A 284,439-nucleotide genomic window follows, 5' to 3' on the forward strand; every position below is an offset into this window, starting at 1 on the left:
GGGACCGCTTACTGGCGGGAAGGTAAACGGCGTTTCCGTGTGCTGCGCTGGCTCGCCAGATGCAGCTTTGTCACGCTGGCCACATGACCCGGAAGTGTCCGCGGACAGCGCTGGCCCCCGGCCTCTTAAGTGAGATGGGCGCACGACCCCAGAGTCTGTCAAGACTGGCCCATACGGGCAGGGGTACCTTTACCTTTACCTTTAAGAGGTTCTAACGAGCCTGCAACCAGATTTCTGCTATGCCTGAGAATGGAAATGTAAACTCTGATAAGTAAAGGAACTTGCTAGCGCAAGTAAGGATGGATATTAATAAACAAGATGTCCTCTTCTTCCACCCTGAACATTCCCACACTAAATTCAGCCCAAACTCACCCCACTCCAATGGACTCTTGTTAAACTTGGGAGCTACACCTCTGATTTCTCACAAACATGTTTCCCCCCACCTCCCAGCTCTGCCCCAACCCCCTGAGTCACACAAGGACTCCAAGATGTTGCAGAAGTGAACTTCCCCCTTTATAATTATCAAAATCATGGTAATTTATCCTTATTCTTGCCAAAGCTCAAGAGATATTTCTAGGGATTGCACAAACATCAGAAGCAAGGTAGCACAAGGTTATTTATTGCACTGAACCGGTGGGAGTGGGAAGATTAGTGCCCAGAATAAGAGTGTGATTGAGTCAAGATTGATATGCATGTAGCTTAATGGTTCTGAAGAAGAACCGTATTGGTGAAACCACAGCAGATTGGGTGGTGTAAGAACTCCTTTTCTCTTTTGCTGATTGGCTAGCTCTAGGGGAGAGAGGAGTCACTCACAGGGGAGGTCTAGGAGGCAGAGCCAAAATGAGAGCCCTGCTGCTTCTGCTTCTGCTGCTTCTGCTGATGCCCTTTCGAGTCTGTGAGAACCCAGAGGCAAAATGCCCCTTGAATCTGATCAAGGATGAAAATAAAGCACACGATTATTACCGGCCTGGAGACTTCCTCATCAGCGGAATCATATCCCCAAGAAATTATCATAGGCAACTTCCATATGTATTTTCCGACACCCCGCTAACCAGACTTGAGGGGAAAGTAAGTATTTGCTGGTGGATCTCATGTTTCTGCGTCTCCACACCATGGGTTCCTATTTACTAGGGAAATAGCCCCTATTTCAGGGCTGAAGAGCCTGTGGCCTTCCAAAAATTATAGTGCGAAGTTTCCCTTCTGTCTTCAGGAAAAGTGCTGAATATAAAAGTAACATGTGCAAGAGTTACACAGTAATACGTTCATAAGGGCAAGGATCAGTACAGAAGGAGGTCTGACGAAGGAAATCAGGACTAATAAAGGAGTCAGACAAGGTTGTCGGCTAGAATCACCCCTATTCAACCTCTATATTAATAGTATTGTAACAAACTTGAACAAACTATACAAATTTTGCCAATCAGAGCAACTCAGAATTAATTACGCAAAATCAAAGGTGACTATTTTTGGCAAACGCACCCCCAAGTTTAATAGGAAAATAGCTGGAAAGAAAATGGATCAAGTTCCCTCAGGTACCCAGACAGTGTTGGTAGGTGTAAGAACTTGGGTGACAGTTACAAATATATTCTCCTGATATTTGGGTGAGCATTAGATTCTTTGTCATTCCTTTCCCCTTCCGCCTTCTGGAGTTTACTCCTGGAAGCTGTTGGCAAAACTAGTGTAAAACTATAATGAGATTGAGAAGAGAACAGTTTCCTCAGGGATTAAAAAAATGAATTACAAGGCAACTTTCCTTCTGTGGGTCCCTCCTTTATAGCTGAAAGCAATGTTAGTGGTGTTAGTGTCATTTAAATATGGGTGTTAATTGCATCAGTTGTGCTTGGGCCTGTCTCTTGCTTATCCTCTGATTCCTGTTCAGGGTTAGAAGGCCAGCTGTGGACCTCCTGAAAACAGGTCAAGGATATAGACATCTGTCATGACTCATTATGAAAGGGTCCGTCCCCCCAGCATTTTCTCGTTGAAGGATAAATCTCTCTCTCTCTCTCTCTCTCTCTCTCTCTCTCTCTGTGTGTGTGTGTGTGTGTGTGTGTGTGTGTGTGTGTGTGTTTGTGTGTCTATGTGGGTGTGTTGGCTGATTTATAGCCTGCTGCATCCATTAGCCTTTCAGCCTTCAGACTGAGTCAAGCTTGCAGTTTGACTACAAAATCCTCATTGACTGCAGATTCTAATACATACTTAGACAAGGTTTAATCTACTTGACTTAGTTTATAGTGTGTAGCTCATGATATGACAGTAGCTTCTAACTTTATGCATATACTGTTAATAACTGTCTTCTTATAATCATAGAGACATAGGATTGTAGAGTTAGAAGGGACCCCAAGGGTCATCTAGTCCAACCCCCTGCAAGGCAGGAATTATTACCCGAGGCAATAAAAAACAACATGTAAATAAAACTGTATGGGAAAGGAATTTTCTTCATTGTCAACTCAGAAATGGCCGGGAATGGTAAAGAGTAATGACCTTGAAGTTCTGCTGCAGGAATCCTCTGGTTACACAGCTACTATATACATGCTCTTAAAACATTATCAAATCTAAAAGAACTCCCCCCCCCGCCCCACTGGAATGACACGAACCCCCCCCCCCAAATCCCCCGACACAAAGTAATGTATGCAGTCAAGTGCAATGCATCTTGGGACTCAATTTGGCTCTGGGCATGGAACCATATTCCTAAGGATCCTTCCTCACTGCTGTGTCTGTTAGCTAATCTCATGGACCCAAGACAGTCTCAGAGAAAGGGAACAAGAAGTGTATCTTGATGGCTTGCTTCAGAAAAGAGCTGCCCCGCCCATCATTGGTGGGGCTAAAAGTGACTTTTGTTGACAGCGCAATCCATGCCTGCTGAAAAGAAAATGCTAAGGATGCAGTAGATAAGCAGGGTGGGGATTGCAGCCTTATATATTCCACAGACAAGAGTTCTCTGTTTCAGGAAAGGGGCATTTCCACACTCCCTTTGAAGCAGCCGAGACTCCTTCAGCAATCACAGCCTTTTGGTGTGTGTGTGTGGGTGGGTGGGTGTGTTTAGTTATGTTATTTGAAGGCTGTGTGCTTCTATTCTACAATGAAGTGTGAATTTCCCCATTTTTATTCTTAAGCGGCAAATGGGTTTTCACATTTGCAACAAGGATATGTCTCACACAAACATACAGACCATTATTTGGAGTTCAAATAGTGTTTAGTTTTATTAAATGCTGAACAGCAGTTTGACAATTAATGATTATTATTGAATTGCAGGTTCCCCCCTGTTTCCTACTGGTATGCCTTGTCCTTCTTGTTCACCATTCAAGAGATCAATCAGGATCCTAGGCTCTTACCCAACATCACCCTGGGCTACAACCTCTATGAGAACTATTTTGATGCCCGGAGGACATCTGAGGCCATGCTAGACCTGCTTGCAGGCAGGGAAGGCAATATTCCCAACTATCACTGTGGAAAACAGAGCAAACTCCTGGCTGTTCTTGAAGGAGCAAATTCTGACATCTCGAAAGAGATTTCAGTCTTGTCAGGCATCTACAAAATCCCTCAGGTATTTGCAGGGGTGGGGCGCAGGAATGGAGGGACAGTGGAGAAGTTCAGCAGTAGAACAAGAATATCAAAAAGTGAGAAAATCCTGAGCCATGGCTCCATGAGAGCCAGTGTGGTTTAATGGTTAAGAGTGGTAGATTCGTAATCTGGGAAACCGGGTTTGCGTCTCTGCTCCTCCACATGCAGCTGCTGGGTGACCTTGGTCCAGTCACACTTCTCTGAAGTCTCTCAGCCCCACTCACCTCACAGAGTGTTTGTTGTGGGGGAGGAAGGGAAAGTAGAATGTTAGCCACTTTGAGACTCGTTTGGGTAGTGATCAAGCGGGATATCAAATCCAAACTCTTCCTCTTCTCTTCTTCCAAGGCTTTTCTTCAAAGCTTGATTGATTGATTGATTGATTGATTGATTGATTTAATAAAACCAAATCTCAGCTTCAGCCAGCACACATTTTGTTAGATATTGATCATTCCAGGTTAGTGTCTGGTCTTTTCTTCTGAAAGCAAAGTAAAACACCAAACTCTTCCATTCCCCACTAGATCAGTTATGGCTTTATTGCTCAGGCACTTGAAGAAGTTCAGTTCCCTTTTGTCTACCGGATCGTCCCCAAAGAAGAAACTCAGTACCATGGGATTGTTGAGTTGCTCCTGAATTTTGGATGGACGTGGATTGGCCTCATTGCTCCAGACAATGACAATGGAGAAAGGTTCACAAGTGCCTTGAGGTCTTTAATGATCAAGAAAGGAATTTGCATTGCATTATCAAAAAGATTTCCAGAAAAGAATGGTCATCAAATGCTTGATCTAATTGAACCATTCATTATCTGGACACAAGTCAGTGTCCTTGTTTACCATGAAATAAATCGAATGGGATGGATTCCAATCATGACACTACAAGGGACATATGGGAAAGAAATTGGGGCAAAAATCTGGATTGCGGCAGCTTTTCAGGACACCAATACCTATATGCCTTCTCCTCCTGTTCTGTTCCAGTACATCCATGGTTCTTTGTCCTTTGTATTGAAGGCTCAAAGAAGGACCAGCTGTGGCTACAAGAGTCCATACTCATCTGCTCTCCAACAATTTTGGAACACAGCATTTCATTGTTCATATTCAAAGCATGTGTTGGCTGCAAAAGGCGAGACCAGATGCACAGAGGAGGAGAAACTGGAGATTCTGCCCAAAGAAGAGATGGAGACAGCCCTGTCTCAAGATAGCTACAACACTTACTTCAACGTCCAAGTTGTTGCACATGCCTTAAATGATGCCTATTCATCTAAATCAAAGTGGATGGTGATGGGAGGTGGAAGAGACTGGTTGGAACATCAAAGGCTGCAGCCATGGCAGGTAATTCTTTCCCCATTTTTTCACACCGAAATTCATTGTCCCAGCCAGGTTTTTGGTGTTTTTTAACAAAATGTGTGATGTTCTGTTGTGTTTTTGTATATTGTGTTGGAAGTTGCGGCAACCCAGTCCGATGGGCAAGGTACAATAAAATAAAATAAAATAAAATAAAATAAAATAAAATAAAATAAAATAAAATACTACTAATAACTACAATAATAAATTCCACCTGCACAAGTTCCCCATCTCAACATACAGAGAAAATAAAAGCCAAATGAATGGAAAGAATTGTTTCTGCTTACTTAACACCCTTTATTAGTAGGGGTTACTGGTTGACATCTACTATGCAAGCCTGGACAGTGTGTTGGGAGGTTCTGGGCACCTATAGCACAAGAATACCCCCCTCAGCCTCATTGGTATGGTCCAAAGGAAAGAAAAACAATACGTTTGGCACTAGTTTGGATGCAGGAGTTGGTGGAAGGAGGAACACAAGATGCCACCTAACCTCCTTCGGGACTCCAGATTTGTGTAGGGTTTACTCCTGAGCCTTTTCCTCTCCTGAAGATGCCTTACAGGGCAGCAGTTATGGGTTGTTCCTCAGGGTTTACTCCTGAAACCTTTCTCACAAATGTGCATGGCTGCAAGGCTGCATCCAAGCTTCCCTTCTCCTAGAAGGGCTGGCTTCAGGGGTGTCTTGCCCATAGAGGAAAGTGGTGTGGGGCACCAGGGCGTCAAGGAAGAGGTGGAGGTTGTTTGGGCCTCCCGGCATCAGCTCGCTCCCCTCACCTGTCTCGCTGCAGCAAATCCACTTTTGTGAGGCTTCTGGCAGAGGTCAAAGTTTTGTCAGAAGACCCCCACACTTTCTGGTGGTTCCTCCTTGCTGCCCACAGAGAGATCCAGCCTTCTCAGCTGGAGTTGGACCCTTCTCCTCTCTTCCTCTGTCCCTGCTGAGTCTTGAAGATGCCCATCAACAGTTAGTAGCACCTAGAAAACAGACTGCACAGGCACAAGGGATCCTGGCCATAGGATTCTACACTTGGTTGAGATGGGCTCTCTTTTCATTTTTATCTCAGCATTTATATATTGCCATTTGTCAAAAGCTGCCAGGCCAGCTTACAATACAGTAAAACAAAACAAAACAGTTTTAAAAAAGGATACGAAACAACTGAATATAGTATAAAACACAATACAGAATACAGGCAGGATATCTGGTGTTTCCCTGTCACTGCAGCTTCACCCTTTCTTAAGAGAAATCCAGTTTTCAAATGGCTCAATTGATGGACTGCATTTGGATGAAAATGGGAAGCTGCCAGCCGAGTTTGATATTGAGAACTGGGTGATGTTTCCCAATAAGTCTCGTGTCAGAGTGAAAATAGGGAGTATACAGAGAAGGGCATCCGTTGACATGAACTTCACCATTAGCCCAGAAGCCATTGTGTGGCCAAAACGGTTTAACCAGGTAAGGGACACTTGATTCCATGTGACATTCCTTAAGCTGCGAATATTTTTGAATAATACATCTGAGGCTTCAATTGCAATCCTTTGGACACTTAACAGGGAGTAAATCTCATTGGATATGGTGCAGGGGTTGGAACTGACAGCTCAGGGGGCCTTCATTGCCTAAAATGACTATGTGATGCAGATGGGATTTTATATCCATGGAGGAAATTTATGCTTTCGTGTGCATGCAGATTTCAGCTTATACCCAGAACAAACTTAGTTGGTCTCTAAGGTGCTACTGGACAATTTTTTTATTTATTTCGACTGCGTCAGACCAACACAGCTACCTACCTGAATCTAGAATCATTTTTTTTAGGCTACCATCTTCAGTAGCTGGTATGTTTTATTGCCTATTTAATTGCTGTTGTTTTGTTGCTGCTGTTGTTCAGAGATTGTTACTGTATCTTTTGCGTTAAATATACTTATCTGGGATATGAATGTTGAAGGAAACACACCAAAGAGATTTCCCTGCCATGTTGTTCTGCAACAGAAGCGCTCTTGTGAACAAAGGGTTCGGAGCCAGTGGAACCAGAGATCCAGTTGGTTTGTTTCCAAACTCTATGAATAACCTCTATAGACCCCAAAACTCCTAACAATTTCCCCTTGATGTTCCTTTTTCTCCTTATGGCTAGACTGTGCCTTTCTCCAGGTGTACCAAAATCTGTCTGCCTGGCTCCACCAAAGTGGTTCAAGAAGGAAAGCCGATTTGCTGCTATTCTTGTGCTCCATGTGCAGAAGGGACAATCTCTACTTGTGAAGGTGGGCGACTCCAAGTTAGAAGGAGAATAGGAATAGGAATCTCTGGCCAAAAAGTGGATAGACAAGTGGAGAACTTTGGATGCACTGCCCACAATGCATTTATTTAGGGATATTAAACGGTGCGCTCAGTGAGTAAAGAACCAAAACCACACGAAAAAGAAAATGAGTTTTTTAAAAAATTAAAATAGTAAATGTTCAGTTAGTGAAAGCACATTACAAAATAAAATAAATCATATGGAAATTATTACATGGAAGAAATAAAAAAATGTTTGTACTACCTATCTAAAAATATATGTACAAACTTAAGGTAAAGATAAAGGTACCCCTGCCCGTACGGGCCAGTCTTGACAGACTCTAGGGTTGTGTGCCCATCTCACTTAAGAGGCCGGGGGCCAGCGCTGTCCGAAGACACTTTCCGGGTCACATGGACAGCGTGACAAAGCTGCATCTGGCGAGCCAGAGCCGCACACGGAAACGCCGTTTACCTTCCCGCTGGTAAGCGGTCCTTATTTATCTACTTGCACCCGGGGGTGCTTTCGAGCTGCTAGGTTGGCAGGCGCTGGGACTGAGCAACGGGAGCGCACCCCGCCGCGGGGATTCGAACCGCCGACCTTTCGATCGGCAAGCCCTAGGCGCTGAGGCTTTTACCCACAGCGCCACCCACGTCCCTTATATGTACAAACTTAACAGTGAGCAATTATCCTTCTAACAAATTTTCTCCAATCCAGCTAACTGAAATGTTGCTGGAGATGTTGGATAAATATTACTTATATAAAAGTAAATAATTGCAAATAGGTCAGAAGTGTAAAAGGGGGGGGGACCCCCAAATTATATGGGCCCCAGAAGACAAAATATGAACTGTAAAAGCTCAAGGTAAAGAGGCATGTCGTTGGTATTTGGTGAAAGCTGTACAATGTCAACACCAGACACATGTCTGTGGAGGTGAGAGTTTCTCAGCTATTCCTATATCCCAAGGTTGTTTGGGTGATAAAAAGCAAGGAAATCCCCTCTCTCCTTGAAGGAAAGGCAGGATGCTACGGTAAACATTTAAAAAGGAAATAAACAAACTTTTGCCTCTCCCTCCCTACAATACCTTCTTCCCTGATCACCCTTGCATCAGCATTATTCTTCCTGGTATTATAGAACACAGATGGTTATTCATATGGATGATGTTCGGACACTCTTTTCTCCTTCTCCTTAGATGCAGATCATTGCATCAAATGTCCAGAAGATCAACATCCAAATAAAGACCGAGATCAATGTATCCACAAGATAATCACCTTCCTGGCTTATGAAGAATACTTGGGAATCATTTTAGCTTTCCTTTCCCTATTCCTGTCTTTGACAACAGGCTTTGTCTTAGGAATCTTCATTAAATACAAGGAAACACCCATAGTCAAAGCCAACAACCGGGACCTCTCTTACATCCTCCTCATTTCTCTCCTGCTTTCCTTTTTGTCTTCCTTCCTGTTCATTGGGGAGCCAAAGAAAGCGACTTGCCTTCTCCGGCAAACAGCTTTCAGCATCATCTTCTCCACTGCAGTTTCTTCTGTGTTGGCAAAAACCATCGCTGTGGTGCTGGCCTTTCTTGCTACTAAGCCAGGAAACAGAGTCAGGAGATGGCTGGGGAAAAGTCTGATGAACTCCATTGTCATTTCCTGCTCCAGTGTCCAAGTGGTTATCTGCACAGTCTGGTTAGGGATCTCTTCTCCATTCCCAGAGTCTGACATGCACTCCCAGTCTGGACAGATCTTTGTGCAATGCAATGAAGGGTCTGTTGCTATGTTTTACAGTGCCCTGGGCTACATGGGCTTCCTGGCTGCCATCTGCTTCGTGGTGGCTTTCCTAGCCAGGAAGCTGCCTGGGGCCTTCAATGAGGCCAAGCTGATCACCTTCAGCATGCTGGTTTTCTGCAGTGTTTGGGTGTCCTTTGTGCCCACCTACCTGAGCACCAAGGGGAAGTACATGGTAGCCGTGCAGATCTTCTCTATTTTAGCGTCTAGTGCTGGGCTTCTAGGTTGTATCTTCCTACCTAAGTGCTACATTATTGTACTGAGGCCTGATCTGAATACAAAGGAGCACCTAACAACTCAAATTAAAGATGCCATATGATTCTCTAAGGGCTCAGCTACACAGCTGCAAATAAAACATTTTATTTATGTATTTTTGAATTTTATTTGTTTATTAAAGTTCTTATGTTTCATCGGTAAACATAATCATATTACATCACAAGGCTTATTGTACTATAATTTGCAACATGTATACAAAGTTTATATACTAAAAGAAGAAGGAAAAACATTTTTTTTCTAAAATCATATATGTACCAACACATTGGACTTCCTGTCTATCCTGTTGTATATTCATTTTTTTTACAAATGATTGTACTCTTTTATTGTATATTTCTTTACATTTTATCTAATACATTCCTTTATCAATATGTACCCTTGGTCTTATTTCTCAACGTCTCCAACGTCAATTGAATGCTAGCATAGATAGTGACCCTTTACTGTATTTTTGAACATATATCTTATATCTATCCCAGTTTTGCATAAATTTTTGTTTTGAGTTGCCTCTCAGGCTATTTGTCAACTGCGCCATTTCAGCAAATTCTTGTAGCTTGTTACGCCAATCCGTGCTACATTATTGTACTGAGGCCTGATCTGAATACAAAGGAGCACCTAACCACAAAAATTAAATATGTCATGTGATTCCCTAAGGACTCAGCTAAATAGCTGCAAATAAAACATTTTAAATGTGTTTTGAAGTGCAATTTACAAATGTGACAGCAGATGACAACAGCGAGCTATGCAAAATTCAATGTATTTTTCAAAAAGTTTTTTCTCTTCCTTTCCCATAAATAAGAATGATGAAAATGTATTTGTAATGTTGGGGCTCCGCTAGGGGCGCCTTGGAAGATGGCCGACAATACCATCTCTCCAGCTCACACAAGATACTTAAGGGGCTGAGATGGGAGTAAATCAGCCTCCCATTTTTCTTCCCGGTGTAAGGGAAGATGCAGCCTCATCCGCGGTTGTCCATAAATCATCTGCGAGTACGAAAGAAGGAGGGGGGGAGGGCACCGGACGGAAAGCCCTCGAGCGAGCTCAGATCTCCCGGACGCTGTCTCTGAGAGCGACCCTAGTTGCATTTCTTAAGATAAAAAATTGGATATAAGTTATTGCACATGCTTCGAGCAAAGAAAAGGGTACGTTAGCTGCTAATTAAGCCTGCCACTGAGAAGTTAAACATGATGGATTGGACTGGAAAGAAGATAACATCAAAGAGTAACATCTATTCCGGTATGTTGAAATGCAATGGAAAGACTTTTTCTTTTCTTATTACGATATTATCTAACAACCCAAACCCCCAGAAGAACCGTCAATACGACCTATAGCAAGTGAGATTGGAAAATAAACTGTGTGGAAATAAAAATATCAACTAAAGCTTTTGTTTTTTGAAATATCTGGAAAGAAAATAAAAGGCTCTCTTGTGACGCAGTTTTTAATCGGGATCCGCCATTATGAGACAGACTATGTTGCGAGATTACTAGTCATAGGGACAGGCGAGCCATTACTCTGTTATCATGTTTGTATTCTAAATTTGACTTGGCAAATCTTCTCTGGAAAGGCTAATTTATGGAGCAACTTGTCTGGGAAAATTAATGAGCAAACACCTAGATTTTATTTCATCGGAACTGGGAAAGATGGTGTCTGCCGCTCGAGGAGGACTTTTGGATCAGCGTGTGATTTATTGCAAACAAAAGATTTACCAGCTTTTTAAAAAGGGAGAGCCTTACAAAGTTCACACAGAAACATATTATTGCTTACTTTAACTTGCCTGTGGAAACAACTCAGAGGTTATTAAGAAGAAAAAGGATAAAAACAAGAAGATTGAAAGATGGGACTGGTGAACACTAAAAGCAGCAGAAATATGAGATGATTGGACCCTACTGAACTCGAAGCATGGGAACGCCCAACAAAAATTTATAATTTGGCAAAATATTTGGACTTTATGATATGTATTGGTATAATTTGGAATAATTAATGTGATATGATTGGTTTGTTAAATGGAAAACTTCATAAAAATTATTATAAAAAAGAAAAGAAAATGTATTTGTAACGTTGGGATGTGTGCAGTGTGCTGTCAGCTCGCCAGTGGATTGCGTAACTGAAGCCACAGCATTGTAGAAGAAATATGTCAGACAGTTAACCAAGGTCAGCAATAGTATATTGTACTGGCACGTAGTAGAACAACTATGTACAACACAGTTCTTTGAGCATCCCTAGAGCCCAAGGAAGGTCGGTGGCCGAGCACCCACAAATTTTGGTGCCAGGGCCATGCATGCTGCATGGCACCCATGGCACCGGGCACCCCCTATTGTGCGGGCAAAATGGCACTACTGTTCATGTGAGCCATGGTTGTAAACTTACAGATAATGTTAAAAGATCCAGTCAAACTTCTTCATTTAGTCAAATGGTTGCCATTCAAACTTCCTTCTAAGCTTGTTCTGCTGCCTAATATTTATCTCAGAGAACACAGCACCTCTACTAACAACCACCATCACTAGCCTAACCCTGTTTTGTCTATAGTGGCCCATTTCAAGTAAGACCTGCTCACCTCTCACTCATGAACAGGGAAGGTGGTGTTGCAGAGGCTCCCCCTAAGACTTCCTCCCTCTTAGTTGGAGTGCTAATTTGGCATCTACCAAGCTCCACTAAGCTCCTGGTTGAAGGATCTGTGTGTATTGCTGGAGCCTGAATGAAGTGTCTGGGTGGCTGATGTTACTCTTTGATTTATATGGGGATTTGTAATGTTTTTGTCCGATTGATACACATTAAACCAATCTATTCCACCTTTTATACACACCAGCATTTATTGTATTTCTTCTTCGCTTTCTTTTTGCAGTTTCTTTTATTTCTTTTTTCTAAAGATCAGTTAATAGCTGTGTGCTGGGAATCTGTTTCTATGAACCTGCACAATTTGATGCTGAGCCAAGAAGGCATCTCTCAACTCCATAAGAAAGATCTATTTTCAAAAATGAAAAAAACGAAAACGTTTTTGTTTAGTTTTGTTTCCTTTGTGTGTTTTTTTCCTTTTTCTTTTCTGGTTTTTTTCTTTTTTCTTTTTTTGTATGTTCCTTTTTTTGTATAGTATTATTTTGGATTCAATGTTTGTAATTTTTGTTATGATTCTGCATTGAAAATTTAAAAAAAATTAAAAAAAGAAAGATCTATTTTCCTGCAGTACCCTATGCCTTCTTAGTCAGAATTCCCATTAAGTTCAATGGGACACACAGAACCTGGACTTACTTACCTGGGAGTAAGCCCCATGGGGCATATGCCTTAAAGAAACAAGCAGTTGATAATTCTTAATGATCTAACTGTGGGTTGGTTTTTGTGGGGATCAGAGGCTTGCATGTCTCTGAACAGGGCTGAATTTAGGTTTGATGAGGCCCCAAGCTACTGAAGATAATGGGGCCCTTTATATGTCCACCTGTCCTTTGTCAACAACAAATTGTCGCTGGATTTTGTGTTGAATATAGAAGAAGAAGAGTTTGGATTTGATATCCCGCCTTTCACTCCCTTTAAGGAGTCTCAAAGCGGCTAACATTCCCCTTTCCCTTCCTCCCCCACAACAAACACTCTGTGAGGTGAGTAGGGCTGAGGGACTTCAAAGAAGTGTGACTGGCCCAAGGTCACCCAGCAGCTGCATGTGGAGGAGCGGAGACTCGAACCCGGTTTCCCAGATTATGAGACTACCGCTCTTAACCACTACACCAAACTGGCACCAAACAGTATAGGCTATACTGTAATTTATGGACCTAATAGGTCCATGCACAACACAAAACACTGTTGCTGTATGTTTATATTATTTGTTTTTTATCCTATATTTTGGAAATGTACATGCAGTTTTTTCCCCTTTAACCTTTTTTGGGGGACCCTAAGAGAGTGGGCCGTAAGCTATGGCTTGTTTAGCTTATACGTAAATCTGGCACTGTCTCTGAATACCATTTGTTGCAGAACAAGACCACCAAAGGGCTCTTATCCCCATGCCCTGCTTGTGAGCTTCCCAAAGGTGTATGACCAGACACTTCAATATATGGGATGCTGGACTAGATGGGACTTCGTCTCATCTGGCTGCAGAGCTTTCCTAATGCTGTTGAGGCCAAACTTGCACACACACACACACACACACACACACACACATCAAACTTTCGCAATTCACCTGTGATTTCTTATAAACATGGTTTTTCCCCGCTCTGCACCTGCCACCCAAACTTCGCAATGACTAAAGTTTGTTGCAGTGTCAAATTTATTCTCCTTATAATTATCAAAATCATAGCTATTTATTCCTGCCAAGATCAAGATACATTTCTGGAGGTTGCCTAGACAACGCAATCAAGGGCAGCATGAGGTTATATCTAGCTCTGTGCCTGGGGAGAAAGGTTGATGCAGAGAATAGCTGATACGTCAGAGACAGTCTGAATGAACAGCTGAGGCAAACCTGAATGTTACCCATACTGGGAAAGTCACTGCAGCATTCCTCTTGCAAGTGTTTTTGACTTCTGATTACCTGGCTGGGCAAGAGAAAGGAGCAGCCACAAGGGAAGTGTAGGTAAAGGTAAAGGGACCCCTGACCATTAGGTCCAGTCGCAAACAACTCTGGGGTTGCGGTGCTCATCTCGCTTTATTGGTCGAGGGAGTCGGAATATGCCCGCATGACTAAGCCACTTCTGGCGAACCAGAGCAGTGCACGGAAACGCAGTTTACCTTCCTGCTGGAGCGGTACCTATTTATCTACTTGCACTTTGATATGCTTTCGAACTGCTAGGTTGGCAGTAGCAGGAACTGAGCAACGGAACTTACACCGTCACGGGGATTCGAACCGCCGACCTTTTGATAGGCAAGCCCTAGGCTCTGTGGTTTAGACCACAGCACCACCCGCATGTAGGAGGTACAGGCAAAATGATTTCCCTCCTGCTTTTCCTGCTAATGACACATGGAGACTGCGAAAAGCAAGGAAAAGAATGTCCCTTGAATCTGATCTGGGAAGAAAGTGAAACACAGAATTACTACCGGCCCGGGGACTTCATAATTGCTGGGATCATATCTCCAAGTATGTTGACTCTAGAAGACCCATACATTTTTTCCCAGATTCCCTCAAAAAGGCTTGGATGGTAAGTAATTAGATGCCACTGGATGTCATGCTTCTCTAACACCACTCCAACAGTTTCTACTTAATTCAAAATAATAAAGGCAATTTTCCACTTTGAAGGCTGTGTGTTTTCTTTCTTTCTTTGCAATGGAATTTGCAATCGCCTAGTTTTTATTTTTAAGTGGTAAATAGATTTGCACCTTGTAACTAGGTGATCCTCAGATGAAGAGCGGTATATAAATTTATTACATAAATAATAATAAAAATATATTCCTTGTCTCAGCCCAAACTGCAAACATACACATCATTGTTTGGTGATGAGCTACTTTAAGAATGCCTAGAAATAACATTTGCTTTCTTTACATGGTGAATAGGTTTCTGACATTTTTTTATTTGATGTTTCATTGCAGTTTTTCACCTAGGTTCTACTGGCACATCTTGTCCTTCCTGTTCTCCATTCAGAAGATCAACCTGAATTCCAGGTTCTTACCCAACATCTCCTTGGGCTACAACCTCTTTGAGAACTTTTTGGATGCAAGGATGACTTCCGATGCCATGCTAGACCTGCTTGCAGGGGGGCAAAGCAATACTCCAAACTATAACTGTGGAAAAAGGAATAACCTGCTGTCTGTTCTTGAAGGGGGCAATTCTGCCATCTCGAAAGAGATTTCAGTCATGTCTGGCATCTACAAAATCCCTCAGGTATGAAGGATAGGGACAAGAAATAAATTCCACTTTCTTTCCAGGAGAGTCAATATGGGAAATGAAAAAGTGAGAAAACCCTTAGTGATAGTAGATCTTTCTTCCAGCATCCACCAACCTGGCACTCTCTAAATGTTTCAGACTAAAACTCCAATCAACTCCAGCCAACACTCCCCCCCCAATAATAACAGATAATAAGTAATAACAGACAATAAATACAGCATGTATTCCTTTTCCTGAAAGTCAAACAAATCACTTATCTCTTCCTTTCCTCACTAGATCAGTTATGGCATTATGACTCAGACACTGGATGAGAAAACTGAAGTCTCCTTTGTCTACCAAATAGTCCCCAAGGGGGAAAGTCAGTATTGGGGGATTGTGAAGTTGCTCCTGAATTTTGGATGGACATGGACTGGCCTCTTGGTTTCAGACAATGATAACGGAGAAAGGTTCTTGAGTGCCTTGACACCTCTGATGATCAACAATGGAATTTGCATTGCCTTATTAAAAAGAATACCAGAATATAACTTAGATGTATATCTCATCCCAAGTGAACCATTTACCATATGGGACAAAGTCAAAATATTTGTTTACTATAAAAGCAGTCAAGGGGCATGGATTCAACTCATGATAATACAACAATTTCTTGAGAAACAAATCGGGGGTAAAGTCTGGATCTCAACACATCTTCAAGATGCTAATTTTTATTTGAATATTAAACGTCATCTCTTCCAGTACATCCATGGATCTTTGTCCTTCATAATGAAGCCCCAACTAAGGAAAAATTAACAAAACTATATTCCATTTTCCGAATATCTTGACCAGTTTTGGGATAAAGCATTTCATTGTTTATATAGAAAGGACACATTGGCTGAAAAAGGTCGGACAAGATGCACAGAGAATGAGAAACTGGAGATGGTGCCAGAAGAGGAGCGGGAGAGAGCCCTGTCTCAAGACAGCTACATCACTTACTTCAGTGTCCAAGCTGTGGCTCAGGCTTTGAATGCTGCCTATTCATCCAGATCAAAGGTCATGCTGATGGCGAGTGGAGGAGACAGGCTGGAACGTCAAAGGCTACAGCCATGGCAGGTATTTCCTTTTCCTTGTTGCAAATTGCACTCATTTTCCCACCACTGGATTCAGATTTAGGACTGAGATTTTTATTTCTTTTTGCTCCTTTTGGCGGAAAATCTCATTAGTGAGTCTTGTGGCAGAAGCAGACCTTTCTGCCTATTCTGGTTATGTCAGAACAGTCCCCCACCATCTCGTTCTTCCTCTCTGGCGCCCTGAGAGAGATGCAGCCATCATAGCAGAAGTTGGTTCCTTCTCATCTTCCACTGTGTCTCTGTTGGGACTTGAAGCTGCCAATCAACTGTAGAACAGAAGGAATTTTTAATTCTATATTAATATCTAAACTTTTACATTATAAAATTGGCCATTGTTGAAAAAATGCAGGGTGGTTTAACGACTTGGATAGTATGATAGACACTGTAAAAGTACAGAAAGAACATGAAAAGCAAAGAGTTTCTCAGTTTGCTGGAAAAGCTGTTGAAATAAACATATTTTTTTAAAAAAGGATAATAGAAGACGATGTCCTCCTTTGTGGCATTGTGCAAGTTCTGCTGAAAGCAGCTACACTTTGAAGGGAAAGGAGAGACTTCACATTTGTAAGCTTTCACATTATCTAGAGTCCTGAGGAACCAAGGTTTCAACCTCATGGGAGTATGAATGTGTAAATTCCGCCTACTTTCAGATAATTTTACCAGGTAGGAGGACTACTCTGAACAGCCACACTGCCCACACATATGCTCTTGGCTGTGAGCAGATCTATGTGGCCCCTATTGAGAAATAACCTTCTCTAGTGATACAGTGAGCAGCTGAGGAAATGGTGTTCTGTTCATAAGGGTATAACTGTGCATTAGGAGTGCCAACTTGGCCCCCGTGCCTGGGCCTGTAGGTGTCATGCAGAGTGCATGACTGGCACCAAAATTTGTGCATGCCCGACCCCTTCATGGGGAATTTGGTCGGTGCTTGGGCACACGGGGCCGCATGGAGGTGGCATCTATGCTGTGCACTCATCTGTTGGGTTTGTATTCCTCTCACTGTGCAGATATTGTGTAGGATTAGTTCATCACATGTCTGTGCTATGCACTCCAGGACCGACTGCTGGAATCCAGGGAGTGGATGTGCACTTTACTCTCTTCCGTTTGCTTTCCTTCCACTTCTGACTTCTCTCCAAGGAAGATGAGGGAAAGCAGACATGTTTTCTTTTGTTCTGACTTATAAATGTAGCTTAGTGCTTACAAACCCCAGCCTAGTTCTGACTGTGCTTTATCTCTGCTGGATGTGTGCTCGGTGTCTTCAAGACACGAGTCCCTATAAATCTTTGGGGAAGAGGTTCGGAACTCCCTAGCTGCAGGCTGATGGGAGAGACAGGCTGGAAACGTTCCTGTCGTATGGCTGGGGGTTGTCTTAGCCCCCAGCCAACCCAATACCATCTGTATTTAAAAAGTGTGGTATTTGTGCAATTTCTATTTTTTAAGAAGTATTTTATTGTCTTTCGTATTTATAGTATTCTCCAGAAACCTTGTTATTTTATACAATGAGTTGCCTACAAATGTTCTAATAAAGAAAAAGGAATGTCTGCAAAAGGCTCACGAGTCCAGATGAAATGTGCACAGACCCCAATTCCTAGGAGATTAGAGCTCAAAATGGGCTTGTATTCAACTTTTCTATTTCATAAGAGCTGGTGTTTTTTCCTGCCGTTCCAGCTTCACCCTTTCTTAAGAGGACTCCAGTTTTTGAATACTTCCATGGGCAGCCTCAGATTGGATGAGAATGGGGAGATTCCATTCTACTATGACATTGAGAACTGGGTGATGTTTCCCAATAAGTCTCGTGTAAGAGTGCCGGTTGGGAGTATCGGGAGAGATGGACCAACTGACATGAAGTTCACAATCAACTCACAAGCCATTGTGTGGCCCAAGTGGTCAGAGAAGGTATGGCATACTACTTTATCCCACATCTGTAAAGCTCTAATCACTAACTGAATAATTCCAAGGGCAAGTTGACTACAGCCCTTTGCACAACTGCTGGGGAGTAAGGGCTCATTGACACTTCCATTTGTGCCACAATTTGACTTACAGGTCCTGATCTGTGTCTGAGCAGGATTTTTGTTTTATGGTATGTGTTTTCTCCCAGCACTTTCCTGCAGAAACCTAATTGACATTTTCTTTGATTCAGTGGTAAAATGTGGGTTTTTCTTAGGGGAAGCATGGAGGGAGGGAGGGAGGGAGGGAGGGAGGGAGGGAGGGAGGGAGGAAGGGAGGGAGGAAGGAAGGAAGGAAGGAAGGAAGGAAGGAAGGAAGGAAGGAAGGAAGGAAGGAAGGAAGGAAGGACTGCTTTGACATTGAGCTTTAAAGCATTCGCCTGTCTCTAGATATGTGGCACAAAGAGAAGTTTGGATGACCCCTAATAAGTGCAATGCAAGGTTTTCAAAAGCCAGCCTATGGGGTGAATGAGAATCATGTCCAGACTTCAGGAAGTAAAGAGTGGAAAGGAGCGCAATTGCTCCCTGGATACTGATGGCATCTCCTGACCTGAGTGCTTGGACAGTTAACAAGCATGGTGCCAGCATACTATGGTGTGGAGAGGGGTTGATTGGAAACTGAATGCCATACTCTTGACACCAGGGATACCCCCATTAAGCAATTAGCATTATTACCAGCAGCAATGGCATTAATAGAGGGATGGAAGAGAGGGGGGCTAAGTGGAAGAGGCTGCCCTGAGAGGCTCATCTCCCCATTCTTTGCCAGGACTCAAAACACTTTGGAAAAATAAAAATAAAGTTAGCATAATTCAGGAAGCAGTTTTTGAAGATGGAGTCTTCAGGTGGTGGTTTGTTTAACTGTTGCACCCATTGCTCTGTCCCAGCTGCTGCCAACCTAGCAGTTCAAAAGCATTCCAGTGCGAGTAGATAAATAAGTACTGTTGCAGCAGGAATGTAAATGCTGTTTCTGTGCACTCTGGTACTCATCACAGTGTCCTATTGCACCAGAAGCCATTGAGTCATGCTGGCCCGGTGATGGACTTAACCACCTATGGGTCCTTTGCCTTTACCTTAATATGTATGTTTTATTGCTGCTGTTTTGTTATCACTGTCATTCTAGGGTTTTAAAATTGCTTTTTTAATATATACTTTTGCTTAGAATAGTCAGGTATAATTGTCCGAACAAAAAAGGAAACACACCAAAGAGGTTTCCCGTCTATGTTGTCCTGCATCAAAATGCTTCCCTGGAAAAGTGCCTGGGGTCAGTGGGAATAGGGAGCCTGTTAGGTCCTTTCCAAACTCCATAAAGGAATTACAGAGACACAAATAGTCCTGACACTTTCTGTTTGATTCATGTTCTCTATGTTTAGACTGTACCTAGCTCCAGGTGTACCAAGAGCTGTCAACCTGGATACGCCAAAGTGGTTCAAGAAGGAAAGCCCGTTTGCTGCTATGCTTGTGCCCCATGTGCAGAAGGGACCATCTCTGCTCAGGAAGGTGGGTGAATATAAACGGGAGCCCTTTTGAGAATAGAAATGGTGGAAACATTCACTTGGAGACACTTTCTGTGAAGAGTCAAAAGACATTTTTGAATGTGTCTCTTTTACTTGGCTTCTCTATTCATCTATGTTCATTCTAGGAAGTGGGTTGAAACAAAGAATGAAAAGGAACCAATTGGTGGTCTACAAATTAATGATCATGGTGAGGGCATCCTCAGTGGTCAAATATATTATTTATATAAGGTAAAACCATTTATATAAGGTAAAACCATGGAACAGGACAGTATAAATTCAGCAAAAGCTGTACAAGAAGCACCTCTGTGGGAGGTCACTGCCTCTCAGCTTTACCTATATCGCATGGTTGTTTGGGTGATAAAACTGAGAAACTTTTGAAAACCACCTCTATCATCATGGAGGAAGGCAACAGTATAAGCAGAAATATTAAGTAAGCAAATGAAATAACCAATTGTGTCCACTCCCTTTTTAGACATTCTTTTTTCCTGACACTCCCTTATATGGACATCGTTCCCCCTAAAACGTAATGGAACATAGATGGTTATGGATTTAAATGATGCTAAAGCACTCCTTTTCCCTCCTTAGATGCAAAGAATTGTACAAAATGTCCAGAAGATCAGCATCCAAACAAGGGTCAAGTTCAATGTGTTCCCAAAAGTATCGGCTTCCTGACCTATGCAGAAACTTTGGGGAGTGTTCTAGCTTCCATTACTATCTTGCTGCTATTAATGACAAGCATTATTTTAGGAATCTTCCTTAAATACAAAGAAACGTCCATAGTCAAAGCCAATAACCGGGACCTCTCCTACATCCTCCTTGTATCTCTCCTGCTCTCTTTTTCATCCTCCTTCCTATTCATTGGCCGGCCAAGGAAGGAGACCTGCCTTCTCCGACAAATGGTCTTCAGCATCATCTTCTCAGTTGCCGTCTCTTCTTTGTTGGCTAAAACCATCACTGTGGTGCTGGCCTTCATGGCCACCAAGCCAGGGAACAGAGTGAGGAGATGGCTGGGGAAAAGTCTGGCCAACGCTGTTGTCATTTCCTGTTCCAGTATCCAAGTTGTCATCTGCACCATCTGGCTGAGTGCATCTCCCCCATTCCCAGACTCTGACATGCACTCCCAGCCTGCAGAGATTATTCTGCAATGCAATGAAGGGTCTGTGGCCATGTTTTATGGTGCCCTGGGCTACATGGGCTTCCTGGCTGCTATTTGCTTCATGGTGGCTTTTCTAGCCAGGAAGCTGCCTGGGGCCTTCAATGAGGCCAAGCTGATCACCTTCAGCATGCTGGTTTTCTGCAGTGTTTGGGTGTCCTTTGTGCCCACCTACCTGAGCACCAAGGGGAAATACATGGTAGCTGTGCAGGTCTTCTCTATGTTGGCCTCCAGTGCTGGTCTCCTGGGCTGCATCTTCATCCCAAAGTGCTACATCATTATACTGAGACCTGATCTGAACACAAAGGAGCACTTGACAGCAAAATCCTAAAGATGGCATCTGATTCTCCAGGCTATATAAAGGGATGGGTTCTGCTTAAAACAGAATATTAATCAGAAACAGTTGGTGTGAACTTAATTCAGGTGTGATACAGGACCGTGGGACATGTAGTGGACTTCAGGGTCCCTGTTATTATTCTACAATAGGTACTTACATACATTTACATAGTCTTTATCCTTTTCTTTTTTCCAGGAGAAGGTTCACTATATATATATATTAAAGCTTGTATACTTGCTAAAAGTTAGTGATGATGCTTTGATGTTGCTTGAGCTGCCTGAAGATGCTTCCCTGGTGGCTTTTGAGGGCTTAGATTCTTGGACGAGTCAAGATGCAATGTGGCCACCCAAGGAGGAGAAACTTCTGAGCTTTATTGCAATATAAAAGAGGGACACTATTTTATCCTTTCTGGATTATTAAAAGGGCAGCAAGGCTTGAAGTAATATAAGTACTTCTAACATGGTGTGGTATTTTCCTGTTTCTTTCCCATTAAACATTCATTGGTGGGATGCAAAGTGTGGGTTCCACCAAACACTCTTTTCAGAGTTCAAGCATTTATCAGGTTTTTCTTCCGTGAGGATTTTCTGATGAAAAGTAAGACTTGAGCTAAACCTGCAGTGACTTTCACCTTTGAAACATGAATACATTATTAAAGCAGTGTGACTATAATCAGTAAGTTTTTGAAAGTTACATCTCATTGGTTTATGTCGCTTTATTTTCTTTAAAATAAACCCACACCTGCACACGTGGGTTGCGATTTGGTGCTTCTGCGCATGCGAAGAGTGATTTAGCGCTTCTGAGCATGCGCAAGCACCAAAACTCAGAAGTAACCTGTTCCAGTACTTCTGTGTTTGCACGGTGCGCAAACCGAAATCGTGCAGCCTGAAGTGTCTGTAACCCAAGGTATGACTGTAATAATTTAGAGGGTGGGCTGTACCAAATAGGCCCTCTGCCTGGTTCCCTTTAACCTCACTTCTTGCAGTGATGGAACCTCCAGAAGACCCTTGGAGCTGAACATCAGTGTCCAGGCTGAATGAAGGAGATGGAGATAATCCTTCAGTTATAAGATGACACCTTTTTTTTTTTTAATCCAAAGAGATCACCCAAAGTTGTTGAGTCGCTTGTATGGCTCCGCAGCACTGCCACCACGACCCAACAAGGGAAGTCCGCTGCTGGTGCTCTTACTTCAGTTTGTGGTCTATTCACTGCCAGAGGGGTAGAGGCATGGGGAGCACATTGTTGGTGCTTAATGCCAGGGTGTTTAAAAGTCCAGCAATCTATGTTTTCCACACTTTGCAAAAGCTGCAGTTACTCCACTGGGGCTCTTTTAGCTAGAGAATGAGTCAAACCCAATACTTTTCAAAGTTTTCCTTAGATCTGTTTTCCCCCTCTGCCATATTTTGAAGAGCAAAATAGAGGACACATTTGCCAACTTCTACTTTTATCGCTATGACAACTCTCATTTTTAAAAAGTGGACATGCTCTGGAAAAAGAGGGCATATGTCTGCTAGTTTCTCTTTGCCACTGAGCAGCTGCTTGGAGTCACAGGACTCTGTTCACATTCCAGAGACCTTCCAGGCTGTTGGAAGTCTCACGGAGGCAGGAGACGGATGTGATGTTTACTGGTGTCATGTTTCCTTTGTCCCTTTGTTTGAGTTGCTCTCTGCTTTCATAGAGGATGTATATTTCTTTGCTGTCTGTGTAGCTTAGAAATAAAAGTCTTTGCAATGTAGTCCAAACCTCTTGTCTCTTTCCTGTGCTGGAAACTCTGCTGAAGGGGGGAATGTGCCTTGGAGCCTCATCAAAGGCTCAGGTCGTTAATTATTTGTCGGGAGGGCGATTCCGGAAGATGAGATTTATCAGCTTGGCCGAGCAGAGATCCCGACAATGGCAACCCGAACAGGGCTTCCTGGACATCTGCACCATGGTCCAATCCTGAAGGAGTAACTGCTTTATGTTCTGTGTTCCTGCTGCTTAGGGCTTCAATGAATTGCTCTTAGAACACAACTAGTGGTAACTTAAATTAATAAATTAACTTTTAACTGCCATGTCAATGACCAATAAAAGCAGTGCCATCTATGACTTGATCATGGATGAGGGAATTGACCTGGCATGAGTAACCCAGGTTTGGTTGGACACAGCAGCTTGCCCTGTTCCTGCCACTGCTTGTCCGGCAGGTTTCTCTTACGCACAGCAACTCAGGTCATGTTGGCGGGGAGTGGGGTTGCAGTGATTTTTTAGGAAGTCTTCAGTTTTCACCAAGTGACCTATTAGGAGGACACAGCTTTCTGAGTGCATGTTCTGGAACTCTGGCAATAGGGGCAGTGCAGGATTCCTGTTGGTGTACCAGCCTCCCTGCTGCACCAAGGACTCCCTGCTTGAGATGCTTCAGGTTGCGCCAGATGTTCTCCTGGAAACACCTCATCTGGAGGTCCAAGGGAATTTTAACATGCATGCCGACACAATCTTACAAGGGACTGCTCAGGACTTCGTGGAAAGCATGACCTCCATGGGGCTGTCCCTGAATAAATTTGGCCTGTGTCATAGCTGTGGACATTCCTTAGATGTGGTGTTTCCCTCTGTGGATGTGGGTGATCTGACACTTTGAATGACCCAGCTCCCCTTCTTCATGGATCCCCCCAAAATGTTTGTGTTGACACCCTAAAATAGCCCATTTGAGGATTCCTAAAGACAAGCACAATCCTAACAAGGGGTGAGACTTGCAGTGAGGAGCAATGGTTGCTTTTTGTTTGTGATACAGAGCATGTACTTTATTTTTCTTACTAGCATAACTACTGAGGATATGATGGGACAAAATTCAGAAACAAAGAAAACTTCTCATCCCAATTTATCTGAAAAGAAATATCAAAACTCAAAGTCTAGACCTCGGAGGCTCAAACATGATCATTCATGGCACTGGGGAATGGACAAGACAGACTCTCAGCAGCATAGGGGCTATTTAACACACCAGGAGTTTCAGACACAATGCAATGAATTATCTTGCCTTGCCTTTGATTCTGATATTGGGCTGGTTTGTCTCACAGGCAATCTTTGGCCCAATCCCTAGAGCTTTGGTTAGAAAAAGGATAATTATACGAGAGGAAACGTCACCTTGGCAACACCATAGATTTTCGATGTGGCTTGAGGCGCAGGTGCAGAGGTGAAGGAAAACATGTTTATGAGAATTCACAGAAGTAGCTCCCTGGTTTTGACATGGGTCAGTGTGGGGAAGAGGTCAGCTTGGCCTTGAACTAACCAAGTACCTTCATAAGCGCCAGGACCAAGATATTCCTTTAGGATGTAAGTGAACACACAGACACACACAACATGGAGTAGCTACTTTGAGCGCATGAAACCAGGCCACAGTCCCTTCTGGGCAAACTTATGGGGGGGCATCTGCCTATGGCATGTATTGCTAGAGGTAAAAGTGGAAAGCACAATGAATACACCCCCACATTTGCCCTTTTCTGCTGCAGCCTAGTTCCTACATACATATGCACACCCCTCTGTATCCTCTATCCAGACAAGCAAGGAGCAATATAAGAGTTCAAGGCAGCACTTCAGTCATGCAAAAACACACAAGAATGTCACAAAGCAGGGCCAGTAAGGGGCATGGCTAGGGAGGGGTATGTGGCCTACAGAGGACCAGATAGAGAGGACCACCTTTGGCCAGTGGTTCCACAGCCCTGCTATCTTGAGTCAGAACATGGAACCATCAAGAATCAATATTGTCTGCTCTGACGAACAGGAGGAACCTGACATCTCAAGCTGAGAAGGATCTCCCCCAACTTCTCTCCCATACCTGACCTCCTCAATTACACCTCCATTACTGGATGAACAGATTTCACTAGCCAATCAAAAATGGGGGGGGGGTGCAGGTACAGGTATGACAAAATAATGATGCAAATGCACCTCAAAAGAGAAAAGAGCTATTTCCTTTATGGGGGGGGTGGGACATTGAAATTGGATCAAATTTGTTTACAAAAAACACACATTAGGAAAAGGGGTATCGGATATTTGATTAAAATAGATTAGGTGAGGAATTTATCTTTGCAGGACAGGACTGAAGGGGGTAAATGGAGTTGTTCTTTATATGCGCATTCCCAGTTCTGCCCCAAACGGATATTCTCTGATGAACAAAGTAGATCTGTTGAGATGGAAGTTACTATCCAAGGAGATTAAATTTTGGTTGTAGGCATATATGCTCGCAATGCATACAAACCAGTATAAGGGAGTTATGGATACAGTGGTGCCTCGCAAGACGAAATTAATTTGTTCCGCGAGTTTTGTCATCTTGCGATTGTTTTCGTCTTGCGAAGCACGGTGTCGGAAAAGTTTTGGAAAAGCTTCAAAAATCACCAAAGTCTTCAAAAACCTCAAAAAAGGCTACCACCCTGCGTGCTATGAGTTGCTCCTCGAAGTCAAGTCGCAACTGTATTAACGGTTTTAAGAAAAAGGAAACAAACTTGCAAGACGTTTCTGTCTTGCGAAGCAAGCCCATAGGGAAAATCGTCTTGCGAAGCAACTCAAAAAATCAAAAACCCTTTCGTCTTGCGAGTTTTCCGTCTTGCGAGGCATTCGTCTTGCGAGGTACCACTGTAGGTTGATGGATTTTGCATCTGAAGATTGGTGCCTCATGGAAGACAGAAACGGAGTGGACTCTTCAGTGCAGGACAGAACTTCACATAAAAATATTAAAACATCCCAGGATAAACTAAGAAAGTTTTTTCTTTAAATGATGGACAATTTAGAACTTGTTGGCATCTGGAAATATAAAAATGAGGTTTTAAAGGGATTTACATATTTCTCTGAAAGACACAGATCTTTCTCAAGAAGAGATATGATTTGGTTGATGAAGATGCTGGCCACTGGGGTGCACAAATTTGACATATTCTATGAGCCACTCTGAGTTAGGGACTCTGGTGCATTGAGCTGACAAGACCGTCAAAAAGGCGGTTACTGCAAGTGCTATAGAGGGAAATAGGGCAGATGCGGTTCATCAAGTTTGGAAGGTACAGGGAAGGTGTGAAAGAAAAAAACTCACTAGACGAAAGGGTTTTCTGTTTTTTGAGTTGTTCTGCAAGACGAATTTCCCTATGGGCTTGCTTCGCAAGACGAAACGTCTTGCGAGTTCTTGCGAGTTTGTTTCCTTTTTCTTAAAGCCGCTAAGCCACTAATAGCCGCAAAGCCGCTAATAGCCGTGCTTCGCAAGACGAAAAAACCGCAAGACGAAGAGACTCGCGGAACGGATTAATTTCGTCTTGCGAGGCACCACTGTGTGTATGTGTGTGTGTGTGTGTGTGTGTGTGTGTGTGTGTGTGTGTGTGTGTATTCTGGGATATTTTATTTATTTCACTGGATTCATATACCACTTGATTGTAATAAAATTAAAGTAGGTTACAAAAGAGTAAAAAGGTGAAATTAATTAAGATCAAGGGCAGATGAAAACAACACTGAAAAACAACATGCCAACATTCCGCATGTCTGGATGGGCAATTGCATTAGAGAACCATCTGAATTGTCTCTTCACTGGGATCAATTTTTTCATAAGGCACCAAAAAGAGTGCAGTGAAGGCATCTGCCTGATGTTTTGCTTGCTGTTTATTCCCTTGTGAGGTTCAGACTTCCTATTCTAATTTTTCACATTACCTGTTATTCTTATTTGAACTTCCTTCTCATTTGGATCACTCTGGATCCTGCATTCATCTTCCAAAACTCCCCACCTTAATCCCCAGAAGCTGTTTCCTTGACTCATAGTCCCGACGCCCCACTTAATATTTAGGTTAAATTGTGAAAAGGGAGGGCATTTATTAAGCTTTTAAATAGTTAGAGCTTGTGGAAGTTTCAGCGAGATGCAATCTGATCTTAGGAATGATCATGTTTCATTCAGTTCATTCATTGTTTAATTGTTTTTATATGCCAATTAAATACAGTTTTCCATTTATAAATGGCTCCTTTATATTCATGAACACTTTCTTACATTTCAGTTATTGCCAAGTCCACATAGTTACATTATTTCTGTGCTTTTTTCATTTTCAGTAAGTTTTATTAAGGTTTATAGGAGAAAATACAAAACCTGATATATTTTCACATTTCTTAACCAAACCAAGACTTTTATATAGATACAATAAAGACACAGAAAGAGAAGAGGAATAAAGAAGGAAAAAGAAAGAAATGTTTTAAAGAATATAAAAGAAGTTTAAAAAGAAAGATGAATAAGATTCAAAAAGAAAACTTCTGATTCTTCATCTCTTCGTCATACAAAACAATATTTACTTCATCCAATTGACTATAAACCCCACAAAGCCATTTTATAAACAAACATTATCTTCAATCCTCAAATCCAGATGTCTTTTTTTCTCGTAAAAAATCTATGAGAAGTTACCAATCTTTAACCACTGTTAACAATTTTCCTGTGATTAAACATGTCAGTTTACCATCTCAGATAAGTCTGTTAGTTTTAATAGTCATTCTTCCATTCTTGGTAATGATGTGTCCTTCTATCTGTGTGCTTATAAAAGTCTCACAGAAGCAATCATATATTACAACAAGGTTGCATAGTCTTTTCGTAATTATATATCCATACATCCCAGTAGGAAGATTTCTGGTGTCATTATTTCTGTGCTTTCATCTAAATGAATATTCCAATTTATTTTATTTTTGTCTGACTCTGGACAAGTATGTGAGCTTTATTACTACTATGCTGAACATAAAGGGTTAAAACTGAATACTTTAAGACTCAGGTACCATCTTTAGATGTTATTGTCAGGTAATCTTTTGTATTCAGATCAGGCCTCAATACAATAATATAACATTTTGGCATGAATATGCAGCCCAGAAGCCCAGCACTGGAGGCCAAGATAGAGAAGACCTGCACAGCTACCATGTACTTCCCCTTGGTGCTCAGGTAGGTGGGCACAAAGGACACCCAAACACTGCAGAAGACCAGCATGCTGAAGGTGATCAGCTTAGCTTCATTGAAGGCTCCAGGGAGCTTCCTGGCTAGGAAAGCCACCGTGAAGCAGATGGCAGACAGGAAGCCCATATAGCCAAGGGAGCCATAAAACATGGCAGCAGACCCTTCATTACATTGCAGGATTATCCGCCCAGGTTGGGAGCTCATGTCAGAGTCAGGGAATGGGGGAGAGGTTCCCAACCAGATAGCACAGATGATCACTTGGACACTGGAACAGGAAAGGACAATGGAGTTGGCCAGACCCTTCCCCAGCCATCTCCTCACTCTGTTCCCTGGCTTTGTGGCCAGGAAGGCCAGCACCACAGTGATGGTTTTAGCCAACACAGAAGAGACGGCAACTGAGAAGATGATGCTGAAGGCAGATTGCTGGAGAAGGCAGGTGGCTTTCTTTGGCTGGCCAATGAAGAGAAAGGAGGACAAAAAAGAAAGCAGGAGTGAGAGGAGGAGGATATAGGAGAGGTCCTGGTTGTTGGCTTTGACTATGGGAGTTTCCTGGTATTTTATGAAGATCCCTAACACAAAGCCTATGGTTAAGGACAAGAAGAGGGCAAAGGAAGATAGGACGATCCCGATGCTTTCTTCATAAGTCAAGAAGGTGATAATCTTGTGGACACATTGATCTCGGGCCTTGTTTGGATGTTGATTGTTTGGACATTTGACACAACGCTCTGCATCTGCAAAGAACAAGACTAATAACAGCCTTATATCTAACGGGACCTTTTTTACTTTAAAGAAGGAAATCTCGGGGCGGGGCATGCAAAATGGTTTCACAATCGAGAGGGTTTTTTCTGCACACCTCACAATAACTCCATCAGTGATTTACAGCGAGAAACATAGGCTTTTGTGAATTTATGCATTCATTCCTGCTCCTCAGTGGACAGGCATTTATTGATTTATGTGTTTCTATCCTGCTTTTCAAGCAGATTGCAATATTAGCAAACAAATAACATACTAATCTGTAAAGAAGTGGACTGCAAACCAAGTCCATAAGAAAACTCTTCCGATAGATGGTGGCTATCCAGTGTTAATTCAACTCAGAAGAGATCGTGAAAATAGACATAAGTAACTTCAGACCTATGCCCTCTTCCTGAAGGTGGTCCCTTACACTAAAGTCACCCACCTTCCTGAGTGGAGATGGTCCCTTCTGGGCAGGGAATGCAGTCATAGCAGCAAAGTGGCTTTCCTTCCTGAACCATCCTGAGGAACCCAGGATGACATCTTTCCACACACCTGGAAGGCGGCAGGGGCTAGACATAAAGACACAGAAAGCCAAGGGAAATGTGTTAGAGCTAATTTATCTATTGAAATAAGGCACAGGGTTGGGAAGATTTCAATGTGGACTCCACAACCATAGTTTACCTATAAGCTTGTAAATGTGCAAAACTATAACAACTACATTGCCACTTGAGGTCTGTTCAGTGCAGGGCAGCCAAATGGGGTCACAGGGCCCCCGTGCTCCAAGAGCTGCATTGGCTGCCTGTTTGGTATGGAACCCAAATCCGCTCCACTTCCCAGTGGGGAGGAGTTGCGGTGGACCGCGTGGCCACCCACTCCCCACCGGGGGTGGGGGACTTTGCCCCCGTCGCCTGGGGGATCCCGGCCATGTCAGAGCCCAGCCAGCCAATGGTGCTGGGACTTGTATGAAAGATCCTTAAATGTTCAGGACCCAAGTAATTAAAGGAGATGTATAAGAGAAGCCTTGCTTGCAGACCAACAGACTAGCAGAACAATCTGCATGCTAACACACAACAGGGCCTTGTCTGCTGTGGCATCCTGGATGTGGGAATTCTAAGGAAGGGCAAGCTAAAAGTATAATAAATAATTATACTGCTTCCCTGTTCATTCCTGTGTCCACTTCTTATATTGATTCTCCTGGGTCCAATGTTATAATACATGCCTGTCCTCTTATGTCAAAATAGAGGTGGTCAAGGTGAGCACAGTGGAAACTGCTATTTTCAAGTTTGCATTCAATAGAATTTTTCATTACTTATTTTACACACATCCCAAATAAACAGATACACTGCCCCAAGCCTCACTGTTAGATCTTGAAGAATGCTGGATGTTGGCGTTGGAAGGCATTTGAAGGAAGCACACACACACACACACACACACAAAACCTGGTACACTTATTAGATCTTGAGGAACTGGAAATACTGTGAAATGAAAGAGATGGTTTCTCACACCTTATTGTTCCATTTGAGCCATGCAATGGCATTCTGGTTGATGGTGAACTGTACATCTGAGGATCCCTGTTTGCTGATACTCCCAAGCTTCAATTTAGAAATGGACTTATTGGTAGACTTCATCCAGTTCACAATATCCAGGTCAGCTGCCAACTCTCCCTTCTCATCCAAGTACACTCTGTCCATGGAAGAATTGTAGAACTGGGAGTTTCCCATGAAAGGGTGGAGCTAGAATGGCAAAGAGAACACCAGCATTTAGAAGACAGGAACCCACCTTGGCTACTCCATTTCGCCCATTTCTTGCTTGGCTCTCCTTTGACCAGTGGCTGAGAGTTGTGTGTCCTTAAAAAGTTGGCTTTTTACAGGTAAGAAAGACTAAGGCTGCCATCCTGTATATGAAGGAAAACCTGTAATTTTATTACACAGCAAGACACAACTCTCTTCCTTCCTTCAGCATTAAATGTGGGCTGGCTGAGCTAACTGTTAGGTGTGATTGGAGCTGGTTGACTGACTGTACTGAAAGAGAGCTCACTAATGGCTCCTTGTCATCTTGGAAAAAGTGACAAGTGTCTATGTTGGAAAAGGGAATACCTGCCATGGCTGTAGCCTTTGAGCTTCCAGCTTCATCGCCCTCTGCTGAGAATACGCAGCATTTATGGCATGTGCCACAGTTTGGACAGTGTTGTAAATCTTTCCGCTGTCTAGAGAGAGGATTCTTTGCAGAATATCTTGTGGCAGCATCTCCAGTTTCTCTCTCTCTTTGCATCTGGTCCAGCCTTTCACTGATGCTGCATGCCTTAAATAGAAACAATTATAATCTGTCTCCACAATCTTTTTAATTACAGGGAAAAGGTGAGGGAAAATATTGTAGTTTCTCCATTCTTTTCTCATAATAGGGAAGGAAAGAAAACCATGGAAATGTTGGAAAGATATGGTACTGTGCATTAAGTCCAAAGTGAGTTCCCCCATAGCTGTTGTGATCAAGACTTTCCCTGCAAGAGGTTTTATTAACATGCCAAATACATATTGTATCATTTGTATTCCAATTAAGATATAATTCATGTCCACATAGTAAACAAATACATGGACTTGTCTCCACTCGAAGAAGGAAAGATAATTGATCACTGCCCCATTCTTATTCCCCAGTGGGATATTTTGTAAGATGCCAACACAAATCCCCCTCTCAATGAGAACAGGCATCAAGGTCTTCTTGAACCTCTCTCCGTTGTCAGTTTCTGGCACAAGGAGACCAATGAACGTCCATCTGAAGTGCTGGAGGAGCGTGACAATCCCTGGGTACAGAGCTTCTTCTGTGGGGACCATCCGGTAGAAAAAAGGAAACTGCCTCTTGTCATTCACACCATGAGAGACAAAAGCATAGCTGACCTGGCAAGAGAAGGAAGATTGTTGGCTTGTTTTGCTTCAAAGCCCACATATTTCTTACCACAGATAACAAACACTTCCCATGTAGAGATAAATCTTCCCAGATCCAGAACATAGAAGCCCACTTTTATTTGTATGGATCTCTTGAATTTCTGTTTTTATATGCTTTTATACTACTTTCATCTTGCATTTTTAATGTAATGATATTGTTACCGTTTTGATGTTGGGCAACACATAGATATTTTTAAAACATGAAGTGGATTTTTTTTAAAAATGAAGTGGGTTATAAAAGTTTTAAATGAATAAAAATTCAGTGTTTCACTCAGAGGAAACCAGTCCACTATCCTTAGTATTTAGATACACAGAAACCTGTACCACAATATTTCTAGGTATCCATCTGAATCTACAAACAAGTTCAGAAGACCCAGAGAAGTGGTGGGGTGTCTAGTTATGAAGGAGATCTCAGGAAATACTTTTCCTGAACTCTTTTAATTGGAGCAGTCCTGCCACGCATGCCACTAGGTTATAATGTTTTGACAGCCCCTAACCCAGCATAAGGGGGAAGCACTCCTTTGTGCAAAAGATATTAATTGTGGTATGAAGTACCAGCCATGTATTATTTTCATGGAGGGTTCCCTAGTTTGAACCAAAGAATGCCCTGAAGCAGAGCTTTCTCTAAATTGCTTCTTCTACATGAACTCCTCTATTGTGTTCTCAGTATGACTACTACTACTACTACTACTACTACTATTTTAATTAACCATCTTTTCCACTGATGAGAACATAAGGTGGTTTCCAGATAAAATAAGAACAGCTAAAAACATAGAAAAAATCATTAAAACAATACAGTGGTACCTCGGGTTACATACGCTTCAGGTTACATATGCTTCAGGTTACAGACTCCACTAACCCAGAAATAGTACCTCGAGTTAAGAACTTTGCTTCAGGATGAGAACAGAAATCGCAGCAGGAGGCCCAATTAGCTAAAGTGGTGCTTCAGGTTAAGAACAGTTTCAGGTTAAGAATGGACGTCCGGAATGAATTAAGTATTTAACCCGAGGTACCACTATACCTATGATTTTGATTTGAAGTAAAAGCTGGATTTAATAGAATTTTTAAAGAATATAACTAAGCCTTTAATGGGGCCCAAGGAACCCATAATAATTCAAACTAATGACCTGATTGTCTTGTAGCTTCATTTTTAATGGATACAAACAGCTAAAAACATAGGGAAAATAGATAGGCGAGAGGAAATGAATGTAGCAGCAACCTCAAAGTGAGCGAAGAGGTATATCTCCAAAGGAGTCTGCAGCACAACTATCGCCAATGGGATATCATCTTGTTTATTTTTATAAAGTCAGCATTCTGATTCTGCTGCAAATTCTGAAAGAACTCCTTTGAGAAGAGATGCTTGTTCGAGAGAATCTAGATATGTGTCTGTCCACCAAGGGAAATCCCTCCCAAATCACTCTTCTGTCTCACTTTGCGCATCTCTTTTAACCCCCTCTTTTAGTTCTCTGCAATGAGGCTCAGCCAGAAAATGCCACATCCCTCTCCATTCCTACCTGTGGGATTTTATAGATGCCCAATGTGCCTGAAAGCAAGATGGAGTTTTGAGAGTCAGCCATTTCCAGAACAGTCAGTAAGTCATTCCGTCTTCCACATTTGTAGTTTGGAATATTTGCCTTCCCGGTAGACAGCAGGTCTAGCAAAGCGTCATAGGTCACCCTTCCATCAAAAAAGTTCTCATGGATGCTGTAGCCCAGGGTGATGTTGAAGGAGAGCCTGGCGTTCTGGCTGAACTCTTGAATGGCAAGCAAGAAGGAGAGCACCTCCCAGTACTTTGTGTTTCCTTTCCTGCAAAAATATACAGATTGTGTCGTCATCCATCCTGCAGTTGTGATGGAGCAGATTTATCTGAGGGATTTTTAAGGCAAGCTTTAACCGGTGATATAAAAACCTGGATTTTATTTCCAGAACTTTACTTGTGCTTACACTGATTCAGAAACAAAGCCACCAGCTCAAAAGCTCACCTAATTATATATCATTGGATGAGAGAGAGAGGATCGCCTTTGTGAAGGAACTGCACTGCTAAAAAGGAATAAACGTATTATATTTATTTTATTTTGGGACATTTGGGGTTGATTTGTTTTCTAGAACAAATCTTGGTTGGCAGTCATCTGACTCTTCTTTGATTTTTAGTATGTTTATGGACCTACAGTCTAAAATCAAATGTATCTCGAATGTATGATTGTGGGGAGAATAACTCCTTCCCCATAAAATATCTTACTGTTTAAAGCTGGTAGAGGGAGTCCTGTTGAAGCTTTGTTCATGAAATATGGCTTTTGTGGGAGAGATGATCCCACTAATGAGGTGGTCTCCTGGCCTGTAATAGTTGAATGGGTCTATCTGACTCCTCTCCAAAGTTAATGAGCATTTTGCCTTCTGCATCTCACAGTCTGCATAAGGCAGTAGCAGCAGCAGAAGAAGAAGAACAAGAAGAAGAATCACTGTCATTCTGGGACTGCCTGGAACAGCCCTCTCTGTTGTGTTTTCTCCCCTCAGTTCATTAAATGAAGCCAAACCCTTCTTGTAAAGCTGATGAAGTCCAAACAAGACTTCACATCTGAAGGTATAGAAGACAAGCTCATGACTATATATTCTGACTCACCTGCCCTAAACCTCTGTTCAAGCTGTTGATGACATTTATGTCCCTGTCCTTTCCACCTTGAATGCACAATGTCACCTCACGTAGCTCTTGTTTTTGGTTTTTATTTTAATGGCATCAGATATGATCTTTGGACAAATCCCAGGAGTTTTGGTGTGTAGAAATGAGGAGGGTCACTACGATTTTGATAATCATAAGCCAGATAAGCATTGGCTCTGCAACATCCTGCAATATTTACATGGCTCCATGCTCAGGTGCAGGGCTGGAGAAAAACATGTTTTGCAATGGCCCTCAGATGTCACTCTAGACTCTGAGATGGCGAAGGGAAGTGGCAGCTGAACATATCTAAACTTTGTGGAAAAGCACATTCACAAGAGTCAGGGTCAACATTTGGTTTTCAGACAGTGGGGAGGAAACTCTGCTCTATAGGCCAGATTAGGCCCATCAGATCCCCCTCCCCTTTTGACCTGTATGGCTGTTACGGTCAATCTGTGTCACCCCAACAACCCTTCACTTGACATTTCTTTTCTTTCTTTCTTTTAATATGATTTTTATTAGTTTCTTTTTTAACACAATATTTCAGCATACCAATAACAAAACAAATAAATTCTTTGCTCCACTGAGCTCGTGACTTCCCTCTATCCCTTCAACTGGTTTTTAATTTTCGAATCTTTGTGTCGCACTTTATATCCTCTGCTTCAGATCTTTATATCCTTATGATCAACTCTGTCTCAATGGTCTATAAAGTTTTGAGATTTCAGTTTTCTCGTTGCAGAATTTATATCAATCCCACTTGTGTCTTCACATTTTTACAATAGTTATTCAATACACCAAATAAATTTACTCCAATCTCTTTGAAACTTTTGGTTGTCTTGATTCCGGATCCTGCCTGTCAGTTTGGCCAATTCCGCATAGTCCATCATCTTCGTCTGCCACTCCTCAATCGTTGGTAATTCCTGCAAACCTAAGTAAATTTAAATGCTTTACTTACAGTAATCAGAAGTCTCACTCACACATTGTTCAATGCTACAGCAGAAACAACACAGTTCAATGCTACAGCAGAAACAAGAATATAATTTTGCTGCAAAATACAGAAGTTAGTCTCAGCCTGAGTCTAGAGTCTGGAGCCCCTGCCTCAGATGCCTGCTCGGCTTACATGGGTCAAAAAGAAGAAAAAGAGAGGAACAGGAAACAAATACAGTGGTACCTTGGTTCTCGAACTCAATCTGTTCGCAAACCAAGGTGCAGCTTCTGATTGGCTAATTGGCCCGGGAAACAATGCCAACAGCCGAAACAGACATTCAACTTCCAGAAATCGTTCGCAAACCGGAACACTTACTTCCAGGTTTGCGGTGTTTGGGGGCCGATTTATTCGGGATCAAAGCTGTTCGGGAACCAAGGTACCACTGTAATGCCTCCCTCCCTCCCCAAATGAGGGGGGAGGTGTCCAAGCCATGCCTCCTCTATAAATTTACAGCTCTGTGGTCCTTAACCCTTTCATTTACTAACTAGCATAGACATGCACTGTTAGGTCTGACTGAAAAAATCTCCCAGTTTCCACCTCATCTTTAGTGGTGACCCTATATATAACATTTGGATTACAAAGTGAGAAGGCGGTGGTGGCAGAGGGGACAGCTGGTTCTTGGGTTGGGCAGGGGAAAGCTCCACCTTTGGTTCCTCAAAGTGATGATGACCTGAGACTTCCGGTCGGTGCCAGCGCTTAATGGCGGTCCTACCTCCGAGCTCCGGAGAAGGACTGCTCCGCAAGTTCGGGTCTTACCCGCTACGGCGAGTGGGGGACCCCTAAAATCCCAGGCGCGGAAGCCTGAGAGCAAGGAGACTCGGTGGGCACCTTTGCGCCCCCCGGTACTGTGAAAGAGCCTTTTTAAAGGCTCCGGAGCGGCATCGGGAGTGAGCACGGTGCTGAGAGTCGCTACCCAGCCTGCGGAGTGAAGCCGCGTCGCCATTAGCGGAGAGCGCCGATTCCTTCCTGAAAAGAAAATCTGGACTGGATTCCCGTGAGTAAGAAGGGAAAAAAATTAGGAACTTTTAAAATTAGAAAATTTGGCTGAAAACGGGAGGGCAAAAAATAAGGAAGTCTGCCCCCCCCGGACTGCAGGAACTTAAAGCAACGAAAGACCTCGCTGCAGTTATAAGAAACTTAGTTGCGAACTGTCAACTCTGAGCTGTCAAAAGTATCTCTTCCCTCCAGATCGGCAGGGGAAGGGGAAAAAAAGACAGTCTTGCGAAGATACTTTTAATTTAAAGGGAAACAAAGTTTTTCACTGCTCTGATCCCCGGAGACGATCTGCCAGGACTTAACACCGGGAAAACTGTTCTTTAAAATAACTTTGAAGTGGATATAGACTATACCTTAAATGGGGAAAAAGTTTTAAGACTCTTAAGATTTGAATGGGACTTTGTTACTGATATTGGACTATCTAAATTTAAACTGGAGAAAAAGTTTTACAACTTTAATGGCGGACTTGAGATTTCTTACATCCGGCTTTCTGTTTCTTTGTTGTCTCTAACTTGGAAACTTTTAACTGCTCCCTCTTGAGGGCTAAGAGGGAAAAAATTGCAAAGTACCTGACTAATAGTGGGATTTTCCATTGCAAGTTTTTCCTGTGAGAACGGCCTTGGGATATGAGTGGCACGGCAGAGGAGATAAGAACCAGATCTAAAGCTAAACTAACACAAAAGAAAAGAGGTTCAATCTCTGGCAACACAGTGCCTGCACCGGATACTGTGACAGCAGCATCAATGGAATCTATGACACAGGCACTGCTTAAAATAAATCAATCCCTTGAGGCCTTAACAAAGCAATCCACAGAAAACTCAAAGAAACTGACAGAACTTACAGCAAGATTGGATTTGAACACCACATCAGTGGCAACAAATACAGAATCTATAAATAGACTGATCCAGGAATCTTCAGAAACGAGGAAAATTGCAGAGAGTGCGAAATCTGTTGCAGGTGAGACACAGGAAAGACTTGTGCCGATTGAGAAAAAGGTGAATGAGCATGAAGCGGCCCTCTCCTTACTGGAATTACAACGGAAAGAACGGAATCTGAAATTTAGACAGGTTCCAGAGAAAGAAGAGGACAATCTGGTGGAATTTCTCACAGAGGCAATTCTGGAAAATTGGCAAGGAGATCTGGAGGAAGATGAAGTGGAGATAACAACTGCTTTCAGACTTGGTAGAAAGCAAAGTAAGAAGTCAAGGGATTGTCTGATTACCTTTAGAACCAAAGAGGAAAGAGACAAGATACTGAACCTTCACTATCAAAAAGCTCTGGTGATTGGAAACATTCAAGTCCAAATCTTTAAGGACATCCCTAAATACATCTTGGAAGTGAGGACTTTTTACAGAGACCTTGCCAATCTGTTGAGGAAGAACTTTATACCCTTCAGGTGGGAATTTCCACAGGGGCTGTCCTTTAACTACAAAGGGAAGAAAGTAAGAATAAGAACAGTACAGGAGAAAGAGTACTTTTTGGAGAGAAACCTAGAGGACCTACAGAAAGGTACGGTGGACTCGGCAAAAGAAGGACAAGGATTAACATCAGAAGGAGGAGGGCTAACGGACATTGCAAATCTATCATTTGGACTACCACAACTGCCAACTGAAGAGGAAGAAAAGCTTGGAGCAGTCGGAGGATCAAACATCTAACAAACAAAATGTCTCTGCAACTTCTAAGTTGGAATTGTAATGGTTTGAACCATCCCAGAAAAAAACGACAAGTTTTTCACATTTTGAAAAGGGAACAACTGGATCTGATATGTCTACAGGAAACTCATATAACCAGAGCACATAGGAAGCTGTTGGTGAACAAAAGATTAGGACAAGAATTTATATCTTCCGACAAAGTAAAAAAGAGAGGAGTAGTGATTTATGCAAAAGAAAAATTGGACCCAAAATTAAAATTTAAGGATGAAGAAGGAAGATATCTGGCAATTGAAGTACAGATCCAGGGGGAAAAATACTTGATAATTGGAATATATGCACCAAATGATGGGAAGGCAGAATTTTTTAAGAAGTTGCATGAGACTTTACTGGACTATCTCGACTGCAAAATAATAATGATGGGGGACATGAACGGAGTGGTTTCTACAAATATGGATAAGGCACAAAGACAGACAATATCTAAAGATGGAAGACTACCAAAGACTTTCTTCGAGATGACGGAAAATATGGACTTGATTGACATTTGGAGAACAAAGAATCCTCTCGAGAGAGAGGGAACTTTTTTCTCGGAATCTAAAATGACATGGACAAGAATTGATCAAATCTGGGTATCTAGTGTGATGGCTACAAAGATTAAAAAAGTAGAAATCTGCCCAAAAACCTGCTCCGACCATAATGCTGTAAAGATGGAAATGAAAATGACAACAACTGGATCCTTTAGATGGAGAATGAATGACTCCTTATTTAGAGATGAACAATTCTGTAAAAAGGCCCTAAAGACACTGAAAGATTACTTTGAGATAAATTTGAGATCAGATGTTGAAAAAAGAACAATTTGGGACGCGAGTAAAGCCGTGATGAGAGGCTTCCTGATACAACAGAATGCAATCAAGAGGAAAAAGCAAAATGAAAGGAAAGAAAGAATTTTAGAAAAAATGAAGGAAGGAGAAAAGAAACTGAGGTCAAAACCAAAGTCTCAAGAAATTTTGAGAGAGATAAAGTATTACCAGACGCAATACATGGAACTGACAAATCAAGAGATAGAATGGAAAATTAAACAAATGAGACAAAGGACTTTTGAGTCAGCAGACAAATGTGGGAAGCTCCTTGCATGGCAATTGAAAAAGAGGCAAAAATTGAATACAGTTACCTGCCTGGAGATAGAGGGAAAGAACATTCACAAGCCAAATGAGATAAGTAATTGTTTCCAAAGCTTTTTTAGGAAATTATACACACAAGGGCCAGTGAACGATCAAGAAATAGATGAATTTCTTAAAAATCATGGACTACCTAAAATTTCAGAACAGGGCAAGTTGATTTTGAATGAGAAAATAACAGAACAAGAAATAGAGGAGGCCATTCAAAAGGCACAACTGGGAAAGTCTCCAGGACCAGATGGCTTGACGGCCAGATATTATAAAGCTTTGAAAGAATGTCTAGTGCAACCATTGAAAGAAGTCTGCAACGAAATACTGGAGGGGGAAAAGGCACCTGAAACGTGGAAAGAGGCTTTTATCTCACTTATACCAAAGACTGAGACGGAAAAGAATCAGGTTAAGAACTACCGCCCGATATCATTACTAAATCTGGATCACAAAATTTTTGCAGACATTTTAGCAAAAAGACTGAAGAAAGTATTGATAGGTGAGATTCATAAGGACCAAACTGGCTTTCTCCCGGGAAGATACATGTCTGACAATGTGAGGAATATAATAGACATTGTGGAACTGCTGGAAAGGAACATTAACAGAAAAGCGGTTTTGATTTTTGTGGACGCGGAGAAAGCCTTTGACAACATTTGTTGGAGCTTTATGAAAAAGAATCTCCAAGGGATGGGGGTAGGCCAAGGTTTTGAAAATGGTATAGGTGCAATATACTCTGAGCAGAAGGCAAAGCTAATTGTGAATAATGTGGTAACGGAAGAGATAGCTATAGAGAAAGGAACACGACAGGGATGCCCTATTTCCCCCCTACTTTTCATACTGGTCCTGGAGGTTTTGTTAAATATGATTAGAAAGGACCAGTTGGTTAAAGGAATTCAGGTCGGAGTGAGAGAGTATAAACTAAGGGCATTTGCAGATGACCTAGTTCTGACTTTGCAGCAGCCAAACACTAGTACAAAAAGAGTTTTAGAACTGATTGAGATATTTGGTCAAGTTGCAGGATTTAAATTGAACAAACAAAAAACTAAAGTCTTGGAGAAAAATCTAACAAATGAAGAAAAAGAGACATTCCAGAATGAAACAGGTTTGGGGATAGCAAAAAAAGTGAAGTACTTGGGGGTGAATTTGACAGCGAAAAATGTGAATTTATTTAAAGACAATTATGATAAATGTTGGACAGAAGTTAAGAAAGATTTAGACATATGGTCAAGGCTGAAACTTTCCTTGTTAGGCAGAATTGCTGTCATTAAAATGAATGTATTGCCTAGAATGTTATTTTTGTTTCAGACATTACAAATAATAGACAAGATGGACTGTTTCAAGAGGTGGCAGAAAGACATATCGAAGTTTGTTTGGCAGGGCAAAAAGCCGAGAATAAAATTTAAGACATTAACAGATGCAAAAGATAGAGGGGGTTTTGCCCTGCCGGACTTAAGACTTTACTATGAATCAGCAGCGTTTTGCTGGTTGAAAGACTGGCTGCTCCTCGAGAATACAGACATTTTGGATCTTGAAGGATTTGACAACAGATTTGGTTGGCATGCATATATATGGTATGACAAGGTAAAAGCGCATAAAGGTTTTAAGAACCATATGGTGAGGAAAGCTTTGTATAATGTTTGGATAAGGTATAAAGATTTGCTTGAAAGTAGAACCCCTAGGTGGCTGTCACCAATGGAGGCAAAAGAGGTGAAAAAATTGAATATGGGCTCTAATTGGCCTAAATATTTTGAAATCATAGAACAGGATGGTGAAAGAGTAAAATTGCAGAGTTTCGAGAAGCTGAAATTTAAGGTCAGAGATTGGCTACATTATCGACAGATAAATGAAGTTTTTAAACAGGACAGAAAGAAAGGCTTCCAAGTGGAGAAGTCAAAACTAGAAACAGAACTGTTAGAACCCAATACTAAAAATTTGTCAAGAATGTACAACTTGCTGTTGAAATGGAATACTCAAGATGAAATGGTGAAATCTAGCATGATTAAATGGGCACAGGACATGGGGCATGACATTGAGCTTGCTGACTGGGAGCAGTTATGGACCACTGGTGTTAAATTCACAGCATGTAATGCCTTAAGAGAAAACATTATGAAAATGATCTACAGGTGGTACATGACTCCGGCCAAGTTAGCAAAGATCTATCATTTGCCCAACAATAAGTGTTGGAAATGCAATGAAACGGAGGGAACCTTCTACCACCTTTGGTGGACCTGCCCGAAGATTAAGGCCTTCTGGGAAATGATCTATAATGAAATTAAAAAAGTTCTGAAGAGAACCTTTATTAAAAAACCAGAAGCCTTTCTCTTGGGTATGGTGGGCCAAATGGTGCCAAAGAAGGATAGGACATTTTTTATGTATGCCACAACAGCAGCAAGAATTCTTCTAGCAAAGTATTGGAAGACGCAAGATTTACCCACGTTGGAAGAATGGCAGACGAAGGTGATTGATTATATGGGACTGGCAGAGATGACTGGCAGAATTCGAGACCGAGGGAAAGAGGCGGTGGATGAAGATTGGAACAAATTCAAAGATTATCTTAAAAATTGTTGTAATTTGGAAAATTAGGGGCTCAGGGTAATAAGAGATAAAGAACTACAGTTGTATTAATAATTTATAGAAGTTAAATTTATGAAATATAAATAAGTTTATTATGAAAGGGTTGCTGAAAAATCATGAAACAAGAATGCAGAAAAGGGGTGGTATGGGGAAGTCGATTTTGTGTTTGCTTATGTTTTTGCTTTGTTTCTTTTTTGCTTATGGAAAACTAATAAAAATCTATTCAAAAAAAAAAAAAAACAAAGTGATGATGACCTCTGCCTCTAACTTCTCCACCTGGACTTGGGAGGTGCCTCCTGTATCTGGGATGACTGTTCGAAGCGCACCAGCGCCCACCCTGCCCTTGTCCTCCAAAGGTCTGGATTGCAGGACAAGATGAAGAGAGGCAGGAAATTATATGAAGAGGAGTCGGTCCCTTCCTCACTCTCTTCCACTGTGGTTCCTGTGATAGCCCAGATCCCTCCTCTACTCCAATTGCAGCCCCAGTTTTAAAAAGACCCCAATGCAATATGGTCTCCACTGGCCCTTCAGCCCACCTGCCCTCCTTGGGTCTCCACTGAAGCACATTAGGAAATCCAATGGATCTGGCACTGAATTCAGGAAAGGGGAGAATCAGAAGTGTTCTGGTGTGGCTGGGAGGATGCAGCCATCCTATTGTTACGAAAGGCTTATGTTCAGAGTGCGGCCAGGATTTGATACAAGATATGCCAGTATCCACAGCAACTGCATCAGTGGTTCATAGTGTACCAGAATTGGTGGTTAGCTCTGAGCAAGCTGAACCATTAGGAAGAGAAGACCAGGAGGGGCTATGATGCTGATGGTAGATTTGGATTGCAACCATCATCAACCACAGCCAGTGTTGTGATTTTTATGATTTATTAAATTTGTTAGTCACTTTATCTTGCTCAGGACAACCCAAAACAACTTACAACCAAACAAACGAGCGAAGAAACCCCGCATAAATACATTAAAACCAAGAGGAAAAAGAAATACATTAAAACATCCCACCGACATTTAAAAGACCGCAGATAGTTAAAGAAATGAGGCCTGGTTAGAGAAGAAAGTTTTTGCCTGGAACGTAAAGATATACAGTGATGGCACCAGGCAAGTCTCCCTGGGGACAGCATTCCACAAATGGGGAGTCACTGCAGAAAAGACCCGTTCTCATGCTGCCAACTACCAGATCTCTCGTGGAGGGGGAAAACAAAGAATGGCCTCAGATGATGAACAGAGTGTTTGGGTCAGTTATATGTGGCTAGTTATTCCACAAACTGCAATTGTCATTGCAATGAAATTGAGGAGAGAAGAGATCACACAGGTGAGATAATGACAGGAACTCATTTTCTCTGCTTTATAACTGGATGCAATGTTAGTTTGAGAGAACATTCCCAACTAGAAATACACAAAAATCCCCACCTACCCCCCAGATCCCAGATACCCAGTTGGTATTGGCAATTGCATGGTTAGGCAGGTATAATGTATCTGGGTGATCAATTAGGTTCTGGGGAGTTCTCTCACCTGCAGCATCAACCCAGTTTCCTAAGATTTCCTCCTGCACTGTTGTGCCACTCAACTGGTGTCACTTGCAAAAGAGTAGCTGAATGAAATAAAACCTCCTGGCATTTTGTTTCACTGTTTGGTTTTTGTTATCAGATGCTCCTTTGTATTCAGATCAGGCCTCAATACAATAATGTAGCACTTGGGAAGGAAGATGCAGCCCAGAAGCCCAGCACTGGAGGCCAACATAGAGAAGACCTGCACAGCTACCATGTATTTCCCCTTGGTGCTCAGGTAGGTGGGCACAAAGGACACCCAAACACTGCAGAAGACCAGCATGCTGAAGGTGATCAGCTTGGCTTCATTGAAGGCCCCAGGCAGCTTCCTGGCTAAGAAAGCCACCGTGAAGCAGATGGCAGCCAGGAAGCCCATGTAGCAGAGGGAACTATAGAACAGGGCAATGGATCCTTCATTGCATTGCAAGACAATCTCTCCAGCGTGGGAGCTCATGTCAGAGTCTGGGAATGGGGGAGAGATTCCCAACCAGATGGTGCAGATGATCACTTGGACACTGGAACAGGAAAGGACAATGGAGTTGGCCAGACTCTTCCCCAGCCATCTCCTCACTGAGTTCCCTGGCTTTGTGGCCATGAAGGCCAGGACCACAGTGATTGTTTTAGCAAACACAGAAGAGACGGCAACTGAGAAAATGATGCTGAAGGCTGTTTGTTGGAGAAGGCAGGTCACTTTCCTTGGCCGGCCAATGAACAGGAAGGAGGACAAAAAGGAAAGTAGGAGGGAGATGAGGAGGATGAAAGAGAGGTCTCGGTTGTTGGCTTTGACTATTGGAGTTTCTAGGAATTTAAGGAAGATTCCTAGCACACAGCCTGTGGTGATGGAAAAGAAGAAGGCAAAGGAAGCCAGGAGGATCCCCAAAGATTCTTCATAGGCCAGGAAAGTGATGACTTTGGGAACACATTGAACTTGACCCTTGTTTGGATGCTGATCTTCTGGACATTTGGTGCAGTGTTTTGCATCTGAGGGGAGAAAAAGGGTGCCCTAGCATTATTTTCATCCATTACTATTTTTGTTCTATTGCATTTTGACAAAATATGCTGAAGTCAGGAGGTAAGAATGTGTAATAAGGAATGAACAACACTGGTTTCTTAATTTACGTATTTATGGTTTACCCTTGTACCATTCCGTTCCCCTCAGGTGACAGAAGTGGCACATTATTTTTTCCTCAAATTTTATTGCCAGAAATTCCTTGTGATGTAGATAAAGATGAAAGGCAGTGACTGTCCCCCAGAGATGCTTCTGGTGTCTTGATTGTACAGCTTTTGCAAATGCTGGAGACACACCTCTTTACCTTGACCCTTGACATTTATGGTGTTTTGTTTTGTGGGGCGTAACTGTTCTACTGAACAATTCAAAGTGTTGGTGCTGACCTTTAAAGCCCTAAACGGCCTCGGCCCAGTATACCTGAAGGAGCGTCTCCACATCCATCATTCTGCCCGGAAACTGAGGTCCAGCACCGAGGGCCTTCTAGCGGTTCCCTCGCTGCGAGAAGCCAAGTTACAGGGAACCAGGCAGAGGGCCTTCTCGGCGGTGGCTCCCGCCCTGTGGAACGCCCTCCCACCTGATGTCAAAGAGAAAAATAACTACCAAACTTTTAGAAGACATCTGAAGGCAGCCCTGTTTAGGGAAGCTTTTAATGTTTAATAGGTTATTGTATTTTAGTGTTTTGTTGGAAGCCGCCCAGAGTGGCTGGGGAAACCCAGCCAGATGGGCGGGGTATAAATAATATATTATTATTATTATTATTATTATTATTATTATTATTATTATACTGCCCTGTTCCACCTGAAACGGATTCATTTAATATAAATTATATATCTGGCCACTGAGTTTTAAAACAGGGAGAGAAATGCCCTCTCCATGATCACCAGTTTGTAGCCCACAGTTTGCTTTCTTGAGGTCATTTGTTTCAACCTACTTCCTGTAATTTATGAAGGTGATTAGAAATAGAGAAGTCAAGAAAGGATCCACATTCAAAAATATCTCTATCAGAAAATGCCTCTGAATTAATCGCTGACCTCTCTCTAGTTCTCCCTTGGAGTCACCCACCTTCCCAAGTGGAGATGGTCCCTTCCATACATGGAGCACAACCATAGCAGCAAACTGCCTCTCCTTCTTGAACTACCTTGGCGTATCCCGGGCGACAGCTTTCAGTGCACCTGGAGCGAGGCCTGGTCTAATCATAAAGAGAAGATGCTGCATTAAAGGGACAATAACAGGGGTATTTGTGTCTAGAGAGTTCACTTACAGAGTTTGGAAATGACCCTACAGGATCTCTTGTCCTTCTTATCACATGCACTTTTTTCAGGGAAGCACTTTTGATGCAGAATGACATGGTAGGGAAACCTCCTGGCTGTGTTTGCTTGCTTGTTCCAAAATTATATACAGTGGTACCTTGGGTCACAGACGCTTCAGGTTACATACGCTTCAGGTTACAGACTCCGCTAACCCAGAAATAGTGCCTCGGGTTAAGAACTTTGCTTCAGGATGAGAACAGAAATCGTGCTCCGGCGGTGCAGCAGCAGCGGGAGGCCCCATTAGCTAAAGTGGTGTTTCAGGTTAAGAACAGTTTCAGGTTAAGAATGGACCTCTGGAATGAATTAAGTACCTAACCAGAGGTACCACTGTATCTGACCTTTCTATCACAACCTCCAAGTGTCCCGATTTTCCAGGGACAGTCCCAAAATTACGAAAGCCATCCTGGCTTCTGATTTAATCCTGGAATGTCCTAATTTCCCCTGCCAGTGCCACGGCTGCCAATCTCAGGGAAGAGAATGAGTCAGTGCTTGTTCTGAGTGGTGGCGGCAGTGAGGGAGCATCCTGCTGCCTCTCCGCGGCCTTTCCATGGCCGCCTCTGCCAGCCTCCTCCCTTTGGCAGCTCGTGGTGGCTTCTGAAGAGCAGGCAAGGAGGAGGAGAGGCTGCCACCACTGAGGCCCAGCCCTGTGTGATGTGCCGGCTCTTGATGCAGGCAGAGGGCAGAGATGCCCTGGGAAGGAAGGAAGTAGAAGTGGAGAGGAGCACAAATAGTCAATAATAATAATAATAATAATAATAATAATAATAATAATAATAATAATTTATTTGTACCCCACCCATCTGGCAGGGCTTCCCAGCCACTGTGGACAGCTCCCAACAGAATATTAAAAACACGATAAAACATCAAACATTAAAAACTTCCCTAAACAGGCCTTTCATCAGATGTCTTCTAAAAGTCAGATAGTTGTTTATTTCCTTGACATCTGATGGGAGGGCGTTCCACAGGGCGGGCACCACTACAGAGAAGGTTCCCTGTAACCTCACTTCTCACATGGAGGGAACCGCCAGAAGGCCCTCAGAGCTGGACCTTAGTGTCCGGGCTGGACGATGGGGGTGGAGATGCTCCTTCAGGTATACTGGACCGAAGCCGTTTAGGGCTTTAAAGGTCAGCACCAACACTTTGAATTGTGCTCGGAAACGTACTGGGAGCCAATGTAGGTCTTTCAAACCGGTGTTATATGGACTCGGCGGCCGCTCCCAATCACCAGTCTAGCTGCTGCATTCTGGATTAGTTGTAGTTTCTGGGTCACCTTCAAAGCCCCACAAAGAGCGCATTGCAGTAGTCAAAAAGAAATGCTTTGTGCGTCCATGTCTAATCTTGCCCCTTTCTAAAATATATTTATTGGTGTGTGTGTGTGTGTGTTTCTTTTTGTAAATCTACCAAAGAGTAAAATAAACTAAAACATGGATTAAGGGGTTTTCTCATGACGGTGGAGGGTGTGTGCTGTGTCCTGTTGGGTGGAGACAAAGATAGGGCGGTTGAGAAGGGCCTGTTGGAGCGGAGTGGGACATGTCCCTATTTGCATCAAAGTAGAGAACAAAAGGTGGCGCTATGGACGCAGGTGGCGCTGTGGGTAAAAGCCTCAGCGCCTAGGGCTTGCCGATCGAAAGGTCGGCGGTTCGAATCCCCGCGGCGGGGTGCGCTCCCATTGCTCGGTCCCAGCGCCTGCCAACCTAGCAGTTCAAAAGCACCCTCGGGTGCAAGTAGATAAATAGGGACCGCTTACTGGCGGGAAGGTAAACGGTGTTTCTGTGTGCTGCGCTGGCTCGCCAGATGCAGCTTTGTCACACTGGCCACGTGACCTGGAAGTGTCTCCGGACAGCGCTGGCCCCCGGCCTCTTAAGTGAGATGGGCGCACAACCCTAGAGTCTGTCAAGACTGGCCCGTACGGGCAGGGGTACCTTTCCCTTACCTTTAGAGAACAAAAGATACAAAAACAATATAGCAATCCAAGACTGCAGTAAGCAAACACACTTACGAAGAGCAGTAGCTAAACAAGCCATCACCTGAAGAAGTTGACTTTAAAATGCCTTCTGAATAATTATTATTATTATTATTATTATTATTATTATTATTATTATTATACAAAAAGAGTTCTGATTTGCTATATGAGGCGGCCTGCAGGTTCCAACCACTGCTCTACCTATTCAAAAGGACTTACGCCCAGGTAAGTGTGCCCCGGGTTATGGTTGAAGTCCCCTTGGAACTACTCGACAGGTTATTCGAGCTCAACACTTACCATGTGGCTTAAGTTGTCTCCTACCTTGTTCCTACCCTTGGGCCACACAATGGCTTCTGAATTAATGGTGAACTTGAAATAAGTAGGTGTCTCTTTCTCTATACTCCCAACTTTCACTCTAAAACAAGACTTATTGGGAAGCATGACCCAGTTCTCAATATCAAAGTTGCCTGGCAGCTCCCCATTTTCGTCCAGTCTGAGGCTGCCCATGGAAGTGTTCAAAAACTGGATTTCTCTTAAGAAAGGATGAAGCTGAAATGGCAGGAAAAACACCAGCATTAAGGAAATAGAAAACTGTGTTGAATATCTCAGTCCTGAAGACTGTCATATACGAAGGTTGCATAATAAAAATAAAAATCTTATTATTTATCCCATCTGACTAGGATGCCCTAGCCACTCTGGGGAGCTTCCAACATATATCAAAACATAATAAAAATTACACGTTAAATTTTGCTATACAGAACTGCCTTCAGATGTCTTCTAAAGGTTATATGGTTACTCATTTCCTTGGCATCTGATGGGAAGGCGTTCCACAGGGTGGGTGCCACTACCAAGAAGGCCCTCAGCCTGGTTCCCTGCAGCTTCACTTCTCACAGTGAGAAGGCCCTTGGTGCTGGATCTCACGATGGGAGTGAAGATGCTCCTTCAGGTATACTAGGCTGAGGCCATTTATGACTTGCATCTCTCTCAGGGCACCAGAGCGCAAGAACTAGATTGTAGGGGAGTGTTCTGTCATAACCAGAATAGGCAGAAAGATTTACCTCCACTAAGAGTGTCACTATTTAGATTTTCGTCCAAAATGGGCAAAACAAAACAAAAAAAATTCACTACCAGATTTGATTCCAGGGATGGGAAAATGGATTGCATTGGGAAACAAGGGAAACAACAAAGGAAAGGAAATACCTGCCCTGTAAAACTGGCTAAAATTTATAAACTAAAATCAAATCTGTGTTGGAGATGTAAGGTATCAGAGGGATCCTTATATCATGTATGGTGGGGATGTGATAAAATTTTTAAAAAATGGGGAAATATACACGAGGAACTGAAAAAAAATATGTTTAAAACAACACTTGGTAAGAAGCCGGAAACATTCCTTTTAGGAATTATATGACATGGGAATGACATCCCAAAAGACATGAAGTGAATCTTTTTTATATGCAACAGCTGCCGCAAGGTTATGGATAGCAAAAAATTGGAAATCAGAAGAAGTACCAACATTGAAAGATTGGCAATATATTTTTTTTTAAATGATTGAATTAGCAAAAATGATGGCAACAATTAGAATGCAATCTTATCAAAATCTCAAAGAAGAATGGAAATGTCTAGAAGAATAAATGACCAAAAGATGCTCCAACAAGAACTTATTGATATGTATAGACTGATTTCACAAAGTTAAGTCAAGTTAAGCTAAGCAGATACATAAGATTGAATGCTTAATTATTAAGATACAGAATTACAATCTCAATAATCAAGTTACAAAATAATAACAAGGAAGTCACGCACGGGTGGAGGGAAGACATAGGGCAAGAAATAAGAAATGGATAAATGTTGGTACATAATGAAATGTGAATTTACGAATATAATGTATATGTATCAATATGTAAAGATTTCATATATGTCTTGCAACATTAATAATAAATAAATTAAGTGGGGGGAGAAATACCTGCCATGGCTGCAGCCTTAGATGTTCCAACCTGTCTCCTCCACTCACCATCAGCATGACCTTAGATCTGGATGAATAGGCAGCATTCAAAGCCTGAGCCACAGCTTGGACACTGAAGTAAGTGATGTAGCTGTCTTGAGACAGGGCTCTCTCCAGCTCCTCTTCAGTTACCATCTCCAGTTTCTCATTCTCTGTGCATCTTGTCCAACCTCTTACAGCCAACAAATGCTTTGAATAGAAACAATGGAATGATTCACTCCAAAACTGTTTAAGAAGGACAGAATCTGGTTTATAGAATTGATATTCTTTCTTTATTGGGGGCTTCATGACAAAGGCGAAAGAGCCATGGATGTACTGGAAGTAATCAGGAGGAAGAGAAAAATTCAAATTAATGTCCTGAAAAATTGTTGAGATCCAGACTTTTGCCCCAATTTGTTCCTTCAGTTTTCTTTGTAGTACTGTGATGGTTACCCATGCCAAGTGAGTGTTTTCATAGTAAACAAATACATTGACTTGTCTCCATTTGGCAAAGGGTTCACTCTGGATGAGCATGTCTGATGTATACTTTTCTGGCAGTCTTTTTAATAAGGCAATGCAAATTTCATGGCTGATCAGCAGAGGAGTCAAGGCACTCAAGAACCTTTCGCCGTTGTCATTGTCTGAAACAAAGAGGCCAATCCATGTCCATCCGAAATAGAGGAGGAACTTGACAATCCCCCAGCACTGAGTTTCTTCTCTGGGGACCATTCGGTACAGAAAAGGGAACTGAGTTTTATCATCAAGAATTTGAGGAACCAACCCATAACTGATCTAGGAAGGAAAGGAAGAGATTGGTGTTTAATATTGCTTCCAGGATAATGAACAGATATTTAGTAACCTGAAATTATTATTATCATTGTAATACACAATTTGTCCTGGTTGGGCTGGCTGGAGTTGTAGGCTGAAAGATTTGGACGTGCAAAATAACAAAAGCATTCTGGGAAATGACACCTGACCCGACCAGAGACGAATGGTTGGTGAAGATGATGGACTATGCCGAAATGGTGAAAATGACAGGAAAATCAGAAACCAGGAAGATAGAAACTTTAATAAGGAATGGGGGGGATAGAAGTTACTTAAGAGAATACTGTAAACCACTAAAAACTTTGACAGGATTGTAATGCACAGTGGTACCTCCATGAAAACCATGGAGGGGTAGAGGGAAGTGTAAGGATTCAGGGAATCCTAAATGTTGATGATTATGATTAATGTTTGAATTCAAATGTCTATTGTAAAATTGAATTTAAAAAAATATATTTTAAAAAAAAGAAAGATCTGGAGGGCACCAGGTGAGTGAAGGTTGAAAGTAAGATCCCTGGATCCAGTCTTATGCTATAGCCAGGGCATTTTTTCCCCCGCCGGAACTCATCAGAGCTCAGCTCCAGCACCTCTCAGGTGGGTGACATTGCCAATCTAAGAGAACAAGGGAGAAGTTCAAGGTGAGCTCCAGCACCTCTTTTTCTAGAAAAATAGCACTGGCTATAGCTAAGCATTAAGTGGAATTTTCTGCAGTCGAACTTCTCCTCTGCCCCTCCAGGCCCCACCCTTCATACCTGTGGGATTTTGTAGGCGCCTGACAAGGCTGAAATCTGTTTTGAGTTTACAGAATTGCCCCCTTCAAGAACGGCCAAAAGGTTATTCTGTCTTCCACAGTGATAGTTGGGAATATTGCTTTCCCCGCCTGCGACCAGGTCTAGCAAGGCATCAGAAGTGATCCTGGCATCAAAATAGTTATCATAGAGGTTGTAGCCCAGGGTGATGTTGGGTAAGAGCCTGGGATCACAGTTGATCTCCTGAATGGTGAACAGGAAGGACAAGATGCGCCAGTAGAACTTTTTCGTTGCGCTGTAATAAAAAGATACGTTAAAAAGTGTAAAGCTGCTATTCGCCAGTACATGAAAACAAAATGTCACATCTTTTGTTTTATCAATCTAAGGGCTTTTCTGGGCAATATATAACTCTAAACAATGTGGGCACAAAAATGCCCCTTTGAGTGCTCAGTTTGTGTTCTAGAAAGGGAATAAGGGTGCAATCCCAAACCCACTTGCCTTGCAGGAAACCCTGTTCAATCATTCAGACTTATTTTTCATGGGTTGATTGCACTGTAAGTCAGTAAATATCACTTTCAGCCCAGCAAATTGTGGGCGGTTGAGTCCTTCGGTTTAAAAATAATAAGATATCACGAGGCCAGAAGGACTTCTTTTGCTCTTACTTTGAGTCTCCCTTGTGCAAGTGAAGTCAGCAGTAAGCAGAAAGTGGGTTGATACTCAGACCCAAATATATTCACCAAATGCATTGCACTTGCCTAAGCATGCAATGGGGGGGGGGGGATGTTCTCTCAAACTGACCCAGCTATAATGGAGAGATCGGTAGAAGGAGAAAACTTTGTGCAACACACATAGATAAGCTAAGGAACTCACACCAACCTGGATGGCCTTAAAAGGGAATTAGACAAATTCACGGAGGAAAGGGCTCTTCTGCTCAAATCCTGCTTTCGGGTTGCTCGCATCTGGTTGGCCATTGTGAAGAGTTTGGATTTGATATCCCGCTTTATCACTATCCTAAGAAGTCTCAAAGCGGCTAACAATCTCCTTTCCCTTCCTCCCCCACAACAAACACTCTGTGAGGTGAGTGGGGCTGAGAGACTTCAGAGAAGTGTGACTGGCCCAAGGTCACCCAGCAGCTGCAGGTGGAGGAGCGGGGAATCAAACCCAGTTCACCAGATTACGAGTCCACCACTCTTAACCACTACACCACACTGGTGAGAGCAGGATACTGGAATATATGAAATATATGGGCCCCTGTTGGCTGATCCAGGACTTTATTTCAGACTGAGGAACATTTTTTTAAAAGAAAAAAAAATCACATCCCCTCCCACATTATCAGCACAAAATACTTTGTAACTAACACATCAATGAGCACTGGCTGAGCTCTCACAGTCCCTTCCCCTCTCTCCAAATGTTCAGTTGTACAATGCATGCAGATCTTCTTGCTATAGAATACATATAATCCACACACACATACCTTCCAACATTTCTCCAATGAAAATAGTGACGACCATTATTAGTAGTATTATTAGTATTAGTTTTAGTATCGTTATATTTATAAAATGATAGGGTTGCCCCAGCTACTCCGGGCAGCTTTCAACCTATATAAAAACACGGCAAAAGTTTTAAAACTTCCCTATACAGGGCTGCCTTCAGATCTCTTCTAAAGGTTGTATAGTTACTTATCTCCTTAGCTTGGGGTCAGATAATTCCATACCCTCTAGCATTTCTCTAATGAAAATTGGGACATCCTAAGGAAAAGTGGGACACTCCTGGATCAAAACAGAAACTGAGACGTCTTGTGTAAATCCAGGACTTTCCCTGGAAAACAGAGACACTCTGAGGGTCTGCACACATTCAACCACACTTGCAATCTTTGTATTAGGTAGTAATGCTGGTGATTGTGGAGAAAGCTGAAATAGGGACTGTTTCCCTTGTAAATAGGAACACCTGGAGCAGAGCGTGCAGAAACAAAGACATCCACCTGCACCTACTAACTTACCGCTTAACCTTCATTAATGGGGTTTGGGAAAAGTTGTATGGATGAAGAAGAATTTTATTTGGAGAGGTGTTTCCACTGATGAGGAAGTCTCCAGGGCGGTAGTAACTGCTTGCATCATTTTCATCCCTGATCAGATTCAAGGAGCATTTTGTCTTCAGGTGACCACAGATTCCACGAGGCATTAGCAGCAAAAGTAGAAGCAGAACCACAAGAGAGATCATTCTGCCGTCTGCACCTTTCTTGTGAGCGCTCCTCTCTCCTCCTCAGTTAACTGATTAGAAGCCAAAAGCTATTGGAAGACCAAAGCTGCAGTGGCAATAAATTTATGCAAGCCTTCCCCACCCACCCACCCTTTTCCTGCTCTAAATCTTGACTCAGTCTGTCTCTGATGCAAGAGATATTCCGGGTTCCAACTTTTTCCCTCCCAAGGCGCAGTGCAAAAATTAACCTCAAGCTAGCTGCCTTTGATCCTAATGTGTAGGAAACCTCCAGCAATGTCTCCCAAGCTTCAGAAATAATAATTACTATGATTGTAATAATTATAAAGCCAAGGCAACTCGTCCCTTCAATATCCTGGAGACTCTGTGTGGCTTGAGGAGCAGGTGTAGAGCTGGAGGAAAAAATGTATTTGTGAGAAATCGCAGATGTGGCTTCAAAGTATGATGTGAGTCGGCGTGGGGGGGAGTTTGGCCTGAACTTTGCTGAGAGAAAACTGACAGCCCTGGATGCAAAAGAGCAACAGCCCCATTCTAGTGTTATTCCACAGCAATTGACAGTCAGGAGCCTCTGATCCTAGGATTCTTTTTCAAAACCATCTAAGTTGGTAAAAGGTAAAGGGACCCCTGACCATTAGGTCCAGTCATGACCGACTCTGGGGTTGCAGCGCTCATCTTGCTTTATTGGCCGAGGGAGCCGGGGTACAGCTTCCGGGTCATGTGGCCAGCATGACAAAGCCACTTTGGGCGAACCAGAGCAGCACACAGAAATGCCATTTACCTTCCCACCAGAGTGCTACCTATTTATCTACTTGCACTTTGACGCGCTTTCGAACTGCTAGGTTGGCAGGAGCAGGGACTCAGCAACGGGAGCTCACCCCGTTGCGGGGATTCGAACCGCTGACCTTCTAATTGGCAAGCCCAAGGCTCAGTGGTTTAGACCACAGTGCCACCAGCATCCCATTGTATAGAAACATACAAATAGAAAAAAGCAGGGATTCAGACACAATATATGGCAAGCAAAGTTCCATGAATGTATTTGTCACAGTATACCCACTATTACAAGGCATTCTTAACCTCGGGTTAAGAACTTTGCTTTAGGATGAGAACAGAAATCGTGCAGTAGTGGTGCAGCGGCAGCAGGAGGCCCCATTAGCTAAAGTGGTGTTTCAGGTTAAGAACAGTTTCAGGTTAAGAACAGACCTCCCGAACGAATTAAGTTCTTAACCCAAGGTACCACTGTAAAATGTGGAAACATAGGTTGCTAGACCTTTAAACTGTGTTGTTTTGTTGTTTAGTTGTTTAGTCTTTTAGATACAGACTTACTGTACACTCTCCTTTGGATCAATCAGAGAAACTGGGACGCGGAAAGATTGTTGTTTAGTTGTTTAGTCATGACCCCATGGACCAGAGGACACCAGGCACTTCTGTCTTCCACTGCCTCCCGCAGTTTGGTCAGACTCATGCTGGTAGCTTCGAGAACACTGTCCAACCATCTCGTCCTCTGTCATCCCCCTCTCCTTGTGCCCTCAATCTTTCCCAGCATCAGGGTCTTTTCTCATGAGGTGGCCAAAGTATTGGAGCCTCAGCTTCACGATCTGTTCTTCCAGTGAGCACTCAGGGCTGATTTCCTTAAGAATGGATAGGTTTGTTCTTCTTGCAGTCCATGGGACTCTCAAGAGTCTCCTCCAGCACCAGAATTCAAAAGCATCAATTCCTCGGCAATCAGCCTTCTTTATGGTCCAGCTCTCACTTCCATACATCACTACTGGGGAAACCATAGCTTTAACTATATGGACCTTTGTCAGCAAGGTGATATCTCTGCTTTTTAAGATGCTGTCTAGGTTTGTCTTCGCTTATCTCCCAAGAAGCAGGTGTCTTTTAATTTTGTGGAGGTAGAAGTTTGCATGGTGGACTGAGAGAAACAAAGGCTTGAGGGGGCATGACACAGTCTAGCAGGACAGCTTACTTTATGGTCTTAACCCCTTTATGCATAAATTAAACTTAAGCATTGTGGTTATATGAGACTGGTTATCCCACACTGCCCACCCAAAAATAAGGCAGAATTTGGTTCCTTATTGAACACAGAACTATACCTCCATCGGGCACCAAACATTGCATGCATCTCAATCCCTCAATAGGCTGAGGGACACCTTTTTTCTTATGATAATTCTACACAATATTTATTCTAATTCTTATTGCTATTATTCACCACTGCCACAATAAAGTTTTATCTGTACACAATAAAGGAGAAGGCACAAGGAGAAGGGGACGACAGAGGACGACATGGTTGGACAGTGTTCTCCAAGCTACAAACATGAGTCTGACCAAACTGCGGGAGGCAGTGGAAGACAGGAGGGCCTGGCGTGCTCTGGTCCATGGGGTCACGAAGAGTCGGACACAACTAAACAACAACAACAACAACAACAACAACAGCATTTATTCTAATTCTTATTGTTATTATTAACATTCCTATCCTGCCTTTCCTCTCAAAAGAGTCCAGGGCAGAAAACAACAAAGCAGCAAGGCAATATAATTATGGACTGAACTCATGGATTGATGTAAGGCATGGTCTGCTCAAATATAATAAGATTCTGCCTGTTAGATCAGGTCAATGGTCCATCATCATCATCCCACAGCCTGCTCTCACAGCAGCCAACCCAGTGCCTCGTTTGAAATCTCACTACCAGGCCATGAGCAGAACAGAATTCTCCTCTCCTAAGGTTTGCAGCAAAGTAAAGTAGAGACATCACCTTGCCAACAAAGGTCCGTATAGTAAAAGCTATGGTTTTCCCAGCAGTGATGTATGGAAGTGAGAGCTGGACCATAAAGAAGGCTGATCGCCAAAGAATTGATGCTTTTGAATTATTACCTCTCCATTCTGAAGGAAATCAGCCCTGAGTGCTCGCTGGAAGGACAGATCCTGAAGCTGAGGCTCCAATACTCTGGCCACCTCATGAGAAGAGAAGACTCCCTGGAAAAGACCCTGATGTTGGGAAAGATTGAGAGCACAAGGAGAAGGGGACGACAGAGGATGAGATGGTTGGACAGTGTTCTCAAAGCTACCAGCATGAGTTTGACCAAACTGCGGGAGGCAGTGGAAGACAGAAGTGCCTGGCGTGCTCTGGTCCAGGGGGTCACGAAGAGTCAGACACGACTAAACGACTAAACAACAACAACAAGGTTTGCAGCAACTGGGTTCAGAAGCTAACTGGAGAGAAAGAGTTTGGCCATTGTGGCTATTGGCCATTAATCACTTTAAAGCCCACCCCATCCCTTGAGAAAATGTGACCAGCCCCTTTTGAACCCTCTGCCCTGCTTGTGAGCTTCCCAGAGCACCAATGGGAGATACAGGCTGCAAGACAAGACGGGCCTTTGTTCTAATCCAGCTGCAGGGCTCTTCAAAGGTTCTTGCGAACAAAGTTCAGGCCAAACTCCCCCTTCCCCTCACTTGGACTCATGACAAACTTTCGAGATGCATATCACAAACATGTTTTTCTCTGGCTCTGCTCTATTCCATTAAGTCATGCAAACACCCTAGGAAGTTGCGAATGCAAAACTTCTTCTGCTATTAATTATCAAAATCATAGTGATTTAGTCTTCTGAAAGATATTTCTGGAGATTGCCAAAACATCAGAATCAACAACAGGATGCCGTTATTAATTGCACAGAGCCGGGTGGGGTAGTCTTTGCAGAGAATATCTCCTGTGTCAGAGACAGACTTTGTCAAGATTTATAACAGATGGAATGCTGGATGGGGAGTGGATACGCCTGCATAGTGTTTAATAGCTCTGAAGTCATAGCTGAACACCTCCTCGATTAGGAAAGCCATTGCAGCTTTGGTCTTGCAAGAATTTTTGGCTTCTTTCAATTAGCTGGCTCTGGAGGTGACAAAAGAAGTGTAGGGGGCAGAGCCAGAATGAGAGTCCTCCTAGTTCCATTGCTATTCCAACTGCTAATGATGCCCCATTCAGTCTTTGGGAACCTGAAGGCAATATGTCCCTTGAATCTGATCAGGGAACCAACTGATGCACACAATTACTACCGGCCTGGTGATTTCATCATTAGTGGGATCATATCTCCAAATATTATTATGGATCAACTTCCATACAACTTTTCCAAGACCCCGGTAGTCAAGTTTGGGGGGTGAGTAATTATATGTATCATTTCAATGGTTCCTATTTTTCGATGAAATTGCCGCTATTTCAGGGCTGTGAAACCTGTGGCCCTACAGACGTCAATGGACCACAGTTCCCATTTTCTCTAACCACTGGTCTTGCTGGCTCTGGCTGATGGGAGTTGGGAGTCCAGCAACAGGTTCCCCTATTTCCTCACCCTCTGGGTCTTCCCTAGTAAAATAACTCTATCAATGTTGCTGTGTTGCCCCTTAGAGATGGTGACACAAAAATACAAATGAATCTGGTCAGGAATGAAAAAGGAAACATTAAATGATCTCACCTGCAGGAGGGAGATGAGGGTGCCGTGGAACTCATGCACTTTCCAAGGCGACAAGGTTTTATTTGGAATCAACTTGATCACCTCCCCCTCTTTCCTTTCTCTTTCTCTGATGGAGCTCCTATTTGGGGACTTCCCTGGCTTTTTTCTGGCCCAAGTAGGGCCAGTCTGGATAGTTGGCCTTGGTGAAGACTTGAGGTTTTCATCCCCCCAAAATTTTTTTATTTGAGTTCCTACTGAAATGAGGCTGCATTTTAATGTTTTAATGTTGTATTTTAATCTTGTTTTTAAGTTGTATTTCAATCATTTGTTTTTATACCTGCTGTCAGCCGCCCTGAGCCCAGTCTTGGCTGGGGAGCACGGGGTATAAATAAAATTATTTATTTATTTATTTATTTATTTATTTATTTATTTATTATTATTATTATTATTATTATTATTATTGGGCAATATATAAACTGCCTAACCACAGTTGTCCTTAAGGAATGCAACAGTAAACATACAGAAGATCATGTAACTCCTCAGTGAAATGAAAGGTTTCCTCCTCCAATCCAAGCCCTTTCTTTTTTTCTGTCATTTGATGATGATGATGATGATGATGATGATGATGAATAGCGGTTTGACACTTTTTGTTGATTTATTTATTGCAGTGGGACAGTTAGGTACTACTGGCACATCTTGTCCTTCTTGTTCACCATCCAGGAGATCAACCAGAATCCCAGGCTCTTACCCAACATCACCCTGGGCTACAACCTCTATGAGAACTATTTAGATGTAAGGATGACTTCCGATGCCATGATAGACTTGCTTGGAGGCTGGGAAAGCAATATTCCGAATTATAACTGTGGGAGGAAAAATTACCTCCTGGCTGTCCTTGAAAGGGGGAAATTTGCAATTGCAAAACAGATTCAAGCCATGTCAGGCATCTACAAAATCCCACAGGTATGAAGGTGTGGCATGCAAGGGCAGAGTGAAATGTCAGCTCCATAAAATTCCACTTTCTCTTCAGGCCAGTCAATGTGGGACGTGGGGGGAAGGAGGGGGGGGAGAGAAAATCCTGAGCTATAGATCCAAGGCTCTTTTTTCCGAAACCCAGCCTTCACCAACTTGAACCCTCCAGTGTTTCTGACTGTTAGATGGTAATTATTTCAGATTAATGAATATCTGGGCTGCCCAGAAAACAAGACACACACACACACCATGGCCTCACTGATGTGTCCAAAGGAAAGGAAAGGAAAGCAAGACGTTTGGCACTAGCTTGGCCCTAGAAGTTGCCAGAAGGAAGCACAAAAGATGCCACCCAACCAGAGCCACAGCTAGGTGATGTTGCACCTCTGGCAGAACCGTCCAGATTGCGCCCCATAGCCAAATTAGCTCTTCCTCCCGTCTTTGTCGTGCCACTCCAGTGATGGGCGCTGAAATGTCAGCAACCCTGATGGGGCGTGACCAAGCTGCTTTCACCAGGAAGAGCACCAGCACCAGTCTCTTTGAAAGCCAATTGGATTGTTCCCATGAAGTCGGCCAGCTGGCCAGAGCTGGCCATGAAGTCGGCCAGAGACTTGGTGCCTCATTCTGTGGGCTTTTGCATTTCAATTTAGGAGACTTTCAAAGCCTCCTGTCAGGGGCGTTCCCACTCAGAAAGACAGCGAAGAATCTGAAGAGGAAGGAGGACAGTCTGAGGGGAGTAGAAATGGGATCCTCCTAAATTGAGGGTCCTGGTTGCGCTCAAGACCCTTAAGCCACCCCCATGGGGTGTGTTGTTGCTAAGCGTGGCCCAAGCCTTGTCTGTTGGGCCCCAGGATCGCACTTGGCTGTTTGGGTCAATTGGGGTGAGTGGCGTGATCCCGGGGACCTATAAATGCGGCAGCGCGACGGGGGTGGGGCACTTACGAAATAAGGTCCTGGCATACTGAGCATGCCCAAAGAATTTGGTAAGGGTGACCAATCACACGATGCTCTCTTTGTTTAAGAGGATAGTTAGTACGCATGCTCACACTGTTTGTCCTTTGGACCAGCCATAGAGAGATAGCATGGCATATGCTTGAAGTGCCTTGAAAGGAAATAGGGTGAGGGAAACTCAGTATTTTGATTGAATAGGAAATTTAAACTTAGTGGAATGTATGGAATGTGCATTGTCAATGTATAAAATGGTATGGAATCCATTGGCGCGTGGCCACCTAATTTGGGGAAATATCCCTGCTGGTCCTTTCTGCACAGTACAGAAAGAAACACTCTGGACTACTTTTTCACTCATGGTCTCATGTGGTTTATTGGCATATCCAGGAGATGGAGCAAGCTTTTACCTACAACAATGGTGCATCTGCCCCAGCTGCAACAAAACATTTCTCTCCTGTATTGGTTTTCACAGCCACAGCAAGCACTGTAACCTTCCAACCGTTTGACTTCACATCCAAAGGCGCATTTCTCCATTGTCTCCTGAGACAGATAGATGCCAGCCAATCAGATGCACCAGCTAGGTTCTTAAGGAGGGGCCAAGCTGGCACCTATGCAACCATTAAATATCTTGTGCTTATCCTGAAAGCGAAACAAAGCACTAATATTTTCCTTTCCTCACTAGCTCAGTTATGGCTTCACCGCCCGGCTTCTTGAAGGCAAAACTGAGTTTCCTTCTATATACCAGATGTTCTCCAAAGAAGAAGCTCAGTACAAGGGGATTGTTGAGTTGCTCCTGTACTTTGGATGGACGTGGATCGGCCTCCTTGCTCCAGAGGATGACAGCGGAGAAAGGTTTGTGGGTGCTTTGACACCTCAGATGGTCAGCAGTGGGATTTGCATCGCCTTCTCAAAAAGAATACCAGAAAATAATCTATATCTATTCATGAGCCTGAGTGAGCTATTTTTCATGCGGAGACAAGTCAGTGTAATTGTTTGCTATGTAACCAGTCTCAAGGGACTGGCACTCATCATGGCAGTAAACCAATTCTTTGAGAAGCAAACACAGGCAAAAGTCTGGATCACAACAACTTTTCAGGAAATCAATTCTGGCTCCTCATTTCCTCCTGCTTACTTCCGGTACATCCATGGTTCTCTCTCCTTTGTAACGAAGACCAAAATAAGGAGCAACAAACGTGACTACTATGAAGCAGACTCCCCGCTTCTTGATCGCTTTTTGGCAGAAGCATTCCGTTGCTCTTATTCAAAACATACGTTGTCCATGAAAAGCTGGGAAAGTTGCATAGAGGAGGAGAGACTTGAGACTTTGCCCCAGGAGGAGCTGGAGAGAGCCCTGTCTCAAGACAGCTACAGCACTTACGTCAATGTTCATGCTGTGGCTCAGGCCTTAAATGCTGCGGTTTCATCTAGGTCAAAACAGATGATGGTGCTGAGAGAAGGAGATGAATGGGATCATCACAGGCTACAGCCATGGCAGGTATATTCTTCCTGCTTTTGCAAGCCACAAACCATTGTCATCATAATCATAATAATAATTTGTTATTTATATCCCGCCCATCTGGCTGGGTTTCCCCAGCCACTCTGGGCGGCTTCCAACACAATATTAAAATACAGTAATGCATCAAACATTAAAAGCTTCCCTAAACAGGGCTGCCTTCAGATGCCGTCTAAAAGTCTAGTAGTTGTTGTTCTCTTTGACATCTGGTGGAGTTTGCCCTCCCACCAGATGTCAAGGAAATAAACAACTATCTGACTTTTAGAAGACTTCAAGGAAGTTTTTAATGTTTTATTGTGTTCTCAGTATTCTGTTGGGAGCCGCCCAGAGTGGCTGGGGAAGCCCAGCCAGATGGTTGGGGTATAAATATTATTATTATTATTAGGTTTAAAACAAGTATTATATTGTCTTTTGTACTAATCTTGTTCTGCAAAGCTCCTTGTTATTTTATATGAAAGGTGCTCTATAAATGCTATAATCAATTTAAGAAAAGATTGCATGAATAGGACTTATGCTCTAGATGAGAGGCAAACTGGCCCCAATTTATAAGAGCTTGAAGTGAGTGGATCTGTGGGATAACCAGCCTCATATAACCAACATGCTTAAGTCTAATTAATGCATGAAGGGGTTAATACCCCATAGTAAGTGGTCCTGCCACCTTGGGAGGAAATAGGTAATCAAGCCTATTGTTCACATACACCCTCCACTTGGGAAGCTCAGTGTGTGAAGAGGTTTGAGCTGGTTACTTCAATGGAACTGCAAGCCAATGATTTAGGAACTTACACCACTTTGTAAGTAAGCTATGTTTTACTTCCTGTGCAAATTTCTGAAGCACATGAATCTGACCTTTGGGGAATTTGTAAGTAAACAATTTTTAAACTTACCAAACATGTGGTATTTTCCTATGCTGTGGGATGAAGGGAACTTTGGAAAGATACTTTTAAAGGGGACATTTTGGAGGAACATATTTTAAAGGTTTTACAGCCTATATTTCCATGCTTTACTTTGCTGCATGTTTTGTGATTTCAAATCTCTGCTGGAGTTCTCTCACCAAACCACACTTGCCTCCAGGATTTTTCCTCTCTGTATCTTTTTCTGTCCACCAACATATTCCACATTGTCTCGTTGTTCCTTAATGCTGGTATTTTCCTTGCCATTTCAGCTCTACCATTTCTTAAAAGAAATCCAGTGTTTGAATACTTCCATGGGCAGACTGTGTTTGGATGAGAACTGGGAGCTGCCACCTGACTTCGATATTGTGAACTGGCTGATGCTTCCCAATAACTCTCATACTAGAGTGAAAATTGGGAATATAAGGGGAGTGGCATCAACCAACATGAAGTTCACCATTGACTCAAAAGACATTGAGTGGCCCAACCAATTTAAGAAGGTAGGGGATGTAAAGGAGCAGGGAGGCTAGGAGAGCCTGGTTACACTCTTCCTTGAGCAAGGGCTGCAAAACGGTATTATAAGGTGGATCCAGTGTGCCAGTGTGGTGTAGTGGTTAAGAGCGGTAGTCTCGTAATCTGGTGAACTGGGTTCGATTCCCCGCTCCTCCACATGCAGCTGCTGGGTGACCTTGGGCCAGTCACACTTCTTTGAAGTCTCTCAGCCCCACTCAACTCACAGAGTGTTTGTTGTGGGGGAAGGGAAAGGAGAATGTTAGCCGCTTTGAGACTCCTTAAAGGGAGTGAAAGGCGGGATATCAAATCCAAACTCTTCTTCTTCTCTTCTTCATCCATTGTGTCTCAGCTATCCAGTAACAGCTGCCACAACAACTCCCTCTTGCCACGGCAGCTGAGACAGGAAGGGAAATTGGCATTCTGAAGGAACAGAATAAGCCCTGGGATCCTGAGAAGAAACACCAGATCCTTCTCAATTTACTTCTGGAGTTGGCATCACTCTGTCTCGGGAGACAATGGCACCTTCGGGGTGAAGTCAAACCATATATATACTAGGGCAGTTCACAGCATAAAAATTCTGTGGAGCTCTAATGATTTCTTGAATAATTTGCATATGACTATGTGAAGTGGAGAGCATCTTATATCTCCACATATTTTGGAACCCTGGAAATTCAGGGTTCACAGGAGGCCTTACTACAACTCTAGGGGGCCCTGGGTACAATGCAACTTCCGGTAAAAACTGGAAGTTGCTTTGGAGGCCTCATGAGACTTCCAGCATGACCTCTGAGTTCCTGCAAGGCCTTGAAAGCACCGCTAAGGTGTGCCGACATAACGTGATGTCGTGAAATCACGATGTCACATCGTCATAACGTCACATTATGTCGTGGGCGCCATTGGGCACCCATAAGCTGGGGCCCAAGTCGGCGCCCTTGCTACAATGTCTGGCCAAAGGTGCAAAAGTAATACAATAGATAAAATAAGTACATTTCTGTACGTTGTTCTATAGAAATAAATGTTATACTCCTGATACAAATGTGGTTATTTATAACTTAATACATTCTGTATATACTCATTCCAAATATCAATGTATTTGTCTTTGTTTTGACAAATACATTGATATTTGGAATGAGTATATACAGAATGTAGTCATGTAGTCAACACCTCTAAGTGATCCATTCATAAGGGGTGAGTGTCATCTTACTGATCCGTTGATTAAAGGGTATCTTATCTTCATTCTTCCAGTTCATAAATATCGGTCTCTTGGCCAGTTAGGGCATGTAGAATCCATTTTCGTTGTCAGCTTCCATACAATAGGTGTATATAGTTCAAAAGGATATTCTCCGCACGCAAAGTCCTTTTAATAATAATCCAGGAATCATTTTTAAGCACAGTGGTACCTCAGGTTACATACGCTTCAGGTTACAGACGCTTCAGGTTACGGACTCTGCTAACCCAGAAACAGTACCTCGAGTTAAGAACTTTGCTTCAGGATGAGAACAGAAATCGTGCTCCGGCAGCACAGCGGCAGTGGGAGGCCCCAGTGTTTTCTTATTGCTATGATTAGAATCCTGGAATTGTGAAGTTGGGAGAGACCCTAAGGGTCTTCTGGTCCAACTACCTGCAATGCAGGGATCTCAACAAAATCATGTATGGGAGATGGCCATCCAGGTTCTGCTTGAAAACCTCCAATGGAGGAGAGAACACAATCTCTTGCAAGAGTCTTCCATGGTTAAACAGCTTTCACGGTCAGAAAGCTGTTTTGGTATAGTTTGTCCTCTTCCTTGAGTGTATTTTTGTACAGAAGGCAGGCACATAAATGGGTTCAGTGGAAGTAGAGATCTTGTTGGGTCCTTCCCAAACCCTATGAATTCCATAGACACAGATGCTTCTAACACTTTCTCCTCGGTGCACCTTCTTCTCTGCATGACTAGACTGTGCCTCGCTCCAGGTGTACCAAAAGCTGCCGGCCCGGATACGCCAAGGTGGTTCAAGAAGGAGAGCCCATTTGCTGCTATGCTTGTGCTCCATGTGCAGAAGGGACCATCTCCACTCAGGAAGGTGGGTCATTCCAAGGGAGAGGGCGTTCCTTCGGAGAATAGAAATAGGGCAAAGAGTCACCCAGAAACACTATGTGCAGAGCAGTAATACATTTTTGAACATAGGTGTTTTATTGGCTTCTCTATTTTCAATCACCATCCTTTCTTCCAGGAATTAAGCTGAAAGTAAGGAAGCAATCATTGCAGAACAATGTGAGTAACAGGGAGACAGCTTAGTATACATGCAGCGGCGTAGCGTGGGTTGTCAGCACCCGGGGCAAGGCAAGTAATTTGCGCCCCCTAACCCCTAACCTGCCGCTGCTGCCAGCTTCTTCTTGCTGCTGCCTGGGCTGGGCTGGGGTATTTACAGTAAGGTAGCCACGGTGGCGGGTCCATGTCAGGTGATCTGAGGCGAGTTGCCGCTGGTGCTGCCGCCCAAACGACGCCGCTTGCCCGGAGGAGGAGGGCAGAGAGGCGAGGAAAATGCAACATGGCCCAGCAGCTGCAGCAGCAGTGGCGGTGGCGGCGGGGCTGTGAGGAGGGGCTGCCTGGCGTGCCCTCTGCGGCCCTGACGTGCGGGGACCACGGCGAGCGCTGAGAGCCGCTGCCAGCTCGTTGGTTCCGCGAGACATGGGGCTCTGGTACAGCCTGTGCCTGAGGCTCTTCGGCGACTCCGGAGGCGGCGAGCGCGCCCCCCCCAGATGTTGCGCCCGGTGCAGCCGGCCCCCCCTGCACCCCCCACGCTACGCCACTGTATACATGTATGCATGCGCAGAAGCCCCGAATCCCAACCCGTGCATGCGCAGACGCGCCACTGCGGGTTGCGAACGCTGCAGTTGCAAACGTGCATCCTGCATGGGTCATGTTCGCAACCAGAGCGTCCACTGTACATAGTCTTTGACTATTTTCAGCTATGCTCTCAATGATCAAAGAAAGTGAATCACACCATAAAGGAAATTTATTTTTAAAGAGAGTGTGTGTGTGTGTGTGTGTGTGTGTGTGTGTGTGTAAGTAAGTAAGTAATAGAAGACAAAAGGGGAATAATTTTTAAAAGGAAATATTTAAAACAGTAAAGCAGAAACACCAACACAAAATATATGATGCATCATATGAAAATATATGATGCATCATATTGTTTCCTGCTTGGCAGGGGGTTGGACTCGATGGCCCTTGTGGTCTCTTCCAACTCTATGATTCTATGATTCTATGATTCTATGATTCTATGAAAACGATTACAAAACAAGCGATGGACAATTTTGATCTGACTACTAGGAGCACTGCACAGAAGAAAGAGGAAATCTTTTGCATTAGCTACCAAAGATATAACAAGAAATCATACAGAAAAGGTGAAATATGAGAAGGCAGTTAAACTTATAACAATCTTCTTCCAGTCCAGCTAACATAAAAATTACCTGAGATGTTGGATAAATTTATCATTTACACTGTTTTTAAAAACACAGTTGCAAATTGCTCATTAGACAAGTCTCTCTCAGCCTAACGTACCTCACAGGTTTGTTGTAAATATAAAAAGGGCAGGGGGATATTCATGTACACTACCTTGAGCCCTTTGGAGGAACGGTAGTGGATAAATGTAAACATAAATAATCAAATAATAATAAACTGTCACGGGTCAATGTAAAGAGGTGTGTCTTGCTTCTTAGGCAAAAAAAAATGTATGGTGAAGTTGCTGGACACACCTCTGTGGGGAAGTCACTCCATCAAAGCTTTGCCCTACATAACAAGGTTGTTTTGGCAATAAAAACTGAGGAAAACCTGGTGCCCCACCACTTTCTCCTCAGAAGAAAGGCAGGATACAAATGTAAACTTTCAATAAGCAATCGAACAAGCATTTTTTTGCCACACTTTCCCTATTCAGCTATCTTACTCCTTGACCTCCCCCACGTCAACATCTTTTTGAAAACCAAATAGTGCCCTGATGCTGAAGCCATCTTTTTTTCTCTTCCTTAGATGCAGAACATTGCACCAAATGTCCAGAAGATCAGCATCCAAGCAATAACAGAGATCAATGTGTCCCCAGGTTTATCACTTTCCTAGCTTATAACGAACATTTGGGAATCATCTTAGTTTCCATTGCCCTTTCCTTATCTTTAACAACAGGCATTGTGTTAGTAATCTTCATTAAATACAAGGAGACTCCCATAGTGAAAGCCAACAACCGAGACCTCTCCTACATCCTCCTCCTCTCCCTTCTTCTTTCTTTTTTGTCCACCTTCCTGTTCATTGGGCAACCAAGGAAAGGGACCTGCCTTCTCCAACAAACAGCCTTCAGCATCATCTTCTCAGTTGCTGTTTCTTCTGTTTTGGCAAAAACCATCACTGTGGTTCTGGCCTTCCTGGCCACAAAGCCAGGAAACAGGGTGAGGAGATGGCTAGGGAAAAGTCTCGCCAACTCCATTGTCATTTCCTGTTCCAGTATCCAAGTTGTCATCTGCACCATCTGGCTGTGCATGTCTCCACCATTCCCTGACTCTGACATGCACTCCCGGGCTGGAGAGATCATCCTGCAATGCAATGAAGGATCTGCTGCCATGTTTTATATTGCCCTGGGCTACATGGGCTTCCTGGCGGCCATCTGCTTCACGGTGGCTTTCCTAGCCAGGAAGCTCCCAGGGTCCTTCAATGAGGCCAAGCTGATCACCTTCAGCATGCTAGTCTTCTGCAGTGTTTGGGTGTCCTTTGTTCCCACCTACCTGAGCACCAAGGGGAAATACATGGTAGCCGTGCAGGTCTTCTCTATATTGGCCTCCAGTGCTGGGCTTCTGGGCTGCATCTTCATGCCAAAATGCTACATTATTTTGCTGAGGCCTGATCTGAATACAAAGCAGCATCTGACAAGAGAAATTTAAGATGACACCTAATGCTTGAAACATTCCAGGCTGACAATGGGTAGCACTGTGAGCATGTAGTCTTCAGATTATAGCTCCATATAGCTCTCTTTGCTTTGCATAAATTATGAATGATTAAAATGAATGTATTATAACTGCTTTGTCACTCCCTGATTCCCACTAGATACCTGATTGGCCACATTGGCTTTTATGCTGATAATCCTCATTTGAGTCAGATTCACTCTATCCTTTTACAATGTATGACTCAGGGAAATTGTAGCAAAAGCTTTGTTCCAGCAGATTATGCTTTGGAATTTGACTTAGGCCCACTTTAGACGCCTTTCCGTGTGCTCTTTGGATGGGAGATGTTCACACACTCTTTAACCAACATGCCAGCTCTTGTTAATTGGGTGTGGAAATGGTTGAGCACATAGTACTATACTATTCATACTATGAAGACATTCGCTCCTTATATATTACACCCATCTGAACAAAATTCCTAGACAGATATGATTTTTATACCTCCCTCCTTTTGTCAAACTTCACCCACGAGTGGCTAAATTACATGCATCAAAATGGATAACTAGGAATTGAATGGCTATATCTCTTTACAACCATACTAGCACTCAGTAATCTATTCTAACTATGAATTGAATGTGAATGTGTAACAATGCCCACATATATCCTTGTCTTTTGCTGTGATTTTAATTCCTTGTGGTCTTCTCCTGGCCTGAAAATTGCAAATTGTAAATCGTGTTGTAACTTAGTGGCTGATCTGTGATGGCAATAATAAAGATTGATCGATACTTGTATGCAAGAAAGGGTTTGTTATTCTGCAAATTATTGGTAGAACCCCATCTGCAATCCCAAGACTCAGGAGATATGATTCAGGAATTTAAGAGTAGGGCAAGGGTAGCTAATGCCACAGAAGACAGAATCAAGATTCAAGATGACCTTAACAAATTGGAGAACTAGGCCCAAACTAACAAAATTAATTTCAATAGGGACAAATGTAAGGTTACAAATATAAGATGGGGGGAAACCTGGCTTGCCAGGTGTATATGTAAAAAGGATCTAGAGGTCTTGGCTACTGTGGGAAGCAGAATACCAAATTAGATGGACCTTTGGTATTCTCCATCAGAATATCCAGATTCCCACCATCAAAGTCCAGGCCAACTCCCCCCACCTTCAACTCATGTCAAATTTTGGATAAACACCTGTGCTTTCTTGCAGATATGTTTTTCTCCACCTCTGCACCTGCCCCTCAAGCCAGTATATTACAGAAGTGAACCTTATTCCCCTTATCATTATGAAAATCATAGTGATCTATCATCATTCTTGCCAAAGCTCAAGAGACATTTTGGGAAACTGTGTAAACATCAGAATCAAGATTGGTGTGATGTTACTTACTGCGCCTTGGTAATGTGGCACACAGAACATCTCCTGTGTCAGAGATACATTGAGTGAGAACTGGCAGAAGGGACATGGGAAATACTACGTGAAGTCCAATGGCTCTGAAGCCATAGCTGAACACCACCCATATTGGTGGTGCAGCTTTGGTCTTGCAAGACGTTTTGTCTTCTTCTGATTAGCTGGTTCAGGAGGTGAGAGGATCCACTCACAAGACACATGTAGGAAGCAAAGCCAGAATGAGATCCCTGCTGCTTCTGCTGCTACTTCTTCTGCTGATGCCCCATGGAGTCTTTGGAGACCTAAAGACAAAATGCCCCTTGAATCTGATCAGGGAAGAAAATGAAGCACACAATTATTACCGGCCAGGAGACTTCCTCATTAGTGGGATCATATCTCCAAAATATTTCTCTGAACAGGATCCATACAACTTTTCCCAGCCTCCATTCGCCAGGTTTCGTGTGTAAGTAATTACCGTATGTCTAGGTGGGTGTTATGTTTCTCTGCCTCCAATGTTTCCTGTTTACCAAGGAAATAGCCTGGAAAGGGGAATCTGTAGCAATTGAGATATTGTTGTATTGTTGGGGGATAATATCTCATTATCCTTGGCCATGCTGCAAAGGCAGATTTAGGGGATCACACAACCAGTTTGGATGCCTCAACTGCTGGTCAGAATGGAGTGTGAGAGGTGGAGGGGCACAAAAATTTGGCGTTGCACGGGGTGCCACTGACATTTGAGACTCCAAGGTTGTCCACTGCATGCTGACTGGGGCAGATGGGAGTTGGAGTCAAAGAACAGCTGGTGTTCTAATATTCCCACCCGTTTTACTTTCTGGTTCCCTTGGTCGTCCCTGGTGAAGTGATCTATCTGTGCTGTGCTACCGTGATGCCTTTTGAAGGATGTAATGCTAGAATGCAATTCAGCCTTATCACAGATCAAAATGACGCATTGAATGACAGCACTGGCAGGTGGGTGGTGGAGTGGCTGCTGCAGGCAAGTAGCTGCCAGGATTTGAATGTGGGAGGTCTTCCTTCCTAGCGCAGAAGGTTATTTTAAAATCCTGCTTAGCTAAATGAAAGCTTTCCGCCCCCCTCCTAACCCCCTTTCCTTTTGTATCATTAGATTGTAAGCGGGTGGACCAGGACAGGCAGAAGTATGAACGAGTCCTAAGTCCAATTGATTGAATAGCGCTTCCTGCCAAGTATATGGATTTGGGGTTGCAGCCTTATTCCCCTTCTAGAGTATGGACAAAGTTCTCTATTTTAACAAAGTGGAACTTACAAAACAGCCCTTTGAAACAACAAAGACTAAGGAATAAACTGCAGCCTTTGTGGAAATTTCAAAAAAAAAAGTTATTAATTTTCTTTTTTCAAGATTGTGTTCTTTTCCTCTTCTGCAAGGAAGCATGAATTTCCCCATTTTTATTCTTAAGTGGTCCATGAGTTTTCACCTTACAAAAAGGATAAGTCCCTCTCACACTCTGCCACCAACATGAAGACAATTATTTTGGGGTCAGCAATTATGAGATTCATATTGCCTAAAAGGCCCCTTAGATGTGACTTTCCCCCCCCCCCATTAAATCCTGATAAGTAGTTTGACGGTTTTTAATTGCTTCAATTTTTGCAGTCCATCATCTAGGTTCCACTGGCACATCTTATCGTTCTTGTTCACCATCCAAGAGATAAACCACAATCCCCAGTTCTTACCCAACATCACCCTGGGCTACAACCTCTATGAGAACTATTTTGATGCCAGGACCACTTCTGATGCCATGCTAGACCTGGTTGCAGGTGGGGAAAGCAACATTCCCAACTATAAGTGCAGGAAATGGAATAACCTTCTGGCTGTTCTGGAGGCGGCCGACTCTACACTCTCAAAAGAGATTTCTGCCATGTCAGGCATCTACAAAATCCCACAGGTATGAAGGGAATGGTAAGAAAGAGCATCAAAAAGTGAGAAAAGTATGGAAAAGTTCAGGGCTCTTTTCCCCCCTAAATCCAGCCTTCACCAACCCGGTATCATCCAGATTTTGTGGACTACATCTCCAATTTGTCACAGCCAGCACAAATGTTGTTAGATATTAATCATTTCAGGTTAATAAATATCTGGTCTTTATCCTGGAAGCAAAACGAAACACTAATCTTTTCCTTTCCTTGCTAGGTCAGTTATGGGTTGGTTCCTCAAGTTCTTGATGATAAAACTCAGTTCCCTTTTCTGTACCGAATGGTCCCCAAAGAAGAAAGCCAATACTTGGGTATTATCCAGTTGCTCCTGCATTTCAGATGGACATGGATTGGCCTCTTAGCTCCAGAGAACGATGATGCAGAAAGATTTATCAGTGGCTTGATGCCTCTGATGATCAGCAATGGGATTTGCATTGCTCTATCAAAAATAATTCCAGAAAAGAATCCACATCTAATGTTCAGTTTGAATGAACCCTTTGTCCTATGGAGACAACTGGGTGTATTTGTTTACTATGAAAATACTCGCATGGGGTGGATCCCAATCATGACACTACAAGCAGCACTTGGGGAACAAATTGGGCCAAAAGTCTGGATCACAATAGGTTTAAAAGACATCAATGTGTTTTTATCTTATCCTCCTTATTTATTCCAGTACATCCATGGGTCTTTGTCCTTCATAATGAAGATGGGGGAAAGGACTAAGCGTGACTACTATAACCCATCTTCCTACATTCTTCATCACTTCTGGCAGAAAGCGTTTCATTGTTCATATTCAAAACATGAGCTGGCCGTGAAAGGTTGGAGAAGATGCACAGAGAACAAGAAACTGGAGATGGTGCCTGAAGAGGAGCTGCAGAGAGCCCTGTCTCAAAACAGCTACATCAATTACTTCAATGTCCAAGCTGTGGCACATGCCTTAAATGCTGCATATTCAGCTAGATCAAAGTGGATGTTGGTGGCTGGTGGAGGAGACATATCGGAACATCAAAGGCTACAGCCATGGCAGGTATTTTCTCTCCCTTTCTGCAGACTGCAGTACATTGCCCCAAAATGTGACATCAAATTTACAAGTGAGACCCATTTCTGAGGCAAATCCAATTCGTGAGGCTCCTGATAGAGGTAAAAAATAATAATTGCTCATTATGCTTATAATGGGAACTCTCTTCCCAGTGCAATGCTTCCTCCACCGTGCCCAAGTAAATTTATATTTATAATAATAATAATTTCTTATTTATACCTCACCCATCTGGCTGGGCTTCCACAGCCACACTGGGTGGCTTCAAACAAAATATTAAAATACAGTAATGCATCAAACATTAAAAGCTTCCCTAAACAGGGCTGCCTTCAGATGTCTTCTAAAAGTCTGGTAGTTGTTGTTCTCTTTGACATCTGGTGGGAGGGCGTTCCACAGGGCAGGTGCCACTACCGAGAAGGTCCTCTGCCTGGTTCCCTGTAACTTGGCTTCTCGCAGTGAGGGAACCGCCAGAAGGCCCTTGGTGCTGGACCTCAAACATTTATATACAGACCTTAAACATTTATATACAGCTATTTGTCAAAAGAGCACAAGACAGTTCTCGATACAGTAAAACAAGATAATAAAATAGAGCTCAAATCAGTTCTTGAAACAAAACAACTACAGGTAATATAATACAAAATACAAAAATACAAAAATGTGTTATATCAAGATCTAACCTTTCTTTTGTGTAATGAACTTATTGTGTAAAAAGATTTGTGATTTTATATAAAATGTGGTCTAAAAATGTTTAAATAAATAGAATGCCTGAAAAAGGCATATAGTTTAGTTGAGCTATCAGAGGCAGATTTGGGGCAATGTAACTGGTTCCCCTGTGCTGGGCACACGCAGAATGGAGGGTGAGAAGTGAGGGGCACTAAATTTTGGGCTTCCACAGGGTGCTACTGAAATTGGGGAAACCCTGGCCCCAATTGGTAACAGCTCAAAGTGAGCAATGCTGAGATAGTCAGTATAGTTTTATATTTCCTTAATGCTGCTGTATCCTTTTCATTTCAGCTCCACCTTTTTTTAAGAGAAATTCCATTTCTGAATACTTCAATGGGCAGGCTATATTTGGATGAGAATGGAGAGCTGCCAGGCAACTACAATATTGAGAACTGGATTATGTTTTCCAATAAGTCTCGTGTTAGAGGAAAAATTGGGAGCATAGAGAGGGGCGCCTCCCCTGACATAAAGTTTACCATTAATGCAAAAGCCATTGTCTGGCCCCAACAGTTTAACAAGGTATGAGACTCCTTATGTCACATAACAAATATTAAACTCCAATTAGTACTTAGTACTTTATATGGAAGCAGGAGGGGACACGGGTGGCACTGTGGTCTAAACCACTGAGCCTAGGGCTTGCCGATCAGAAGATCAGAATCCCTGTGAGGGGGTGAGCTCCCATTGCTCGGTCCGTGCTCCTGCCCACCTAGCAATTCGAAAGCACATCAAAGTGCAAGTAGATAAATAGGTACCACTCCAGCAGGAAGGTAAACAGTGTTTCCGTGAGCTGCTCTGGTTTCATCAGAAGCGGCTTAGTCATGCTGGCCACATGACCTGGAAAAACTGTCTGCAGACAGACGTCGGCTCCCTCGGCCAGTAAAGCGAGATGAGCGCCGCAACCCCAGAGTTGTTCGCGACTGGACTTAACTGTCAGGGGTCCTTTACCTTTACCTTTTACTTTATATGGAATTTCAACTAAAATCCTTTCCACAAATATTCCATTGAATATTGTGCTGTGCTGGGAACTGCACTTAATAGTCTGTGATGCACCAGCATCTCTTAAGTTTATGTAGATAGCGTTTTTATACTTGTCTTTAAATACTTTATACTTTGAACTGAACTGTGTGGGCAAGGAATTTTCTTAACCGTGCACTCTGAAAAAGGCTGACAACTGGAGAGCAAGCATACTCTGATGTTCTGCTGGAATGTGCTGCTGGAGGTGCAGGTAATTTGCTGATCGCACTGGTTAAGGTGTGAAATGCTATCAGGAACAGGTTGTGGGCCCAGTATAACAGGTTATGAGTCCGGTGGCTCACAGGTCTAATGCAGACTTTACTTGGGTTCTGATCTCTGATGCCAAAAATGGTGTAGGGGATAAGACTTGTGAAATCATAGTTCAAATCCCCGCTCAGCCAAAACGAACCTCACTTGGGCTAGTTATAGTATCTCCGCCTAGCATAGCACACAAGGTTGTTTTTAGGGGTGGATATAATAGTTTTCTTTTTTAGTTAATTGGGAGAAAGGTGATTTTTATATTGTTGTTGTTGTTTAGTCGTTTAGTCGTGTCCGACTCTTCGTGACCCCATGGACCAGAGCACGCCAGGCACTCCTGTCTTCCACTGCCTCCCGCAGTTTGGTCAGGCTCATGTTTGTAGCTTCGAGAACACTGTCCAACCATCTCGTCCTCTGTCGTCCCCTTCTCCTTGTGCCCTCCATCTTTCCCAACATCAGGGTCTTTTCCAGGGAGTCTTCTCTTCTCATGAGGTGGCCAAAGTATTGGAGCCTCAGCTTCACGATCTGTCCTTCCAGTGAGCACTCAGGGCTGATTTCCTTAAGAATGGATAGGTTTGATCTTCTTGCAGTCCATGGGACTCTCAAGAGTCTCCTCCAGCACCATAATTCAAAAGCATCAATTCTTCGGCGATCAGCCTTCTTGATGGTCCAGCTCTCACTTCCATACATCACTACTGGGAAAACCATGGCTTTAACTATATGGACCTTTGTTGGCAAGGTGATGTCTCTACTTTTTAAGATGCTGTCAAGGTTTGCCATCGCTTTTATCCCAAGAAGCAGGAGTCTTTTAATTTCGTGACTGCTGTCACCATCTGCTGTGATCATGGAGCCCAAGAAAGTAAAATCTCTCACTGCCTCCATTTCTTCCCCTTCTATTTGCCAGGAGGTGATGGGACCAGTGGCCATGATCTTCGTTTTTTTGATGTTGAGCTTCAGACCATATTTTGCGGTCTCTTCTTTCACCCTCATTAAAAGGTTCTTTAATTCCTCCTCACTTTCTGCCATCAAGGTTGTGTCATCTGCATATCTGAGGTTGTTGAATTTTCTTCCGGAATCTTAATTCCGGCTTGGGATTCATCCAGCCCAGCCTTTCGCATGATGAATTCTGCATATAAGTTAAATAAGCAGGGAGACAATATACAGCCTTGCCATACTCCTTTCCCAATTTTGAACCAATCAGTTGTTCCATATCCAGTTCTAACTGGTGTTTATATTACTAGTAACAAAAGTCACAGTATTAATACAGTGGTAGAAGAGAAACGCCCTTTACCACAATGTAGTGACATCCCCTGATAGTTTCATCTTCCCCTTCTATCCCAGGACCCAGAACTCTTAGAAAAAAATTAAATAATAATAAGTCAGGAGACATTTTTTTAGTTAGCATCATCAGGTGATGGTATATTTAATTTCTGCTCTTTATCAGTATGTTTCATTGCAGCATTTTGTTTGGTGCTATTATTCTGCAATTATTATATTGTTTTTGTCTATTCTGTCCATTGCCTTGAGCCTAAGTTTCTTTAGAAATGATAGATATAAATGTTGGAACAAGCAAGCAGACACACCAAAGTGTTAGAATTCCTGCTCCATGATTGCAGTCATGGGATTGTTGTCTTTCACATGACGTGGTATGTTTTGACTCCACAGAGTGGGAAGTGATGGAGACAGGATGTTTGTGTTACTGTGTTCCATGAAGTGGGACTATTGTCCTTTGTTCTTTTTCTCTTTGCTGTCTGATGCTAGAGAGAGAGGGAACCATGTTGCAGTGCTCCGTGTGTGTTTATATGTAAATAAAGTACCGTATTTTTCACTCTATAACACGCACCAGACCATAACACGCACATAGTTTTTAGAGGAGGAAAACAAGAAAAAACATATTCTAAACGAAATAGTGGATATATGATTTTTGTGGTTCATGCTGTGGCCACAGACATGTGATCTGACAGTGAGTTTGGAGTAGCCCAATGCAAAAATCCTGAGGATCCATGTGGATCCATGCTTTGTAACCACGGAGGAGGGAAGGAAGGAGAACCATGGATCCTCTGCTCACGACTGCAGCAGATCCCCCCGGCCACCCGCAGGCATTCGCTCCATAACACGCGCAGACATTTCCCCTTACTTTCTAGGAGGAAAAAAGTGAGTGTTATGGTGCAAAAAATAGGGTAGATTAGCCAAAATGCTGAGTTGCTGAGGTCTGTCACGCAAGGTGCGCAAACTCTGCCCATCCCTAAGTGTGCCAGTGTCGGTTGGCATCGGTCGCTGTGATGTTCGGGCTGAAGACAGCTTTTGAAGCTCCCGAACAATCGACCAGGAGGGAGAGAACATGCCAGTCGGGCATGTGTCTCTACCAGGGTCCTACTAGAGTGTAGGCCGAACTCCTGGCACAAAGAGGTTTCCCTTCCGTGCTGTTTTGCATCAAAAGTGCTTCCCTGGAAAAAAGCACATGGGCTCCGTGAGATCCCCTTCAGTACTCCATAGGCACAGATGCTGCTAACACTTCACCCTTGATGAACCTTCTTCTCTGCATGGCTAGGCTGTGCCTCTCTCCAGGTGTACCAAAAGCTGTCTGCCGGGCTATACCAAGGTGGTTCAAGAAGGACAACCACTTTGCTGCTATGCTTGTGCTCCATGTGCAGAAGGGATGATCTCCACTGAGGAAGGTGAGTGAGTCGAAGCTTAGGAAATTCCTTAGGAGAATATAAACAGGATGAAGAATCACTCAGAGAGACTTTCAGTGAAGATTCTCAAAACATCTCTGAGCATTTATAAAGAATTTTACCTCTCCTTCCCTAATAAACAGGTGTCATCTCCCCCATAAGAATCTTTTCCCCCAAAGAAGTAATAGAATAGATTGTTTGGTTGTATATGATGCTGAAGCCACTCCTTTCCCCCCTTCAGATGCAGACCATTGCATCAAATGCCCAGAAGATCAGCATCCAAACAAGGACCAAGATCAATGTGTCCCCAAGATTATCACCTTCCTGGCTTATAAAGAACAATTGGGGATCATCTTAACTTCTGTTACCGTATTCTTGTCTTTAACAACAGGCATTGTGTTAGGAATCCTCGTTAAATACAAGGAGACTCCCATAGTGAAAGCCAACAACCGAGACCTCTCCTATATCCTCCTCTTCTCCCTTCTGCTTTCCTTTTTCTCCTCCTTCCTCTTTATTGGGAGGCCACGGAAAGTGACCTGCCTTCTCCGACAAACAGCCTTCAGCATCATCTTCTCGATTGCTGTCTCTTCTGTTTTGGCAAAAACCATCACTGTGGTTCTGGCCTTCCTGGCCACAAAGCCAGGGAACAGGGCGAGGAGATGGCTGGGGAAAAGTCTCGCCAACTCCATTGTCATTTCCTGTTCCAGTATCCAAGTTGTCATCTGCACCATCTGGCTAGGTATCTCTCCCTCATTCCCAGATTCTGACATGAACTCCCGGGCTGGAGAGATCATCCTTCTATGCAATGAAGGGTCTGTGGCCATGTTTTATGGTGCCCTTGGCTACATGGGCTTCCTGGCTGCCATCTGCTTCACGGTGGCTTTCCTAGCCAGGAAGCTGCCTGGGGCCTTCAATGAGGCCAAGCTGATCACCTTCAGCATGCTGGTCTTCTGCAGTGTTTGGGTGTCTTTTGTGCCCACCTACCTGAGCACCAAGGGGAAATACATGGTAGCCGTGCAGGTCTTCTCTATGTTGGCCTCCAGTGCTGGGCTTCTGGGCTGCATCTTCATCCCCAAGTGCTATATTATTATACTGAGGCCTGATCTGAATACAAAGGAGCACCTGACAACAAAAAGTAAAGATGGCATCTAATTCTTAAAGTACAGTGGTACCTTGGTAGTCAAACGTAATCTGTTCCTGGAGTCCGTTCAAATCCCGGAACCATTCGAAAATGAAGGTGCAGCTTCTGATTGGCTGCAGGAGCTTCCTGCACTCAATCAGAAGCCGCGGAAGCCATGTCAGATATTTGGCTTCCAAAAAATGTTCACAAACTGGAACACTTTCTTCCAGTTTTGTGGTGTTTGGGAACCAAGCCAATTGAGAACCAAGGTGCCACTGTATTCTGCTTTAACAGTTGATGGTGAGCACAACAGTAATGCTAGCTGTGTAGTTGTCTGTAGAATATAGCTCCTTGAGGTTCAATCTCTCTTTATTTTGCATAAATCATAAATGATGAAAATGAATACAGAATGACTCCAGCAGCCACACACCCTTTAGGCTTAATGTTCAACGTGCATGGTTTCATCATAGCCTGATTCCCACTTGATTCCACTAGTGGAATGCTCTCCCCAATGTGACTTGCCTAGTGCCTTTGTTACATATCTTTAGGCATCTGGCAATAATAGAGGAGTTCAGGCCCATGCAGACCTTGTCTGAGGCTCAGGGTGGCAGTCTTGTTAAAATAAAGGGATGTGGGTGGCATTGTGGTCTTAACCACTGAGCCTCTTGGGCTTGCCGATTCTAATGCCGGTGGTTCGAATCCGCTTGATGGTGGTGTCCCAGCTTCTGCCAACCTAGCAGTTTGAAAGCACACCAGTGCAAGTAGATAAATGGGTACCATTGCAGCGGGAAGGTAAACGGCATTTCCGTGCGCTCTGGCTTCCGTCACAGTGTTCCGTTGCGCCAGAAGCAGTCTAGTCATGCTGGCAACATGACCCAGAAAACTGTCTGTGGACAAACACCGGCTCCCTCACCCTCAAAGCGAGATGAGCGCCACACGCCATAGTTGCCTTTGACTGGGCTTAACAGTCCAGGGGTCCTTTACCTTCCCCCCCCCACCCCATTGTTAGAATAAAGTTATAAACTCAAACAAAAAAGCAGTTGGTCCCTGGCAAGGCCCGCCCTGGCCAGCTTAGATCTCTGAAATCTGAGGCAAGTATATCTGGCTGTCCACGATCACAATCCACGCAGAAAACAACATTTAGGTTTGTTGGGGGTTTATTTAAACAATGAGATGACCACATAGAGAGGTCGCACTGTGGGAGTGGCCCAAATGGCTACAATAAATGTGATAATGTGTACCCCTGTAAATCCCTGAGTGTGCTTCTAATAGAAAAGTTATGGTAGCCTGGCATTTTAAGAAACTGCTGATTTTGTAAATTGCCACACACACCCCCAATTGGGGTAGAAATACAGCTAATATGTAAATCACAAAGATACAGCACAAACCTAGAACATAAGCTGCTACATGATGCAAATGGTGACACGTAACACAGGTTCCCAACACGCACACGAACAAAATGTATTCATGCAAGGTCATAGCAGAACATGGTGGGAATCAGAGCTTAGTCAGCAGAAACAGCCAATGCTAACAATTTAAATGAGGTAACGGTGTATATGATTGGTGGAAATTGAAATGCTTTGTTTGAAACTTTATAAATACCTTTGGGCGCGGTTGCAACTTTTGCAGAGCCATCCTATTGTAACCTATCGCTTTGCAATAAACAATGTTGGAATTCATCCTCTTCAATCTCTTGTGTCTTTTTGGCTCGATACAAGAATTAAGGCATATTTGCTTGCAACAACACAACCCACCCAAAAGACAATTTATACATTCGTCAGCCTCTTTAAAAGGTGTATCAGATACCAAACAGACCCTCCAAGTGTCCCTATTTTCCAGTAACAGTCACGGATTTACATAAGCCACCGCGGTTTCTGATTTGATCCAAGAATGTTCCGCTTTTCCTTAGGACATCCCTATGTTGGAGGATCTGGAGTTATGCAAGCCCTGAGCCAAGGAGATAAGAAACTATACAACCTTTAGAAAACATCTGTATAGAGAAGTTTTTTATGTTTAATGCTTAATTATGTTTTTATATGTGTTGGAAGTTGCACATAGGAGCTGGGGAAACCCAGTGTGATGGGTGGTTGGGGTATGTATGTATGTATGTACAGTGGTGCCCCGCAAGACGAACGCCTCGCAAGACGGAAAACCCGCTAGACGAAAGGGTTTTCCGTTTTGGAGGCGCTTCGCAAAACAAATTTCCCTATGGGCTTGCTTCGCAAGACGAAAGCCCATAGGGAAATCTCCGGGACAACGGGGAAGCGCAGCTCCGAAGCCTGGCGGGGGGGGCGGAGACCTCCTCCCGCCGCCAGGCTTCGGAGCAGCCTTCCGAAGCCTGGCGGGGGGGCGGAGAGGTTTTTTAAAAACCCTGGGACAGCGGGGGACTTCTCCGCTGTCCGGGGCGATTTTAAAATGCTGCCGGGCGCCCCGGACAGCGGAGAAGTCTCCCGCTGTCCCGGGGTTTTTTTAAATGCTGGGGGTGGGAAGAAAAGCCCTTTCCCCCCCCCCCCAGCCTTCAGAAGAGGTCAGGGGACAGACTGTCCCCGGACCTGGTCTGAAGGAGGTTTCCATAGGAACGCATTGATTGATTTTCAATGCATTCCTATGGAAAACCGTGCTTCGCAAGACGAAAAACTCGCAAGACGAAAAAACTTGCGGAACGAATTAATTTCGCCTTGCGAGGCACCACTGTATGTATAAATAACATCATCATTGTCCTTATTATTTAATAGGGCATCTCTATTTAAATCAGAGAAATGTTGGAGGGTTTATGTGTGGGGGTTGCATGTATTCTGTAGCAATCAGGTTCTCAAACAATATCATTATCAGTCAGGGCACAAGGATGTGCAGAAGACAGGCTCTCTTTAGCACAGGGGATATTTTATGTTTCAAACCTTTCAGGCAAGAAATTGTCTCCCCTTCCCCTTGATTCTCATGTTTAGCTGGTTGGTCTCACAGACAACACTTGTGCAATTCCCTGAAGCTATTCCAAGAATAGGAATGATGACATGGAGGAGAACAATTGCATTCTGATCCCTGTAGGACTTGAGGCGCAGGTGCAGAAGTAGAAGAAACCTTGTTTACAGAACTTCACTGTCTGGCCTTGAGGTGGGTCACTGTGAGGGTGAAAGGTGAGCTTCGCCTTTAGCCGATGAAGCACCTTCATAAGGGTCATGAACAAGATATTCACTTAGGATTTATTCAAATATAATCCCCTGACATGGAGTAGTTGCTTCTAAACATTAAATTCGTTTTGTTTTGTTTGACAGCAGGGGTTGGTAGTCTTTTTCAGACTGTGGGCTGCATTCCCTTCTGGGCAAACTTTGGGGGCCCACATGCCAGTGGCGGGCAGTTCCAGAGGTAAAATCTGACAGACTAATGGGAAAGCAGCCTAGTTTCTATGCGCACTCCTCCATCCTCCACTTAGGCTAGGATGGCCATACGTCTGGACGTATGGCGACCCACGGCCAAAAAACCCTCTGGATTTTGAAATATGGCAACCCTAACTCTTAGGCAAGTATGTGGCCATGTTAGAGTTCCAGGACACATTTCAACCAGGCAAAAGCACACAAGTAGGATACAAAGCAGGGTAAGTAAACAGTATGTGAGCTACCATGCCCTTCTAGCAGAGACACCATCTTGCGCCCAATATTGAGGGTGCCCATCACACGTCACACGTGTGACGTCACGCACCTGGTGCACATTGCGTGTGTCTGATGTCATGCATCGCATTGTCAGGAGGAGACCAAGCACGGCTTCAATCACCGGCAGCTCCTCCTTTCTCTTGCTCGGGAGACCCTATGTCCCCTCCCAACTGGTTGTGACAATAAACTATTATATGGGGTGTACAGTCGACACACAACTTTTGCAGGGGTTGAATTTGGGTGATAGTGTGTAAAGTTTAAATCACATATATTCTGTTGTTGTTTTTTAAATGATATTTATTGAAATTTTCAAAAAAAATCCAGAAAGAAAAAAAAATTTAAAAACACTCGACGTTTACAATCCTTATTTTCAATAACCTATTTCCATGACTTCCCCACGCCTCCCCTTCTTGTATTCCAATTCCAATTATTAGTTCAACAAGTTCTTGTCCCCAATTTTTAACCTTATTATATTTAGTTCATTATTATATTTAGTTCATTTTATATAACCAATTTTGACTTATAAACATCAGTCTTTGTACATCAGTACTTATTCTTAAAATCTTTTTCTAAGGTCGACCCCAATTCCCTTCCACGAATTCCCCATTTTTATATTGGTAACAAAACAGAATTAAAAAAAAATCAGAATATAATTTTACACCCTTTGGATTCCCAAACCCCATCCCCCCTTTCCCGGTTTCGATCCCCAACAAATGTCCATCAATCTATCTGCTATCAGCCTGGAGACCTCACGTCCGAGGCTCTTAATTCTCTCTCAGTTCCTCTCTGCCGGTTTTTTTGATAGTCCTTTGTATTAAACACCAAATCTCGGAGAAGCTCTGTCCCAATAATGTCCATGTTTCTTCCAGCCATACCTCCATATTTAAAAGTGGAGCTCAAATCTTGTTTCTTGATCCTTTTAAGTCCAAATGTCCCAAAAGCTCCTACTTCCACCTTGGTCAAATTTGTGATCCATAGGTCTTCAGATCTCCACATAAGAAGATCCCTCCATTCTTCATTTTCCAATTCAAACCAGATTTTCATCATCCAGTTCTTATTTTCCTTTGTATCCATCTTGACAGGCCTCTGGCTCTCCTTTGTCATTTGCAGCATTACAGCTCCTCCTTCATTTCCCTCCTGATCAGCATGTATCTCTTTCTCCACTTTCTCAAATTTCTCAGATTTATTTTCTTGTTCAGCTGCATGGACTTTTTGAGTCAAGTCCTTTCCATATTCAGTGAGTTTATTTACTGTTACATTCAGGGTTGTAACACTTGTAGCCAAAACATCGCTTTGACCTTGTAACTTTCCCAAGAGAGAAAAAACCTTATCCAGCTCAGCCTGTATTTTTCCATCTGCAGCCATTCTTGTAATGTCCCTGAACCCCCTCTAGAGGGATTCTGGTTACTTAGTATTCCTTCCAATTCCAACCCAAAAGTCCAGTTAACTTGTTTCAGTTCTTCTTTGTTTTCAACAATTTATAACCAAATTGTAAGAAATATAACCAGCAAAGACAACAGAAACAAAGTTCTCTTTTTTTCCCCAGCTTTGACAGCTAGGTTGACAGCTGTCAACATCTTCTATATCTCCTCAACAGGCTCTCTCATGGATCACTCCCGGGTCCCGGGGGGGTGGAACTTCAGTTCTCAAAATTAACTCTTATCCTCCAGCAAGATTGCTTGTACTGCCAAAACGTGAAATTAATAACTTTTATCCACTAAGGAAGAAGATGTTCTCTCGACCTTAGTTATCTAGTCCTTGCTTTAAGTTGTTTACAAGGCGGGGAGACGGACTTCCTCTTTGCGCCTTCCCCGATCGTGCCAAATCCAAACAAAAATTTTTCCTTTTATAAATCCAATTTCCATATTACTCACGGGTTGTTACTTTTAGTCCAAATGTTTAAAGGAAGAAGTCAGCGCTGTCCGACCATGGCATGCAGCTTCGCTCCTAGGAGAAGCAGTCGACTCTCAGCACCGCGCCGCTCCCCATCCCCCGTTCCGAAGCCTTTAAAAAGGCTTCTTTGCGGGTCGAGGGCACAAATGGTGCCCGCCGAGTCACCAGGTCCACAGGCTTCAGCGCCTGTGGTTTCTGAGGGTCCCCGCGTCACCGCTGCGGCAGGACCCGTCTCCTATAGAGCCGATTCCCTCCGGAGCTCGGAGGGAATCCGCCAGTAGTCGATGGCGCTAACCCGGAAGTCTAAATCACATATATTCTGGACAGCCCCTTGGGATGCCCCCACCTGCCCATCCTTACTTCTGGAACCAGCATGCCAAACAGGTCTTAACCCCGCCCCATCCTGCCCCCCCCCCAGCTTCTAAAGCTCTCTGCCTTCCTTCCCTTTAATCTGGGCTATTTTAGACAGGGCACAGCAAAGGGTGGAAAAGAGAAACGTCATGGAAAATGGAGTAGGAAGTTGATAATGTAAAACAAAAACTTATTACGTATTGGAACATGATTTCAGATTCTGGGGGGGGGTTAAAAGGTGAAAGTGTGAGTGAACTAAAGACTTAATTTAATCTACGTTTGTTATTGGTATGAGCTTTCGTGTGCATGCTCATAGTTTATTGCCTCTCTGTCCAGCTTACGCTTCCTCTGGGATCCTTTGTTCCTCTGGGATCCTTTGAAGCGAAGCTCCGAGAGAAGAGCAATCAGCAGATGCACAGCAGTCAGTATGAGAAAGAAAAATAAATCCAGTCCAGACAGCTTCTATCTAAACTAAGAAGCTTTATTTACATGCCAAACAGAAAATCTTTCCACCAGAAAATTCCGACATCCTCTCCGGTTGAGAGCCATTCTCTAACTGGAAAACGAAAGCACTTTCACAGCACAAACAACATAGCTGTGTGAGGCAATATCCTGGCTCTGTGGAGCCCCTCCCTCAGGCATGAGACACAGAAAGGTTAACCCTTAACCACCACACTCTACAAATCCCGTGTCATGGTCAGATCACTTCCTATTGAGATTTAGGATGTCAGCATCTTTTTCCCTCCGCAGAGACGGGGGACCTGTAAGGAAGGTTTGCTCTCAGAGGCTGATGAATCCAGTGGGATTCCAAACAGCTCTGGGGGGTTGAGATGGGCTATTGACACAATCGCCCCTGAGTGCCCTCTCCCACTAGACTGGTGACTGGGAGCAGACGCCAGGACCATATAGCCCAGGTCTTAAAGGAACTACATTGACTCCAAGTGCAATTCAAAGTGTTGGTGCTGACTTTAAAGTTCTAAACGGCTTAGCCCTGTAGACCCAAAGGAGCATCTCTACCCCCATCGCTCAACCCCAGACACTGAGGTCCAGCTCCCAGGGTCTTCTTCTGGTTCCCTCACTGCAAGAAGGGAAGTAACAGAGAACCAGACAAAAGGCCTTCTCGGTAGTGGCGCTGTCCCTGTGGAACGCGTTCCCTTCAGGTGTCAAGGAGAAAAAGAACAACATAACTTTGAGAAGACATCTGAAGGCAGCCCTGTACCAGAACATTTGTAATGTTTGATGTTTTACTATGTTATAAATATGCTGTAAGCCGCTCAGAGTGACTGCGGAAACCCAGCCAGGTGTGCGGGATATGAATATTATCATCATCATCAACAACATGATCAGATGTTGCAGAAATTTCACTAGGATTGTAATTTGGATTACACTTTTAATTGTAATCTTCCCTTAATTTTAGCAGGTGATGAAAATGACAGTCATTGTTCTCGGGTCGCATCAGAAAGAACCAAGCATGAAGTCAAAGGAAGGACCTTTCAAGATCAAGAGGAAACAAGATCACAGATAAAAAATCTAGAAGAAAATGGGAGGAATAAAGGCCTTCTAACGCAGACTGATAATGGCCATCAAATCCCCGTCCAGAAAAAACATCATAAGGGAAAGGGAACAAATGAGAGACCTTTGTGTGGCAAAACATTCAAAAATAAATCTAGCTTCAACTCACACTGCAGAATCCACACAGAGGAGAAACCATGTAAATGCTTGGTATGTGGAAAGAACTTCAGTGACAGCTCAGGCCTAAAATCTCATAAAATAATTCATGCAGGACAGGAATCCTATGAATGCCTAGAATGTGGAAAGAGTTTCAGTCGTTACTCATACCTTAGAAAGCACCAGGAGGTCCACAGCGAGGAGAAACCACTTAGCTGCTTTGAGTGTGTAAGGAGCTTCATTCACAGAAGAGGCCTTAAATCACATCAAACAATCCACAGCAGGGAGAAACCACATACCTGTTTTGAGTGTGGGAAAAGCTTCACTTACAGCTCACGCCTTGTATCTCATCAAAAAATTCACACGGGGGAGAAACCGTATACCTGTTTTGACTGTGGAAAGAGCTTCCGTCTAAGCCAAGGTCTTCTTGTTCATCAAAAAATCCACACAGGAGAGAAGCCATATAAATGTTTGGAGTGCGGAATGAGCTTTGGTTCCAGCTCAAGTCTTACATCGCATCAAATAATTCACACAGGAGAGAAATCTTATAAATGTACAGAGTGCGGAAGGAGCTTTGCTCACAGGGCTACCCTTACTTCACATAAGAGAACCCACACAGGGGAGAAACCATATAAATGCTTGGTATGTGGAAAGAGCTTCAGTCAGAGTTCACACCTTAGTTCACACAAGAGAACTCACACTGGTGAGAAGCCGTATAAATGTTTTGAGTGTGGGAAGAGCTTCAGTCAAAGTTCACATCTTACTGTGCACGAGCGAATCCATACAGGGGAAAAACCATATAAATGTGAGACATGTGGAAAGAGCTTTAGTAACTGCACATACCTTGTTAGCCACCGCAGAATCCATACGAGAGAGAAGCCATATAAGTGCTTTGAGTGTGGTAAAACCTTCAGCCAGAGTTCAAGCCTTAGTACGCATCGAAAAATTCACAGTGGGGAGAAACTGCATGCATGTTTTGAATGTGGAAAGAGCTTCACTACAAGCGTAACGCTTCAAAATCACCAAAGAATTCACAGAGGGTAGAAACCGTATACCTGTTTTGGACTTCCGGAGGCGGCGCGACCGGTAATGGCTGCCTTTTCCGAGTAAGGAGAAGGGAGCTCCGCTGTAAACGGGTCGTCCGCTACGGCGAAGCGGAGACCCATTCAGAAAAACCACAGGTGGCAGAAGCCTGTGGTCCCGGGACCCGGCGGGCGCCAGAAGCAGCCCCCAAATCGTTGAAGGGACCCCGTAAGGGGCTCCGGATCGTGGAGGGGGTAGCGGCGCTGTGGGTCGTTGCGCAAACAGCGAAGTGAAGCCGCATTGCTGTTGCCGGTCAGCGCTGTCCTTTCTTCCTGCAATTTCTGAACTTTGGAAACTACAACCCGTGAGTAATTTGGACTTTGAGAACTTTTTGAAACTTTTGACAACTTTCTGAAACTTTTTGGGAACTTTCTGAAACTTTCAAAACTTTTTTAAAAAAGTTAAAATTCGGCTGAAAACGGAGTGAGGATAAGCAGGAAGCCCACCTCCCGCTATACTGAACTCTAAGCAAAGAGCAGGAGGAGTGGAGACAAAAAGTTATGTGCTAACCAACTGCTGGCACCCTATTAAAGTAGACTTTTGAGGAAAAGACTTTGAGTTACTACTTTCTTTGGTCATATTGGGTGCAATGAGATTCTTCTTCTGATGTACTAGTGGATTATAAAATAAATAAGAACCTCTGGTGCTGGAGCTGCCTGGCTGAGCTTCAGTCTGCAACTGTGGATACATTGAATTTAGACTTTGAAACATTCTGAGCAGGAACTGGATACTTTTGAAACTGTTGCAGTCTAGGCACTGCTAGAAACACTGTTCTGTTTTAAGTTTACTCTGCTAAAAATAATATATTGTGGAGGCTGACGGATATGGAATTAAATTTATAAGTTTGATATGGATTTGATCTTTTCCCTGAAGACGTATTAAGCTCCCTCTAGAGGATTTTGGACTTACAGCAGTGACTTTGTTTTACTGTCCCTTTCCCGGCTTCTCTTTGACTATTGTTTCTGGGCCTTCACTTTCTCATGGGAACAACTTGGACTGACCTTGGATTATAGATAACTTTGGAATGAGTGGCGCAAGGAGAAGAGGAAGAACTAAACAAACAACTTTGACTTTATCTGCAGCCTCACAGCGTAGATCATCTGTGCCGGCTTTGCCTTCCACTTTGCCTCCAGACATAGAGGCGGCCTCCCTAATACAGGCAGGGGAGGGTGAGACGGAGGAGCTGCACCTGGAAGATATGGCTTCAGGGACAAGTAGCTCTGTCTTGGAGAAAATTTTTGAGAAACTAGAGGCTTTGGATAAGAAGGCTGACTTGCATACAGCTAAAATTGAACAGAACACAGAAAGTTTGAATAAGCTGACTGGACAAGTTGCACAGAATGTCCAGTCTATTGGAGAATTAAAGGAGGCTGTAGGTGAAAATCGGAAACTGGCTGAAGATACTAGTCAAAGAGTAGAGGAACTTGAGAAGGAAGTAAGACCACTCAGTAAACAAGTTGGAGAACATCAGATTTACTTTTTGATGACAGAATTGCGAAACAGGGAGACCAACTTGAGGATACGCTCGATTCCAGAGGTGGAAGAAGATAATTTTATTGAATTCTTGACTAAAGAATTTGCCAAGTTCTGGAAGTTAGAGGAAAAAGACTTTAAAATAGTATCCGCTTTCAGGCTTGGCAGAGTCAGAAGGATAGAGAAGCCCAGAGACTGTTTGATAACACTGAGATCAAAGGAGGAAAGGGACAAAATTTTGGGCCTGCACTACGAAAAGTCACTTGACATTTTGGGCAAGAGAATTGAAATCTACAAGGATATCCCTAAACAGTTGCTGGACCTAAGATCTAACTACACGGAATTGGCAAGATTGTTAAGAAGCAACGCAATTATATTCAGGTGGGAGTTTCCACAAGGATTATCCTTTACCCACAGAGGGAGAAAGATCAAAATCAAAACAGTGGAAGATAGAGATAAGTTTCTGGGAGCGCACGGAGAAGACCTCCACAAAGGACTTGGACTACCAGCGCCTGCAGAGTTTAGAAAAGATGAGAGATAAAGTGAGAGACTGGTTACACTATGCTCAGATTAAAGAAGTGTTTAAAAATGACAAAAAGTTAGGATTCCAAGTGGAAAAGTCAAAGTTAGAAACTGAACTGTTAGAACCTAAGACTAAAGTACTTTCAAAAATGTATAACTTGCTGCTGAAATGGAACACACAAGACGAAATGGTAAAATCAACAATGATAAAATGGGCTCAGGATATCGGGCACAATATTATGTTTGAAGATTGGGAAAGGTTGTGGACCTCTGGGCTGAACTTCACTGCATGTAATGCGTTGAAGGAAAATGTGATGAAAATGATGTATAGATGGTACATGACCCCTGTTAAATTAGCTAAAATATACCATTCGTCTGATAGTAAATGTTGGAAATGTAAGGAAAATGAAGGAACATTTTTTCACCTCTGGTGGACCTGCCCTGGAGTGAAGGCCTTTTGGGAGACAATATATAATGAATTAAAAAGGGTGTTTAAATACACCTTTACTAAGAAACCAGAGGCCTTTCTCTTGGGTATCGTCGACCAGAGTGTGTTAAAAAAGGACAGAACATTCTTTATGTATGCAACAACAGCAGCAAGAATATTGATTGCCAAGAACTGGAAAACTCAGAAGCTACCCACTGTGGAAGAATGGCAGATGCAGCTGATGGACTATATGCAGCTAGCCGAGATGACCGGCAGAATCCGAGACCAGGGAGAAGAAAGGATGGAAGAAGACTGGAAGAAATTTAAGATTTATTTACAAAAATATTGTAATTTGGCTGAGTGTTGAACTGGATGCCAGAGTAGAAAACAATTGTCTATCACCAAATTAGATTTAAGGATGAATTATATGCTAATCAAAACTAAGACTTTGAGCAAAATGATAATTTGTTTGAAATTAATTTAATAATGATGCAAGTGTATGCGGGAGGTGTGGGGGAGTCCTATGCAACAACTGAGAGATGTTAAATTGACAATGATGAATTGTGTTATTTCTGATGTATGTTTTATGTGAAAATCTTAATAAATATATTATAAAAAAAAAAAAAGAAACCGTATACCTGTTTTGAGTGTGGAAAGAGCTTCACTCATGGCTCAAACCTTTCATCGCATCAAAAAATTCACACGGGGGAGAAACCGTATACCTGTTCTGAGTGTGGAAAAAGCTTTGCTTGTGGATCTCGCTTTACTTCACATAAGAGAACCCACACAGGGGAGGAACCATATAAATGCTTGGAATGTGGAAAGAGCTTCAGTCAGAGTTCACATCTTACTGTGCATGAGTGAATCCATAAAGGAAACAACCAGTTAATTGTTAGACATGTGGAAAGAGTTTCTGTACTAACACAGAACTTACTTACCATCACAGGATCCATACAAGGGAGAAGCCATCTAAGTGCTTTGTGTGTGGAAAAACCTTCAGCCAGAGTTCAAGCCTTAGTACACATCAAAAAATTGCATGCATGTTTTGAATGTGGAAGGTTTACTTGCAACTCTCATCTTGCTCATCAGAAAAAACACAGAGGAGAGAAACCAGACAAATGGTTGGAGTGTGGGAAAAGATAACGTGGTGGACACATTTTAATTATCATCCAAAAAAAAAAAAAATACAGGGAGGGAAATCACATAAATGTTGGGAGTGCGAAAAGACACTTTATATTCCATCAAAGCTTGTATATAATAGAGATACCATAATGACATCACACCAAGTTAGAAGTGCCCATATTTCTTGCTGGTCTTCAAGGAATTCAGAAAAGATTAACCCACATGCATGTCCAACACCCACTACTTAGAGGTGGAACACCCTCCCATCAGATGTCAAGGAAATAAACAACTACCTGACTTTTAGAAGACACCTTCAGGGAAGTTTTTAATGTTTGATGTTTTATTGTGCTTTTAATTTTAATTCTGTTAAGGGTTTAAATAAATTTTATTATTACAATTATTTTTATTATTAGGGTCTTTTTGGGAATTAGGAGGTGTGTCTGTTCAGACTACATTTTCACCCTTTGCCCCAAGGGGAATAAAGAAAAAAAATGGGCACCTTAATCTAATGAGTTAAAGGATCCCTTTTGATTCCAAAAGCCTGAAGATCGAGCTGGTGTGACAACTTGGCAACAGACCCACACTAAAAGTAAGGGAAGGAGAAGGTAATACCTGTCTTAAATGAAAGGAGATCCAGAGAGCTGTGCCTTTTGCTTGAGAGCACCCCATCATTGACCTGTGGCGCCAAGGCTACAGCACCTCTCCCACTCATTCCTTGGTCCATCGTCCAGGGAAGCGTAAAGCTGGTCCTTGAGATCCATGAAAAGCATAGAGGGGGTCCTTTGGGGACTTGGCGAGCTGGCAACCACTGAAAACCACTATATACTGTTTGGGGCCAGTGTATTCCAATGGAGAGTGGAGGGGTATTTGGGATGAGTGAATAATAATAATAATAATAATAATAATTTATATATACCCCACCCATCTGGCTTGATTTCCCCAGCCACTCTGGGTGGCTCCCAACAGAATATTAATAATTATTATTATAAGGCTATATTATTACTTCCCTGATACCTCTGTAACATTGTTTGTTTCCTATAAGTACCTCCTGTTTCCCATTTTTGTTTACCTTTAGTAAACAAGTTGGTAGTTGAAAGGATGTACCCCTAGTAAAAATTGTTATCCTACTCGGTTCCTGGTTGTTTATGCGGAAACTTCTATGCAATAACGTTTGCTTGAAACACAAGACTACTGTGCTGATCTTGACATTAAGCATGAGGATGTGAGAATATTTACTCATAACTTTCAGGACACATTGAAGAAGAAGAACTAGCACCAGGGTCGAAATAGGTCATCAACAGGGATCTCTTCTTATATCAAATTATGCCAACTGTCCCGATGCCGTGATCCATAGAAATAAACCATAATAAAAAGTTCATGGTGGCACCCATCTTTACAGCGTCTCCCTCCCAGCCTGAAGCAAAACTCAGGCTGCTGTTTGAATTGACTCTAGGCTCATTCAAAAAACTTATTTTAGCCCTCCAAGGCCATTGCGGAAACATCATCAGCCAGCTCTTGCTACAGCAAGCAAATGACAACCAGAAGGAGCCAGGAGAAGTAATGTCAGGTGTTGTGTTGGTCATGCATGGCAACCGTGGGGCGATCTCAGTACATCACAGGAGCAACCTGGTTTTCGTCACAAAGGAGATTGGTAATATTGTGTTCCTTGGGACCAGGGGTCCATTGTGGGTCTTTTCTTGTAGACGGACTGACGTTTGCACTGAATGTGGCTATTCTGCTCTTCAGGGGCTTGTTTTTCCCCTTTTATTCCCCCCCCCCTTTATATAGAAACTCTTTAGAATGGGGTTGTGAATATACTGTACTAGGATAGAAAGCTGACTGCACCTGGGATTTTATGCTGCACCATTTTAATCAATGTGTGCCTCTTTCCAATGTGTTTGGAGGCCACTTGATGGTGGATACACAAACAAAAAGCACAAATCTGTTAGGCCACATTCACACCACATATCCAAAGCCCCATGAAACCACCTAAGATTTCTGGGAGCTGTTTTGCTGGTTAAGGGTGCTGAGAATTGTGACAATAAACTATTGTATGGGGTACAGAGTTTTGACACGCAACGTTTGCAGGGTGATAGTATGTAAAGTCGAAATCACATATGGCCGGGACAAACCGCTGGGAAAGCTCTCTGCCCTGTGCAAAAAGAGCTTTAAAACTCTCTGCCTGCAAGTCAATTGTATATATTTTTACTTTTTCGGTGTTTTCTTCCCCCTGTAAAAGATCAGGACTGTGCAGTTTTGCAGTTAAGCGACGGTGATGGAACAGGGTGAGGTTGGTGCCAGTTTTGTGTCTCTGCAGGGTCTGTGAAGCTGAAATGAAACATTTGCACCAGCCGCTTCTTGCTGGATTCTCTTCTCACCTCTTACCTTTGCAACAACAACAACCCTGTGAGGTGGGCTAAGCTGTGAGCAAAATCCGTGAAACTGCACATCCTTGTAGGGTTTGTCTGTGTTCTGCCCCCGGCCCCATCTTCTGAGTAACCTTGTGAGGTGGGCAAGGTTGAGATGGTTGTTCTGGCACTATGGTTTTGATATTGCAAAAAACAGCCTTAGGAGATCTGGGATGGGGTGCTTATTTTTCTTTACCAGGGATGAGAAAGAATTCTTTTGCATTCTACTGTAACATAACAGGGCTATGAAATGTCCCACCTTAATATCAAGAGGGGCACTCTAACCACTCTATGCCACAACTGCCTCATGTGAACCTTGGAGCAGACCCTCAGCCAAATGCAAATCCCACCACCCTGAAAATGCAAGAAGTAAAAGGGAGCATGCCCTCCAAGGGATATTTTTTTTGTGTGGATTCCCATAGTCTGTTTGATTCAGACTGTGATCCAGTTGCTCATTGCTGATGGGCAACTTCAAAGCCCAGCAGACACAGAAGATTAGGAGAAGACACCACTAAGGAAGCTGTCTCTCTCTCTCTAAGGGTCGCAGTTGATCTCTACCAGGAGCCTCACAAACTAGATTTCTCTCAGAAATGGGCACTTTCTGCTCCCCCTTGCCCTCTTCAGCAACCGGCATTCGGAGACATCCTGTCAGTCCTATTATCCATCACACCTGTGCTTGGATTTGAAGAAACATTTCCATTTTATATACTAATTTCCTTCCAATCCAGTTCAGCCCCCTCCCTCCCAAGATCTTCCTTCCAAAACCTCTCCTTCTCTCAGCCACCCTTTCACTGGTTGTGTCCCATTTACTCTTTCCACCTCCTGCTGGCTCCCCAAATGGACCCTATTTTAGACAGAGGTGACTTGGCAACTGCACTCCAGGCTCTGGTAACTTCCAGGCTGGGTTACTGCAATGTCTTCTGTTTGGAGCTTCCCTTAAAGATGACTCATAAACTTCCATGGGTCCAGATTATGGGCTGGGGTTCCATCCACCTCTGAGATAAATCCTAAACCCTTGTTAAACCACTTGGACCACAGGACAGCTTCTGGGTTAGTGGTGAATGTCATATCCTGGGGACCACAAGCCCTCAAGCCCTTCCTTCAGATACACTTTCCTCCCCTCCTTCCTCTCTCCCCATATATACACACAGGTACACAGGGATTGTTTATTGTGAATTTACTCCTTTAACCATTAACATCTATATTATCTGCTTTTTTGTACTTTTTATTATTCTGCACCCTCGTGATTTCTCCCATGTGAAATCTTGTATGAATTCCATGAAGTTTAGCAACAGCGGTCTCATTAAAGTGTTTTCCTCATCACGAGCATCTAAATGTTTCTCCTCTTGATTCACTACTGCAAAATGAGTTGTGAAATCTGACCAAATCTTTCCCCACACTCCAAGCATATATATGGTTTATCCCATGTGAGTTCTTTTATGATAAGTAAAGCTATATCCATGTGCAAATCTCTTTCCACAGTCCAGACATTTATAGGGTTTCTCCCCTGTGTGAATTCTTTGGTGCGATGTAAGGCTTGTGCTGTGACTGAAGTTCTTTCCACACTCAAAACAGGTATATGGTTTCTCCCCTGTGTGAATTCTTTGATGAGATTCAAGGCTTGAGCTGTGAGTGAAGCTCTTTCCACACTCAAAACATGCATACAGTTTTTCACCTTTGTGAGTTTTTTGATGTGATGTAAGGCTGGTGCCCTGGCTGAAGCTCTTTCCACACTCAAAGCACTTATATGGCTTCTCTCCTGTATGGATTCTGCGATGGCAAACAAGGTATGTGCAGTTACTAAAGCTCTTTCCACATGTCACACATTTATATGGTTTTTCCCCTGTATGGATTCGCTCATGCACAGTAAGGTGGGAACTCTGACTGAAGCTCTTCCCACACTCAAAGCATTTATACGGCTTCTCACCAGTGTGGGTTCTCTTATGTGAAGTAAGGTGTGAACTCTGACTGAAGTTCTTTCCACATTCCAAGCATTTATATGGTTTGTCCCCTGTGTGGGTTCTCTTATGTGAAGTAAGGCTACCACTGTGAGCAAAGCTCCTTCCGCACTCCGAACATTTATAAGATTTCTCCCCAGTGTGAATTCTTTGATGCAATGTAAGACTTGAGCCGTGAGTGAAGCTCATTCCGCACTCCAAACATTTATACGGCTTCTCCCCTGTGTGGATTTTTTGATGTATTGCAAAGCTTGAGCTGTGACGGAAGGTCTTTCCACAGTCAAAACAGGTATACGGTTTCACCCCTGTGTGAATTCTTTGATGATATACAAGGCCTGAGCTGCTAGTGAAGGCCTTTCCACACTCAAAACAGGTATACGGTTTCTCCCCTGTGTGATTTTTTTGATGATATACAAGGCCTGAGCTGCTAGTGAAGGCCTTTCCACACTCAAAACAGGTATACGGTTTCTCCCCTGTGTGAATTTTTTTATGATCTACAAGGCCTGAGCTGTAAGTGAAGGCCTTTCCACACTTAAAACAGGTATATGGTTTCTCCTCGCTGTGGACTTTGTGATGTCTTTTAAGGTTTGAGTGGTGACTGAAACTCTTTCCACATTCTAGGCATCCATATGATTCCTGTCCTGCGTGAATTCTTTCATGTGATTTTAGGCCAGAGCTGTCACTGAAGTTCTTCCCACACACCAAGCATTTACATGGTTTCTCCTCTGTGTGGATTCTGCAGTGTGAATTGAAGCTAGACTTACTTTTGAATGTTTTGCCACATAAAGGTCTCTCATTTGTTCTCTTCCCCTTCTGATGTTTTTTCTGGACTGGGATTTGATGGTCGTTATCAGTCTGCATTAGAAGGCCTTCATACCTCCTATTTTCTTCTTGGTTTTCCTCTTGTGGTCTTGTTTCCTCTTGATCTTGAAAGGTCCTTCCTTTGACTTCATGCTTATTTCTTTCTGATGAGACCCGAGAACAATGACTGTCGTGTTCAGCACCTGCTAAAGTTAAGGGAAGATGACAATTAAAAATGTAACCCAAATCACAATCCTAGCGAGACTTCCTGTAACATCTGATGATGATGATGGTGATTTTATTATTCATACCCTGCCCATCTGGCTGGCTTTCCCCAGCCACGCTGGGCAGCTTACAGCATATATAAAACATCAAACTGACCAAGTGTCAACACAAGGGGGCTTATGAAGAAGGCGCAGCAGAGACTGTACTTTTTGAGAATTCTAAGGAAAAACCATCTTCCGCAGAAACTGCTGCTTGCCTTCTATCACTGTGCCATTGAGAGCGTGCTCACTTATGGCTTATGTGTGTGGTACGGAAGCTCAGCCCTGAATGGGAAGCCTGGACTTTGAAAGTCATTTAATCTTCCTTGCTGTACTATACTGTATTGTTTTAATTAGTGGCTTTGTGGAGCAGTCAAGTAATCTCGTTGTCCCCGAGAGGGGGTAATGACAATAAAGATATTATTATAATATTAGTATTATTATATTACAGGGCTGCCTTCAGATGTCTTCTAAAAGTAACATAGTTCTTTATCTCCTTGAGAACTGAAGGGTGCCACCACTGAGCAGGCCCTCTACCTGGTTCCCTGTAACTTCACTTCTGGCAATCAGGGAACCAGAGCTGGACCTCAGTGTCTGGGGTTAGAGATGCTCCTTCAGGTCTACAGGGTGTTTAGAGCTTTAAAGGTCAGCACCAACACTTTGAATGATGCTCAGAAACATACTCTGAGCCGATGTAGATCCTTTAAGACCTGTGTTATATGCTCCTGGCAACTGCTCCCAGTCACCAGTTGAGCTGCCGCTTTCTGGATTAATTGTAGTTTCCGAGTCACTTTCAAAGGCAGCCCCACCTACAGTGCATTGTAGCAATCCAAGCGGGAGATAACCATAGCACGTACCACAGTCTGTGTGCAGGTAGGGTCTCAGCCTGTGTACCAGATGGAGCTGGTAGACAGCAGCCCCCAAATCCTGGCTATGCCCAAGTCACCATGAGAAAACATTCATTTCCTGCCTATCTTTAATCTCTGCCAGTCCAGAGCTCTGGCCCTGCAGCCCTCCTTGTTTTCTTGCCAGGGGAGCTTCCTCACCCCCCAACATCTCCCCAGGTCCCCCTCTCCATTCCCTGCAACTCACCAGATCTCTCTAAAGGTCTTGGAAGGGAACATTCAAAGGTGGCGGGAGACAGCCTGACCAGGTCAACCGTCCATCTTCCGCCTTCCATCCTCGCTAGGATGCAGAATAATAAATAAATAAATAAATAAATAATTTTTTATTTATTCCCCCTTCTTCCTGGTTCAGAAAACCGGGCTCAATGCAGCTAACAACAAAATTAAAACACTTAATTGATGCAACAAAAAACAGCATAAAATACAGTATAAAATGTGAATAACAATAAATTCAGAATTCAAAAATCAATTTAGGTGGAAATCCATCCACCTAAACATTAGATGATCACCAGGGCTAGCTGGCTAAGTTAGTCCTATTTGGGCCAGCGAGGAGACCAGGGGAGAATTAGCTGTGGGATTCCAGAGCGGGTGATCTTCATAAAAAGGGAAGGTGGAGGGAAGGAAGGGGAATAAAAGATCAGGCTAAGTTCAAATTGAAAGCCAGGTGCAATAGCTCTGTCTTACAGGCCCGGCGGAAGGAAGTTAAATCCTGCAGGGCCCTAGTCTCATGGGACGGAGCATTCCACCGGGTCGGAGCCATCACTAAGAAGGCCCTGGCCCTGGTGGAGGATAATCTGACTTCCTTAGGGCCCGGGACCTCTAAACTATGATTATTCATGGACCTTAAGGTCTTTTGCAGGCCATACCAGGAGAGGCATACCAGGAGAATCAGACTCTTTCATCCTCCCTGAGGAGCTCAGAAGGCAAAACAAGGGAACTGGTACAGAACCTAACCAAGTCTGAAATTTGGCCCCGAACTTTATCTGATCATAGCGCGGTTTCCATGGAGTTAAAAGGTAGAGAGGTTAAAACAGCCAGATGGAGAATGAATGAATATTTGTTTAATGATCAAAGGATAGTAAAAAAGGCTATAGAAACAATTGAAGAATACTTTAGGTGGAATTTAAATGGAGAAACTTCCATAGACATGGTGTGGGATGCAGGAAAAGCGGTCATGAGGGGTTTTTTGATTCAGAAAAATAGCCAACTAAGAAAAGAAAAAGAAAAAAAGAAAGAGCAGATTTTAACACAGATTATGGAAAACGAGAAAAAATTAACTGTTAACCCTAGTGAAGAGAGTTTAAAACAGAACTTAAAAATATTACAAGCTAAATTTGCTACAATAATTAACCAAGAGATAGAGTGGAAAATTAAGAGGATGAACCAAAAGAACTTTGAATTCGCAAATAAGACAGGGAAATATCTAGCGTGGCAGCTGAGAGAAAGGAAGAAGTTGAGTATGATCAGTAAAATAAAAGAAGGAGATGTGATTATGGAAGAACCAAAAGAAATAAAAAGAATATTCCAAAGATATTATAAGGATTTGTATAAAAGAGGAGAGGAAACAGAACAAGAAATAGATCAATTTTTGCAAAAATTCCATCTGGAACAAATTGTAGAAGATGAAAGAGCAGCACTGGATGAGATAATAACACAGGAAGAGATAAAAAAGGCTATCAAAAAGATGAAAGCTGGAAAGGCGCCGGGACCGGATGGCCTTCCGGCCAAATATTATAAAATATTAATTAACCAAATATCACCAGTGCTGGGAGAGGTTATGAACAATATACTGAGAAATGGAAAGATACCTAACACCTGGAAGGAAGCCTATGTTACATTGATTCCTAAGAAAGAGGTCGACACTATGGAAGTAAAGAACTATAGGCCAATCTCATTATTAAATAATGATTATAAACTATTTGCGGATATAATGGCGGAAAGATTAAAGAAGGTCTTGACTAATAAAATTCATGGTGATCAGACAGGATTTCTCCCAGGGAGACAACTACGGGATAATGTAAGGAACCTGATTGACATTATTGAATACCTGGATATGAAAATAGACAGAAAAGCTGCATTGGTTTTCATAGACGCCGAAAAGGCATTTGACAATGTATCATGGAACTTCCTAAAGAAGGTTTTGGAGAGGATGGGAATTGGCGAAACATTTAGAAGAGGCGTAGAAGCAATATACAAAGAACAGAAAGCAAAGCTGGTGATAAATAATAATACAACAGAATACTTTAACATTTACAAAGGGACCAGACAAGGTTGCCCCCTATCCCCCTTATTATTCATTATAATTTTGGAAGTACTTAATAAGAGACTGAGAGAGGCAACAGAAGTGAAAGGAATTAGAGTAGGAAAGAGGGAATTTAAAATCAAAAGCTCCTTCCGCACTCCAAACATTTATAAGATTTCTCTCCTGTGTGAATTCTTTGGTGCGATATAAGACTTGAGCCGTGAGCGAAGCTCATTCCGCACTCCAAACATTTATATGGCTTCTCCCCTGTGTGGATTTTTTGATGAGTTAGAAGACCTTGGCTATTACGGAAGCTCTTTGCACAGTCAAAACAGGTGTACGGTTTCTCCCGTGTGAATTTTTTTATGATCTACAAGGCCTGAGCTGTAGGTGAAGGCCTTTCCACACTCTAGACAGGCATATGGTTTCTCCTCACTGTGGACTTTGTGATGTCTTTTAAGGTATGAGTGGCGATTGAAACTCTTTCCACATTCTCGGCATCCATATGATTCCTGTCCTGCATGAATTCTTTCATGTGATTTTAGGCCTGAGCTGTCACTGAAGCTCTTTCCACACACCAAGCATTTACACAGTCTCTCCTCGGAGTGGTTTCTGCAGTGTGGGCTGAGGCTCAATTTACCTTTGAATGTTTTGCCACACGAAGGGCTATCATTTGTTCTCTTTGCTTCATGCTTATTTCTTTCTGATGAGCCCTGAGAACGATGATTTTCCTGGTCATCACCTGCTAAAATTAAGGGAAAACAGCAAACATTAAAAACTTCCTGATACAGGGCTGCCTTCAGATGTCTTCTAAAAGCTATGTAGTTCTTTATCTCCTTGACATCTGAAGGAAGGGTGTTCCACAGGGATGGTTCCACTACCGAGATGTAACTTCACTTCTTGCTGTGACAAAACCAGCAGAAGACCCTCAGAGTTGGACCTCGGTGTCCGGGCAGAACAATGGAGGTGGAGACGCTCCTTCAGTTCTACAAGGCTGAGGCCGTTTAGGGCTTTAAAGGTCAGCACCAACACTTTGAATTGTGCTTGGAAACATACTCTGTATGTAGATCCTTTAAGATCAGTTATAGGTTCCTGGCAACTGCTCCCAGTCACCAGTGGACCTGCCACTTTCTGGATTAACTGTAGTTTCCGAGTCACCTTCAAAGGCAGCCCCACCTAGTGCGCATTGTAGCAATCCAAGCGGGAGATAACCAGAGCATGTACCACAGTCTGCATGCAGGTAGGGTCTCAGCCTGTGTACCAGATGGAGCTGGTAGACAGCAGCCCCTAAATCCTGGCTATGCCCATGTCAACATTAGAAAACATTCATTTCCTTTCTTTCTACCTTTTATCTCTGCTAGCCCAGAGCTCTGGCCCTGCAGCCTTCCTTGTTTTCATGCCAGGTGGGCTTCCTCAATCCCAACATTTACCCAGGTCCCCATCTCCATTCCCTGAGACTCAGCAGATCTCTCTAAAGGTCCTGGGTGGGAACATTCAAAGGTGGTGGGAGACAGCCTGACCAGGTCAACCGTCCATCTTCCTCCTTCCATCCTTGCTTGGATTGAAGAGCTCAGAAGCTGCAGGTTCCTGGGAGGGAGGAAGAAGCAAAGAGAGCCTCAGAGGCCCTGCAGTCAGTTTCCTGCCCAAGACATTTTCCTGGTGAAGGTGAAGCCATGCATGAAAAGTGGAGCGATGCCTGAAATAAGATCTTCTTCCCACCACCATTAAAAACATCCCTTCCCTTTTTTGCCAGTCTGGAGCTGTGACGACACGGCTGCCTCCCTCTGTTCCTCCTTGTCCTGCAACCGCACTTTAGGGGAAGGGGCTGTAGTTCGAGGGCAGAGCATCTCCTCCTCAGGCAGGAAGCCCCAGATTCAGTCCCCAGGCAGGGCTGAGACTCCGCGTCTGAAAACCTGGAAGAGCAATTGCTGCCGGTCCGTGTCGACAATAGTAGCCCAGGTGGAGCAAGGCTATGTGTAGGCAGCTCACTGCGCTTGGAGCCCCCAGTTCTGCTGCAGCAGTGGCTGGTGGTGAGAAACTGATGACATTTTAGGGCCAGTGGTTCTCCTCTTCCCATCCTTAAAGTCTTCCCTCCTCCATCTCTCCCAACACCTTGGTACCTTCCTAGGGCTGGGCTGCTATACAGAGAGACTGCGCCCTCCTTGGGGGCTTTCCTCCTGACCCCCCGCCCCCCAGACAGGGAAGGCATCGAAGATAAAAGAGCCCATGCCGTCTAGAGCTGAAATGAGTTTCCAGCTGACCCTGCCCTCCCTCCCCCTCTTTTCCCAAAACATGAATGTCTCCCTCCTCCTCTTCCCAGAGCCATCCTGCCCCCTGTCCTTTTGGGGGGATTTCATAGCCCACCCTAAAACTGCCTCTTCCCCCGCCTGCTCTCCTCCTGGGGCGCCCCTGCACCCCTTAAAGCGTTTGCACTCTTCGCAGCTCTTGGGGGGCTGAAATGTGGGTGCAACCCCACGCATGCGCCTTCCTGCCCCTGCCCCTTTGCAAAACTGCCCTCTCCTGGAGGGCTTCTCTCCTGCGAAGGAGCTGCTCTGGCGCGGGAGCCCCCTCCCCCCCCCAAAAAATATATCCCTCTTTTCCCTACCTTGCAGAAGGCACAGTCTTCCGCGCTGCAGAATCTCCTCCCTCGCAGCTGTTCAAATGTGACAAACCGAGGAGGAAGTGACGCTTTCCCTCTCCTCCCCCAGGAAGTCCTCTCTCATAATATAATCGCTGCCTTTAACCCTTGAAGAGCCAGCGTCTCTCCCACCCCCACCCAAACTGCGTGGTGCTGGAGACATTGCGGATTCTGCCTATGGGGACCCCTCAAAGCGCCCCCCTTCCCTTGGAGGGGGGCACGCTCTCCTTTTCTTCCTGCATTTTCAGGGCGGTGGGATTTGCATTCTGCAGTGGGTCTGCTCCAAGGTTCACATGAGGCAGTTGTGGCATAGTGGTTGGAGTGCCCCTCTTGATATGAAGGTGGGACGCTTCACAGATATTTTATGGCAAAATGCAAAAGAATTCTTTCTCATCCCTGGTAAAGAAAAATAAGCACCCCATCCCAGATCTCCTAAGGCTGTTTTTTGCAATATCAAAACCATGGTGCTGGAAAAAAACCATATTGAAGCCATGCCCACCTCACAAGGTTACTGAGAAGATATAAAGGGCGGGAAGGGCATAGAAAAACACTATAAGGATGTGCAGTTTTGGTCACAGCTTAACCCAGCTCACAGGGTTGTTGTTGTTGCAAAGGTAACAGGCGAGAAGAGAAGCCAGCAAGAAGTGGCTGGTGCAAATGTATCATTTCAGCTTCACAGAACCAGCAGAGACACAAAACTGGTGCGAAGCTCACCCTGCTCCATCAGAATCGCTTAACTGCAAAACTGCACAGTCCTGATCTTTTATAGGGGGAAGAAAACACCGAAAAAGTAAAAATATATACAATTGACTTGCAGGCACAGAAGGCAGAGAGCTTTAAAAACTTGGGGGGGGGGGACATGACGGGGGTTTAAGAGCCATCCGGCTGCTGGTTCCAGAAGGCAAGGATGGTCCGATGCATTCATTCCCAGGGGTTTGTCCTGACCATATGTGATTTCGACTTTACACACCTATCACCGAAATGTAACCCCTGCAAAAGTTGTGTGTCGAACTGTGCACCCTATACAATAGTTTATTGTCACAACTCTCAGCACCCTTAACCAGCAAAACAAGCTCCCAGAAATCTTAGGGGGGTTTCATGGGGCTTTGGATATGTGGTGTGAATGTGGCCTAACAGATTTGTGCTTGTGTGTGTGTGTGTGTGTGTGTGTGTGTGTGTGGCATCACTGGGCCTCCAAACACACGTTGGAAATAGACACACATTGATCAAAATGGTGCAGCATAAAATCCCAGGTGCAGTCAGCTCTCTATCCTTCCACGTTTCACCGCTCACGTATGCGCAGGCGCTCAAAATGATGTCACGCACATGTGCAGAAGCAGCGAAAAGATAAAAACTCAATTATATAAAATACATTTTGGGGGTTTGAATCAATAGTCAGATACTGGATCTTATTCTAATTGCCCGAGCTAAAAACATTGCAACCTTTGATGTCACCTGCTCATCTTGGTCTGCTGAGAGAAAAAACACTGTGACAGGGGCTGGGTGACCTGGAATAGACAATAAAATAGGGGTGATAGCCTCACTCTCCAAATCTTTATAAAGAGTTCAAACAGGAAGGACATGTGCTGCCATCTCCACAGGGACATAACCGTTTTTCGTGTGGAATTTGTTGGAATCGTCCCTCAAGTACAACCGAAGGCAGTATATTCAATCTTGTGAGAGTAAATGCACGTCTATATTTTATAATTGCTAAGTTATGCAGATAGGGTGCAGAAGAGTCAAAATGGGTATATCTCTGCCGCTGATGTTTTTCCTACTGCGACCTTGGGCAGTAGGAATGTTGTCCCAATGTTGTCATTCCAGCGTGGTTCAGGGCGGACCTGAAGTCACAAGATTAAGTCCCGTCCTTCTCAACACAGCTCCCCCTCCGTACCACTTCAAGATAAACAACAGGCCTCTCCTTTCAGCTGATCAACAACTTTCAAACATTCACCATTTTCTTCCTTTGCCTTAGACAAGCATTCGGGGACCACTGCTTTTCACGTGCCTTTGTGAAATTCCTCTCACCTCCATTTTGCTGTTTAGCCAATGTCCTTCCTCTTAAAAATAGGTTGAATGTCAACACCTCCTTAAATCCACACGCTTTTTTTGGGTGGTGGTGGGGTTAAGCTCTAGTTTCCCAACGACATCCGTCAAAACAAGGTTCTCCCCACCTTGACTCCTTTCAAACCACACACAGCTTTAAATCTTCTTTTAAATGTCAAAGTACACAGTACATCGAACCATCCACACTTGTAACTCTATAAACCTTGTGTTTGGAGAGGTTTGCCAAATCATAAACTTAGGGACTTAAAATCCTATTATAAGGAATTAAAATCCTATTATAAGGAGAACGTCTGCTTTTGTTGGCAGTCCGAGGGGGTTGCATCATGGCAAATGTGGTGACCCAACACCTCCATCTGCCCCCATGCTGATCTGCACAGGAGCGAGCCGTTGAGGCGACCTTCGGTCAGCCTGCTCCCTCGTACCCAAGGAGGTTTCCAGGAATGCTTAAACCTTTTCGCTCCCTACCCCTTCATTTGTGCCTCCCTCCAATGTTGAGAGAGCTGCCGCCATAGTGCAAGACCAGAACTGGAAACTGCAGGTCAAAGAATAATACAAATGTAGTGTTGGAAGGGACCACAAGAATCATCTAGTCCAGGGGTAAAGGTAAAGGGACCCCTGACCATTAGGTCCAGTCGCGGATGACTCTGGGGTTGCGGCGCTCATCTCGCTTTACTGGCCAAGGGAGCCGGCGTACAGCTTCCGGGTCATGTGGCCAGCATGACTAAGCCGCTTCTGGCGAACCAGAGCAGCGCACGGAAACGCCGTTTACCTTCCCGCCAGAGCAGTACCTATTTATCTACTTGCACTTTGATGTGCTTTCAAACTGCTAGGTTGGCAGGAGCAGGGACTGAGCAACGGCAGCTCACCCAATCGCAGGGTTTCGAACCGCCGACGTTCTGATCGGAAAGCCCTAGGTTCTGTGAATTAGACCACAGCGCCACCCGCGTTCCAGTCCAGGGGTAGTCAACATTTTTATACCTACTGCCCTCTAATGCATCTTTCTTAATGGTACAATTTCCATACCGCCCACCAGGACTTGATGGAAGGAGGATTCAGCTTGTGCCGTAGAACCCCCTACCGCCTAATTAGAATCCTGAAATGCCCATTAGTGGTTGTAGGGACCAGGTTGACAATCCCTGATTTAGTCCAACCCCCTGCAATGCAGGAAAAAACAACCCGACCTCTGCTGAAAAACCTAAAAAAAATGAAGGAGAGTTCACCACCTTCCAAGGTAGCTCATCTCACTGGCAGTCAGAAATTTCTTCCTAAAGCTTAGGATTAGAGGTATTTTTACTCCTTGCATAAAATACAGATGCAGGAAGAGTCGGAAGGCCAGGAAGTAATTGTAATCTCTGTATTTACGTGGATTTAAATGAAAGAAGTGAAAGAAGCTCAATTACATAACTGGGGGAAAATATTACAAAAAGACAATAACGATAAAGAGTACAAATTAAGAAGGGGGGGAAGGGAAAGAAAACTCACACTATCTATTGTTATTATTAAGACAAAGATAAAGAATATGACATAAATTTGAGGTTGCAATTTCATGTTACAATTAAAAAATCTCATTATCAATAAACCCAACCTCCCATTTATTCCTTACTTCTTTCTACCTAACTTTACTGCCATACCAAAATACTATTTTTAATATTATTTTTACACAGTTTTGTTGTTGTTTAGTCGTGTCCGACTCTTGGTGACCCCATGGACCAGAGCATGCCAGGCACTTCTGTCTTCCACTGCCTCCCGCAGTTTGGTCAAACTCATGCTGGTAGCTTCGAGAACAGTGTCCAACCATCTCGTCCTCTGTCATCCCCTTCTCCTTGTGCCCTCCATCTTTCCCAACATCAGGGTCTTTTCCAGGAAGTCTTCTCTTCTCATGAGGTGGCTAAAGTATTGGAGCCTCAGCTTCAGGATCTGTCCTTCCAGTGAGCACTCAGGGCTGATTTCCTTAAGAATGGATACGTTTAATCTTCTTGCAGTCCATGGGACTCTCAAGAGTCTCCTCCAGCACCATAATTCAAAAGCATAAATTCTTCGGCGATCAGCCTTCTTTATGGTCCAGCTCTCATTTCCATACATCACTACTGGGAAAACCATGGCTTTAACTATACGGACCTTTGTTGGCAAGGTGACGTCTCTACTTCTCAAGATGCTGTCTAGGCCTGTCATTGCCCTTCTCCCAAGAAGCAGGCGTCTTTTAATTTTGTGACTGCTGTCACCATCTGCAGTGATCATGGAGCCCAAGAAAGTAAAATCTCTCACTGCCTCCATTTCTTCCCCTTCTATTTGCCAGGAGGTGATGGGACCAGTGGCCATGATCTTCGTTTTTTTTGATGTTGAGCTTCAGACCATATTTTGCGCTCTCCTCTTTCACCCTCATTAAAAGGTTCTTTAATTCCTCCTCACTTTCTGCCATCAAGGTTGTGTCATCTGCATATGTTGATATTTCTTCCGGCAATCTTAATTCCGGTTTAGGATTCATCCAGCCCAGCCTTTCACATGATGAATTCTGCATACAAATTAAATAAGCAGGGAGACAATATACAGCCTTTTTGTACTCCTTTCCCAATTTTGAACCAATCAGTTGTTCCATATCCAGTTCTAACTGTAGCTTCTTTTCCCACATAGAGATTTCTCAGGAGACAGATGAGGTGATCAGGCACTCCCATTTCTTTAAGAACTTGCCATAGTTTGCTGTGGTCGACACAGTCAAAGGCTTTTGCATAGTCAATGAAGCAGAAGTAGATGTCTTTCTGGAACTCTCTAGCTTTCTCCATAATCCAACGCATGTTTGCAATTTGGTCTCTGGTTCCTCTGCCTCTTCTGAAATCCAGCTTGCACTTCTGGGAGTTCTCGGTCCGCATACTGCTTAAGCCTGCCTTGTAGAATTTTAAGCATAACCTTGCTAGCGTGTGAAATGAGTGCAATTGTGCGGTAGTTGGAGCATTCTTTTGCACGTCCCTTCTTTGGGATTGGGATGTAGACTGATCTTCTCCAATCCTCTGGCCACTGCTGAGTTTTCCAAATTTGCTGGCATATTGAGTGTAGCACCTTAACAGCATCATCTTTTAAAATTTTAAATAGTTCAGCTGGAATATCATCACTTCCACTGGCCTTGTTATTAGCAGTGCTTTCTAAGGCCCATTTGACTTCACTCTCCAGGATGTCTGGCTCAAGGTCAGCAACCACACTACCTGGGGTCTACGAGACATCCATTTCTTTCTGGTATAGTTCCTCTGTGTATTCTTGCCACCACTTCTTGATGTCTTCTGCTTCTGTTAGGTCCTTTCCACTTTTGTCTTTTATTATGGAAATCTTTGTACGAAATGTTCCTTTCATATCTCCAATTTTCTTGAACAGATCTCTGGTTTTTCCCATTCTATTGTTTTCCTCTATTTCTTTAGAGCCTGCGACAGATTGCTCTGGCCCTGCAGCCCTCCTTGTTTTCTTGCCAGGGGAGCTTCCTCAACCCCCAACATCTCCCCAGGTCCCCCTCTCCATTCCCTGCAACTCACCAGATCTCTCTAAAGGTCCTGGGAGGGAACATTCAAAGGCGGTGGGAGACAGCCTGACCAGGTCAACCATCCATCTTCTTCCTTCCATCCTCGCTAGGTTTGCAGAAAAATAAATAAATAAATAAATAAATAAATAAATAAATAAATAAATATACTCCACCCTTCCTGGTTCAGAAAACCGGGCTCAATGCAGCTAACAACAAATTTAAAACACTTAATTGATGCAACAAAAAACAGCATAAAATACAGTATAAAATGTGAATAACAATAAATTCAGAATTCAAAAATCAATTTAGGTGGAAATTGATCCACCTAAACATTAGATGATCACCATGGTAGCTGGCTAAATTAGTCCTATTTGGGCCAGCGAGGAGACCAGGGGAGAATTAGCTGTGGGATCCCAGTCCAGCAACTGGAGGAACGTGTAGCTGCGCTCCAAAGAATTAGAGAGCTGGAGCTCTTCTTGGAAGCAACAGAGAACACCGTCTCCACCAAGGAGGAGACAGGGGACACCCCTGAGAAGGAAGCTAGTTCACCAACACAGGAGCCAGATATATGGAGAAACATGACTCAAAGAAGTAGGAGGCCCAGGGTTCCCTCTGATTGTTTAGAAATACACAATAGCTTTGAGGTCCTCTCCCCTAGCATGGAAGACGAAGAGCAGACTCCATTTGAGGATCTCTCCCTCATTACAGTCGATCAGGTATATGAAGACGAGCAGCAAAGTCAGTCCTCAGGGAATGTGCAGGCGACCTTGGAACGGACAGCTCACGGAAGAACCCCGACCAAAACTAAGAGGAGGCGTGTAGTGGTGATAGGGGATTCCCTACTGAGGGGAACAGAAGCAGTGATCTGTGGGCCTGACAAGATGTCTCGGGAAGTGTGCTGTCTCCCCGGGGCTAAGATCCAAGATGTAACTGAACGACTGCAAGGAATCATAAAACCCACTGACAAATACCCCTTCCTCTTGGTTCATGTGGGAACCAATGACACTGCAAGCAATAGCCTCCAGAAGATCAAAAGAGACTTCAAGGCTCTGGGCAGGAAATTGAAGCAATTAAATGCACAAATTGTCATCTCATCTGTCCTCCCAGTTGAACGATGTGGCCCAGGGAGAGAGGGAAAAATAGTGGAAGTGAACAGCTGGCTTCGCAAATGGTGTAAACAGGAACGGTTTGGATTCTTAGATCACGGACTGCAGTTTCTTGAAGATGGACTTCTGGCAAGCGATGGGCTGCACCTCACAACGGTTGGGAGGAATGTTTTTGCCAAAAATCTCAGAAACCTCATCAGGAGGGCTTTAAACTGACTAATGTGGGGGAGGGAGACAGTGCTCCTGAAGGTAGGAGTCTATCAATTGATGAAGATGATCATCCAAATGTCATAGACCAAATGGAGCAAACAGCACGCAGACCTAGTGGTGGGAGGAAAAAATCCTTAAATAAGAGACACGGGGGAATGATTAATGGACTTCAATGTCTGTACACTAATGCGCAAAGCATGGGAAATAAACAAGATGAGCTTGAGCTCTTGGTACAGCAAACTAAATATGACATAATAGGCATCACTGAAACCTGGTGGGATAAGTCCCACGATTGGAATGTAATAATGGAGGGATGCAATCTATTTCAGAGAAACAGACCAGACAAGAAAGGAGGAGGAGTGGCATTATATGTCAGGGATGTGTATACCTGTGAAGAGATCCAAGATTTAGAACCTCAAAGCCAAAGTGAGAGCATTTGGGTCAAAATTAAGGGTAAGAGATAACAGTGGAAAGGGAAAGAATAACAGTGACCTGATTGTGGGAGTTTACTATAGATCCCCAAGCCAAACGGAGGACATAGATGATGCCTTCCTGGAACAGATGGCCAAGCATGCAAAAGGAAGGGAGATAGTAGTAATGGGGGACTTCAATTACCCGGATATTTGTTGGATGTCAAACTCAGCCAAGAGCATATGGTCAAACAGATTCCTCACTGCCCTTGCAGACAACTTCATTGTCCAGAAAGTGGGAGAAGCAACAAGAGGAACAGCCATTTTAGATCTGGTCCTAACCAATGTTGATGACCTGGTTAGTGGGGTAGAAGTGGAAGGATCATTAGGCGCGACTGATCATGCTCTTATGAAGTTTACTATACAGCGGAAAGGAGCAGCCAAGCATACTAGGACTCAATTTCTTGACTTTAAGAAAGTTTTCTTAAAGTCAATTTCTTGACTTTAAGAAAGTTTTCTTAAAGTCAATTTCTTGACTTTAAGAAAACTTAGGGAAGTGCTGGAGATAGTACAAGAATACTTGGCTAGTTTAGATGTATTCAAGTCTCCAGGGCCAGATGAACTGCATCCAAGAATATTAAAAGAACTGGCAGATGTGATTTCAGAACCACTGGCAGTCATCTTTGAGAATTCCTGGAGAACAGGCGAAGTCCCGGCAGACTGGAGGAGGGCAAATGTCCCTATTTTCAAAAAGGGGGAAAGAGAGGACCCAAATAATTATCGCCCAGTCAGTCTGACATCAATACCAGGGAAGATTCTGGAGCAGATCATTAAGCAAACAGTCTGTGAGCAACTAGAAAGGAATGCTGTGATCACCAATAGTCAGCATGGATTTCTGAAAAATAAGTCATGTCAGACTAACCTGATCTCGTTTTTTGACAGAATTACAAGCCTGGTAGATGAAGGGAACGCAGTGGATGTAGCCTACCTTGATTTCAGCAAGGCATTTGACAAGGTGCCCCATGATATTCTTGTAAAGAAGCTGGTAAAATGTGGTCTTGACTATGCTACCACTCAGTGGATTTGTAACTGGCTGACTGACCGAACCCAAAGGGTGCTCATCAATGGTTCCTCTTCATCCTGGAGAAGAGTGACTAGTTGGGTGCCACAGGGTTCTGTCTTGGGCCCGGTCTTATTCAACATCTTTATCAACGACTTGGATGATGGACTCAAGGGCATCCTGATCAAATTTGCAGATGACACCAAATTGGGAGGGCTGGCTAACACCCCAGAGGACAGAATCACACTTCAAAACGACCTTGACAGATTAGAGAACTGGGCCAAAACAAACAAGATGAAGTTTAACAGGGAGAAATGTAAAGTATTGCACTTGGGCAAAAAAAAATGAAAGGCACAAATACAAGATGGGGGACACCTGGCTTGAGAGCAGTACATGTGAAAAGGATCTAGGAGTCTTGGTTGACCACAAACTTGACATGAGCCAACAGTGTGACGCGGCAGCTAAAAAAGCCAATGCAATTCTGGGCTGCATCAATAGGAGTATAGCATCTAGATCAAGGGAAGTAATAGTGCCACTGTATTCTACTCTGGTCAGACCTCACCTGGAGTACTGTGTCCAGTTCTGGGCACCACAGTTCAAGAAGGACACTGACAAACTGGAACGTGTCCAGAGGAGGGCAACCAAAATGGTCAAAGGCCTGGAAACGATGCCTTATGAGGAACGGCTAAGGGAGCTGGGCATGTTTAGCCTGGAGAAGAGGAGGTTAAGGGGTGATATGATAGCCATGTTCAAATATATAAAAGGATGTCATATAGAGGAGGGAGAAAGGTTGTTTTCTGCTGCTCCATATGTCAGGAGTGCTCTGATGTTGTTTCCTGCTTGGCAGGGGGTTGGACTCGATGGCCCTTGTGGTCTCTTCCAACTCTATGATTCTATGATCCCAGAGTGGGTAATCTTCATAAAAAGGGAAGGTGGAGGGAAGGAAGGGGAATAAAAGATCAGGCTAAGTTCAAATTGAAAGCCAGGTAGAATAGCTCTGTCTTACAGGCCCCGCGGAAGGAAGTTAAATCCTGCAGGGCCCTGGTCTCATGGGGCAGAGCATTCCACCAGGTCGGAGCCATCACTAAGAAGGCCCTGGCCCTGGTGGAGGATAATCTGACTTCCTTAGGGCCCAAACTATGATTATTCATGGACCTTAAGGTCTTCTGCGGGGCATACCAGGAGAGGCATACCAGGGGAATCAGACTCTTTCATCCTTCCTGAGGAGCTCAGAAGGCAAAACAAGCTGCATTTTCCTGAGACGGAAAAAGAAGCATAGGAAGTCTCAGCAGCCCTGCAGGGAATTCTCCTGCCCTAGATATTCTCCTGCCGCTGGACATCCCCTCTGCAACAGTCCCAAGCTGTTATTAAACATGTTTTTGTGATTCCAAATTAATCTGTCTGCTTCCTCTATCTTTCTTAAGGCGGGCATGGTACGCTCAGTAGTGACCTGAAAGTAGATCCCATTGAACTCAGTGGAGCTTACATATGAGTAAATCTGCAATGGACTGCTGTGCATATTCTCCCTCTTCTGACACACAGAAACCCATTGGTCCTCTTCCCCTCCCTTCTTCCAGTCAAGACCTTCTTGCCCTTTCTCCCCCCTGTGTCTTTTCTGCTCACTTGGGGGGTGTCCCTCCCCATCCATCCATCCTCCCCCCCCCCAACCCCCTGTAACTCAGGCAGAAGCAAAGGGAGCCTGCAGGGATTTATCCTGCCACACAATTTCCTTGTTTCCACTCCCCAAACCTCCATGCCCCCAACTCCATTCCCTGCCACTCACCAGATCTCTCTGAGTGTCCTGGAGGGGAACGGTCAGAGGTTGGGGGAGGCAGCCGGACCAGGTCAACCGTCCATCTTCCCCCTTCCATCCTCGCTAGGTTCGCAGGATCTGCCTCTTCCATCCTTCCTGAGGAGCTCAGAAGATGCAGGTTCGAGGGAGGGAGATAGAAGCAAAGGCAGCCTCAGAGGCCCTGCATCCATTTCCCCACCCAACATATTTTCCTGGTGAAAGATAAGCCTGCCTAGGTGTGGGCACCCACTTGCGGTTTCCTTGGTAAAAGAGGGGCCCCTTCTCCTGGACCCCACCATGCGAGGAAAGTGGAGTCATGCCTGAAAGAGGATCTTCTACCCACCATCATTAAACACATTCCTTTTTTGGCCTCCTTCTTTCTCTGCCAGCCTGGAGCTGTGACAGGGCTGCCTCCCTCCATGCCACCTCCTCCCCCAGCCCCACTTTAAGGGAAGGGGCTGTAGCTCAAGGGCGGAGCATCTCCTCAGCAGGCAGAAAGCCCCCGATCCAAGACCCCCCCCCTTTGGTCTAATCCTGCCCTCTCTACTCGACCCCTTTCTTTCCAAAACATCCATGCCTCCCTCCTCCTCTCCCCAGAGCCACCCTGCCCCCTTTCCTTTTGGGGGGGGGGGTTCCTACCCCACCCTAAAACTCCCTCCCCCCCCCCCGCCTCGCCTTCTTGCCTTGCTCTCCCCCTGGGGCGCCCCTGCAGCCCTCGAGGTCCTTTGCTCTCCCCGCAGCTCTTTGGGGGCTCAAATGTGGGGTGCAAACCCATGCATGCTCCTCCCCCGGAGGGCTTCTCTCCTGCTCTGACACGGGAGCCCCCTCCTCCCTCCCAAAAAAATATATCCCTCTTTTCCTACCTTGCAAAAGGCACAGTCTTCCGCGCTGCAGAATCTCCTCCCTCGCAGCTTGTCACATGTGACAAACCGAGGAGGAAGTGACGCTTTTCCTCTCCTCCCCCAGGAAGTCCTCTGTCATAATATAATCGCTGCCTTTAACCCTTGAAGAGCCAGTATTCCCTCATCCCAAACTGTAAGGTGCTGGGGACATTGCAGATTCTGCTTCTTTGTACTCCATAAAGTAGGGTTGCTACCTTGGGGGTGATTCCTCCCACCCCCCAATTTGTTGCTGAACCGACTTCGAAGCAATCCATTGCAATCTGTCGCAGGCCCATCTTGCATTTCTCTCCCTCATCATCATTCCTGCAATTTCCTCCATCGCCTCTCCAACAATTTCATTTGTTCCACAGAACTTTCCCTCCGGTTGACAGAAGAGAATCCTTTGGATCCCAGCTTGAAGTGCAGAATGACTTCCCCAGTCTTCAGGTTAAATATGCTATAAAGGCTGTCAATTTAGCGTGCTTCCTAACAAGTTTGGATTTGTGAAAGTTTTATTTATGGCTGAGTAATACATGCACTTTATTGTGTTACCGGAAAATCCGAGGGCCCCCTTGGACAAAACAAAGACACCAACCAGGATAACTTGGAGCAAAACAGCAGCCTGTAGGCTTGGCCTTTATTGAACTGATGCATCAAGGTGTTCCCCTCACTTGCAGGAGAGAGGAAAGACCCAGAAAGATGGTGTGCAAGACCTTATAAAAACTTTTGAAATTCCCCTCCTCTAGGTCAAGCCCACCCCCAGAAACATCATGCATACATTACAGAAAGGAGGGGTTGAGGGAGGAGTTGGTGGTAACCTGAGTGTCCTGTCACCTGGCTGGTTCCTCCTTTCCCCCCTCCGCATGAGTCACTTCCAGGAGACAAAGGGGAGTTGGCAGTTTCCTGCCCCCAGAGGGAAGATCTGATCATTGTCCTTTGTTTCAGTCCATGCTGAATTCACTCCCATATGCAAGTTCTTTGTGATCTTGATTATCTTCTGTCTAGGACCATCTGGGTTGGCATAGCAACTGGGCAGGGCTCCTGTGGATGTGCTGGGATGGTGAAGGGATTATGGCTGACCAGAACCAAGCCACCCCCCTGTCACCCCCCTTTGATAGTCCTTGTCATATGGAGTAAAATAAAAATGGAACAGTGCAAATCCAATGTATGGTTGATTTTTCTATGAATTTATAACAGAAATGTGGCGTATGTAGTGTGTGAGTGTGAGTGTGTGTGAAGTTTGTACAAACAGAATGATTGGGGTGGGGGGGGTTCCTGCTACAATTGGTAACTGTTGGGCTGATTATATTTATTTTCTCGCCTAATTTTGTTTTCAGTTTATAAATAGGTTCTCAAATTGTATTTCTGTTCTATTCTAAACAATAGCTCAGCTCTTGCCAAGTTTCCATCACATGTATGCTTTTATTTAAAAGAAATATTTCCATTTTATTTACTGCTTTCCAATCCAGCTCAGCCCCTGGCCTCTCAAGATCTTCCCTCCAAAACTTCGGAGGGGCTCCTCTCCACTCCCACTGGTTGCCCCCCATGGCTTTTCTCACCTCTGCAGGTTTGCCAGCTATGCCCCCTTTTGGACAGAGGTGACTTGGCAACTGCACTCCAGGCTCTGGCAAGTTCCAGGCTGAATAATTGCAATGTCTTCTATACGGGGCTTCCCTGAAAGATGACTCAGAAACTTCCATGGGTCCAGATCCCCTTGATCCACTTGAACCACATACGGCTTCTGAGTAAATGGTGAATGTCATATCCTTGAGACCACAAGCCCTTTCTTCAGATACACTTTCCTCCCCTCCTTCCTCTCTCCCCATATTCACACACAGGTACACAGGGATTGTTTATTGTGAATTTATTCCTTAAACTATTAACGTCCATAGTATCTGCATTTTTGTACTTTTTATCATTCTGCATATAAATATTCAACATTCAATAAACAACTACAGTGGTACCTCGGGTTAAGACCTTAATTTGTTCTGGAGGTCCGTTCTTAACCTGAAACTGTTCTTAACCTGAGGTACCACTTTAGCTAATGGGGCCACCCGCTGCCGCCGCCACACAATTTCTGTTTTTAGTTCTTAACCTGAGGTACTATTTCTGAGTTAGTGGAGTCTGTAAACTGAAGCATCTGTAACCCGAGGTACCACTGTATTTTTTTAAAAGGCAGTTTTCTTCATTTTCTTCCTAAAATGGAGCTGTTTACTGCATTAATTCTGCCCTGTTCCAAAAGTTTTCATGAAAGCTTTCAGGAAAGCTATGAAGAATTTGCATGACTAGAAGTGCCTTAAGATTTTCAAAATGAAAACACTTAGGGGAACTCAATTTCCCCCTTCCCTTTTTAAAAAAAGATAATCCAATATGGTTAAGAATATCGCATTTTTACTTATTCTATAAAGATGGACAGAAGCTGATGGTGTTAATCTGAATTAGTTCGCCTGCTTGCAACTAACAATATGTTGGAATGTTGCTTCAAGGTGTTCCTCCCTCCTCCAGGGGTTTATAAGCGAGGAATTTTATTATTTCTGCGTATGCATGTGTTTTTGTGCATGTGCATTTATAGGTATACCTGATTATATTCCACCTTTCCAGTGAAAGGTAACTACAACAGCACACAGGTAACAAAATGTATTACTCTGACCCCCATGATAATGCTCAAATATAATGCTTTAATTCATCTAGAAGTTACAAGGAAAAGGTGGGACACACCTGGAGGAAAGAAGGGAAATGCCTCATTACCAACTACAATCAAATTACCCAACTGCTACAAAACAAAAGCAATGAATCCTGGTCCGCTTTCAATAACTGTTTTGCAGGATCTGACCCAAGGTCCATGGATGGCACCATCTTGTACCCAAGAGCACCAGCCAGAAACCTGCAGGAGTTCAGAAGCAGTACATGATGCTCAGGCCTTTTTTCCCTGCCTTTCCACACAACATGCTTCCTTAGATAAGAGTGTGACCATATTAGGCCATCCTTTGGTCTGTTTTCAAAAATGAGATGAGCAAGAGTGGTGGAGACTGCCACTCCAATAGGCTTCAGAGAAGGGGAAGAGGAAGGGAGTATGGACCTAGAATTGCGGTGGTTTGAGATGGGACACACCGCAGAAGAAGGAAGGAGCTGGGAAATAGTGGATCAACAGGAGCAAGATAGCAGGTGCTCCAGCCCTGAACAGAGACAGGAGCCTGTTGCGTTAGAAATATCACAGCACCCAAGCGACACGATGTCTCTAGTATACTGGAGTCCCCTCCTTCCCCTACAACCAGGCGTGCCCTTCATCTCACAGAGCAGAAAGCCAAACAGACACAGAGATTTTCCATTAGTGGCCCCCGTAGACAACAGGAAGGGACTCAAGGCCAGGAAGTAACTGCTGGGGGCAGGAAGACTCACTCTAGGCAACAGCTCAGGTTTTTGAGGACATACATTCCATGTTTCTGTGTGTTTTTGTTGATTTAAATGAAAGAAGCAAAAGAAGCTCACAGCACCACTGATTTCACCAGGAAGGCAGCCAGCCCTGTAGTTGACGGCACCTTCGAGACAGCAGCTGTACCATTTCTCCCATTGGAATTGTTGTATGAATTCCGTGAAGTTTAGCAACAGCGGTGCTCTAATTAAAATGCTTTCTGCATTACAAGCATCTCAATATTTCTTTCCTCTTGATTCGCTTATGCAAAATGAGTTGTGAAATCTGACCAAATCTTTTCCCACACTCCAAGCATATATATGGTTTATCCCATGTGAGTTCTTTTATGAGAAGTAAGCTTAGATCCCTGTGCAAATCTCTTTCCACAGTCCAAACATTTATATGGTTTCTCCCCTGTGTGAATTCTTTGATGATATGTAAGGCTTGTGCTGTGACTGAAGTTCTTTCCACACTCAAAACAGGTATATGGTTTCGCCCCTGTGTGAATTCTTTGATGACGTTCAAGGCTTGAGCTTTGAGTGAAGCTCTTTCCACACTCAAAACATGCATACGGTTTTTCACCTCTGTGAATTTTTTGATGTATATGAAGGCTTGTAACCTGGCTGAAGCTCTTTCCACACTCAAAGCACTTATATGGCTTCTCTCCTGTATGGATTCTGCGATGGCAAACAAGGTATGTGCAGTTACTAAAGCTCTTTCCACATGTCACACATTTATATGGTTTTTCCCCTTTATGGATTCGCTCATGCACAGTAAGGTGTGAACTCTGACTGAAGCTCTTCCCACACTCAAAGCATTTATACGGCTTCTCACCAGTGTGAGTTCTCTTGTGTGAAGTAAGGTGTGAACTCTGGCTGAAGCTCTTTCCACATTCCAAGCATTTATATGGTTTCTCCCCTGTGTGGGTTCTCTTATGTGAAGTAAGGCTAGCACTGTGAGCAAAGCTCGTTCCGCACTCCGAACATTTATAAGATTTCTCTCCTGTGTGAATTCTTTGGTGCGATATAAGACTTGAGCTGTGAGCGAAGCTCATTTCGCACTCCAAACATTTATACGGCTTCTCCCCTGTGTGGGTTTTTTGATGCGAAGGAAGGCTTGAGCTGTGACGGAAGGTCTTTCCACAGTCCAAACAGGTATACGGCTTCTCCCCTGTGTGAAGTTTTTGATGTTCTGTAAGGTTTCTCCTGTGACTGAAGCTCTTTCCACACTCAGAGCAGCTATGTGGTTTCTCCCTGCTGTGGACTTCCTGATGTGTTGTAAGGTTTGAGTGGCGCTTGAAACTCTTTCCACATTCTAGGCATTGGTATGATTCCTGTCCTGCGTGAATTCTTTGATGTGATTTTAGGCCTGAGCTGTCACTGAAGCTCTTTCCACACACCAAGCATTTACACAGTGTCTCCTCTGAGTGGATTCTGCAGTGTGGGCTGAGGCTCGATTTACCTTTGAACGTTTTGCCACACGAAGGGCTATCATTTGTTCTCTTCGCTTCATGCTTATTTCTTTCTGATGAGCCCCGAGAACCATTATTGTCCTGGTCATCACCTGCTAAAATTAAGGGAAAACAGCAAACATTAAAAACTTCCCAATACAGGGCTGCCTTCGGACGTCTTCTAAAAGCTACGTAGTTCTTTATCTCCTTGACATCTGAAGGGAGGGTGTTCCACAGGGCTGGTTCCACTACTTCACTTCTTACTGTGACGAAACCAGCTGAAGACCCTCAGAGTTGGACCTCAGTGTCCGGGCAGAAGGATGGAGGTGGAGATGCTCATTCAGGTCTACAGGGCTGAGGCCGTTTTGAGCTTTAAAGGTCAGCACCAACACTTTGAATTGTGCTTGGAAACATACTCTGAGCCAATGTAGATCCTTTAAGACCGGTGTTATATGCTCCTGGCAACTGCTCCCAGTCACCAGTTGAGCTGCTGCTTTCTGGATTAATTGTAGTTTCCGAGTCACCTTCAAAGGCAGCCCCACCTAGAGCGCATTGTAGCAATCCAAGCGGGAGATAACCATAGCATGTACCACAGTCTGTGTGCAGGTAGGGACTTAGCCTGTGATGGAGCTGGTAGACAACAGCCCCAAAACTCTGACTATGCCCATGTCACCATTTATATTTTTATTAATTTTTAGAATGTATTTATAATGTTGTACTGTTTTAGTGTTGTTAGCCGCCCTGAGCCTGGCTTCGGCTGGGGAGGGCGGGATATAAATAAAATTTATTATTATTATTATTATTAAAAAACATTCATGTCCTTTCTTTCTACCTTTTATCACTGCTAGCCCGGAGCTCTGGCCCTGCAGCCTTCCTCGTTTTCTTGCCAGGTGGGCTTCCTCAATCCCAACATCTCCCCAGGTCCCCATCTCCATTCCCTGGAACTCACCAGATCTCTCTGAGGGTCCTGGGAGAGAACAGTCAGAGGTGGTGGGAGACAGCCTGACCAGGTCAACTGTCCATCTTCCTCCTTCCAACCTCGCTAGGTTTGCAGAATAATAAATAAATAAATAAATAAATAATTTTTTTTATTTATACTCCACCCTTCCTGGTTCACAAAACCGGGCTCGATGCAGCTAACAACATATTTAAAACACAGGCCCCCAGGGCTCCCCACGCTGCGGATAGCAGAATGCCACCCGGGGGGCGGAGTGCGCTGAAGCAGAGTGCCCCTCGCGCCGGGCAGACATCGGCCAGCCCCACAAGCTCGGGGGACAGCAGGGAGGCGCAGCATCGCCATCCCGCTGTTCCTCGACCTTGTTTGGTTTCCCCGACCTGCTTTTGCGGGGGAAATAAAGGGGAAAAAAATTTTCTTTATTTCCCCCCAAAAAAACTAGGTGCGTCCTATGGGACGGAGCGTCCTATGGGACGAAAAATACGGTACTTCTGCTGACTCACGCGCTCCGACATTTTCTTAGACCGACATTTCCTGGTTTGAGGAACGGAAATGAATTGCATAAGACTAACATAGACGGACATAGATTGAGAAGGGGGTCGAAAATCGCAGAGACGGAGTGACTCAAACAGCGACATCAGATGGTGAATAAACATTTTGCACTCTTTTGAAAAAGACGTTCCTCTAATAAGACTTGTAAGAGCAATTACAGGGATTTTTGCAAGATCTGCAACTAGTGAAGATCCCAAAGTGCTGCATCATAATCATAAGGTTTCATCAGCTGACCTGCACTGACAGAAAGTCTCAGGTGCCAAGGAACAATCAGCGGTGCACTTTCGGGATCCTGATACATATCCTTTGCAGTCACATCCTGGCCCCTGACCTCTGATATGTAGGGCAGCAGAACACGGTTTGAGGAAAATGGCTTCGTGAGCTAGAGAGGGACTGCTGCCATGACCCACAAGTTTCTCACTGCTGACCTGGCAGCTTGGCTGCTGCAAACGGGGGGGAAATCTGTCTCCATACTGAGATGAAGCCCATTCAGTCCCTCATCTGGCAATTGCTGCAGCTATACCAGTGAGTGTCGGAAGATTCAGGACCCAACACAACATTATACTCTGAAAAAGAATTTTCTTCACACCACCATTCATGGGCATAGCCAAGGAGGGGTGGGGGGCAGCCCCCCAGATCAGGTAAAACATTAGAAATACTTAACTAACTGGCCAATCATGCCAGTGCTGCCCCCCTAACAAAAGGCCTGACGCCCCCACCAAAAATCTTGCGCCCATGCCACCACTGAAAAACATTCCTTTCCTTTTCTACCTTTCATGTCTCACAGCCCAGAACTCTGGCCCTGCAGCCTTCCTCGTTTTCTTGCCAGGGGGGCTTCCTCACTCCCAACATCTCCCCGGGTCCCCATCACCATTCCCTGCCACTCACCAGATCTCTCTGAGGGTCCTGGGAGGGAACAGTCAGAGGTGGTGGGAGACAGCCTGACCAGGTCAACTGTCCATCTTCCCCCTTCCATCCTTGCTAGGTCTGCAGGAGGAGAATAATAATAATAATAATAATAATAATAATAATAATAATAATAATTTTTGTATCCTGCCCTCTCCGGCCGAGGCAGGGCCCAGAGTGGCTAACATCATAAAAACAACACAATATGCATAAAAACAGACATCAATTAATTAAAATACATCTTAAAATTAATTCAGACAAGTTAAAATCTAAGCAGTTGGCAATTATCAGGTTGGAATTGAGAGTGGTTAATACTTGCCAGGACCACCTGTTTCCACTGATCATACAAGGACCTGTGAGCAGGTTGGGGGCCTCCTTCGGCTTTGTTTTACACAAAGGAAAGTAAGTCAAACTGCATCCTGCCCAAAGGCCTGGCGGAACAGCTCCGTCTTGCAGGCCCTGCGGAAAGATGTCCAATCCCGCAGGGCCCTGGTCTCTTGTGGGAGAGCGGTCCACCAGGCCGGGGCCACGGCTGAAAAGGCCCTGGCTCTAGTCAAGGCCAGTCTAATTTCCCTGGGGCCCGGGATCTTCAAGGGGTTGTTAGCAGTAAGAGGGTTAAAGAGGATCAGCCTCTTTCATCCTTCCTGAGGAGCTCAGAAGCCTAAAGAAGCTGCAGGTTTCTTGGGAAGGAGGGAGGGAGGGAGGGAGGAGTAAAAGGAGCCTCAGAGAAGCTGCAGGGATTCCTCTGCCCTAGATATTCTCCAGCCCCTGCAGAAGCCCAAATGGGGCATATATTACAAATTTATATCCCCCAATCTGGTGGGCTTCTCACAGCCACCCAGTGCGGCTAAGAGCATATATAAAAACAGAACAAAACATCAAACATAAAAAACAGAAATATCCTATACAGGCAACAAACAAACCAATAATAAAAATAGGCAACAAACAAACCAATAATAAGAACAACCCAATAATAATAATAACAACATGTTTACAGTTATACCCAAATTAAAATAACCACCGACCCCAACTAAACAATTAACCAACACCAACCCGACAAAAACAAAACAGAGGAACCAAAATCAGAACCGTTTAAAGCATTTTAGCCAGTTGCCCCAACCCAAGAGATGTTCCAGCAATGTCCCAGTGGCCTCTCAGGAGCCTCTTTTGGCTGTTCAAGGTGAGCCTGGGCTCCACCCCCTTGGCCAGGTGGTATGGGCCTCGCACCCAGGCCTCATGGCACGGGGAGCACAGTAGTGACCTGAAAGTGGTTCCCATTGAACGCAGTGGTTTTTATATCTATATAGGGCTCCTCTGCCTATTCCTCCTCTTCTGGCAACATATTGGTGCATGCTCCAGGGGAGAGACTTTGGAGAAGACCACAAATCCAGCTTCTTTGGAACTATTTTGCAGGACTCAGAAGTTTAAACAAGCTGCAGGTTTTTATGGGTGAAGGAGAAGCAAAGGCGGCCTCAGAGCCACTCCAGGGATTTTCCTCCATGGATATATTGGGAGGGGAAGCCTCTCAATATATTGGGGGCCCAATACACAGTTTCCACAGTAAAACCTCCCCCCTTTATCTTATTCCTTGCTTCCACTCTCCATCCCTCCAAGTCCCTCTCTCCTGGAACTCACCAGATGTCTCTGAGGGTCCTGGGAGGCAACGCTCAGAGGTTGCTTGGAGGGATGCAGGAGACAGCCTGACCAGGTCAACCGTCCATCTTCCTCCTTCCATCCTCGCCTGGATTGAAGAGCTCAGAAGTTCCTGAAGAAGCAAAGAGAGCCTCAGAGGCCCTGCAGTCAGTTTCCTGCCCAAGACATTTTCCTGGTGATTGTGAAGCCATGCATGAAAAGTGGAGTCATGCCTGAAAGAGGATCTTCTTCCCACCACCATTAAAAACATTTATTTCCTTTCCCCCATCCCCACTTTAGGGGAAGGGGCTGTAGTTCGAGGGCAGCGCATCTCTTCCGCAGGCAGGAAGCCCCAGATTCAGTCCCCAGGCAGGGCTGAGAAACCACGTCTGAAAACCCGGAAGAGCAATAGTGTGGACAATAGTAGCCCAGGTGGAGCAAGGGTATGACTGTATAGGCAGCTGACTGCGCTTGGAGCCCCCAGTTCTGCTGCAGCAGTGGCTGGTGGTGAGAAACGAATGGCATTTTATGGCCAGTGGTTCTCCTCTTCCCATCCTTAAAGTCTTCCCTCCTCTATCTCTCCCAACACCTTGGTACCTTACTAGGGCTGGTCTGCTATACAGAGAGACTGCGCCCTCCTTGGGGGCTTTCCTCCTGAACACCCCCAGACCGGGAAGGCATCGAAGATAAAAGAGCCCATGCCGTTGTAGAGCTGAAATAAGTTTCCAGCTGACCCTGCCCTCCCTCCCCCTCTTTTCCCAAAACATGAATGTCTCCCTCCTCCTCTTCCCAGAGTCATCCTGCCTCCTTTCCTTTTAGGGAGAGGGGTTTCCTCGCCCACCCTAAAACTGCCTCTTCCCCCGCCTGCTCTCCTCCTGGGGCGCCCCTGCACCCCTTAAAACCTTTTGCACTCTTCGCAGCTCTTGGGGGGCTGAATTGTGGGGTGCAACCCCACGCATGCGCCCTCCCACCCCTGCCCCTTTGCAAAAGTTCCCTCTCCTGGAGGGCTTCTCTCCTGCGAAGCAGCTGCTCTGGCGCGGGAGCCCCCCCCCCCCCATCTCCCTCTTTCTTCCTACCTTGCAAAAGGCACAGTCTTCCGCGCTGCAGAATCTCCTCCCTCGCAGCTGTTCAAATGTGACAAACGGAGGAGGAAGTGACGCTTTTCCTCTCCTCCCCCAGGAAGTCCTCTGTCATAATATAATCGCTGCCTTTAACCCTTGAAGAGCCAGTATTCCCCCCGCCACCACAGATTTTGCTCCCAGCTAGGATAGTTTATTGTCACAACTCTCAGCACCCTTAACCAGCAAAACAAGCTCCCAGAAATCTTAGGGGGCTTCATGGGGCTTTGGATATGTGGTGTGAATGTGGCCTAGCAGATTTGTGCTCTGTGTGTGTGGAAAGAGGCACACATTGATTAAAATTGTGCATCATAAAGTGGTACTTCGGGTTAAGTACTTAATTCGTTCTGGAGGTCCGTTCTTAACCTGAAACTGTTCTTAACCTGAAGCACCACTTTAGCTAATGGGGCCTCCTGCTGCCGCCGTGCCGGTGGAGCACAATTTCTGTTCTCAATATTTCTTGGTTAGCGGAGTCTGTAACCTGAAGCGTATGTAACTTGAAGCATACGTAACCCAAGGTACCACTGTAAAATCACAGGTGCAGTCAGCTCTCCTAGTACAGTCATACCTCGGGATGAATACGCTTCAGCTTAAATATTTTCAGGTTGCGCTCCCTGGAAGTAACGGAGCGCGTTACTTCCACGTTTCGCCGCTCACATATGCGCAGGTGCTCAAAATGATCTCAAACGCATGCGCGGAAGCGGCGAAAAGATAAAAACTCAATTATATAAAATACATTTTGGGGGTTTGAATCAATAGTCAGATAGTGGATCTTATTCTAATTGCCCCAGCTAAAAACCTTGCAAATTTTGATGTCACCTGCTCATCTTGGTCTGCTGAGAGAAAAAAACACTGTGACAGTGGCTGGGAGACCCGGAATGGACAATAAAATAGGGGCGATAACCTCACTCTTCAAATATTTATAAAGAATGCAAACCAGAAGGACATGCGCCACTGATTCGGCACTGCCATCTCCACAGGGACATAACCGTTTTTCGTGTGGAATTTTTTGGAATTGTCCCTCAAGTACAACCGAAGGCAGTATATTCAATCTTGTGAGAGTAAATGTGCATCTATATATTATAATTGCTACGTTATGCAGATAGGGTGCAGGAGAGTCAAAATGGGTATATCTCTGCCGCTGATGTTTTTCCTACCGCAACCTTGGGCAGTAGGAATGTTGTCCCAATGTTGTCATTCCAGCGTGGTTCAGGGCGGACCTGAAGTCACAAGATGAAGTCCCGTCCTCCTCAACTCAGCTCCCCCTCCATCCCACTTCAAGATAAACAACAGGCCTCTCCTTTTAGTTGATCAACAACTTTCAAACATTCACCATTTTCTTCCTTGTCTTAGACGGGAAGGGTTTTTCTCTCCAAGCATTCGGGGACCACTGCTATTCATGTGCCCTCGTGAAATTCCTCTCACCTCCATGGTAGCGTTATTTTGTTTAGCCAATGTCCTTCCTCTTAAAAATAGGTTGAATGTCAACACCTCCTTAAATCCACACGCTTTTTTTGGGTGGTGGTGGGGTTAAGCTCTAGTTTCCCAACGACATCAGTCAAAACAATGTTCTCCCCACCTTCACTCCTTTCAAACCACATATAGCTTCTAGTGTCCACATCTCCTCCAGTGCACAGCCAATAAAATCCAATTATAAGGAGAACCTCCGCTTTTGATGGCGGTCCGAGGGGGTTGCATCATGGCAAAGGTGATTACCCAACTCCTCCATCTGCCCCCATGCTAATCTGCATGGGAGTGAGCCGTTGAGGCGACTGCGAGTCAGCCTGCTCCCTCATAGCCCAGGAGGTTTCCAGGAATGCTTAAACCCTTTCGTTCCTTACCCCTTCATTTGTGCCTCCCTCCAATGTCGAGGGAGCTGCCGCCATGGTGCAAGACCAGAACCGGAAACTCAAGGTGAAAGAATAATACAAATGTAGTGTTGGAAGGGACCACAAGAATCATCTAGTCCTGGGGTAAAGGTAAAGGGACCCCTGACCGTTAAGTCTAGTTGCGGATGACTCTGGGGTTGCGGCGCTCATCTCGCTTTACTGGCCAAGGGAGCCTGCGTACAGCTTCCGGGTCATGTGGCCAGCATGACTAAGCCGCTTCTGGCGAACCAGAGCAGCGCACGGAAACGCCGTTTACCTTCCCGCCAGAGCAGTACCTATTTATCTACTTGCACTTTGATGTGCTTTCGAACTGCTAGGTTGGCAGGAGCAGGGACCGAGCAACGGCAGCTCACCCCGTCACGGGGATTCAAACCGCCAACCTTCTGATAGGAAAGCCCTAGGTTCTGTGCATTAGACCACAGCACCAACCGCGTCCCAGTCCAGGGGTAGTCAGCCTTTTTATACTTACCGCCCACTAATGCATCTTTCTTGATGGTAAAATTTCCTTACGGCCCACCAGGACTTGATGGAAGGAGGATTCAGAACCCCCTACTGCCCAGTTAGAATCCTGAAATGCCCACTAGTGTGCGGTAGGGACCAGGTTGACAATCCCTGATCTAGACCAATGCAATGCAGGAAAAACACCCCAACCTCTGCTGAACAACCTAGAAAAATGAAGGAGAGTTCACCACCTTCCAAGGTAGCTCATCTCACTTGCAGTCAGAAATTTCAGTTTAGGATTAGATGTCAGTTTAGGATTAGAGGTATTTTTACTCCTTGCATAAAATACAGGAAGAGCCGGAAAGCCAGGAAGTAATTGTAATCTCTGTATTTACATGGATTTAAATGAAAGAAGTGAAAAAAGCTCTCTTACATAACTGGAAAAAAATTACATAACTGGAAAGAAATATTACAAAAAGACAATACCAATAAAGAGTACAAATTAAGAAGGGGGGAAGGAAAAGAAAACTTAAACTATCTATTGTTATTAGTAAGATAAAGAATATGACATAAATTTGAGATTGCAATTTCATGTTACAGTAAAAAAAAATCTCATTATCATTAAACCCAACCTCCCATTTATTCCTTAGTTCTTTCTAAATAACTTTACTGCCATACCAAAATATTATTTTTTATATTATTTTTACAGAGTTTTTTTGTTGTTTAGTCATTTAGTTGTGTCCGACTCTTTGTGACCCCATGGAACAGAGCACGCCGGGCACTCCTGTCTTCCACTGCCTCCCGCAGTTTGGTCAAACTCATGCTGGTAGCTTAAAGAACACTGTCCAGCCATCTCGTCCTCTGTCATCCCCTTCTCCTTGTGCCCTCCATCTTTCCCAACATCAGGGTCTTTTCCAGGGAGTCTTCTCTTCTCATGAGGTGGCCAGAGTATTGCAGCCTCAGCTTCACAATCTGTCCTTCCAGTGAGCACTCAGGGCTGATTTCCTTCAGAATGGATAGGTTTGATCTTCTTGCAGTCCATGGGACTCTCAAGAGTCTCCTCCAGCACCATAATTCAAAAGCATCAATTCTTCAGCAATCAGCCTTTTTTATGGTCCAGCTCTCACTTTCATACATCACTACTGGGAAAACCACAGCTTTAACTATATGGACCTTTATTGGCAAGGTGATTTCTCTGCTTTTTAAGATGCTGTCTAGGTTTGCCATTGCTTTTCTCCCAAGAAGCAGGCGTCTTTTAATTTTGTGGCTGCTGTCACCATCTGCAGTGATCATGGAGCCCAAGAAAGTAAAATCTCTCACTGCCTCCATTTCCCCCACTTCTATTTGCCAGGAGGTGATGGGCCCAGTGGCCATGATCTTCGTTTTTTTGATGTTCAACTTCAGACCATATTTTGCGCTCTCCTCTTTCACCCTCAATAAAAGGTTCTTTAATTCCTCCTCACTTTCTGCCATCAAGGTTGTGTCATCTGCATATCTGAGGTTCTTGATATTTCTTCCGGCAATCTTAATTCCGGCTTGGGATTTATCCAGCCCAGCCTTTCACATGATGAATTCTGCACATAAGTTAATTAAGCAGGGAGACAATATACAGCCTTGTCATACTCCTTTCCCAATTTTGAACCAATCAGTTGTTCCATATCCAGTTCTAACTGTCGCTTCTTGTCCCACATAGAGATTTCTCAGGAGACAGATGGGGTGATCAGGCACTCCCATTTTGATACAAATTCAGCTCTCGGTTTATTTTTTCCTGATAAGCTATCTAATTCAGCATATTCAGTCAATTTTTGAATCCACTCCTGTCTGGAAGGAATTATGTTGCTTTTCCACCTTGGTGGCTATAAGGACTCTCGCTGCCACTGTTGCATACAAAAAAATACCTTTAATTTGTTTTGGAATATCTGAGTCAGTGATCCCCAACAGATGTGCCTCTGGCTTTCTATTACAGTGGTACCTCGTGTTACAGACACCTCAGGTTACAGATGCTTCAGGTTACAGACTCCACTACCTCAGAAATAGTACCTCGGTTAAGAACTTTGTTTCAGGATGAGAACAGAAATCGCACGGTAGCAGCGGGAGGCCCCATTAGCTAAAGTGGTACCTCAGGTTAAGAACAGTTTCAGGTTAAGAATGGACCTCCAGAACAAATTAAGTTCTTAACCCGAGGTCCCACTGTAAAGGAAAGTCTTAACATTTTTTCTAATTCTGAATGGATTTCCTCCCAAAATTTCTTTATTTTGCTACATTGCCACCATATATGATACAGTGAGCCTGTTTGATCTCCACATCTCCAACAGTTACTTTTGGCTCCTTTGTACATTTTGGCTAATTTCCATGGAGTCAAATACCACTGGTGCTGCATTTTTAAAACGTTTTCCTTATGGCATAGCACGTGGTAAATCTCCAACTATTCTTCCACAGATTTTCCCATTGGGACAATGTTATAACATACCCAAAGTCTTGAGACCACTTTATCACGGCTGATGTAAATCAAATCTCGAGGTTTCCTTGGCAAACCCTTTTTATCTACATTAATTTTTTTGAATATTGGATAATATTGGAACCAATCTGTAATAATATCTCTTAATTCCTCAAAACTTTTAAGTTTCAGTTGGTTATCTTCTTTTAAAATTATTTTATAAGTAGGCCAATTTCACAACGTATTTTTTTCCTTCACCACTGTGGCCTCTGCTTGGAGAGGCCCACCACGGGATTTTAGGCTCCAACCGATCTTTGTATTTCTCCCAAACTTTAAGAAGTGATCTCCTTATAATATGATTTGAGAAATCTCTGTGTATTTTTGCCTTTCCATAAATTCAATAAGGGTGCCAAGCCCAACGGTTATTACCGTATTTTTCGCACCATAGGACGCACTTTTTCCCTCCTAAAAAGCAAGGGAAAATGTGTGTGCGTCCTATGGAGCGAATGCAGGCTTTCGCTGAAGCCTGGAGAGTGAGAGGGGTCGGTGCGCACCGACCCCTCTCGCTCTCCAGGCTTCAGGAAGCTATCCGCTAGCCGCGGCTAGCGGAGCGCTGCATTAATCCCGAAGCTTGGGGCGCGCGGAGCTCAGCGCGCCCCAAGCTTCTGGGTGCCGGCAAGGTCTCGCTAGCCCTGGGAGAGCCCTGCGACGTTGCGTGGCTCTCCCAGGGCTAGCGAAGCGCCGCGCTAATCCCGAAGCTTGGGGCGCGCGGAGCTCAGCGCGCCCCAAGCTTCTGGGTGCCGGCAAGGTCTCACTAGCCCTGGGACAGCCCCGCGACGTTGCGTGGCTCTCCCAGGGCTAGCGAAGCGCCGCGCTAATCCCGAAGCTTGGGGCTTCGGGATTAGCGCTCCGCTAGCCGTGTCTAGGCTGCGGATAGCAGCCTGCTTCCCGGAGCGCCAGGCGCCCTGAAAGCAGAGCTCCAGGCGCTTCGGGAACACATCCGCAGCGTGGGGAGCCTTGCAGGAATTCCCCACAGGGCTCCCCACGCTGCGGATAGCAGCCTGCTGCCTGGCGGGTGGGGCGCCCTGAAGCAGAGCGCCCCTCGCGCCAGGCAGACATCCGCAGAGTGGGGAGGCTTGCAGGAGTTCCCCACAGGGCTCCCCACGCTGCCGATAGCAGCCTGCTGCCTGGCGGGTGGGCGCCCTGAAGCAGAGTGCCCCTCGCGCCAGGCATACATCCGCAGAGTGGGGAGGCTTGCAGGAGTTCCCCACAGGGCTCCCCACGCTGCCGATAGCAGCCTGCTGCCTGGCGGGTGGGGCGCCCTGAAGCAGAGTGCCCCTCGCGCCAGGCATACATCCGCAGAGTGGGGAGCCTTGCAGGACTTCCCCACAGGGCTCCCCACGCTGCGGATAGCAGCCTGCTGCCTGGCGGGTGGGGCGCCCTGAAGCAGAGCGCCCCTCGCCCCAGGCATACATCCGCAGAGTGGGGAGCCTCGCAGGAGTTCCCCACAAGGCTCCCCACGCTGCGGATAGCAGCCTGCTGCCTGGCGGGTGGGGCGCCCTGAAGCAGAGCGCCCCTCGCGCCAGGCAGACATCCGCAGAGTGGGGAGGCTTGCAGGAGTTCCCCACAAGGTGCCTGGCGGGTGGGGCGCCCTGAAGCAGAGCTCCCCGCCCGCCGGACAGACATCGGCCAGCCCCACAAGCTTGGGGGACAGCAGGGAGGCGCAGCGCCACTATCCCGCTGTTCCTCGACCTGGTTCGGTTTCCCTGACCTGCTTTTGGGGGGGAAATAAAGGGGAAAATTTTTTCCTTTATTTCCCCCCAAAAAAACTAGGTGCGTCCTATGGTCCGGTGCGTCCAATCGTGCGAAAAATACGGTATGTCCCTCCAAATCCAACAAACCTATATCTTGCAAATTAGCGGTGCTCCACTTAAAGTGCTTTCCTCATTACAAGAATTGAAATATTTTCCCCCTCTTGATTCACTTATGCAAAATGAGATGCGAAATCTGACCAAATCTTTTCCCACATTCCAAGTATATATATGGTTTATCCCATGTGAGTTCTTTTATGATAAGTAAGCGTAGATCCCTGTGCAAATCTCTTTCCACACTCCAAACATTTATATGGTTTCTCCCTTGTGTGAGTTCTTTTATGAGAAGTAAGGGCAGATCCCTGTGCAAATCTCTTTCCACACTCCAAACATATATATGGTTTCTCCCCTGTGTGAATTCTTTTATGAGAAGTAAGGCCAGATCCATGTGCAAATCTCCTTCCACACTCCAAACATTTATATGGTTTCTCCCCTGTGTGAACTTTGTGATGAGATCTAAGGCTTGAGCTTTCAGTGAAGTTCTTTCCACACTCAAAACAGGTATATGGTTTCACCCCTGTGTGAATTCTTTGATGACATTTAAGCTGTGATCTGTGAGTGAAGCTCTTTCCACACTCAAAACATGCATACGGTTTTTCACCTCTGTGAATTTTTTGATGTTTATGAAGGTCTGTACCATGCCTGAAGCTCTTTCCACACTCAAAGCACTTATATGGCTTCTCTTCTGAATGGATTCTGCGGTGGATAACAAGTGATGTGGAGTTACTAAAGCTCTTTCCACATGTCACACATTTATATGGTTTTTCCCCTGTATGGATTCGCTCATGCACAGTAATATGTGAACTATGACGGAAGCTCTTCCCACACTCAAAGCATTTATACGGCTTCTCACCAGTGTGAGTTCTCTTATGTGAACTAAGGTGTGAACTCTGGCTGAAGCTCTTTCCACATTCCAAGCATTTATATGGTTTCTCCCCTGTGTGGGTTCTCTTATGTGTAGTAAGGCTAACACTGTGAGCAAAGCTCCTTCCGCACTCCAAACATTTATAAGATTTCTCCCCAGTGTGAATTCTTTGATGCAATGTAAGACTTGAGCTGTAAGCGAAGCTCATTCCGCACTCCAAACATTTAAACGGCTTCTCCCCTGTGTGGATTTTTTGATGCATTGCAAGGCCTGAGCTGCTAGTGAAGGCCTTTCCACACTCAAAACAGGTATATGGTTTCTCCCCTGTGTGGATTTTTTTATGATATACAAGGCTTGATCTGCTAGTGAAGGCCTTTCCACACTCTAAACAGGTATATGGTTTCTCCTCAGTGTGGACTTTGTAATGTCTTTTAAGGTATGAGTGGCGATTGAAATCCTTTCCACATTCTAGGCATTTGTATGATTCCTGTCCTGCGTGAATTTTTTCATGTGATTTTAGGCCTGAGCTGTCACTGAAGCTCTTTCCACACACCAAGCATTTACACAGTTTCTCCTCTGTGTGGATTCTGCAGTGTGAATTGAACCTAGATTTACTTTGGAATGTTTTGCCACATAAAGGTCTCTCATTTGTTCTCTTCCCCTTCTGATGTTTTTTCTGGACTGGGATTCGATGGCCGTGATCAGTCTGCATTAGAAGGCCTTCATACCTCCCATTTTCTTCTTGGTTTTCCTCTTGTGGTCTTCTTTCCTCTTGATCTTGAAAGGTCCTTCCTTTGACTTCATGCTTATTTCTTTCTGATGAGACCTGAGAACGACGACTGTCGTGTTCATCACCTGCTAAAGTTAAGGGAAGATGACAATTAAAAATGTAACCCAAATCACAATCCTAGCGAGACTTTCTGTAACATCTGATGATGGTGGTGATTTTATTATTCATACCCTGCCCATCTGGCTGGCTTTCCCCAGCCACGCTGGGCAGCTTACAGCATATATAAAACATCAAACTGACCAAGTGTCAACACAAGGGGGCTGGTGAAGAAGGCGCAGCAGAGACTGTACTTTTTGAGAATTCTAAGGAAAAACCATCTTCCGCAGAAACTGCTGCTTGCCTTCTATCACTGTGCCATTGAGAGCGTGCTCACTTATGGCTTATGTGTGTGGTACGGAAGCTCAGCCCTGAATGGAAAGCCTGGACTTTGAAAGTCATTTAATCTTCCTTGCTGTACTATACTGTATTGTTTTAATTAGTGGTTTTGTGGAGCAGTCAAGTAATCTCGTTGTCCCCGAGAGGGGGTAATGACAATAAAGATATTATTATTATATTATTATTATTATTATTATTATTATTATTATTATTATTATTATTATTATTATTATTATTATTATTATAATATTACAGGGCTGCCTTCAGATGTCTTCTAAAAGTAACATAGTTCTTTATCTGCTTGACATCTGAAGGGTGCCACCACTGAGCAGGCCCACTGCCTGGTTCCCTGTAACTTCACTTCTGGCAATCAGGGAACCAGAGCTGGACCTCAGTGTCTGGGGTTAGAGATGCTCCTTCAGGTCTACAGGGTGTTTAGAGCTTTAAAGGTCAGCACCAACACTGCATCAACTGCTCCCAGTCACCAGTTGAGCTGCCGCTTTCTGGATTAATTGTAGTTTCCGAGTCACTTTCAAAGGCAGCCCCACCTACAGTGCATTGTAGCAATCCAAGCGGGAGATAACCATAGCACGTACCACAGTCTGTGTGCAGGTAGGGTCTCAGCCTGTGTACCAGATGGAGCTGGTAGACAGAAGCCCCCAAATCCTGGCTATGCCCAAGTCACCATGAGAAAACATTCATTTCCTGCCTATCTTTAATCTCTGCCAGTCCAGAGCTCTGGCCCTGCAGCCCTCCTTGTTTTCTTGCCAGGGGAGCTTCCTCACCCCCCAACATCTCCCCAGGTCCCCCTCTCCATTCCCTGCAACTCACCAGATCTCTCTAAAGGTCTTGGAAGGGAACATTCAAAGGTGGCGGGAGACAGCCTGACCAGGTCAACCGTCCATCTTCCGCCTTCCACCCTCGCTAGGTTTGCAGAATAATAAATAAATAAATATATATATATATATATACACTCCACCCTTCCTGGTTCAGAAAACCAGGCTCAATGCAGCTAACAACAAATTTAAAACACTTAATTGATGCAACAAAAAACAGCATAAAATACAGTATAAAATGTGAATAACAATAAATTCAGAATTCAAAAATCAAAAATCAATTTAGGTGGAAATCCATCCACGTAAACATTAGATGATCACCAGGACTAGCTGCCTAAATTAGTCCTATTTGGGCCAGCGAGGAGACCAGGGGAGAATTAGCTGTGGGATCCCAGAGCGGGTAATCTTCATAAAAAGGGAAGGTGGAGGGAAGGAAGGGGAATAAAAGATCAGGCTAAGTTCAAATTGAAAGCCAGGTAGAATAGCTCTGTCTTACAGGCCCCGCGGAAGGAAGTTAAATCCTGCAGGGCCCTGGTCTCATGGGGCAGAGCATTCCACCAGGTCGGAGCCATCACTAAGAAGGCCCTGGCCCTGGTGGAGGATAATCTGACTTCCTTAGGGCCCAAACTATGATTATTCATGGACCTTAAGGTCTTCTGCGGGGCATACCAGGAGAGGCATACCAGGGGAATTAGACTCTTTCATCCTTCCTGAGGAGCTCAGAAGGCAAAAGAAGCGGCATTTTCCTGAGACGGAAAAAGAAGCATAGGAAGTCTCAGCAGCCCTGCAGGGAATTCTCCTGCCCTAGATATTCTCCTGCCGCTGGACATCCCCTCTGCAACAGTCCCCAACAGTTTTTAAACATGTTTTTGTGATTCCAAATTAATCTGTCTGCTTCCTCTATCTTTCTTAAGGCGGGCATGGTACGCTCAGTAGTGACCTGAAAGTAGATCCCATTGAACTCAGTGGAGCTTACATATGAGTAAATCTGCAATGGACTGCTGTGCATATTCTCCCTCTTCTGACACACAGAAACCCATTGGTCCTCTTCCCCTCCCTTCTTCCAGTCAAGACCTCCTTGCCTTTTCTCCCCCCTGTGTCTTTTCTGCTCACTTGGGGGTTGTGTCTGTGCAATGACACGATTTATTGGTCTGGCGCGACCCCGCTAATTGATTTATTGGTCCACAATTAGCGATTTATAGCAGCCCGGCAGGTCCGGCACACTTCCTCTGCGCACCTCTGCTCCTTCGCTCTTTCGTCCAGTCACGCCAGTAGCAGAGTTGAAGCACAGCGATGTAAAACAGCCTTACGTCCTTAGCTTAGCTTCCAGACAAACACACAGAGGCAGGTTTGTCTATTTACAGCTTTTATTGGAACGTTTCAGCCATCACTGCTGGCAGCCATTGCCAAGCATGTCCCTCTCTCTCAGAGCACAGAGAGAACTGAACTCGACTCCTCCCAGCTCCTCCCACCTTCGAAAACTGATGTCAGAATGCCGTGGCATCATGGGTAAAACTTAACCTGTTAAGTTCCAAATCCCACATCCCCCCTTGCCGCGCATTCTGACAAGACCCTTTTGAGTCCAACACCTTTCCCTTTGCCTTGTGCCTCTTTCCAGCATTTTTCCCAGGCACCCGTTGAACCCCTTCAACACTCTCAGAATCACACTGTGCGAAATTTATCCACGCACTTGTGGCCTGATATCTTTCAGGTGGAACACCCTTTGTTGCGCGACTGGACCTTCTAGGCACAAACTCAGATGTTACTTCTGACTCACCGCCACCAGAAGGTGTGTCCTCAGCATCACGGGATTCCCCCTCTGACTTAAAGCATTTTCGAATCCTCTCCATTACACTCACAGGAGAACTAGGCTCGCTTTTGGGTGCTCTCTTAACATCTTGTGGAGAAGCTACCGAAACCTCATCCTGCTCCTGACTTTGTTCAGTGACCTGATCGTCATCATCGGATTCTGAACTCTGATCCTGGACCTGGTCCTCATCACTGGGATCAGCCTCTGCTTCCCTTTCCTCCTCAGAATCATACAGACATTCTGAGAGCAGATCACGCTGGACAGCAGTTTTTGACCTTTTATCCTGCTCATAGAACTCAGCGCGTTTACTGATCAGCACCTTACTCTGATCACCTGAAGGATATGCAAACCTCCATGCACGTGCTGCTGGCTCATACCCGCAGAAGATCATTTTCTGGAACTTGGATCCATCTGGCCCCTGCAAAGCAGCAGGTACCAGCACAGACGCACTTGCACCAAACATTCGCAAAAAATGAACCTGGGGTTTCCTGCCATGCAACAACCCAAAAGGTGTGTCACCTACCAGTGAATTGTAGGTACGATTCCAGGTGAAGCCCACATACTTGATTGCCTCCAGCCAAAACCTTGGAGGTAACCCAGCATCTGCCAGCATCACCTGTGCAGCCTGAACCAGAGCCTCCCTTCTCAGCTCTGCCACCCCTTTCTGATTGGGTGAAGTCACTGTGTGACGTATCCCTTTCTTGTGAAAGAATTTCTGCAAAGCAGACCCTGTAAATTGAGCTCCCCTATCACTGGTCACCGCTTGTACTCTGGTGGAAAATCTTTGTTCCACCTCCTCAATCCATCTTTTGATCAGCTGTGCTGCATCATCTTTGGATTTGAGACCATGGGTCCAAGTGTTCTGGGTAAAATTATCCTGCACCGTCAGGAGAAACCTTGCACCTCCCAGACTTGCTTCCCTTACAGGACCCCACAAATCTATGTGGACCAGTTCAAAAGGTTTTGCGGTTACCCTTTTCACCTTTGGATAACTGCATCCTCTTACCTTTGCCAGCCTGCAGGTTTCACAACTTACAGCATATCCACATTCTGTAATTTTACAACCTTTGGAAACCTCCGGCAGCACCTGCAGTTCTTCTAGAGAACCATGAGCTGTTTTTGTATGCCACGCATGAGCACATTGCTCGTGGTTGTTGATTTTTGCACGTAAAGCCTGTGCTTTCCCAACCTTCCCCTCACCCTCCAGAGGTGTTTTAAGAACAAAGAGATCATTTTGCCCCTTTTTAACCTTGGCAAATATCCTCCCTCCTTTGGAGATTGTGCAGACAGCATCTTCGAAACAAACCTTAAACCCCTTTTTCAACAAATAAGGCACAGATAAAAGACAGTGGTGCATCCCAGGAACGGTCCAAAAGTCCAACTTTTCCTGTAAAATAGAAATATACATTTTGCCAGTATTAGTTACATTCTTTTTCTGTCCATTTGCAAAAAGTACAGTTTTTCCAGCCGGAATTGCCTTGCAATCCCACATCTCGACAGCAGGGGTATCTGGAATCAAATTGCAATTTGCTGCAGAGTCAATAACAAAACAAAGCTCTGAGCCTGTCCCACAGCTGGTTGAGCTGTCCCCAGACAAAGCCAGACTAGCTGCCAGTTGATAAGAATCCTCCTGGTGTCTGTCACGTCCACCAGACTCAGTTCCACGCCTGCCTGTCTTCCCAGGCCTGTTGCCATGGAAACCCGACTGGTTCCCATGGGAGTTCAGCGGGTTGACCTTGAAGCCTTCCTGTGCAGCTGCCCTCGCTCTTTGTGGGCAGTCTCTTTTAAGATGGCTGTTGGACCCACACGTATAACACCGACGAATGGAAAAAGCCTGAACAGAGCTCTCATCTGGCCTGGCCCCCCCCTTGCTTCCGGCGGAGCTGCCTGCGCCAGACTTGCCCTCCCTTAGGCGTCTCTCCTGTTCGTCAGTCAAGCGTCCCGTGACGTACGCCAGAGTCAAATCCTGTGGACTCATAGACTCCAAAGTTAGACATAGATTGTCATAACTTTTGTCCAGAGAGCTGAGCAAAATATAAACCTTCAGCTCATCTGTAAAGTTCACCTGCAACAGCCGCAGTTCATTAAACACAGAGAGCATCTCTGTAACATGCTGTCTTATGTCCCCACCTGGATGCAGCTTCATCTCAAACAAACGCCTGGTGGTGTGGATTTTTGCACCAGCCGTGGTCCTGTGGTGCACTCTTTCCAAAGCAGTATAAGCTTCATGCGCAGTGTCCAAACCCTCCACATGGGGCAACTGTGAGCCCTCCAAACTGAGCACTATAGCTCCCAGGGCTTTCTGATTTTTTCTCTGCGAGGCATGCGCATTTGCAATGTCCACAGCCGAAGCTCCGGCGGCTGGTGGAGGCAGTGGAGGCCCTAAGACCGCCTCCCACAGACCCTTGGCTACCAGCCAGGCCTTCAGCTTTCGACTCCATTCTGCCCAATTCTTGCCGTTTAGTTTTTCGAAAGGCACGGAGAATGAATCATGGCCGTCCGCCATCTTTTCCCGTTCTCCCAAGGGGCCCAAGCCTACTTACAGCTTATCCAGCACCCGTCCGGAGAAACGATTTCTCAGCTGCTTTCAGCTCCCAGCTGCTTCTGTGCTTTTAGACGCAAACATCAGGCGAGACTCACTGTAAGCAGCCTCCGACATCCGGCCAGCTCCGTTTCTCAGATCCCAGCTTCAAAGCCCTCCTGAAGCTGTTTTACGACTGTTTTACGAGCGTTGGCTGACCTCCATAACCTGTGCAATGACACGATTTATTGGTCTGGCGCGACCCCGCTAATTGATTTATTGGTCCACAATTAGCGATTTATAGCAGCCCGGCAGGTCCGGCACACTTCCTCTGCGCACCTCTGCTCCTTCGCTCTTTCGTCCAGTCACGCCAGTAGCAGAGTTGAAGCACAGCGATGTAAAACAGCCTTACGTCCTTAGCTTAGCTTCCAGACAAACACACAGAGGCAGGTTTGTCTATTTACAGCTTTTATTGGAACGTTTCAGCCATCACTGCTGGCAGCCATTGCCAAGCATGTCCCTCTCTCTCAGAGCACAGAGAGAACTGAACTCGACTCCTCCCAGCTCCTCCCACCTTCGAAAACTGATGTCAGAATGCCGTGGCATCATGGGTAAAACTTAACCTGTTAAGTTCCAAATCCCACAGTGTCCCTCCCCCCCATCCGTAAATCCTCCTCCCCCACAATCCCCGTAACTCAGGCAGAAGCAAAGGGAGCCTGCAGGGATTTATCTTGCCACAGAATTTCCTTGTTTCCACTCCCCAAACCTCCATGCCCCCAACTCCATTCCCTGACACTCACCAGATCTCTCTGAGGCTCCTGGAGGGGAACGGTCAGAGGTTGGGGGAGGCAGCCGGACCAGGTCAACCGTCCATCTTCCCCCTTCCATCCTCGCTAGGTTCGCAGGATCTGCCTCTTCCATCCTTCCTGAGGAGCTCAGAAGATGCAGGTTCGAGGGAGGGAGGGAGAAGCAAAGGGAGCCTCTGAGGCCCTGCATCCATTTCCCCACCCAACATATTTTCCTGGTGAAAGATAGGCCTGCCTAGGTGTGGGCACCCACTTACAGTTTCCTTGATAAAAGAGGGGCCCCTTCCTCCTGGACCCCACCCTGTGAGGAAAGTGGAGTCATGCCTGAAAGAGGATCTTCTACCCACCATCATTAAACACATTCCTTTTTTGGCTTCCTTCTTTCTCTGCCAGCCTGGAGCTGTGACAGGGCTGCCTCCCTCCCTTCCACCTCCTCCCCCAGCCCCACTTTAAGGGAAGGGGCTGTAGCTCAAGGGCGGAGCATCTCCTCAGCAGGCAGAAAGCCCCCGATCCAAGACCCCCCCTTGGTCTAATCCTGCCCTCTCTACTCGACCCCTTTCTTTCCAAAACATCCATGCCTCCCTCCTCCTCTCCCCATAGCCATCCTGCCCCCTTTCCTTTTGGGGGGGTTCCTACCCCACCCTAAAATTCTCCCCCCCCCGCCTCGCCTTCTTGCCTTGCTCTCCTCTTGGGGCGCCCCTGCAGCCCTCGAGGTCCTTTGCTCTCCCCGCAGCTCTTTGGGGGCTCAAATGTGGGGTGCAAACCCATGCATGCTCCTCCCCCGGAGGGCTTCTCTCCTGCTCTGACACGGGAGCCCCCTCCCCCCCCAAAAAAATATATCCCTCTTTCTTCCTACCTTGCAAAAGGCACAGTCTTCCGCGCTGCAGAATCCCCTCCCTCGCAGCTTGTCACATGTGACAAACGGAGGAGGAAGTGACGCTTTTCCTCTCCTCCCCCAGGAAGTCCTCTGTCATAATATAATCGCTGCCTTTAACCCTTGAAGAGCCAGTATTCCCTCATCCCAAACTGTAAGGTGCTGGGGACATTGCAGATTCTGCTTCTTTGTACTCCATAAAGTAGGGTTGCTACCTTGGGGGTGATTCCTCCCACCCACCCCCAATTTGTTGCTGACCCGACTTCGAAGCAATCCATTACAATCTGTCGCAGCCCAACACGATGCCCCATCTTGCATTTCTCTCCCTCATCATCATTCCTGCAATTTCCTCCATCGCCTCTCCAACAATTTCATTTGTTCAACAGAACTTTCCCTCCGGTTGACAGAAGAGAATCCTTTGGATCCCAGCTTGAAGTGCAGAATGACTTCCCCAGTCTTCAGGTTAAATATGCTATAAAGGCTGTCAATTTAGCGTGCTTCCTAACAAGTTTGGATTTGTGAAAGTTTTATTTATGGCTGAGTAATACATGCACTTTATTGTGTTACCGGAAAATCCGAGGGCCCCCTTGGACAAAACAAAGACACCAACCAGGATAACTTGGAGCAAAACAGCAGCCTGTAGGCTTGGCCTTTATTGAACTGATGCATCAGGGTGTTCCCCTCATTTGCAGGAGAGAGGAAAGACCCAGAAAAATAGTGTGCAAGGTCTTATAAAAACTTTTCAAATTCCCCTCCTCTAGGTCAAGCCCACCCCCCAGAAACATCATGCATACATTACAGAAAGGAGGGGTTGAGGGAGGAGTTGGTGGTAACCTGAGTGTCCTGTCACCTGGCTGGTTCCCTTCTCTCCCCCTCCCATGAGTCACTTCCAGGAGACAAAGGGGAGTTGGCAGTTTCCTGCCCCCAGAGGGAAGATCTGATCATTGTCCTTTGTTTCAGTCCATGCTGAATTCACTCCCATATGCAAGTTCTTTGTGATCTTGATTGTCTTCTGTCTAGGACCATCTGGGTTGGCATAGCAACTGGGCAGGGCTCCTGTGGATGTGCTGGGATGGTGAAGGGATTATGGCTGACCAGAACCAAGCCACCCCCCTGTCACCCCCCTTTGATAGTCCTTGTCATATGGAGTAAAATAAAAATGGAACAGTGCAAATCCAATGTATGGTTGATTTTTCTATGAATTTATAACAGAAATGTGGCGTATGTAGTGTGTGAGTGTGAGTGTGTGTGAAGTTTGTACAAACAGAATGATTGGGGTGGGGGGGGTTCCTGCTACAATTGGTAACTGTTGGGCTGATTATATTTATTTTCTCGCCTAATTTTGTTTTCAGTTTATAAATAGGTTCTCAAATTGTATTTCTGTTCTATTCTAAACAATAGCTCAGCTCTTGCCAAGTTTCCATCACATGTATGCTTTTATTTAAAAGAAATATTTCCATTTTATTTACTGCTTTCCAATCCAGCTCAGCCCCTGGCCTCTCAAGATCTTCCCTCCAAAACTTCGGAGGGGCTCCTCTCCACTCCCACTGGTTGCCCCCCATGGCTTTTCTCACCTCTGCAGGTTTGCCAGCTATGCCCCCTTTTGGACAGAGGTGACTTGGCAACTGCACTCCAGGCTCTGGCAAGTTCCAGGCTGAATAATTGCAATGTCTTCTATACGGGGCTTCCCTGAAAGATGACTCAGAAACTTCCATGGGTCCAGATCCCCTTGATCCCCTTGAACCACATACGGCTTCTGAGTAAATGGTGAATGTCATATCCTTGAGACCACAAGCCCTTCCTTCAGATACACTTTCCTCCCCTCCTTCCTCTCTCCCCATATTCACACACAGGTACACAGGGATTGTTTATTGTGAATTTATTCCTTAAACCATTAACGTCTATAGTATCTGCATTTTTGTACTTTTTATCATTCTGCATATAAATATTCAACATTCAATAAACAACTACAGTGGTACCTCGGGTTAAGACCTTAATTTGTTCTGGAGGTCCGTTCTTAACCTGAAACTGTTCTTAACCTGAGGTACCACTTTAGCTAATGGGGCCACCCGCTGCCGCCGCCACACAATTTCTGTTTTTAGTTCTTAACCTGAGGTACTATTTCTGAGTTAGTGGAGTCTGTAAACTGAAGCATCTGTAACCCGAGGTACCACTGTATTTTTTTAAAAGGCAGTTTTCTTCATTTTCTTCCTAAAATGGAGCTGTTTACTGCATTAATTCTGCCCTGTTCCAAAAGTTTCCATGAAAGCTTTCAGGAAAGCTATGAAGAATTTGCATGACTAGAAGTGCCTTAAGATTTTCAAAATGAAAACACTTAGGGGAACTCAATTTCCCCCTTCCCTTTTTAAAAAAAGATAATCCAATATGGTTAAGAATATCGCATTTTTACTTATTCTATAAAGATGGACAGAAGCTGATGGTGTTAATCTGAATTAGTTCGCCTGCTTGCAACTAACAATATGTTGGAATGTTGCTTCAAGGTGTTCCTCCCTCCTCCAGGGGTTTATAAGCGAGGAATTTTATTATTTCTGCGTATGCATGTGTTTTTGTGCATGTGCATTTATAGGTATACCTGATTATATTCCACCTTTCCAGTGAAAGGTAACTACAACAGCACACAGGTAACAAAATGTATTACTCTGACCCCCATGATAATGCTCAAATATAATGCTTTAATTCATCTAGAAGTTACAAGGAAAAGGTGGGACACACCTGGAGGAAAGAAGGGAAATGCCTCATTACCAACTACAATCAAATTACCCAACTGCTACAAAACAAAAGCAATGAATCCTGGTCCGCTTTCAATAACTGTTTTGCAGGATCTGACCCAAGGTCCATGGATGGCACCATCTTGTACCCAAGAGCACCAGCCAGAAACCTGCAGGAGTTCAGAAGCAGTACATGATGCTCAGGCCTTTTTCCCCTGCCTTTCCACACAACATGCTTCCTTAGATAAGAGTGTGACCATATTAGGCCATCCTTTGGTCTGTTTTCAAAGATGAGATGAGCAAGAGTGGTGGAGACTGCCACTCCAATAGGCTTCAGAGAAGGGGAAGAGGAAGGGAGTATGGACCTAGAATTGCGGTGGTTTGAGATGGGACACACCGCAGAAGAAGGAAGGAGCTGGGAAATAGTGGATCAACAGGAGCAAGATAGCAGGTGCTCCAGCCCTGAACAGAGACAGGAGCCTGTTGCGTTAGAAATATCACAGCACCCAAGCGACACGATGTCTCTAGTATACTGGAGTCCCCTCCTTCCCCTACAACCAGGCGTGCCCTTCATCTCACAGAGCAGAAAGCCAAACAGACACAGAGATTTTCCATTAGTGGCCCCCGTAGACAACAGGAAGGGACTCAAGGCCAGGAAGTAACTGCTGGGGGCAGGAAGACTCACTCTAGGCAACAGCTCAGGTTTTTGAGGACATACATTCCATGTTTCTGTGTGTTTTTGTTGATTTAAATGAAAGAAGCAAAAGAAGCTCACAGCACCACTGATTTCACCAGGAAGGCAGCCAGCCCTGTAGTTGACGGCACCTTCGAGACAGCAGCTGTACCATTTCTCCCATTGGAATTATTGTATGAATTCCATGAAGTTTAGCAACAGCGGTGCTCTAATTAAAATGCTTTCCGCATTACAAGCATCTCAATATTTCTTTCCTCTTGATTCGCTTATGCAAAATGAGTTGTGAAATCTGACCAAATCTTTTCCCACACTCCAAGCATATATATGGTTTATCCCATGTGAGTTCTTTTATGAGAAGTAAGCTTAGATCCCTGTGCAAATCTCTTTCCACAGTCCAAACATTTATATGGTTTCTCCCCTGTGTGAATTCTTTGATGATATGTAAGGCTTGTGCTGTGACTGAAGTTCTTTCCACACTCAAAACAGGTATATGGTTTCACCCCTGTGTGAATTCTTTGATGACGCTCAAGGCTTGAGCTTTGAGTGAAGCTCTTTCCACACTCAAAACATGCATACAGTTTTTCACCTCTGTGAATTTTTTGATGTATATGAAGGCTTGTAACCTGGCTGAAGCTCTTTCCACACTCAAAGCACTTATATGGCTTCTCTCCTGTATGGATTCTGCGATGGCAAACAAGGTATGTGCAGTTACTAAAGCTCTTTCCACATGTCACACATTTATATGGTTTTTCCCCTGTATGGATTCGCTCGTGCACAGTAAGATGTGAACTCTGACTGAAGCTCTTCCCACACTCAAAGCATTTATACGGCTTCTCACCAGTGTGGGTTCTCTTATGTGAAGTAAGGTGTGAACTCTGACTGAAGTTCTTTCCACATTCCAAGCATTTATATGGTTTCTCCCCTGTGTGGGTTCTCTTATGTGAAGTAAGGCTAACACTGTGAGCAAAGCTCCTTCCGCACTCCGAACATTTATAAGATTTCTCCCCAGTGTGAATTCTTTGATGCAATGTAAGACTTGAGCCGTGAGCGAAGCTCATTCCGCACTCCAAACATTTATACGGCTTCTCCCCTGTGTGGATTTTTTGATGTATTGCAAAGCTTGAGCTGTGACGGAAGGTCTTTCCACAGTCAAAACAGGTATACGGTTTCACCCCTGTGTGAATTCTTTGATGATATACAAGGCCTGAGCTGCTAGTGAAGGCCTTTCCACACTCAAAACAGGTATATGGTTTCTCCCCTGTGTGATTTTTTTGATGATATACAAGGCCTGAGCTGCTAGTGAAGGCCTTTCCACACTCAAAACAGGTATACGGTTTCTCCCCTGTGTGAATTCTTTGATGATATACAAGGCCTGAGCTGCTAGTGAAGGCCTTTCCACACTCAAAACAGGTATACGGTTTCTCCCCTGTGTGAATTTTTTGATGATCTACAAGGCCTGAGCTGCTAGTGAAGGCCTTTCCACACTTAAAACAGGTATATGGTTTCTCCTCGCTGTGGGCTTTGTGATGTCTTTTAAGGTTTGAGTGGCGCTTGAAACTCTTTCCACATTCTAGGCATTTGTATGATTCCTGTGCTGCATGAATTCTTTCATGTGATTTTAGGCCTGAGCTGTCACTGAAGCTCTTTCCACACACCAAGCATTTACATGGTTTCTCCTCTGTGCGGATTCTGCAGTGTGATTTGAACCTAGACTTACTTTTGAATGTTTTGCCACATAAAGGTCTCTCATTTGTTCTCTTCCCCTTCTGATGTTTTTTCTGGACTGGGATTTGATGGTCGTTATCAGTCTGCATTAGAAGGCCTTCATACCTCCTATTTTCTTCTTGGTTTTCCTCTTGTGGTCTTGTTTCCTCTTGATCTTGAAAGGTCCTTCCTTTGACTTCATGCTTATTTCTTTCTGATGAGACCCGAGAACAATGACTGTCGTGTTCAGCACCTGCTAAAGTTAAGGGAAGATGACAATTAAAAATGTAACCCAAATCACAATCCTAGCGAGACTTCCTGTAACATCTGATGATGATGATGGTGATTTTATTATTCATACCCTGCCCATCTGGCTGGCTTTCCCCAGCCACGCTGGGCAGCTTACAGCATATATAAAACATCAAACTGACCAAGTGTCAACACAAGGGGGCTTATGAAGAAGGCGCAGCAGAGACTGTACTTTTTGAGAATTCTAAGGAAAAACCATCTTCCGCAGAAACTGCTGCTTGCCTTCTATCACTGTGCCATTGAGAGCGTGCTCACTTATGGCTTATGTGTGTGGTACGGAAGCTCAGCCCTGAATGGGAAGCCTGGACTTTGAAAGTCATTTAATCTTCCTTGCTGTACTATACTGTATTGTTTTAATTAGTGGCTTTGTGGAGCAGTCAAGTAATCTCGTTGTCCCCGAGAGGGGGTAATGACAATAAAGATATTATTATAATATTAGTATTATTATATTACAGGGCTGCCTTCAGATGTCTTCTAAAAGTAACATAGTTCTTTATCTCCTTGAGAACTGAAGGGTGCCACCACTGAGCAGGCCCACTGCCTGGTTCCCTGTAACTTCACTTCTGGCAATCAGGGAACCAGAGCTGGACCTCAGTGTCTGGGGTTAGAGATGCTCCTTCAGGTCTACAGGGTCAAGACTGTTTAGAGCTTTAAAGGTCAGCACCAACACTTTGAATGATGCTCAGAAACAAACTCTGAGCCGATGTAGATCCTTTAAGACCTGTGTTATATGCTCCTGGCAACTGCTCCCAGTCACCAGTTGAGCTGCCGCTTTCTGGATTAATTGTAGTTTCCGAGTCACTTTCAAAGGCAGCCCCACCTACAGTGCATTGTAGCAATCCAAGCGGGAGATAATCATGTGGAGTTTGGAACTTAACAGGTTAAGTTGTTCCCATGATGCCACAACATTCTGACGTCAGCTTTCGAAGCTGGGAGGAGTTTGGGAGGAGTTTGCTGTTCCTCTCTGTGCTGTGAGAGGGAAAGGAAGCAGTTTGTCATGGCTGCAAGTAGTCCTGGGTTTTCCGGAGAATTGTTGGAATAAACAACTGTAAATAGACAAACCGGGCTTTGTGTGTTTGTCGGAAGCTAAGTGAAGCTAAGTGACAGTTTCACCGCTGTGTTCACTCTGCTGAGGCGTGACTGGACGAGGACGGAGCTGAGATCGCGCAGCTGAGGGAAGCGCGCCGGACGGCAGTAAAGAGCTAATTGTGGATCGTAAATCAATTAGCAGGTCACGCTAATCAATCAATTCTACAAATCAAAGCATGTACCAGTCTGTGTGCAGGTAGGGTCTCAGCCTGTGTAGCAGATGGAGTTGGTAGACAGCAGCCCCCAAATCCTGACTATGCCCAAGTCACCATTAGAAAACATTCATTTCCTGCCTATCTTTAATCTCTGCCAGTCCAGAGCTCTGGCCCTGCAGCCCTCCTTGTTTTCTTGCCAGAGGAGCTTCCTCAACCCCCAATATCTCCCCAGGTCCCCATCTCCATTCCTTGGAACTCACCAGATCTCTCTAAAGGTCCTGGGAGGGAACATTCAAAGGCGGTGGGAGACAGCCTGACCAGGTCAACCATCCATCTTCCTCCTTCCATCCTCGCTAGGTTTGCAGAAAAATAAATAAATAAATAAATAAATAAATAAATAAATAAATATACTCCACCCTTCCTGGTTCAGAAAACCGGGCTCAATGCAGCTAACAACAAATTTAAAACACTTAATTGATGCAACAAAAAACAGCATAAAATACAGTATAAAATGTGAATAACAATAAATTCAGAATTCAAAAATCAATTTAGGTGGAAATCGATCCACCTAAACATTAGATGATCACCAGGGTAGCTGGCTAAATTAGTCCTATTTGGGCCAGCGAGGAGACCAGGGGAGAATTAGCTGTGGGATCCCAGTCCAGCAACTGGAGGAACGTGTAGCTGCGCTCCAAAGAATTAGAGAGCTGGAGCTCTTCTTGGAAGCAACAGAGAACACCGTCTCCACCAAGGAGGAGACAGGGGACACCCCTGAGAAGGAAGCTAGTTCACCAACACAGGAGCCAGATATATGGAGAAACATGACTCAAAGAAGTAGGAGGCCCAGGGTTCCCTCTGATTGTTTAGAAATACACAATAGCTTTGAGGTCCTCTCCCCTAGCATGGAAGACGAAGAGCAGACTCCATTTGAGGATCTCTCCCTCATTACAGTCGATCAGGTATATGAAGACGAGCAGCAAAGTCAGTCCTCAGGGAATGTGCAGGCGACCTTGGAACGGACAGCTCACGGAAGAACCCCGACCAAAACTAAGAGGAGGCGTGTAGTGGTGATAGGGGATTCCCTACTGAGGGGAACAGAAGCAGTGATCTGTGGGCCTGACAAGATGTCTCGGGAAGTGTGCTGTCTCCCCGGGGCTAAGATCCAAGATGTAACTGAACGACTGCAAGGAATCATAAAACCCACTGACAAATACCCCTTCCTCTTGGTTCATGTGGGAACCAATGACACTGCAAGCGATAGCCTCCAGAAGATCAAAAGAGACTACGAGGCTCTGGGCAGGAAATTGAAGCAATTAAATGCACAAATTGTCATCTCATCTGTCCTCCCAGTTGAACGATGTGGCCCAGGGAGAGAGGGAAAAATAGTGGAAGTGAACAGCTGGCTTCGCAAATGGTGTAAACAGGAACGGTTTGGATTCTTAGATCACGGACTGCAGTTTCTTGAAGATGGACTTCTGGCAAGCGATGGGCTGCACCTCACAACGGTTGGGAGGAATGTTTTTGCCAAAAATCTCAGAAACCTCATCAGGAGGGCTTTAAACTGACTAATGTGGGGGAGGGAGACAGTGCTCCTGAAGGTAGGAGTCTATCAATTGATGAAGATGATCATCCAAATGTCATAGACCAAATGGAGCAAACAGCACGCAGACCTAGTGGTGGGAGGAAAAAATCCTTAAATAAGAGACACGGGGGAATGATTAATGGACTTCAATGTCTGTACACTAATGCGCAAAGCATGGGAAATAAACAAGATGAGCTTGAGCTCTTGGTACAGCAAACTAAATATGACATAATAGGCATCACTGAAACCTGGTGGGATAAGTCCCACGATTGGAATGTAATAATGGAGGGATGCAATCTATTTCAGAGAAACAGACCAGACAAGAAAGGAGGAGGAGTGACATTATATGTCAGGGATGTGTATACCTGTGAAGAGATCCAAGATTTAGAACCTCAAAGCCAAAGTGAGAGCATTTGGGTCAAAATTAAGGGTAAGAGATAACAGTGGAAAGGGAAAGAATAACAGTGACCTGATTGTGGGAGTTTACTATAGATCCCCAAGCCAAACGGAGGACATAGATGATGCCTTCCTGGAACAGATGGCCAAGCATGCAAAAGGAAGGGAGATAGTAGTAATGGGGGACTTCAATTACCCGGATATTTGTTGGATGTCAAACTCAGCCAAGAGCATATGGTCAAACAGATTCCTCACTGCCCTTGCAGACAACTTCATTGTCCAGAAAGTGGGAGAAGCAACAAGAGGAACAGCCATTTTAGATCTGGTCCTAACCAATGTTGATGACCTGGTTAGTGGGGTAGAAGTGGAAGGATCATTAGGCGCGACTGATCATGCTCTTATGAAGTTTACTATACAGCGGAAAGGAGCAGCCAAGCATACTAGGACTCAATTTCTTGACTTTAAGAAAGTTTTCTTAAAGTCAATTTCTTGACTTTAAGAAAACTTAGGGAAGTGCTGGAGATAGTACAAGAATACTTGGCTAGTTTAGATGTATTCAAGTCTCCAGGGCCAGATGAACTGCATCCAAGAATATTAAAAGAACTGGCAGATGTGATTTCAGAACCACTGGCAGTCATCTTTGAGAATTCCTGGAGAACAGGCGAAGTCCCGGCAGACTGGAGGAGGGCAAATGTCCCTATTTTCAAAAAGGGGGAAAGAGAGGACCCAAATAATTATCGCCCAGTCAGTCTGACATCAATACCAGGGAAGATTCTGGAGCAGATCATTAAGCAAACAGTCTGTGAGCAACTAGAAAGGAATGCTGTGATCACCAATAGTCAGCATGGATTTCTGAAAAATAAGTCATGTCAGACTAACCTGATCTCGTTTTTTGACAGAATTACAAGCCTGGTAGATGAAGGGAACGCAGTGGATGTAGCCTACCTTGATTTCAGCAAGGCATTCGACAAGGTGCCCCATGATATTCTTGTAAAGAAGCTGGTAAAATGCAGTCTTGACTATGCTACCACTCAGTGGATTTGTAACTGGCTGGCTGACCGAACCCAAAGGGTGCTCATCAATGGTTCCTCTTCATCCTGGAGAAGAGTGACTAGTTGGGTGCCACAGGGTTCTGTCTTGGGCCCGGTCTTATTCAACATCTTTATCAACGACTTGGATGATGGACTCAAGGGCATCCTGATCAAATTTGCAGATGACACCAAATTGGGAGGGCTGGCTAACACCCCAGAGGACAGAATCACACTTCAAAACGACCTTGACAGATTAGAGAACTGGGCCAAAACAAACAAGATGAAGTTTAACAGGGAGAAATGTAAAGTATTGCACTTGGGCAAAAAAAAATGAGAGGCACAAATACAAGATGGGGGACACCTGGCTTGAGAGCAGTACGTGTGAAAAGGATCTAGGAGTCTTGGTTGACCACAAACTTGACATGAGCCAACAGTGTGACGCGGCAGCTAAAAAAGCCAATGCAATTCTGGGCTGCATCAATAGGAGTATAGCATCTAGATCAAGGGAAGTAATAGTGCCACTGTATTCTGCTCTGGTCAGACCTCACCTGGAGTACTGTGTCCAGTTCTGGGCACCACAGTTCAAGAAGGACACTGACAAACTGGAACGTGTCCAGAGGAGGGCAACCAAAATGGTCAAAGGCCTGGAAACGATGCCTTATGAGGAACGGCTAAGGGAGCTGGGCATGTTTAGCCTGGAGAAGAGGAGGTTAAGGGGTGATATGATAGCCATGTTCAAATATATAAAAGGATGTCATATAGAGGAGGGAGAAAGGTTGTTTTCTGCTGCTCCATATGTCAGGAGTGCTCTGATGTTGTTTCCTGCTTGGCAGGGGGTTGGACTCGATGGCCCTTGTGGTCTCTTCCAACTCTATGATTCTATGATCCCAGAGTGGGTAATCTTCATAAAAAGGGAAGGTGGAGGGAAGGAAGGGGAATAAAAGATCAGGCTAAGTTCAAATTGAAAGCCAGGTAGAATAGCTCTGTCTTACAGGCCCCGCGGAAGGAAGTTAAATCCTGCAGGGCCCTGGTCTCATGGGGCAGAGCATTCCACCAGGTCGGAGCCATCACTAAGAAGGCCCTGGCCCTGGTGGAGGATAATCTGACTTCCTTAGGGCCCAAACTATGATTATTCATGGACCTTAAGGTCTTCTGCGGGGCATACCAGGAGAGGCATACCAGGGGAATCAGACTCTTTCATCCTTCCTGAGGAGCTCAGAAGGCAAAACAAGCTGCATTTTCCTGAGACGGAAAAAGAAGCATAGGAAGTCTCAGCAGCCCTGCAGGGAATTCTCCTGCCCTAGATATTCTCCTGCCGCTGGACATCCCCTCTGCAACAGTCCCCAACAGTTTTTAAACATGTTTTTGTGATTCCAAATTAATCTGTCTGCTTCCTCTATCTTTCTTAAGGCGGGCATGGTACGCTCAGTAGTGACCTGAAAGTAGTTCCCATTGAACTCAGTGGAGCTTACATATGAGTAAATCTGCAATGGACTGCTGTGCATATTCTCCCTCTTCTGACACACAGAAACCCATTGGTCCTCTTCCCCTCCCTTCTTCCAGTCAAGACCTCTTTGCCTTTTCTCCCCCCTGTGTCTTTTCTGCTCACTTGGGGGTTGTGTCCCTCCCCCCCATCCATAAATCCTCCTCCCCCACAATCCCCGTAACTCAGGCAGAAGCAAAGGGAGCCTGCAGGGATTTATCTTGCCACAGAATTTCCTTGTTTCCACTCCCCAAACCTCCATGCCCCCAACTCCATTCCCTGACACTCACCAGATCTCTCTGAGTGTCCGGGACGGGAACGGTCAGAGGTTGGGGGAGGCAGCCGGACCAGGTCAACCGTCCATCTTCCCCCTTCCATCCTTGCTAGGTTCGCAGGATCTGCCTCTTCCATCCTTCCTGAGGAGCTCAGAAGATGCAGGTTCGAGGGAGGGAGGGAGAAGCAAAGGGAGCCTCAGAGGCCCTGCATCCATTTCCCCACCCAACATATTTTCCTGGTGAAAGATAAGCCTGCCTAGGTGTGGGCACCCACTTGCAGTTTCCTTGGTAAAAGAGGAGAGTCCCCACTCCTGGACCCCACCATGTGAGGAAAGTGGAGTCATGCCTGAAAGAGGATCTTCTTCCCCCCAACATTCAAAACATTCATTTCCTTTCCTGGCTTCCTTTCCTCTTTGCCAGTCTGGAACTGAGACAGAGCTGCCCCCCCCCCCAGCCCCACTTTAAGGGAAGGGGCTGTAGCTCAAGGGCGGAGCATCTCCTCAGCAGGCAGAAAGCCCCCGATCCAAGACCCCCCCCTTTGGTCTAATCCTGCCCTCTCTACTCGACCCCTTTCTTTCCAAAACATCCATGCCTCCCTCCTCCTCTTCCCAGAGCCACCCTGCCCCCTTTCCTTTTTTGGGGGGGTTCCTACCCCACCCTAAAACTCCCTTCCCCCCCCCGCCTCGCCTTCTTGCCTTGCTCTCCCCCTGGGGCGCCCCTGCAGCCCTCGAGGTCCTTTGCTCTCCCCGCAGCTCTTTGGGGGCTCAAATGTGGGGTGCAGCCCCATGCATGCTCCTCCCCCGGAGGGCTTCTCTCCTGCTCTGACACGGGAGCCACCTCCTCCGCCCCCCCAAAAAATATATCCCTCTTTTCCTACCTTGCAAAAGGCACAGTCTTCCGCGCTGCAGAATCTCCTCCCTCGCAGCTTGTCACATGTGACAAACGGAGGAGGAAGTGACGCTTTTCCTCTCCTCCCCCAGGAAGTCCTCTGTCATAATATAATCGCTGCCTTTAACCCTTGAAGAGCCAGTATCCCCCTTCACCCTTGTTATGTACTGAGTTGAATAGGATCCAAACTGCAACAGTCTGATTGGTCCTAGAACAATAGGATCCAAAAGGCAGCAGTCTGATTGGTCCTAGAACAATAGGATCCAAACTACAGTCTGATTGGTCCTAGAACAATAGGATTCAGAATGCAGCAGTCTGATTGGTCTTAGAACAATGCAGCAGTATGATTGGTTGGCAGGAACCACCCAATCATGCTCCAGATAGAAGTGAATCCACAACCTGATTGGCTTACAGTAGAATTCCAGAATTAGCCAATCATGGGCAGCCCATTGTGTAAATAATGTATATAAAGCAGATACTTTGAGGGGACTTTCATTCATTCCTCCTCACCACTATGAGCTGAATAAAGAGCATGAAATCACTTTGCAACTCTGAGTATATTTCAACCCTCCACCCCCACCCCAAACTGTAAGGTGCTGGGGACATTGCGGATTCTGCTTCTTTGTACCCCATAAAGTAGGGTTGCTACCTTTCTTCTGGCGAAATACAGGGCGGTTGGGGGGTGATTCCTCCCACCCCCCAATGTGTTGCTGAACCGACTTCGAAGCAATCCATTGCAATCTGTCGCAGGCCCATCTTGCATTTCTCTCTCCCATCATCATCATTCCAACAATTTCCTCCATCGCCTCTCCAACAATTTCATTTGTTCAACAGAACTTTCCCTCCGGTTGACAGAAGCGATTCCTTGGATCCCAGCTTGAAGTGTAGAATGACTTTCCCCAGTCTTCAGGTTAAATATGCTATAAAGGCTGTCAATTTAGCGTGCTTCCTAACCAAGGTGGATTTGTGAAGGTTTTATTTATGGCTGAGTAATACATGCACTTTATTGGTAACTGTTGGGCTGATTATAATTATTTTCTCGCCTAATCTTGTTTTCAGATTATATATAGGTTCTTAAATTGTATTTCTGTTCTATTCTAAACAAGAGCTCAGCTCTTGCGGAGCTCCTAGCACATGTATGCTTTTATTTAAAAGAAATGTTTCCATTTTATTTACTGCTTTCCAATCCAGCTCAGCCCCTGGCCTCTCAAGATCTTCCCTCCAAAACTTCGGAGGGGCTCCTCTCCACTCCCACTGGTTGCCCCCCCCCCCGCCATGGCTTTTCTCACCTCTGCTGGTTTGCCAGCTATGCACCCTTCAGGACAGCGGTGACTTGGCAACTGAACTCCAGGCTCTGGCAAGTTCCAGGCTGAATAATTGCAATGTCTTCTACAGTGGTACCTCAGGTTAAATACTTAATTCGTTCCAGAGGTCCGTTCTTAACCTGAAACTGTTCTTAACCTGAAGCACCACTTTAGCTAATGGGGCCTCCTGCTGCTGCTGCTGCGCCGCCGGACCACAATTTCTGTTCTCATCCTGAAGCAAAGTTCTTAACCCGAGGTACTATTTCTGACTTAGCAGAGTCTGTAACCTGAAGCGTATGTAACCTGAAGCGTCTGAGTAAATGGTGAATGTCATATCCTTGAGACCACAAGCCCTTTCTTCAGATACACTTTCCTTCCCTCCTTCCTCTCTCCCCATATTCACACACAGGTACACAGGGATTGTTTATTGTGAATTTATTCCTTAAACCATTAACGTCCATAGTATCTGCATTTTTGTACTTTTTATCATTCTGTATATAAATATTCAACATTGAATAAACAACTACAGTGGTACCTTGGGGGTCCGTTCTTAACCTGAAACTGTTCTTAACCTGAGGTACCACTTTAGCTAATGGGGCCTCCCGCTGCTGCCACCACATGATTTCTGTTCTCATCCTGAAGCTAAGTTCTTAACCTGAGGTACTGTTTCTGACTTAGCGAAGTCTGTAACCTGAAGCGTCTGTAACCTGAGGTACCACTGTATTTTTTTAAAAGGCAGTTTTCTTCACTTTCTTCCTAAAATGGAGCTGTTTACTGCTTTAATTCTGCCCTGTTCCAAAAGTTTCCATTAGAGTTTTCAGGAAAGCTATGAAGAATTTGCATGACTAGAAGTGTGTTAAGATTTTCAAAATGAAAACACTTAGGGGAACTCAATTTCCCCCTTCCCTTTTTAAAAAAAGATAATCCAATATGGTTAAGAATATAGCATTTTTACTTATTCTATAAAGATGGACAGAAGCTGATGGTGTTAATCTGAATTAGTTGGCCTGCTTGTAACTAACAATATGTTGGAATGTTGCTTCAAGGCGTTGCTTCCTCCTGCAGTGGTTTATAAGTGAGGAATTTTATTATTTCTGAGTATGCATGTGTTTTTGTGCATGTGCATTTATAGGTATACCTGATTATATTCCACCTTTCCAGTGAAAGGTAACTACAACAGCACACAGGTAACAAAATGTATTACTCTGACCCCCATGATAATGCTCAAATATAATGCTTTAATTCATCTAGAAGTTACAAGGAAAAGGTGGGACACACCTGGAGGAAAGAAGGGAAATGCCTCATTACCAACTACAATCAAATTACCCAACTGCTACAAAACAAAAGCAATGAATCCTGGTCCGCTTTCAATAACTGTTTTGCAGGATCTGACCCAAGGTCCATGGATGGCACCATCTTGTACCCAAGAGCACCAGCCAGAAACCTGCAGGAGTTCAGAAGCAGTACATGATGCTCAGGCCTTTTTCCCCTGCCTTTCCACACAACATGCTTCCTTAGATAAGAGTGTGACCATATTAGGCCATCCTTTGGTCTGTTTTCAAAGATGAGATGAGCAAGAGTGGTGGAGACTGCCACTCCAATAGGCTTCAGAGAAGGGGAAGAGGAAGGGAGTATGGATCTAGAATTGCGGTGGTTTGAGATGGGACACACCGCAGAAGAAGGAAGGAGCTGGGAAATAGTGGATCAACAGGAGCAAGATAGCAGGTGCTCCAGCCCTGAACAGAGACAGGAGCCTGTTGCGTTAGAAATATCACAGCACCCAAGCGACACGATGTCTCTAGTATACTGGAGTCCCCTCCTTCCCCTACAACCAGGCGTGCCCTTCATCTCACAGAGCAGAAAGCCAAACAGCCACAGAGATTTTCCATTAGTGGCCCCCGTAGACAACAGGAAGGGACTCAAGGCCAGGAAGTAACTGCTGGGGGCAGGAAGACTCACTCTAGGCAACAGCTCAGGTTTTTGAGGACATACATTCCATGTTTCTGTGTGTTTTTGTTGATTTAAATGAAAGAAGCAAAAGAAGCTCACAGCACCACTGATTTCACCAGGAAGGCAGCCAGCCCTGTAGTTGACGGCACCTTCGAGACAACAGCTGTACCATTTCTCCCATTGGAATTATTGTATGAATTCCATGAAGTTTAGCAACAGCGGTGCTCTAATTAAAATGCTTTCCGCATTACAAGCATCTCAATATTTCTTTCCTCTTGATTCGCTTATGCAAAATGAGTTGTGAAATCTGACCAAATCTTTTCCCACACTCCAAGCATATATATGGTTTATCCCATGTGAGTTCTTTTATGAGAAGTAAGCTTAGATCCCTGTGCAAATCTCTTTCCACAGTCCAAACATTTATATGGTTTCTCCCCTGTGTGAATTCTTTGATGATATGTAAGGCTTGTGCTGTGACTGAAGTTCTTTCCACACTCAAAACAGGTATATGGTTTCACCCCTGTGTGAATTCTTTGATGACGTTCAAGGCTTGAGCTTTGAGTGAAGCTCTTTCCACACTCAAAACATGCATACGGTTTTTCACCTCTGTGAATTTTTTGATGTATATGAAGGCTTGTAACCTGGCTGAAGCTCTTTCCACACTCAAAGCACTTATATGGCTTCTCTCCTGTATGGATTCTGCGATGGCAAACAAGGTATGTGCAGTTACTAAAGCTCTTTCCACATGTCACACATTTATATGGTTTTTCCCCTGTATGGATTCGCTCATGCACAGTAAGGTGTGAACTCTGACTGAAGCTCTTCCCACACTCAAAGCATTTATACGGCTTCTCACCAGCGTGAGTTCTCTTATGTGAACTAAGGTGTGAACTCTGGCTGAAGCTCTTTCCACATTCCAAGCATTTATATGGTTTCTCCCCTGTGTGGGTTCTCTTATGTGTAGTAAGGCTAACACTGTGAGCAAAGCTCCTTCCGCACTCCAAACATTTATAAGATTTCTCCCCAGTGTGAATTCTTTGATGCAATGTAAGACTTGAGCCGTGAGCGAAGCTCATTCCGCACTCCAAACATTTATACGGCTTCTCCCCTGTGTGGGTTTTTTGATGCGAAGCAAGGCTTGAGCTGTGACGGAAGGTCTTTCCACAGTCCAAACAGGTATACGGTTTCTCCCCTGTGTGAAGTTTTTGATGTTCTGTAAGGTTTCTCCTGCAACTGAAGCTCTTTCCACACTCAGAGCACCTATGTGGTTTCTCCCTGCTGTGGACTTTCTGATGTCTTGTAAGGTTTGAGTGGCGCTTGAAACTCTTTCCACATTCTAGGCATTGGTATGATTCCTGTCCTGCGTGAATTCTTTGATGTGATTTTAGGCCAGAGCTGTCACTGAAGCTCTTTCCACACACCAAGCATCTACACAGTGTCTCCTCTGAGTGGATTCTGCAGTGTGGGCTGAGGCTCGATTTACCTTTGAACGTTTTGCCACACGAAGGGCTATCATTTGTTCTCTTCGCTTCATGCTTATTTCTTTCTGATGAGCCCCGAGAACCATTATTGCCCTGGTCATCACCTGCTAAAATTAAGGGAAAACAGCAAACATTAAAAACTTCCCCATACAGGGCTGCCTTCGGACGTCTTCTAAAAGCTACGTAGTTCTTTATCTCCTTGACATCTGAAGGGAGGGTGTTCCACAGGGCTGGTTCCACTACTTCACTTCTTACTGTGACGAAACCAGCAGAAGACCCTCAGAGTTGGACCTCATTGTCCGGGCAGAAGGATGGAGGTGGACCTACTCATTCAGGTCTACAGGGCTGAGGCCGTTTTGAGCTTTAAAGGTCAGCACCAACACTTTGAATTGTGCTTGGAAACATACTCTGAGCCAATGTAGATCCTTTAAGACCGGTGTTATATGCTCCTGGCAACTGCTCCCAGTCACCAGTTGAGCTGCTGCTTTCTGGATTAATTGTAGTTTCTTGAGTCACCTTCAAAGGCAGCCCCACCTAGAGCGCATTGTAGCAATCCAAGCGGGAGATAACCAAGGCATGTAGCACAGTCTGTGTGCAGGTAGGGTCTCAGCCTGTGATGGAGCTGGTAGACAACAGCCCCAAAACTCTGACTATGCCCATGTCACCATTAAAAAACATTCATGTCCTTTCCTTCTACCTTTTATCTCTGCTAGCCCGGAGCTCTGGCCCTGCAGCCTTCCTCGTTTTCTCGCCAGGGGAGCTTCCTCACCCACAACATCTCCCCAGGTCCCCATCTCCATTCCCTGAGACTCACCAGATCTCTCTGAGGGTCCTGGGAGAGAACAGTCAGAGGTGGTGGGAGACAGCCTGACCAGGTCAACCGTCCATCTTCCCCCTTCCATCCTTGCTAGGTCTGCAGGAGAATATAATAATAATAATAATAATAATAATAATAATAATAATAATAATTATTATTATTATTTTTGTATCCTGCCTTCTCCGGCCGAGGCAGGGCCCAGAGTGGCTAGCATCATAAAAACAACACAATATGCATAAAAACAGACATCAATTAATTAAAATACATCTTAAAATTAATTCAGACAAGTTAAAATCAAAACAGGTGGCAATTATCAGGTTGGAATTGAGAGTGGTTAATAGTTGCCAGGACCAACTGTTTCCACTGATCATACAAGAACCTGTGAGCGGGTTGGGGGCCTCCTTCGGGCTTGTTTTATACAAAGGAAAGTAAGTCAAAGTGCATCCTGCCCAAAGGCCTGGCGGAACAGCTCCGTCTTGCAGGCCCTGCGGAAAGATGTCAAATCCCGCAGGGCCCTAGTCTCTTGTGGGAGAGCGGTCCACCAGGCCGGGGCCACGGCTGAAAAGGCCCTGGCTCTAGTCAAGGCCAGTCTAATTTCCCGGGTGCCCGGGATCTTCAAGGTGGTGGTGTTAGCAGAAAGAGGCTGAAAGAGGATCAGCCCCTTTCATCGTTCCTGAGGAGCTCAGAAGCCTAAAGAAGCTTCAGGTTTCTTGGGAAGGAGGGAGGGAGAAGTAAAAGGAGCCTCAGAGAAGCTGCAGGGATTCCTCTGCCCTAGATATTCTCCAGCCCCTGCAGAAGCCCAAATGGGGCATATATTAAAAAATTATATCCCCCAATCTGGTGGGCTTCTCACAGCCACCCAGTGCGGCTAAGAGCATATATAAAAACAGAACAAAACATCAAACATAAAAAAAGGCAACAAACAAACCAATAATAAGAATAGCAACAATAATAACAATATGTTTACAGCTATACCCAAATTAAAATAACCACCGACCCCAACTTAACAATTAACCAACACCAACCCAACAAAAACAAAACAGAGGAACCAGCCTCAGAGGTGGGGAGCCCCAGCTCAGGTCCTTTCTAGCACCACAAATCCAGCTTCTTTGGAACTATTTTGCAGGACTCAGAAGTTTAAACAAGCTGCAGGTTTTGGGGGGTGACGGAGAAGCAAAGGCGGCCTCAGAGCCCCTCCAGGGATTTTCCTGCCGGAGGGGAAGCCTCCCAATATATCAAGGGCCCACCCACAGTTTCCACAGTAAAATCTCCCCCCTTTATCTTATTCCCTGCTTCCACTCTCCATCCCCCCAAGTCCCTATCTCCACTTCCTAGGAACTCACGAGATGTCTCTGAGGGTCCTGGAGGACAACGCTCAGAGATTGTTTGGAGGGAGGCAGGAGACAGTCTGTCCAGGTGAACCGTCCATCTTCCTCCTTCCATCCTCGCTTGGACTGAAGAGCTCAGAAGCTGCAGGTTCCTGGGAGGGAGGAAGAAGCAAAGAGAGCCTCAGAGGCCCTGCAGGGATTCTCCTGCGCAAGACATTTTCCTGGTGATTGTGAAGCCATGCCTGAAAAGTGGAGTCATCCCTGAAAGAGGATCTTCTTCCCACCACCATTAAAAACATTTATTTCCTTTCCCCCATCCCCACTTGAGGGAAAGGGGCTGTAGTTCGAGGGCAGTGCGTCTCCTCCGCAGGCAGGAAGCCCCAGATTCAGTCCCCAGGCAGGGCTGAGAAACCACGTCTGAAAACCCGGAAGAGCAATTGCTGCCGGTCCGTGTCAACAATAGTAGCCCAGGTGGAGCAAGGCTAAGTGTAGGCAGCTGACTGCGCTTGGAGCCCCCAGTTCTGCTGCAGCAGTGGCTGGTGGTGAGAAACGAATGGCATTTTATGGCCAGTGGTTCTCCTCTTCCCATCCTTAAAGTCTTCCCTCCTCCATCTCTCCCAACACCTTGGTACCTTCCTAGGGCTGGTCTGCTATACAGAGAGACTGCGCCCTCCTTGGGGGTTTTCCTCCTGAACCCTCCCCCCCAGACAGGGAAGGCATCCAAGATAAAAGAGCCCATGTCTTTGTAGAGCTGAAATGAGTTTCCAGCTGACCCTGCCCTCCCCCCCCCCTCTTTTCCCAAAACATGAATGTCTCCCTCCTCCCCTTCCCAGAGCCATCCTGCCTCCTTTCCTTTTGGGGGGGTTTCCTCGCCCACCTGCCTTCTGGCCGTGCTCTCCTCCTGGGGCGCCCCTGCACCCCTTAAAACCTTTTGCACTCTTCGCAGCCCTTGGGGGGCTGAATTGGGGGTGCAACCCCACGCATGCGCCCTCCCACCCCTGCCCCTTTGCAAAACTGCCCTCTCCTGGAGGGCTTCTCTCCTGCGAAGGAGCTGCTCTGACACGGGAGCCCCCCCCCAAAAAAAAACCCCACATCTCCCTCTTTCTTCCTACCTTGCAAAAGGCACAGTCTTCCGCGCTGCAGACTCTCCTCCCTCGCAGCTGTTCAAATGTAACAAACCGAGGAGGAAGTGACGCTTTTCCTCTCCCCCAGGAAGTCCTCTCTCATAATATAATCGCTGCCTTTAACCCTTGAAGAGCCAGCGTCTCTCCCACCCCCACCCAAACTGCGTGGTGCTGGAGACATTGCGGATTCCGCCTATGGGGACCCCACAAAGCGCCCCCTTCCCTTGGAGGGGGGCACGCCCTCCTTTTTCTTACTGCATTTCCAGGGCGGTGGGATTTGCATTCTGCAGAGGGTCTGCTCCAAGGTTCAAATGTGGGGCAGTTGTGGCATAGTGGTTAGAGTGCACCTCTTGATATTAAGGTGGGACATTTCATAGCCCTGTTATGTTACAGTAGAACACAAAAGAATTCTTTCTCATCCCTGGTAAAGAAAAATAAGCACCCCACCCCAGACCTTCTAAGGCTGCTTTTTGCAATATCAGAACCATAGTGCCAGAACAGCCATCTCGAAACCATGCCCACCTCACAAGGTTACTGAGAAGATGGGGGGGGGGGCAGGCAGGACACACACAAACCCTACCTACAAGGATGTGCAGTTTCACAGATTTTGCTCACAGCTTAGCCCACCTCACAGGGTTGTTGTTGTTGCAAAGGTAACAGGTGAGCGGAGAAGCCAGCAAGAAGCCGGGTGCAAATGTTTCATTTCAGCTTCACAGACCCTGCAGAGACACAAAACTGGTGCCAAGCTCACCCTGCTCCATCACAATCGCTTAACTGCAAAACTGCAGTCCTGATCTTTTACAGGGGGAAGAAAACACCGGAAAAGGAAAAATATATACAATTGACTTGCAGGCAGAGAGTTTTAAAGCTCTTCTTGCACAGGGCAGAAAAATGGGGGTGGGGGCAGGACGGGGGTCTAAGAGGCATCGGGCTGCTGGTTCCAGAAGGCAAGGATGGTCCGATGGACGCATTCCCAGGGGTTTGTCCCAACTATATGTGATTTCGACTTTACCACCAAAATGTAACCCCTGCAAAAGTTGTGTGCCGAACTGTGCACCCCATACAATAGTTTATTACAACTCTCAGCACCCTTAACCAGCAAAAGAGCTCCCAGAAATCTTAGGGGGGTTTCATGGGGCTTTGGATATGTGGGGTGAATGTGGCCTAACAGATTTGTGCTTGTGTGTGTGTGTGTCTAGCATCACTTGGCCTCCAAACACACTTTGGAAATAGGCACACATTGATCAAAATGGTGCAGCATAAAATCACAGGTGCAGTCAGCTCTCTATCCTAGTACAGTCATACCTCGGGGTGAATACGCTTAAGCTTAAATATTTTCGGGTTGCGCTCCATGGCAACCTGGAAGTAACGGAGCGCGTTACTTCCACGTCTCGCCACTCACATATGCGCAGGCGCTAAAAATGATGTCACGCGCATGTGCGGAAGCAGCGAAAAGATAAAAACTCAATTATATAAAATACATTTTGGGGTTTCGAATCAATAGTCAGATAGTGGATCTTATTCTAATTGCCCCAGCTAAAAACCTTGCAACCTTTCCTGTCACCTGCTCATCTTGGTCTGCTGAGAGAAAAAACACTGTGACAGGGGCTGGGTGACCTGGAATAGACAATAAAATAGGGGTGATAACATCACTCTTCAAATCTTTATATAGAGTGCAAACCAGAAGGACATGTGCCACTGATTCGGTACTGCCATCTCCACAGGGACATAACCGTTTTTCGTGTGGAATCGTCCCTCAATTACAACCGAAGGCAGTATATTCAGTCTTGTGAGAGTAAATGCACGTCTATATTTTATAATTGCTAAGTTATGCAGATAGGGTGCAGAAGAGTCAAAATGGGTATATCACTGCCGCTGATGTTTTTCCTACTGCGACCTTGGGCAGTAGGAATGTTGTCCCAATGTTGTCATTCCAGGGTGGTTCAGGGCGGACCTGAAGTCACAAGATTAAGTCCTGTCCTCCTCAGCTCAGCTCCCCCCCCCCATCCCACTTCCAGATAAACAACAGGCCTCTGCTTTCAGTTGATCAACAACTTTCAAACATTCGCCATTTTCTTCCTTGTCTTAGACGGGAAGGGTTTTTCTCTCCAAGCATTCGGGGACCACTGCTATTCATGTGCCCTTGTGAAATTCCTCTCACCTCCATGGTAGCGTTTTGCTGTTTAGCCAATGTCCTTCCTCTTAAAAATAGGTTGTATGTCAACACCTCCTTAAATTTATTTGGGTGGTGGTGGGGTTAAGCTCTGGTTTCCCAACGACATCGGTCAAAACAACAAGGTTCTCCCCACCTTCACTCCTTTCAAACCACATATAGCTTCTAGTGTCCCCATCTCCTCCAGTGCACAGCCAATAAAATCCAAGAACCTCCGCTTTTGATGGCGGTCCGAGGGGGTTGCATCATGGCAAAGGTGATGACCCAACTCCTCCATCTGCCCCCATGCTGATCTGCGTGGGAGTGAGCCGTTGAGACGACTGGGGGTCAGCCTGCTCCCTCATACCCCAGGTGGTTTCCAGGAATGCTTAAACCCTTTCGTTCCCTACCCCTTCATTTGTGCCTCCCTCCAATGTCGAGGGAGCTGCCGCCATGGTGCAAGACCAGAACCGGAAACTCAAGGTGAAAGAATAATACAAATGTAATGTTGGAAGGGACCACAAGAATCATCTAGTCCTGGGGTAAAGGTAAAGGGACCCCTGACCGTTAAGCCTAGTTGCGGATGACTCTGGGGTTGCGGCGCTCATCTCGCTTTACTGGCCAAGGGAGCCTGCGTACAGCTTCCGGGTCATGTGGCCAGCATGACTAAGCCGCTTCTGGCGAACCAGAGCAGTGCACGGAAACGCCGTTTACCTTCCCGCCAGAGCAGTACCTATTTATCTACTTGCACTTTGATGTGCTTTCGAACTGCTAGGTTGGCAGGAGCAGGGACTGAGCAACGGCAGCTCACCCCGTCACGGGGATTCAAACCGCCAACCTTCTGATAGGAAAGCCCTAGGTTCTGTGCATTAAACCACAGCGCCACCCGCGTCCCAGTCCAGGGATAGTCAACCTTTTTATATTTACCGCCCACTAATGCCTCTTTCTTGATGGTAAAATTTCCTTACCGCCCACCAGGACTTGATGGAAGGAGGATTCAGAACCCTCTACCGCCCAGTAAGAATCCTGAAATGCCCACTAGTGGGCGGTAGGGACCAGGTCGACAATCCCTGATCTAGACCAACCCCCTGCAATGCAGGAAAAACACCCCAACCTCTGCTGAACAACCTAAAAAAATGAAGGAGAGTTCACCACCTTCCAAGGTAGCTCATCTCACTTGCAGTCAGAAATTTCTTCCTAAAGCTTAGGATTAGAGGTATTTTTACTCCTTGCATAAAATACAGATACAGGAAGAGTCGGAAAGTCAGGAAGTAATTGTAATCTCTGCATTTACGTGGATTTAAATGAAAGAAGTGAAAGAAGCTCTCTTACATAACTGGGACAAAATTACATAACTGGGGAAAAAATATTACAAAAAGACAATACCAATAAAGAGTACAAATTAAGAAGGGGGGAAGGAAAAGAAAACTTAAACTATCTATTGTTATTAGTAAGATAAAGAATATGACATAAATTTGAGATTGCAATTTCATGTTACAGTAAAAAAAAATCTCATTATCATTAAACCCAACCTCCCATTTATTCCTTAGTTCTTTCTAAATAACTTTACTGCCATACTAAAATATTATTTTTTATATTATTTTTACAGAGTTTTTTTGTTGTTTAGTCATTTAGTTGTGTCCGACTCTTTGTGACCCCATGGAACAGAGCACGCCGGGCACTCCTGTCTTCCACTGCCTCCCGCAGTTTGGTCAAACTCATGCTGGTAGCTTAAAGAACACTGTCCAGCCATCTCGTCCTCTGTCATCCCCTTCTCCTTGTGCCCTCCATCTTTCCCAACATCAGGGTCTTTTCCAGGGAGTCTTCTCTTCTCATGAGGTGGCCAGAGTATTGGAGCCTCAGCTTCACAATCTGTCCTTCCAGTGAGCACTCAGGGCTGATTTCCTTCAGAATGGATAGGTTTGATCTTCTTGCAGTCCATGGGACTCTCAAGAGTCTCCTCCAGCACCATAATTCAAAAGCATCAATTCTTCAGCAATCAGCCTTTTTTATGGACCAGCTCTCACTTTCATACATCACTACTGGGAAAACCACAGCTTTAACTATATGGACCTTTATTGGCAAGGTGATTTCTCTGCTTTTTAAGATGCTGTCTAGGTTTGCCATTGCTTTTCTCCCAAGAAGCAGGCGTCTTTTAATTTCGTGGCTGCTGTCACCATCTGCAGTGATCATGGAGCCCAAGAAAGTAAAATCTCTCACTGCCTCCATTTTCCCCCCTTCTATTTGCCAGGAGGTGATGGGCCCAGTGGCCATGATCTTTGTTTTTTTGATGTTCAACTTCAGACCATATTTTGCGCTCTCCTCTTTCACCCTCAATAAAAGGTTCTTTAATTCCTCCTCACTTTCTGCCATCAAGGTTGTGTCATCTGCATATCTGAGGTTCTTGATATTTCTTCCGGCAATCTTAATTCCGGCTTGGGATTTATCCAGCCCAGCCTTTCACATGATGAATTCTGCACATAAGTTAATTAAGCAGGGAGACAATATACAGCCTTGTCATACTCCTTTCCCAATTTTGAACCAATCAGTTGTTCCATATCCAGTTCTAACTGTCGCTTCTTGTCCCACATAGAGATTTCTCAGGAGACAGATGGGGTGATCAGGCACTCCCATTTTGATACAAATTCAGCTCTCGGTTTATTTTTTCCTGATAAGCTATCTAATTCAGCATATTCAGTCAATTTTTGAATCCACTCCTGTCTGGAAGGAATTATGTTGCTTTTCCACCTTGGTGGCTATAAGGACTCTCGCTGCCACTGTTGCATACAAAAAAATACCTTTAATTTGTTTTGGAATATCTGAGTCAGTGATCCCCAACAGATGTGCCTCTGGCTTTCTATTGCAGTGGTACCTCGTGTTACAGACACCTCAGGTTACAGATGCTTCAGGTTACAGACTCCACTACCTCAGAAATAGTACCTCGGTTAAGAACTTTGTTTCAGGATGAGAACAGACCTCCAGAATGAATTAAGTTCTTAACCCGAGGTCCCACTGTAAAGGAAAGTCTTAACATTTTTTCTAATTCTGAATGGATTTCCTCCCAAAATTTCTTTATTTTGCTACATTGCCACCATATATGATACAGTGAGCCTGTTTGATCTCCACATCTCCAACAGTTACTTTTGGCTCCTTTGTACATTTTGGCTAATTTCCATGGAGTCAAATACCACTGGTGCTGCATTTTTAAAACGTTTTCCTTATGGCATAGCACGTGGTAAATCTCCAACTATTCTTCCACAGATTTTCCCATTGGGACAATGTTATAACATACCCAAAGTCTTGAGACCACTTTATCACGGCTGATGTAAATCAAATCTCGAGGTTTCCTTGGCAAACCCTTTTTATCTACATTAATTTTTTTGAATATTGGATAATATTGGAACCAATCTGTAATAATATCTCTTAATTCCTCAAAACTTTTAAGTTTCAGTTGGTTATCTTCTTTTAAAATTATTTTATAAGTAGGCCAATTTCACAACGTATTTTTTTCCTTCACCACTGTGGCCTCTGCTTGGAGAGGCCCACCACGGGATTTTAGGCTCCAACCGATCTTTGTATTTCTCCCAAACTTTAAGAAGTGATCTCCTTATAATATGATTTGAGAAATCTCTGTGTATTTTTGCCTTTCCATAAATTCAATAAGGGTGCCAAGCCCAACGGTTATTACCGTATTTTTCGCACCATAGGACGCACTTTTTCCCTCCTAAAAAGCAAGGGAAAATGTGTGTGCGTCCTATGGAGCGAATGCAGGCTTTCGCTGAAGCCTGGAGAGTGAGAGGGGTCGGTGCGCACCGACCCCTCTCGCTCTCCAGGCTTCAGGAAGCTATCCGCTAGCCGCGGCTAGCGGAGCGCTGCATTAATCCCGAAGCTTGGGGCGCGCGGAGCTCAGCGCGCCCCAAGCTTCTGGGTGCTGGCAAGGTCTCGCTAGCCCTGGGAGAGCCCTGCGACGTTGCGTGGCTCTCCCAGGGCTAGCGAAGCGCCGCGCTAATCCCGAAGCTTGGGGCGCGCGGAGCTCAGCGCACCCCAAGCTTCTGGGTGCCGGCAAGGTCTCGCTAGCCCTGGGAGAGCCCCGCGACGTTGCGTGGCTCTCCCAGGGCTAGCGAAGCGCCGCGCTAATCCCGAAGCTTGGGGCGCGCGGAGCTCAGCGCGCCCCAAGCTTCTGGGTGCCGGCAAGGTCTCGCTAGCCCTGGGAGAGCCCCGCGACGTTGCGTGGCTCTCCCAGGGCTAGCGAAGCGCCGCCCTAATCCCGAAGCTTGGGGCGTGCGGAGCTCAGCGCGCCCCAAGCTTCTGGGTGCCGGCAAGGTCTCACTAGCCCTGGGACAGCCCCGCGACGTTGCGTGGCTCTCCCAGGGCTAGCGAAGCGTCGCGCTAATCCCGAAGCTTGGGGCTTCGGGATTAGCGCTCCGCTAGCCGTGTCTAGGCTGCGGATAGCAGCCTGCTTCCCGGAGCGCCAGGCGCCCTGAAAGCAGAGCTCCAGGCGCTTCGGGAACACATCCGCAGCGTGGGGAGCCTTGCAGGAATTCCCCACAGGGCTCCCCACGCTGCGGATAGCAGCCTGCTGCCTGGCGGGTGGGGCGCCCTGAAGCAGAGCGCCCCTCGAGCCAGGCAGACATCCGCAGAGTGGGGAGGCTTGCAGGAGTTCCCCACAGGGCTCCCCACGCTGCCGATAGCAGCCTGCTGCCTGGCGGGTGGGGCGCCCTGAAGCAGAGCGCCCCTCGCGCCAGGCAGACATCCGCAGAGTGGGGAGGCTTGCAGGAGTTCCCCACAGGGCTCCCCACGCTGCCGATAGCAGCCTGCTGCCTGGCGGGTGGGGCGCCCTGAAGCAGAGTGCCCCTCGCGCCAGGCATACATCCGCAGAGTGGGGAGCCTTGCAGGACTTGCCCACAGGGCTCCCCACGCTGCGGATAGCAGCCTGCTGCCTGGCAGGTGGGGCGCCCTGAAGCAGAGCGCCCCTCGCCCCAGGCATACATCCGCAGAGTGGGGAGCCTCGCAGGAGTTCCCCACAAGGCTCCCCACGCTGCGGATAGCAGCCTGCTGCCTGGCGGGTGGGGCGCCCTGAAGCAGAGCGCCCCTCGCGCCAGGCAGACATCCGCAGAGTGGGGAGGCTTGCAGGAGTTCCCCACAAGGTGCCTGGCGGGTGGGGCGCCCTGAAGCAGAGCTCCCCGCCCGCCGGACAGACATCGGCCAGCCCCACAAGCTTGGGGGACAGCAGGGAGGCGCAGTGCCACTATCCCGCTGTTCCTCGACCTGGTTCGGTTTCCCTGACCTGCTTTTGGGGGGGAAATAAAGGGGAAAATTTTTTCCTTTATTTCCCCCCAAAAAAACTAGGTGCGTCCTATGGTCCGGTGCGTCCAATCGTGCGAAAAATACGGTATGTCCCTCCAAATCCAACAAACCTATATCTTGCAAATTAGCGGTGCTCCACTTAAAGTGCTTTCCTCATTACAAGAATCGAAATATTTTCCCCATCTTGATTCACTTATGCAAAATGAGATGCGAAATCTGACCAAATCTTTTCCCACATTCCAAGTATATATATGGTTTATCCCATGTGAGTTCTTTTATGAGAAGTAAGCGTAGATCCATGTGCAAATCTCTTTCCACACTCCAAACATTTATATGGTTTCTCCCCTGTATGAGTTCTTTTATGATAAGTAAGCGTAGATCCCTGTGCAAATCTCTTTCCACACTCCAAACATTTATATGGTTTCTCCCTTGTGTGAGTTCTTTTATGAGAAGTAAGGGCAGATCCCTGTGCAAATCTCTTTCCACACTCCAAACATATATATGGTTTCTCCCCTGTGTGAATTCTTTTATGAGAAGTAAGGCCAGATCCATGTGCAAATCTCTTTCCACAGTCCAAACATTTATATGGTTTCTCCCCTGTGTGAACTTTGTGATGAGATCTAAGGCTTGAGCTTTCAGTGAAGTTCTTTCCACACTCAAAACAGGTATATGGTTTCACCCCTGTGTGAATTCTTTGATGACATTTAAGCTGTGATCTGTGAGTGAAGCTCTTTCCACACTCAAAACATGCATACGGTTTTTCACCTCTGTGAATTTTTTGATGTTTATGAAGGCCTGTACCATGCCGGAAGCTCTTTCCACACTCAAAGCACTTATATGGCTTCTCTTCTGAATGGATGCTGCGGTGGATAACAAGTGATGTGGAGTTACTAAAGCTCTTTCCACATGTCACACATTTATATGGTTTTTCCCCTGTATGGATTCGCTCATGCACAGTAATATGTGAACTATGACGGAAGCTCTTCCCACACTCAAAGCATTTATACGGCTTCTCACCAGTGTGAGTTCTCTTATGTGAACTAAGGTGTGAACTCTGGCTGAAGCACTTTCCACATTCCAAGCATTTATATGGTTTCTCCCCTGTGTGGGTTCTCTTATGTGTAGTAAGGCTAACACTGTGAGCAAAGCTCCTTCCGCACTCCAAACATTTATAAGATTTCTCCCCAGTGTGAATTCTTTGATGCAATGTAAGACTTGAGCCGTGAGCGAAGCTCATTCCGCACTCCAAACATTTATATGGCTTCTCCCCTGTGTGGGTTTTTTGATGAGATGCAAGGTTTGAGCTTTGACAGAAGGTCTTTCCACAGTCCAAACAGGTATACGGTTTCTCCCCTGTGTGAATTTTTTGATGATCTACAAGGCCTGAGCTGTAAGTGAAGGCCTTTCCACACTCTAGACAGGAATATGGTTTCTCCTCACTGTGGACTTTCTGATGTTTTTTAAGGTTTGAGTGGCGATTGAAACTCTTTCCACATTCTAGGCATTTGTATGATTCCTGTCCTGCGTGAATTTTTTCATGTGATTTTAGGCCTGAGCTGTCACTGAAGCTCTTTCCACACACCAAGCATTCACACGGTTTCTCCTCTGTGTGGATTCTACAGTGTGAATTGAAGCTAGACTTACTTTGGAATGTTTTGCCACATAAAGGTCTCTCATTTGTTCTCTTTCCCTTCTGATGTTTTTTCTGGACTGGGATTTGATGGTCGTTATCAGTCTGCATTAGAAGGCCTTCATACCTCCTATTTTCTTCTTGGTTTTCCTCTTGTGGTCTTGTTTCCTCTTGATCTTGAAAGGTCTTTCCTTTGACTTCATGCTTATTTCTTTCTGATGAGACCCGAGAACAATGACTGTCGTGTTCATCACCTGCTAAAGTTAAGGGAAGATGACAATTAAAAATGTAATCCAAATCACCATCCTAGTGAGACTTTCTGTAACATCTGATGATGATGATGGTGATTTTATTATTTATACCCTGCCCATCTGGCTGGGTTTCCTCAGCCACAGCATATATAAAACATCAAACTGCCCAATACAGGGCTGCCTTCAGATGTCTTCTAAAAGCTACATAGTTCTTTATCTGCTTGACATCTGAAGGGTGCCACCACTGAGCAGGCCCACTGCCTAGTTCCCTGTAACTTCACTTCTGGCAATCAGGGAACTAGAGCTGGACCTCAGTGTCTGGGGTTAGAGATGCTCCTTCAGGTCTACAGGGTGTTTAGAGCTTTAAAGGTCAGCACCAACACTTTGAATGATGCTCAGAAACAAACTCTGAGTCGATGTAGATCCTTTAAGACCAGTGTTATATGCTCCTGGCAACTGCTCCCAGTCACCAGTTGAGCTGCCGCTTTCTGGATTAATTGTAGTTTCCGAGTCACTTTCAAAGGCAGCCCCACCTACAGTGCATTGTAGCAATCCAAGCGGGAGATAACCATAGCATGTACCACAGTCTGTGTGCAGGTAGGGTCTCAGCCTGTGTACCAGATGGAGCTGGTAGACAGCAGCCCCCAAATCCTTGCTATGCCCAAGTCACCATGAGAAAACATTCATTTCCTGCCTATCTTTAATCTCTGCCAGTCCAGAGCTCTGGCCCTGCAGCCCTCCTTGTTTTCTTGCCAGGGGAGCTTCCTCACCCCCCAACATCTCCCCAGGTCCCCCTCTCCATTCCCTGCAACTCACCAGATCTCTCTAAAGGTCTTGGAAGGGAACATTCAAAGGTGGCGGGAGACAGCCTGACCAGGTCAACCGTCCATCTTCCGCCTTCCATCCTCGCTAGGATGCAGAATAATAAATAAATAAATAATTTTTTATTTATTTCCCCTTCTTCCTGGTTCAGAAAACCGGGCTCAATGCAGCTAACAACAAATTTAAAACACTTAATTGATGCAACAAAAAACAGCATAAAATACAGTATAAAATGTGAATAACAATAAATTCAGAATTCAAAAATCAATTTAGGTGGAAATCCATCCACCTAAACATTAGATGATCACCAGGGCTAGCTGGCTAAGTTAGTCCTATTTGGGCCAGCGAGGAGACCAGGGGAGAATTAGCTGTGGGATTCCAGAGCGGGTGATCTTCATAAAAAGGGAAGGTGGAGGGAAGGAAGGGGAATAAAAGATCAGGCTAAGTTCAAATTGAAAGCCAGGTGGAATAGCTCCGTCTTACAGGCCCCGCGGAAGGAAGTTAAATCGTTCAGGGCCCTGGTCTCATGGGACAGAGCATTCCACCACCAGGTCGGAGCCATCACTAAGAAGGCCCTGGCCCTGGTGGAGGATAATCTGACTTCCTTAGGGCCCAAACTATGATTATTCATGGACCTTAAGGTCTTCTGCGGGGCATACCAGGAGAGGCATACCAGGGGAATCAGACTCTTTCATCCTTCCTGAGGAGCTCAGAAGGCAAAACAAGCGGCATTTTCCTGGGACGGAAAAAGAAGCATAGGAAGTCTCAGCAGCCCTGCAGGGAATTCTCCTGCCCTAGATATTCTCCTGCCGCTGGACATCCCCTCTGCAACAGTCCCCAACAGTTTTTAAACATGTTTTTGTGATTCCAAATTAATCCGTCTGCTTCCTCTACCTTTCCTAAGGCCGGCATGGTACGCTCAGTAGTGACCTACAAGTACAGTGGTGCCTCGCAAGACGAAATTAATTCGTTCCACAAGTTTTTTCTTCTTGCGAGTTTTTTGTCTTGCGAAGGACGGTTTCCCATAGGAATGCATTGAAAATCAATTAATGCGTTCCTAGGGAAACCGCTTGCCAGGCTGGCGGTGCGGAGAAGGGCTTTTCTCCCCACCGCAAGCCTTCAGCACAGGTACGGGAACAGAGGGGAAGGCGCGCAGCGCTTTCCCTCTGTTCCCGGGGCTTGCGTGGGAGGAGGGTTTTTCCTCCCCACCGCCAACATTCAGAACAGCATTCTGAATGTTGGCGGTGGGAAGGAAAACCCTTCTCCCACCCCAAGTCTTCAGGACAGCCATCCGAAGGCTGGCGCGGGGAGAAGGTCTCTCCGCCCCCCCCCCCACGCCAGGCTTCGGTGCATCCTTCAGAGGCTGCTGCCATAGTCACGCGTCACTTCTCCAGCTGGGAGAGGGTCGCGGGGCTATGGCTTCTTTAGCCCCGCGCGCGCTCTCCCGGCTGGAGAGGTGACGGGCGCCTATGGAGGTTCCTGCCATAAGCGCGCGTCACATCTCCAGCCGGGAGAGGGTCGCGGGGGGTTTCTTTAGCCCCGCGCGCGCTCTCCCAGCTGGAGAGGTGACGGGCGCCTATGGAGGCTCCTGCCATAGGCGCGCGTCACTTCTCCAGCCGGGAGAGGGTCGCGGGGGGCTGGTATAGCCCCGCGCGCGCTCTCCCGGCTGGAGAAGTGACGCGCGCCTATGGAGGTTCCTGTCATAGGCGCGCGTCACTTCTCCAGCTGGGAGAGGGTCGCGGGGGGCTGGTTTAGCCCCGCGCGCGCTCTCCCGGCTGGAGAGGTGACGGGCGCCTATGGAGGCTCCTGCTAAACCAGCCCCCCGCGACCCTCTCCCAGGTGACGCGCGCCTATGGCAGGAGCCTCCATAGCCGAGCGTCACCTCTCCAACCGGGGGAGCGCGCGCGGGGCTAAAGAAACCCCCCGCGACCCTCTCCCGGCTGGAGATGTGACGCGCGCCTATGGCAGGAACCTCCATAGGCGCCCGTCACCTCTCCAGCGCCCGTCACCTCTCCAGCCGGGAGAGAGCGCGCGGGGCTAAACCAGCCCCCCGCAACCCTCTCCCAGGTGACGCGCGCCTATGGCAGGAGCCTCCATAGCCGAGCATCACCTCTCCAACCGGGAGAGAGCGCGCGGGGCTAAAGAAACCCCCCACGACCCTCTCCCGGCTGGAGATGTGACGCGCGCTTATGGCAGGAACCTCCATAGGCGCCTGTCACCTCTCCAGCCGGGAGAGCGCGCGCGGGGCTAAACCAGCCCCCCGCGACCCTCTCCCAGGTGACGCGCGCCTATGGCAGGAGCCTCCATAGCCGAGTGTCACCTCTCCAACCGGGAGAGCGCGCGCGGGGCTAAAGAAACCCCCCGCGACCCTCTCCCGGCTGGAGATGTGACGCGCGCTTATGGCAGGAACCTCCATAAGCGCCCGTCACCTCTCCAGCCGGGAGAGCGCGCGCGGGGCTAAACCAGCCCCCCGTGACCCTCTCCCAGGTGACGCGCGCCTATGGCAGGAGCCTCCATAGCCGAGTGTCACCTCTCCAACCGGGAGAGCGTGCGCGGGGCTAAAGAAACCCCCCGCGACCCTCTCCCGGCTGGAGATGTGACGCGCGCTTATGGCAGGAACCTCCATAGGCGCCCGTCATCTCTCCAGCCGGGAGAGCGCGCGCGGGACTAAAGAAACCCCCCGTGACCCTCTCCCGGCTAGAGATGTGACGCGCGCTTATGGCAGGAACCTCCATAGGTGCCCGTCACCTCTCCAGCCGGGAGAGCGCGCGCGGGGCTAAACCAGCCCCCCGCGACCCTCTCCCAGGTGACGCGCGCCTATGGCAGGAGCCTCCATAGCCGAGCGTCACCTCTCCAACCGGGAGAGCGCGCGCGGGGGGCTGGTTTAGCTCCGCGCGCGCTCTCCCGGCTGGAGAGGTGACGGGCGCCTATGGAGGTTCCTGCCATAGGCGCGCGTCACATCTCCAGCCGGGAGAGGGTCGCGGGGGGTTTCTTTAGCCCCGCGCGCGCTCTCCCGGTTGGAGAGGTGACGCTCGGCTATGGAGGCTCCTGACATAGGCGCGCGTCACCTGGGAGAGGGTCGCGGCAGGCTGCTTTAGCTTCTTTAGCTTCGGAGCAGCCTTCCGAAGCCTGGCGGCGGGAGGAGGTCCGAGGACAGTGGGGAAGAAGCGCTTCCCCGCTGTCCCGGAGATTTCCCTATGGGCTTTCGTCTTGCGAAGCAAGCCCATAGGGAAATTCGTTTTGCGAAGCGCCTCCAAAACGGAAAACCCTTTCGTCTAGCGGGTTTTCCGTCTTGCGAGGCGTTCGTCTTGCGGGGTACCACTGTATATCCCGTTGAACTCAGTGGAGCTTACATATGAGTAAATCTGCAATGGACTGCTGTGCATATTCTCCCTCTTCTGACACACAGAAACCCATTGGTCCTCTTCCCCTCCCTTCTTCCAGTCAAGACCTCTTTGCCTTTTCTCCCCCCTGTGTCTTTTCTGCTCACTTGAGGGTTGTGTTCCTCCCCCCCATCCATAAATCCTCCTCCCCCACAATCCCCATAACTCAGGCAGAAGCAAAGGGAGCCTGCAGGGATTTATCTTGCCACAGAATTTCCTTGTTTCCACTCCCCAAACCTCATGCATGCTCCTCCCCCGGAGGGCTTCTCTCCTGCTCTGACACGGGAGCCCCCTCCTCCCTCCCAAAAAAATATATCCCTCTTTTCCTACCTTGCAAAAGGCACAGTCTTCCGCGCTGCAGAATCTCCTCCCTCGCAGCTTGTCACATGTGACAAACGGAGGAGGAAGTGACGCTTCCCTCTCCCCCAGGAAGTCCTCTCTAGCAATATAATCGCTGCCTTTAACCCTTGAAGAGCCAGTATCCCCCTTCACCCTTGTTATGTACTGAATTGAATAGGATCCAAACTGCAGCAGTCTGATTGGTCCTAGAACAATAGGATCCAAAAGGCAGCAGTCTGATTGGTCCTAGAACAATAGGATCCAAACTACAGTCTGATTGGTCCTAGAACAATAGGATTCAGAATGCAGCAGTCTGATTGGTCTTAGAACAATGCAGCAGTATGATTGGTTGGCAGGAACCACCCAATCATGCTCCAGATAGAAGTGAATCCACAACCTGATTGGCTTACAGTAGAATTCCAGAATTAGCCAATCATGGGCAGCCCATTGTGTAAATAATGTATATAAAGCAGATACTTTGAGGGGACTTTCATTCATTCCTCCTCCGCACTATGAGCTGAATAAAGAGCATGAAATCACTTTGCGACTCTGAGTATATTTCAACCCTCCACCCCTACCCCAAACTGTAAGGTGCTGGGGACATTGTGGATTCTGCTTCTTTCTACCCCATAAAATAGGGTTGCTACCTTTCTTCTGGCGAAATACAGGGCGGTTGGGGGTGATTCCTCCCACCCCCCAATGTGTTGCTGAACCGACTTCGAAGCAATCCATTGCAATCTGTCGCAGGCCCATCTTGCATTTCTCTCCCATCATCATCATTCCAACAATTTCCTCCATCGCCTCTCCAACAATTTCATTTGTTCAACAGAACTTTCCCTCCGGTTGACAGAAGCGATTCCTTGGATCCCAGCTTGAAGTGTAGAATGACTTTCCCCAGTCTTCAGGTTAAATATGCTATAAAGGCTGTCAATTTAGCGTGCTTCCTAACCAAGGTGGATTTGTGAAGGTTTTATTTATGGCTGAGTAATACATGCACTTTATTGGTAACTGTTGGGCTGATTATAATTATTTTCTCACCTAATCTTGTTTTCAGATTATATATAGGTTCTTAAATTGTATTTCTGTTCTATTCTAAACAATAGCTCAGCTCTTGCGGAGTTCCTAGCACATGTATGCTTTTATTTAAAAGAAATGTTTCCATTTTATTTACTGCTTTCCAATCCAGATCAGCCCCTGGCCTCTCAAGATCTTCCCTCCAAAACTTTGGAGGGGCTCCTCTCCACTCCCACTGGTTGCCCCCCCCCCCGCCATGGCTTTTCTCACCTCTGCTGGTTTGCCAGCTATGCCCCCTTCGGGACAGCGGTGACTTGGCAACTGAACTCCAGGCTCTGGCAAGTTCCAGGCTGAATAATTGCAATGTCTTCTACAGTGGTACCTCAGGTTAAGTACTTAATTCGTTCCAGAGGTCCGTTCTTAACCTGAAACTGTTCTTAACCTGAAGCACCACTTTAGCTAATGGGGCCTCCCGCTGCTGCTGCGCCGCCGGACCACAATTTCTGTTCTCATCCTGAAGCAAAGTTCTTAACCCGAGGTACTATTTCTGACTTAGCAGAGTCTGTAACCTGAAGCGTATGTAACCTGAAGCGTCTGAGTAAATGGTGAATGTCATATCCTTGAGACCACAAGCCCTTTCTTCAGATACACTTTCCTCCCCTCCTTCCTCTCTCCCCATATTCACACACAGGTACACAGGGATTGTTTATTGTGAATTTATTCCTTAAACCATTAACGTCCATAGTATCTGCATTTTTGTACTTTTTATCATTCTGTATATAAATATTCAACATTGAATAAACAACTACAGTGGTACCTTGGGGGTCCGTTCTTAACCTGAAACTGTTCTTAACCTGAGGTACCACTTTAGCTAATGGGGCCTCCCGCTGCTGCCACCACACGATTTCTGTTCTCATCCTGAAGCTAAGTTCTTAACCTGAGGTACTGTTTCTGACTTAGCGAAGTCTGTAACCTGAAGCGTCTGTAACCTGAGGTACCACTGTATTTTTTTAAAAGGCAGTTTTCTTCACTTTCTTCCTAAAATGGAGCTGTTTACTGCTTTAATTCTGCCCTGTTCCAAAAGTTTCCATTAGAGCTTTCAGGAAAGCTATGAAGAATTTGCATCACTAGAAGTGCGTTAAGATTTTCAAAATGAAAACACTTAGGGGAGCTCAATTTCCCCCTTCCCTTTTTTAAAAAAGATTATCCAATATGGTTAAGAATATAGCATTTTTACTTATTCTATAAAGATGGACAGAAGCTGATGGTGTTAATCTGAATTAGTTGGTCTGCTTGCAACTAACAATATGTTGGAATGTTGCTTCAAGGTGTTCCTCCCTCCTCCAGGGGTTTATAAGTGAGGAATTTTATTATTTCTGAGTATGCATGTGTTTTTGTGCATGTGCATTTATAGGTATACCTGATTATATTCCACCTTTCCAGTGAAAAAGCACACATGTAACAAAATGTATTACTCTGACCCCCATGATAATGCTCAAATATAATGCTTTAATTCATCTAGAGGTTACAAGGAAAAGGTGGGACACACCTGGAGGAAAGAAGGGAAATGCCTCATTACCAACTACAATCAAATTACCCAACTGCTACAAAACAAAAGCAATGAATCCTGGTCCGCTTTCAATAACTGTTTTGCAGGATCTGACCCAAGGTCCATGGAAGGCACCATCTTGTACCCAAGAGCACCAGCCAGAAACCTGCAGGAGTTCAGAAGCAGTACATGATGCTCAGGCCTTTTTTCCCTGCCTTTCCACACAACATGCTTCCTTAGATAAGAGTGTGACCATATTAGGCCATCCTTTGGTCTGTTTTCAAAGATGAGATGAGCAAGAGTGGTGGAGACTGCCACTCCAATAGGCTTCAGAGAAGGGGAAGAGGAAGGGAGTATGGACCTAGAATTGCGGTGGTTTGAGATGGGACACACCGCAGAAGAAGGAAGGAGCTGGGAAATAGTGGATCAACAGGAGCAAGATAGCAGGTGCTCCAGCCCTGAACAGAGACAGGAGCCTGTTGCGTTAGAAATATCACAGCACCCAAGCGACACGATGTCTCTAGTATACTGGAGTCCCCTCCTTCCCCTACAACCAGGCGTGCCCTTCATCTCACAGAGCAGAAAGCCAAAAAGACACAGAGATTTTCCATTAGTGGCCCCCGTAGACAACAGGAAGGGACTCAAGGCCAGGAAGTAACCGCTGGGGGCAGGAACACTCACTCTAGGCAACAGCTCAGGTTTTTGAGGACATACATTCCATGTTTCTGTGTGTTTTTGTTGATTTAAATGAAAGAAGCAAAAGAAGCTCACAGCACCACTGATTTCACCAGGAAGGCAGCCAGCCCTGTAGTTGACGGCACCTTCGTGACAGCAGCTGTACCATTTCTCCCATTGGAATTGTTGTATGAATTCCATGAAGTTTAGCAACAGCGGTGCTCTAATTAAAATGCTTTCCGCATTACAAGCATCTCAATATTTCTTTCCTCTTGATTCGCTTATGCAAAATGAGTTGTGAAATCTGACCAAATCTTTTCCCACACTCCAAGCATATATATGGTTTATCCCATGTGAGTTCTTTTATGAGAAGTAAGCTTAGATCCCTGTGCAAATCTCTTTCCACAGTCCAAACATTTATATGGTTACTCCCCTGTGTGAATTCTTTGATGATATGTAAGGCTTGTGCTGTGACTGAAGTTCTTTCCACACTCAAAACAGGTATATGGTTTCGCCCCTGTGTGAATTCTTTGATGACGTTCAAGGCTTGTGCTTTGAGTGAAGCTCTTTCCACACTCAAAACATGCATACAGTTTTTCACCTCTGTGAATTTTTTGATGTATATGAAGGCTTGTAACCTGGCTGAAGCTCTTTCCACACTCAAAGCACTTATATGGCTTCTCTCCTGTATGGATTCTGCGATGGCAAACAAGGTATGTGCAGTTACTAAAGCTCTTTCCACATGTCTCACATTTATATGGTTTTTCCCCTGTATGGATTCGCTCATGCAGAGTAAGGTGTGAACTCTGACTGAAGCTCTTCCCACACTCAAAGCATTTATACGGCTTCTCACCAGTGTGAGTTCTCTTGTGTGAAGTAAGGTGTGAACTCTGACTGAAGCTCTTTCCACATTCCAAGCATTTATATGGTTTCTCCCCTGTGTGGGTTCTCTTATGTGTAGTAAGGCTAGCACTGTGAGCAAAGCTCCTTCCGCACTCTGTACATTTATAAGATTTCTCTCCTGTGTGAATTCTTTGGTGCGATATAAGACTTGAGCCGTGAGCGAAGCTCATTCCACACTCCAAACATTTATACGGCTTCTCCCCTGTGTGGGTTTTTTGATGCGAAGGAAGGCTTGAGCTGTGACGGAAGGTCTTTCCACAGTCCAAACAGGTATACGGCTTCTCCCCTGTGTGAAGTTTTTGATGTTCTGTAAGGTTTCTCCTGCAACTGAAGCTCTTTCCACACTCAGAGCACCTATGTGGTTTCTCCCTGCTGTGGACTTTCTGATGTCTTGTAAGGTTTGAGTGGCACTTGAAACTCTTTCCACATTCTAGGCATTGGTATGATTCCTGTCCTGCGTGAATTCTTTGATGTGATTTTAGGCCAGAGCTGTCACTGAAGCTCTTTCCACACACCAAGCATCTACACAGTGTCTCCTCGGAGTGGATTCTGCAGTGTGGGCTGAGGCTCGATTTACCTTTGAACGTTTTGCCACACGAAGGGCTATCATTTGTTCTCTTCGCTTCATGCTTATTTCTTTCTGATGAGCCCCGAGAACCATTATTGCCCTGGTCATCACCTGCTAAAATTAAGGGAAAACAGCAAACATTAAAAAGTTCCCCATACAGGGCTGCCTTCAGATGTCTTCTAAAAGCTACGTAGTTCTTTATCCCCTGGACATCTGAAGGGAGGGTGTTCCACAGGGCTGGTTCCACTACTTCACTTCTTACTGTGACGAAACCAGTAGAAGACCCTCAGAGTTGGACCTCAGTGTCCGGGCAGAAGGATGGAGGGGAAGATGCTCATTCAGGTCTACAGGGCCGAGGCCGTTTTGAGCTTTAAAGGTCAGCACCAACACTTTGAATTGTGCTTGGAAACATACTCTGAGCCAATGTAGATCCTTTAAGACCGGTGCTATATGCTCCTGGCAACTGCTCCCAGTCACCAGTTGAGCTGCTGCTTTCTGGATTAATTGTAGTTTCCTGAGTCACTTTCAAAGGCAGCCCCACCTAGAGCGCATTGTAGCAATCCAAGCGGGAGATAACCATAGCATCTAGCACAGTCTGTGTGCAGGTAGGGACTTAGCCTGTGATGGAGCTGGTAGACAACAGCCCCAAAACTCTGACTATGCCCATGTCACCATTAAAAAACATTCATGTCCTTTCTTTCTACCTTTTATCTCTGCTAGCCCGGAGCTCTGGCCCTGCAGCCTTCCTAGTTTTCTCGCCAGGGGAGCTTCCTCACCCACAACATCTCCCCAGGTCCCCATCTCCATTCCCTGAGACTCACCAGATCTCTCTGAGGGTCCTGGGAGAGAACAGTCAGAGGTGGTGGGAGACAGCCTGACCAGGTCAACCGTCCATCTTCCCCCTTCCATCCTTGCTAGGTCTGCAGAATAATAATAATAATAATAATAATAATAATAATAATAATTTTTGTATCCTGCCTTCTCCGGCCGAGGCAGGGCCCAGAGTGGCTAGCATCATAAAAACAACACAATATGCATAAAAACAGACATCAATTAATTAAAATACATCTTAAAATTAATTCAGATAAGTTAAAATCTAAGCAGTTGGCAATTATCAGGCTGGAATTGAGAGTGGTTAATACTTGCCAGGACCAACTGTTTCCACTGATCATACGAGGTCATGTGAGCAGGTTGGGGGCCTCCTTTGGGCTTGTTTTATACAAAGGAAAGTAAGTCAAACTGCATCCTGCCCAAAGGCCTGGCGGAACAGCTCCGTCTTGCAGGCCCTGCGGAAAGATGTCAAATCCCGCAGGGCCCTAGTCTCTTGTGGGAGAGCGGTCCACCCGGCCGGGGCCACGGCTGAAAAGGCCCTGGCTCTAGTCAAGGCCAGTCTAATTTCCCGGGTGCCCGGGATCTTCAAGGTGGTGGTGTTAGCAGAAAGAGGCTGAAAGAGGATCAGCCTCTTTCATCGTTCCTGAGGAGCTCAGAAGCCTAAAGAAGCTGCAGGTTCCTTGGGAGGGAGGGAGGGAGAAGTAAAAGGAGCCTCAGAGAAGCTGCAGGGATTCCTCTGCCCTAGATATTCTCCAGCCCCTGCAGAAGCCCAAATGGGGCATATATTAAAAAATTATATCCCCCAATCTGGTGGGCTTCTCACAGCCACCCAGTGCGGCTAAGAGCATATATAAAAACAGAACAAAACATCAAACATAAAAAAAGGCAACAAACAAACCAATAATAAGAATAGCAACAATAATAACAATATGTTTACAGCTATACCCAAATTAAAATAACCACCGACCCCAACTTAACAATTAACCAACACCAACCCAACAAAAACAAAACAGAGGAACCAGCCTCAGAGGTGGGGAGCCCCAGCTCAGGTCCTTTCTAGCACCACAAATCCAGCTTCTTTGGAACTATTTTGCAGGACTCAGAAGTTTAAACAAGCTGCAGGTTTTGGGGGGTGACGGAGAAGCAAAGGCGGCCTCAGAGCCCCTCCAGGGATTTTCCTGCCGGAGGGGAAGCCTCCCAATATATCAAGGGCCCACCCACAGTTTCCACAGTAAAATCTCCCCCCTTTATCTTATTCCCTGCTTCCACTCTCCATCCCCCCAAGTCCCTATCTCCACTTCCTAGGAACTCACGAGATGTCTCTGAGGGTCCTGGAGGACAACGCTCAGAGATTGTTTGGAGGGAGGCAGGAGACAGTCTGTCCAGGTGAACCGTCCATCTTCCTCCTTCCATCCTCGCTTGGACTGAAGAGCTCAGAAGCTGCAGGTTCCTGGGAGGGAGGAAGAAGCAAAGAGAGCCTCAGAGGCCCTGCAGGGATTCTCCTGCGCAAGACATTTTCCTGGTGAATGTGAAGCCATGCCTGAAAACTGGAACCATGCCTGAAAGAGGATCTTCTTCCCACCACCATTAAAAACATTTATTTCCTTTCCCCCATCCCCACTTTAGGGGAATGGGCTGTAGTTCGAGGGCAGAGCATCTCCTCCTCAGGCAGGAAGCCCCAGATTCAGTCCCCAGGCAGGGCTGAGAAACCACGTCTGAAAACCCGGAAGAGCAATTGCTGCCGGTCCGTGTCGACAATAGTAGCCCAGGTGGAGCAAGGCTATGTGTAGGCAGCTCACTGCGCTTGGAGCCCCCAGTTCTGCTGCAGCAGTGGCTGGTGGTGAGAAACTGATGACATTTTATGGCCAGTGGTTCTCCTCTTCCCATCCTTAAAGTCTTCCCTCCTCCATCTCTCCCAACACCTTGGTACCTTCCTAGGGCTGGTCTGCTATACAGAGAGACTGCGCCCTCCTTGGGGGCTTTCCTCCTGAACCCCCCCAGACAGGGAAGGCATCGAAGATAAAAGAGCCCATGCCGTTGTAGAGCTGAAATGAGTTTCCAGCTGACCCTGGCCCTCCCCCCCTCTTTTCCCAAAACATGAATGTCTCCCTCCTCCTCTTCCCAGAGCCATCCTGCCTCCTTTCCTTTTGGGGGGGTTTCCTCGCCCACCTGCCTTCTGGCCGTGCTCTCCTCCTGGGGCGCCCCTGCACCCCTTAAAACCTTTTGCACTCATCGCAGCTCTTGGGGGGCTGAATTGGGGGTGCAACCCCACGCATGCGCCCTCCCACCCCTGCCCCTTTGCAAAACTGCCCTCTCCTGGAGGGCTTCTCTCCTGCGAAGGAGCTGCTCTGGCTCGGGAGCCCCCCCCCCAAAAAAAACCCCACATCTCCCTCTTTCTTCCTACCTTGCAAAAGGCACAGTCTTCCGCGCTGCGGACTCTCCTCCCTCGCAGCTGTTCACATGTAACAAACGGAGGAGGAAGTGACGCTTTTCCTCTCCCCCAGGAAGTCCTCTCTCATAATATAATCGCTGCCTTTAACCCTTGAAGAGCCAGCGTCTCTCCCACCCCCACCCAAACTGCGTGGTGCTGGAGACATTGCGGATTCCGCCTATGGGGACCCCACAAAGCGCCCCCTTCCCTTGGAGGGGGGCACGCCCTCCTTTTTCTTACTGCATTTCCAGGGCGGTGGGATTTGCATTCTGCAGAGGGTCTGCTCCAAGGTTCAAATGTGGGGCAGTTGTGGCATAGTGGTTAGAGTGCACCTCTTGATATTAAGGTGGGACATTTCATAGCCCTGTTATGTTACAGTAGAACACAAAAGAATTCTTTCTCATCCCTGGTAAAGAAAAATAAGCACCCCACCCCAGACCTTCTAAGGCTGCTTTTTGCAATATCAGAACCATAGTGCCAGAACAGCCATCTCGAAACCATGCCCACCTCACAAGGTTACTGAGAAGATGGGGGGGGGGCAGGCAGGACACACACAAACCCTACCTACAAGGATGTGCAGTTTCACAGATTTTGCTCACAGCTTAGCCCACCTCACAGGGTTGTTGTTGTTGCAAAGGTAACAGGTGAGCGGAGAAGCCAGCAAGAAGCCGGGTGCAAATGTTTCATTTCAGCTTCACAGACCCTGCAGAGACACAAAACTGGTGCCAAGCTCACCCTGCTCCATCACAATCGCTTAACTGCAAAACTGCAGTCCTGATCTTTTACAGGGGGAAGAAAACACCGGAAAAGGAAAAATATATACAATTGACTTGCAGGCAGAGAGTTTTAAAGCTCTTTTTGCACAGGGCAGAAAAATGGGGGTGGGGGCAGGACGGAGGTCTAAGAGGCATCCGGCTGCTGGTTCCAGAAGGCAAGGATGGTCCGATGGACGCATTCCCAGGGGTTTGTCCCAACTATATGTGATTTCGACTTTACCACCAAAATATAACTACAACTCTCAGCACCCTTAACCAGCAAAAGAGCTCCCAGAAATCTTAGGGGGGTTTCATGGGGCTTTGGATATGTGGGGTGAATGTGGCCTAACAGATTTGTGCTTGTGTGTGTGTGTGTCTAGCATCACTTGGCCTCCAAACACACTTTGGAAATAGGCACACATTGATCAAAATGGTGCAGCATAAAATCACAGGTGCAGTCAGCTCTCTATCCTAGTACAGTCATACCTCGGGGTGAATACGCTTAAGCTTAAATATTTTCGGGTTGCGCTCCATGGCAACCTGGAAGTAACGGAGCGCGTTACTTCCACGTCTCGCCACTCACATATGCGCAGGCGCTAAAAATGATGTCACGCGCATGTGCGGAAGCAGCGAAAAGATAAAAACTCAATTATATAAAATACATTTTGGGGTTTCGAATCAATAGTCAGATAGTGGATCTTACTCTAATTGCCCCAGCTAAAAACCTTGCAACCTTTCCTGTCACCTGCTCATCTTGGTCTGCTGAGAGAAAAAACACTGTGACAGGGGCTGGGTGACCTGGAATAGACAATAAAATAGGGGTGATAACATCACTCTTCAAATCTTTATATAGAGTGCAAACCAGAAGGACATGTGCCACTGATTCGGTACTGCCATCTCCACAGGGACATAACCGTTTTTCGAGTGGAATCGTCCCTCAATTACAACCGAAGGCAGTATATTCAGTCTTGTGAGAGTAAATGCACGTCTATATTTTATAATTGCTAAGTTATGCAGATAGGGTGCAGAAGAGTCAAAATGGGTATATCACTGCCGCTGATGTTTTTCCTACTGCGACCTTGGGCAGTAGGAATGTTGTCCCAATGTTGTCATTCCAGGGTGGTTCAGGGCGGACCTGAAGTCACAAGATTAAGTCCTGTCCTCCTCAGCTCAGCTCCCCCCCCCCCATCCCACTTCCAGATAAACAACAGGCCTCTGCTTTCAGTTGATCAACAACTTTCAAACATTCGCCATTTTCTTCCTTGTCTTAGACGGGAAGGGTTTTTCTCTCCAAGCATTCGGGGACCACTGCTATTCATGTGCCCTTGTGAAATTCCTCTCACCTCCATGGTAGCGTTTTGCTGTTTAGCCAATGTCCTTCCTCTTAAAAATAGGTTGTATGTCAACACCTCCTTAAATTTATTTGGGTGGTGGTGGGGTTAAGCTCTGGTTTCCCAACGACATCGGTCAAAACAACAAGGTTCTCCCCACCTTCACTCCTTTCAAACCACATATAGCTTCTAGTGTCCCCATCTCCTCCAGTGCACAGCCAATAAAATCCAAGAACCTCCGCTTTTGATGGCGGTCCGAGGGGGTTGCATCATGGCAAAGGTGATGACCCAACTCCTCCATCTGCCCCCATGCTGACCTGCACGGGAGTGAGCCGTTGAGGCGACTGGGGGTCAGCCTGCTCCCTCATACCCCAGGTGGTTTCCAGGAATGCTTAAACCCTTTCGTTCCCTACCCCTTCATTTGTGCCTCCCTCCAATGTCGAGGGAGCTGCCGCCATGGTGCAAGACCAGAACCGGAAACTCAAGGTCAAAGAATAATAATAATAATAATAATAATAATAATAATAATAATAATAATTTATTATTTATACCCCGCCCATCTGGCTGGGCCTCCCCAGCCACTCTGGGCAGCTTCCAAAAGAATATTAAAATACTGTGATACATCAAACATTAAAAGCATCCCTAAACAGGGCTGCCTTCAGATGTCTTCTAAAAGTCTGGTAGTTGTTGTTCTCTTTGACATCTGGTGGGAGGGCGTTCCACAGGGAGGGCGCCACTGCCGAGAAGGCCCTCTGCCTGGTTCCCTGTAACTTGGCTTCTCACAGTGAGGGAACCGCCAGAAAGCCCTCGGTGCTGGACCTCAGTGTCCAGGTAGAACGATGGGGGTGGAGACGCTCCTTCAGGTATACTGGACCGAGGCCGTTTAGGGCTTTAAAGGTCAGCACCAACACTTTGAATTGTGCTCGGAAACGTACTGGGAGCCAATGTAGGTCTTTCAAGACCGGTGTTATATGGTCTCGGAGGCCGCTCCCTGTCACCAGTCTGGCTGCTGCGTTCTGGATTAGTTGTAGTTTCCGGGTCACCTTCAAAGGTAGCCCCGCGTAGAGCGCATTGCAGTAGTCCAAGCGGGAGATAATCAGAGCATGCACCACTCTGGCGAGGCAGTCCGCAGGCAGATAGGGTCTCATCCTGCATACCAGATGGAGCTGGTACACAGCTGCCCTGGGCACACATTTAACCTGTGCCTCCATGGACAGCTGTGAGTCCAAAATGACTCCCAGGCTGCGCACCTGGTCCTTCAGGGGCACAGTTACCCCATTCAGGACCAGGGAAATGTAGTGTTGGAAGAATCATCTAGTCCAGTGTTTCCCAACCTTTTTTGGGCAAAGGCACACTTGTTTCATGAAAAAAATCTCGAGGCACACCACCATTAGAAAATGTTTAAAAAATTAACTCTGTGCCTATATTGACTATATATAAAGTAACTCTCTTTAATAGGAATCAAATAAACACAAAGATAGTATTTTATAATTACAGTGGTGCCTCGCAAGACGAAATTAATTCGTTCCGCAAGTCTCTTCGTCTTGCGAGTTTTTCGTCTTGCGATGCACGGTTTCCCATAGGAATGCATTGAAAATCAATTAATGTGTTCCTAGGGAAACCGCCTTCAGACCAGGTCCGGGGACAGTCTGTCCCCCGACCTCTTCTGAAGGCTGGGGGGGGGGACAAGGGCTTTTCTTCCCACCCCCAGCATTTTAAAAAATCCCGGGACAGCGGAGGACGTCTCCGCTGTCCGGGGCGATCTTAAAATGCTGACGGGCGGCATTTTAAAATTGCCCGGGACAGCGGAGGACTTCTCCGCTGTCCGGGGCGATTTAAAAGCCCCTGGGAAGGCAGGCAGGGGGGACAAAGACTTTCACCCCCGCCAGCCTTCAGAAGAGGTCCTGGACCTCTTCTGAAGGCTGGCGGGGGGCGAAAGTCTTTGCTCCCCCCCCCCGCCTGCCTTCAAAAGCCCTCCGGGACAGCGGAGAAACGCGCTGCGTTTCTCCGCTCTCCCGGGAAGGCAGGCAGGGGGGAGCAAAGACTTTTGCCCCCCACTGGCCTTCAGAAGAAGTCCTGGACCTCTTCTGAAGGCTGGCGGGGGCGAAAGTCTTTGCTCCCCCTGCCTGCCTTCAAAAGCTGACCGGCCCAGGCTTCGCGGACCTCTCCGCAAGCAGCGGCAGCACTGCCGCTGCTTGCGGACAGGTGCCAGCATGCCGAAGCTTGGGCGCGCCGAGATCAGCGCGCCCAGGCTTCCCGCCCCGCCGCCCGGGATCGGGGCATCGTCCCGATGGCGGGCGGCGGGGGGAGGCGTTCCCCCCGCCGCCCGGGATCGGGGCATCGTCCCGATGGCGGGCGGCGGGGGGAGGCGTTCCTGCCCCACCGCCCGAGATCGGGGCATCGTCCCGATGGCGGGCGGCGGCGGAGGCGTCCCCCCCGCCGCCGCCCGGGATCGGGGCATCGTCCCGGCGGCGGGGGGAGGCGTTCCCCCCCCGCCGCCCGGGATCGGGGCATCGTCCCGATGGCGGGCGGCGGGGGGAGGCGTTCCCCCCCCGCCGCCCGGGATCGGGGCATTGTCCCGATGGCGGGCGGCGGGGGGAGGCGTTCCCCCCCCCCGCCGCCCGGGATCGGGGCATCGTCCCGATGGCGGGCGGTGGGGGGAGGCGTTCCCCCCCGCCGCCCGGGATCGGGGCATCGCGCGCGGAGCCTGGCTCGGGTCGCCAATGCTGCGGGCGGACATGGCGAGCTGGGCGGGACTCGGGCGCGCGCTGGGCGCCTGCTGCCTCCTGGGCCTCTTCTGCGGCGCTGCGCTGCCCTTCTCGCTGCAGGGCGCGAACGAGAAAGCGCCCGCCTCCCTCCCACGGCACACCAGGTAACGTCTCGTGGCACACAAGTGTGCCGCGGAACACCGGTTGGGAAACACTGATCTAGTCCTGGGGTAAAGGTAAAGGGACCCCTGACCGTTAAGTCTAGTGGCGGATGACTCTGGGGTTGCGGCGCTCATCTCACTTTACTGGCCAAGGGAGCCAGTGTACAGCTTCCAGGTTATGTGGCCAGCATGACTAAGCCGCTTCTGGCGAACTAGAGCAGCACACGGAAACACCGTTTACCTTCCCGCCAGAGCGGTACCTATTTATCTACTTGCACTTTGATGTGCTTTCGAACTGCTAGGTTGGCAGGAGCAGGGACCGAGCAATGGCAGCTCACCCCGTCGCGGGGATTCAAACCGCCAACTTTCTGATAGGAAAGCCCTAGGTTCTGTGGATTAGACGACAGCACCACCTACGTCCCAGTCCAGGGGTAGTCAACCTTTTTATACTTACCGCCCACTAATGCATCTTTCTTGATGGTAAAATTTCCTTACGGCCCACCAGGACTTGATGGAAGGAGGATTCAGAACCCCCTACTGCCCAGTTAGAATCCTGAAATGCCCATTAGTGTGCGGTAGGGACCAGGTTGACAATCCCTGATCTAGACCAACCCCCTGCAATGCAGGAAAAACACCCCAACCTCTGCTGAACAACCTAGAAAAATGAAGGAGAGTTCACCACCTTCCAAGGTAGCTCATCTCACTTGCAGTCAGAAATTTCAGTTTAGGATTAGATGTTAGTTTAGGATTAGAGGTATTTTTACTCCTTGCATAAAATACAGGAAGAGCCGGAAAGCCAGGAAGTAATTGTAATCTCTGTATTTACATGGATTTAAATGAAAGAAGTGAAAAAAGCTCTCTTACATAACTGGAAAAAAATTACATAACTGGAAAGAAATATTACAAAAAGACAATACCAATAAAGAGTACAAATTAAGAAGGGGGGAAGGAAAAGAAAACTTAAACTATCTATTGTTATTAGTAAGATAAAGAATATGACATAAATTTGAGATTGCAATTTCATGTTACAGTAAAAAAAAATCTCATTATCATTAAACCCAACCTCCCATTTATTCCTTAGTTCTTTCTAAATAACTTTACTGCCATACCAAAATATTATTTTTTATATTATTTTTACAGAGTTTTTTTGTTGTTTAGTCATTTAGTTGTGTCCGACTCTTTGTGACCCCATGGAACAGAGCACGCCGGGCACTCCTGTCTTCGACTGCCTCCCGCAGTTTGGTCAAACTCATGCTGGTAGCTTAAAGAACACTGTCCAACCATCTCGTCCTCTGTCATCCCCTTCTCCTTGTGCCCTCCATCTTTCCCAACATCAGGGTCTTTTCCAGGGAGTCTTCTCTTCTCATGAGGTGGCCAGAGTATTGGAGCCTCAGCTTCACAATCTGTCCTTCCAGTGAGCACTCAGGGCTGATTTCCTTCAGAATGGATAGGTTTGATCTTTTTGCAGTCCATGGGACTCTCAAGAGTCTCCTCCAGCACCATAATTCAAAAGCATCAATTCTTCAGCAATCAGCCTTTTTTATGGTCCAGCTCTCACTTTCATACATCACTACTGGGAAAACCACAGCTTTAACTATATGGACCTTTATTGGCAAGGTGATTTCTCTGCTTTTTAAGATGCTGTCTAGGTTTGCCATTGCTTTTCTCCCAAGAAGCAGGCGTCTTTTAATTTTGTGGCTGCTGTCACCATCTGCAGTGATCATGGAGCCCAAGAAAGTAAAATCTCTCACTGCCTCCATTTCCCCCCCCTTCTATTTGCCAGGAGGTGATGGGCCCAGTGGCCATGATCTTTGTTTTTTTGATGTTCAACTTCAGACCATATTTTGCGCTCTCCTCTTTCACCCTCAATAAAAGGTTCTTTAATTCCTCCTCACTTTCTGCCATCAAGGTTGTGTCATCTGCATATCTGAGGTTCTTGATATTTCTTCCGGCAATCTTAATTCCGGCTTGGGATTTATCCAGCCCAGCCTTTCACATGATGAATTCTGCACATAAGTTAATTAAGCAGGGAGACAATATACAGCCTTGTCATACTCCTTTCCCAATTTTGAACCAATCAGTTGTTCCATATCCAGTTCTAACTGTCGCTTCTTGTCCCACATAGAGATTTCTCAGGAGACAGATGGGGTGATCAGGCACTCCCATTTTGATACAAATTCAGCTCTCGGTTTATTTTTTCCTGATAAGCTATCTAATTCAGCATATTCAGTCAATTTTTGAATCCACTCCTGTCTGGAAGGAATTATGTTGCTTTTCCACCTTGGTGGCTATAAGGACTCTCGCTGCCACTGTTGCATACAAAAAAATACCTTTAATTTGTTTTGGAATATCTGAGTCAGTGATCCCCAACAGATGTGCCTCTGGCTTTCTATTACAGTGGTACCTCGTGTTACAGACACCTCAGGTTACAGATGCTTCAGGTTACAGACTCCACTACCTCAGAAATAGTACCTCGGTTAAGAACTTTGTTTCAGGATGAGAACAGAAATCGCACGGTAGCAGCGGGAGGCCCCATTAGCTAAAGTGGTACCTCAGGTTAAGAACAGTTTCAGGTTAAGAATGGACCTCCAGAACAAATTAAGTTCTTAACCCGAGGTCCCACTGTAAAGGAAAGTCTTAACATTTTTTCTAATTCTGAATGGATTTCCTCCCAAAATTTCTTTATTTTGCTACATTGCCACCATATATGATACAGTGAGCCTGTTTGATCTCCACATCTCCAACAGTTACTTTTGGCTCCTTTGTACATTTTGGCTAATTTCCATGGAGTCAAATACCACTGGTGCTGCATTTTTAAAACGTTTTCCTTATGGCATAGCACGTGGTAAATCTCCAACTATTCTTCCACAGATTTTCCCATTGGGACAATGTTATAACATACCCAAAGTCTTGAGACCACTTTATCACGGCTGATGTAAATCAAATCTCGAGGTTTCCTTGGCAAACCCTTTTTATCTACATTATTTTTTTTGAATATTGGATAATATTGGAACCAATCTGTAATAATATCTCTTAATTCCTCAAAACTTTTAAGTTTCAGTTGGTTATCTTCTTTTAAAATTATTTTATAAGTAGGCCAATTTCACAACGTATTTTTTTCCTTCACCACTGTGGCCTCTGCTTGGAGAGGCCCACCACGGGATTTTAGGCTCCAACCGATCTTTGTATTTCTCCCAAACTTTAAGAAGTGATCTCCTTATAATATGATTTGAGAAATCTCTGTGTATTTTTGCCTTTCCATAAATTCAATAAGGGTGCCAAGCCCAACGGTTATTATGTCCCTCCAAATCCAACAAACCTATATCTTGCAAATTAGCGGTGCTCCACTTAAAGTGCTTTCCTCATTACAAGAATCGAAATATTTTCCCCATCTTGATTCACTTATGCAAAATGAGATGCGAAATCTGACCAAATCTTTTCCCACATTCCAAGTATATATATGGTTTATCCCATGTGAGTTCTTTTATGAGAAGTAAGCGTAGATCCATGTGCAAATCTCTTTCCACACTCCAAACATTTATATGGTTTCTCCCCTGTGTGAGTTCTTTTATGATAAGTAAGCGTAGATCCCTGTGCAAATCTCTTTCCACACTCCAAACATTTATATGGTTTCTCCCTTGTGTGAGTTCTTTTATGAGAAGTAAGGGCAGATCCCTGTGCAAATCTCTTTCCACACTCCAAACATATATATGGTTTCTCCCCTGTGTGAATTCTTTTATGAGAAGTAAGGCCAGATCCATGTGCAAATCTCCTTCCACACTCCAAACATTTATATGGTTTCTCCCCTGTGTGAACTTTGTGATGAGATCTAAGGCTTGAGCTTTCAGTGAAGTTCTTTCCACACTCAAAACAGGTATATGGTTTCACCCCTGTGTGAATTCTTTGATGACATTTAAGCTGTGATCTGTGAGTGAAGCTCTTTCCACACTCAAAACATGCATACGGTTTTTCACCTCTGTGAATTTTTTGATGTTTATGAAGGCCTGTACCATGCCGGAAGCTCTTTCCACACTCAAAGCACTTATATGGCTTCTCTTCTGAATGGATGCTGCGGTGGATAACAAGTGATGTGGAGTTACTAAAGCTCTTTCCACATGTCACACATTTATATGGTTTTTCCCCTGTATGGATTCGCTCATGCACAGTAATATGTGAACTATGTCTGAAGCTCTTCCCACACTCAAAGCATTTATACGGCTTCTCACCAGTGTGAGTTCTCTTATGTGAACTAAGGTGTGAACTCTGGCTGAAGCTCTTTCCACATTCCAAGCATTTATATGGTTTCTCCCCTGTGTGGGTTCTCTTATGTGAAGTAAGGCTAGCACTGTGAGCAAAGCTCCTTCCGCACTCCAAACATTTATAAGATTTCTCCCCAGTGTGAATTCTTTGATGCAATGTAAGACTTGAGCCGTGAGCGAAGCTCATTCCGCACTCCAAACATTTATATGGCTTCTCCCCTGTGTGGGTTTTTTGATGAGATGCAAGGTTTGAGCTTTGACAGAAGGTCTTTCCACAGTCCAAACAGGTATACGGTTTCTCCCCTGTGTGAATTTTTTGATGATCTACAAGGCCTGAGCTGTAAGTGAAGGCCTTTCCACACTCTAGACAGGAATATGGTTTCTCCTCACTGTGGACTTTCTGATGTTTTTTAAGGTTTGAGTGGCGATTGAAACTCTTTCCACATTCTAGGCATTTGTATGATTCCTGTCCAGCGTGAATTCTTTCATGTGATTTTAGGCCTGAGCTGTCACTGAAGCTCTTTCCACACACCAAGCATTCACACGGTTTCTCCTCTGTGTGGATTCTGCAGTGTGAATTGAACCTAGATTTACTTTGGAATGTTTTGCCACATAAAGGTCTCTCATTTGTTCTCTTCCCCTTCTGATGTTTTTTCTGGACTGGGATTTGATGGTCGTTATCAGTCTGCATTAGAAGGCCTTCATACCTCCTATTTTCTTCTTGGTTTTCCTCTTGTGGTCTTGTTTCCTCTTGATCTTGAAAGGTCTTTCCTTTGACTTCATGCTTATTTCTTTCTGATGAGACCCGAGAACAATGACTGTCGTGTTCATCACCTGCTAAAGTTAAGGGAAGATGACAATTAAAAATGTAATCCAAATCACCATCCTAGTGAGACTTTCTGTAACATCTGATGATGATGATGGTGATTTTATTATTTATACCCTGCCCATCTGGCTGGGTTTCCTCAGCCACAGCATATATAAAACATCAAACTGCCCAATACAGGGCTGCCTTCAGATGTCTTCTAAAAGCTACATAGTTCTTTATCTGCTTGACATCTGAAGGGTGCCACCACTGAGCAGGCCCACTGCCTAGTTCCCTATAACTTCACTTCTGGCAATCAGGGAACTAGAGCTGGACCTCAGTGTCTGGGGTTAGAGATGCTCCTTCAGGTCTACAGGGTGTTTAGAGCTTTAAAGGTCAGCACCAACACTTTGAATGATGCTCAGAAACAAACTCTGAGTCGATGTAGATCCTTTAAGACCAGTGTTATATGCTCCTGGCAACTGCTCCCAGTCACCAGTTGAGCTGCCGCTTTCTGGATTAATTGTAGTTTCCGAGTCACTTTCAAAGGCAGCCCCACCTACAGTGCATTGTAGCAATCCAAGCGGGAGATAACCATAGCATGTACCACAGTCTGTGTGCAGGTAGGGTCTCAGCCTGTGTACCAGATGGAGCTGGTAGACAGCAGCCCCCAAATCCTTGCTATGCCCAAGTCACCATGAGAAAACATTCATTTCCTGCCTATCTTTAATCTCTGCCAGTCCAGAGCTCTGGCCCTGCAGCCCTCCTTGTTTTCTTGCCAGGGGAGCTTCCTCACCCCCCAACATCTCCCCAGGTCCCCCTCTCCATTCCCTGCAACTCACCAGATCTCTCTAAAGGTCTTGGAAGGGAACATTCAAAGGTGGTGGGAGACAGCCTGACCAGGTCAACCGTCCATCTTCCTCCTTCCATCCTCGCTAGGATGCAGAATAATAAATAAATAAATAAATAAATAAATAAATAATTTATTTATTTATACCCCACCCTTCCTGGTTCAGAAAACCGGGCTCAATGCAGCTAACAACAAATTTAAAACACTTAATTGATGCAACAAAAAACAGCATAAAATACAGTATAAAACGTGAATAACAATAAATTCAGAATTCAAAAATCAATTTAGGTGGAAATCCATCCACCTAAACATTAGATGATCACCAGGGCTAGCTGGCTAAATTAGTCCTATTTGGGCCAGCGAGGAGACCAGGGGAGAATTAGCTGTGGGATCCCAGAGCGGGTAATCTTCATAAAAAGGGAAGGGGGAGGGAAGGAAGGGGAATAAAAGATCAGGCTAAGTTCAAATTGAAAGCCAGGTGGAATAGCTCCGTCTTACAGGCCCCGCGGAAGGAAGTTAAATCCTGCAGGGCCCTGGTCTCATGGGACGGAGCATTCCACTAGGTCGGAGCCATCACTGAGAAGGCCCTGGCCCTGGTGGAGGATAATCTGACTTCCTTAGGGCCCAAACTATGATTATTCATGGACCTTAAGGTCTTCTGCGGGGCATACCAGGAGAGGCATACCAGGGGAATTAGACTCTTTCATCCTTCCTGAGGAGCTCAGAAGGCAAAAGAAGCGGCATTTTCCTGAGACGGAAAAAGAAGCATAGGAAGTCTCAGCAGCCCTGCAGGGAATTCTCCTGCCCTAGATATTCTCCTGCCGCTGGACATCCCCTCTGCAACAGTCCCCAACAGTTTTTAAACATGTTTTTGTGATTCCAAATTAATCTGTCTGCTTCCTCTATCTTTCTTAAGGCGGGCATGGTAGGCTCAGTAGTGACCTGAAAGTAGATCCCGTTGAACTCAGTGGAGCTTACATATGAGTAAATCTGCAATGGACTGCTGTGCATATTCTCCCTCTTCTGACACACAGAAACCCATTGGTCCTCTTCCCCGCCCTTCTTCCAGTCAAGACCTCCTTGCCTTTTCTCCCCCGTCTTTTCTGCTCACTTGGGGGTTGTGTCCCTCCCCCCCCATCCATAAATCCTCCTCCCCCACAATCCCCGTAACTCAGGCAGAAGCAAAGGGAGCCTGCAGGGATTTATCTTGCCACAGAATTTCCTTGTTTCCACTCCACAAACCTCCATGCCCCCAACTCCATTCCCTGCCACTCACCAGATCTCTCTGAGTGTCCTGGAGGGGAACGGTCAGAGGTTGGGGGAGGCAGCCGGACCAGGTCAACCGTCCATCTTCCCCCTTCCATCCTCGCTAGGTTCGCAGGATCTGCCTCTTCCATCCTTCCTGAGCTCAGAAGATGCAGGTTATTGGGAGGGAGGGAGAAGCAAAGGGAGCCTCAGAGGCCCTGCAGGCATTTTCCCGCCCAAGATATTTTCCTGGTGAATGATAAGCCTGCCTAGGTGTGGAGCTCCCATGATAAAAGAGGAGTGTCCCCCCCTCCTGAACCCCACCATGCGAGGAAAGTGGAGTCATGCCTGAAAGAGGATCTTCTTCCCACCAACATTAAAAACTTTCCTTTTTGGGCTTCCTTCTCTCTCTGCCAGCCTGGAGCTGTGACCTGGCTGCCTCCCTCCACTCCACCTCCTCCCCCAACCCCACTTTAGGGGAAGGGGCTGTAGCTCAAGAGCGGAGCATCTCCTCAGCAGGCAGAAAGTCCCCGATCCAAGACCCCCCCCCCCCCTTGGTCTAATCCTGCCCTCTCTACTCGACCCCTTTCTTTCCAAAACATCCATGCCTCCTTCCTCCTCTTCCCAGAGCCATCCTGCCCCCTTTCCCTTTGGGGGGGGGGTTCCTACCCCACCCTAAAATTCTCTTTCCCCCCCCCCCGCCTCGCCTTCTTGCCTTGCTCTCCCCCTGGGGCGCCCCTGCAACCCTCGAGGTCCTTTGCTCTCCCCGCAGCTCTTTGGGGGCTCAAATGTGGGGTGCAAACCCATGCATGCTCCTCCCCCGGAGGGCTTCTCTCCTGCTCTGACACGGGAGCCCCCTCCCCCCCCCCAAAAATATATCCCTCTTTTCCTACCTTGCAAAAGGCACAGTCTTCCGTGCTGCAGAATCTCCTCCCTCGCAGCTTGTCACATGTGACAAACGGAGGAGGAAGTGACGCTATTCCTCTCCCCCCCCAGGAAGTCCTCTCTAGCAATATAATCGCTGCCTTTAACCCTTGAAGAGCCAGTATTCCCTCATCCCAAACTGTAAGGTGCTGGGGACATTGCAGATTCTGCTTCTTTGTACTCCATAAAGTAGGGTTGCTACCTTGGGGGTGATTCCTCCCACCCACCCCCAATTTGTTGCTGAACCGACTTCGAAGCAATCCATTACAATCTGTCGCAGCCCAGCACGATGCCCCATCTTGCATTTCTCTCCCTCATCATCATTCCTGCAATTTCCTCCATCGCCTCTCCAACAATTTCATTTGTTCAACAGAACTTTCCCTCCGGTTAACAGAAGCGATTCCTTGGATCCCAGCTATGAATGCTGTCAATTTAGCGTGCTTCCTAACCAAGTTGGATTTGTGAAAGTTTTATTTATGGCTGAGTAATACATGCACTTTATTGGTAACTGTTGGGCTGATTACAGTATATTTATGTTCTCGCCTAATCTTGTTTTCAGTTTATAAATAGGTTCTTAAATAGTATTCTTACAATTCATTCTGTTCTATTCTAAACAAGAGCTCACCTCTTGCGGAGTTCCTAGCACATGTATGCTTTTATTTAAAAGAAATGTTTCCATTTTATTTACTGCTTTCCAATCCAGCTCAGCCCCTGGCCTCTCAAGATCCTCCCTCCAAAACTTCGGAGGGGCTCCTCTCCACTCCCACTGGTTGCCCCCCATGGCTTTTCTCACCTCTGCAGGTTTGCCAGCTATGCCCCCTTCGGGACAGAGGTGACTTGGCAACTGAACTCCAGGCTCTGGCAAGATCCAGGCTGAATAATTGCAATGTCTTCTACAGTGGTACCTCAGGTTAAGTACTTAATTCGTTCCAGAGGTCCGTTCTTAACCTGAAACTGTTCTTAACCTGAGGTACCACTTTAGCTAATGGGGCCTCCCGCTGCCGCCGCCACATGATTTCTGTTCTCATCCTGAAGCTAAGTTCTTAACCTGAGGTACTATTTCTGACTTAACCTGAAGCGTCTGTAACCTGAGGTACCACTGTATTTTTTTAAAAGGCAGTTTTCTTCACTTTCTTCCTAAAATGGAGCTGTTTACTGCTTTAATTCTGCCCTGTTCCAAAAGTTTCCATGAGAGCTTTCAGGAAAGCTATGAAGAATTTGCATGACTAGAAGTGCGTTAAGATTTTCAAAATGAAAACACTTAGGGGAACTCAATTTCCCCCTTCCCTTTTTAAAAAAAGATAATCCAATATGGTTAAGAATATAGCATTTTTACTTATTCTATAAAGATGGACAGAAGCTGATGGTGTTAATCTGAATTAGTTGGCCTGCTTGTAACTAACAATATGTTGGAATGTTGCTTCAAGGCGTTGCTTCCTCCTGCAGTGGTTTATAAGTGAGGAATTTTATTATTTCTGAGTATGCATGTGTTTTTGTGCATGTGCATTTATAGGTATACCTGATTATATTCCACCTTTCCAGTGAAAGGTAACTACAACAGCACACAGGTAACAAAATGTATTACTCTGACCCCCAGGATAATGCTCAAATATAATGCTTTAATTCATCTAGAAGTTACAAGGAAAAGGTGGGACACACCTGGAGGAAAGAAGGGAAATGCCTCATTACCAGCTACAATCAAATTACCCAACTGCTACAAAACAAAAGCAATGAATCCTGGTCCGCTTTCAATAACTGTTTTGCAGGATCTGACCCAAGGTCCATGGATGGCACCATCTTGTACCCAAGAGCACCAGCCAGAAACCTGCAGGAGTTCAGAAGCAGTACATGATGCTCAGGCCTTTTTCCCCTGCCTTTCCACACAACATGCTTCCTTAGATAAAAGTGTGACCATATTAGGCCATCCTTTGGTCTGTTTTCAAAAATGAGATGAGCAAGAGTGGTGGAGACTGCCACTCCAATAGGCTTCAGAGAAGGGGAAGAGGAAGGGAGTATGGACCTAGAATTGCGGTGGTTTGAGATGGGACACACCGCAGAAGAAGGAAGGAGCTGGGAAATAGTGGATCAACAGGAGCAAGATAGCAGGTGCTCCAGCCCTGAACAGAGACAGGAGCCTGTTGCGTTAGAAATATCACAGCACCCAAGCGACACGATGTCTCTAGTATACTGGAGTCCCCTCCTTCCCCTACAACCAGGCGTGCCCTTCATCTCACAGAGCAGAAAGCCAAACAGACACAGAGATTTTCCATTAGTGGCCCCCCGTAGACAACAGGAAGGGACTCAAGGCCAGGAAGTAACCGCTGGGGGCAGGAACACTCACTCTAGGCAACAGCTTAGGTTTTTGAGGACATACATTCCATGTTTCTGTGTGTTTTTGTTTATTTAAATGAAAGAAGCAAAAGCTCACAGCACCACTGATTTCACCAGGCAGCCAGCCAGCCCTGTAGTTGACGGCACCTTCGAGACAGCAGCTGTACCATTTCTCCCATTGGAATTGTTGTATGAATTCCGTGAAGTTTAGCAACAGCGGTGCTCTAATTAAAATGCTTTCTGCATTACAAGCATCTCAATATTTCTTTCCTCTTGATTCGCTTATGCAAAATGAGTTGTGAAATCTGACCAAATCTTTTCCCACACTCCAAGCATATATATGGTTTATCCCATGTGAGTTCTTTTATGAGAAGTAAGCTTAGATCCCTGTGCAAATCTCTTTCCACAGTCCAAACATTTATATGGTTTCTCCCCTGTGTGAATTCTTTGATGATATGTAAGGCTTGTGCTGTGACTGAAGTTCTTTCCACACTCAAAACAGGTATATGGTTTTGCCCCTGTGTGAATTCTTTGATGACGTTCAAGGCTTGAGCTTTGAGTGAAGCTCTTTCCACACTCAAAACATGCATACAGTTTTTCACCTCTGTGAATTTTTTGATGTATATGAAGGCTTGTAACCTGGCTGAAGCTCTTTCCACACTCAAAGCACTTATATGGCTTCTCTCCTGTATGGATTCTGCGATGGCAAACAAGGTATGTGCAGTTACTAAAGCTCTTTCCACATGTCACACATTTATATGGTTTTTCCCCTGTATGGATTCGCTCATGCACAGTAAGGTGTGAACTCTGACTGAAGCTCTTCCCACACTCAAAGCATTTATACGGCTTCTCACCAGTGTGAGTTCTCTTGTGTGAAGTAAGGTGTGAACTCTGGCTGAAGCTCTTTCCACATTCCAAGCATTTATATGGTTTCTCCCCTGTGTGGGTTCTCTTATGTGAAGTAAGGCTAGCACTGTGAGCAAAGCTCCTTCCGCACTCTGTACATTTATAAGATTTCTCTCCTGTGTGAATTCTTTGGTGCGATATAAGACTTGAGCTGTGAGCGAAGCTCATTTCGCACTCCAAACATTTATACGGCTTCTCCCCTGTGTGGGTTTTTTGATGCGAAGGAAGGCTTGAGCTGTGACAGAAGGTCTTTCCACAGTCCAAACAGGTATACGGCTTCTCCCCTGTGTGAAGTTTTTGATGTTCTGTAAGGTTTCTCCTGCGACTGAAGCTCTTTCCACACTCAGAGCAGCTATGTGGTTTCTCCCTGCTGTGGACTTCCTGATGTGTTGTAAGGTTTGAGTGGCGCTTGAAACTCTTTCCACATTCTAGGCATTGGTATGATTCCTGTCCTGCGTGAATTCTTTGATGTGATTTTAGGCCAGAGCTGTCACTGAAGCTCTTTCCACACACCAAGCATCTACACAGTGTCTCCTCTGAGTGGATTCTGCAGTGTGGGCTGAGGCTCGATTTACCTTTGAATGTTTTGCCACACGAAGGGCTATCATTTGTTCTCTTCGCTTCATGCTTATTTCTTTCTGATGAGCCCCGAGAACCATTATTGCCCTGGTCATCACCTGCTAAAATTAAGGGAAAACAGCAAACATTAAAAACTTCCCAATACAGGGCTGCCTTCGGATGTCTTCTAAAAGTTACGTAGTTCTTTATCTCCTTGACATCTGAAGGGAGGGTGTTCCACAGGGCTGGTTCCACTACTTCACTTCTTACTGTGACGAAACCAGCAGAAGACCCTCAGAGTTGGACCTCATTGTCCGGGCAGAACAAAGGAGGTGGAGATGCTCATTCAGGTCTACAGGGCTGAGGCCGTTTTGAGCTTTAAAGGTCAGCACCAACACTTTGAATTGTGCTTGGAAACATACTCTGAGCCAATGTAGATCCTTTAAGACCGGTGCTATATGCTCCTGGCAACTGCTCCCAGTCACCAGTTGAGCTGCTGCTTTCTGGATTAATTGTAGTTTCCGAGTCACCTTCAAAGGCAGCCCCACCTAGAGCGCATTGTAGCAATCCAAGCGGGAGATAACCATAGCATGTAGCACAGTCTGTGTGCAGGTAGGGACTTAGCCTGTGATGGAGCTGGTAGACAACAGCCCCAAAACTCTGACTATGCCCATGTCACCATTAAAAAACATTCATGTCCTTTCTTTCTACCTTTTATCACTGCTAGCCCGGAGCTCTGGCCCTGCAGCCTTCCTCGTTTTCTTGCCAGGTGGGCTTCCTCAATCCCAACATTTCCCCAGGTCCCCATCTCCATTCCCTGGAACTCACCAGATCTCTCTGAGGGTCCTGGGAGAGAACAGTCAGAGGTGGTGGGAGACAGCCTGACCAGGTCAACTGTCCATCTTCCTCCTTCCATCCTCGCTAGGTTTGCAGAATAATAAATAAATAAATAAATAAATAAATAAATAAATAAATAAATAATATTTTTTTATTTATACTCCACCCTTCCTGGTTCAGAAAACCGGACTCGATGCAGCTAACAACATATTTAAAACACAGGCCCCCAGGGCTCCCCACGCTGCGGATAGCAGAATGCCACCCGGGGGGCGGAGTGCGCTGAAGCAGAGTGCCCCTCGCGCCGGGCAGACATCGGCCAGCCCCACAAGCTCGGGGGACAGCAGGGAGGCGCAGCATCGCCATCCCGCTGTTCCTCGACCTTGTTTGGTTTCCCCGACCTGCTTTTGCGGGGGAAATAAAGGAAAAAATTTTTTTCTTTATTTCCCCCCAAAAAAACTAGGTGCGTCCTATGGGACGGAGCGTCCTATGGGACGAAAAATACGGTACTTCTGCTGACTCACGCGCTCCGACATTTTCTTAGACCGACATTTCCTGGTTTGAGGAACGGAAATGAATTGCATAAGATTAACATAGACGGACATAGATTGAGAAGGGGGTCGAAAATCGCAGAGAGGGAGTGACTCAAACAGCGACATCAGCTGGTGAATAAACATTTTGCACTCTTTTGAAAAAGACGTTCCTCTAATAAGACTTGTAAGAGCAATTACAGGGATTTTTGCAAGATCTGCAACTAGTGAAGATCCCAAAGTGCTGCATCATAATCATAAGGTTTCATCAGCTGACCTGCACTGACAGAAAGTCTCAGGTGCCAAGGAACAATCAGCGGTGCACTTTCGGGATCCTGATACATATCCTTTGCAGTCACATCCTGGCCCCTGACCTCTGATATGTAGGGCAGCAGAACACGGTTTGAGGAAAATGGCTTCGTGAGCTAGAGAGGGACTGCTGCAATGACCCACAAGTTTCTCACTGCTGACCTGGCAGCTTGGCTGCTGCAAACTGGGGGGAAATCTGTCTCCATACTGTCTCCTCATCTGGCAATTGCTGCAGCTATACCAGTGAGTGTCGTAAGATTCAGGACCCAACACAACATTATACTCTGAAAAAGAATTTTGTTCACACCACCATTCATGGGCATAGCCAAGGAGGGGTGGGGGGCAGCCCCCCAGATCAGGTAAAACATTAGAAATACTTAACTAACTGGCCAATCATGCCAGTGCTGCCCCCCTAACAAAAGGCCTGCCGCCCCCACCAAAAATCTTGCGCCCATGCCACCACTGAAAAACATTCCTTTCCTTTTCTACCTTTCATCTCTCACAGCCCAGAACTCTGGCCCTGCAGCCTTCCTCGTTTTCTTGCCAGGGGGGCTTCCTCACTCCCAACATCTCCCCGGGTCCCCATCACCATTCCCTGCCACTCACCAGATCTCTCTGAGGGTCCTGGGAGGGAACAGTCAGAGGTGGTGGGAGACAGCCTGACCAGGTCAACTGTCCATCTTCCCCCTTCCATCCTTGCTAGTTCTGCAGGAGGAGAATAATAATAATAATAATAATAATAATAATAATAATTTTTGTATCCTGCCCTCTCCGGCCGAGGCAGGGCCCAGAGTGGCTAACATCATAAAAACAACACAATATGCATAAAAACAGACATCAATTAATTAAAATACATCTTAAAATTAATTCAGACAAGTTAAAATCTAAGCAGTTGGCAATTATCAGGTTGGAATTGAGAGTGGTTAATACTTGCCAGGACCAACTGTTTCCACTGATCATACAAGGACCTGTGAGCGGGTTGGGGGCCTCCTTTGGGCTTGTTTTATACAAAGGAAAGTAAGTCAAACTCCATCCTGCCCAAAGGCCTGGCGGAACAGCTCCGTCTTGCAGGCCCTGCGGAAAGATGTCCAATCCCGCAGGGCCCTGGTCTCTTGTGGGAGAGTGGTCCACCAGGCCGGGGCCACGGCTGAAAAGGCCCTGGCTCTAGTCAAGGCCAGTCTAATTTCCCTGGGGCCCGGGATCTTCAAGGTGGTGGTTGTTAGCAGTAAGAGGGTTAAAGAGGATCAGCCTCTTTCATCCTTCCTGAGGAGCTCAGAAGCCTAAAGAAGCTGCAGGTTTCTTGGGAAGGAGGGAGGGAGGGAGGGAGGGAGGGAGGAGTAAAAGGAGCCTCAGAGAAGCTGCAGGGATTCCTCTGCCCTAGGTATTCTCCAGCCCCTGCAGAAGCCCAAATGGGGCATATATTACAAATTTATATCCCCCAATCTGGTGGGCTTCTCACAGCCACCCAGTGCGGCTAAGAGCATATATAAAAACAGAACAAAACATCAAACATAAAAAACAGAAATATCCTATACAGGCAACAAACAAACCAATAATAAGACCAACCCAATAATAATAATAACAACATGTTTACAGTTATACCCAAATTAAAATAACCACCGACCCCAACTAAACAATTAACCAACACCAACCCGACAAAAACAAAACAGAGGAACCAAAATCAGAACCGTTTAAAGCATTTTAGCCAGTTGCCCCAACCCGAGATTTGTTCCAGCAATGTCCCAGTGGCCTCCCAGGAGCCTCTTTCGGCTGTTCAAGGTGAGCCTGGGCTCCACCCCCTTGGCCAGGTGGTATGGGCCTCGCACCCAGGCCTCATGGCACGGGGAGCACAGTAGTGACCTGAAAGTGGTTCCCATTGAACGCAGTGGTTTTTATATCTATATAGGGCTCCTCTGCCTATTCCTCCTCTTCTGGCAACATATTGGTGCATGCTCCAGGGGAGAGACTTTGGAGAAGACCACAAATCCAGCTTCTTTGGAACTATTTTGCAGGACTCAGAAGTTTAAACAAGCTGCAGGTTTTTATGGGTGAAGGAGAAGCAAAGGCGGCCTCAGAGCCACTCCAGGGATTTTCCTCCATGGATATATTGGGAGGGGAAGCCTCCCAATATATTGGGGGCCCAATACACAGTTTCCACAGTAAAACCTCCCCCCTTTATCTTATTCCTTGCTTCCACTCTCCATCCCTCCAAGTCCCTCTCTCCTGGAACTCACCAGATGTCTCTGAGGGTCCTGGGAGGCAACGCTCAGAGGTTGCTTGGAGGGATGCAGGAGACAGCCTGACCAGGTCAACCGTCCATCTTCCTCCTTCCATCCTCGCCTGGATTGAAGAGCTCAGAAGTTCCTGAAGAAGCAAAGAGAGCCTCAGAGGCCCTGCAGTCAGTTTCCTGCCCAAGACATTTTCCTGGTGATTGTGAAGCCATGCATGAAAAGTGGAGTCATGCCTGAAAGAGGATCTTCTTCCCACCACCATTAAAAACATTTATTTCCTTTCCCCCATCCCCACTTTAGGGGAAGGGGCTGTAGTTCGAGGGCAGCGCATCTCTTCCGCAGGCAGGAAGCCCCAGATTCAGTCCCCAGGCAGGGCTGAGAAACCACGTCTGAAAACCCGGAAGAGCAATAGTGTGGACAATAGTAGCCCAGGTGGAGCAAGGGTATGACTGTATAGGCAGCTGACTGCGCTTGGAGCCCCCAGTTCTGCTGCAGCAGTTGCTGGTGGTGAGAAATCGATGACATTTTATGGCCAGTGGTTCTCCTCTTCCCATCCTTAAAGTCTTCCCTCCTCCATCTCTCCCAACACCTTGGTTCCTTCCTAGGGCTGGTCTGCAGCTATACAGAGAGACTGCGCCCTCCTTGGGGGCTTTCCTCCTGAACCCCCCCAGCCTGGGAAGGCATCGAAGATAAAAGAGCCCATGTCTTTGTAGAGCTGAAATGAGTTTCCAGCTGACCCTGCCCTCCCTCCCCCTCTTTTCCCAAAACATGAATGTCTCCCTCCTCCCCTTCCCAGAACCATCCTGCCCCCTTTCCTTTTGGGGGGGTTTCCACGCTCACCCTAAAACTGCCTCTTTCCCCGCCTGCTCTCCTCCTGGGGCGCCCCTGCACCCCTTAAAGCGTTTGCACTCTTCGCAGCTCTTGGGGGGCTGAATTGGGGGTGCAACCCCACGCATGCGCCCTCCCACCCCTGCCCCTTTGCAAAACTGCCCTCTCCTGGAGGGCTTCTCTCCTGCGAAGCAGCTGCTCTGACACGGGAGCCCCCTCCCCCCCCCCAAATATATCCCTCTTTTCCTACCTTGCAAAAAGCACAGTCTTCCGCGCTGCAGAATCTCCTCCCTCGCAGCTTGTCAAATGTGACAAACGGAGGAGGAAGTGACGCTTCCCCTCTTCCCCCAGGAAGTCCTCTCTAGCAATATAATCGCTGCCTTTAACCCTTGAACAGCCAGTATTTCCCCTCCCTCCCCCCCCCCCGCCACCACAGATTTTGCTCCCAGCTAGAATAGTTTATTGTCACAACTCTCAGCACCCTTAACCAGCAAAACAAGCTCCCAGAAATCTTAGGGGGTTTCATGGGGCTTTGGATATGTGGTGTGAATGTGGCCTAACAGATTTGTGTTTGTGTGTGTGTGTGTGTGTGTGTGTGTGTGGCATCACTGGGCCTCCAAACAAATGTTGGAAATAGGCACACATTGATCAAAATGGTGCAGCATAAAATCACAGGTGCAGTCAGCTCTCTATCCTTCCACGTTTCACCGCTCACGTATGCGCAGGCGCTCAAAATGATGTCACGCACATGCGCAGAAGCAGCGAAAAGATAAAAACTCAATCATATAAAATACATTTTGGGGGTTTGAATCAATAGTCAGATACTGGATCTTATTCTAATTGCCCCAGCTAAAAACCTTGCAACCTTTGATGTCACCTGCTCATCTTGGTCTGCTGAGAGAAAAAACACTGTGACAGGGGCTGGGTGACCCGGAATGGACAATAAAATAGGGGTGATAATCTCACTCTCCAAATCTTTATAAAGAGTTCAAACAGGAAGGATATGCGCCACTGATTCGGTACTGCCATCTCCACAGGGACATAACCGTTTTTCGTGTGGAATTTTTTGGAATTGTCCCTCAAGTACAACCGAAGGCAGTATATTCAATCTTGTGAGAGTAAATGTGCATCTATATATTATAATTGCTACGTTATGCAGATAGGGTGCAGGAGAGTCAAAATGGGTATATCTCTGCCGCTGATGTTTTTCCTACCGCAACCTTGGGCAGTAGGAATGTTGTCCCAATGTTGTCATTCCAGCGTGGTTCAGGGCGGACCTGAAGTCACAAGATGAAGTCCCGTCCTCCTCAACTCAGCTCCCCCTCCATCCCACTTCAAGATAAACAACAGGCCTCTCCTTTTAGTTGATCAACAACTTTCAAACATTCACCATTTTCTTCCTTGTCTTAGACGGGAAGGGTTTTTCTCTCCAAGCATTCGGGGACCACTGCTATTCATGTGCCCTCGTGAAATTCCTCTCACCTCCATGGTAGCGTTATTTTGTTTAGCCAATGTCCTTCCTCTTAAAAATAGGTTGAATGTCAACACCTCCTTAAATCCACACGCTTTTTTTGGGTGGTGGTGGGGTTAAGCTCTAGTTTCCCAACGACATCAGTCAAAACAATGTTCTCCCCACCTTCACTCCTTTCAAACCACATATAGCTTCTAGTGTCCACATCTCCTCCAGTGCACAGCCAATAAAATCCAATTATAAGGAGAACCTCCGCTTTTGATGGCGGTCCGAGGGGGTTGCATCATGGCAAAGGTGATTACCCAACTCCTCCATCTGCCCCCATGCTGATCTGCATGGGAGTGAGCCGTTGAGGCGACTGCGAGTCAGCCTGCTCCCTCATAGCCCAGGAGGTTTCCAGGAATGCTTAAACCCTTTCGTTCCTTACCCCTTCATTTGTGCCTCCCTCCAATGTCGAGGGAGCTGCCGCCATGGTGCAAGACCAGAACCGGAAACTCAAGGTGAAAGAATAATACAAATGTAGTGTTGGAAGGGACCACAAGAATCATCTAGTCCTGGGGTAAAGGTAAAGGGACCCCTGACCGTTAAGTCTAGTTGCGGATGACTCTGGGGTTGCGGCGCTCATCTCGCTTTACTGGCCAAGGGAGCCTGCGTACAGCTTCCGGGTCATGTGGCCAGCATGACTAAGCCGCTTCTGGCGAACCAGAGCAGCGCACGGAAACGCTGTTTACCTTCCCGCCAGAGCAGTACCTATTTATCTACTTGCACTTTGATGTGCTTTCGAACTGCTAGGTTGGCAGGAGCAAGGACCGAGCAACGGCAGCTCACCCCGTCACGGGGATTCAAACCGCCAACCTTCTGATAGGAAAGCCCTAGGTTCTGTGCATTAGACCACAGCACCAACCGCGTCCCAGTCCAGGGGTAGTCAGCCTTTTTATACTTACCGCCCACTAATGCATCTTTCTTGATGGTAAAATTTCCTTACGGCCCACCAGGACTTGATGGAAGGAGGATTCAGAACCCCCTACTGCCCAGTTAGAATCCTGAAATGCCCACTAGTGTGCGGTAGGGACCAGGTCGACAGTCCCTGATCTAGACCAACCCCCTGCAATGCAGGAAAAACAACCACCCAACCTCTGCTGAACAACCTAGAAAAATGAAGGAGAGTTCACCACCTTCCAAGGTAGCTCATCTCACTTGCAGTCAGAAATTTCAGTTTAGGATTAGATGTCAGTTTAGGATTAGAGGTATTTTTACTCCTTGCATAAAATACAGGAAGAGCCGGAAAGCCAGGAAGTAATTGTAATCTCTGTATTTACATGGATTTAAATGAAAGAAGTGAAAAAAGCTCTCTTACATAACTGGAAAAAAATTACATAACTGGAAAGAAATATTACAAAAAGACAATACCAATAAAGAGTACAAATTAAGAAGGGGGGAAGGAAAAGAAAACTTAAACTATCTATTGTTATTAGTAAGATAAAGAATATGACATAAATTTGAGATTGCAATTTCATGTTACAGTAAAAAAAAATCTCATTATCATTAAACCCAACCTCCCATTTATTCCTTAGTTCTTTCTAAATAACTTTACTGCCATACCAAAATATTATTTTTTATATTATTTTTACAGAGTTTTTTTGTTGTTTAGTCATTTAGTTGTGTCCGACTCTTTGTGACCCCATGGAACAGAGCACGCCGGGCACTCCTGTCTTCCACTGCCTCCCGCAGTTTGGTCAAACTCATGCTGGTAGCTTAAAGAACACTGTCCAGCCATCTCGTCCTCTGTCATCCCCTTCTCCTTGTGCCCTCCATCTTTCCCAACATCAGGGTCTTTTCCAGGGAGTCTTCTCTTCTCATGAGGTGGCCAGAGTATTGCAGCCTCAGCTTCACAATCTGTCCTTCCAGTGAGCACTCAGGGCTGATTTCCTTCAGAATGGATAGGTTTGATCTTCTTGCAGTCCATGGGACTCTCAAGAGTCTCCTCCAGCACCATAATTCAAAAGCATCAATTCTTCAGCAATCAGCCTTTTTTATGGTCCAGCTCTCACTTTCATACATCACTACTGGGAAAACCACAGCTTTAACTATATGGACCTTTATTGGCAAGGTGATTTCTCTGCTTTTTAAGATGCTGTCTAGGTTTGCCATTGCTTTTCTCCCAAGAAGCAGGCGTCTTTTAATTTTGTGGCTGCTGTCACCATCTGCAGTGATCATGGAGCCCAAGAAAGTAAAATCTCTCACTGCCTCCATTTCCCCCCCCTTCTATTTGCCAGGAGGTGATGGGCCCAGTGGCCATGATCTTTGTTTTTTTGATGTTCAACTTCAGACCATATTTTGCGCTCTCCTCTTTCACCCTCAATAAAAGGTTCTTTAATTCCTCCTCACTTTCTGCCATCAAGGTTGTGTCATCTGCATATCTGAGGTTCTTGATATTTCTTCCGGCAATCTTAATTCCGGCTTGGGATTTATCCAGCCCAGCCTTTCACATGATGAATTCTGCACATAAGTTAATTAAGCAGGGAGACAATATACAGCCTTGTCATACTCCTTTCCCAATTTTGAACCAATCAGTTGTTCCATATCCAGTTCTAACTGTCGCTTCTTGTCCCACATAGAGATTTCTCAGGAGACAGATGGGGTGATCAGGCACTCCCATTTTGATACAAATTCAGCTCTCGGTTTATTTTTTCCTGATAAGCTATCTAATTCAGCATATTCAGTCAATTTTTGAATCCACTCCTGTCTGGAAGGAATTATGTTGCTTTTCCACCTTGGTGGCTATAAGGACTCTCGCTGCCACTGTTGCATACAAAAAAATACCTTTAATTTGTTTTGGAATATCTGAGTCAGTGATCCCCAACAGATGTGCCTCTGGCTTTCTATTACAGTGGTACCTCGTGTTACAGACACCTCAGGTTACAGATGCTTCAGGTTACAGACTCCACTACCTCAGAAATAGTACCTCGGTTAAGAACTTTGTTTCAGGATGAGAACAGAAATCGCACGGTAGCAGCGGGAGGCCCCATTAGCTAAAGTGGTACCTCAGGTTAAGAACAGTTTCAGGTTAAGAATGGACCTCCAGAACAAATTAAGTTCTTAACCCGAGGTCCCACTGTAAAGGAAAGTCTTAACATTTTTTCTAATTCTGAATGGATTTCCTCCCAAAATTTCTTTATTTTGCTACATTGCCACCATATATGATACAGTGAGCCTGTTTGATCTCCACATCTCCAACAGTTACTTTTGGCTCCTTTGTACATTTTGGCTAATTTCCATGGAGTCAAATACCACTGGTGCTGCATTTTTAAAACGTTTTCCTTATGGCATAGCACGTGGTAAATCTCCAACTATTCTTCCACAGATTTTCCCATTGGGACAATGTTATAACATACCCAAAGTCTTGAGACCACTTTATCACGGCTGATGTAAATCAAATCTCGAGGTTTCCTTGGCAAACCCTTTTTATCTACATTATTTTTTTTTGAATATTGGATAATATTGGAACCAATCTGTAATAATATCTCTTAATTCCTCAAAACTTTTAAGTTTCAGTTGGTTATCTTCTTTTAAAATTATTTTATAAGTAGGCCAATTTCACAACGTATTTTTTTCCTTCACCACTGTGGCCTCTGCTTGGAGAGGCCCACCACGGGATTTTAGGCTCCAACCGATCTTTGTATTTCTCCCAAACTTTAAGAAGTGATCTCCTTATAATATGATTTGAGAAATCTCTGTGTATTTTTGCCTTTCCATAAATTCAATAAGGGTGCCAAGCCCAACGGTTATTATGTCCCTCCAAATCCAACAAACCTATATCTTGCAAATTAGCGGTGCTCCACTTAAAGTGCTTTCCTCATTACAAGAATCGAAATATTTTCCCCATCTTGATTCACTTATGCAAAATGAGATGCGAAATCTGACCAAATCTTTTCCCACATTCCAAGTATATATATGGTTTATCCCATGTGAGTTCTTTTATGAGAAGTAAGCGTAGATCCATGTGCAAATCTCTTTCCACACTCCAAACATTTATATGGTTTCTCCCCTGTGTGAGTTCTTTTATGATAAGTAAGCGTAGATCCCTGTGCAAATCTCTTTCCACACTCCAAACATTTATATGGTTTCTCCCTTGTGTGAGTTCTTTTATGAGAAGTAAGGGCAGATCCCTGTGCAAATCTCTTTCCACACTCCAAACATATATATGGTTTCTCCCCTGTGTGAATTCTTTTATGAGAAGTAAGGCCAGATCCATGTGCAAATCTCCTTCCACACTCCAAACATTTATATGGTTTCTCCCCTGTGTGAACTTTGTGATGAGATCTAAGGCTTGAGCTTTCAGTGAAGTTCTTTCCACACTCAAAACAGGTATATGGTTTCACCCCTGTGTGAATTCTTTGATGACATTTAAGCTGTGATCTGTGAGTGAAGCTCTTTCCACACTCAAAACATGCATACGGTTTTTCACCTCTGTGAATTTTTTGATGTTTATGAAGGCCTGTACCATGCCGGAAGCTCTTTCCACACTCAAAGCACTTATATGGCTTCTCTTCTGAATGGATGCTGCGGTGGATAACAAGTGATGTGGAGTTACTAAAGCTCTTTCCACATGTCACACATTTATATGGTTTTTCCCCTGTATGGATTCGCTCATGCACAGTAATATGTGAACTATGTCTGAAGCTCTTCCCACACTCAAAGCATTTATACGGCTTCTCACCAGTGTGAGTTCTCTTATGTGAACTAAGGTGTGAACTCTGGCTGAAGCTCTTTCCACATTCCAAGCATTTATATGGTTTCTCCCCTGTGTGGGTTCTCTTATGTGTAGTAAGGCTAACACTGTGAGCAAAGCTCCTTCCGCACTCCAAACATTTATAAGATTTCTCCCCAGTGTGAATTCTTTGATGCAATGTAAGACTTGAGCCGTGAGCGAAGCTCATTCCGCACTCCAAACATTTATATGGCTTCTCCCCTGTGTGGGTTTTTTGATGAGATGCAAGGTTTGAGCTTTGACAGAAGGTCTTTCCACAGTCCAAACAGGTATACGGTTTCTCCCCTGTGTGAATTTTTTGATGATCTACAAGGCCTGAGCTGTAAGTGAAGGCCTTTCCACACTCTAGACAGGAATATGGTTTCTCCTCACTGTGGACTTTCTGATGTTTTTTAAGGTTTGAGTGGCGATTGAAACTCTTTCCACATTCTAGGCATTTGTATGATTCCTGTCCAGCGTGAATTCTTTCATGTGATTTTAGGCCTGAGCTGTCACTGAAGCTCTTTCCACACACCAAGCATTCACACGGTTTCTCCTCTGTGTGGATTCTGCAGTGTGAATTGAACCTAGATTTACTTTGGAATGTTTTGCCACATAAAGGTCTCTCATTTGTTCTCTTCCCCTTCTGATGTTTTTTCTGGGCTGGGATTTGATGGTCGTTATCAGTCTGCATTAGAAGGCCTTCATACCTCCTATTTTCTTCTTGGTTTTCCTCTTGTGGTCTTGTTTCCTCTTGATCTTGAAAGGTCTTTCCTTTGACTTCATGCTTATTTCTTTCTGATGAGACCCGAGAACAATGACTGTCGTGTTCATCACCTGCTAAAGTTAAGGGAAGATGACAATTAAAAATGTAATCCAAATCACCATCCTAGTGAGACTTTCTGTAACATCTGATGATGATGATGGTGATTTTATTATTTATTATTTATACCCTGCCCATCTGGCTGGGTTTCCTCAGCCACAGCATATATAAAACATCAAACTGCCCAATACAGGGCTGCCTTCAGATGTCTTCTAAAAGCTACATAGTTCTTTATCTGCTTGACATCTGAAGGGTGCCACCACTGAGCAGGCCCACTGCCTAGTTCCCTATAACTTCACTTCTGGCAATCAGGGAACTAGAGCTGGACCTCAGTGTCTGGGGTTAGAGATGCTCCTTCAGGTCTACAGGGTGTTTAGAGCTTTAAAGGTCAGCACCAACACTTTGAATGATGCTCAGAAACAAACTCTGAGTCGATGTAGATCCTTTAAGACCAGTGTTATATGCTCCTGGCAACTGCTCCCAGTCACCAGTTGAGCTGCCGCTTTCTGGATTAATTGTAGTTTCCGAGTCACTTTCAAAGGCAGCCCCACCTACAGTGCATTGTAGCAATCCAAGCGGGAGATAACCATAGCATGTACCACAGTCTGTGTGCAGGTAGGGTCTCAGCCTGTGTACCAGATGGAGCTGGTAGACAGCAGCCCCCAAATCCTTGCTATGCCCAAGTCACCATGAGAAAACATTCATTTCCTGCCTATCTTTAATCTCTGCCAGTCCAGAGCTCTGGCCCTGCAGCCCTCCTTGTTTTCTTGCCAGGGGAGCTTCCTCACCCCCCAACATCTCCCCAGGTCCCCCTCTCCATTCCCTGCAACTCACCAGATCTCTCTAAAGGTCTTGGAAGGGAACATTCAAAGGTGGTGGGAGACAGCCTGACCAGGTCAACCGTCCATCTTCCTCCTTCCATCCTCGCTAGGATGCAGAATAATAAATAAATAAATAAATAAATAATTTATTTATTTATACCCCACCCTTCCTGGTTCAGAAAACCGGGCTCAATGCAGCTAACAACAAATTTAAAACACTTAATTGATGCAACAAAAAACAGCATAAAATACAGTATAAAACGTGAATAACAATAAATTCAGAATTCAAAAATCAATTTAGGTGGAAATCCATCCACCTAAACATTAGATGATCACCAGGGCTAGCTGGCTAAATTAGTCCTATTTGGGCCAGCGAGGAGACCAGGGGAGAATTAGCTGTGGGATCCCAGAGCGGGTAATCTTCATAAAAAGGGAAGGGGGAGGGAAGGAAGGGGAATAAAAGATCAGGCTAAGTTCAAATTGAAAGCCAGGTGGAATAGCTCCGTCTTACAGGCCCCGCGGAAGGAAGTTAAATCCTGCAGGGCCCTGGTCTCATGGGACGGAGCATTCCACTAGGTCGGAGCCATCACTGAGAAGGCCCTGGCCCTGGTGGAGGATAATCTGACTTCCTTAGGGCCCAAACTATGATTATTCATGGACCTTAAGGTCTTTTGCAGGCCATACCAGGAGAGGCATACCAGGAGAATCAGACTCTTTCATCCTCCCTGAGGAGCTCAGAAGGCAAAAGAAGCATAGGAAGTCTCAGCAGCCCTGCAGGGAATTCTCCTGCCCTAGATATTCTCCTGCCGCTGGACATCCCCTCTGCAACAGTCCCCAACAGTTTTTAAACATGTTTTTGTGATTCCAAATTAATCCGTCTGCTTCCTCTACCTTTCCTAAGGCCGGCATGGTACGCTCAGTAGTGACCTGAAAGTAGTTCCCATTGAACTCAGTGGAGCTTACATATGAGTAAATCTGCAATGGACTGCTGTGCATATTCTCCCTCTTCTGACACACAGAAACCCATTGGTCCTCTTCCCCGCCCTTCTTCCAGTCAAGACCTCCTTGCCTTTTCTCCCCCCTGTGTCTTTTCTGCTCACTTGGGGGGTGTCCCTCCCCCCCATCCATAAATCCTCCTCCCCCACAATCCCCGTAACTCAGGCAGAAGCAAAGGGAGCCTGCAGGGATTTATCTTGCCACAGAATTTCCTTGTTTCCACTCCCCAAACCTCCATGCCCCCAACTCCATTCCCTGACACTCACCAGATCTCTCTGAGTGTCCGGGACGGGAACGGTCAGAGGTTGGGGGAGGCAGCCGGACCAGGTCAACCATCCATCTTCCCCCTTCCATCCTCGCTAGGTTCGCAGGATCTGCCTCTTCCATCCTTCCTGAGGAGCTCAGAAGATGCAGGTTCGAGGGAGGGAGGGAGGGAGGGAGAAGCAAAGGCAGCCTCAGAGGCCCTGCATCCATTTCCCCACCCAACATATTTTCCTGGTGAAAGATAAGCCTGCCTAGGTGTGGGCACCCACTTGCAGTTTCCTTGGTAAAAGAGGGGCCCCTTCCTCCTGGACCCCACCATGCGAGGAAAGTGGAGTCATGCCTGAAAGAGGATCTTCTACCCACCATCATTAAACACATTCCTTTTTTGGCTTCCTTCTTTCTCTGCCAGCCTGGAGCTGTGACAGGGCTGCCTCCCTCCATTCCACCTCCTCCCCCAACCCCACTTTAGGGGAAGGGGCTGTAGCTCCAGGGCGGAGCATCTCCTCAGCAGGCAGAAAGCCCCCGATCCAAGACCCCCCCCCTTTGGTCTAATCCTGCCCTCCCTACTCGACCCCTTTCTTTCCAAAACATCCATGCCTCCCTCCTCCTCTTCCCAGAGCCACCCTGCCCCCTTTCCTTTTTTGGGGGGGGTCCTACCCCACCCTAAAACTCCCTTCCCCCCCCCGCCTCGCCTTCTTGCCTTGCTCTCCCCCTGGGGCGCCCCTGCAGCCCTCGAGGTCCTTTGCTCTCCCCGCAGCTCTTTGGGGGCTCAAATGTGGGGTGCAGCCCCATGCATGCTCCTCTCCCGGGGGGGCTTCTCTCCTGCTCTGACACGGGAGCTCCCCCCCCAAAAAAATATATCCCTCTTTTCCTACCTTGCAAAAGGCACAGTCTTCCGCGCTGCAGAATCTCCTCCCTCGCAGCTTGTCACATGTGACAAACGGAGGAGGAAGTGACGCTTTTCCTCTCCCCCAGGAAGTCCAGCGTCATAATATAATCGCTGCCTTTAACCCTTGAAGAGCCAGTATCCCCCTTCACCCTTGTTATGTACTGAGTTGAATAGGATCCAAACTGCAACAGTCTGATTGGTCCTAGAACAATAGGATCCAAAAGGCAGCAGTCTGATTGGTCTTAGAACAATGCAGCAGTATGATTGGTTGGCAGGAACCACCCAATCATGCTCCAGATAGAAGTGAATCCACAACCTGATTGGCTTACAGTAGAATTCCAGAATTAGCCAATCATGGGCAGCCCATTGTGTAAATAATGTATATAAAGCAGATACTTTGAGGGGACTTTCATTCATTCCTCCTCCGCACTGTGAGCTGAATAAAGAGCATGAAATCACTTTGCGACTCTGAGTATATTTCAACCCTCCACCCCTACCCCAAACTGTAAGGTGCTGGGGACATTGTGGATTCTGCTTCTTTCTACTCCATAAAATAGGGTTGCTACCTTTCTTCTGGCGAAATACAGGGCGGTTGGGGGTGATTCCTCCCACCCCCCAATGTGTTGCTGAACCGACTTCGAAGCAATCCATTGCAATCTGTCGCAGGCCCATCTTGCATTTCTCTCTCCCATCATCATCATTCCAACAATTTCCTCCATCGCCTCTCCAACAATTTCATTTGTTCAACAGAACTTTCCCTCCGGTTGACAGAAGCGATTCCTTGGATCCCAGCTTGAAGTGTAGAATGACTTTCCCCAGTCTTCAGGTTGAATATGCTATAAAGGCTGTCAATTTAGCGTGCTTCCTAACCAAGGTGGATTTGTGAAGGTTTTATTTATGGCTGAGTAATACATGCACTTTATTGGTAACTGTTGGGCTGATTATAATTATTTTCTCGCCTAATCTTGTTTTCAGATTATATATAGGTTCTTAAATTGTATTTCTGTTCTATTCTAAACAAGAGCTCAGCTCTTGCGGAGCTCCTAGCACATGTATGCTTTTATTTAAAAGAAATGTTTCCATTTTATTTACTGCTTTCCAATCCAGCTCAGCCCCTGGCCTCTCAAGATCTTCCCTCCAAAACTTTGGAGGGGCTCCTCTCCACTCCCACTGGTTCCCCCCCCCCCCGCCATGGCTTTTCTCACCTCTGCTGGTTTGCCAGCTATGCCCCCTTCGGGACAGCAGTGACTTGGCAACTGAACTCCAGGCTCTGGCAAGTTCCAGGCTGAATAATTGCAATGTCTTCTACAGTGGTACCTCAGGTTAAGTACTTAATTCGTTCCAGAGGTCCGTTCTTAACCTGAAACTGTTCTTAACCTGAGGTACCACTTTAGCTAATGGGGCCTCCCGCTGCCGCCGCCACACGATTTCTGTTCTCATCCTGAAGCTAAGTTCTTAACCTGAGGTACTATTTCTGACTTAACCTGAAGCGTCTGTAACCTGAGGTACCACTGTATTTTTTTAAAAGGCAGTTTTCTTCACTTTCTTCCTAAAATGGAGCTGTTTACTGCTTTAATTCTGCCCTGTTCCAAAAGTTTCCATTAGAGCTTTCAGGAAAGCTATGAAGAATTTGCATGACTAGAAGTGCGTTAAGATTTTCAAAATGAAAACACTTAGGGGAACTCAATTTCCCCCTTCCCTTTTTAAAAAAAGATAATCCAATATGGTTAAGAATATCGCATTTTTACTTATTCTATAAAGATGGACAGAAGCTGATGGTGTTAATCTGAATTAGTTGGCCTGCTTGTAACTAACAATATGTTGGAATGTTGCTTCAAGGCGTTGCTTCCTCCTGCAGTGGTTTATAAGTGAGGAATTTTATTATTTCTGAGTATGCATGTGTTTTTGTGCATGTGCATTTATAGGTATACCTGATTATATTCCACCTTTCCAGTGAAAGGTAACTACAACAGCACACAGGTAACAAAATGTATTACTCTGACCCCCAGGATAATGCTCAAATATAATGCTTTAATTCATCTAGAAGTTACAAGGAAAAGGTGGGACACACCTGGAGGAAAGAAGGGAAATGCCTCATTACCAGCTACAATCAAATTACCCAACTGCTACAAAACAAAAGCAATGAATCCTGGTCCGCTTTCAATAACTGTTTTGCAGGATCTGACCCAAGGTCCATGGATGGCACCATCTTGTACCCAAGAGCACCAGCCAGAAACCTGCAGGAGTTCAGAAGCAGTACATGATGCTCAGGCCTTTTTCCCCTGCCTTTCCACACAACATGCTTCCTTAGATAAGAGTGTGACCATATTAGGCCATCCTTTGGTCTGTTTTCAAAGATGAGATGAGCAAGAGTGGTGGAGACTGCCACTCCAATAGGCTTCAGAGAAGGGGAAGAGGAAGGGAGTATGGACCTAGAATTGCGGTGGTTTGAGATGGGACACACCGCAGAAGAAGGAAGGAGCTGGGAAATAGTGGATCAACAGGAGCAAGATAGCAGGTGCTCCAGCCCTGAACAGAGACAGGAGCCTGTTGCATTAGAAATATCACAGCACCCAAGCGACACGATGTCTCTAGTATACTGGAGTCCCCTCCTTCCCCTACAACCAGGCGTGCCCTTCATCTCACAGAGCAGAAAGCCAAACAGACACAGAGATTTTCCATTAGTGGCCCCCGTAGACAACAGGAAGGGACTCAAGGCCAGAAAGTAACTGCTGGGGGCAGGAAGACTCACTCTAGGCAACAGCTCAGGTTTTTGAGGACATACATTCCATGTTTCTGTGTGTTTTTGTTGATTTAAATGAAAGAAGCAAAAGAAGCTCACAGCACCACTGATTTCACCAGGCAGCCAGCCAGCCCTGTAGTTGACGGCACCTTCGTGACAGCAGCTGTACCATTTCTCCCATTGGAATTATTGTATGAATTCCATGAAGTTTAGCAACAGCGGTGCTCTAATTAAAATGCTTTCCGCATTACAAGCATCTCAATATTTCTTTCCTCTTGATTCGCTTATGCAAAATGAGTTGTGAAATCTGACCAAATCTTTTCCCACACTCCAAGCATATATATGGTTTATCCCATGTGAGTTCTTTTATGAGAAGTAAGCGTAGATCCATGTGCAAATCTCTTTCCACAGTCCAAACATTTATATGGTTTCTCCCCTGTGTGAATTCTTTGATGTGATGTAAGGCTTGTGCTGTGACTGAAGTTCTTTCCACACTCAAAACAGGTATATGGTTTCACCCCTGTGTGAATTCTTTGATGATATTCAAGGCTTGAGCTTTGAGTGAAGCTCTTTCCACACTCAAAACATGCATACGGTTTTTCACCTCTGTGAATTTTTTGATGTATATGAAGGCTTGTACCCTGGCTGAAGCTCTTTCCACACTCAAAGCACTTATATGGCTTCTCTCCTGTATGGATTCTGCGATGGCAAACAAGGTATGTGCAGTTACTAAAGCTCTTTCCACATGTCTCACATTTATATGGTTTTTCCCCTGTATGGATTCGCTCATGCACATTAAGGTGTGAACTCTGACTGAAGCTCTTCCCACACTCAAAGCATTTATACGGCTTCTCACCAGTGTGAGTTCTCTTATGTGAAGTAAGGTGTGAACTCTGGCTGAAGCTCTTTCCACATACCAAGCATTTATATGGTTTCTCCCCTGTGTGGGTTCTCTTATGTGAAGTAAGGCTAACACTGTGAGCAAAGCTCCTTCCGCACTCCAAACATTTATAAGATTTCTCTCCTGTGTGAATTCTTTGGTGCGATATAAGACTTGAGCCGTGAGCGAAGCTCATTCCGCACTCCAAACATTTATAAGATTTCTCTCCTGTGTGAATTCTTTGGTGCGATATAAGACTTGAGCCGTGAGCGAAGCTCATTCCGCACTCCAAACATTTATACGGCTTCTCCCCTGTGTGGATTTTTTGATGGGTTAGAAGACCTTGGCTATTACGGAAGCTCTTTCCACAGTCAAAACAGGTATACGGTTTCTCCCCTGTGTGAATTTTTTTATGATATACAAGGCCTGAGTTGTTACTGAAGGCCTTTCCACACTCTAGACAGGCATATGGTTTCTCCTCACTGTGGACTTTCTGATGTCTTTTAAGATATGAGTGGCGATTGAAACTCTTTCCACATTCTAGGCATCCATATGATTCCTGTCCTGCGTGAATTCTTTCATGTGATTTTAGGCCTGAGCTGTCACTGAAGCTCTTTCCACACACCAAGCATCTACACAGTGTCTCCTCGGAGTGGATTCTGCAGTGTGGGCTGAGGCTCGATTTACCTTTGAACGTTTTGCCACACAAAGGGCTATCATTTGTTCTCTTCGCTTCATGCTTATTTCTTTCTGATGAGCCCCGAGAACCATTATTGCCCTGGTCATCACCTGCTAAAATTAAGGGAAAACAGCAAACATTAAAAACTTCCCAATACAGGGCTGCCTTCGGATGTCTTCTAAAAGCTACGTACTTCTTTATCTCCTTGACATCTGAAGGAAGGGGGTTCCACAGGGCTGGTTCCACTACTTCACTTCTTACTATGACGAAACCAGCAGAAGACACTCAGAGTTGGACCTCAGTGTCCGGGCAGAAGGATGGAGGTGGAGATGCTCATTCAGGTCTACAGGGCCGAGGCCGTTTAGAGCTTTAAAGGTCAGCACCAACACTTTGAATTGTGCTTGGAAACATACTCTGAGCCAATGTAGATCCTTTAAGACCGGTGTTATATGCTCCTGGCAACTGCTCCCAGTCACCAGTTGAGCTGCTGCTTTCTGGATTAATTGTAGTTTCCGAGTCACCTTCAAAGGCAGCCCCACCTAGAGTGCATTGTAGCAATCCAAGCAGGAGATAACCAAGGCATGTACCACAGTCTGTGTGCAGGTAGGGACTTAGCCTGTGTACCAGATGGAGCTGGTAGACAGCAGCCCCTAAATTCTGGCTATGCCCATGTCACCATTAAAAAACATTCATGTCCTTTCCTTTTCTACCTTTTATCTCTGCTAGCCCGGAGCTCTGGCCATGCAGCCTTCCTCGTTTTCATGCCAGGTGGGCTTCCTCAATCCCAACATTTCCCCAGGTCCCCAACTCCATTCCCTGAGACTCACCAGATCTCTCTGAGGGTCCTGGGAGAGAACAGTCAGAGGTGGTGGGAGACAGCCTGACCAGGTCAACCGTCCATCTTCCCCCTTCCATCCTTGCTAGGTCTGCAGGAGAATATAATAATAATAATAATAATAATAATAATAATAATAATAATAATAATAATAATAATTTTTGGTATCCTGCCTTCTCCGGCCGAGGCAGGGCCCAGAGTGGCTAGCATCATAAAAACAGCACAATATGCATAAAAACAGACATCAATTAATTAAAATACATCTTAAAATTAAATCAGACAAGTTAAAATCTAAGCAGTTGGCAATTATCAGGTTGAAATTGAGAGTGGTTAATAGTTGCCAGGACCAACTGTTTCCACTGATCATACAAGGACCTGTGAGCGGGTTGGGGGCCTCCTTCGGGCTTGTTTTATACAAAGGAAAGTAAGTCAAACTGCATCCTGCCCAAAGGCCTGGCGGAACAGCTCCGTCTTGCAGGCCCTGCGGAAAGATGTCAAATCCCGCAGGGCCCTAGTCTCTTGTGGGAGAGCGGTCCACCCGGCCGGGGCCACAGCTGAAAAGGCCCTGGCTCTAGTCAAGGCCAGTCTAATTTCCCTGAGGCCCGGGATCTTCAAGGTGGTGGTGTTAGCAGAAAGAGGCTGAAAGAGGATCAGCCTCTTTCATCCTTCCTGAGGAGCTCAGAATCCTAAACAAGCTGCAGGTTTCTTGGGAGCGAGGGAGGGAAGGAGAAGTAAAAGGAGCCTCAGAGAAGCTGCAGGGATTCCTCTGCCCTAGATATTCTCCAGCCCCTGCAGAAGCCCAAATGAGGCATATATTAAAAATTTATATCCCCCAATCTGGTGGGCTTCTCACAGCCACCCAGTGCGGCTAAAAACAGAACAAAACATCAAACATAAAAAACAGAAATATCCTATACAGGCAGCAAACAAACCAATAATAAGAATAGCAGCAATAATAACAACATGTTTACAGCTATACCCAAATTAAAATAACCACCGACCCCAACTAAACAATTAACCAACACCAACCCAACAAAAACAAAACAGAGGAACCAAAATCAGAACCGTTTAAAGCATTTTAGCCATTTGCCCCAACCCGAGATTTGTTCCAGCAATGTCCCAGTGGCCTCCCAGGAGCCTCTTTCGGCTGTTGAAGGTGAGCCTGGGCTCCACCCCCTTGGCCAGGTGGAATGGGCTTCGCACCCAGGCCTCATGGCATGGGGGGCACAGTAGTGACCTGAAAGTGGTTCCCATTGAACGCAGTGGTTTTTATATCTATATAGGGCTCCTCTGCCTATTCCTCCTCTTCTGGCAACATATTGGTGCATGCTCCAGGTGAGAGACTTTGGAGAAGACCTCTTCCCTGCCTTCCTCCAAGTCAAGACCTTCTTGCATTGTATGTTCTCCTGTCTTTTCTGCTTGCTGGAGGGAGGGGTTCCCTCTAGCCTCCACCCATCCATTTCTTCTTCTCCACCCCCAACCCCTGAAACTCAGCCAACGTCTCCCAGCCTCAGAGGTGGGGAGCCCCAGCTCAGGTCCTTCCTAGGACCACTAATCCAGCCTCTTTGGAACTATTTTGCAGGACTCAGAAGTTTGAACAAGCTGCAGGTTTTGGGGGGTGAGGGAGAAGCAAAGGCGGCCTCAGAGCCCCTCCGGGGATTTTCCTCCATGGATATATTGGGAGGGGAAGCCCACCCACAGTTTCCACAGTAAAACCTCCCCCCTTTATCTTATTCGTTGCTTGCACTCTCCATCCCCCCAAGTCCCTATCTCCACTTCCTAGGAACTCACGAGATGTCTCTGAGGGTCCTGGGAGGCAACGCTCAGAGGTTGTTTGGAGGGAGGCAGGAGACAGCCTGACCAGGTCAACCGTCCATCTTCCTCCTTCCATCCTCGCTTGAAGAGCTCAGAAGCTGCAGGTTCCTGGGAGGGAGGAAGAAGGAAAGGGAGCCTCAGAGGCCCTGCAGGGATTCTCCTGCCCAAGACATTTTCCTGGTGAATGTGAAGCCATGCATGAAAAGTGGAGCCATGCCTGAAATAAGATCTTCTTCCCACCACCATTAAAAACATTTATTTCTTTTCCTGGCTTCCTTTTCACTCTGCCAACCTGGCGGTGTGGCACGGCTGCCTCCCTCTGTTCCTCCTTGTCCTGCATCCCCACTTGAGGGGAAGGGGCTGTAGTTCGAGGGCAGAGCATGTCCTCAGCAGGCAGGAAGCCCCAGATTCAGTCCCCAGGCAGGGCTGAGACTCCGCGTCTGAAAACCCAGAAGAGCAATTGCTGCCGGTCCGTGTCGACAATAGTAGCCCAGGTGGAGCAAGGCAATGTGTTGCTGGTGGTGAGAAACTAATGACATTTTATGGCCAGTGGTTCTCCTCTTCCCATCCTTAAAGTCTTCCCTCCTCCATCTCTCCCAACACCTTGGTTCCTTCCTAGGGCTGGTCCGCTATACAGAGAGACTGCGCCCTCCTTGGGGGCTTTCCTCCTGAACCCCCCCGCAGACAGGGAAGGCATCGAAGATAAAAGAGCCCATGCCTGTGTAGAGCTGAAATGAGTTTCCAGCTGACCCTGCCCCCCCCCCTTTTCCCAAAACATGAATGTCTCCCTCCTCCTCTTCCCAGAGCCATCCTACCCCCCTTTCCTTTGAGGGGGGTTCCTCGCCCACCCTAAAACTGCCTCTTCCCCCGCCTGCTCTCCTCCTGGGGCGCCCCTGCACCCCTTAAAGCCTTTGCACTCTTCGCAGCTCTTGGGGGGCTGAATTGGGGGTGCAACCCCACGCATGCGCCCTCCCACCGCTGCCCCTTTGCAAAACTGCTCTCCCCTGGAGGGCTTCTCTCCTGCGAAGGAGCTGCTCTGACACGGGAGGGCCCCCCCCAAATAAAAACCCCCACATCTCCCTCTTTTTCCTACCTTGCAAAAGGCACAGTCTTCCGTGCTACGAAATCTCCTCCCTCGCAGCTGTTCAAATGCAGGAGGACGTGACGAACGGAGGAGGAAGTGACGCTTCCCCCCTCCTCCCCCAGGAAGTCCTCTCTCATAATATAATCGCTGCTTTTAACCCTTGAAGAGCCAGCATCTCTCCCACCCCCCCACCCAAACTGCATGGTGCTGGGGAGTTTGCGGATTCTGCCTATGGGGACCCCATATAGCGCCCCCTTCCCTTGGAGGGGGGCCCGCTCTCCTTTTCTTCCTGCAGTTGTGGCATGGCTTCCGATTGGCTCTTGCCATCGGAAAAGCCAATCGGAAGCTGCTTGTCTCCCCGCTGGACATTTGGCTTCCGAAAATTGTTCGAAAAGCGAAACACTTACTTCCAGGCTTTCGTCGTTTGGGAGCTGAAATATTTGACTACGGAGGCGTTTGACTTCCCAGCTACCACTGTACTGTGTTCCATATTCTTCTTTACTTCTGATTACATTCCATTTTACAAAATTATCACTTAGTCAACAGCTGCACTCCATGGTTTCTATTTATTTAATTTTATTATTTAACCTTTCATAAAACATCAAGTGAGGAACAATAATTCTTTTCTTTTCAATCCGTGCATGTCTAATTGAATAAATCCAGTTGTTAACTTCATTGGGTTTATTTCTCTGTCGCTGATGAATGAATGAATCTTTTTTTTAAAAAAAAAATTCCTTTTATTCATTTTCTATCACCAAACAACGGGGGGGGGGAGGAAAATGAAAAATAAAACACCAAATAAAAAATAAAACATCAATCAAAACAAAAAACATGAACAAACCAGAAGACAAACCATAGTTAACAACAAAAAGTGGTTGACTTCCCTCCATCTCGGTTTGGGGTTATGTAAAATAATAATTCCATTCTGCAGTTTTCATTTTATATCATCTACACATCGCAAGGATTATATTAAACCTACTGTGATTTTTATATCTCTAGAATTTGTTTCCATGTATGTTATAAATTTAATCCAATCATCAATAAACTTTGTACCTTTTTGCTGTCTGATATTCTGCGTCATTTTTGCCAAATCCATATATTCAAATAATTTGGTTTGCCAATCTTTAACGGTCGGGATATTTGGGGTTTTCCAATTTTGTGCTAACAGGATTCTGGCAGCTACAGTTGCATATTGAAACATTATATGATCTTCTTTCTTAATCTCGTCTCCAATCATTCCCAGAAGGAAGGCTTCGGGTTTTTTAACAAAGGTGTATTTTAGTATTTTTTTCAATTCATTGAATTGATGAATTAATCTTTATTTGCATCAGCCACCAGCCATAAGCAATAAAACAAACAGTATGATATACAAAGAATAAAGATAAAAAGTCAGTTATATAAATACACTTTGAGGCTTTGAATCAATAGTCAAATAGCAGATCTTATTTGAATTGCCCTGGCTAAAAACCTTGCAACCTTTGCTGTCACCTGCTCATCTTGGTCTGCTGAGAGAAAAAACACTGTGACAGGGGCTGGGTGACCCGGAATGGACAATAAAATAGGGGTGATAGCCTCACTCTTCAAATCTTTACAAAGGGTTCAAACAGGTAGGACATGTGCCACTGATTCGGTACTGCCATCTCCACAGGGACATAACAGTTTTCCGTGTGGAATTTGTTGGAATTGTCCCTCAAGTACAACCGAAGGCAGTATATTCGATCTTGCGAGAGTAAATGTGCGTCTATATTTCCCAATGTTGTCGTTCCAGCGTGGTTCAGGGCGGACCTGAAGTCACAAGATTAAGTCCCGTCCTACTCAACTCAGCTCCCCCTCCATCCCACTTCCAGATAAACAACAGTCCTCTCCTTTCAGTTGGCTGGACGAATCAACTTTCAAACATTCACCATTTTCTTGCTTCATCTTAGAACAGAAGTGTTTTTCTCTCCAAGCTTTTGGGGACCACTGCTTTTCACGTGCCCTTGTGAAATTCCTCTCGCCTCCAAGGTAGCATTTTCCTGTTTAGCCAATGTCCTTCCTCTTAAAAATTGGTTGTCAACACCTCCACACCCTTTGTTTGGTGGGGTGGGGAATAATCGAGTTTCCCAACGACATCCGTCAAAACAAGGTTCTCCCCACCTTCACTCCTTTCAAACCACACATAGCTTTAAATCTTCTTTTAAATGTCAAAGTACACAGTACATCGAACCATCCACACTTGTAACTCTACAAACCTTGTGTTTGGAGAGGCTTGCCAAATCATAAACTCAGGGACTTACATAATATAAAATATAGCAAAGAACCCGCCTCTTCTCCATCCACCTCCAACACAAAGCCGAATATTATCCTGATCTCAAACCACAGTAACATGCAGCTGGATAGTGCGAAGTTCTAGTGTCCACATCTCCTCCAGTGCACGCCATTACTTAATGCCAATTAAAATCCAATTATAAGGAGAACCTCCACTTTTGATGGTGGTCCAAGGGGGTTGCATCATGGCAAAGGTGATGACCCAACTCCTCCATCTGCCCCCATGCTGATCTGCATGGGAGTGAACCGTTGAGGCAACCGCGGGTCAGCCTGCTCCCTCGTACCCCAGGAGGTTTCCAGGAATGTTTAAACCCTTTTGTTCCCTACCCTTTCATTTGTGCCTCCCTCCAAGGTCGAGAGAGCTGCCGCCATAGTGCAAGACCAGAACTGGAAACTCGAGGTCAAAGAATAATACAAATGTTTTGTTGGAAGGGACCACAAGAATCATCTAGTCCAGGGGTAAAGGTAAAGGGACCCCTGACCATTAGGTCCTGTCACAGACGACTCTGGGGTTGCGGCGCTCATCTCGCTTTACTGCCCAAGGGAGCCGGCGTACAGCTTCCAGGTCATGTGGCCAGCATGATTAAGCCGCTTCTGGCAAACCAGAGCAGCGCATGGAAACGCCGTTTACCTTCCCACCGGAGCGGTACCTATTTATCTACTTGCACTTTGATGTGCTTTTGAACTGCTAGGTTGGCAGGAGCTGGGACCGAGCAACGGGAGCTCACGCCGTCGCGGGGATTCGAACCACCGACCTGATCGGAAAGCCCTAGGTTCTGTGGATTAGACCACAGCGCCACCCGCGTCCCAGTCCAGGGGTAGTCAACCTTTTTATACTTACCGCCCACTAATGCATCTTTCTTGATGGTAAAATTTCCTTACGGCCCACCAGGACTTGATGGAAGGAGGATTCAGAACCCCCTACTGCCCAGTTAGAAACCTGAAATGCCCACTAGTGTGCGGTAGGGACCAGGTCGACAGTCCCTGATCTAGACCAACCCCCTGCAATGCAGGAAAAACAACCACCCAACCTCTGCTGAACAACCTAAAAAAATGAAGGAGAGTTCACCACCCTCCAAGGTAGCTCATCTCACTTGCAGTCAGAAATTTCTTCCTAAATCTTAGGATTAGATGTATTTTTACTCCTTGCATAAAATACAGATGCAGGAAGAGTCGGAAAGCCAGGAAGTAATTGTATTTACGTGGATTTAAATGAAAGAAGTGAAAGAAGCTCTCCACACCACAGATTTCACCAGGCAGCTAGCCCAGTGAGCAGTTGACAGGCCCCTGTGACAGCAGGTGTATGATTTCTCCCATGTGAATTCTTGTATGAATTCCATGAAGTTTCACAACAGCGGAGCTCCAATTATTATTATTATTTTTAAAAATTTTATTATATTTTCCATGCTTATTACATAACTGGAGAAAAATATTACAAAAAGGCAATACCGATAAAGAGTACAAATTAAGAAGGGGGGGGAGGAAAAGAAAACTTACACTATCTATTATTATTATTAAGATAAAGAATATGACATAAATTTGAGATTGCAATTTCATGTTACAGTAAAAAAAATCTCATTATCATTAAACCCAACCTCCCATTTATTCCTTAGTTCTTTCTACATAACTTTACTGCCATACCAAAATACTATTTTTTATATTATGTTTACACAGTTTAGTAATATTTATATAAGCAATTAATAAAGACTGCTGAGATCACTCAAAAGTAGCTACAGATTTTAACATGGAATAGTTTTGTTTAAGATATATTCTGAAGGCCTCCCATTTTGATACAAATTCAGCTCTCGGTTTATTTTTTCCTGATAAGCTATCTAATTCAGCATATTCAGTCAATTTTTGAATCTACTCCTGTATGGAAGGAATTAAGTTGCTTTTCCACCTTGATGGCTATAAGGACTCTCGCTGCCACTGTTGCATAGAAAAAAGTACCTTTAATTTTTTTTGGAATATCTGAGTCAGTGATCCCCAACAGATGTGCCTCTGGCTTTCTATTACAGTGGTACATTGGGTAACAGACGCTTCAGGTTACAGGCTGTGCTAACTCAGAAATAGTACCTCGGGTTAAGAACTTTGCTTCAGGATGAGAACAGAAATCGCATGGTAGCAGCGGGAGGCCCCGTTAGCTTAAGTGGTACCTCAGGTTAAGAACGGTTTCAGGTTAAGAACGGACCTCCAGAACAAATTAAGTTCTTAACCCGAGGTACCACTGTAAAGGAAAGTCTTAAATCTTTTTCTAATTCTGAATGGATTTCCTCCCAAAAATTTATTTTACTACATTGCCACCATATATGATACAGTGAGCCTGTTTGATCTCCACAACAGTAACTTTTGGCTCCTTTGTACATTTTGGCTAATTTCCATGAAGTTAAATACCACCGGTGCTGCATTTTTTAAAAGTTTTCCCTTATGGCATAGCACATGGTAAATTTCCAATTATTCTTCCACAGATTTTCCCATTGGGACATTATTATAACATACCCAAAGTCGTGAGACCACTTTATCATGGCTTATGTAACTTCTTCCTCCTCGACTTCCCAGTGGAGGAGGAGGGGATAAGCTTTAGAGAGAGTTTTACTTTTTGAGTGTATTACGAGAAGTCAGCTTAGATCCCTGTGCATATCTCTTTCCACACTCCAAACATTTATATGGTTTCTCCCGTGTGTGTTCTTTTATGAATAGTAAGTTTAGATCCATGTGCAAATCTCTTTCCACACTCCAAACATTTATATGGTTTCTCCCCTGTGTGAATTCTTTGGTGCGATGTAAGGCTTGCGCTGTGACTGAAGTTCTTTCCACACTCAAAACAGGTATATGGTTTCTCCCCTGTGTGAATTCTTTGATGAGATCTAAGGCTTGAGCTTTGAGTGAAGCTCTTTCCACACTCAAAACATGCATACGGTTTTTCACCTCTGTGAATTTTTTGATGTATATGAAGGCTTGTAGCCTGGCTGAAGCTCTTTCCACACTCAAAGCACTTATATGGCTTCTCTCCTGTATGGATTCTGCGATGGCAAACAAGGTATGTGTAGTCACTAAAGCTCTTTCCACATGTCTCACATATATATGGTTTTTCCCCTGTATGGATTCGCTCATGCAGAGTAAGATGTGAACTCTGACTGAAGCTCTTCCCACACTCAAAGCATTTATACGGCTTCTCACCAGTGTGAGTTCTCTTATGAGAACTAAGGTGTGAACTCTGGCTGAAGCTCTTTCCACATTCCAAGCATTTATATGGTTTGTCCCCTGTGTGGGTTCTCTTATGTGAAGTAAGGCTAGCACTGTGAGCAAAGCTCCTTCCGCACTCCGTACATTTATAAGATTTCTTCCCAGTGTGAATTCTTTGATGCGATGTAAGGTTTGAGTTGTAACCGAAGCTCATTCCGCACTCCAAACATTTATACGGCTTCTCTCCTGTGTGGATTTTTTGATGAGATATAAGGCTTGAGCTGTGAGTGAAGTTCTTTCCACACTCAAAACAGGTATACGGTTTCTCCCCTGTGTGAATTTTTTTATGAGATACAAGGCCTGAGCTGCATGTGAAGCTTTTTCCACACTCAAAACAGGTATGTGGTTTCTCCCCTGTGTGAATTTTTTTATGAGATACAAGGCCTGAGCTGCATGTGAAGCTTTTTCCACACTCAAAACAGGTATACGGTTTCTCCCCTGTGTGAATTTTTTTATGAGATACAAGGCCTGAGCTGCATGTGAAGCTTTTTCCACACTCAAAACAGGTATGTGGTTTCTCCCCTGTGTGAATTTTGTGATGTCTTTTAAGGTTTCTCCTGCGACTGAAGCTCTTTCCACACTCTGAGCACCTATGTGGTTTCTCCCTGCTGTGGACTTCCTGATGTCTTTTAAGGTATGAGTGGCACTTGAAACTATTTCCACATTCTAGGCATCCATATGATTCCTGTCCTGCATGAATTATTTCATGTGATTTTAGGCCAGAGCTGTCACTGAAGCTCTTTCCACACACCAAGCATTTACACGGTTTCTCCTCTGTGTGGATTCTGCAGTGTGAATTGAAGCTAGACTTACTTTTGAATGTTTTGCCACATAAAGGTCTCTCATTTGTTCTCTTCCCCTTCTGATGTTTTTTCTGGACTGGGATTCGATGGCCGTGATCAGTCTGCGTAAGAAGACCTTTATTCCTCCCAATCTCGTCTTGGTTTTCCTCTTGTGGTCTTGTTTCTTGTTGATCTTGAAAGGTCTTTCCTTTGACTTCATTCTTGGTTCTTTCTGATGAGACCCGAGAACAATGACTGTCGTGTTCAGCACCTGCTAAGGGAAGATGACAATTAAAAATGTAATCCAAATCACAATCCTAGTGAGACTTCCTGTAACATCTGATGGTGATTTTATTATTTATACCCCATCCATATGTTTGGGTTTTGCCATGCTGGGCAGCTTACAGCATATATAAAACATGGTAAAACATCAAACATTAAAAACTGCCCAATACAGGGCTGCCTTCAGGTGTCTTCTAAAAGTTACGTAGTCAACCGAAGGGAGGACACCACCACTGAGAAGAAAAAGCTGATGGAAACATTCCTTCAGGTCTACAGGGCTGCCACCATTTAGGGCTTTAAAGGTCAGCACCAACACTTTGAATTGTGCTTGGAAATGTACTGGGAGCAACAGAGGCAGCACTTCCGGTTGGGCTCAGCCTGGCGGAGGCTGAAAACAACATCGCAGCTCTTTTGCATGAGATGGGGGTAATCATCCTCCCCATAACACCACCAGCCCCCAATCCGGAAAGGAATGAGGGGGCTGGGGGCGCTGAGGGATGGCAACTCTCCAAAGTCGCTGCCAAGAGCAAACAAATTACTGTTTCTGAAGATGAGAAATTGGATTTAATTAACGGGCATACTCAGAGTGAGGAGGGATAAGTTACTCTGCTAATTGATTCAGTCACTGAGGAACTAAAAAGATTTGAATTGAAGAGGGATTATCATTACGACGGAGCTGGTACGTCAGAACAAAGACAGGGAGTGAGCCTTCTTTGTTTCTCTTGATAGATTCTGTATTTGCTATTTTACCTGGCAAAATTTTCCCCACCCCCAGGTAAGGATTGACTCTGCCGGTGGACTATGTAAGCAAGAGAGATTGGAGTGCACTATATTTGAAACTTATTTTGACTTCATCATTAAATGTGTGGAGAAGATTTTGAGGAGATTTCACTCCTCCCATACCCAAGAATCTCCTGATCATCTCCTGATGGTCTCTGCTGACTCTCCAGAGAAGAGGAGGTGTGTCCTGCTATCTACTTATTCTGCCCAGCACCACATCTGAGTGTGTGAGTGAGAGAGTCAGTCAGTCAGTGTATCGGAGAGAGAGAGAGTGTTAGAGATCGTGTCTAGAGATAAGATTGCTGCTAAGAGCAGCTGCAGACTCTCAGTATAGCATTGATTTATGCTTAGAATATTCAGCTCTGTATATAGTCTTGTATTATAGTTGTAGTTACAGAATAAAAGGAAGATATTCTACAGAGCTGCTCTCCGAGTGGTTTATACTCTGCAAGACTCTGCAAAACTCTGCTGCGCAACGACTGTATTATTGAGACAGTGAATCCGGTGCTCTCAGCTCTAAGCTGTGAGTCCACAGCACTGTGACCTGTTCCTGTGAGAAAGGAGGTCTCTGGCAGTGCTACCCAGCTCGCCTAGCCCAGTCGGGGTTGAGGTGCATGAGTCCAGTTGGTGGCACTGGCTCAAGGGCGATGCTGACAGATTTATGAAAAAGATATTATTTTTAATGGACTTTCACAAGTGGATTGGGGAGTCAGGGCTTTCTGGCCAAAGTGCGGGCTTATCTATTTGGATGTATGCCCGGAATAGTTGGCAGAGAGCCAGAATTTCTCCATTTTAAGCCATGTCATTGTGCATATTTTGAATGAAGAAATGAAAGTAAAGACATGGAGAAGAAATCATCCACACAGGAACATATTTCTAGATACAGGTAGGTAGGCGTGTTGGTTTGCCGTAGTCAAAATAAAACCAAATTCTTCTAGTAGCACCTTAAAGGTAAATGTAAAGGGACCCCTGACCATTAGGTCCAGTCGTGACCGACTCTGGGGTTGCGGCGCTCATCTCGCTTTATTGGCCGAGGGAGCCGGCGTACAGCTTCCGGGTAATGTGGCCAACATGACTAAGCCGCTTTTGGCGAACCAGAGCAGTGCACGGAAATGCCATTTACCTTCCCGCCAGAGTGGTACCTATTCATCTACTTGCACTTTGACGTGCTTTCGAACTGCTAGGTTGGCAGGAGCAGGGAGCTCACCCCGTCACGGGGATTCAAACCGCCCGCCTTCTGATCGGCAAGTCCTAGGCTCTGTGGTTTAACCCACAGCGCCACCCGTGTCCCTAAGCAGCACCTTAGAGACCAACTAAGTTTGTTATTGGTATGAGCTATCGTGTATCTGAAGAAGTGTGCATGCACACAAAATCTCATAACAATAACAAACTGAGTTGGTCTCTAAGGTGCTACTACAAGAATTTGTTTTGTTTTGACAGGAACATATTGTTTGATTTAACTTGTTTGCTGGATGAACTCAGAGGCTGTGAAAAATGAATGAAGGAATAACACCGGACTGATTCATGGGAAACACCTGGACCAACTTGGAAGCCGAACAAATTTGAGATGATAGCCACCCTCCAAACTCAGAGTATGGGAGGCTAAATAAAAAAAGACATAATTTGACACAACATTCGGACTCTTTGATTATATAATAATTTGGAATGTCTTTAATGTGATTTTTGTTGGATTGTTTACTTGGAAAACTGAATAAATATTATTTACAAACAAAAAGGAAACTTACTGTGAGCCAGTGAAAATCCTTTAGGACCAGTGTGATATGGTACTGGCAGCCGCTACCAGTCACCAGTCTAGCTGCCCCATTCTGGATAAATTGGAGTTTCTGAGTCACCTTCAAAGGTAGCCCCACACAGAGTGCATTGGAGTAGTCCAAGCGGAAGATAACTAGAGCATGCAGCACTCTGGGGAGACATTGTATGGGCAGGGAGGGTCTCAGCCTGCATCCCAGATGGAACTGGTTGACAGCTGCCCTGGACACAGAATTGACCTGCGCCTCCATGGACAGCTGTGAGTCCAAAATGTCTCCCAGGCTGTGCACCTGCTCCTTCAAGGGCACAGATACCCAGTTCAGGACCAGAGAGTCACCACAACCACCTGCCCCCTGTCTCCCAATAGCAGTACTTCTGTCTTGTCAGGATTCAACCTCATTCCGTTAGCCGCCATCAGCTGACATGGTTTGAGGAAAATGGCTTCGTGGGCTAGAGAGGGACTGCTGCCATGACTCACAAGTCTCTCACTGCTGACCTGGAAGCTTGGCTGCTGCAAACTGGGGGGAAATCTGTCTCCATACTGAGATGAAGCCCATTCAGTCCCTCATCTGGCAATTGCTGCAGCTAACAGCGAGTGTGGGAAGGTTCAGGACCCAACAAATATTATATTCTGAAAAAGAATTTTCTTCACACCACCATTCATTGGCATAGACAAGGAGGGGTGGGGGGCAGCCCCCAGATCAAGTAAAGCATTAGATATACTTAACTAACTGGCCAATCATGCCAGTTCTGCCCCCCATTAAAAAGGCCTGCCCCCCCACCATAAATCTTGCTCCCCTGCCACCACTGAAAAACATTCCTTTGCTTTTGTACCTTTCATCTCTCACAGCCCAGAACTCTGGCCCTGCAGCCTTCCTCGTTTTGTCGCCAGGGGAGCTTCCTCACCCACAACATCTCCCCAGGTCTCCATCTCCATTCCCTGGAACTCACCAGATCTCTCTGAGGGTCCTGGGAGGGAACATTCAAATGTGGTGGGAGAAAGCCTGACCAAGTCAACCGTCCATCTTCCCCCTTCCATCCTCGCTAGGTCTGCGGAATAATAATAATAATAATAATAATAATAATAATAATAATAATAATATTTTATCCTGCCCTCTCCGGCCGAGGCAGGGCCCAGAGTGGCTAACATCATAAAAACAACACAATATGCATAAAAACAGACATCAATTAATTAAAATACATCTTAAAATTAATTCAGATAAGTTAAAATCTAAGCTGTTGGCAATTATCAGGTTGGAATTGAGGTTAATACTTGCCAGGGCCAACTGTTTCCACTGATCATACAAGGACCTGTGAGCGGGTTGGGGGCCTCCTTCGGGCTTGCTTTATACAAAGGAAAGTAAGTCAAACTGCATCCTGCCCAAAGGCCTGGCGGAACAGCTCCGTCTTGCAGGCCCTGCGGAAAGATGTCAAATCCCGCAGGGCCCTGGTCTCTTGTGGGAGAGTGGTCCACCAGGCTGGGGCCACGGCTGAAAAGGCCCTGGCTCTAGTCAAGGCCAGTCTAATTTCCCGGGTGCCCGGGATCTTCAAGGTGGTGGTGTTAGCAGAAAGAGGATCAGCCTCTTTCATCCTTCCTGAGGAGCTCAGAAGCCTAAACAAGCTGCAGGTTCCTTGGGAGGGAGGAGTAAAAAGAGCCTCAGAGAAGCTGCAGGGATTCCTCTGCCCTAGATATTCTCCTGCCCCTGCAGAGGCCCAAATGGGGCATATATATAAAATTTATATCCCCCAACCTAGTTGGCTTCTCACAGCCACCCTGTGCAGCTAACAGCATATAGGAAAACAGAACAAAACATCAAACATAAAAAACAGAATATCCTATACAGGCAACAAACAAACCAACAACAATAACAATAGCAATAATAAACGGTTTACAGTTATACCCAAATTAAAATAACCACTAACCCCAAATAAACATTTAACCAACACCAACTGAATGAAAACAAAACAGAGGAACCAAAACGAGAACTGTTTTTAACATTATAAAACATTTTTGTCATTTGCCCCCAACCCAAGAGATGTTCCAGCAATGTCCCAGTGGCCTCCCAGGAGCCTCTTTTGGCTGTTCAAGGTGAATCTGGGCTCCGCTGCCTAGGCCAGGTGGAAATGGGCCTTGCAGCAGGGAGCAGGTCTTCCTTCCAGCCTTCAGGGCATGGTAGGCATGGTAGTGGCCTGAAACTAGATCGTAAGGAGGCTGTGGAAGCCTCATTATGCGCGGAGCTCCCAGTCACAGTTTCCATGGTAAAAGTGGGGTGTCTTCCTCCTGTCCCCCACCAGAGAAGAAAGGACTCACGCGGGAAAATGAATCTTCTACACATCACCATTAAATCATTCCTTTCCTTTGTTTTTACCTTTTATCTCTGCCAGTCCAGAGTTCTGGCCCTGCAGCCTTCCTTGTTTTCTTGCCAGGGGAGCTTCTTCACCCCCCACATCTCCCAAGGTCCCCATCTCCATTCCCTGCAACTCACCAGATCTCTTTGAGGGTCCTGGGAGGGAAAGCTTGGAGGCCGTTGGGAGGAATGCAGGAGACAACCTGACCAGGTCTACCGTCCACCTTCCTCCTTCCATCCTCGCTAGCTTTGCAGGATCAGCCTCTTCCATCCTTCCTGAGGAGCTCAGAAGCTGCAGGTTCCTGGGAGGGAGATAGAAGCAAAGGGAGCCTCAGAGGCCCTGCAGGCATTTTTCCACCCAAGATATTTTCTTGGTGAATGATAAGGCAGCCTAGGTGTGGAGCTCCCACTTGCAGCATCCATGATAAAAGAGATTTTGTGTAGAGATTTCCAAAAGGGATGCATGATAAATCTGAAGAAACATGAATTGTGTAGGCTGTTTATGTTGGCGAGATTTAACATGTTTCCCTCGGTGGTAGTGAGAGGAAGATACTTAGATATCCCAGAGTCAGAGTGCAAATGCAGAAAACAGGAACCCGATACTCTAGAGCATATATTCTTTTCCTGTGATTTTGGCAGTAATGCCAGAAGACAATTATTTGAGGCCCTAAAATTTAATAGACAGATTCTTACACAAGCAACTGTTCAGGACCTGCTGGCGGACAGCGAGGATCAAATCACTTTAATAGTGGCTGAATTTTTAAGTGCTGTCCATGAAGAAAGAATGGGCCATGGTAAAGAGACTTAGTGGTTCTTAATGGTAGGTGATGTTGCTGTGTTGTATTATATTATCTATGTACATCGATTTATTTCTTGGAGTTAAGAATAGGACTGGGATAAATTGTGCTCGCTGAGGCCGTATCTTATAAAGTCTGTATATGATGTTTGTTTGATAATGTGTGGTGTGCTATGCCTAATAAAGGATTTTGAAAAAAAAGATAAAAGAGGATTTTCCCGCTCCTGAACCCCGCCATGTGAGGAAAGTGGAGTCATGCCTGAAAGAGGATCTTCTCCCCCCCCCCCCCACATTCAAAACATTCATTTCCTTTCCTGGCTTCCTTTCCTCTTTGCCAGTCTGGAGCTGTGACAGAGCTGACCCCCACCCCACTTCCTCCCCCCCCCCAGCCCCACTTTAAGGGAAGGGGCTGTAGCTCAAGGGCGGAGCATCTCCTCAGCAGGCAGAAAGCCCCCGATCCAAGACCCCCCCCCTTTGGTCTAATCCTGCCCTCTCTACTCGACCCCTTTCTTTCCAAAACATCCATGCCTCCTTCCTCCTCTTCCCAGAGCCACCCTGCCCCCTTTCCTTTGGGGGGGGGGTTCCTTCCCCACCCTAAAACTCCCTCCCCCCCCCCCGCCTCGCCTTCTTGCCTTGCTCTCCCCCTGGGGCGCCCCTGCAGCCCTCGAGGTCCTTTGCTCTCCCCGCAGCTCTTTGGGGGCTCAAATGTGGGGTGCAGCCCCATGCATGCTCCTCCCCCGGAGGGCTTCTCTCCTGCAAAGGAGCTGCTCTGGCACAGGAGCCCCCCCCCCCAAATATATCCCTCTTTCTTCCTACCTTGCAAAAGGCAGTCTTCCGCGCTGCAGAATCTCCTCCCTCGCAGCTTTTCAAATGTAACAAACGTAGGAGGAAGTGACGCTTCCCCTCTTCCCCAGGAAGTCCTCTCTAGCAATATAATCGCTGCCTTTAACCCTTGAACAGCCAGTGTTCCGCCCCCCCCCCCTTCAAAAAAAAATGTAATGCGATGGGGTCATTGCAGATTCTGCTTCATGGGACCCCATAAAGTAGGGTTACTACCTTTGTTCTGGCAAAATACAGGGCAGTTGGGGGTGATTCCCCCCTCCCCCAATCTATTGCTGAAATTATTTCAAAGCAATCCATTACAATCTTTTGCAGCCTAATAGGATGCCCCCTCTGAAATTTCTCTATTTTTCTCTCATCGTTCCAACAATTTCCTCCATCATTTCTCCAACAATTTCATTTTCCAGAAGGTGGAAGGAGCAACAAGGAGATCATCTATCTTGGGCCTGATCCTGACCTATTTTCTTTAAAAAAATTGTAGTATAATGTACCAGTTAGCACTGAACTCTGGAGAAATTATTCAGAATGCATACAAAATATTCCTAGTAATAATAATAATAATAATAATAATAATAATAATAATAATAATAATAATAATAATAATAATTTATTTACATGCCGCCTATCTTGACTGTGTTCCTCCAGCCACTCTAGGTGGCTCCCAATCCACTCTTTTTGTGGGAGGACGACAAATTGAGCACTTGTTCAGCCCAGGGCTATTTTTCCAGAAAAAGAGGCACCAGAACTCTCCACGAACCCTCCCTCGTTCTCTTATAATGGCAATGGCACCTACCTGAGAGGAGCCGTGACTGAGTTCCCGCGTGTTCTAGCTGGAAAATAAAGCCCTGGTTCAGCCATATGTGTTGGGCCACTGGGATCCCGAGACAGCCCCATGGTTGTCGAGAAGGCCATGAAGTCCCACACAGGCACCTGAAGAAGTGTGCATGCACACGAAAGCTCATACCAGTAACAAACTTAGTTGGCCTCTAAGGTGCTACTGGAAGGAATTTGTTGGTTTCGACTACGGCAGACCAACACGGCTAGCTACCTGTAACTAGGCCTATTTGAGGCAGCCTCAGCATGGATGCCACACCAAACACCATCGTGAGAGGGTTCTCCAAAACGACCACATCCCTCAGCTCATGGTGCTGTAATAAACGAAAATCTGCCCTTATTCCCTTATGAGGGACACAAGAGCCCTTATAGAGTTCTTTTGTAGGTTCTCCATCTGTCGGAGAAAAGAACAGAGGCCAACCAGAGAATATTGAGAAGCAAAGCAGCTAGTAAGCTTGATCTTTCTTGAACTGTTGCAACAGGGTGCCCCCTTCACACGCAGAAGAAGGAGGACCCCAAACCAAGGTCTGCCCGCCCTTATATAGACATTTTAAATTGCCCGCCTTGGAGTCCAAGACCACCCCCAGAAACATCATACCTACATCACAGAAGGGGTGTAGCTCAAGACCACCACCCCAGATACATCATACCTACATCACAGAAAGGGCGGTCAACAGCAGAAATCTGAGTGTTTTGTTAACCTCCTGTCTGGCAAGTTACCTGTTAATGCTTACTTGACTGGATACCCTGGGGAGCCTGGCCAGTCTTTTGTAATGATAAATACTTAGTTCCTGAGCCAGTTCACAGGCTCACACTATTCATACACAGACATACCCTTAAGAGAGGATTTGTGAAGGAAAAGACAATGGGGAGGCTTTTCCATTTTCCTTTGACTTTGCAGAGAAAACATTTGGTCAGTTTGGGAGTCAAAAATGGCTCCAGGGCTGTTTTCCTGTGCTGCTTCAGACATGTGGTTTATATATTTATGTACGTGTTTGCTTGGTACATTTATGAACATTTATTATATATATAAGACCTTAATTTTTTTTTATTTCAGTGCCCTCAACCCAATCTCTGCTCTCTCTGGTCAAAACACCACAAACAACCCCTCAGACCAAGAGGCAGTGCGGATTGTCCTGGTAAGGCAGATGGAATAGTTAGATGGAATATTGTGGCAGACAGCAAGAGAGAATCCAAATTGCTTCCTCGGCGAAGGAGATACTCAATTTCCCCCTTTGCGCAGCCATCAAGGGGCTTCCTTAAAGCACCAGCCATCTGACTGGTGTTGAAATAATTTGACTGAACGGAGAAGTATTAAATGTTCAAAATAAACAGCAGCGGTCCCAATCCACCCCTGCAAAGCTTTTCTTTCCAAGTGCTCTCTCTGTGTAGAGAGAGCTGCTTATCCTTCTGTCTGAGCTCTAGAGGGAGCATCTATTTTCCTTGAGACCCCCCCAGTCCTTCCTTCAAGTAACCTCCTCCCCCCTGTCCCCAAATACGCACAGGCACACAATGATTGCTTATTGTAGAAATTCCTTTATTCCTTTAGCTATTCGTGTCTACTGTATTTCAAAATAAAAATTTTAACACACACACCCTTTTAAGTAACTTTACTTCACTCTGGGATGAACACCAAATCCAGTTCTCAAAATGGAGCCATGCATTGCTTCAATTCTTCCCTGGCCTAAAAACCAGAGGCACCCGATGGTATGACCAGAAGTGGGTTAAAATTTCCAAAATGAAAACACTTATTGAACTGGATTCTCCCCTTCCTTCCTGTGATAATCCATTAGATATATTTTAACGCATTGCCTAGACAGCTGCCAATTGAGTTAATCTAAATTAGCTGGCACTAATTGTGCCTGTAATGAACTCCAGGCATGCAGGCCTCCGACTGCTGCCAAAGTTTATCCTCAAGATTTGTATGCTTCAAAGAACCCTGGCTAAAATGGAAGGGGCGGTTCTAAGAGTTTATTTACAGATCCCTCTGCTGAGCAAAGAAACAACTAAAATTTCGAGAAGCCCCTAAACATCTTAACGTTTTAAAGATCAGACCGGTTAAATCTGCAAAACGGGGAACTCTCTGGATTCCATGATCCCCTTAATAATACAGGAATAAATCCTACTCCTTTGTCATCCATCTACAAGGAGAATGTGGGACACCGCCGGAACAAAGAAAGGGAAGGCACAATCACTAAAAACATTTCTAAACTTCCCGGCTATTACAAAACAAATCAATTAATCCTGGCCCTCTTTACTTAATGAGCTAGTTCACTGGATACGACCAAGGGTCTTTGTGAAGGAGCCATCTTGTCTCCAGGAGCACCAGCCAAAAGCCTGCTGGAGTTGACAAGCAGCTCGTGATTGTTTGGGCCTGTCCATGTTCTTTTTCCAGATTAGATACTTTCATACAGAGTATGAAAATATTAGTCCTTCCTTTCGTCTATATTCAAAGCTGTTCCTTACAGTCAACATCCTCCAGTTCTTTTCTGTGACTTGCTCAGCTTCTTGAATTCCTCTTTTGAGGAAAGAACAGAACGGCGACTCATAGGATTTGAAATGTTGTCACAATGGCCTGCAGGGGCTTTTGAGATGCGCTACTGACACCCAAGAAAGAAACAGGTCTTGAGCTTTGCTTGGCTGCTGGCTAGAACAGACACACCCTCTTATATTTTCAGAGAAAAATATGAATACTTTTAACTTGGTGTGAGTTTGTTGTGCCTTCTTGCTTCTATGAATTCTTTGAATGGTTATAAACCAAATTTTCCACTATATTGCAAGCATCTTTATGGTTTCTTTCCCACGTGGGTTTTGTGATGAGAACGAAGGGCTGAGCTGCAAGTAAAGGTCTTTCCACATTCAAAACAAGGATACGGCTTTTCCCCTCTGTGAATTCGCAGGTGTGCGCTAAGGCTTGAACTCTGGCCAAAGCTCTTTCCACATTCAAAACATGCATATGGTCTTTCTCCTCTGTGAATTTTTTTATGTATATGAAGGCTTATACCCTGGCTGAAGCTCCTTCCACACTCAAAGCACTCGTATGGCTTCTCCCCTGTATGGATCCTGCGATGACAAATAAGTTCTGTATTAGTACAGAAACCCTTTCCACATGTCACACACTTATATGGTTTTTCACCTGTATGGTATCGCACATGTACTTTAAGGTGTGAACTCTGACTGAAGCTCTTTCCACACTCCGAGCATTTATATGGCTTCTCCCCGGTATGAGTTCTCCGATGTGAACTGAGATGTGCACTCTGACGGAAACTCTTTCCACATTCCAAGCATTTATATGGTTTCTCTCCTGTGTGGGTTCTCTTGTGTAAAGTAAGGCTAATTAGATGGGCAAAGTTTCTTCCGCACTCCAAACAGCTATATGATTTTTCTCCGGTGTGGATTTTTTGATGTGATGTAAGGCTTGAACCATAAGCGAAGCTCATTCCGCACTCCGGACATTTATATGGCTTCTCCCCTGTGTGTATTTTTTGATGAGTTAGAAGACCTTGGCTATTACGGAAGCTCTTTCCACAGTCAAAACAGGTATACGGTTTCTCCCCTGTGTGAATTTTTTTATGATATACAAGGCCTGAGTTGTTACTGAAGGCCTTTCCACACTCTAGACAGGCATATGATTTCTTCCTGGTGTGAATGTTTTGATGTTTTTTAAGGTGTGAGCGGCAACGGAAACCCTTTCCACACTCCGAGCATATAAACGGTTTTTCTCCTGTGTGGATTCTCTCGTGTTCAGTAAGTCGTGAACGCTCAAGGAAGCTCTTTCCACACTCCAAGCATTTGTGTGCTTTCTCCTCCGTGTGAATTCTGCAATGTGAGTTGAGGGCAGATTTGCTTCTGAACGCTTTGCCACACGATGGGCACTGATTTGTTTTCTCTCCCTGGCGGTCTTTCTCCTGGACTGGGATTTTATGGCCGTCATCAGGCTGCACAAGAATGCCTTTATCACACTTGGTTATGTCTGTCGAGACCTGGGAACAACGACTGTCCTGTCCACCACCTGCTGAAACCAAGAGAAGATCCAAATTAAGAGCATAATCCCCATTACAATCCCAGCAAAACTTGCAAGCCCCTCAAGGGCTGGTTGTTGCAAAATGCAAACTGAGAAGGAGTCTTTTCAGTCCATCATCTGCCAAAGGAGGACAAAGTAAAGCAAAGCTTTTTAATAATGGCAAACTCTCCCCGGTGCCATTTTTCTCTCTCTTCCTAATAAATGCATTATAATATTAATTCCAGAATGGCCATTCATTCTGAGATGATCGTGGGCCTTTGACGTGCTTCGCCTAGTGGGGGGTGGGACTGATTCAACACCCCAGCTAAGTTCCTACAAAGAAAGCTTGCAGGAGAGATGCTGTGAGCTGTGGAAACGGACACAGATTCTCACCCCAATGGGTCAAACCAATCCTGGATTAATCATAAAATCAGAGAGTTGGAAGGGACCACGAGGGCCATCTAGTCCAACCCCCTGCAATGCAGCAATCTTTTCTCCAAGGTGGGGCTACCAACTAGGCTGTGGGAGCCTCCCCATGTGTGGGGCTCCCACTCGCAGTTTCCATGGTAAAAGTGGGGTGTCTTCCTCCTGACCCCCACCAGAGAAAAAAGAAGGACTCATGCCTGAAAATGAATCTTCTACACATGACCATTAAATCATTCCTTTCCTTTGTTTTTACCTTTTATCTCTGCAAGCGCAGAGCTCTGGCCCTGCAGCCTTCCTTGTTTTCTTGCCAAAGGAGCTTCCTCACCCCCAACATCTCCCCAGGTCCCCATCTCCATTCCCTGGGACTCACCAGATCTCTCCGAGGGTCCTGGAGGGGAACGGTCAGAGGTGGTGGGAGACAGCCTGACCAGGTCAACTGTCCATCTTCCCCCTTCCATCCTCGCTAGGATTGTGGGATCAGCCTCTTTTATCCTTGCTGAGGAGCTCAGAAGGCATTTTCCTAGGACGGAAAAATAAGCAAAAGGAGCCTCTGAGGACCTGCAGGGATTCTTCTGCCCCTGAAGAAGCCCAAATGGGGCACCCCCTCTGCAACAGTCCCCAACAGAATCTTCTTTGCACCACCATTAAAAAACATTCCTCTCCTTTCTTTCCACCGTTTGTCTCTGTTCTTGACCTGCAGCCTCCCTCGTTTTCTTGCCAGAGGAACATCCTCACTCCCAACATCTCCCCAGGTCCCCATCTCCATCCCCTGTCACTCACCAGATCTCTCTGAGGGTCCTGGGAGGGAAAGCTTGGAGGTCGTTGGGAGGAATGCAGGAGACAACCTGACCAGGTCAACTGTCCATCTTCCCCCTTCCATCCTCGCTAGGTTTGTAGGATCAGCCTCTTCCATCCTTCCTGAGGAGCTCAGAAGCTGCAGGTTCCTGGGAGGGAGATAGAAGCAAAGGCAGCCTCAGAGGCCCTGCAGGCATTTTCCCGCCCAAGATATTTTCTTGGCGAATGATAAGCCTGCCTAGGTGTGGAGCTCCCATGTGCAGCTTCCAAGATAAAAGAGGAGTGCCTCCCTCCTGAACCCCACCATGCGAGGACAGTGGAGTCAAGGCTGAAGGGAAATCTTCTTCCCACCACCTTTATAAACACCCCTTTCCTTTTCCCTCTGCCATCCTGGAGCTGTAACACGGCTGCCTCCCTTCCATTCCTCCTCCTCTCTTTCCCCTCACAGGCAGCCGGGGTTCAGGGTTCCCCCAGCCCTCAGTCCCTAGAGCATCCAACTCTTAATCTCAGGGTCATGGGGTTCGAGCCCCACGTTGGGCCAAACTTTCCTGCATTGCAGGGGGTTGAGCTAGATGACCCTCAAGGTTCCAACTAGGCAATTCTATCATGCTTCTTGCAGACCCCAGGAGGTGAGCCAGAGACTTTCTGCACGCAGAGCAGAGGCTCCACCACCAGTCCTTTTCTTATGAGTGCTAGCAGGGACCAAATCCTGGGTGGGTCTCCTGCCCTCCCCACCCAGCACAGACCCCCCCTCCCTCCTTTCCCTACCAGCACCTGCCTCCCTCCTTCCTCCTCCTTCCTGAGCCATCCTGCCTCCTTCCCTCGGCTGCGCATCCTCCCGCGCCTTCCCTCCCAAATCCATTTCTCCAGCCTCGCCTTCTCGCCTTGCTCCTCCTTTCCTGGGGAGCCGCTGCACGACCATCCTTTGCACCCACCCCCACCCCAACTTTCTTTGAGCTGAATTTTTTGGGGATGGTCCCATGCATCTCCCGCCCACCTCCTCCAAGATCCCCTTGCAGCAGTATCTCCTGCGCGCAGCACAACCGCCTCCCTCGCAGCTTTTCAAACGTGGGTGGAGGGGACACGCGCTCTCTCTCTCTCGCGCGCGCGCTTCTGTCCCTCCCCGGAAGTCCCCTCTAACTGCGCCTGGGTGGGGACCTGGGGGATTTCCAAAATGCAAACGTTTCTTACTTGCTTGCTCTCTGGCTTGTGAAGAAAAGGAAACGTCACAGAGATATTTATGGGAAGCGGAGAGAAGGAGCCTGGGCGCGTAGGGGACGGAAAGGTGCAATGAAATGGGAGTGGGAGATGCGGGGCGGGAGAAGGAGGATTTGCATTTGGGGGAAGGGCGATTGATGTCAAGGAGGGAAGAGCCCACCCCACCCCCATCCGCAGTCCGAGCGTTGCTGAAGCTCTTTCCACACTCCAAACTTTTATATGGCTTTTCACCAATATGAGTTCTCTGATGTGAGCGGAGATGTGCACTTTGACGGAAACTCCTTCCACATTCCAAGCACCTTGCGTAAAGTAAGGCTAATTCCATGGGCAAAGTTCCATCCGCACTCCAAACATCTATATGATTTCTCTCCTGTGTGGATTATTTGGTGCGATATAAACTTAGAGCCATAGATGGCTCCTTTACACAGACCCTTGGTCGGTTCTAGCGCGCTAGGATTCGTGGCGTTTGTTTAGAAATTTGTTTAGAAATGTTTTTAGTCATTGTGCATTGCCTTTCTTTGTCCCAACGGTTTCCCACATTCTCATTGCAACTTGTAGATGGATGACAAAAGTGTAGGATTCAGTTACAGATGGGTAGCCGTGTTGGTCTGCCATAGTCAAAACAAAAAAAATTCCTTGCAGTAGCACCTTAAAGACCAACTAAGTTAGTTCTTGGTATGAGCTTTCGTGTTATTCCTGCGTTTTAAAGGAGATCACGGAATCCATGCAATTCCCTGCTTTCAGTTGCTTCTTTGCACAACAGAGGGATCCCTAAATAAACTCTTAGATTAGTATCTCCCCTTCTATTTTAGCCAGGTCCCCTCCCCTTCCTCTTTGCAGTCTTAGAGGGAGGGGCAGGAACGAGAAAGAGCGCGCGTCCCCTTCCCCATTTGAAAAACTGGGAAGAATGCGATTGTGCTGCGCGCAGGAGATGCTGTTTCCGCCCGCCCAAGGTTAGGAAAAGAGGGGAAGGAAAGGGACGGTTCCAGAAAGGGGGTCTTGGAGTGGGGGATGGGGGAGATGCATGGGACCACCCCCCAAAAATTCAGCTCAAAGAAAGTTGCAATGGGCGCGAAGGATGGTCGTGCAGCGGCTCCCCAGGAAACGAGGCGAGGCTGGAGAAACGGATTTGGGAGGGAAGGCGCGGGAGGATGCGCAGCCGACGGAAGACGAAGCAGGAGGGCTCTGGGAGGAAGGAGGAAGGCAGGTGCTGGTTGGGAAATGGGGGGGGGGGTCTGTGCTGGGTGGGGAGGGCAGGAGACCACCCAGGATTTGGGTGGAATGGAAGGGAGGCAGCCCTGTCACAGCTCCAGGATGGCAGAGGGAAAAGGAAAGGAAATGTTTTGTTTTGTTTTTTAAAGATTTTTATTAAAGTTTTCAAAGTTTATATAGAAACAAGACAAAACAAAAAAAACAAAAACAAGTATACTTTCAATCCCTTATTTTCTTATAACTTACTTCCTCGACTTCCTCATACCTCCCCTTTCTGTATTCTAATGTCCAATTGTTAATTCAGCAAATCCTCTCCCTTATTTTCCATTTACATTTTTTAACCTTTCATTTCTGCACTTAACCATTACCACTGAAAACCACATATTTTCTAATCCAGCGTCATTCTAGCATTCATTAATTTTTCAATGTTTCTTAAGGTAGTCTTTAAATTTCTTCCAATCTTCTTCTGCTGTCTCTCTTCCCTGGTCTCGGATTCTGCCGGTCATTTCTGCCAGTCCCATATAGTCTATCACCTTCATCTGCTATTCTTCCAAGGTGGGTAGTTCTTGCAACTTCCAATACTTTGCGATGAGTATTCTTGCTGCTGTTGTGGCATACATAAAAAAAGTTCTAGGAAAGGAAATGTTTTTAATGGTGATGTGAAAAAGATCCCCTTTCAGGCATGACTCCTTCTTTCTTCTCTGGTGGGGTTCAGCAGTGGCGTAGCGTGGGTTGTCAACACCCGGGGCAAGGCAAGTAATTTGCGCCCCCTAACCCGTGGATTTGCACCCCCTAACCCCCAGATGTTGCGGCCGGCCCCCCTGCACCCCCCACGATACGCCACTGGGGTTCAGGAGAAAGACACCCCACTTTTAGCATGGAAACTGTGAGTAGGAGCTCCAGACATGGGGAGGCTTCCACAGCCTAGTTGGTAGCCCCACTTTGGGCAAAAGATTCCTGCATTGCAGGGGATTAGACTAGATGGCCCTCATGGTCCCTTCCAACTCTACGATTTTATGGTTCATCCAGGATTGGTTTGTCTCATTGGGGTGAGAATCTGTGTCCATTTTCACAGCATCTCTCCTGCAAGCTTTCTTTGTAAGAGCTTAGCTGGGATGTTGAATCAGTCCCACCCCCCACTCAATGGAGCACATCTAAGTCCCACAATCATCTCACAATTAATAGGCATTCTGGAAATAATATTATAATGTGTTTATTAGAAACAGGGAGAGAGAAAGATGCCACCGGGGAGAGTTTGACCTAATTAGAAACCCTTCCTTTGCTTTGTCCCCCTGGAGATGTTGGCAAATTAGAACTAAAGAGCAATGCCTGATGTTAGGAACTTGGCCCTGGGGTGGCCTTCAGCTCTGGTCCATTTCTGCCCTGCAGATGTATAAAGGCAGCTCGCTGTGACTTGCCCTGCTCTCAGGCTTGGTTTGCAAAAGAGCCATCCGTTCGTGACTGTCTCAGCTGCCACCAAAAAGCTTTGTTGGGTGAGGGAAGCTTCACTGGTCAGTAGGGGCCAGTGCCGTCTGTCTGATAATGGCAAAGAGCTCTTGCTACTCAAGCAGACTAATAAGAGCATAATAAACGTCAAACAGCAGCTCAAAGGGTAACACCTTGATGGGGGCCTGGAGGCTGGCTGGCAGCTGCTGCCATTGAGGGATGAGGGACTGAAAAGATTCTGTTATGTACTGAGTTGAATAGGATCCAAACTGCAGCAGTCTGATTGGTCCTAGAACAATAGGGTCCAAAATGCAGCAGTCTGATTGGTCCTAGAACAATAGGATTCAGAATGCAGCAGTCTGATTGGTTCTAGAACAATGCAGCAGTATGATTGGTTGGCAGGAACCACCCAATTATGCATTGGCTTACAGTAGAATTCCAGAATTAGCCAATCATGTGCAGCCCATTGTGTAAATAATGTATATAAAGCAGATACTTTGAGGGGACATCCATTCCTTCCTCCTCACCACTATGAGCTGAATGGAAGTTAGGGAATTCTGGGATAATATCTATAATGAATTCAAGAAATTATTCAGACTCACTTTAAAAAAACAAAGGCAGAGATCTTTCTTTTAGGCATTTTACCATTAGAAATTAAAAAAAGACATAAGACCACTGTTCATGTGTGCCACCACAGCAGCAAGAATCCTTGTGGCGAGGAAGCGGGAAAACGAAACAATACAGACAATCACAGATTGGCAGATATTCCTGTTAGAATATTTACAACGAGCAAAACTGACGGGAAGAGTTAGAGGAGTATTGAACCAGAAAATGTTTGGAGAATGGAGAATATTTAAGGATCATATAAGATCATATAAGTCAGATTAACGATATGTTATGAACTGATGTTCTCTTATGTCGTTTATTTATGTTTTTTGTATTTTTTATTCCTTTCTTTTCTTTTCTTTTCTTTCCTTTTTGGTATGTTTGTGGTTTTGATTTACATTATGCTGGGGGGGGGGGAAATAAAATAAAATAAAAAAGGATCATATAAGATCATATTGTACCAACCACACCATATTAGCAGAACTTGAGTGATACTTGTAAACACAACAAATACCGTTTGTGGAGTAGACGGGAACAATGTTAAAGAACATAAAACTGCGGAAAAAACAACGACAGTATAAACAGTACAATGAGAATGATTGGAAGATTCATTTTGTCAGAAGTCTTTTTTATTTAAGTATTAATTAGAAAGATTTTTTATGCACATAAATCTGCTTTTTCTTTCTTTTTTCTGTATTTTCTTTTTTCTCAATTGTTTTTTCTTTAATTTTATTCTTGTAGTATGAGATTGTGTGTAATTTAAATTAATAAAGATTATTTAAAAATAATAATAATGGAAGTACAAAGAGAGAAAAAAGGCAGCACAGTATATCTGGAAGAGACTTAAATGAGGTCAGGACCATGAGAAAAGCCAATCTTCTGGAGTTCTGTGTATCTGTCTTTGTTGTATGCATGATAAAAATCACACTAAACCATGCAGGACCCTCAGAGCCCATTGGCATGTGCTATTTCTTTCCAGTTAGCGCTAAACTTCACACCAAATTAAAAGTTGCCAGTCCCATAAGCTTTTCCATTTGGGGGCAAATGAACGTTAAAAGTTCCTGGGAGCTGAACCCTTTCAGCTGATCGTGCCATAGATTTCGTAAACAAATCTGTGGTAAAGTTGGGATGGGATACAGTGGTACCTTGGTTTGCAACCGTTCTGGATTACAACGTCAAATCCAGAACTGTGTGTCCCTTTTTTTGGATTACAACCCTTGTTTATTATTATTACATCCTTCTTCTTTTTTTTTTGGAGGCCCAATTGGCGAAGGCACGCCTTGGGTTACAACCTGTTTTGGTTTACAACCGGACCTCCAGAACGGATTATGGCTGTAAACCAAGGTACCACTGTATCTGAGTATTTTTGGCAATTTCTTCACAAACCATTTCCCACAAATTAATACCTCTGGGCAGTCCCACCATAAACTTTCACTCCATTCTGCTACATTTCCAGAAGTGAACATGGTACCTCAGGTTACAGATGCTTCAGGTTACAGATGCTTCCAGTTACAGACTCCGCTAACCCATAAATATTACCTCGGGTTAAGAACTTTGCTTCAGGATGAGAACAGAAATCGTGCTCCGGTGGTGCAGCAGCAGGAGGAGGCCCCATTAGCTAAAGTGGTGCTTCAGGTTAAGAACAGTTTCAGGTTAAGAACGGACCTCCAGAACGAATTAAGTTCTTAACTCAAGGTACCACTGTAATAAGAATCACTAAGAACATAGGAAAAAGCAATATTATTTTTTAAAAAAATAAACACTGATAGTGTGTGTACATCTAGCACATCCATTAAAACGAAACAAATAATTGCAATAAAAACAGTATGGCGACAGCTTTTCATTAAAACAGCACTTCCCAAAAGCCTGCTGGATAGTCTTCGCCTGCCTGCAGAAGGACAAGGAGGAGGGAGCCAGTCTAACTTCTCCAGGAAGGGAGTTCCAAAGATAGGGAGCAACCACTGAGAAGGCCCTCTCCAAGGAGCCTGTGAGGCTGGTGGGGCCAAGAGAAGACCTTGAAGACCTCAGAACCTGGGCAGTTTCAAATGAGGGAACACAGTCATTCAGATAGCTTGGACATGAGTCATATATAGTTCACAACCAGCACTTGTGCCCAAAACAGACTGGTACTCCTGGTGGAGCTGTTGTAACGAGGGAGTCGTATGTTCCCCAGGCTATAACCAGCCCCAGCTGAAAATCTTATAAATCTCTGAAAGTCACAAAATATGCACTCTTGGTGGTTTCTTGCAACATGCAGTCAGTAGCAGTGGTTACATAACTTTATGACCACTACTCCATAGCAATTGTTGTTATACAATTCCATTCACCATATACAGTGGTACCTCGGGTTAAGTACTTAATTCGTTCCGGAGGCCCGTTCTTAACCTGAAACTGTTCTTAATCTGAGGGACCACTTTAGCTAATGGGGCCTCCTGCTAACGCCCTGACGCCGCTGCACAATTTCTGTTCTCATCCTGAAGCAAAGTTCTTAACCTGAAGCACTATTTCTGGGTTAGCGGAGTCTGTAACCTGAAGCGTATGTAACCTGAAGCATATGTAACCTGAAGCGTATGTAACCTGAGGTACCACTGTAGATCGGTTTATGAAGCATTTCTGTATCCTTCTGCTGTGCTGAAGAATTCCACGTAACAGTGGGTATATCCGGAATAACTGTTCACTACGTCTGTTTGCGGACTACTTTGGCAGCGCTGGACGTCATAAAACAAAGCTTTACGGCTTGTTTTCACCAGATAAGAATCTGTCCCATTGCTTCTTTCAGAAACTTGCAGTCTACAAAGACTTTCAGAGACTTATAAGACTTTCATTTGGTTCTGTTTTCAAGAGAATCCATCAAGAGTGCATATTTTGTGACTTTCAGAGATGTGTAAGATTTCTGTTTATTTGGTTTTGCAGAGAGTGCATTTCATATATTTCATACTGTTCAATGTCCTGTATAGATTATATAAAGAGTTTATATTGACATCGCATTGTTGTACTTGGTCATCGTGTTGCCTTGGATATTACCAATAATTGTTTGCAACACAGGGGTTTAACTGTTTGGTTACCAGCTGAAAATCTGGCTGCTGATATTTGAGCCAGTTGAAGTTTTGGAGCACTTTTCAAAGGCAGCACCCATTCCAGTAATTGAACCTGGATGTAACTAAAGCATATGTCACTGCAGCCAAACCAGTCCTCTCGTAACCCAGAAATTAGCCATATGTTGAAGAAGGCTGTTGTTCAGATGTTGAAGAAGGCTGGTGCTCACATGGCTTTTTCCACACTTCGTACCTTTCCATAACTTTGCCTCTGTGTGTTTTAGTGTTTAGGAAGTCTTCCAATGTCCACACCTCATGCAGTTTTACAGGTTTTCGCCTGTGTGGGTTTTCTGATGTCCCGAAAGGTTTGCATTGTCACCGAAGCTTTTCCCACACCATTTTTTCTCTCCCGTATGTATTCTCTGATGTCTAGCAAGCCTACTGTTTGCACTGAAGCTCTTTCCACACACTGTGCATTTAAATGGTTTCTCGCCTGTGTGCGTTCTCTGATGTAAAGTAAGAGCACTGCTGTCAATAAAGCACTTTCCACACTCCATACATTTATACGGCTTCTTTCCCGTGTGTGTTTTTTGATGTCTGCTAAGGTTACTACTCAGACTGAAGCTTTTCCCGCACGCCGTGCATTTAAAGGGTCTCTCCGCTGTGTGGGTCCTTTGATGTAAAGTAAGGCCACTGCTGTCGTTGAAGCACTTCCCACAGCTGACACATTTGTACGGCTTCTCCCCTGTGTGTGTTCTCTGATGTGTCGTCAGGCTACTGCTCTGACTAAAGCTTTTCCCACACTCCACACACTTAAACGGCTTCTCCTCTGTGTGCGTTCTCTGATGTGAAGTAAAGCTACTACGAGCACTGAAGCTTTTCCCACACTCAATACATGTATACGGTTTCTCCCCCGTGTGGATTCTCTGATGTAAAGTAAGGCTGCTGCTGCTACGGAAGCACTTTCCGCACTCGGTACACTGGCATGGCTTTTCCCCCGTGTGTGTTCTTTGATGTAACGTCAGGTTACCGCTCTGACTGAAGCTCTTGCCACACTCCTTGCATTTAAATGGCTTTTCCCCTCTGTGGATTCTCTGGTGTTTAGTAAGGCTACTGACCTCAATGAAGCTCTTTCCACACTCGGTGCATTTAAATGGTTTCTCCTCTGTGTGTGTTCTTTGGTGTAAAAGGAGGCTACTCCTCACACAAAAGCTCTTTCCACAATTCATGCAAGCGTACGGTTTCTCCTCCGCATGGGTGGCTTGATGTCGAGTGAGGCTACTGCTGTCACTGAAGCACTTCCCACACTCCGTACATTTATACGGCTTCTCACCTGTATGTGTGTTTTTATGTCTTGTAAGGTTGCTTCTCAGATTGAAGCTCTTCCCACACTGGGTGCATGTATATGGTTTCTCTCCTGTGTGGATTCTGCAATGTATATTTAAGTTTGATTGATGTCTAAATGTTTTCCCACACACCAGGCATGTTTTCCTACTGTTCCTTTTGTGATCTTCCTGTTGGATCGGGGGTTCCTGGACAACAGCACTCTGGGAAGCAGGGACCTCCTTCCTCCTATCCTCTGAGTGGTTTCTCTCATCCCTTTTTGGTCCTCTTTGATTTCCAAGCATCCTTTTTCCTGCTTCACGCTCGGCTTTTTCCAGTGACACCAAATATTTTTCCGTATATGTCTCACTGCTCAATCTGTCATTCCCTGGGAGATGAGGAAAAAATATGTATGTATGAACTTCGAGGTAGAAACATGGGATATTATCACAGGTTGACCACAATTTGCTGCTTCTCTGATTTTAGCATTTCCAAGAAATGTGGGAATTTCGTACTGCTAGCCAAGGATTCCCTGCATCACCTAACAGTGGACCTCCAGGATCTCAGCCATTATTCTATCTTTGGGTATCTGAAGAAGTGTGCATGCACATAAAAGCTCACACCAATAACAGACTTAGTTGGTCTCTAAGGTGCTACTGGAAGGAATTTTTTTTGTTTCGACTACGGCAGACCAACACAGCTACCTACCTGTAACTAGAACTATGGAAGGCACGGCACTTAGCCGCATGAAATGGAAGTCCATCAACCACACCAAGAAACTTGCACAGGTACAGACTGACACCTTCTTTCTGACTAAATGCAAGAACCTGGACGTTATACCTAAGGGTCTTAGAATTAAGAACCCTCTACAATCCACTTCTCCTACTGAATATGCAAGGAAACTATGCCACACTTTCTCCAAGAAGCTGCTCAAACATCTGATCGGGTATCTGAAGAAGTGTGCATGCACACGAAAGCTCATACCAATAACAAACTTAGTTGGTCTCTAAGGTGCTACTGGAAGGAATTTTTTTGGGGGGGGAAACAAGTGGAGCATCAGTTACCTACTGGATATTCAGAAGAAGATGCTGTTTTGGCGTTTGGGGCACCTGCCTTTTCCTTGTCCTGCTGTGGCAAGGGCAGGCCTTCGGGCAGAGATGGGATCTTTTCAAACACTTAAAAAGCCCTCAAGAACATTTGGAGGCTTCCTCATGCCAGGTCAAATTGATTCTTCATCAAACCTCCGCATGGACTCATTCAACTAGCATGATTTCAGGGCTTTCCCACCGGCTGCTAGCTGATCCCTTTCCCCCATGGAGAAGTTGAACATAGGATCCTCTGTGTGCAGCCAGGTGATCTTCCTGAGCTGTGTTCCTTTTCTAGACATATGTGGGGCTACCTTTGAAGGTGACCCGGAAACTACAACTAATCCAGAATGCAGCAGCTAGACTGGTGACTGGGAGCGGCCACCAAGACCACAGAACACCGGTCCTGAAAGACCTACATTGGCTCCCAGTACGTTTCCGAGCACAATTCAAAGTTTGGTGCTGACTTTAAAGCCCTAAATGGCTTCAGCTTTGTATACCTGAAGAAGTGCATCCACCCCCATCATCCAAATGGGACACTGACATCCAGCTCCAAGGGCCTTCTGGAGGTTCCCTCCCTGCGAGAAGCAGAGGTTACAGGGAACCAGGCAGAGGGCCTTCTTGGTGGTGGCGCCCGCCCTGTGGAACGCCCTCCCATCAGATGTCAAGGAAATAAACAACTGTCTGACTTTAGAAGACATCTGAAGGCAGCCCTGTTTAGGGAAGTTTTTAACGTTTGATGCTTTATTGTGTTTTTAATATTCTGTTGGGAGCTGCCCAAAGTAGCTGGGGAAACTCAGCCAGATGGGTGGGGTATAAATAATAAATGGGGAATATGTCCCAAATGTCTTTCAATCAAGGAACAGGGGTAGGGTGGGGGGAATGTGTCCTTACCTAGAGAGGACTGTGTCTCATAATTCGCCTCCATGACCTTTGGTCTGGATCCAGCAGGGCCCAATACCTCTTCGGTGAAATGCACAGCCACCTCTTTGAACGTTTATCCAGACCCTGGAGAAAGAGAATATACAGAATTTTTCTTCTCCCTCTCTCCCAACACTAGAGTTCATGAGCATCCCAAGAAGCTGAACGTTGGAAGATTTTGGAAAAATAAAGGAAGCACTTCTTCATGAAGCACAGAGTCAAACTATGGAACTTGCTCCCCCCAGGAGGCAAATATGGCCAGGAACTCCTTTTTTGATTTACTAAATATTATGAAAGTATCATGTAAACACTCTATGAGCTCGCATGGGTGTAGCCAGGATTTATTTTGGGGGAACAAGCTTTATGTTGGGGGGCAAAACTGACTTCTCTGTGATGCAATTGGTCAGTTGGTTAAGCATTTTTATTTATTTACTTGATTTAGGGGGAGCAGTTGCAGCACCCTGGCTAAGCCTATGTGAGCTCTCTAAAAACAGCCCAGGCTAGCATGTCAATCCTTACATCTGACTTTAAGAAGACATCTGAAGGCAGCTCTGCTTAGGAAGTTTTTAATGTTTGATCTTTTATTGCTTTTTTTAGTAATATTCTGTTGGGAGCCGCCCAGAGTGGCTGGGGAAACCCAGCCACATGGCCAGGGTATAAATTGTTGTTGTTGCCCTCACTCCACTCCCAAATGCGGCTTCCTCTTCACCAATGCATCTGGTGATTAGTCGCACCAACAGGGTAAAGAACAGCTTCTATCCATGGGCTGTTAGGCTGCTGAATAAAAAGATAACAACAGGGCAATGGACTTTCGGGTTTGGTGGGTGTGCGCCAGTAAACGAGGGGAATTAAGACTAAGAGAGCTGAGTGGGGGGTGCTCATGTAATCTCACTGTATACAAGTTGTACAAGTGACAATAAAGTATTTCAATTTTCAATTTCAATCTGGTTCCCCTACTCAAGCTGAATATGCCCCTGGGGATACTGAGTGGCTACCAAGAGGATTTTGCCGTGTGCAATTTCTGCAGCAGTTTGTCCCGCACCTTGCAGCCGAATTGCACAGATCAGACCCCACACTCTGAGGCATGGGCGTAGCCAGGATTTATGTTGAGGGGTGGGGAGCAGGACACCCACCCACACCCTGTCGTCATCCTTGGCCTGGCTATTGCCTAGCAGATTCAGAATGAAAAGTCTCCACCAGTGTTGTTTCAGATTGCTTCCTTTTGACTCCAAGTGCTCAAAAACCTATCTACAATTTTTGTGGCTTTTAAAGAAGAACGGGAACTTTTTACAAATTATTTAAAAGAGCCAGTGTGGTGTAGTGGTTAAGAGCGGTAGTCTCGTAATCTAGTGAACCAGGTTCGCGTCTCCGCTCCTCCACATGCAGCTGCTGGGTGACCTTGGGCCAGTCACACTTCTTTGAAGTTTCTCAGCCCCACTCACCTCACAGAGTGTTTGTTGTGGGGGAGGAAGGGAAAGGAGAATGTTAGCCGCTTTGAGACTCCTTAAAGGGAGTGAAAGGCGGGGTATCAAATCCAAACTCTTCTTCTTCTTCTTCTTCTAAAAAGGCAACAAAATGAATTGGACTCCTTGGCATTGAGGGTTAATATAGTAGACAGATAATATAAGGCTGTATACAATTTTACAGTATGCAGAGAATAATATGAGTTGAGAAATCAGAGAGAGGAGCTGAGGGAAGTCTGGGGGGGAAGGAGGGAGGGTTTGTTGGGGAGGTGGGGGGGAGGGAGGAATAATGAAGATGATTTGTTTTGATAATTGCATGAAATTGTTATTTATTTATTTTTTTAAAAAACGCCTATCTACAATTTCTACTTTTAGTTAAGTATTTTTATTTATTTAGCGGGGCGGGGTGCAGCTGCAACCCCTCCTGGCTATGCCCATGGAGTGGGGGGGGGCTCTTTCCTCCTTCCCCCTAACCCCCACGCCACCCCCATGCATTGCACCTCTTTGTCCTCTGCGCGCTCCAGCCTCCCTCTCTCCAAGACTCGTCCTCTCCCATTGAGCATGGAGGGGTTTCCAACAGCCCCACTCCCCTTGCGACGGCAGCTTCCTGCCTCTCTAGGAACCCACAGCTCGGCTCAGCTGTCCAGTGGGAGGACTGAGAGACAGGAGCTAGCTGCCCCCCCTTTCCTCTTGCTACTCCCTTGAGGTTGTGCAGGGGTGAGCAAACCTTTTCAGCAGGGGGGGGGGCGGCCGTCCACTGTCCTTCAGACCTTGTGGGGGGCAGACTATTTTGGAGAGGGGAATGAACAAATTCCTATGCCCCACAAATAGCCCAGAGATGCATTTTAATTAAAAGGACACATTCTACTCATGTAAAAACACGCTGATTCCCGGAACCTCCGCTGGACGGATTTAGAAGGCGATTGGGCCGGATCCTGCCCCCCCCCCCCGGATTTAGTTTGCCTATCCATGTGCTGGAGGCTGCAGAAAGCAACGCTGGTGGGACACACATCTGGCCAGCCTTTCCCCATCCTGCGCTGAGATTCCTGAACTGCAAGGGGTTGGACTAGATGGCCCTCGGTGTCCCTTCCAACTCTGCAATTCTACGATCATGCGACGTTTCCAGCTCTCTTCCTTCTCGGGAGATTTGGGGAGCCTGCAAAAGAACTCTCCAGCTCAGTGGCGTAGCGTGGGTTGTCAGCACCCGGGGCAAGGCAAGTAATTTGCGCCCCCTAACCTGTGGATTTGCGCCCCCTAACCCGTGGATTTGTGCCCCCTAACCCCCAGATGTTGCGCCCGGTGCGGCCGCCCCCCCTGCACCCCCCACGCTACCCACTGCTCCAGCTGCAGCGCTTAAAAACAGCACCGGGGAGCAAAACGCAGGTGCCTCCGCCTCCTCCCCGAGGCTGCTTCGCCCCCAGGAATGTGCCCTTTCCCTCCCAAGCTAAATAACACAACACCCCCAGGGGAGACTGAGCTGATCTCTTTTGCAGGGGACAGGGACCCAAAGATGATCTTGCAATGCAAACGCTGCGCCACTTTGAAGATCCCCTGTGGTCCTTTGCACAGGGGCATTTCCAGCTCTCTCTCTCCCATTTGGGGAACGTGCCCCCCCCGCACCCTTAACTCCCCCTCCCCTCAAGCTCCCTGCGCTAAAATACAGCACCGGGATGGGGGGGGGCTGGAGGAATCCTCAGCGCGCCTCATGGAGGAACCGAGCGCCAGATGGATGCGAAAGGAGATGTACGGTATTTTTCTTCTTCCCCACATTAAATGGGGGGGGGGGGGGAGGGAGTTGCAACCAGCGGTAGGCAAAGGGGAGGGGGGGCACTCGGTCCTCCACTGGGCTCTGCTTCCCGGAGAAGCAGGAAATTGCCATCCAAAGGCGGCGGCGTTGCAGAAGCGCCCTGGGGAAGCGCGCGCGCAAAGGAGAGGCTGCAAAGCGCCGAGGTGCGATTTTTGTGGGGCAGTGAAAGGAAAGACGGGGGAGGGGACCCAAGGAGGATTTGTTTGAGGGTAATGAAGGGGGAAACACCTCCCCTCCCACGCGGAGCACTTTTCCCCGGGAAATGCACGGGGTGGGGTCGTGGATGATCCGCGCTGTGCACTTGCGTCGTGCGGCCCAGGGTGCTGCTGGATCGCCCAATGCAAGGACCCCCCCTTTTAAAACCACCACCCCCCCAGCTCTGAAAAGAAAGGCGCAGCCTTCATTGATGGGAGCGGGGGAACATGCAGCCCGGACAGAAGGAGAAACTCGCTATGGGGGAAACAGCCTTGCTGGGGGGGGGGGGTATTAGAATTGCCCCCGGGAGCTTTGAATGTCCGAGGTCATCAGAAAGCCTGACGGGTTTAAATAGGGGGCGGGACGGGGCGCCGCGTGTTTAAAACTGAGGTCGGCTTCCGGGATGGTTTCATAGAGCAATGCAATGTGTTTACTTTGGATCCCTGGAGGGCCTTCTCGGTAGTGGCGCCCGCCCTGTGGAACGCCCTTCCAGCAGATGTCAAAGCGATAAACAACTACCTGACATTCAGAAGACATCTGAAGGCAGCCCTGTTCAGGGAAGTTTTTAACGTGTGATATTTTACTGTATTTTTGGTTTTTATGGAAGCCGCCCAGAGTGGCTGGGGAGGCCCAGCCTGATGGGCGGGGTATAAATAATAAATTATTATTATTATTATTATTATTATTATTATTATTATTATTATTATTATTATTATTATTATTTTGTTCTCAGGAAAAGACTCGGCCTGCTGTGTTTCATGGAAAGACATTCTCAAAGCAGACTTGATGTCTTCGCTGGAAAGAGAAGAACCAATTCTCCCGGCCTCTTGGGAAGGAGAGAGATTGACAGGTACAGATTTTTGAACGGTCAAGGGAAAAGGCTATACAGAAAAGGGAAGAGCACAAGGTAGCAAACTTGGGTAGCGTTAATCTTGAGCCACTCCCTCCCTTTGGGGAAAACCCAGAGATCAGTGTTAGAACACAGTCTTTGGATGCAGAAATTCTAAGGTTCAGTCCTGTCTTTGTGCAGAGCAGTGGTTTTCAACCAGTGTGCCCTGGCACCCTGGGGTGCCCTGGGCAACACCCACCTCTTTCTTTTTCCTTCTTTCCTTCCTTTCTTCCCTCCCTCCTCACATGCCCTCTTGCGTCTCTGCGTCCCAAAGGCTTGCACAGCTGTTTGTGGCAGCAGCCCTGGCCACCACCTCTGGGGCTGGCCAGAGGGTGCTACCCAGGCCCCTGTGGGGCAGTGTGAGGAGGCAGTGCAAGGACGTGGGGCAGCTCAGAGACAACAGCAGCTGCCCAGAGGTCTCCCATGGAGATGGGAGAGGAGAGGAGGCTGAGGGAACACTCCACAAGGGAATGTGTTCGAAAAACGGTGAGGGGCGGCCAGTTCTGCAGGCAAGGGGTGACATAACTGGGCTCCTGAGCCCCACAGGGGTGCTGCAGAATGATTGCAGTTGGTTGGGGGAATCCTGGGCCCCCAAAAAGTTTGAAAACCTCTGCTGCAGAGGGATATGAAGGTAAGGGAACAGACACATCTGATGTCAAGCGGGACATTGGCCTGACTGGAGTTTATATTGTCCTCCTGGAGGGCAGCATATTCAGAAGGTAAACCCAGCTTTTGGTGTCTGCAAATAACATTAAATAATGCACCCATATACACAAAGTTTGAAATCCTTTGTTTTCTGCTGGAAATTGAAAAAAGTTTTCTTTTTCTCAACCCCCACCCCAGATGATGGGCAGAATAATGGGAATTCTATGCAATCGTCAGAAACTCCTGCAGCTGAAGAAGGAAAAGAGATGGTTGCAGATGAAAGTGAACTTAAGAAGCACAGAGAAGAGAAATCCTCACCTTCTCTGGAGGTTAATGCCCATGAACCCCAAATCCTGCAGGAAGATGGACAAGGAAACAGCCAGAAAATATGTCCCGTGTGTGGGAAGATATTTAGATACGAATCAAACTTAAATAGGCATTGCAGAAGCCACACGGGGGAGAAACCATTTAAGTGCACTGAGTGTGGAAAGAGCTTGAGCTCAAGTTGGAGCCTTCTTACACATCTAAGAACCCACAGAGGGGTGAAACCATTTAAATGTGTAGACTGTGGAAAGAGTTTCACTGAGAGCAGTACCCTCCTTACACATACGAGAACACACACTGGGGAGAAACCATTTAAATGCATGGAATGTGGGAAAACCTTCAGTAGGAACACTCACCTTACTTCCCATCAGAGAACTCACACGGGGGAGAAACCTTTTAAATGCATGGAGTGTGGAAAGAGCTATACTGTTAGTAGTGGCCTTACTCAACATCAAAGAACCCACACAGGAGAAAAACCATTTAAATGTACAGAGTGCGGAAAGGGCTTCAAGCAGCCCAGCCACCTTACTATACATTACAGAACACACACAGGGGAGAAGCCATTGACATGCATGGAATGCGGGAAGAGATTCAGCCAGCTCATTAACCTGACTTCACATCAGAGAATACACACAGGGGATAAACCCTTTCAGTGCATGGAATGTGGGAAGAGCTTCACTGATAGTAGCGGCCTTGCTCAACATCAGAGAACTCACACAGGGGAGAAGCCATTTAAATGTACCAAGTGCGGGAAAAGCTTCCAACGTCCCAGTCGCCTTACTCTACATTACAGAACCCACACCGGGGAGAAGCCATTTAAATGCCTGGAATGTGGGAAGAGCTTCAGCCAGCCCGGTCACCTTACTCTACATCAGACAACACACACACGGGAGAAACCATTTGAGTGTACGAAATGTGGGAAGCACTTCAGGAAGAATGGAAGCCTTGCTTTGCATCACCAGATGCACACAGCAGGAACCATTTAGTTGCATGGAAAGTGCGAAAAACTACTGTAAGCTCACTCAGCTTACCTTACATTACATTAGAGAACACACAGGGGAGAAACCATTTGGAAATGGGGAATGTGGGAGAAAGTTTATTTACAGGAATAGACTATGCATACAATAACGCACACTGGAGAGGAACCCTTTAAATGCTTCAGTGCGGAAAGAACTTTTGTGACAGCATCAGTCTCATTCCTTGATGCCTTTTTTTGCCCTTGGCATCATTCAACGTCCCCCCACCCATCCCTCTCGCTGCCTTCCCAAAGCCAGGTAAACAAGGCGCTGGGCTTTGGGAAGGAGGCATGAAGGCTCTGAGAGGGTCCTACTAAAGTCTTCCCACCTGTCAGGGTGCAGTCAGCAGCTCTTGGCCCAGGAAAGTATAAAGACGCGGAAAAGTTTCTTACAGTCCTCCCCCCCCCCAAGTCCCGAGTGAATCTCCACCCCCAGTCTCTCCCACTTCCTCACTTGTTGTCATCATCACCTCCTCTACAGGTGCCGCTAAGTGCCCTCTGTCTTTGAGCTCTTTGCTCTCCTACCTTTAAGGCTCGCCGGGTTCTGGGAGATGGTGGGTCTGGAATGCTTTCTAGTGGCAACTGGTCAGCCTGCTGCTGCTCTGCCTCTCCCATCATTTCCCAACTTTCCCCCTCATCTGCCTCTGAGCCGTTGTAACCTCAAACCCGTTGTAAATCTGTACGGTCTTCCTCCTCCCTGAAAGGGTCAGGATGGGGAGATGGTCTCCACCACTCCTCCTCAGCCCAGCCCCTCACACCACCTCCTTCCCAAACTCTAGTAAGCATTTCCTCAGCTTAGGGAAGAAGAGAAGAAGAGTTTGGATTTGGTATCCCGCTTTGTCACTACCCGAAGGAGTCTCAAAGCGGCTAACATTCTCCTTTCCCTTCCTCCCTCACAACAAACACTCTGTGAGGTGAGTGGGGCTGAGAGACTTCAGAGAAGTGAGACTAGCCCAAGGTCACCCAGCAGCTGCATGTGGAGGAGCGGGGAAGCGAACCCGGTTCACCAGATTACGAGTCCACCACTCTTAACCACTACACCACACCCTGCCAGAGCCTCTCACCTCCTTCCCAAAGCCCAACACTTCACTTCCCCAGCTTTCGGAAGGCTGTGCAAGTGGGAGGGGCATCAAATTTTGGACTCCCCTGCAATGTGAGAAGGCAGTGGGGGGGGTGCCTGTGGGTTGTGTAGAAGTACTTTTGCAGGAGATGGAGAAAGGTGGAAACTAGGCCGTTTTGGAGGTTCCCTTTATGCCAAGTTTGCTTCAGGATGCTTGACCTACAAAGGAGATAGAAACCCTAGATCAGAACTTTCCAAACTAAAGGGGTTAGTTTAACCTCTGGTTTGCTTGCAAAACTGAATCGCTGTGTTGCGAAATGACGCATGTCCAAAAAGTGTGTCGCCAACCTGAAAAGTTAGGAAAGCTCTGCCCTAAATCTTGGACATAAACTTTCTTTGGATAAATAACAACAGTATTTGGAAGGAGTTTATACGAAATGTAATTGACTATTAATCTTTACATATGTATTAGGATAGTAATATCAAATTTATAAAAGAATGTGTGGGTTAGGGTGCTTTTCGTATATTGTATATTTTTTGGGGGGGGTCCCTACCCATTTTTGTGCCTTTTTCTCTTCTCTTTTTCTTTGCATCACTTTATTCTGAAACCTTTTCAATAAAATATTAATAAAAGAAAGAAAGAAAAGAGAATGCTCACAATTTCTCTACATATGTACAAGTGCTTGTGTGAAAGAAATTACACTCACGGATCTCTGCAGCTCAACCCAGCAACAAGGACTCTTTATGTTTGCAGCCTCAGGAGCAGAAACCACCACTGTCTGCAGTAGTATGCTTAGGGTTTCCACAAAATTCTTAGTTTGAGTAGCCTACACAACTACACAGGGTTCCTTGCTTGCAACAACTTCAAAGGCTTAGTCTCTGGCACACACTGCTATGTGCAATTGCTATTATTATTATTATTATTTAATACCCCACCCATCTGGCTGGGTTTCCCCAGTCACTCTAGGTCACAGGTGTCAAACACAAGGCCCGCGGGCCAAATCCGGCCCACCAGACCTCGTCATGTGGCCCGTGTAGCCGCCGCCGGCCTTCACCTTTTATTCTCACTTTTTTTTTTGACACAAGAAAGCCGCCTCTTCAGCGCATGCGCTGCAGCCTACAAGCCAGAGAACGTCTGCCCTCTAGCGGCGCCGGCCGTTCTACACAGGAAACCTCCACTTTACATGCATTCAGGAAACCTCCACTTGTTTTTATATTGAGCGCATTGTTTTTATTGAGCGCATGCACTTGTTTTTATATTGAGCGCATTGTACATTTGAATATCTACTTGCCATTATTCTGACTATGTTTCTGCTTTCAGAGCTAGTTATTACTTACATTATTACAAAAAACAGTAATAATTGAATGCAGTGACAATAATTTATGATAATAAAGAGTGGACACATAGTCCTACAGATACAACCGGCCCTTTGAGGGTGACCAAACTGCTGATGCGGCCCCCAATGAATTTGAGTTTGACACCCCTGCTCTAGGTAGATTACAGCATATATTAACTACTTTGCTATGCCTCTGGTGTCTCCCAGCAGGCTATAGTGGAGTTTCTCCTCTAGCTCTGCTACAGTGATTGAGCCACTTCATCTAAGTCAGACTTCCTCAACCTCGGCCCTCCAGATGTTTTTGGCCTACAACTCCCATGAACCCTACCTAGCAGGACCAGTGGTCAGGGATGATGGGAACTGTAGTCTCAAAACATCTGGAGGGCCAAGGTTGAGGAAGCCTGGTCTAAGTGAAGCCTGTGACTTGCTCCCAAGGCCCCAGCTCCACTGATGGTTGGGACAACCAGTTACATGTTTAATAAAGCATTTAAAACTGAACCAGCACTGTGGCTCACCTGGTCATATAACAGCATATTGGAGCGTGCTAATGTGGCAGCTAGACTTGTGACTGAAGAGCAGCCACCGAGACCATGTAACACTGGTCCTGAAAGACGTACATTGGCTCCCGGTACGTTACCAAGCACATTTCAAAGTGTTGGTGCTGACCTTTAAAGCCCTAACAGGCCTTGGCCCAGTATACCTGAAGGAGCGCCTCCACCTCCATCGTTCAGCCCGGACACTGAGGTCCAACTCTGAGGGCCTTCTGGTGGTTCTGTCCCTGCAAGAAGTGAGGTTACCGGGAGCCAGGCAAAGGGCCTTCTTGGTAGTGGCACCCGCCCTGTGGAACGCCCTCCCACCAGATGTCAAGGAAATAAACAACTATCTGACTTTTAGAAGACACCTGAAGGCTGTTTAGGGAAGTTTTTAACATTTGATACTTTATCGCTTTATTAATAATAATATTCTGTTGGGAGCCGCCCAGAGCAGCTGGGGAAGGAACCTTTAGCTAGTAAGCTCTTACTGCCCAACTAACCAGGATGTAAAAATCCTGTCATCGGTAATGGTTAATTGCCTAAATTTTCATTGGTCACCGCATTTCACCTACCAAACTACAGTGGTACCTCGGGTTAAGAACTTAATTCGTTCTGGAGGTCCATTCTTAACCTGAAACTATTCTTAACCTGAGGTACATTAGCTAATGGGGCCTCCTGCTGCCGCACGATTTCTGTTCTCATCCTGAAGCAAAGTTCTTAACCCGAGGTACTATTTCTGGGTTAGCGGAGTCTGTAACCTGAAGCATCTGTAACCCGAGGTACCACTGTAGTTTGATCCCTTCCAACAGCACCACGGGTGTCATTTCTAGAGCTTTTAAATATCGGGACAGAGCAAAGAAAGATGCACTCTCCAAGCAAACTTTCCCAGCATGTTCACCTGTCTTGGCAACATCCACGCTGTCTTGGTCCTGTCCAGAGAATGGAAAATGGCAAGATCCCAAGGAGAGCTGGCTTCAGGCACCAGACCCGTGGGCAGACCAACTCTACGTTACAAAGATGTCTGCAAGCGCGGATGCAGGACTGCAACACCAATCCCTCCGTGTGGGAATCCCTTTCAGACAACCGCAGTGCCTGGGGACAGTCAGGTTGTGCATCCATTGCAGCGACCACAGGAGGAATGACCTCTGGTGCAAAGAGAAGAGACGCCATGGTTCATCTGCAACAGCGCAACTGGACAGCTTTATCAGCCCAAGCTGCAATGGAATACAGTGGTGCCTCGCAAGACGAAAAGAATCCGTTCCGCAATTCTCTTCGTCTAGCGGTTTTTTCGTCTTGCGAAGCAACCCTATTAGCGGCTTAGCGGATTAGCGCTATTAGCGGTTTAGCGGCTGTTAAAGGCTTAGCAGTTTAGCTGCTAAAAGGCTATTAGCGGCTTAGAAAAAGGGGGGGGAAAGCGGGGAAAAAATCGCAAGACTAGCAAGACGTTTCGTCTTGCAAAGCAAGCCCATAGGGAAATTCGTCTTGCGAAGCAACTCAAAAACGGAAAACCCTTTCGTCTAGCGGGTTTTCCGTCTTGCGAGGCATTCGTCTTGCGGGGCACCACTGTAGATCTCTCCCCTATCAATCTCTGCAACCACTGTAGGTTTTATAACCTTCCAACAGCCGATTTCACCCCCAAAGGTGCACACCCCCCGAAACAGATGGATGCCAACTAAATACCATACCCACAAGTAATGTACATAAGCTCCCAGCGGCTCTAATGTTCTTGGACGCCTTTATGGCGTCTGACAGGGTGGAATGGCGAATCCTCAAGGCTTTCTTGGCACAATTAGGACTTGGAAAACACTTTTTGCGTCTTAACCAAATGCGTTCCACTTTGTGGGCAGCCATTTGCACAAATGGTATGGAGTCTCCCCACATCCAGCTGAGGAGATGTAGAAAGCAGGGCTGCCCTCTATCTCTGCTGATCTTGGATCTTGGACATCTGAAGGCAGCCCTGTTGAGGGAAGCTTTTAATGTTTAATAGATTATTGTATTTTAATATTCTGTTGGAAGCTGCCCAGAGTGGCTGAGGAAACCCAGCCAGATGGGCGGGGTATAAATAATAAATTATTATTATTATTATTATTATTATTATTAATCAAAGTACTATAATCAAAGCCAATATGGAGTGTCAGATTAGGACCTCCTGGAACATCAGCTGTGTGCTGTACAACATCCTCAAAAACAGTGTTCTTTTTCTGCGATATCTGAAATCTGCTTTATTTAAAACACGTCAACCAAAGACCAATGAACGCAATTCAGTTTATGAAAGGCATAAATTTAACCCACAAAGTATCAAGGAAAATCAAAGGTGCATTATACATAGAAACTATTAGGATGCCAAGATTATGTGGGAAAATAAAACTATATCCAAGTATTAGGTAAATAGGCTGTTATACATTCGTGCTACATCAAACAACTTAAAAGAAAAAAAAGACTTATCCACTGCTAAATCCTACATTGGCCCTTCTAAATTTCCCCGGCCCTTTAGGTAAGGCTTCCTACATTTCCCTCTGCCCTGACTGCAAAGTATTAGAAGGGAACAGGCTTCTGGGGTCTTACACACAGGATAGCAGGGAGCAGTCTGGTGTCCAGGAATTAAGATCATGGGTCGCCTCCCATTTTTCTTATTTACATTCTCAAAAAAACTCACATGGTCCCGAACTTTGCCTCTTCACCTCTGCCATCCTTCCCATCACTTCCTACAAGTGAGTCTCTACTCTCTCCAATACTTAAAAGGTAAAGGTAAAGGTACCCCTGCCCGTCTGGGCCCGTTGTGACCGACTCTAGGGTTGTGCGCTCATCTCGCTCAAGAGGCCGGGAGCCGGTGCTGTCCGAAGACACTTCAGGGTCACGTGGCCAGCGTGACGAAGCTGCATTTGGTGAGCCAGCACCAGCGCCGCACACGGAAACGCCGTTTACCTTCCCGCTGGAGCGGTACCTATTTATCTACTTGCACTTAGGGGTGCTTTTGAACTGCTAGGTTGGCAGGAGCTGGGACCGAACGATGGGAGCTCACCCCGTCGCGGGGATTCGAACCGCCGACCTTACGATCAGCAAGTCCTAGGCACTGAGGTTTTACCCACAGTGCCACCCGCGTCCCATACTTACTTACTTTACCTTCCTTCCCTCCCTCCCTCCTTCCTTCCTGCAACAATTCACATCTTGCAAAGGACAGGTATATCCCCATCCCAACTAAATCTTCATTTCCTGCCCCAGAAGTTCTGCTAGGTTTTACTGTATGCTTTGTCAAGTTTTGCTGGCTACAGGGAAATGTCAGCTTCCTTGAGACTTACTGCTGAGCTGCCTGAGAAAGCCTTCATCCCTGTGCTTGTTCTTCATTTCCAAACTCATCACTCCCAAACCCTAGTTAAACCTTCCTCTCCCCAATGTTTTCATAGAATCATAGGATCTTAACCCCCTGCAATGCTGGAATTTTGGATAAAGCACCCCTGACAGATGGTTATCCAGCCTTTGCTTAAAAACCTCCAAGAAGAGTCTACAACCTGCCGAGACTGTTCCACTGTTGAAGAGCTTACTGTCAGAAAGTTTTTTCCATATGTTTAGTCGGAATCTCCTTTCTTGTAACTGGAAGCCATGGGTTCGAGTCCTGCCTTCCAGAGCAGGAGAAAACAAGATTGCTCCATCTCCCATGTGACAGCCCTTCAGATATTTGAAGATGGCTATCATGCCTCCTCTGTGTCTCCTCTTTTCCAGGCTAAACATACCTAGCTCCTTCAACCATTCCTCACAAGGCGCGGCTTCCAGATCCTTGACCATCCCTTCTAAAATAAGCTGAAGACCCTTGCAAGAAATTCTACAATGTCTGCTCACTTCATTACTATGGGACTGCCTCTCCTGGTATGCCCCGAAGAGGACCTTAAGGCCCATGAATAAACATAATTTAGAGGTCCCGGGCCCTAAGGAAGTCAGACTATCGTACACCAGGGCCAGGGCCTTTTCAGTGATGGCATGCTCTGTCCCATGAGACTAGGGCCCTTCAGAACTTAACCTCCTTCCGTCGGGCCTGTAAGACAGAGCTATTCCGCCTGGCCTTTAATTTGAAATCAGCCCGATCTTTTATTTCCCTTCCCTTCCCCTTTTATGAAGATCACCTGCTCTGAGACCCCACAGCTAATTCTCCCCTGGCCTCCTCGCTGGCCCAATTCAGCCAGCTAGCCCTGGGGATTATCTAATTTATTTTTGAATTTTGTTGTTATTCATGTTTTTATACTGTATTTTATGCTGCTTTTATAATTAAGTGTTTTAAAGTGTTTTAAGTGTGTTGTTAACCGCCCTGAGCCCGGTTTTTGAACTAGGAAGGGCAGCATATAAATTAAAAAATTATTAGTGCAGAAGAAAGATTAAAGTCAGTCCTGTTGGGTTCTCTCCAGGGAACGGGGAGGGGCCACCACCTTTCCCTTAAGTTGCAGGATGAATGGGGCTGACCCTGATAAGAACTTGTCAAGCAGTTCTTTTGCAATCAGTTGTGATCACGGTTCGCTATCCCACTACACCTAATTGACACAGGAACGCTAGTAACGAAATGGGTCAAGCATTCTATTTTCTACAGTTCATAATACTTTTGCATGTATTACATTGCCGTTCATTTATCTCAAACGTTACTGTTTACAGAACCGCTAGTCCAGCATCTAATTGATTGTAGGAAATGAAAGCGTGCTCCTTAATCAGTGTGCTTAGATTTTCAGGTGTCGAATGACCTCTTTCTAACTTCCCTTCATTCTTACTGTCTTCCTGGGGTAGCTTCTTCCGTGTGAAATAAGAGTGCTGTGTCACTGATGCTCTTTTGAGGTTCAATTAATTTGTTGGGATTCCTGCTGGGTGCATTCTTTCGTGGAAGGTAACTCCTGTCCCTGAAGCGCTTCCCCCATTTCATACAGTTATGGGTCCTTTGAGGAAGAGAAAGCGGACTACTTTCTACAGTAAGGCCTGTACCCTCAAGAAAACTCCACACTGGGCATTCTCTGATGTAAAGGAAGGACATTGCTAACACTAAACTCTTTCTTCACTCTACATTCAAATGTGTTTATTGGTTGTGAAAATCAGGCACTGGACTAAATAGACTATGGGCCTGATCCACCAAGACACTTCTTTATGTGCTCATTATCCTCTGTGTGTCTTCTTCGATTTGAAGGAAGGCTACCACTCACACTAAGCCTTCCACATTCTCTGCATGTAAAAGCTCCCCCCCCCCCCAGAAAGCCGTGTCCCGTGATGGAAATTAAGCTGAGCTTACAGAAGCTTTTCCCACATCCAACACATCTAAATGGTTCCTTCTGTGTGTTTTTTGTGGTGTAAAGTAAGGCTTTTCTTCTTTGCGAAGCTCCTCCCACATTCTGCACATTTAAACGGTTTCTCCCCAGTGTGTGTCCTGGAATGAGAAATGAGGTTGCTGCTGTTACAAAACCTCTTCCCACACTCCCTGCACTCAAAGGGTTTCTCCCCTGTGTGGGTCCTGCGATGGGAAGCAAGGTTGACGAGCTGCCTGAAGCTCTTCCCACAGTCCAGGCATTTAAATGGCTTCTCCCCGGTGTGGATTCTATAATGTAGAGTAAGGCGGCTGGGCTGTTGGAAGCTCTTTCCGCACTCTGTGCATTTAAACGGTTTCTCCCCTGTGTGGGTTCTCTGATGTTGAGCAAGGCCGCTACTATCAGTGAAGCTCTTCCCGCATTCCATGCATTTAAAGGGTTTCTCCCCGGTGTGTATTCTCTGATGGGAAGTAAGGTTAACCAGCTGGCTGAAGTTCTTCCCGCATTCCATGCATTTGAATGGCTTCTCCCCGGTGTGCGTTCTGTAGTGTATAGTAAGGTGGTTCGGCTGCTTGAAACCCTTTCCACATTCTGTACATTTAAATGGTTTCTCCCCTGTGTGGGTTCTCTGATGTTGAGTAAGGCCGCTGCTGTCGCCAAAGCACTTCCCACATTCCATGCATTTAAACAGCTTCTCCTCGGTGTGGATAATGCTATGGGAAGTCAGGTTAATGAGCTGATTGAAGGTCCGTCCACACTCAAAGCACTTAAATGGCTTCTCCCTTGTGTGTGTTCTCTGATGCAAAGTAAGTTGCGTGTTCCTACTGAAGGTTTTCCCACATTCCGTGCATTTAAACGGTTTCTCCCCAGTGTGTGTTCTCGTATGTGTAAGGAGGGTACTGCTCTCACGGAAACTCTTTCCGCACTCCATGCATTTAAACGGTTTCAGCCCGGTGTGGCTTCTTAGATGTTTAAGAAGGCTGCAGCTGGAGCTCAAGTTCTTTCCACACTCAGTGCACTTAAATGGCTTCTCCCCCGTGTGGCTTCTGCAATGCCTATTTAACTTTGATTCGTATCTAAATATCTTCCCACACACGGGGCATATTTTCTGGCTGTTTCCTTGTCCATCTTCCTGCAGGATTTGGGGTTCATGGGCATTAACCTCCAGAGATGGTGAGGATTTCTCTTCTCTGTGCTTCTTAGGTTCACTTTCATCTGCAACCATCTCTTTTCCTTCTTCAGCTGCAGGAGTTTCTGACGATAGCATAGAATTCCCATTATTCTGCCCATCATCTGGGGTGGGGGTTGAGAAAAAGAAAACTTTTTTGAATTTCCAGCAGAAAACAAAGGATTTCAAACTTTGTGTATATGGGTGCATTATTTAATGTTATTTGCAGACACCAAAAGCTGGGTTTACCTTCAGAATATGCTGAAAAAGAGTTTGGATTTGATATCCCGCCTTTCACTCCCCTTCAGGAGTCTCAAAGCGGCTAACAATCTCCTTTCCCTTCCTCCCCCACAACAAACACTCTGTGAGGTGAGTGGGGCTGAGAGACTTCAGAGAAGTGTGACTGGCCCAAGGTCACCCAGCAGCTGCATGTGGAGGAGCGGAGTCGCGAACCCGGTTCACCAGATTACGAGACTACCGCTCTTAACCACTACACCACACTGGCTCTCGAGGAGGGCTCCTCCAGGAGGACAATATAAACTCCAGCCAGGCCAATATCCCAGCAGGCACAGATGTGCCTGTTCCCTTGCCTTCAGATCCCTCTGCAGCAGAGGTTTTCAACTTTTTTGGGCCCATGGTTCCCTCAACCAACTGCAATCATTCTGCAGCACCCCTGTGGAGCTCAGGAGCCCAGTTATGTCACCCCTTGCCTACAGAGCTTGCAGCCTCTCACCCTGTTTCGAACACCCTTCCTTGTGGAGTGTTCCCTCAGCCTCCTCTCCTCTCTCCTCTCCTTGGGCAGCTGCTGTTGCCCGGCCAGGTCTCTGAGCTGCCCCACCTCCTTGCACTGCCTCCTCACACTGCCCCACAGGGGCCTGGGAAACACCCCCTGACCAGCCCCCAGAGGGACCATTCACCTGGGGAGCTTGTAGTCAGGGCTGCTGCCACAAACAGCTGTGCAAGCCTTTGGGACACAGAGACGCAAGAGGGCATCCGAGGAGGGAGGGAAGGAAAGAGGGACAGGGGCCAATGTTACCTGGGGAGCCCCTGAGCATCCTTCAAGGCACCCCAGGGTGCCACAGCACACTGGTTGAAAACCACCCTCTGCAGAGTTTCAGATGGGAACACTGTTGATTGCAAGGACAGGATTGAACCTTCGGATTTCTACATCCAAAGACTGTGTTCCTGTTGAATGGTTTCTTTAAATTTTAGGTTTCATTATTGTTTCACAAGATGTGTACAGTGGAACCTCAGGTTACATACCCTTCAGGTTACATACACTTCAGGTTACAGACTCCGCTATCCCAGAAATATTACAGTGGTGCCTCGCAAGACGAAAATAATCCGTTCCGCGATTCTCTTCGTCTAGCGGTTTGTTCGTCTTGCGAAGCAACCCTATTAGCGGCTTAGCGGATTAGCGCTATTAGCGGTTTAGCGGCTATTAAAGGCTTAGCGGCTTAGCTGCTAAAAGGCTATTAGTGGCTTAGCGGCTTAGAAAAAGGGGGGAAGCGGGGGGGGGGGAATCGCAAGACTAGCAAGACGTTTCGTCTTGCGAAGCAAGCCCATAGGGAAAATCGTCTTGCGAAGCAACTCAAAAACGGAAAACCCTTTTGTCTAGCAGGTTTTCCGTCTTGCGAGGCATTCGTCTTGCGGGGCACCACTGTACTTCGGGTTAAGAACTTTGCTTCAGGATGAGAACAGAAATCGTGCTCCGGCAGCGTGGCGGCAGCAGCAGGCCCCATTAGCTAAAGTGGTGCTTCAAATTAAGAACAGTTTCGGGTTAAGAATGGACCTCCGGAAAGAATTAAGTACTTAACCTGAGGTATCACTGTATATCTTTAAGGGCGGGAGCAAATAACATGAGCTAGTTTTACAGCCGTGTAGCAGTATAGCAGGTGCTGTTAAGTTATGTTAATTAAGCTCTTGGGTACAGTATATTAAGAGCAGCATGAAGCTCTCTCAGTACCCTGGTGGGTGGGTTACACTTATTGATATAATGTAATTTAGTGTAAAATGAGTTTTTGTTTTTGTTATTAAACCAAGCAAAAGTTACTTGGTGTGGTCTCCCCAGCACGCCTTCGGCAGCCCAACTAATCTGTGAAAAAGCTAACAGTTCTAACACTGATCTCTGGGTTCTCCACCACCACCACCAAGGAGAGCTGTCAACTTTTCTTGCGAGGAATCCTATTCGGAATAAGGGAATTTCCCTTTAAAAAAGGGAAATGTTGTCCGCTATGCCACCAAGGCAGGGTTGGCCCAAGGTCAAGGCAACCCAGGTTTGCAGCTTTGTGTTATTCCCACTATAACCTTTCCCATTATGGGTTAAAAAATATCTGTACCTGCCATTCTCTCTCCTTCCTCAGAGACTTGGCAAAGTGGTTCTTTCCCTTCCAACGAAGACATCCAAGTCCACTGGGAGAATTTCTTTCCAAGGCTAGGTCTTTCTGGGAAGAAAATATCCAGGGATCTTCTTAATCTGTATATTAAGAGGGATCGAGAAATGGAGGCGCAGGTAGGGTAAAAAATTGTGCTAGGCAGAATGCTTCCCCCCCGCCCTCAAAAAAAGAACCTCATCTGGATTAAGTGATGCAAATTACGAACCTGAACATGTGTGAATTTGGAAAAGAGAATCTTCCTTTTCCAATGGAAGACAAGAATGTTGTTCTTGTTTTTCCAGAATTTCTGTCCCCCATTAGGCATGCCATGAGCCTTGACAGTGATTCTGAGTCCAGGACTTGTAGCTAGGACCCAACTGCTCCCAGCACTGCTCATAAACTGCACTAGGAAGCTGCATTATGGGTTCTGGACTAAAGGTAAAGGGGATCCCTGACCATTAGGTCCAGTCGTGGACGACTCTGGGGTTGCGGCGCTCACCTCGCTTTATTGGCCGAGGGAGCCGGTGTACAGCTTCCAAGCCATGTGGCCAGCATGACTAAGCCGCTTCTGGCGAACCAGAGCAGCGCACGGAAACACCCTTTACCTTCCTGCTGGAGCGGTACCTGTTTATCTACTTACACTTTGACGTGCTTTCGAACTGCTAGGTTGGCAGGAGCAGGGACTGAGCAACGGGAGCTCACCCCATCGTGGGGATTTGAACCACCGACCTTCTGATCGGCAAGTCCTAGGCTCTGTGGTTTAACCCACAGTGCCACCTGCGTCCCTTCTGGATTAAAAGGCAGCTCCAATGATAAAATTCTCTCTCTGCACGTCATTCCCACTGATGAGAAGATGCAGACTGATACTTACTGGCTAGAGAGCCAGGAGAGATTCCTTAGCTGGGCCTTGGGAGTCCCTGCCACCAACTGCTCCTGATTTCTCTTTTTGAGTTTTATTTATTTATTTATTAACACTCTTATGTTGCATCAGTAAACATTATCATATTACATCATGAGGCTTATTATAATATGATTTTCAGCATGTATACAAAGTTTATACAGTGGTACCTCGGGTTAAGAACTTAATTCGTTCCAGAGGTCCGTTCTTAACCTGAAATCGTTCTTAATCTGAAGCACCACTTTAACTAATGGGGCCTCCTGCTGCCGCCGCACGATTTCTGTTCTCATCCTGAAGCAAAGTTCTTAACCCAAAGTATTATTTCTGGGTTAGCGGAGTCTGTAACCTGAAGCGTATGTAACCTGAGGTACCACTGTATACAAAGTTTATTTTAAAAGTAGCCCATAGATCAAGACGATTAAGGGGAGGGCAACATAAGGGTCAGACTGAGTCCAAACCAAAGGCCAGGCGGAACAGCTCTGTCTTTCAGGCCCTGCGGAAAGATGTCAAGTCCCGCAGGGCCCTAGTCTCTTGTGACAGAGCGTTCTACCAAGTCGGGGCCAGTACTGAAAAGGCCCTGGCCCTAGTTGTGTACAATCTAACCACCTTGCGACCTGGGACCTCCAAAATGTTGTCATTCGTGGACCTTAAGGACCTCCGCTGGGCATATACCAGGAGCGATGGAAAGAAGATAAAGTCCCTACAAGAGAAGATCAGCAGATCAAGTTGATGGATTATGCCGAAATGGCTAAAATGACTGGAAGACTCAGAAATCAGGAAGACCAAAATGTTAATAAGGAATGGGGGAAATTTATAATTTATCTTAAAAACCGTTGAAAGCAGTTAAAATCGTTAGTAGGATTGGTATAACACTTGTAGTTTAATGGACACAATGGAGAGGTAAAATATTTGGATTATTATAAAATATGCAGGAGGAAAGGACTAACAACAGGACCTACAAAGGGGAGAAAGGAAGTCCAGAATATTCTTTGGAATCTTGTTTCTATGCTGTATATGTGACCGTAAAATTTTAATCTGAGAAACCAAATAAATAAATTTATAATTAAAAAAATGAAATCACAGGCTAGTGAGCTTAACCAATATACTGGGAACATTGCGAGAAAGGATGGCTGAAGACAGATAGCAAGGATTTAGAAGAGCATATTTCTTCTTTTGAGGGATAAGTATTCGGAACCTGTGCTTTCAAAACAGATCGAGAATGATTTAGAGTTCAGGGTGAGCAATGAGAACACGTGAGCTGTGGCTGCACAATTGTTCAGGGCACCTAAAACAAAAAGGGAGACAGAGAAGTTCGAAAAGGATCTGTCGGAAATGATCCTCCATCATTTTGTGTATTTTAAAGCTGAAACGTGGTCAACCCAGCAGGATTTTCTTGTGTCCTGCTCCATCCTCCCAGCTCCAAGGGAAGGTGATAACAGCCTTCCACCAAATTACTACCAGGCCCTATAACTAGGTCAGCAAAGACCAAGGAGAAAAAATAATAATATTCAGCAGTCAAGACTGAAGGAGGAACCCAGGCCGCCTGCTCTGCCTACCCCAATCCTCCTTCCCTTACCTGAGCTTGCTGCTTGGATATACTGACTTCTTCAAGTTGGTGCATTAAGAAATATATAGTGTATATATAGTGGTAGTGTTGTACTGTATTATTTATGCAAACTGATTTTCTCTGGAGTTAAAGATCTGACTGGGACAAACCCTGTTATGCTGAGCTCGTATTCTGCACAATTTGTATAAGGTGTCTGTTTGATAAATGTATGCCTAATAAAGGATATTTGATTTATGTTAATCCACCCCAGCGAGGCTGCTTCCCCCATAGCGGGTTCCTCTGCCTGGGCTACATGTTCCCCCTTCCCCCTTTTTTTCAGAGCTGGGGGAGGGGGAGGTTTTAAAAGGGGGGTCTTGCATTGGCGATCCCGCAGCACTTTGGGCCGCACGACCTGAGCGCGCAGCACGGATCAGCCACGACCCCACCCCGTGCATTTCCCGGGGGAAAGTGCTCCGCGTGGGAGGCGCGTTTCCCCTTCATCCCTCCTCGTGCAAATCCTCCCTGGGGTCCCTCCCCCGTCTTTCCTCCCACTTCCACACAAAAGCCTCACCTCGCCGCCTCCTCGCTGCCTCTCGCCTCCGCAGGAGCGTTTCCCTCCGCGGAAGAGGGAGCAGGGCGCTTCTGCAACGCCCCCAGCCTTTGGATTGCAACTTCCTGCTTCCCTGGGAAACAGAGCCCGGCTGGGTCAGTTGTCCAGCGGAGGGCCAGTTCCCCCCTCCCTCCCTCTCTCTCTCTCTCTGCAACCCTTGCGCCCCCCCCCCTGCCTTCTACTTGCAATGCAACTTCCGCGCTCCATGCGCTTTCATAGAAAATCTGTCGAGCTGGAAGGGAGCCGAGGGTCATCTAGTCCCACCCGCTGCAATGCAGTAATACGCCGCTGGCCCCCTACAAGGGATCGAACCTGCAACCTTGGCCTTATCAGCGCCGTGCTCTAAAACTGAGCCATCCGGGCTCCCCTTTCCCCCACCTTCTTGCGCGCCTGAACCTGTCCGCGTTTTGCATTCTAACACTTGCAAGCTCCATCCTCCAGCAGTTCCCTGACGCCGGCTGCGCTTCCTTTCAGGCCAGTACTTGGCAGCCATAAACTCCCACCGTGTCCACTATCCTATAAAAGGCAGTAATCGGAATACCTTGCAACATTTCATCAAAGAAAATTGAGACGCCCTATTCCATAATAATAATAATAGTAATAATTTTATTATTTATACCCTTCCCATCTGACTGGGCTGCCCCAGTCACCTTGGTGGCTTCCAGCATGGATAAAAATATAATAAAACATGAAACATTAAAAAAAAAACTTCCCTTCAGATGTCTTCTGAAGTTGTAGAGTTACTTATCTCCTTGGCTTGGGGGGGGTGTCCAATAATAATAATAATAATAATAATAATAATAATAATAATAATAATAATAATTGGGCAGCTTCCAAAAAAATATTAATACATCAGTCATTAAAAGCATCCCTAAACAGGGCTGCCTTCAGATGTCTTCTAAAAGCCTGGTAGTTGTTGTTCTCTTTGACATCTGGTGGGAGGGCGTTCCACAGGGCGGGTGCCACTACCGAGAAGGCCCTCTGCCTCGTTCCCTGTAGCTTTGCTTCTTGCAATGAGGAAACTGCCAGAAGGCCCTCGGCGCTGGACCTCAGTGTCCGGGCTGAATGATGGGGGTGGAGATGCTCCTTCAGGTATACTGGGCCGAGGCCGTTTAGGGCTTTAAAGGTCAACACCAACACTTTGAATTGTGCTCTGAAAAATAGGTAAAGGTAAAGTAAAGGTACCCCTGCCCATACGGACATGTCTTGACAGACTCTAGGGTTGTGCGCCCATCTCACTCTATAGGCCGGGGGCCAGCGCTGTCCGCAGACACTTCCGGGTCACGTGGCCAGCGTGACAAGCTGCATCTGGCGAGCCAGCGCAGCACACGGAACGCCGTTTACCTTCCCGCTGGTAAGCGGTCCCTATTTATCTACTTGCACCCGGGGGTGCTTTCGAACTGCTAGGTTGGCAGGCGCTGGGACCGAGCGACAGGAGCACACACCGCCGCGGGGATTCGAACCGCCAACCTTTCGATCGGCAAGTCCTAGGCGCTGAGGCTTTAACCCACAGCGCCACCCGCTGGGAGCCAGTGTAGGTCTTTCAATGTGACTTCATACATTATTATTATTATTATTATTATTATTATTACGCCTCCCCATCCAGCTTGGTTTCCCTAGCCACTAGGGAACCTGAACCCTATGGAAATAGGGATGTCAAGGTTGCAGGTTCGATTCCCGCATGGGTCAGCTGCGTGGTCCTGCATCTTTCCGCAGGGCCTGCAAGACAGAGCTGTTCCGTCTGGCCTTTGGTTTGGACTCAGTCGGACCCTTATGTCTTCCCTCCCCTTACGGTTTTGATTTATGGGCTACTTTTAAAATGAGGCTGCTTTTTAAATTGCATTTTAACCTGCATTTTAAATTGGGTCCCCCCCCATTATGTTTCTATTGTAATTTTACCGGTGTTAGCCGCCCTGAGCCCGGCTCTGGCTGGGGAGGGCGGGGTATAAATAAAATGTATCATCATCATCATCACCACAGGGGGTTGGACTAGATGACCATTGGGTCCCTTCCAACTCTATGATTCTCTGATTCTATAAAGTCAAGAAACTGGGGCAGCTTGTGTAAATCCGGGACCATCCCTGGAAAATAGGGACACTTTGCATGATCTGCTTAGAAAGATAAATTCAAAACAGCAAGTTAATTGCACACTTGTGCAAAATCCAATCAAAACGATTTAGTTTAACTCAGAAAAACTGTGGTCCAACTTTTCCAAGCCTGATAAGTCATTACTAAGCAGAGGTGGAAGGTCCATATAGTTAAAGCCATGGTTTTCCCAGTAGTGATGTATGGAAGTGAGAGCTGGACTATAAAGAAGGCTGATCGCTGAAGAATTGATGCTTTTGAATTCTGGTGCTGGAGGAGACTCTTTAGAGTCCCATGGACTGCAAGAAGATCAAACCTCTTCATTCTGAAGGAAATCAGCCCTGAGTGCTCACTGGAAGGACAGATCCTGAAGCTGAGGCTCCAATACTTTGGCCACCTCATGAGAAGAGAAGACTCCCTGGAAAAGACCCTGATGTTGGGGAAGATGGAGGGCGCAAGGAGAAGGGGACGACAGAGGACGAGATGGCTGGACAGTGTTCTCGAAGCTACAAACATGAGTCTAACCAAACTGCAGGAGGCAGTGGAAGACAGGAGTGCCTGGCGTGCTCTGGTCCATGGGGTCACAAAGAGTCAGACACGACTAAACGACTAAACAACAACAAGCAGAGGTGGGAAATTTTAAGGCTTGCACGAGGGGAGGTGTTCCTGCTACTCAGTTCTCTTCCTGGGTGAAGGAACTGAGCTCTGGTTCTTAGAGAGGCAGGAAGTTGCCCATAGAAAGGGGGGGGCGAGACAGTATGGGGGGGAAGAGAGGCACCCCGCTCACAGCCTGAGAGGAGAAACGGGCTTGGTTAAGGAGGAGGCTGCAGAGGAGGAAAAAGGTGCAATAATTGGGGGTGATGGAGGAAATATTGCTTTTTTGCAGAGGAGGGGATGAGATAAGACCTTGGGCAAGGGGAAAGGATGCTTTCCTAGTAGGCAAGGATGCACATTGTGTGGGGATTGAGCCCCACTGCCTACACACTACTTTGGTGCTCCAGAGCTGGAGGGCTGTTAAGGAAATCCCTGGGGGGGGGCACATCTTTAAATTTGTTAAATGTTACAAATATTATGCATAAATGTATCCTTTCGACTTGACAGCTCAGGGAAGCTACCTAGCTTTTAACCATCATATAAAATCAACTCCTTTGCCAGTTTCCTCCATTTCAGCACTATTTTGCCCTTGGGGGAAAATGACTCTTCTCCCTGCCACCTCCCCAAGCACACCTCCTACCCCAGGAAGTGCCCAGAGGTAACAACTGCTGAGCTGATTGTTGGCCAAGGAAAGCCTAATCCCATCACCAGAATTGCCAAGGGGTCCAGACATGCAAAGGAAGTTCTATTGTACTTTGGGTGGTGGGACTTCAGAGGTGTTTGCCTAGGCTAATCTTATACCTGGGTCTTGCCCTGACATGTCTGCTTATGCTAATCTTGTGCCAAGGACTTGTCTGGACATGTTTGCCAAGGTTGAGCTAGTGTAACCCCTGTCTAGGTAAAGGTAAAGGGACCCCCGACCATTAGGTCCAGTCGTGACCGACTGGGGTTGCGGCACTCATCTCGCTTTACTGGCCCAGGGAGCCGGCATACAGCTTCTGGGTCATGTGGCCAGCATGACTAAGCCGCTTCTGGCGAACCAGAGCAGCGCACGGAAACGCCATTTACCTTCCCGCCGGAGTTGTACCTATTTATCTACTTGCACTTTGACGTGCTTTCAAACTGCTAGGTTGGCAGGAGCTGGGACCAAGCAACGGCAGCTCACCCCGTCGCGGGGATTCGAACCGCCAACCTTCTGATTGGCAAGTCCTAGGCTCTGTGGTTTAACCCACAGCACCACCCGCGTCCCTAACCCCTGCCTACCCCTCCCCTTTTGTGACATGTCAGTGATGTAGCAATGCTGTATCAATGATGCTGTATTCTGGGATATGGTGGGAAAGTTTTAAAAGTCCTTGTCACCCCATCCTCAGGATTCAAAAATATTCTTTGAACCTGTTGCGCAATAAACTTTGGTCTACAGCTATTTGCTCCGGTTGGTGGCTGGACTCCTTCCTTTATTCTGCAGGGACCGGCGGGCTCTGCCCGATGAGCTGGGTGACTGAGCAGCCTTGCACCTAGATTTTTCCTTAACAAGGGCGAAACACCTTTTGGATTTCGTAGCATTGCAAAGTTGGAAGGGGACCCCAAAGGTCATCTGTTCCAACCCATTGCAGTGCAGGAATTTCAGCTAAAGAAACTCAGTTAAAGCACCCTGGACCTTCTCTCTGCTGAAAGGTGGAGGATGGGGGCCCAGGGAGAGACTCTCAAATGTGGGGGAAAGCCTTTGTGTCCCCCCTGCTCCCTCTTTGAAACTGCAGCTAGATTGAGCTTTCCGAAACCTTTCTCTGCTGGCTTCATTATTTCCATTCTGCTTCCTTTCTCTTCTTCCTCCGCCTGCAATAATAATAATAATAATAATAATAATAATAATAATAATAATAATATATTATTTATACCCTGGGTGGCTTCCAACAAAATATTAAAATACAATAATGCATCAAACATTAAAAGCTTCCCTAAATGTGTGGAAGAGAGAGGAGAAAGCCGTCCCCTGAATGTATCACTTTTTCTCATCCTTCCTACAGTGGATTGGGAGTCTCTTAAGAGATTTTGGCAAATCCTGATGCAGATCAGGCCTTCCCACTCGGACTACTGCAATGAGCTCTACGTGGGGCTACTTTTGAAGGTGACTCAGAAACTACAACTAATCCAGAATGCGGCAGCTGAACTGGTGACTGGGAGCGGCCGCCAAGACCATATAACACTGGTCTTAAAGGATGTATATTGGCTCCCAGTAAGTTTCTGAGCACACTTCACAAAGTGTTGGTGCTGAGCTTTAAAGCCCTAAACAGCCTCGGCCCAGTATATCTGAAAGAGTGTCTCCACCCCCATCGCTCAACCCCAGACACTGAGGTCCTGCTCCGAGGGTCTTTTGCTGGTTCCCTCCCTGCGAGAAGTGAAGTTACAGGGAACCAGGCACAGGGCCTTCTCGGTGGTGGCACCCTCCCTGTGGAACGCCCTCCCTTCAGATGTCAAGGAGATAAAGAACTATACAACTTTTAGAAGACATCTGAAGGCAGCCTTGTATCAGGAAGTTTTTAATGTTTGATGCTTTATTATGTTTTATATATTCTGTAAGCCGCCCAGAATGGCTGGAGAAAACCAGTCAGATGGACAGGGTATAAAGAAAATTAGTAGTAGTAGTAGTAGTAGTAGTAGTAGTAGTAGTAGTAGTAACATCACCGTGAATCCACTGGATGACATTGCGGAAGAACGTTGCCTCAGGAGAGTGAGGAAAATTCTCAGGGATGATTCACACCCTGGCCGGCACTTTCTTGATCTCCTGCCCTCGGGCAGAAGATACAGAAGCATGATTGGTCGCACCAACAGGGTAAAGAACAGCTTCTATCTGTGGGCTGTTAGGCTGCTGAATGAAAAGATAACCACAGGGCAACTGACTTTCGGGTTTGGTGGGTGTGCGTCAGTAAACGAGGGGAATTAAGACTAAGAGAGCTGAGTGGGGGGAGCTCGTGTAATCTCACTGTATACAAGTTGTACAAGTGACAATAAAGTATTCCATTTCATTTTTTATTTCATCATCATCATCATCATTATTAGGAGCCAAAAGGTTTCCCCCACAGCCTCCCACAGGTGCAAAGTTGTCTTCAGCAGCTTTATAGTTTTTAAAGCAATGAAACCCAAATTTATATAAAAGATGACCTTCTTCCCTTGTTCCATCTCTCCCCCAGGTACTGGATAGCTTCTCCCTCTTTTGAAGTGCACCTGTGCATCGTGGCAACTGCTGTGAGAGTCCCAGAGGTGGCCCAGTTTATGTCTCTCCCTCCATCTAGCACAATGGCTTCAGAGGCACCACCCGAACCCCTTTTTCTTTGGGGAGGAGTAGAAAGAGCTTCCAAACAGCCGTCTCAGGTAAGGGAAAGATAACTGGGGTTACGCAAAGCAGGCAGTGCAGATGCTTCCCCCTGTCTTGAGCTGTGAAATATTTCACTTATTTACTTATTAAATGTGTGTACCGCCCGTCATCCGACGACCACGGGGCAGCTCACAACATAAAAATAGAAAACGAGAACACAGTGTCTCAGTAACTGTTAGTGAGTTGGTTCATCAGAGAGGCAACATGCATCACAGAGATGTCGTTAATGATGGCCTGTTGGAAGCAGAATGAGTTCAGTGATGTAACTTGCGCCCAAGAGACCCAGACATTCTTCAACTGCACTGCAAAGGCGGAAGCAGAACGCAAGGAAAAGCTTCGACAAGAATCTCTGGGCCAGTCGGGGAAACTTGGTTCAAAACAAATCAACCAATTACTGAAAAGGTTTCCAAATATCACACACAATTATTAAAGAGAATTGCTTCCCCCAGTATCTATAGAGACCAGGACTGGATTTTGAAGAAATTCGCTGCTTGTTGGTCTTGGGAATGGATGGGAAATCCTCTACTGCATTTCATACTGTTTTTTGGAATAAAACTTCCGTTGAGATAAGATGAAGACCTAAAGTTTCCTTGGATAGGAAGAGAAGCTACAGTAGTTATTTGTCCAGAAGAACTTTTGCTTGAAATGTTCTTCAATTAGCATCAATTTTGAGTCTTCAGTGAAATAAAATCTTTTGTGAAATCCTAAAAAAACACACACAAAAAAAACCTGTTTGAAAGTCTGCTATGTCAACTGAATCGCCTCTACATACTTGTTAAGACAAGTCTGAACTTTGCTCAAATCACGCTGGATCTGCTACAGAAAGGGTTGTTCTTCTGTACACTTGGTATCTCTTTAATAATGTCTCCCAGCAGCTTCCCCAGAATATTGGTTAAGCTAACTGGCCTATAATTTCCAGGATCCCCACTCCACACACACACACACACCCAAGATGTTGAAGAAACCATATTTTATTCTCTTTCTCCAGGGTTTGTCGAGCTTCCAAGCCCTCTTGACCTTTGAGGAGGTGGCTGTGTTTTTCACAGAGGAGGAGTGGGCTCTGCTGGATCCAGGCCAAAGAGCTCTGCACAAGGAAGTCATGGAGGAGAATTATGAGATGGTGGCCTCTCTAGGAAAACACCTTGTGTTTTATTTCCATGACTGCTAGGTGCTGGAAGGCTTGAAATCATTATTTGGGCACAGTTGGGAGGCTGTTATGGAGACGGGGGTCTGGATGTTTGGGGAGGCCCTTGATTTATATGCAGAAGATGCTAGAGCAGGGGTCAGCAAACTTTTTCAACACTCCACTCTCACCTTGTGGGGGGCCGGATTATGTTTTGGAAAAGAAAAAAAGAATGAATTCCTATGCCCCACAAATAACCCAGAGATGCATTTTAAAAGGACACATTCTACTCATGTAAAAACATGCTGATTCCCAGACCGTCTGCGGGCCGGACTGAGAAGGTGATTGGGCCGGATCCGGCCCCCAGGCCTTAGTTTGCCTACGCATGTGCTAGAGGGGTAAAGGATCAGGGAGCAACTGATAGGAAAGGCATTTCTCTGCCCAATATCCTGGAGATCCACTCCTAGTTTGAGTGGTCAGTGCTGGGCCTCGAAAGACAAAGAGTCTGACATGCAGCTTCCTGTAGCCTTAGAGGGTTTTTTGATCATTGAATGCCAACACTTAAAGTGTCTGCGCTTAACGTCTTATTTCGGCACCTTTCAACACCAACAAATTTAAGATCAAGACATCACTACATCATCCCTAGATACATTGTCGTATGTTACAGGGCAAACTGATTTGGGAAAACCTGTCAAGCCCTTTTTGTGAGTTGTATTTTTTAGGTCTGGAAAAGGTGGGATATATAAAAAAACTCCTTCCCAATTTATCCGTTGCATAACCAGTGCAAAAACATCTTTCAATCAACCTGCCCCACTCATTTTAATATATGAATTATAACTGAGTCATAAACTGGAAATTAAAATGAGGCTGCAATCCCACAATGCTCATTTGAATGTTGTCTCTGAAGAAGTGAAAAATACATTCTTTGGAGGGGGGACATGTTTACAATGGGAGCATTAACGTGCAATGTACCATTATTTCAATTTCAGAGGTGTGATATTAGAGATACCCTTTTCCTCCTGCTGCCCCATGAATCAATTGCAAATCCATTCTCACAACGCTGAAAAGTGTAATTTTTGGGGGATATACCACGGAATCACTTCTGGAGGAGAAGGAATGGCTCCAAGGGTGATTTTTTTAAAAATATTGTGTGATAAAATGAAGGAAAGCATTGGGGTTTGTTAAATTCTCCAGTATCATTTCCAAAAGGTAGATCACACTGAGCTTCAGATCCAGTGATCACATTTCCACAAGTGCCAGACTGATCCTGCTGTGACCACACAGCCCTGTCCTATCTGTGGCGCAGGAATTATAATATCAAAATTATCCCTCTTTTTTGGGGGCTTGAGGTCATAAGCCAGGGGTCTGCAACCTTTAAGACAAAAAGAGCCACTTGGACCCGTTTCCGAGGAAAAAAACTGGGAGCCGCAAAACCATTGCGACATTTAAAACAAATATATCTCCGGGGCCGCGATCTGACAGCAGGCGGGAAGGTGACGTCGGGGTGTGTGCGTGACTAACGTACGCACCGCCCCCATGCGATGTCACAGACAGTACAGTGCCCACCACAGTGGGGAGTGTCGGGGCGCACAATGCGCCTCCTCGCCTCGCTAGTATCCGCCCCGGAGCCGCAGCAAAGGTGTAAAAGAGCCACATGCGGCTCTGGAGCCGCGGGTTGCAGACCCCTGTCATAAGCAATGGCTCAATTTGGATTGGCTGAACAGTTTGAGTTCCAAAGTAACTAGTCTCTTCTGTTTCCTTTGCAGAATTGGACCTCAGTTCCTGTTGGGAAGAAGGAGGTCTGTTCATTCATGATCCCAAAGAAGTGGTGGTATCAATAGGTATCTTAGATGTCTTATGGGGCATTTTGGGGGAAGGATTTTCCCATTCCTGTATAATATCATCCAGGGCAGATAGACTCAGTGGGACTTAGAGGGGGATCAGACAAATTCATGGATGAGAAAGCGCCCAAAGGCTACTCATTATGATGACCATGTGCTTGATACCTCTGGAATCAGGACAACAACAGCAGAAGAAGACTGTTAGCTTCCTGCTCTGTGGGGACGCTATACTACAGTAGTGGCCAAACTTGGCCCTCCAGCTGTTTTGGGACAACAATTCCCATAATCTCTGGCCACTGGTCCTATTAACTAGGGATGATGGGAGTTGTAGTCCAAAAACAGCTGGAGGGCCAAGTTTGGCCACCACTGCTCTACTAGATAGGTTTTTGGCTTGATCCTGTGGGACTCTTCTTATAAAGATGTCTTCCAGCTTGCGGTTTCCCTTCCACATGTTGAGATATTCCCCATATTTAGAAATATGGCTTGGCTTCCACCATGCCTGTTCACAAATACCAGGTGGATCCTGCTAGATCTACAAGCCCTGCCCTATGCATTGGCAGAAGATCTAAGAACACGCCTTTCTCTGCCATTTTTTATCCCTTGAAATTCACACATTGAAATTCTTTCTCTGCCTCCCCCCCCCCCCCAGATGATTGGCAGAGCGATGGGAATTACAGGGACTCATCTGTGGTGTCTTCAGAAACAATTATGCATGAAGCAGGAAAAAATAAGTTCGAAACACATGAAGGAAACAAGTCAAAGAATGGGAGGAAGAAATCCTTGATTTTTCAGGGTATCAACGTCCAAGAACTCCTGATACTACAAGAAGATCCAAAAGACAAAAACAAGAAAACGTGTCCAGACTGTGGGAAAACGTTTAGATATGAATCGTATTTGAATAGGCATCGCAGAATCCATACAGGAGAGAAACCATTTAAATGCACTGAGTGTGGGAAGACCTTTATACGGCAATCTCACCTTATTCGTCATCAGAGAACACATACAGGTGAGAAGCCATTTCCATGCACAGAGTGCGGGAAGAGCTTCCGTTTCAGTAGTAGCCTTACTGAACATCAAAGAACCCACACAGGAGAAACGCCGTTTAAATGCAAGGAATGTGGGAAGCGTTTCAGGCACAGCAGTAGTCTTACCATACATCGAAGAACCCATACTGGTGAAAAGCCATTTCAGTGCATGGAATGTGGAAAGAGCTTCACCGACAGAAGTAGCCTTACTTCACATGAAAGAACCCACACAGGAGAGAAACCGTTCCAGTGCAGGGAGTGTGGAAAGAGCCTCAGACAGCACAACCACCTTATTAATCATCAGAGAATCCACACCGGGGAGAAACCGTTTAAATGCAAGGAGTGTGGAAAGAGCTTCATTCAGAATATTCACCTTACTTTGCACCAAATAACTCACAGGGGAGAAACCTTTTAATTGCATGGAGCAGTGGTTTTCAACCAGTGTGGCGTGGCACCCTGGGGTGCCTTGAATGAAGGTCAGGGGTGCTATGGGCAACACCTGCCTCTGTCCCTCTTTCCTTCCCTCTGTCCTCTCATGCCCTCTCACGTCTACCTCCCCAAGGCTCGCATGGCTGTTCATTACAGCAGCCATGGGTACAAGCTCTGCAGGCGAATGGTGCCTCTGGGGCTGGCTAGGGGGTGCTGGGTGCCAGGAGCTGAGGTGGCCTTGGGGTAAGCAAGCAAGCAGGAGACAGAGCCCAGTCCACCAGCCCTTGCTGTTGGGAATGAACAGACAAGTCCAAGGCCCGTGGGGGGGCAGTGTGATTTATCTTAACAGCCATGATGAAACAGACACATTTTCCTCCAGCACCATCTCACTCCAGAGCAGCCTGCTGAAATGGGTTTAATTCTGCCCAGTTTGTTGGGTTTGGTTCTCCTCCCCCCCTAATAAATTGGGGAAAATCCTTTGCCAATACAGTCATACCTCGTGTTAAGTTTGCTTCATGATACGTTTTTTCAGGTTGCGTCCCGCAGCGACCCAGAAGTACCGAAAAGGGTTACTTCTGGGTTTAGCTGCTCGCGCATGCGCAGACACGCAAAATGACGTCATGCGCAGAAGCGGCGAATCGCAATCCACACGTGTGCAGACACGCCGCTGTGGGTTGCGTTCAGCTCATGTTGCGAGTGGGCCTCCGGAACGGATCCCGTTTGCAACCAGAGGTACCACTGTATAAAAGATTCCATAGTTTGCGCTCTCCTCTTTCACCCTCATTAAGAGGTTCTTTAATTCCTCCTCACTTTCTGCCATCAATTTTGTGTCATCTGCATATCTGAGGTTGTTGATATTTCTTCCGGCAATCTTAATACCGGTTTAGGATTCATCCAGTCCAGCCTTTCACATGATGTATTCTGCATATAAGTTGAATAAGCAGGGAGACAATATACAGCCTTGTCGTACTCCTTTCCCAATTCTGAACCAATTCTGAACCCAGTTCTAACTACAGCTTCTTGTCCCACATAGAGATTTCTCAGGAGACAGATGAGGTGGTCAGGCACTCCCATTTCTTTAAAATAAACCAATAGTTTGCTGTGGCCCACACAGTCAAAGGCTTTTGCATAGTCTTAGGCATAGTCACAAAAACCAGAACTTGCCTGTTCCTGTTTTGTTAATGAAAGGTTATGAGTCATACTTGGTGCCACCAACAGGCTAGAAGCTAATGAGAAACAAATAAAAAATACAGTGGTACCTCGGGTTAAGTACTTAATTCATTCCGGAGGTCTGTTCTTAACCTGAGACTGTTCTAAACCTGAAGCACCACTTTAGCTAATGGGGTCGGAGCACGATTTCTGTTCTTATCCTGAAGTAAAGTTCTTAACCTGAGGTACTATTTCTGGGTTAGCGGAGTCTGTAACCTGAAGCGTATGTAAGATGAAGCGTATGTAACCCGAGGTACCACTGTAACGTAAAGATGAGAAACAAGAGATGGTGAAAGAGGATAATGGCAACACAGTTCTTCACCTCTGATATTGAGGATGGAGGAAGTTCATGAAATTCTAATTTGGGTTCAGATAGGCTCAAAAATATGCCACGGACATTTCCTAACATTTTGGAGAATACTGAGGCTTATTTCTGAGTCCATTCTTAGTAAATGCAAGAGCTCAGCCTGGTTCAGGGTCACTTGAGTGGTCCCAGGTGATATTTCACATTGTTGCCGTGGCGAACTGTGACATCATCTGCAGAGTGTTTATGAGGGAACAATGAACCTGGTTAGTATCTGTCATGTGAGTTGCAGGCTGTTCTATCTCTACTTGACCAGAAAGACAGGGAATGAGGATCCCCACAGCTCAGGATTCTTCCCCAGGATATGGTCCCAGCCCAGGATTAAAGCCAAAGGGGAGATATAGAGGAGTGGAGAACAGGTAGGAGAATCTGTTCCTGATCGTCCTGAGAGCACATCTGTCTGAGAGACCCAGCACCCAACCTTCCTCTTGGACCTAATGCATTTGCTAGACAGCAGCTAGGACCGGTCCTAGCCATAGCTGTCAACGTTTCCCTTTTTTAAAGGGAAATTCCCTTATTCCGAATAGGATTCCTCGCAAGAAAAGGGAAAAGTTGACAGCTATGGTCCTAGCAGAGTGAGACTTTTGGGCAGGTTGTCCGCAGCTCATTCAGTTGAATGAGCAGGAGGGTCCCCAAACACAGTAGGAATGGCATGCCACATTTTGAAGTAAATACACCCAGTGAAGTAATACCCAACTCTCAGAGTCCTTTTTAGGGATTCCTCTGAGTCCCAGCAGATTCGCTTATTTCAGAGTCCAACGGGTAGGACCCTAAGTCCCGACCGGAGGGAAGAGGGACCCTCCTTTTTACAGGATTCCTGTTGTCTATGTTTTTAAACGGTCTACTTTGGCAAGACTCACCACTTGGCTTCCTGCCCAGAATCCCTTTGGTCTCTGTGGGTCTACTCCATTCTTCCTATTCCTCCTTTACCTTTGGTTCCTTACTTGCCACAGATGTACCGATCTGCCCCCAACATTGGGTGGCAGTTCAGAGACCACGGGCGGCGGCAGCGTCTGCCCAGATGAACCCCATAGGTGCCCCCCCCCCCCGAAAGAATTAATTGTGGACCTAAATTTTTAAAAGAAATACAAGCAATAAATTCAGAACAAAATGCTGAGTTAATTGCAAATCAGGTGATAACAGATGAATGCAAGATACAAAAAGGAACTAGACAAGGATGCCTGCCATCACTGCAGTTGTTTATTCTGGTCTTCGAAGTACTTGCCGGATCAGTGGGACTATCTGAAAAAGAAAGAGCATTTTTGGCAATACATTCATTTTTATCACTGCTATTTTTCCTAGTAGGGAAAGGTTCATTCTGCTCCACATTTCTGAATTCCTTTTTATCTTAGACCACACTGGATTTATGCGACCTTGGAGCCAAAGAAGTAAGTAACTATACAACCTTTAAAAGACATCTAAAGGCAGCTCTGTATATGGATATAATAATAATAATAATAATAATAATAATAATAATAATAATAATAATAATAATAAAGAATAATGGTTTTTAATGTTTTTATATATATTGGAAACTGCCCAGAGTGGATTGGTAGGGTGTATGCCTGTATGCCTCATGAGAAGAGAAGACTCCCTGGAAAAGACCCTGATGTTGGGAAAGATGGAGGGCACTAGGAGAAGGGGACGACAGAGGATGAGATGGTTGGATAGTGTTCTCGAAGCTACAAACATGAGCCTGACCAAACTGCGGGAGGCAGTGGAATACAGGAGTGCCTGGCGTGCTCTGGTCCATGGGGTCACGAAGAGTCGGACACGACTAAACGATTAAACAACAACAACAACATGCCTGTATAATCCTGCCTGGAT

At 45.7% G+C, this 284,439-nt stretch overlaps 18 protein-coding genes across 33 annotated transcripts; 8 read left to right on the top strand and 10 right to left on the bottom strand.

Annotated features, from left to right (window-relative positions):
* The first annotated feature begins 4,727 nt into the window (after window positions 1–4,727).
* Window positions 4,728–9,251, top strand: LOC144326818 (vomeronasal type-2 receptor 26-like). The gene is made up of 4 exons (XM_077923657.1): window positions 4,728–4,883; window positions 6,112–6,339; window positions 7,013–7,139; window positions 8,341–9,251. The coding sequence occupies exons 1-4, from the start codon at window positions 4,728–4,730 to the stop codon at window positions 9,249–9,251; spliced, it is 1,422 nt and encodes a 473-aa protein (XP_077779783.1).
* A 6,660-nt stretch (window positions 9,252–15,911) lies between these two features.
* Window positions 15,912–21,043, top strand: LOC144326819 (vomeronasal type-2 receptor 26-like). Its single transcript, XM_077923658.1, has 4 exons — window positions 15,912–16,085; window positions 17,768–17,995; window positions 19,416–19,542; window positions 20,145–21,043. The coding sequence occupies exons 1-4, from the start codon at window positions 15,912–15,914 to the stop codon at window positions 21,041–21,043; spliced, it is 1,428 nt and encodes a 475-aa protein (XP_077779784.1).
* A 6,745-nt stretch (window positions 21,044–27,788) lies between these two features.
* Window positions 27,789–30,394, bottom strand: LOC144326664 (vomeronasal type-2 receptor 26-like). Its single transcript, XM_077923355.1, has 3 exons — window positions 30,209–30,394; window positions 29,146–29,272; window positions 27,789–28,699 (listed from the first exon to the last, which is right to left on the bottom strand). The coding sequence occupies exons 1-3, from the start codon at window positions 30,392–30,394 to the stop codon at window positions 27,789–27,791; spliced, it is 1,224 nt and encodes a 407-aa protein (XP_077779481.1).
* Window positions 30,395–49,368: 18,974 nt separating this feature from the next.
* LOC144326820 (vomeronasal type-2 receptor 26-like) lies at window positions 49,369–55,368 on the bottom strand. The gene is made up of 3 exons (XM_077923659.1): window positions 55,363–55,368; window positions 51,056–51,295; window positions 49,369–50,273 (listed from the first exon to the last, which is right to left on the bottom strand). The coding sequence occupies exons 1-3, from the start codon at window positions 55,366–55,368 to the stop codon at window positions 49,410–49,412; spliced, it is 1,110 nt and encodes a 369-aa protein (XP_077779785.1). The 3' UTR covers window positions 49,369–49,409.
* Window positions 55,369–60,896: 5,528 nt separating this feature from the next.
* On the top strand, window positions 60,897–67,436 carry LOC144326821 (vomeronasal type-2 receptor 26-like). The gene is made up of 4 exons (XM_077923660.1): window positions 60,897–61,112; window positions 62,293–62,520; window positions 64,465–64,591; window positions 66,538–67,436. The coding sequence occupies exons 1-4, from the start codon at window positions 60,897–60,899 to the stop codon at window positions 67,434–67,436; spliced, it is 1,470 nt and encodes a 489-aa protein (XP_077779786.1).
* Window positions 67,437–70,717: 3,281 nt separating this feature from the next.
* On the top strand, window positions 70,718–71,877 carry LOC144326822 (vomeronasal type-2 receptor 26-like). The gene is made up of 2 exons (XM_077923661.1): window positions 70,718–70,744; window positions 70,987–71,877. Exons 1-2 carry the CDS (start codon window positions 70,718–70,720, stop codon window positions 71,875–71,877), a joined length of 918 nt encoding a protein of 305 aa, XP_077779787.1.
* A 1,843-nt stretch (window positions 71,878–73,720) lies between these two features.
* LOC144326823 (vomeronasal type-2 receptor 26-like) lies at window positions 73,721–77,627 on the top strand. Its single transcript, XM_077923662.1, has 3 exons — window positions 73,721–73,753; window positions 76,352–76,478; window positions 76,717–77,627. Exons 1-3 carry the CDS (start codon window positions 73,721–73,723, stop codon window positions 77,625–77,627), a joined length of 1,071 nt encoding a protein of 356 aa, XP_077779788.1.
* Window positions 77,628–80,933: 3,306 nt separating this feature from the next.
* Window positions 80,934–89,558, top strand: LOC114592631 (uncharacterized). The gene is made up of 4 exons (XM_077923664.1): window positions 80,934–80,958; window positions 84,907–86,194; window positions 86,463–86,466; window positions 89,287–89,558. Exons 1-4 carry the CDS (start codon window positions 80,934–80,936, stop codon window positions 89,521–89,523), a joined length of 1,554 nt encoding a protein of 517 aa, XP_077779790.1. The 3' UTR covers window positions 89,524–89,558.
* A 3,793-nt stretch (window positions 89,559–93,351) lies between these two features.
* LOC114592576 (uncharacterized) lies at window positions 93,352–137,643 on the bottom strand. 14 transcript variants are annotated; one of them, XM_077923248.1, is made up of 4 exons: window positions 137,550–137,643; window positions 136,688–136,877; window positions 106,582–106,674; window positions 93,352–95,154 (listed from the first exon to the last, which is right to left on the bottom strand). In XM_077923248.1, exons 2-4 carry the CDS (start codon window positions 136,806–136,808, stop codon window positions 93,608–93,610), a joined length of 1,761 nt encoding a protein of 586 aa, XP_077779374.1. In that variant the 5' UTR covers window positions 136,809–136,877; window positions 137,550–137,643; the 3' UTR covers window positions 93,352–93,607. The 14 variants fall into 14 exon arrangements, with proteins under 14 accessions (XP_077779374.1, XP_077779375.1, XP_077779372.1 ...); XM_077923249.1 differs by having other exon boundaries at window positions 136,688–136,813; window positions 137,550–137,638; XM_077923246.1 differs by lacking the exons at window positions 106,582–106,674; window positions 136,688–136,877; window positions 137,550–137,643 and adding exons at window positions 96,304–96,396; window positions 111,138–111,263; window positions 112,010–112,109.
* Window positions 114,686–121,067, bottom strand: LOC114592581 (uncharacterized). The gene is given in 5 exon segments (XM_077923359.1): window positions 114,686–115,767; window positions 115,769–117,005; window positions 117,839–117,931; window positions 119,285–119,383; window positions 120,938–121,067. Coding segments are annotated over 5 exon segments (1,632 nt in total). The 5' UTR covers window positions 121,038–121,067; the 3' UTR covers window positions 114,686–115,664.
* Window positions 137,644–140,240: 2,597 nt separating the features above from the next.
* LOC144326685 (uncharacterized) lies at window positions 140,241–156,928 on the bottom strand. Its single transcript, XM_077923436.1, is given in 5 exon segments — window positions 140,241–141,325; window positions 141,327–142,666; window positions 153,486–154,744; window positions 155,452–155,550; window positions 156,798–156,928. Coding segments are annotated over 5 exon segments (2,904 nt in total). The 5' UTR covers window positions 156,898–156,928; the 3' UTR covers window positions 140,241–141,219.
* An 8,252-nt stretch (window positions 156,929–165,180) lies between these two features.
* On the bottom strand, window positions 165,181–167,106 carry LOC144326824 (uncharacterized). The gene has a single exon (XM_077923665.1). The coding sequence runs from the start codon at window positions 167,104–167,106 to the stop codon at window positions 165,622–165,624; it is 1,485 nt and encodes a 494-aa protein (XP_077779791.1). The 3' UTR covers window positions 165,181–165,621.
* A 6,400-nt stretch (window positions 167,107–173,506) lies between these two features.
* Window positions 173,507–222,935, bottom strand: LOC114592637 (uncharacterized). Its single transcript, XM_077923290.1, is given in 4 exon segments — window positions 173,507–175,456; window positions 175,458–176,613; window positions 178,644–178,780; window positions 219,386–222,935. Coding segments are annotated over 4 exon segments (1,671 nt in total). The 5' UTR covers window positions 219,580–222,935; the 3' UTR covers window positions 173,507–175,272.
* LOC114592658 (uncharacterized) lies at window positions 185,521–238,862 on the bottom strand. The gene is given in 8 exon segments (XM_077923422.1): window positions 185,521–189,450; window positions 195,485–196,556; window positions 206,821–208,387; window positions 209,205–209,297; window positions 216,470–216,568; window positions 231,030–231,167; window positions 238,161–238,310; window positions 238,571–238,862. Coding segments are annotated over 8 exon segments (4,584 nt in total). The 5' UTR covers window positions 238,704–238,862; the 3' UTR covers window positions 185,521–188,118.
* LOC144326643 (uncharacterized) lies at window positions 223,069–229,486 on the bottom strand. The gene is given in 3 exon segments (XM_077923270.1): window positions 223,069–224,357; window positions 224,359–225,982; window positions 229,378–229,486. Coding segments are annotated over 3 exon segments (1,713 nt in total). The 5' UTR covers window positions 229,385–229,486; the 3' UTR covers window positions 223,069–224,275.
* A 5,443-nt stretch (window positions 238,863–244,305) lies between the features above and the next one.
* On the bottom strand, window positions 244,306–270,663 carry LOC114592751 (uncharacterized). Of its 2 annotated transcripts, XM_077923324.1 has the most exons (4): window positions 270,531–270,663; window positions 267,480–267,616; window positions 264,074–265,265; window positions 244,306–247,593 (listed from the first exon to the last, which is right to left on the bottom strand). In XM_077923324.1, the coding sequence occupies exons 2-4, from the start codon at window positions 267,541–267,543 to the stop codon at window positions 246,426–246,428; spliced, it is 2,424 nt and encodes an 807-aa protein (XP_077779450.1). In that variant the 5' UTR covers window positions 267,544–267,616; window positions 270,531–270,663; the 3' UTR covers window positions 244,306–246,425. The 2 variants fall into 2 exon arrangements, with proteins under 2 accessions (XP_077779450.1, XP_077779449.1); XM_077923323.1 differs by lacking the exons at window positions 264,074–265,265; window positions 267,480–267,616; window positions 270,531–270,663 and adding exons at window positions 249,405–249,518; window positions 251,395–251,514 and having other exon boundaries at window positions 244,306–247,813.
* LOC114592597 (uncharacterized) lies at window positions 251,645–281,545 on the top strand. Its single transcript, XM_077923457.1, is given in 5 exon segments — window positions 251,645–252,642; window positions 253,630–253,746; window positions 254,629–255,669; window positions 280,448–281,009; window positions 281,011–281,545. Coding segments are annotated over 5 exon segments (2,115 nt in total). The 5' UTR covers window positions 251,645–252,317; the 3' UTR covers window positions 281,081–281,545.
* LOC114592747 (zinc finger protein 132-like) lies at window positions 273,420–277,842 on the top strand. 2 transcript variants are annotated; one of them, XM_077923417.1, is made up of 3 exons: window positions 275,272–275,481; window positions 276,437–276,617; window positions 277,610–277,842. In XM_077923417.1, exons 1-3 carry the CDS (start codon window positions 275,465–275,467, stop codon window positions 277,787–277,789), a joined length of 378 nt encoding a protein of 125 aa, XP_077779543.1. In that variant the 5' UTR covers window positions 275,272–275,464; the 3' UTR covers window positions 277,790–277,842. The 2 variants fall into 2 exon arrangements, 1 of the variants encoding a protein (XP_077779543.1); XR_013391652.1 differs by lacking the exons at window positions 275,272–275,481; window positions 277,610–277,842 and adding an exon at window positions 273,420–273,496 and having other exon boundaries at window positions 276,437–276,554.
* Window positions 281,546–284,439: the final 2,894 nt, after the last annotated feature.

This window comes from Podarcis muralis, chromosome 2, assembly GCF_964188315.1.
Source record: "Podarcis muralis chromosome 2, rPodMur119.hap1.1, whole genome shotgun sequence".
Lineage (NCBI taxonomy): Eukaryota > Metazoa > Chordata > Lepidosauria > Squamata > Lacertidae > Podarcis > Podarcis muralis.

Coding starts and splice junctions, on each gene's coding strand:
- LOC144326824 (XM_077923665.1), bottom strand. CDS start 167,106: ATGCAGACTGATAACGACCATCAAATCCCAGTCCAGAAAAAACATCAG.
- LOC144326819 (XM_077923658.1), top strand. CDS start 15,912: ATGGTGCCAGAAGAGGAGCGGGAGAGAGCCCTGTCTCAAGACAGCTAC. Junction 16,086..17,767: donor AAAGGCTACAGCCATGGCAG/GTATTTCCTTTT, acceptor CTGCCGTTCCAG/CTTCACCCTTTCTTAAGAGG. Junction 19,543..20,144: donor GACCATCTCTGCTCAGGAAG/GTGGGTGAATAT, acceptor TTCCCTCCTTAG/ATGCAAAGAATTGTACAAAA.
- LOC114592631 (XM_077923664.1), top strand. CDS start 80,934: ATGCCAGTGGCGGGCAGTTCCAGAG. Junction 80,959..84,906: donor AGTGGCGGGCAGTTCCAGAG/GTAAAATCTGAC, acceptor TAATTTTAGCAG/GTGATGAAAATGACAGTCAT.
- LOC144326818 (XM_077923657.1), top strand. CDS start 4,728: ATGGAGACAGCCCTGTCTCAAGATAGCTACAACACTTACTTCAACGTC. Junction 4,884..6,111: donor AAAGGCTGCAGCCATGGCAG/GTAATTCTTTCC, acceptor CTGTCACTGCAG/CTTCACCCTTTCTTAAGAGA. Junction 6,340..7,012: donor GGCCAAAACGGTTTAACCAG/GTAAGGGACACT, acceptor CCTTATGGCTAG/ACTGTGCCTTTCTCCAGGTG.
- LOC144326822 (XM_077923661.1), top strand. CDS start 70,718: ATGTCAGGCATCTACAAAATCCCACAG. Junction 70,745..70,986: donor GCATCTACAAAATCCCACAG/GTATGAAGGGAA, acceptor TTTCCTTGCTAG/GTCAGTTATGGGTTGGTTCC.
- LOC114592747 (XM_077923417.1), top strand. Junction 276,618..277,609: donor CTTCCAAACAGCCGTCTCAG/GTAAGGGAAAGA, acceptor CTCTTTCTCCAG/GGTTTGTCGAGCTTCCAAGC.
- LOC114592576 (XM_077923241.1), bottom strand. CDS start 136,883: ATGCAGGGCCTCAGAGGCTCCCTTTGCTTCTCCCTCCCTCCCTCGAAC. Junction 106,675..136,687: donor AGGAGCCTCAGAGAGATCTG/GTGAGTGTCAGG, acceptor CTGCAAACCTAG/CGAGGATGGAAGGAAGAAGA. Junction 95,155..106,581: donor AGGACCTTTAGAGAGATCTG/GTGAGTTGCAGG, acceptor CCTTAACTTTAG/CAGGTGCTGAACACGACAGT.
- LOC144326664 (XM_077923355.1), bottom strand. CDS start 30,394: ATGGACAGAGTGTACTTGGATGAGAAGGGAGAGTTGGCAGCTGACCTG. Junction 29,273..30,208: donor GGCTCAAATGGAACAATAAG/GTGTGAGAAACC, acceptor CTTTATGTCTAG/CCCCTGCCGCCTTCCAGGTG. Junction 28,700..29,145: donor GACCATCTCCACTCAGGAAG/GTGGGTGACTTT, acceptor TGTTCTTTGCAG/ATGCAGAGCGTTGTGTCAAA.
- LOC144326821 (XM_077923660.1), top strand. CDS start 60,897: ATGAAAAGCTGGGAAAGTTGCATAGAGGAGGAGAGACTTGAGACTTTG. Junction 62,521..64,464: donor GGCCCAACCAATTTAAGAAG/GTAGGGGATGTA, acceptor CTGCATGACTAG/ACTGTGCCTCGCTCCAGGTG. Junction 64,592..66,537: donor GACCATCTCCACTCAGGAAG/GTGGGTCATTCC, acceptor TCTCTTCCTTAG/ATGCAGAACATTGCACCAAA.
- LOC144326820 (XM_077923659.1), bottom strand. Junction 50,274..51,055: donor GCGCCTACAAAATCCCACAG/GTATGAAGGGTG, acceptor TTTCCTTCCTAG/ATCAGTTATGGGTTGGTTCC.
- LOC114592751 (XM_077923324.1), bottom strand. CDS start 267,543: ATGTCTTCGTTGGAAGGGAAAGAACCACTTTGCCAAGTCTCTGAGGAA. Junction 265,266..267,479: donor GGAAGGAGAGAGAATGGCAG/GTACAGATATTT, acceptor CCCCCACCCCAG/ATGATGGGCAGAATAATGGG. Junction 247,594..264,073: donor ACACACACTGGGGAGAAACC/GTTTAAATGTGC, acceptor AAGGAACAGTAG/GAAAACATGCCTGGTGTGTG.
- LOC144326823 (XM_077923662.1), top strand. CDS start 73,721: ATGTTCTGCTGGAATGTGCTGCTGGAGGTGCAG. Junction 73,754..76,351: donor ATGTGCTGCTGGAGGTGCAG/GTAATTTGCTGA, acceptor CTGCATGGCTAG/GCTGTGCCTCTCTCCAGGTG. Junction 76,479..76,716: donor GATGATCTCCACTGAGGAAG/GTGAGTGAGTCG, acceptor TCCCCCCTTCAG/ATGCAGACCATTGCATCAAA.